Source organism: Anabas testudineus, chromosome 22 (assembly GCF_900324465.2).
Source record: "Anabas testudineus chromosome 22, fAnaTes1.2, whole genome shotgun sequence".
Taxonomy (NCBI): domain Eukaryota; kingdom Metazoa; phylum Chordata; class Actinopteri; order Anabantiformes; family Anabantidae; genus Anabas; species Anabas testudineus.
Genome location: NC_046630.1, coordinates 2,447,525 through 2,669,639, shown reverse-complemented (window position 1 = coordinate 2,669,639; position 222,115 = coordinate 2,447,525). Strand labels below are relative to the sequence as shown.

At 40.4% G+C, this 222,115-nt stretch overlaps 14 protein-coding genes, 10 non-coding genes and 1 pseudogene across 49 annotated transcripts; 9 read left to right on the top strand and 16 right to left on the bottom strand.

Moving 5' to 3' along the window:
* The first annotated feature begins 12,421 nt into the window (after positions 1-12,421).
* Positions 12,422-34,490, top strand: exoc3l4 (exocyst complex component 3-like 4). 3 transcript variants are annotated; one of them, XM_026340075.1, is made up of 14 exons: positions 12,422-12,524; positions 14,553-14,825; positions 16,165-16,293; positions 16,685-16,924; positions 17,563-18,136; positions 19,335-19,452; positions 20,652-20,777; positions 21,128-21,228; positions 23,239-23,337; positions 25,183-25,306; positions 26,494-26,616; positions 27,202-27,354; positions 28,524-28,645; positions 32,856-34,490. In XM_026340075.1, exons 2-14 carry the CDS (start codon positions 14,576-14,578, stop codon positions 33,079-33,081), a joined length of 2,385 nt encoding a protein of 794 aa, XP_026195860.1. In that variant the 5' UTR covers positions 12,422-12,524; positions 14,553-14,575; the 3' UTR covers positions 33,082-34,490. The 3 variants fall into 3 exon arrangements, with proteins under 3 accessions (XP_026195860.1, XP_026195859.1, XP_026195861.1); XM_026340074.1 differs by lacking the exon at positions 12,422-12,524 and having other exon boundaries at positions 14,410-14,825; XM_026340076.1 differs by lacking the exons at positions 12,422-12,524; positions 14,553-14,825 and adding an exon at positions 14,882-15,932.
* LOC113148784 lies at positions 29,283-29,489 on the bottom strand. Its single transcript, XR_003297459.1, has one exon. It is a non-coding gene; the product is annotated as a small nucleolar RNA U3 (small nucleolar RNA).
* On the bottom strand, positions 30,122-30,328 carry LOC113148848. The gene has a single exon (XR_003297521.1). It is a non-coding gene; the product is annotated as a small nucleolar RNA U3 (small nucleolar RNA).
* LOC113148845 lies at positions 31,890-32,096 on the bottom strand. Its single transcript, XR_003297518.1, has one exon. It is a non-coding gene; the product is annotated as a small nucleolar RNA U3 (small nucleolar RNA).
* On the bottom strand, positions 32,493-32,699 carry LOC113148846. Its single transcript, XR_003297519.1, has one exon. It is a non-coding gene; the product is annotated as a small nucleolar RNA U3 (small nucleolar RNA).
* Positions 34,491-38,448: 3,958 nt separating the features above from the next.
* On the top strand, positions 38,449-45,918 carry LOC113148384 (tumor necrosis factor alpha-induced protein 2-like). Of its 2 annotated transcripts, none has more exons than XM_026340077.1 (12): positions 38,449-38,646; positions 41,046-41,201; positions 41,642-42,290; positions 42,749-42,860; positions 42,992-43,114; positions 43,466-43,560; positions 43,665-43,757; positions 43,851-43,977; positions 44,069-44,188; positions 44,282-44,437; positions 44,759-44,880; positions 45,356-45,918. In XM_026340077.1, exons 1-12 carry the CDS (start codon positions 38,595-38,597, stop codon positions 45,501-45,503), a joined length of 1,953 nt encoding a protein of 650 aa, XP_026195862.1. In that variant the 5' UTR covers positions 38,449-38,594; the 3' UTR covers positions 45,504-45,918. The 2 variants fall into 2 exon arrangements, with proteins under 2 accessions (XP_026195862.1, XP_026195865.1); XM_026340080.1 differs by lacking the exon at positions 38,449-38,646 and adding an exon at positions 39,978-40,109.
* Positions 45,919-47,917: 1,999 nt separating this feature from the next.
* On the bottom strand, positions 47,918-48,124 carry LOC113148788. The gene has a single exon (XR_003297463.1). It is a non-coding gene; the product is annotated as a small nucleolar RNA U3 (small nucleolar RNA).
* A 520-nt stretch (positions 48,125-48,644) lies between these two features.
* On the bottom strand, positions 48,645-48,851 carry LOC113148785. Its single transcript, XR_003297460.1, has one exon. It is a non-coding gene; the product is annotated as a small nucleolar RNA U3 (small nucleolar RNA).
* A 538-nt stretch (positions 48,852-49,389) lies between these two features.
* Positions 49,390-49,596, bottom strand: LOC113148786. The gene has a single exon (XR_003297461.1). It is a non-coding gene; the product is annotated as a small nucleolar RNA U3 (small nucleolar RNA).
* Positions 49,597-50,116: 520 nt separating this feature from the next.
* LOC113148783 lies at positions 50,117-50,323 on the bottom strand. Its single transcript, XR_003297458.1, has one exon. It is a non-coding gene; the product is annotated as a small nucleolar RNA U3 (small nucleolar RNA).
* Positions 50,324-51,932: 1,609 nt separating this feature from the next.
* Positions 51,933-52,139, bottom strand: LOC113148847. Its single transcript, XR_003297520.1, has one exon. It is a non-coding gene; the product is annotated as a small nucleolar RNA U3 (small nucleolar RNA).
* Positions 52,140-52,747: 608 nt separating this feature from the next.
* On the bottom strand, positions 52,748-52,942 carry LOC113148789 (annotated as a pseudogene).
* Positions 52,943-53,463: 521 nt separating this feature from the next.
* LOC113148782 lies at positions 53,464-53,670 on the bottom strand. The gene has a single exon (XR_003297457.1). It is a non-coding gene; the product is annotated as a small nucleolar RNA U3 (small nucleolar RNA).
* Positions 53,671-56,502: 2,832 nt separating this feature from the next.
* LOC113147790 (tumor necrosis factor alpha-induced protein 2-like) lies at positions 56,503-62,124 on the top strand. Its single transcript, XM_026339018.1, has 12 exons — positions 56,503-56,570; positions 57,093-57,192; positions 57,429-58,071; positions 58,556-58,667; positions 58,963-59,085; positions 59,192-59,286; positions 59,402-59,494; positions 59,592-59,718; positions 60,022-60,138; positions 60,324-60,479; positions 60,757-60,878; positions 61,715-62,124. The coding sequence occupies exons 2-12, from the start codon at positions 57,096-57,098 to the stop codon at positions 61,860-61,862; spliced, it is 1,833 nt and encodes a 610-aa protein (XP_026194803.1). The 5' UTR covers positions 56,503-56,570; positions 57,093-57,095; the 3' UTR covers positions 61,863-62,124.
* A 382-nt stretch (positions 62,125-62,506) lies between these two features.
* Positions 62,507-69,237, bottom strand: si:dkey-196h17.9 (exocyst complex component 3-like protein). The gene is made up of 11 exons (XM_026338863.2): positions 69,021-69,237; positions 67,508-67,985; positions 67,228-67,345; positions 65,850-65,954; positions 65,615-65,715; positions 65,385-65,486; positions 64,600-64,714; positions 64,411-64,515; positions 64,160-64,315; positions 63,961-64,079; positions 62,507-63,064 (listed from the first exon to the last, which is right to left on the bottom strand). The coding sequence occupies exons 1-11, from the start codon at positions 69,220-69,222 to the stop codon at positions 62,917-62,919; spliced, it is 1,749 nt and encodes a 582-aa protein (XP_026194648.1). The 5' UTR covers positions 69,223-69,237; the 3' UTR covers positions 62,507-62,916.
* Positions 69,238-70,118: 881 nt separating this feature from the next.
* On the bottom strand, positions 70,119-75,845 carry LOC113147856 (exocyst complex component 3-like). The gene is made up of 11 exons (XM_026339125.2): positions 75,699-75,845; positions 74,334-74,790; positions 73,909-74,026; positions 72,629-72,733; positions 72,416-72,516; positions 72,219-72,320; positions 71,966-72,092; positions 71,751-71,855; positions 71,364-71,519; positions 71,147-71,268; positions 70,119-70,966 (listed from the first exon to the last, which is right to left on the bottom strand). Exons 1-11 carry the CDS (start codon positions 75,802-75,804, stop codon positions 70,822-70,824), a joined length of 1,644 nt encoding a protein of 547 aa, XP_026194910.1. The 5' UTR covers positions 75,805-75,845; the 3' UTR covers positions 70,119-70,821.
* A 2,510-nt stretch (positions 75,846-78,355) lies between these two features.
* Positions 78,356-80,409, top strand: LOC113148549 (protein FAM216A). Its single transcript, XM_026340272.2, has 6 exons — positions 78,356-78,380; positions 79,008-79,069; positions 79,237-79,363; positions 79,558-79,714; positions 79,970-80,043; positions 80,191-80,409. The coding sequence occupies exons 1-6, from the start codon at positions 78,362-78,364 to the stop codon at positions 80,328-80,330; spliced, it is 579 nt and encodes a 192-aa protein (XP_026196057.1). The 5' UTR covers positions 78,356-78,361; the 3' UTR covers positions 80,331-80,409.
* Positions 80,410-81,230: 821 nt separating this feature from the next.
* Positions 81,231-84,640, bottom strand: vps29 (VPS29 retromer complex component). 3 transcript variants are annotated; one of them, XM_026340378.1, is made up of 5 exons: positions 84,577-84,640; positions 83,689-83,700; positions 82,498-82,689; positions 81,793-82,028; positions 81,231-81,711 (listed from the first exon to the last, which is right to left on the bottom strand). In XM_026340378.1, exons 1-5 carry the CDS (start codon positions 84,577-84,579, stop codon positions 81,594-81,596), a joined length of 561 nt encoding a protein of 186 aa, XP_026196163.1. In that variant the 5' UTR covers positions 84,580-84,640; the 3' UTR covers positions 81,231-81,593. The 3 variants fall into 3 exon arrangements, with proteins under 3 accessions (XP_026196163.1, XP_026196164.1, XP_026196162.1); XM_026340379.1 differs by lacking the exon at positions 83,689-83,700; XM_026340377.1 differs by lacking the exon at positions 84,577-84,640 and having other exon boundaries at positions 83,689-84,570.
* A 914-nt stretch (positions 84,641-85,554) lies between these two features.
* On the top strand, positions 85,555-92,846 carry eif5 (eukaryotic translation initiation factor 5). 3 transcript variants are annotated; one of them, XM_026340036.1, is made up of 12 exons: positions 85,555-85,642; positions 86,254-86,480; positions 87,536-87,815; positions 87,899-87,980; positions 88,272-88,444; positions 88,640-88,751; positions 89,251-89,381; positions 89,886-90,047; positions 90,248-90,409; positions 90,543-90,707; positions 91,005-91,145; positions 92,397-92,846. In XM_026340036.1, exons 3-12 carry the CDS (start codon positions 87,744-87,746, stop codon positions 92,493-92,495), a joined length of 1,299 nt encoding a protein of 432 aa, XP_026195821.1. In that variant the 5' UTR covers positions 85,555-85,642; positions 86,254-86,480; positions 87,536-87,743; the 3' UTR covers positions 92,496-92,846. The 3 variants fall into 3 exon arrangements, with proteins under 3 accessions (XP_026195821.1, XP_026195822.1, XP_026195823.1); XM_026340037.1 differs by having other exon boundaries at positions 85,587-85,647; XM_026340038.1 differs by lacking the exon at positions 85,555-85,642 and adding an exon at positions 85,744-85,767.
* A 2,316-nt stretch (positions 92,847-95,162) lies between these two features.
* Positions 95,163-138,162, top strand: mark3a (MAP/microtubule affinity-regulating kinase 3a). Of its 15 annotated transcripts, none has more exons than XM_026338911.1 (18): positions 95,163-95,751; positions 100,937-101,119; positions 102,295-102,348; positions 108,939-108,987; positions 111,085-111,150; positions 114,404-114,474; positions 115,919-115,975; positions 117,973-118,209; positions 118,464-118,604; positions 120,804-120,903; positions 123,288-123,400; positions 123,770-123,917; positions 124,970-125,190; positions 125,395-125,498; positions 128,299-128,571; positions 129,683-129,709; positions 135,899-135,943; positions 137,299-138,162. In XM_026338911.1, the coding sequence occupies exons 1-18, from the start codon at positions 95,701-95,703 to the stop codon at positions 137,642-137,644; spliced, it is 2,286 nt and encodes a 761-aa protein (XP_026194696.1). In that variant the 5' UTR covers positions 95,163-95,700; the 3' UTR covers positions 137,645-138,162. The 15 variants fall into 15 exon arrangements, with proteins under 15 accessions (XP_026194696.1, XP_026194700.1, XP_026194699.1 ...); XM_026338915.1 differs by having other exon boundaries at positions 118,464-118,583; positions 128,302-128,571; positions 137,299-137,644; XM_026338914.1 differs by having other exon boundaries at positions 118,464-118,583; positions 137,299-137,644.
* A 734-nt stretch (positions 138,163-138,896) lies between these two features.
* ckba (creatine kinase, brain a) lies at positions 138,897-145,241 on the bottom strand. Of its 2 annotated transcripts, XM_026339800.2 has the most exons (9): positions 145,148-145,241; positions 142,864-143,105; positions 140,686-140,873; positions 140,432-140,586; positions 140,167-140,299; positions 139,781-139,952; positions 139,563-139,686; positions 139,298-139,487; positions 138,897-139,218 (listed from the first exon to the last, which is right to left on the bottom strand). In XM_026339800.2, exons 2-9 carry the CDS (start codon positions 142,884-142,886, stop codon positions 139,040-139,042), a joined length of 1,164 nt encoding a protein of 387 aa, XP_026195585.1. In that variant the 5' UTR covers positions 142,887-143,105; positions 145,148-145,241; the 3' UTR covers positions 138,897-139,039. The 2 variants fall into 2 exon arrangements, with proteins under 2 accessions (XP_026195585.1, XP_026195586.1); XM_026339801.1 differs by lacking the exons at positions 140,686-140,873; positions 142,864-143,105; positions 145,148-145,241 and adding exons at positions 141,061-141,262; positions 141,363-141,501 and having other exon boundaries at positions 138,909-139,218.
* trmt61a (tRNA methyltransferase 61A) lies at positions 141,700-155,886 on the top strand. The gene is made up of 4 exons (XM_026339802.1): positions 141,700-142,322; positions 143,500-143,846; positions 150,592-150,858; positions 155,232-155,886. The coding sequence occupies exons 2-4, from the start codon at positions 143,516-143,518 to the stop codon at positions 155,543-155,545; spliced, it is 912 nt and encodes a 303-aa protein (XP_026195587.1). The 5' UTR covers positions 141,700-142,322; positions 143,500-143,515; the 3' UTR covers positions 155,546-155,886.
* A 19,911-nt stretch (positions 155,887-175,797) lies between these two features.
* On the bottom strand, positions 175,798-181,767 carry bag5 (BCL2 associated athanogene 5). 2 transcript variants are annotated; one of them, XM_026340293.1, is made up of 3 exons: positions 181,374-181,767; positions 177,454-178,347; positions 175,798-176,594 (listed from the first exon to the last, which is right to left on the bottom strand). In XM_026340293.1, exons 1-3 carry the CDS (start codon positions 181,394-181,396, stop codon positions 176,054-176,056), a joined length of 1,458 nt encoding a protein of 485 aa, XP_026196078.1. In that variant the 5' UTR covers positions 181,397-181,767; the 3' UTR covers positions 175,798-176,053. The 2 variants fall into 2 exon arrangements, with proteins under 2 accessions (XP_026196078.1, XP_026196077.1); XM_026340292.1 differs by lacking the exon at positions 181,374-181,767 and adding an exon at positions 180,869-181,354.
* Positions 181,768-182,264: 497 nt separating this feature from the next.
* Positions 182,265-186,507, top strand: LOC113148561 (cytochrome c oxidase assembly factor 8). The gene is made up of 5 exons (XM_026340294.1): positions 182,265-182,591; positions 184,321-184,518; positions 185,134-185,197; positions 185,638-185,728; positions 186,353-186,507. The coding sequence occupies exons 1-5, from the start codon at positions 182,448-182,450 to the stop codon at positions 186,471-186,473; spliced, it is 618 nt and encodes a 205-aa protein (XP_026196079.1). The 5' UTR covers positions 182,265-182,447; the 3' UTR covers positions 186,474-186,507.
* Positions 186,508-189,893: 3,386 nt separating this feature from the next.
* klc1a (kinesin light chain 1a) lies at positions 189,894-220,294 on the top strand. Of its 3 annotated transcripts, none has more exons than XM_026339649.1 (14): positions 189,894-190,363; positions 196,827-197,091; positions 197,698-197,928; positions 198,675-198,753; positions 203,028-203,256; positions 204,151-204,238; positions 206,963-207,064; positions 208,742-208,915; positions 209,509-209,608; positions 209,915-209,967; positions 210,533-210,600; positions 211,093-211,201; positions 213,921-214,055; positions 219,874-220,294. In XM_026339649.1, exons 2-14 carry the CDS (start codon positions 196,828-196,830, stop codon positions 220,009-220,011), a joined length of 1,770 nt encoding a protein of 589 aa, XP_026195434.1. In that variant the 5' UTR covers positions 189,894-190,363; position 196,827; the 3' UTR covers positions 220,012-220,294. The 3 variants fall into 3 exon arrangements, with proteins under 3 accessions (XP_026195434.1, XP_026195433.1, XP_026195435.1); XM_026339648.1 differs by having other exon boundaries at positions 213,921-214,082; positions 219,874-220,293; XM_026339650.1 differs by lacking the exon at positions 219,874-220,294 and adding an exon at positions 217,119-217,979.
* The last annotated feature ends 1,821 nt before the right edge of the window (positions 220,295-222,115 follow it).

Genomic DNA, 222,115 nt, shown 5'->3' with positions numbered 1-222,115 from the left:
AAGTGAATTGGTATCTTTATTTTTATCTTTTTCCCACTGCTCAATATATTATAATATTATACTTTAAACATTTCCCAGAATAACAATAATTCACAAATAATAATAATAATAATAATAAGGGCACAAGGTGAAGAATGTATAAAAATGTTCAACGCAAAGTAAATATTGAATGTTTTGTGTGAAAAAGAGTTCATTCAAAAAACTGTAAATTTGAAATTACATTAATATTTTCTCTATATTGTCTCTACTGTGCTCATGTATTTATTTAAACAGAGTGGGTAAACTGTCATGACCAAATACATGTTGCATGTTGCACACGTGCACATTATTCATTACACAACCAGTTTATCATTCAGGTCTGCTCCAGAGTTATTCAGTGAAGAGCGTCTCTTCATTTGTTTGAGAATAATGTTCCACTCGAACATGCAGCACAGCACAGGGTTACTGTAGTAACCTTTTCTATGAATAGTAAATGTCACCATAATCAATTTTAGATGGGGCGGCTCTGCAGGTGGAGCCTGAAGCGGGTTGTGAGGACGGAAAGAGGAGTGAGTGTGCCTCCGCCTACTGTACCAGGTGGTTTTCTAAAGGCTTCGTGAGGTAAACAGCCTCAAAACAGAAACTTAAAGAGCTGCTCAGCTGACATGAAGGAGGAGAATATGTGCATTTTACATGTACATGAATATCATGGATTAGTTATAATAAGAGAGTGTTGTGATCTGCAACAATACAGTTTTTAGTGTAACTATCCTGAGAAAGCTCTGTAAAGCATACACTCCACATTCAGTTGCACAAATCACAGCATCAATCATGCAAAGCTGATGTCATTTCACGTCAACTGCATGACATTAACGGTGTTGATACGTCCAACAGAGGAACTGGGAAGCGTGGGCGGAGTCTCATTACTTCTAATTAAGTCTTGAGCTAATGCTGATGGGATCAATTCTGTCGGAGAACTCCAGCAAAAACATTTGACATTTCAGCACTCCAGTTTGTGCTGTGAAAGTACATTTTCTAGCAATAGATTATTTAGCTTGAATCAACTTCAATACATGAGCACACTTCTAATGGTGATCCAGCACTACCATTTACTGGGAATAGTTTAGATGGAAACTGGTGAAAGAGAAGAGCAAAATGAAAAGTGATTTATGCAGGAAAGTTGTGGTATTTTACTTGAATAATCATTTGTGTCCAGTGCTCCTGTGGCTCACCCTATGAATAAATTAATTAAAATTGAAATCTGCCTTTCATCCTGTTGGCACAGTGCTGGATGTTGGCACTTTCCTGTGTTGCTCAGGAATCACGTTCAGCTCCTGAAAGGCTTTCTCCTCTCATTTTGTTCTCATTTTTCCTGCCTGTCTCTGCTACTATTAATGCAGCACCCAGCAATTTTACCTGAACAGCAAATAAAAGAAGGCAGGCGACAGAGAGACTGCAATAAAGAAGCAGACTGTATTATTTTCTCTTGGAGACGTCAAAAACAAAACACACTGCTGCAGATGGAGCCTCTCTTGCTATTCTCCATCTGGGTGACCCACATCTTAAACTGAAGATCTCGATGTTCCAGTCAAAGTTGGTTCAGATCAGGTGTAAGTTAAAGCCAAATCCGTCGGGGGGCAGAACAACGTATATCCTACAGAAATGACACAACAAACCATGCACATGTTATGTTTTACCTGCAAACAGTAGATGCAGGCAAAGGGGAAGAGACATGTACAAAGCTATCCTGTTGATGTGATGTGTCACTTTGCTGTAAAGTAAGTGTCACCTTGTTGAAACTGAATCATTTCTAATTTTGCTTGTTGACCCGCTCTAAGCCTTAGAGACCGAGAGGATCACACAGAGCCTCGGGCCCACTCAGGGTGAACAGAGTCTCTGCATCTTTGGTGCACATGACACAGAGCTGATGACACTTCATGCATTATTTAAAGTCCAGCCAACTCCCAGTGTCATAGCATTTTAATCTGCAGCCTCTCGTAACCCCATCTGCATGGTTAATGTTATATTTCCCCCACAAGTACTGACAGGCAGAGGTACAGTTGTCTTTCATAAGGCATCAAAACATTTTTATTATTTATCACTAAATGTCCTTAAGGTAACAAAACCAGTGAAGAGCGTTTGCTACAAAGAAATCTTAACTTAAAATAGCTCTGTTGTTGTCTGACAAACAGTTGACTGAAGGCGATTTGGAAAACATGTTTTAAGTTCTACCAGGATTAATCCAATATTTCATTTGTATCCGCAACATGGACAATTAGTAATAAAGTTCTGTTTATATCTGGACTTTCAAATACACATCAATCATTGTAATCATTTACGATTGAAACTATGTTGAATGTTTCTCACATTATTGCAGTTGAGCTGATGCCCTCACACACAAATACAATTTAATAAAATTACATTTGATGTTTAAAATCTACCAATATATAACAAAGTGTTGGGCTGTTTGACTTTATTTTTAGATTTAAATAAAAATATAAAATTATAAATGTTTTAAAGATTCTTTTCCTGACAATGATCACTTGGAGACTTGGATAATTACCAGACAGGAGGAGTTGCACAGTGATGACAGAATAAATAGTGTTAACTCTCTATCTGCTCTAACTTGTGCTAAAGGCATCATATGTCATTGCTAAGGTGTTTTTTTCCAGAAACCCCCAGAGAAGGAGACAACTGCTGCAACAGATTCCACCTAAGCAGCCTGGAGTTTCTGCAGGAGGATAGTTAGTGAGGATGGTTAGTGAGAGCAGGTGGTCCCAGGGGAGCGGGATGATGTAGAGTGGAGCTGTGTGACCTGCTGCCTCCAATTCTTCACCATTTATCTCCAGTGCTCCATACGAATGGTTTTTTCTTCTTCTACTGTTCTGTGCAGAATTTTTCTGTGTATTCATCCTGAACATTGGTTTAAAAATGAGGAGCTGATCTTGTACTGTCTGGCAAGTGTCCAACCACAAGCTCATGATTATTTTTCTTGTTTTCAACTCAGACAAAATGTGTTGACATTATTTCAATCTCATCTCTGTTTTACCACATGAACATTAAACCAAACAACAAAATGAAATTAAAGGTAACATTACCTTTAACTGCAAAGAGCTTTTATTAAATACACATCTGTTAAATTAAGAGATACAGATGCAAGAAAAGTACTTGCTGTTATCTCTCACTTTTAGACGGTTTTATTCACACAAAAGCAGCTATGAAAGACAGACAATAATCTGCAGAGTTGAGCTGAGCAGAGGTTCTCATTTCCTGAAATGTGACTTCAGTGGTAACATATATTTCAAATGCTCTATTTTAAGAGAAACCCTACTTGTTATTCAGGACTTATAAGAGCCAGACATAGAGGCCCCATTATCAAAGAACACCAATGTTAGACAAACTCCTTCAGGATATTTTCGTTGCACTTGTGGCATGGTTCTATAGGATGCTGGATGAACCTCACAAAACACCCCATTTTATCCCATTGATCAGATGATGACAATATTATTGACTCTTATTAATGTGCTTTTCTACGGGCTGTTGTGTCTTCTGACTTACACTTCTTTACTCGTGCAGCTCAGGTGTTTGCAATGTAAAGTAAGTATAAACATGCACGTACATTATCTTTATTATTTACAACTTCCTGGTTTTATTCTGGTACTACGAGGACATGAGAGTTCTGATTGGGCTTCTTTTTTCACCAACTGCAGACATTGCAGAAAGTGTTTGAAGTGGACAAACTAGTTGCAGCCTGAACACATCATAGCATTTAGGTCTGAAACCATGTTAAAGATGTGGTATGGAGATGGAGGGTCATTAATTAATTAGACTCTGCTCCACAAACAAAATTACCTTCTGTAAATTCCTTAATCTTAACAACATGTTATTTCATTTAATGTTGTTAGCCTGATTATTTCGGTCCATTCGAGAACAGGAGAGAATAAATAGATCTTGTGTGACTTGTAATAACCCCCTGCAGTGGCTTATTCCTGTGCTGGCAGAGTCGACCAGGTGTGTTACTGAGCTCACAGCATCACCTGAAGCAGCTCACACAGTTAGTGGAGCATGACTTTCTCTGGGTCACGAGATATGACTGATATAAAAAAACACTTCTATTTATCCTTAGGAGTTTTTTTTTACCCTGCTTTTCTCTGATTCAATCATGTTGTCACACCTGGAAGCTTCCCAACCACAGATCCCGACTGTTGGCTTCACTGACGATGCTTCTTGATTTAAGTGCCCTGCTTGAGGACATCCTGGCCTGAGCTGGAGCACAGATTATTCACTGTCTCAGGTTCTCTAGACATTTTTTCCTACAATCCTTTTTCCTCCTTTTTCATTGTAGCCTGCAGTGGACTCTGCAGAGTTTTGTCAGTTTTTTTCTGTTTGAACTCTTACTCTCCATTTTCTTTTTATTACTCAGGTCTGGTCTCTGCCCTTAACATCAAAGCCAGGTTGGTAGAAAATGCACATCACATAAACGCCACAAGGAATTATTACATCAGATCACATGTAGCAAAAAAATCCTAGTAACACTTTTGTGCATAACCTGGATTTGTCAGCAGCTCCACCAAAAACCAGTCTGTGTCTGCACCCAGCCCACAGAAAAACACAGCCCTGTGCTGACATAAAAAAAAATAAGACAATTTAAATCTTTCATTTTCTATCTCGAATTTCTTTTCTCTGTCACAGAGACCATTTGTTGTGACTGAACAAAGAAGCTTTTAAAACTCATCCAAATCCTCAGCTGCTCATTCTGCAGGCTGCATGCAATCATAGTGCCAATTTCCTCTCACAACAACAGAAGACAGAAGGAGTATGGTGGTTTTTGAGATGGATACAGTAGGTAATTATTCTGTGTGATTATGAGAAACAAAGATTCCCCCTGTTGTTTACTGCTTTAAGGTTGTTCAAATCGTTCATCCCAGTTTGACTGACACTACTCATGTTGTAGTTAGAAAACTAAAGTGAAGCTGATATAATGTTGAATAAAACCAAACGTAGAGAATGCTTCAGGTTTTTATCACAAAGAAGGGTTTATTATACTCCACAGAATGATTTGGAAATTGTTGGCTTGGAGTATCTTGGAGTTTATGGTTATATTTTTATTCAGAGCTGGAGCTCAACTCTTCACGATACACCAGAAAATGAATGTGACTTGCAGAAGTCTGCACCAGACTTAAGCTGAGGCTGAACATACTTTATGTTTGCATCACACAGCACTGAAGTGATTCAACCTTTCAACAGGAAACAGGTCTTTGAAAGCGCAGCGGTGATGTCAAACACGATTTTAGTTGAATATATTTAACCACAGGAGGTGGTAAAGTGCAGTGAAGTGTGGTTCATGAATTTGCAGGACTAATAGAGCTCTTTATATTTCCATTAAAATGTACTAAAGAGTCATTTAGAAAAATAGCTCATACTTGTACATCCTACACCTTTAATGCACATTTAAGATTTAAGATTTGTTTCTCAGGAAGATGCGGTAACTACCAGAAAAGTGTCAAACCACAACAATTTTTAAATCCTCATACTGACTTTTGATTAGAAATAGAAACCTGGGATTTCCTGTAAAGTGTTGAGTATTACCACAAGATGCTTATTAACTGTCTTTCAAAATGTGGAAATGTTTGTTTTCCATGTTTGATATTTGAGAGATATGAGCTCCTTTGTCTATCTTAGTTTCTGATTATCTGTTGTAGAAAGCGAGGACTTTAATTATTGAAACACACAACAGTGAACTCCTACCCAAAGCTGTTTAGTGCTGCAGCCTGCTGCTGTTTGTGTGCACTGACTGTTTCCTGCAGCTCTCTGTTGTAGAAAAGAAAACTGCAGATCCTCCACTGTGGTACGTCTGGTGTTGTTCAGCCTATATATGTATATACAGTAACATCTAAAGGGCAAAACACAGTGGTGGTGGTGTTGCATCATATAGTTTTACATAGTGTCACATAACACACTCCAGGAGTGGTGCCTGAAAACAAAGAGTCAGTATTATAGTCCTGCTGATTTTTGATAATTACATGATAGATAATTATATTTTGGACATTATAAAGCCAATTATTTCAGCAAATGTAGATCCAGCTAAGTGTGAGGAAAACAGGAAGTAGCTTTAATTTGAAAGAACAATAAGGAAACAACCAAAGTTTTATGGATGAACACAATAAAGTGCAATAGAGTCAGTGGAGGGGAAATAAAGTGCGTCGCAGTCATATGGTCAACAGACACATACAGTAGAGTCGAGGTGTCTGTAAACTTTAGTCCACACAGAGGGAGACAGCGCTGCTGGCACCATAACAAGATAGCAAAGTTTAAAATGTAATAAGATGAGATTGGAAGCAATAAATAAGCCATGGAGAAGAGTGTGTGTGTGTGTGTGTGTGTGTGTGTGTGTGTGTGTGTGTGTGTGTGTGTGTGTGTGTGTGTGTGCTGATATTGCTTTCTCTATATAATAAAGAAGAGGGAGACGAGTGTGTGTGTTTGTGTTTTAGAGCAAGAGAAAGACTCCGACAACCCGTCTCACAGTCGGGACACCCGGTCCTCAGGAGTTGGTGCGATCAAGCCACGGGGGCGCAGGTTATTTTGGGAACCACTGAGGAGGAAGCACTTATTTTCAGCCAAACACCCCCCCGCACAGACCCTCTCCATCACAACGTCCCACCCCCCTCCTCCAGCCTCCTGCCGCCTGACAGCGCGCTCTGTTAATTTGCACAACCTCAATTAGCCTTCAGTGGGGAGAATAAAGGAAGTGGTCAGACAAAATCCTTTAAAAGGGTCTATTCAGTGTAGACAAGGGGAGTGTGTGTGTGTGTGTGGGGGGGGGGCTGAAGGGATAAAAATACATCTGAGGCTGAATGTGTGTTTGATGTTTGCACCACGCAGCAGCGAGGCGGCTCAACCTCTAAACAGGGAACAGGTCTTTGAAAGCAGACCTGTGATGTCAAACGCCACCTCGACTGAACAAATGAAACCTACAGCAGAATGTTTCTGTTTCTGTGGGACTGAAGACTTCGTACTGTCATCAGACCTTAAACTGGACGCATGCACTTCATAAATACAATACATAAGAGAACAGGTGCGTCCCTTGCTGATTTCACCTATTAAGAAGAGGAGGGAAACCAGGTCCAAGATGGGTTTTCATTATCACAGCTGTGACATATAGACTGTGCAAATTGGGGTGAGACTCAATAGTGATAAAACTGTTGGTGTGAATGAACATTTCCTACCTGAGATGTTCTGGATCTTAACTTAGAGCACAGCAGGTACCAGGAGTTACAGCTCAGATACTTCCTGCACATAAACCTCAAACTTCAGATGAACGGTGTTACAGTTACACTGTGGACAGTGGATCCGTACTGCCGGTGAGTCCTCCGGTTGGCAATATAATCTACTTTAATGTTAACGAATTGCATAAAAACACTGAACCTGACAGAAAATACCTTCAACATTTGGGTGAGTGTTGTAAAAATGAGTCTACAGGGTTGGAAACGGTCACGTACGGCCTGGCTTTACACAGAGCTTAGTTAAAAGACACAAAATGACAACGACAGTCGTGACGATATCTCCTCTACAAGTTCTCTGTCCTCTGCCTGAAGTTCCTCCTGTTGTACCTTCATCCCACCACCCGCTCTCTTCTTCTCTGTCAGTCTCCTCTTCTCTCAAACATCTTTTCTGGGTTTCGTCTTTCCCCATTTTTATAAAATCATCTCTGACAGCAAAAGAATAAAAACTCCCATGTTTTTATTTTTTATTTTTTCTTTCTCTCCCCTGAGCAGAAAACTCTGAAAACAGAATGAGTCACAGAGTTGAAATCCAACCTGAATGATAAAGAAACAGACATAAAAATCACCCAGCCTTCACTTTGCTTGTGTAGCTGACACTTTCCTGCCATCTGCCTTTGGACTTTTCCTTTCTTTGATTCTTGAATATTTTATTTTGTACTGTTGACACAGTGGTTTCCAAATCCTTTTAATGTCAAACTCCTCGGCAGTCAAGATATAGTTTTTGAAAAAATGAATCAGAGACGAGTTTTTTCATGTTAGCTTTCAAACATCAGCGACGTTACATAATGCAGACGATAAAACGCTGGAAGAGTGAAGCTCTGTGTCTCCGACCAAACGTCTGCTGGTCACAGTTTCGTAGTTTTTACTCTTCACGACAACAACACCTCAACCTCCGACATTATAAAACGCATCACTGAGATCTGCTGTGACAGAGAAGAGAGGGATGAAAAGGAGCACAGACAGACTGACTGACAGCTTCAAGTGAAATCACCCAGGGCGAGTTGATGGCAAGTTGGCAGGGTATGTTTTATCACAGCATTCTGGGGAAAAGAAAATAAACCCTCTAAACAATGATGGTAGACAGCAAAAAATATCCTGTCTGAATCCTCACACACACAAGCTGATAAGTGATAAGTTTTCCCACTGTTGTAGTGATGTTGAATTCACTGCACACGTCGAGGCATTAATGGGATTTAAATGTAGGAGAACAGACACTGATGCTGCAATAAACCAAAATATCCCCAGTTAATCAGCATTTCCAGGTTATTTTAAAGACCCTGGATACAGCGTGATTATCTTCAGCTCCAACCTGACCTGTGTCCTATCTGAGCCCAGCTCCCTGACCAACAATAGACGGGTGATTTCCTGTCTGCTGTTTCTGTTTGATTGACAGGAAGAAAAACTGAGCACTGTCTGGGTCACCCTGAAAACCAGACGCCAGCCTGGCAGATATGAATGGATCTCATTTCCATATGTCGACTGTGTAATGTTCCCGCAGATGAATGTAATATTTAGTCCTTCAGTGTCGGGAGTGTATGTGGAGGAACTATATGAGCACTGAGAAGACGTTCCCCCTCAGTCGAGAGCTGCCCATGGGCCCGGTACACAACAGAGTCACGTGGGTGGTATTTGTTTGCCTCCCTCTCAGAGATCATGTGTTAGTGACAGAACAGATGATAAAATGACAGAAAGGACAAAAGGTTCTGGGCCGAATGCATTTGAATTCAAGACAGAGCTTTAAAGGTCTAACACACATCGGACAAATCATAAACAACTAATGTGAAACAGAGAATAATAATCGACTTTGTCTATTCTGTTGTTGTTATTTGACTGAGCAGGGTTGCTACTGGATTTGGAGCTAACAGTGCTGCTGACTGTCAGTTAGCTGTGAGATTAGATTTTAACAGTACGCTGAATCATCTATCAGCACTTCCTGCTTGCATCACATCAGTGGATGTGCAGGAAACGCTACTGGATCAGATACAGGTGTGTATTTATATCTTAAAATTAAAATATAATATCTTATTATTGCCTCTGTAAATGTACTTTAATGTCACTGTAGAAAACTTTGTTGCAACAATATTCACATTATATAACTCATACTGAAGTTGGTACTTGAGTATTTGAGTATATAGTTGGTAAAATACAAAATTTTACTTGAGCAGTTTGTTTTTATACCACTACATTTCAACTATACTACATTTCAGATTAGAAAAATTTACTTTTGACTCTATACTACAGCACTTTTTAGATCAAATTAAATTTTTATGTTGAACCAACATGACAATGTCAATTTATAGTTGAGTTAGTTGAGTTGAGTTAAGTACAGAACGAAGACAAATCATCATTTATAATTTCCTATTCATCATCTCATGAACCCTCACATTTAGTTTGTGACACTTTGTGGTGCCCCGAGCCACTGATTGGGAACCACTGGTCTAATCTATTTAACTGTGTACATTTAGACCGACTCTACTTTAGACCAGATGCAACATAAAAGTATTCATACACTGATGCATCAGTATTAACGTATTAATGTGGATTAATCTCTCCACCCTCGCTGCTGTCACTGGATGAAGCAGCTGCATCACTGCGTCCCAGTGGCCGCTTGGTGCTACACTTAAAGTTAAGACATCACATGAGAAAACATTTATTATTTTACCGAACTTTTGAATGATTTAAGATGTGGTCAATTAAAATGTGTTTTTGAAATTTCTATTAAATAAAAAAGAGTTTAAAGAAGAAGACGACGACTGGATGGATGAAACAGGATGAGACGACTTGTGTTAAGCTGCTGCTGACCCACTCGGTCACTGTTCCATATATATATGTACATCTGTAATCCTCTCACTGTATGTCACACACGCACACATCACATTTATCCTCCACATACACCATACAGAGCTGCGATTGGTCACAGTGACTCTCTCTGAGCTAAACCTTTCACTACAGATTCAGAGTGGAACAATCGGCCTTGGAAACTTCCATAGATTACAATGTCTTTATTGAACTGGTCAGCAGATGTGTTGTTTGTATTTTGTTTGTTGATAGCGTTCTGCTCCCATCGTCGAGCAGATGCCGTTTACCTCCTGGTTCTGCTGAGTTTCTTCCCCAGGGGAGTTTTCCTCTCATGTTTGCCTAGTGCCTCAAGTTGATCTGTGGGCTACTGGTTTCTTGTCTGTCTTGTGAGACTTGTACATATGTTTAGAAAAGTGCTCTATAAATAAATTTATTATTATTATTAACATCTCTCACTTCAGCTTCTTATCAAACAATAAGAACAGGACGGCGCTCCATCACAGCACCGTGCACAACAATTTGACACTTGAAGCAAATCAGCCTCTAGTGGCTGCGAGTGGCACGACCGCCTCTGAGAGGCTCCGTTTGACCTGATCTGACAACAGATGACTGACTCCAGCCCTGGAGTTCGACCCTGGACGCAGCTCAACACAACACACGAACACAGCAAATGTTCAGTAGCAGCATCGCACGTGTAGAAGCGTCACAATTTGATGCTGTGTTTCTTTTTTCCTTCTCGACTGTAGAACGATATTCACTCAGAGATAGTCTGCTGTGCTGAGCAATACAATTTATTCTCATCCTGAATAAACACATTTGAATAAATTGAATAAACGCAGGACTAAATCATCTCCTCAGTGCAGAGGGTGCATAATATTATATGCACAGTGAATATAATATATATACATGTGATCAATATTATGCTTTGTGACACCGTTTATTAACTTAGCATCCACAGCTTTGGTGAGTGATAAATGGGTCGACCTGAATGTGAAGCCAAATCTGTTCTCACCACCTGCCCACTGGTGCTGAGGGGGACATCTTCAGACCTCTCCCTCTCCTGCAGCCCTGCTCCTCTCTGCTGCTCCTCGCCTTCACATTTAACTGCTGGCTCTGTGTAGAAAACAGCACCACCTGACTAACATGGTGTAGTTCCTCTTCGTGTCACCAAAACCACCTCTGCAGGTGTCCAAAAGATTTTAGCAGCATGAAGCCTCCGTGGATCAGATTTGTCCCCTTATGTGCTCGATCGGACTGAGATCTGGAGAATTTGGAAACCACGTGACGTGAGAGCTCTCAGACCAGGCCAGCTGCTTCCTTTTAGCGATTTGTGCCACAGTATCTAGTCTGTACAGGATGAGACGAGCTGCCATTCGATCCCCAAGTGCATCAGTGAGGCTTGTGTGACTCAGTCACAATCACACAATCCTTACGCTGCACAACTTTAAGAAGTGACTGTTCAGTAGCTGCGGATTATGCAGTTTGTTTGTTAATCAGTTGTGTTGCCTTTAATTAAACCTTTGCTTGTTATTAAAAAGAAACTTTTAGAGTAAATTATCTAGAAAATACAGGATCTGTAACATAAAGTGTTTCTTCCCTCTCCATGTCTGTAGTAATCAGTTACGACGGATTATTGCAGTCTCATAAACACATAAAGGATCAAATAAAAAATCTTAAAAGGCCCAACAAATGAGATGGAGCTTCAAACAGGTTTCACAAATATCAGTGGACGGGGGAGAGAACTGATCTTGGCTGCGTGGAGGTGGAATAAAGGATGAGGAACTCTGCATTTTGGGCCGTTACAGGTGAGACACATGTAATCCTGACACACTGATTTCATCATTAAGTTTCATCATACTTGAAGTGAGTGGAGATGAAAGCATGAAAATCTTGAACAGATTTAACTAATGACTGGAGATTAGTATAAACTTACAGTATTATAGAGGTATTTCTGTCACGTTTGACATGAAAATAAGGTCGACGTGCCTAAAACTACAAGCTTCACTACATATGAAGCCTATGAGTATTTAATTCACCACTCTTCAAGTCACACCTATTAATTAATGACTAATGACCTTAGTGTGACCTCGAAACAGGAATTAACGGAGCTTCTTGAATGCAGCACAGCTGATCTTTGTAACTTTGTCAAAGGTAAAAATCTTTTAATGATTAACTCCCTCTATAAGTCATAGTGTAATATTCAGGTACTCCTCCTGCCACAGGTCTAATCATTCACTCAGCAGCAGCTCGGTGCTCTTCGTTTAGTCCTCACCTGCTGTCTCACCTGCTGTCTCACCTGCTGTCTCACAGGTAAGACAGGTTATACTTCCTGGCTGCTTTAATTCACCTCCACCTGCCTCACCGACGGTTCGTGTGTTTGTTCCTTGTGGCTACAGAAAGTGAAACTGTGGGAATAAGGCGGAAGCTCCGACAGTTTAGTGCTGCTCTACCTGAGCTCCACAGGTAAGCTCATTATCTCTGAGTCTTTAAGATCGTTTGTTCAGAGCACTGCTGCATTCAGAGGCTGTGGGTGGAGGTGAGATAAGGCGGTCGAGGTTTCTACGGGTTAGTGTTTATCTGATGGTGCAACAGTCTTAGCCGCTTTAAGAGCAGTTTTAAAGACTATAAACTCTATAAAGCAAATAACTGTAAACCAGATACACCTGTAGGATGTGATATAACATAGAGCTGAAGTCATTAATCCAGGGTTGAAAGGTGCGTTTGCGTGGTTTGGTTATTTTACCGTGAGGTCATGTGGCGTCATTACAATGGCTGCATTCATCATGACTTTCACTTTCTACATGGTGAGATGAACAATTGCAGCAGTTGGTATTTTTAGGTGATGACATTTTTATAAATACTTTATTCTGTTTGTGTTAAATCTTTCACACTCCACCTTTCTACACCATTTATCTTTTCTATTGTCCTTTTCTCGTAAACAGAAACTATTTTTTTTCTAATTATTTCGATCAGATTACATTGTTCACATGTCAAAAACACTTTAAATTAAACACTTTGAACATTTCATCGCACATCTTATCGGATCAGCGTTCATGTAAACAGTTGAAATCTATGAAGAAATATTTCCATGTGACATATCTGCAGCCACTGTCCCAAAATGAATGGGTTAATTAAACTCTCATAATAATAATACACAAATTATTCACAAAGATATAAACCTTGTGATTGACTTATGTGTTAACAGCATGAAGCCTCAGCTTATATTTCTTCATTTATAAATTAGGCTTTGTTACAGCTTCATAGCATTTTAAACTAACAATGTAATATGTTGTTTGCTCATCAATTGCAGTACTTACGTATGTATATATGTACTGTATTTATTTATTTATTCATTTGGGACAATGCACTTTAAGTTTTAAAGAGCATGAAATAGAGGAACTGTTGAATTATTTTAGTATTTCAATAAAGTGTAATGTTAATAACATTATAACGTGTACAATTAAAGTCTGATAACAGTTCAAATTAAAACTATAACCTGCTGTAATGGAACAGAATGTTTTATTAATTGGGGCGTCACCAGCTGGAGGGGCGCAGAAACAGGAGGAGATGCTCCTGATCTCATTTAATGACAAACACTGTTAAACCAGAAACACCTGAGAGGAGACTACGTGCAGCTGTAAATCCGACGTTTGCTCCTCGAATCACATTAAAACACTTTTCACTTTCAGTTCACAGGAGCTGTTTGTTTTGCATGTGACATTTAGCAGGTGAACACGCGTCAGCGGTGCTGCTGTTTGTTTGACATTATGTTCAGAGGTTAATGATGTTAAAGTGAGGATAATGTACGCGAGGAAATCACCACGCTGTAGTCAGACAGCAACCCAACAACAGAAGAGCACACTGGACAGTAAGTGGTGATCAAATATAGAATAGAAAGAGATATTTATGAGATGCTGCTTCTTTATGGTGTAAAAACATCAGCAGAGAAAAGTAAAAGCACGGTGAAGGTTCAGAAAAACACTGAGCAGGAGCTGCAACAGCACAAACGTTTGAAGAGGTCTGAGTTTCAGAGATGGAAAACATGAACGCCGGCTTGTTGTGCTGTAGGGGACATTTAGCTGGAATGATCCGTGTCCATTTGTCCCCTTAAAGCAAAAGGACACATGAAGGGGGTCAGTGAGTGGTGTGAGTATCAAAAAGATGTGACAGACAGACGGAGTCGTTTTAAAATCCACTAGAACTGAGGCCAAGAGTCGAGATCCCCTGTTCCTGTTGGCTCTAATGTCCTGGAACAACGTGTAGTTGGACAGATTCTCTGTTTCATTTTCAATTACTTTCTCTCTCCATGTTTATGAGGAGTGCGCTGTGTTATCAGTAAACAAAGGCGCTCCACCTCTTCTTGCTGACGGAGCCACTTACCTTCAATCCACCTGAACTCCTGTTTCACACCCACATCTATCAGAGCAGCGACAGGGAAGTGAAGGCAGACGTCTACTGGCTCTAACCTGTCATTTGATGTTTGTTTCTCAGCTGGATGTTGTTGACAGAGTAAAATGTCAGAAATGACGGACAGGTCAGTGGAGAAGCCGGACGAGGACAGGATGTCTCTCAAGAGCAACGGGAGGACGCCGACCAAGGATGACGCGAAGGCGACGCTGGGCCTGTTCAACTCTCTTAGAAGGAGCGTCAGACGTGCTGTGGAGAAGAGCCCGCTTTCAGCAGTGGCCAAGGGGTCAAAGGTCATATCTAGAGCAGACTCAGCCAGCAGCGAGTCTTCATGTTCACCAGTGCCTCTGTCACCCAGTGAGTAGCCGCCATGACTGAAACCTGCTGTTAGATGGGATATTTGCAGAACGGTACAGTAGAACAAGCTGTCAGAGTCAGAGGAAGAGGAAACAGAACAGGATTTAATGTTTGTAACCAGAATGACTGGTTTAAATTAAACACGCATTCAGAGCAGCAGCAAAAGCCACTACTCCAGTTTGATCCACTAATGAAGATCATCTTATCACATGTAATTCCAATAACATCCTCTACTTACTGTATTGTTTGTGTATCAGTGATTATTGATGATTGCCCACCTGAACATGTGGGTGATGCTGTGTGTGGGTGGAAAGAGCAAGAAAGCAGGTTTGTCTAGTTGGGAAAAGACCGGTGTCGTCACCTTTACTTTACTCAGATGATGAACTGGGTCATCAGCTGTAAGGATTTGCTGCTTCTCTTAGTTTAAACAAGAGATCATTTGTGCTTTTTAGGCCGTTGGTCGGGTGAATCGAGCTACTGTCAGTGAGGCTGGAATTCACCTGGGATTTAACAACACGCAGGGTTTTCTCCAGGAAATTGTTGAGCATGTTTGCTTTGAGTCATGTGGTGGTGTTGAAGAACAATAAGACAGAAAATGTCACCTCCCATGTAAACAGTGGGATTGTTTCTTACTGCTACTCAATGAAACGCTCTGTGAAACAACAGTAGAAATTAGCAATAGCTAAACTTCTCCCTTTTATGTCGGTTATTATCATCATAAAAAGCATTGCAGACATAATACAGGATATAATTCACTTCCTTTTCCTCATTCCTCCTATCTGCATGCAGCTTTTTTGGCTTTGGGGAGAATTTGAAGTGAGAATTTTTTCCTCACTTGATTTTTACAGTGTTGAAGAAGTCAAGAAACCTGATGCACAATCATTTATTCAACATTTATTTTATTTATTATGTATTGCAGGATCTGAACATTACGAAGTGCTAAGATCAGGAGAAAGTTAGGTAGAGAGGTTCATGGTGATTGTACGAGGTCATTTATTGGAAATTCTGTGGATTCTTTTAAACTGTTTCCTCCATCAGCAGAAATGAAGACGAACTGCTTTTCAAAACTTGTGACTTGACTTGAAGACTGGTGACTTTCACTTTGCCGTACGTTGCTGAACAAACCTGTATGTTTTCATCATGACTTAATCTTTGCATTCCAGAGGATTTAGTTTTAGGTCACAGAAAGGACAAAGGCATGCACAGGCACAAGCTCAAACACACCTTCAGAAACCGAATCTATTTCAATTCTCTGGAGCTGAGATTGGTTCTTTTTTCTGCTGACACTCAGAGGTTGGTGCTGTGATATGACAACTGATATCAGCTGCCTCTCTGTTAGGTCTGAGTGTCGGTTCTTCTGTCACCTCTCCTCAAAAAAACAACGGGGAATCCTGCCAAAAATCAGATAAGGAAGATGAGGCCAACGTCGCACCACAGAAAAATACATCTCCAACACACACGAAGAAAGGTAAAGAATGAATCTCATTTAAAGTTGAACAGTACATGTTGTGTTTTTTAGTTTAATAAATGTCCTGAGGTCAGAAATCACTGCCAGCTGGGATTCAGCAGGTCCCTGCAGCAAATCATAAAGTCAAAGTAATGTGGAGTGAATGCAAACATCCATACTGTGCACGTTTCACAATCAATGATCTAATGAACTGCACCAGAAAATCAAAATGTCTGATTTGAAAAAAGCTTCAATTCACGTCTGTTGAGCTAAAAAAAAAAAACTTTAAATCAGCTCTGTAGTTATCATGATGGTTGCATTGGCTCTATTTGTGTTGACTTAGTTTAAACTGCACGGATCAGAACAACAGGTTGCATCTTTCTGCTGAGTTACTGAAACTTTCCATCTTCAGAGTCCATGCTCAGGTCCAGTGACTCATTTGTGGACAGAGCCACAGAGAGCATTCGTAAAAGCATTCGACTGGCGAGTAAGAAGGTCAGGGACAAAACCCACACAAGCACTATTCCTCAAAGCTCATTTGAGGAAAATGATGAAGAGGAGGAGAAGAAGGAGGAGGAGGAGGAGGCGGCGGTGTGTCAGGAGATGGAGGAGGCGTACACACTGCCAGATATACCCCACACACCACTGTCAGGTACAGTCTCTCACATACTGAACGTTAATTATTATAGAACAAGTACAGAAATGGATCTCAGTAAGATACAAAACCAGAAAAGACAGAAACACAACACGATCTCAAAGACGCAGCTTTTAGTTTCTGACTGAAACCTTGACTTTAGGAAACCCGACTGGAATTGTAGTTGCTTATATTTGCATTAATTTGTCCTTCAGTTCACAGCAAAGTGAGCGTCCTGCCCTGTTTAAAGGATTCTGTGGCTGTAAGCTGTGGGTACTGTGGTTTCTAATGCGTTTCTGTCTCTTCCTGTCGGTACCTGCAACTATTTTATCTTTCTCTGTTGTGGCAACAGAAGCTGCCAATGATAGGAATCTTATTCCTGGTGTAAATACACAGGAGCTCAGTTTTTCCACATACTAACATGTTCACTCTACAATCACCACTTCAATCATTGGTTCGTCCATTAATAACAGTTTCTATATATTATTCTACACAGAGTCTAGTGTTGTGTCGTCTGTGTGAGAGAAGACCTTTCATATTTGTTCTTATCCTGAAGGACCTAACAACGGTCATCAGGTTTCTTCACTGTGACACTGGAGCTCTGTACATTTATTAAATCATATGTAGAGATTCATCCACTTCTCGTTGATTCCCAGTGATGCAGATCAACAAGCTGATAGAGACGGGGCTGCTGGAGGAGGCTCACCTGAACCTGCTCGCCCTGCGGCACGAGTTCCAGCAAGACTCGAATCAGTACAGTAAAGAAAAAGACCTCAGCCTCCTCTACAGCGAACTGAGGAGCAAGATCTGCACCATCGTGCGTGACTCCGGCAAAGAACTGTCGGGCTCAGTGGCCCGAATCATTCAGGAAGAGGAGAAGAGAGCTGAGCAGCCTGGGGGGCTACAGGGAAGCTGGATGGAAGCCTGGAGGGAGGCAGTGGCTGAGGGGGTGCAGGAGAAGGTGAAACGTGTTGCTCTGGAGCAGAAGGAGCAGAGCTCGTCCTGGTTGGCTGTTCACCTGGCTCTGCTGGGTAAGGCCATCGTGGAGGATCTGCAGAATGTGAAAGGTGTGCTGAGAGCGTACTACCCCCCCAGCTTCAAAGTCTTCAGCACTTATGTGAACAGTTATCACAGAGTCGTCGGGCAGCACCTGAAGACGCTGGAGCAGCAGGTGACCGAGCTGAAGGACCTGTACGTGGTGCTGGACTGGATCATCAACAAATACAAGAGGTCAGTCGACTTCATTTGGATTCATTCATCCAGGGAAGTGAAGATTCTGTTCAGAACGACAACACAGTCAGAGCTGTTGTTTGGATATTATAATAACTTTCAATGAGCATTATTACACTAATCAGATAATTAAACAACACATGAGTGTCCTCAATGCAACGTTAACTCCCAACCAGGGAGATGTCGGGATGTGACATGTTCAAATATCACCAAAGAACGTTTTAGAAAAAGTAATTATTATTTAGTGACGTGATTCTGCATAACGAGTACTTTAAATAGAAGATTGTACTTGTATTTACTGTGAGTAACATAATGAAAACAGTATTGTAGTATTATTACTTTCACAGTTATTATAATTTGAATGCTTCTTCCATCACAGTTGACCTTTAATCATAATTTAATCAATTATTATTACTACAAGATTACAAAAAAAAAAAAAAAAACCCTCAACTATCTGATACTTACTCAAAGTGCAGTTTCATCCATTTCTTTTTATTTAAATAATATTAGAGGATGATATGAAATATATTTGAAAGCAAAGAGAGATGACATGCAATAAAAGTCTTCAGCTAGATTGGATTATGGACATTATGCAAACAGGATTTTCAGACAGTCATTTATCAGGAAGCCCAGAAAGTAACAAAAGGAAGTCTGATCATTCTTCTCCTGGAGTTTATAGTCTGAGACTTACTGATATATATATATAAAATCTAAAAACAAGTCTCACAGATGTTTAGATGACACCGAACACGACCACAGGACCACAGAGCCGGAGAGAGCTCGAGTGGGGAAAGTGGTTAAAAAAGAGGCAGCGCTGCTAACGTTAGCGTTGTTGAATCAGGCCACAGCAAAAAAAAAAAAAAAAAAAAAGTGCTTGAAACAACATTTGGGATCCTAAAAATAAACAGCTGATCTGAATTTTTAAAAAAAGGCTCGACACTATAATCAGGTCACGTCCACATTTCTGTTTATTGACTTCATTTCACATTAATAACCTCACATCTCCTCATTTTAATGCATCTTTCATGGCTCTGTTTATGTCTTTGTAAGATTGCACTAATCATTTCATCCCACATCACTCTGGTAGAATCTGAATTCCTGCTCCCAACATGAGGCGACATGTCTTCAGCACGCTTTAGTGTTCGCAGTTCTCCATTCCAAGAAAAGCTGTGAACAGTATCTTGTTTCACTCTGACAGCGAGAAGATCATGGGAAGTGTCTCTCTGCAGCCGGATATCAAGGATGAAAGCACAGATCTGCAGCTGGAGGAAAACTTCCTGAAGCAGCTGAAAGAGAAATACTGCTGCAAAGTGAAGGTGAGGAGCTCGATGCTCTGCTGAGAGGAGCTGGTTCACCTGAGTCTCTGCAGAGGAGCAGAGCTGACGTGCACTGTGCAGCCTTATCAAATGATGCTTGTGATCACAGGACAGACTTAGATAATGGATGAGGTGGAAAACCTCTGAGCAGATTCACTTCACTCTGCACTAACTCGTACTGTGTTTCTGTCCACTTGGTGGCAGTGAACACATGCTGACAGTTACCTGATGATATGTTGAACTTGATCTAAAACCTTTATATTATATTTAGGAACCATTTTGAAAGTCTTGTACTTTATTCTAGTATTTCCATGTTGTGATATTTTATACTTCTACTCAACTCCATTTCAGAAGAAAATATATTGATCTCAACACAAAACATCATCCTCAAATAAATTAAAGCAAGATAAAACTACAACTATATACATTTACTACATACTGCACATAAGTTCAGTTTAAATTCATTTTCCCCACAGGAATGACACTGTGGTATGTGTTCTCTAATCTGAGTACTTCTTCCCCCACTGTTGACACTGTTCTTTCTGAAATTAGTTCTTAAAAAAATCTATTTCAGGTTCATGACGTGCTTCTAAGAAGGCAGATTTGCTCGTACTGTTGTATGTAGTTTGATGCACGGTCTAGTTCTTGTCTGTGTCCTCATGCAAGACTCTGCACAAAAGTTGAAGATGATGGAGCACTGGACTCCAAAAAAAGAAAGATGAAGTAGTTGTGCAGCCGAGGCGCCGCTGCAGGAAGTGATCAGCTGATGAGTCTCATATTTAGGGGGGGTCATGACGCTGTGGTGGTGACTGTGAAGTGATATAGTGGCATGGTGCTGTCCTCCAGTGATTTAATAGTGTAGTGTTTATTCATTTCAAATAATACTGCAAAAAAATGACTTAAAGAATTTAAATATTGTGATGATAAAACATGTGACTGTAATTTTAATTCTATTATATGATACAACATGTGATTTTGAACACATCAGCACTAAACTGTGCCGAGATTTCGTTTTTACCTACGAACAAACGTGAGTGTCAGTTTAGGAAAGTTTAGGAAGACACTTCCTCTGAACACTTTGTAGTGTGGATGTTTGGACCTTCTTAAAAATCATTTAAACCATTTTCTCTGTTCTTGTTTCTGACTGAAGTTTGAATCTTGACTAAAGCTCTTTCCTGCGTTGACTCTCTGTGCTGCAGGAGGACCTGAGCTCTTCACTGGACAGAGTCATTGAACTTGAAAATGAAGACTACTGGCAGAAAAGCCAACCTCCCAGAAAGGAGGACGGCTTCCTGGACTCTCACTTCCACATGGACATCTGGACGGTACGAGACTTTCAGTGACTTGCAGATCTTTGTTGCATCCAGCATCTCAGATGTTTTGGAAACAGTATGTGACCATTATAACAATCAAACTGAGCTTCAAGTTCATGACTACTAATACACCGGTTCATATATAACATCCTGATGTTGCTTGATCTAATTAGTTTGTTCAGTTTTTTATATTTCTTTGTATTTTTGGAAGTTTTTACATATTTTTAAGGCACTTTTGTGTCTTAAAAATAAGAACGCGTTCTCTATTAGATTCGTAACACAGTGATTCGGCCACGTGGTGGCAGCAGAGGTCTTCTGGGTAATTTCACCATGATAAAGGTTTTGTGTGTTTTCTCTTACAGAAGGTGGAAAGTGCTGTGAAGAACACGCAGAAAATTGATCCTCAGCTGGACCAGAAAGTCAGCTCCTCCTGCCTCGAGGAATTGAAACAGTTCCCCGTGAGGTACTGCAGTATAAAAACACATACAGTACAATGTACACATATACTTATAGAGCACACACACACATCTGTGCACAGATACTCAGTGGTAAAGTTCTGCTTCACATTTTTCCATTTGACATGATGAAGTTTATCAAAGGGAACTCGAAGAGGAAGATTTCATTGGGCCTGAAGTGAAACTTATTTATGACAGTAGCAATAAATCAGAAACACAAAAAAAGAGTTCAGTAGCAGTAGAGCAGCAGTAGTAGTAGTGGTAGTAGTACTATAGTAGTATAGATCCTGTCATCATCATCCACTCAAAGTTTAAATGACTCCAACCAAACACTGGCAGCAGCCTCGACATGCTACCAGGATAAATACTGACAGTAAACAGCTGTTAACTACGTTAATAACGCTGCATTCACACTGTGCTGGGAAAGAATGAGAGGAACTGGAACAACAACCGTTATTCCAAAGTATTCAGTCTTTTGTTAAGGTTGGAGTCGTGCCAGTAATCACCCTTAATGAGCTTTTAATTTATTGCAGTTGGTTAATAAGTGAAACCGAACAGTGGACACATACCTGCTGAACATGCAGCGTTCGTGTTAACTGTGCATCTGATAATGACATTCAAACACATTGTTGACACGTCTGGACTTGAACTTGTTTTTACACTTGTTTGTTGTGTCAGATACCATCAAATTCTGGAGAACCTTATTTATCTGTTGAAGCTGTGTAACCTGAGGCATGACTCGAGACTCTTAATTATAGTAATACCATTTAGGGAATTCCCTGTGGGAACGCAGCTGCATTTGAGGGTTCAGTTCGGGTTTCACTGGGTCTCAGGTTGTTAAAGTTATAACAACCTTTTGTGTCCACGAGAGCATTCAGTAAACAGTCAGACTGTTTATCTATTAATGAAGAGGTCAAAGGTCAAATGTCAGTGCCAGGCCAGAAGAATAAGTGTAGTTCAGCGATCGCCTGACACTTTGCAGGGGAGGGTTGATGTTAAATTAAGCTTAACATGTTGAATAATAAGTAAAAAAAAAGAAAAAGAGGAAGGTAGAAGTGAGGGAAGCTCAGAAAAACAAAGAATAAACAATCAGAATCGGAACTCTCCGCGTAACCGCGCGGCTGCAACTTCCTATCGATTCATGTGAGAGTGTTTCCATCATCTGTGGCTGTTTTTAACACAATCACGCAATATCACTGTCATCACACTGGTGATATGTTTGTTTAAAGCAGCTACAAGCTAATAACACATGTGATGAGAGGCTCAGAGACTGGAAATGATAATAAATGTGTGTGAGTTTGCACAAGACCCCCCCCCCCACCTGATGAAATCTGTTCTGTCTTTCCCAACATGCAGTTCAGTGTGTTGTGATTTGCTTGGTTTCACATTTTGACTCTGTTGTACTGCTGCCAGTGAAGCTCACAGCAACAGGAGCACTGTAATCTAAACTACTCCTACTTCAGCATTTAACTTGAGTTATCTCATCTAATGTCCAAGATACTGTCAACACCACAACTATAAATATCACTTCTGTAATGACTGGTCATGTCTGTGTCTGTGTAGATTTTATTATTTTATTCAGGTCACTAACATTTATTATTATTATTATTAGTGCATTAAACATATTAATGACCCATCTACACTGAACCTACATATTCTCAGATGTTCCTATTATTTTGTCCCCCTGCAGCTGTGTCCTCTGTAAAGTACATTTGTTCATTTTCTTGAGTATATTAACATTTATTTATACTTTTGCTCCACTACATTAGGTTTTTTAATATTAATGATTTATTATTATACTCGGTCGTTTTTTCTCTTCAGGATTCTATTGGATCAACACTAAGACGTTTATAAAGTCATTAACTGTGAATTCAGACATGTACTATAATAGTATTTCTACACTGTACTTTGTACTTTTACTACTTCCACCATTTTTAAATCTCATATTCCTTTGGGATTGTGAAACCCTCTTGCTTGTCTGACAGGCTCAATCTATCGGGCTCTTCTTGCCTCCGCAGGTTTGAGAGCGAGTTCAAGCGGCACTGTGGCGCTCTCGAGCCACAGCCTCTTTGGGTCGACTATCACATAACCTACATCAACAGCTTCACTGCTTTACAGTAAGTCACGTGACTTCCTGACTTTACCCATGGGGCTTTGTGACAGTGATGTGCCAGCAGCCTACCAGCCCCCAAAACACCACATGCACTTGGCACAGATCAGATCGTGTGGGCTGAGAATTTACTTTCGGTTTTTTAAACGCCAGAAGCTGAATTTAACAGGAGACTGTTTAAAGTCAGATCCTGGTAAATAAATGTGACTTTAAAATGCACGTCCCAGTTCTTCATGGGATAAAATAAAGGAAAATAAAAACCTTTTGAAAGTCTTGAAAATCAAAGCATAGATAGAAAAGAATCTTTAGTTCAGACGACCCCCAAAAGTTTAGACAGTTTAGTGACTGTTGAAAACATAAATAGTCTGGTTATATTCTGTCTTGGTTATGTTTGCTATATTTTAAAGTGTTCTCTGTGTCGTGCCAGCACATTGAGAACAGCACCAACAGCACCAACAGCTCCAACAGCTCCAACAGCACCAACAGCTCCAACAGCCTCCTTTGTAAATAAGCACCCACCACTTGTCTTTCTCTGGCAGCGGTGAATGGGCTCTGGAGGGAGAATGGGCTCATGTGATTTCGGGGAATCGGGGCTGAGTGAGAGAAAGAGCAGTGCTAGATGTGGGGGCAGTACTGAGAGCTCACAGAGAGGGGGGATGGTTTGTTCAGCGTGCAGAGAATCATCCAGAAGGAAAAGTTGAAGAGCCAAAAACAGCTGAACAGTCTCTTCATGGGTTGATTTTTATTTATAGTGACTCAAAATAATAATAGAAAAGCAGAATGAGTCTGTTAAAAACATTGTTTCGCTGCATCTTTGTGAAAACTTAATTAACAAAACAGGTTGTTTATGTTTCATAATCTCAATAATCAAGAACTAATAGGATTGAACAGGTTCGTGTTTAATTTGAAGGAAAGTTGTGAATCTCGTTCATCGTGTGAAGCTGCTGTCGTACTTTTCTCTGTGGTCTCTCTTTTAAAAAGACCTTTGATTACAGTGATTTCGAGTTGGAGCACACTAACTAAAGAAACTGGGTCACTGTGGAAAAACACATTCCAGCTCGGTCTCAGAAATATCTCAGCAACTATGGGAGGATGGTGCGGCATTAGTTCTCATCTGGTTTGAATGTGTCAGAGACTTTGGATTATGATGAAAAGCTGCATAATTAATGTCGCTGCCACTTCAGCTGTGCAAAGAAGCTAATACGGCTCAACTTTGATTTAAAATACAAATCGGATTCAGTTTTATTGGCAGCAGGAAGTTTCAGAGGAGATATTGTCGCACCTTTCTAAACAAAAGTGGAATCACACAGCATGTGTGGACAGGCCCATGAAGATATGTTAAACAGTATGTTTAGGTGCATCAGTCGTGATGACAACACCTTACAGGGAGTAAAAGTACTTGTGCAACAATGGAAAAAGTACACGATTAGTAAAATGTGCTGCACATAAGTAAAAGTTTTCATTCTTTCTGCTGATATTTCAGCTTTTTAAGGGTGAATTCTTTAGAAAGACAATAAAATTCAAATTAGCGGATGTGAGGTGATTAATGGGAGAGTTTTAATGAAGCTGCTGAAGAAGTGTTTGAAGGAGTGTGGTTTGTTTAATGTTTAAAACTTTTATTTTTCAGATATAATTTTAGTCCAGAAAGCAGCCGGAGACTCCAGCTGTCAGATACAGTAAATAAAGGAGCGTGAATGTAGTGAAGGTCAAATGTATTGTTTATTGTAGATAACAGTATTTTCAATAAATGTACTTCCGTGCATTCAACATAGTTTAACCTTATTTAGTTGAAGTAGCCCGATGAACCCGACTGATGCTTCTGTACCCTGGTGTCCTGTTTTTCTTCCTGCAGAGAGCACATGAAGAGCTACTGCGACGCCTGTCCAGAGGAGGTCAAAGGGTTCAGCAAAGAGGTGGAGGACCTGGTCGGCAGGCTCACGCAGGTCTTGGAGAACCAGTTCAAAGAGGATGTGAAGGTGAGAGGAACCAGTGCATCACACAGGGTTTCATGTGGAAAAGCAGATTCTGGTTTTCGTGGGTTCATTTCTTCACAGAGAGCAAATATTTTCTAAAAACAGGAACTAAAAAAGGGATTCTCCCTTCCTAAATCTCTCTCTTCAAATACACATCTATGTAGATATGAAAGCCTCTGAACAACACCACAAAAAAGCAAATGGACTGTAGGGATGGGAAAACAGGATGTAAGACATTGTGGTGAATTTCTAATGAGATGCAAAATGATAAGTCGTCCAAAATAAAAGACACACAAGTAGAATATGGTGAGGAAATAACCTCAATCAGCTGAACATCGTCATCGATCATCGTTACCTGACTACTGAACATCTTTACACATTTAAAGCTTCTTCACTAAACATCTGTGTAAAACAGGAGAAGAGCACTTCCTCCGGTTCTGACTTGGATTATCAGAGTCAGAGTCTGGATTCATCTCATCGGACAATGAAAACAAAAAACCTGAACGCTTTTCTCCTCTGAATTTAAGTTATTTGAGAAACATTTTGAGCTCATTAAAAATCCAAACAGCTTCCCCAGGCCGGTAAACTAGTGTCTGAGACATTGAGTAGTTTGGTCGGTAATATGTCAGAAAATAGTGGAAATATCCAGACTGAGTTATCAAACGCTGTAACCAGAGTTAAGGGATAAATAAAACAAGCAGCGTGTTTCATCTTCATACAGCATCATTGGTTCCTTCTAAAACACAAATCACCTGAGAAGAAGAAATGGTTGTTTGACTATTTAAACTAGGAAGAGACGCTGTAAAGGAGCTCAGTCTAATGGAAACTGTTCATCTTCAGCGGGTACTGTTCAAAAAGACAACTTTCATTTCACAGAAGAAGCTACTTACAGTTACAGTTACACCCAGTTCCTGCACAGGTACGAGAGAGAGACGGACAGACGTGTTCTCAGAGTGGAGGCTGCACTAACACACCTGTGGTCAACCCAGAGCAATCAGCTGTTAGCTCGTACCAAATGAATTCACTCAATTATATTAAACATTCATCAAGTACACACGAGAACGTACACAGACATCAAAATACTTCTCTCAAATTAATATATAGAGTATTTTAAGAAGAGCGCTGTGTGGTTTAAAGTGCACCTTTCATGCCTCTCACCTTGATCTCTGCCCTTCTCTGCTGTTTTCCAGCCGTATCTGAGGAGAATGATGACGAGGAAGTGGCTCAACAATGACAGCGACTTCACGGAGCTTCATTCTCGGACTAAACTTCTTTCCCAGCACTGCGCTGTCATGAGGCCTCCGTGCGTCCAGGTGAGGAGGAAGGGGAGCGGGGAGGAGACGGCAGGATGGAGACGCCGGCAGGATTCCTGCACTTATGACACACTTTATTAATAGACCCCACCGTTTAGCAACAGCTAGGAACCTCAGGAAGTGTTAAACGTCCTGAGCTAGAGCCAGAGGCTTTCTGGAATATGTCTCATCCTGATTAGAGCAAAATTATGTAAGAAAATAACTTTTACTTTCATTTATGGTTCAGAAGGTTTTGTGCTAAAGAGCATAAAAGGAAAAACATAAGAGTGAAATAAAATTGTGTGATAAGGCAGCCTAATGGCTTTAGGGGTGTGTAGAGGAAATCCTTATTTACTTTTTGTTAAGCTTCTTGGATGTTCCAGGGAATCAGTTTCAGCACCATTGTTTTGAGCCGGATGCTGCAACAGCAGAAAACATTGGATTGAGAGAAATAAACGTGCAGCAGGCGACAAATGAATAGGTGGAAGTGAAGGTGTCAGTTCAGATGATCTAACGAGTGCTGGTCGTGTGACAGACCAATCAAGAAACAAATATCTATCCTGTTTTCTGTGTGTGTGTGTGTGTGTGTGTGTTTCCCGGCGATAGAGGTTTGCAGACCGTTTGTACCTTCACATGGCGAAAGAATACTTCGGCCAGCTGATGAAGAATAACTACTCATGCAAGAACAGGAAACACGAGAAGGCAGCGGCCAAGATCCGTCAGCAGTGGGGGGAACTCGGGGAACAGTTTGAGGACATGGTAATTCCCTATAAAAATACTGTGGAGCCAACAATTTGTTTCACATCTGTCAAAAAACAATGTTTAATTTCAAGTTAAAGAGTAAAGAAAGATGGATGCAGGTGATGTGATGCAAACCACAGCACTGGAGCCAGTTTGAAACCAAGACTTGCATCTTATGCTGGCACCATCCTCGTTGCTGGGAGCCAAGACCTTCCTAACAGGGGCTTAGATTCATTCTGATTCATAACTGCAGACCAAACACTAGTTTCCTGACTGTGAAATATAATGCAGCATTTATACTGTACAATTGTTATAAGGCCAGAATTAAACAAATGACCCTGAAAGAATTATCGACTTCGTATTCTTAGACTTCTAATAACGAATACTAATAACTACTGTATAATTAAAAACAACTGAAACAATAAAATGCTGCTTTCACATTGATGCATCATCCTGTAATGTTCCGTATCACTTTTCTACAGATTTAGACTATTTACATACATTCTACTAATTATATTTCTGTACTGTGTTTCTATTGCTTGTATGAAGTATTTTACATTGTTGTCCTACGACCTTCACTTAAGAAAGTAATCTGTGTTTCCTCCAGCACAGATTAACAGGATACAGTCAGGACATACAGATAAGAAGGTTGTGAAACTGTTAGTATTGGTTATTGGTTAACAATGGGTAATATCCACGGGGGTTTTGTGACTTTTACTCCCTAAAATGTGTCAAGCTCCAAAAATGCTGCTCACACAACTTCTGAAGTTATCAGGTTTCGGACAGCTCCCCCAGAGCTTTATTAAATTCAAAAATCTAATTAATCTAGTCCGTTCTTAACGGGGTGGAGTGCACATGTTTCTTGGTACATTTCTGATGCTGATGCTGCCATTCTTCTTTCTAGCTCTGTAAAAGTAGGAGTGCCTAATATGAAGACCTCGCATGAGCCAAACCAACATTTATACACTTCTAGTTTATTATTGTTTATATACAGACATCCTCTCAGGCACCCTGCAGTGCTGCTGTACAAATGAAAACACTAAAATTGTGTGAATGGGAATGGTTACAGTATTAAATCGATTTTACTTTGTGATTTTAAGATATTCCAGCCACACTCCATGTCATGGGAACTGTATTCTTGAAACAACACTTTGCAGGAGCTCACTTTGTTGTTCTGTTCGTTGTAGAAGTCGACTCACGAGTGGCTCGACCCCGTTGGAGACGACCTGAGCAAAATCATCGGACAGAAAAACAAAGCAGACATAAAACAGTGTCTTGAACCTTTGGTGAAGAATTACCCAGACTTCGGGTAGGTAATTCTACGTTAATAGAAATGACTCTAGAGCACATCACACTCTTCAGATCCTAACAACATACTGATATTTGCTGGTGCCAGAGTGTCATGGTAACATTTACTGGTCATAGATGGGATCATTTTGTAGTTTAAACATATCTGTGATCTGTCAGTCTCATCAGAGCTTTATAGAAGACATCAGGCAAAAGGCTCTTTAGCTTTTAGCTTTCAGCACAATAACTCCCCAGGAAACACTGGATATACATGATGATGATGAACGACCTCAAGGAATTTTCTTTGATGGAGCCATGTATGTGCAGGGCTGCTCAGGGCCTGCCAAGGTCACTGTGGCTACAGAGGAGGTGATTTCCCAAACAACACTCATCAGTTTCTAATGAACAAGGTTTGTCAAAGTGAAAGCTACATGGATGTTAGCAGAGCTCTGTCACATGTCCACATGTGGAAAAGATGTGGTTTTGTTGTCAAAATTGACAAATGTTAAAACAAAACAAAACAAAAAAAAAAAATCCAGAGTGAAGACACTTCTACCAACATCTGCTTTATGATTCCTATTACATTTTTAAAAATATTTCAGAGGCTTCCTCTTTGTGATTGTAAAGTATAACCAGGTGAATGAGGAAGCAGTGTTAGCTCCACTCAGACCGTGTTTCCTCCGTCAGCGTCTCCATCAGAAACACTGAACAATCATCAACAGTGAGAAATAATCAAAGTCTTTCCACCAGTTTCCTGCTCAGGAGAAAACATCTCAACTCTTCATCGTGGGCAGCGAGACCGTACTGTTTAGAAACACATTTCTCAAGTCAACAACTAAAGAAATGATCCCTGAAAGTACAGTCTTAGTTTGGACTCACTGTTCCTCTGGATCTAGTGTCTGGAGCTGACCTCTCGTACTCGTGGTGACCTCCAGTGTTTAGAAAGTCACACCTCCTCCAATCACAGCTTGGTCTTGAAGCTTCCAAATCGTTTTTCCTTTCCATGTGTCCTTTGGTTGATTCAAAATGAGACGTGCTGCTGTATTTTGGATCATCTGGAGGTTTGATGGTGCAGCTGGTGACGCCGTCAGTGAGACACTGAAGTAGTCAAGACGAGATACGACCAGAGTCTGAACAATGAGGTGTGTTGTAGAGTCTGATCTTTGTGATGTGGAGACAGAGGAGATGAGGTCAGTAAAGCTCAGCTGATCATCAGTGAAGTTTTCCAACATATGTTTGTTGTACATATGAATTCTTACAAGTCTCTGTCATTGTGTGAGTGTGTGGAACGAGTTATCTCATCCACAGTCATCAAGGGACAAACAGAAGAGGTCTGGGGGAGTTTGTGAGAGCTGACTGCTCCTTCTTTCTTTCACAAGCACACAGCACCCATAGAGTTTAGGGTTGGGAAAGAAAATCTATTTAGAGTAGTTTTGACCCACAGGACAAAGAAAAGACACTGAACTGTTGCTTTTTATATTATTAGTTAAAGTCTAGCTCCACTCAGACCGTGTTTCCTCCGTCAGCGTCTCCATCAGAAACACTGAACAATCATCAACAGTGAGAAAGAACCAAAGTCTTTCCACCAGTTTCCTGCTCAGGAGAAAACATCTCAACTCTTCATCGTGGGCAGCGAGACCGTACTGTTTAGAAACACATTTCTCAAGTCAACAACTAAAGAAATGATCCCTGAAAGTACAGTCTTAGTTTGGACTCACTGTTCCTCTGGATCTAGTGTCTGGAGCTGACCTCTCGTACTCGTGGTGAAGTTGTGGAACATGACGCATTTCCCATTAGTTTGAGGTCCAGTAGCTAACTACCAGACTGAATCATTAGCTCGTGGGTGATATGTGGTTAGCACAGTGAGATTATAATAAACTGAGGCTCTTTGAATGTCAGATGATTTAAAACCAATGTGAATCATTTGTTTTCATTTGTTCCAAACCCCCCCTGTGCTGTATGTTGTTATATTTTTTATATAACACATCATAATGAGTGAACTGTGTCCAGAAGACGCTGGACTTCCAGCGTTCAGTGCCACGTGTTTGTGGACCGCTGTCACCTCCTCTCAGAGTCGAACCCTGCACAGTGAAGCTGCTTCACCAACAGCTGCAGGGACAGAGCAGCTGTTCAGGACTCTTTGCAGTTTTCTGCACCTGTCTTCTCCGACGACTCGGTTGCATCTAACAAATGCACCAAATGTGCTGCTCTGTGCTTCTCATTACACCACAATGATACACCGCCTGGTTTAATCAGTCATTTCAAGCATCTGGGAGGGAAAAGCTCATGGATGGATAATGAGGCAATGGACACCCCCTCACACTCCGTACAGTGGGATGCAGCATGTGTTTGTTAAATGTCCTGCACGCTGCAGCTTTGTCTGTGTGGGTGTGATGAACCAGTTCAGAAGCTTTCACATGACGTTGTCTGATCACAGTCACACTGACATGAGGAGGTGGAAATGAGCTGTCATTCAGGAAATAGTGTCTTCTTGTTTATAACAAAATGAAGGATTAAAACCACCCAGACAGAGTCGGACAAGTCTGTAGTGACAGGTTAATGTCAGTAAAACTTCAGGAGCTGCTGCTGTTTGCTCACTACACATGATGTGTTTACTGCTTCACTCAGGCTGTTCAGTAAAACAAATTCAAATCCAAACTGCTTCACTCTTGTTCGTTTTCTTAAACCTTTTCTGCTTTTATACACAGATGTGAATTCACAGCACAAATATAATATAATATTAACCAGAGCTTTGGAAATGTTCTCAAACATCCATCCAGAAATACTGAAGGAGTCAAATCGTTGCATCACTTCTTGGGTTGTTGAGTTGAAAACCTGTAGAGACAGAACCACATGACATTATTTTGATTTGGCTGTAAGACACACCTACTGCAATTACAATAAAACTACTTTCCCTTCGGGCAAGACACAGCATGAGAACGAGGCAGAGATGAACCAGAAAGCACTGATTGAGCAACACATCCATGACTTTAAAAGCTACTCAAATCTCTGCGTGAGTGACGGTTTGGAAAGTTGGCGCAACAGGTTTTTCTCCAAAGAATCTGTGATGCACAGTCACTTATTTTGAGTCAGACTCATGTTTTGTTCTTTCGTTTTTACTAAATCTCCGTGCATGCTTGTTGCAGAGACCTTTTCTCATCAATCTCACAGGATTTAGTTTATAAAAGAAAGTAAACAGCTTCACTGCACTAGAATAAATAGAGTTTACATGTTAAAGAAAACATCTGTACACAAGAAAGTCTAGCTCCACTCAGACCGTGTTTCCTCCGTCAGCGTCTCCATCAGAAACACTGAACAATCATCAACAGTGAGAAAGAACCAAAGTCTTTCCACCAGTTTCCTGCTCAGGAGAAAACACCTCAACTCTTCATCGTGGGCAGCGAGACCGTACTGTTTAGAAACACATTTCTCAAGTCAACAACTAAAGAAATGATCCCTGAAAGTACAGTCTTAGTTTGGACTCACTGTTCCTCTGGATCTAGTGTCTGGAGCTGACCTCTCGTACTCGTGGTGACCTCCAGTGTTTAGAAAGTCACACCTCCTCCAATCACAGTGAGACACAGCAGTAGTCAAGACGAGATACGACCAGAGTCTGAACAATGAGTTGTGTTGTAGAGTCTGATCTTTGTGATGTGGAGACAGAGGAGATGAGGTCAGTAAAGCTCAGCTGATCATCAGTGAAGTTTTCCAACATGTGTTTGCTGTACATATGAATTCTTACAAGTCTCTGTCTTAGTGTGAGTGTGTGGAACGAGTTATCTCATCCACAGAGTTTATGGTGGGGAAAGAAAATCTATATAGAGTCGTTTTGAACTGTTGCTTTTTCTTATTATTGAATAAAGTTTAGCTCCACTCAGACCGTGTTTCCTCCGTCAGCATCTCCATCAGAAACACTGAACAATCATCAACAGTGAGAAAGAACCAAAGTCTTTCCACCAGTTTCCTGCTCAGGAGAAAACACCTCAACTCCTCGTCGTGGGCAGCGAGACCGTACTGTTTAGAAACACATTTCTCAAGTCAACAACTAAAGAAATGATCCCTGAAAGTACAGTCTTAGTTTGGACTCACTGTTCCTCTGGATCTAGTGTCTGGAGCTGACCTCTCTTACTCGTGGTGACCTCCAGCTCCACAGCAAGTTAACTTCAAAACAGGTGAATTAATGAATGAACACGACATTTATCAGAATTATGTTTTTTCTTTTCCACCTGCAGAAAGAAACACCTGATCGCTGTTTTGAACTTCAGAGGCCTGTTCAGAGGCCGCGAACACCAGCTGATCCTGCAGAGATTCACGGAGCTGAAGAAGAACGTGAACAGCGAAAGCATGGACAGAAGCAGAGTTTTATTTAAGGACATGCAAGTCAACGTCAACACAGACTGTCTGTCCAGTCTGCCGTTCTCCTGCTTCAGAGTCCTGCTGCCAGAAAGCAGCAACTAAGAAAACACAGAATAAGAAATGATGCCTGGACAAAGACTAAAAGCTGAAGAAGAGGAACACAGCTCATCTCTGGTGATCTGTACATCAGTCGCTCAGTCTCTGATATACACACAGACGTTCTCCTGCTTCATCTGCACATACATTTATATCGGTGTGTAATTTCTGTCCTTTCATCCTTAGATGACCTCCAGCTTTCTTTACCTATGCAACAGATGGTCCCTCCGTTTATTTTGTGCTGGGACCAGGAAAAGCAATTTCCCCCGGTGGAAATTAGGTTTTTGGAATCTTACATACTGATGCCAGCTGGATCCTTTTAGCAGGATCTTTAATCTTTTCTGGGGATCCTCTAAAGTAATGGTAATGTTTGTTGACATGCTGACAACAAAACCAAAAAACACACCGCGTCCCTTAAATAAAGTTATAATGAGTTGAATTTACAGCCTAATAGAACTTAACTGTCACTCATAACTATAAAAGAGCCACATCATTTGTTAATGCTTACAAGATTTGGAAAATCTAATTAAATGTGACTCAGGCACTGTGTCGCACTCACATCACTGTTTCCAGCTTTGTGAAAAAATGTCCACTTCAATCCTCTGGTATTCCTGGCAGATTGTGAAATCCCATGTGTGGATGAATGTGGAGCTCAGGATAAGAACAGATGAAACACGCACTGCAGACTTTCATGGTTAATTGTTTTCAGAGTGGCATTTTATTTTGTAGTAAGATTGAACAGTTGTTTTTCTAAATGCATCTTCTTCTTTAGCTGTTTGTCCTCAGATTGAGTTGAAATTGTCTTTAAACACTTTTTGTAAGCTCTCACGTGTATCTGTCATGAATAGTTCATGTGGTGTTGAGGAAAATGAAATGAAATTGGCCATGAGGTGAAAGATGCAGCTCGCTGCAGGATGTGATTACTGTCCATCATATAGAAAGTTCCAACTTAAAGTTGTTTTTTCTCTTTGTTTTTAAAAAAGTCCCTGAAATGGACTGAATTTATCTATCAAAGCGTGTGACCTGGTGTCACTTCTTATTGGCAGCAGACAGGAATATATTGGGAAGTGAGCAACTTCTCACAATAAATGTGACCTCTTATTAATGTGACTGACCTCTTATTATTTATTGATGTGTCTCTGAACCTGTAACTTCGTGTCATGATGTGATTTGTGAGCATGAATCAGACATGTTGTCACTGTCCCATAGAAAACTGTTCTGTTATTGCAATAATAAATAATAATTCTGTTTCTTAGCATTGGAGCTGCAGCTAATGAGAGTGTAAATGAAACAGTAGCGTTAGATAATAGTTCTGTGTTTAAGGGGGTGTATGAGCAGGGAAACAGTCACTGTTAGGGTATTTATTAGAAAAAGGGACTTTTTATAAAGGTTAAATAAACCGGTTGTTGAAGATTCTTTCTTCCTCTTTTTGAAGATTAATTTTGTCTCTTTCATCTTTACTGAAGTCTCACATGATGTTTGGGTCAGTTGTTACTAAAACAAGGAATTGTTTTTTGGCTTGAGACGCACTCACATGTGCTCAGTTTGTTTGTGTGGTAATAAAAACAAACACATTTATATCATATTTATAGAACAGGAACAGTTAAAGATGGTAAAACAATAAATAGAGATGATGGATGAACAGAGGCTGCTGGTGCAGCTCCACCATTAATTATCAGAGCGAATGGAAGCTATTTTACATAGGAGGCAGATTCTGGATGTTAAAGAACGTTAAATGTTAAAGAACATCAAATTCAATCAAAGACAGAAAACAAGGATTTGGACTCAGATCAGTAAACACAGCACAACAAAGTGTTTCCCTTTAGTTTCTAATGTCAGACATCAGCTTACAGAGGTAAAACGTTGACTGGATCATCGCAGAGTGAAGATACCGACTGTGAACAGAAACCCTGCCGTCATGTTGGATGCTTTCTTACTCCCACCAGCTACATTTAAAGTTAATAATGAATAACTTTAACTCCCGCGGTGCAGAGACCTTCGTGTCACGCTGCCACGAGTGTTGAAATGTTGGAACAATAGTTTTGAATCGTGGGGAGTATGTCAAACAAACTGTGATAAGAGTTGGTGTTTATCACATATTTAGGACTTTGTTGAGTAACTCTTGGCTCAGAAGTTGCTCAATAATGGACTCGAGCACAGTGAGTGTTTTACAAAGAGAATGGATTTGGTGCATAATGTATCACCAGGCCTCCTGACTAAAGATTACATGCAGCCAAGAGTTCTGCTCCCTTCTTGCAACATTACAGTCTGGACCTGAATGCTGTGAGGTTACTGTAAGGTTGGGAACTTTCTAAGCAGTTAACCTGCAGATATCATGAGGAAAAGTCAAGACTGGAAAGATTTGGAAAGAACAGTACAGTTCAACTTTAGGTATAAATGAAAAACAAACAGATGCCTTTAATTTAACTGCAGATGGGAAAAACTAACTCACGGCTGAGTGGAAGCATCGAGGGATTCGATTGCAAAAGAATTAGAACAAAATGAGGCCTGTTTCATTTTCTTTATTGATTTATTGAGTCAGATTTCTATCCAAGCAGAGATAATGGCAAACAAACATGGGAATGTTGTGGGAGCTGGGAGAAGTCCAGCTCCTAAAAAGACGGTTAAAGGTCTGAAACCCACGGGTCGTTTGGCTCAAACAGTCCCGAGTTCATTATCAATGAAGCTGTAGTGTTTCAGCCAGAGAGAATTGGGCCACGCTCCCATTACACCACAGAGTCCCCAAGAGCATCAACTCACTGTCCGGTAAGAAGAAGCCTAGTGGGGGACAGCAGCAGAGACCGGGGTCAGTGGACGGATGAAGACGTTTGTGGAGAAACAACACAGAAAAAAGCAGCTTTTGAGAAAAATGTGCAGATCAATGTAGAAAATATAAAGAGTAGTTTAGTCTTTATTTGATAGAGGATTTGATGGAAGCAAACGGGAAACGTGGAGGGAGAAAGAGGCCAACAAGTATGGGGCGGGGGGGGGGGGGGGGGGTGTAGGTTTTATATTTACAGTGTGTGACTCAGTGAAAATCAAAGAGCTCAGAGAGTGTGTGTCCCTCCTCCATTTATATTACGCTTTTATACCATTTCATTTCTAGGACTTTCCTCTGCTCAGTGTTTTCCTTCACTGTGTCACAAGAATCAGTTCACTGTAAATCTTCACCCACACATCACAGAAGACAAAGAGTCCTTGTCGCTCCACGCTGCCCTCTCTGTCATCTCTGACTGAAGTCTGAAGTACAGCTGACGTCCAGAAACGACTATCAGGGTAGTGAAAACTGAACTGGGCTGTAGACACAGGAATTCAAAAGCTAAGAGCTGAGCTGAGCGTTACAGCTCTTACTAAACGAGACACGAGCGGTGACAATTCGATCCGTTGGCTCAAGCAGTTGTAGGTTAATTCATCCTGATTCCAGGAAATCCGACGACAGCCACTAGTGTCAAATGTGCTTCATGATAAAGAAAAAAAAGGTGATTAGTCAACTCGTGACCAGCAGTTTCACAGCCAGGGGAGTCCTGTTCACTAGAACCCTCAATATAAGATCCAAAGAGACCAAGTGCTTAACAAGTGGTTAAATCAAATGTTTGGTGCATTCTCATAAGGAAGTGCTGCAAAAGATGTTGGTGAAAAAGAAAACCCTTCATGTCAATGAGGGAAACGTTGGTTAAGTCAGCCCACTTCTGCTTTCAGCTGTGTAATTGAAAAATGTTAGAAGAACTTAGACACCACAGAGCAATAGAAATAATACTAAAGTAATAATATCAGTCTTGAATTTCATGTGTGTTCATGTGCTCTTTAATTTAGAACTCAAAAAGGCCGACGAGGCACATTTTGAGATAAATGAGATGCAGCAGAATTAAAGACGTGTGAATCTAACAAATAACAATCCCAGATAACACAACTAATAAATAAGTAATGCAAACTGTGTTTTATCTCAAACATATACTTTAAACAGGGAACTCTTCACGTGTCTGCAAAACTAAAGCTCACATTTCTCCAGTTAGACACAAAAAACAATCCCCCACAGTTTGGTCTTAGTCTGTGGACGCCTTTCTTCTTCCAACTTGAATTCAAGACAAACCTCTTCTACTAAACATCTACTGACTGTAAACACCTCATTTCCTTTAAATTCTCTTTGTTTAAGGTGGACCGTGCACATGTTTCCACTTGTGCCTGCGGTTACTGTCGAGTCAGACACTTCTCATTTGATGTATTTGCGTTCTATAGCTACTTCAGGCGCTGATGGTGACGAAGTCTGAGCAGCTGCTGCTTTCATGCTTTCACTTTTCATCTCGCCTAATTTAGCAAAGGTTATTATATGGCAACAGAGTGGTTGCATGTCAAGTTGACCAACACAGTTTTTGTGACACAGTGGAATGAAATGTTTAAAAAAAAACCTTTTCATGCAAACGTCTCGTTGGGTAATCCACTCGTTGCTGCACCAGCAGGCGTAGCGGGGGTCTGTGAGTATTTAGAGTCTGTGTTTAAAGGTTTTTTTAAATAACAAGCTGAAACACAGTCACACGTGAAAACTGCTCATGATGCTTTTTATTTCTTGTCACTTACAGTTTCACCCCTTAGTTTTAACTTCCCCTTAAACTGAAATCTGGCATGAAAGATAAAATCTTTGAAAAGCTACTAGAAATTAATAAAAACATGTTGACTAGAGACCTGATGAAACGTGCATGCAGCAGGTAAACTTTTCAACTTTGCATCATGTAACCTGACTGTTAAGTCGAGCTAACCACATCCTGACTCGAGCTTCAGATTGAAAACAAGTGGTGCTGGTCTTAAGATCACGTTTGCAGAAAGAAAACTAACTAAACTATTTCAGATCACAGTATGAAGGAGAGAGGATTCAACTGAATGTATGTTTCAGGATTACAACGTCTGAAGTCCGTGATAGAAAAGCTTCTCTCAGATTCAGGTTCATTTTAGTTCATTTTCAGGTCAGCTGCGTGTACATTAAGTGAAGTGCCATGGTGATGGTTTTAAAAGTGAGGCATATGAAAAACATTTGTCACCTTAAGCAAGTTACAAATATAAGCACAGGAATACGTTTAAACTGGAACTTCTCTGTTTTCTGAGGAAGTGAGAACCTGCATTGCCATAATGTATATATGTACATGGCAGTTTACTGTATGAACTGTTTTCCTCTTTGTAAAAATCATCGTATTGTAAAAATATTAATTATTAATTAACATGGTGTTTGTGAATTTATGATTTTGAAATTATTGCTTTTAAAATAACAGAACTTTGTGGCAATTGGAAACTGCTCATTCCTTCTTGAAACCAGTTATGATTTTTTTACTTTCACATCATAGGTGTAAACTTTCACAGGAAATGTGAGTAGGTGCACAGATGGAAAGGAGAGCGGGGTTTCTCACACTGTGACTTAACCAACATCCTGATATAAGTTGATATTTGCATCTCATCAGTTCAGTTTTCTTAACCTGCTGCAGAGACAGATGAACTTGACACACCCGTGAGCCTTTCTGTCTTCAGGAGAGATGTTATCGACCCTTCGCGGCTGCCTTCCCTGCAGGACCTGCAGAGCAAGAGGTAAATAAACTGCATCATCCAGGTTTTAGTGACCACAGATTCCAAACTGTCAAATAAGAACCAGATAAAACCAGATAGTGTAGACTATAAACTGTAAAACCTTTTTTTTTGCATCCACATATGTCACATATGTAAAAGAAAAGGCATAAAACAAACTTTGGCTATTGTTAGTAAGATCACATCGGTTTATCTTTATTCAGACACTTACATAGTTTCTACATTTAAATCATATGAAAGGACAAAAACAAACTGCAGGTGATTCATTCATCATATAACATGTGCATGCACCAATACATGTAGAGTAAAAAAATAAATACATGTGAAAAACAGGGAGCTTAAGATCATCAAAGCCTGGGAGGAAGTTCCCAGCACACATGGGACTTTCACTGTTTATCTCTTTATCAAGTGGGAAATAAAAAACTGAACTTCTAGATATTAATTAACAAGATTTCCTCAATTTATTAACAGAAATTGTAATCGAATAGTAGCTGCTGCTATGTTTCCCTCAGAGCAGCTCATTTGTTTTTGCAAATTAGTTGTATAGAAATGCTATTTCTTGGAGGGGGGGTTGAGCAGAAGAACATCAACAATAGCTGGAAACAGACTCTTTTATTCCTGCTGCACTATTATAAGATACCATACCAACGATGACAGGATGTGTGCATCAGTGAACTTTGGTTCCTGTGTTTTGAGGAGAGTGTCGCATTTCTCTCTGCTTCCAAAGGTCAACGGTCATTACTCACGTAACACTGGACCAGTGCCTCGTAATGCTCATCATGCAAGTTGCAGCAATTATTTTCATCTATCTATTGTTTATTAAATTATTATATGGAAAAAAGCAAACATTTTATAGCTTAAGCTTCTCAAATGTGAGACTTTGTTAAAAGGTTCAAGATATTTTGACTGTGGCACAAAAAGAAGGCATCTAATGATCTCGCCTCAGCCTCCATGACATAAAAACTGAATTTTTCCCAGTTTCCTGGTGTTTAAAAGTCTAAATCATTCATTGATTAACCAGGATAATTTCCCCCTAAATGATCTATAATAAAAACATTCAGAATTTGCAGCCCTTTGAACGTGAACATGAGTCACTGACGGGAATATGGTCAATTGTTTGGTGGGCATCCTGTCATCCTGTGTTGGACTCTGGTAGTGATTCTTACCTCTAGGTGGAGCCAGATGAAATTTGAGGACCTCTCTGAAGTTGAAAGAGTCACTTCTCTAAAAACCAACAATGCATGCACAGAATTTCATAATAGCTCATTATGTTCTTGAGCAATTTCACACGACCAAAAACAGGAGACTATTTCCTCAGTCCGCCTGGGTTGTCTTGTGTGTGTCTCGGTTTGGGATTTCCACTGCTCCTTTTCCAACACATCATCAAGTAGGAGGTGCCTGCAGCTTTATATAGATCCTCACATAGTAGCTGTCTTATTTGGGATTGAGCAGAATCTGAGAGCAGGGTGAGTTAAAGCTGTGACACACACTTTCATCTGCTTCTCTGTTAGAATCTAACTTCATATAATAACATAGTAAATAGTAATTATAGTAATAGTAAATATTATTGATGTTGAAGAGTGGCTGAGATTTTTTATCAAACAAATTCTTCATTTTCCTCTCTTTAGTTATTTTTTATTCAGAGCCTGTTAAAGTACTATCTCTGTCTAGTTGTCTTGAACAAGTGCTCTGGCTTTTTGTGTGGCTTTTATTAAATACCTTTCAGATTGGTAACTCTTATTTTAATTTGCAAGCTTCATCTCTGGAGTAGTTTTAGCTTGTAAGATTAAAATGTGGATGTTTGCATGTCCTGTTTTCTCACGTTGTTTTCATGCACTAGCTTTTCATTTGCTGTTTGTTGCTTAGAGATTTTTTATTTATTATATATTTTTGATAGTATGCCCTATACTGCTGCAGGGTGGAGGATGGTGAAACTAAGTTAAGGTCCTGCCTTGTGCTTTCTTCTGCTGGCTGATTAATAAAATACAAACTTCTCTATTACACATTTTTTCTCTAATTTAATTTTTTATTTCACTTTTTAATTATTTCGTCTATTTGTGTTTTATTTTGGAAATAACAGGAAGTTATTTTTAGAGTCGTTAGCTAATAAATAGTTTTTCTAGTTTGCTAACGTTAATGTTTAAGCTTTATTTTTACTCATAATATACCAAAATACAGGTTATATAGAACTTTAAAATGCAGAAACCAGACTTTAATTAAAAATCTATTTTTAAAGCATAGAAAATTGGAGGAGCAAGTTATTTAAATAAGTCCATACATTAGCAAAGATACTGCGATGCTAACCAAAATGCAACATTTAGCGTTAGCAAAGATGCTCACTTAACGTTAAGTTTATTATTAATTGAAGACCATTAATCAGTAACGATTTGTTGACTCCACAGCTCCTTTTTCCCGTGTTTCTACCTGGTTAACGATGCGGTTCCCGAAGCTGAAGATACTGAGAAGCCCCAGAGGTCAGAGTCCAACAGAGGCTAACAACAGCGCCACGGTGGTGGATGGAGCTCAGTCCGTGTCCAGCGATGAGGAGCCTGAAAACGGTAAAATACATCACAAATACATGAAAATACATCACAAATACATCACAAATACATGAAAATACATCACAAATACATGTAAATACATGAAAATACATCACAAATACATGAAAATACATCACAAATACATGAAAATACATCACAAATACATCACAAATACATGAAAATACATCACAAATACATGTAAATACATGTAAATACATGTAAATACATGTAAATACATGGAGGGCTGGATCTTAATGCAACAAGGATCCACACAGCAGGAGAGTGTTGATGATGTTTATGTTTGTTGATTTTGGAAATTTATCAGCTTCAATTATAGGAAATAAATGAGAAGTAGTAGTGATGCAGTTTGGTCCCAAACACGATGTTCTTACTTTTTCTACCCATTCTAAAAGTTTGAATAGCTCATTTAATAATAAGTGTGTGTGTAACTGTTTCAGTGATCCTCACGTTTGAGGAAAGCCTTGAGAGACTCCACCTGAGCCAGGCCAGCCAGATGCTGATACAGAGAGAGGAGCGTCTGTTCGGGGAAATAACAGAAGCAGAGGCACTCAAACAACACAAGGAAGACGTGGACAAGCTTGCTGCAGACTACAGGAAGCTGAAAGACATTGTAGAGAGTGTTATAGACCAGAGTATGTCTGTCAGCATCGATGGAGTCGGCCCTGACACTCTGACGTCTGCGGTGAAGGCCATCTACCAGGAGGAGGAACAGGACCAGCGGTGGAGACAGAGAGATCAGACACCACCGGCCTGGAGGCCCTGCCGCTGGAAGGCAGACCACGACTCAAAGCTCAGTAAAATGGTAAAAGACCGTCTGGACGCCCCTTCGACACCCCCTGCTGAACTGATAGATCAGTCGTCTCTCCAGCAAGAAATCAACCTCATCGGCAGGCAGCTGAAGGACGACCTGCTGTGGGTGGTGGGGGTGGTGAGGACGTGTTACCCTCCACAGGCACACATCTGCAATTTCTATGCCAGGCTGTACCACCAGTTCTTCAGCTCCAGAATCAATAAGATCGCAAACTTTGGTCTGGTGGACAAGGACTGCACTTTCCTACTGCGCTGGGTGAATGAGTACTATCCAGGGTAAGTTTAAGTTATCAGTTATATTATATTTCTGGGTTCATCCTTTTCTTTTTGGGTGTATTGCTGTTTTCGTATCGTTTTATTATTGAATAATCAGCACCAGCACTTTGACTTCACCCAGGGACAAGATGGCCTGGCCTCAGGTTGCAACACTGTTTAGAAACTGTAGAAATCTATTTGAGGCTGGCATAAATCATTCAGTTATGCTCCCACAGAACATTTATAGCACACAGCTGAGCCGTGTTTTCTAATTAGACTTGAGTTGTTTTCATGCAGTTACACCCTGTTGTTGACAGATCAGTGGGTGACACACAATGTACTAAAAAACAAGTCGCCACCAGCCTTTGTTTTGAAATTTGAAATGTAAAGTTAATAAATGTTGTGATTATTAAATTCTGTTTTTAGGGTAAATATGTGTCATAGAGTACAAGATGTGATTGTTGCTCTCTGTGTGACAGAATCCTTCAAAGTCCAGATCTGGCCAGAGAGATCGATACTGAAGCCTTTGGGAAGCTGCTGCCTAAAGAGCTGCTGGAACCTCTGGAAGAGCAATATCTGAGCAAGCAGCAGGTAAACAGAGCTTGTTTTTAGTCAGTTTTACTTTTATAATATACTTTATATATACTTTTTGTCTCAACAGACTATTCAGTTCTAAACACTGCATGTTTATATCTGATGGAATTGTGTTGCTTTGTGTTCAGAGTGAGTTAAAGACTTACATTGGTCGAGTGCTGGATGAAGCAGCACAAAAGTGGAATAATGGGGAGGAGCCTAAAAGGGAAGACGGCTGCTACACCAGTCCTGTGGCCTACGACATCATTCAGGTATCAATACAGCAACAAGATGAGCATGAACACAGTGAAGTATGCAAAGCTAAAGGACTAGAGGCTGAACAGGGACATTTTCTAGTTAGTTTGCATAGATCAACTAAAGCCGCACTGATGAAGAAGTAAACTGTCCAGACTTTGAGGAAAATATTAACCAACAAGGAAGAGCGTGGTTTCTGTTTCTATGTATAGAAAGTCATCAGCTGCTAAAAATGGTCCTGCAGCCTGATTAGTGGAGCACAGCACTAACACTAATGATAGCAGTTTGAAGTGCTTTTAATCTTTGCTTCAGCGTTTTACTGTAATTTCTACATGCTATCATTGACGTGTGTCCTTTTCTGTCTTTAGCTTATCAATGGTATGGTGACTGCAGCTGAAAAGGTGTTAGGAGACCTGACTAAGGCCCAGAGCGTAACGAGGGAACTCAGTGTTTTCATCGAGAGGTAACAGGATTCACAATTTTCTTTATAATCATCATTTTAAAAGCCATTTTTGGTTTATAGCTCGAGATTTAATGGAATGAACTGTTTTATTTCAACTCCTAAAGGTTCAGGAGCTTCCAAGACAACATCATTAGGCAAAACAGAGAGGACAGCAAGGCGTACATCAAGGCGAACCTCGGCTGCATCAAACAGTTCAGGTGCGAGTCTGACTTGTATACAGTGTTAAGTGAATCATACAGAGGTCAGGTTCTTAAATGTGAGCTAATGGAGCCTATGTGGTTTATTTGCAGGGAGGTCCTTGAAACAAAGAGCTCTCTGTTTCTAGAAGATGAGCGAGTAAAATGTTTGAGTGTTCTGGATGAAATGAAACAGTCTGCTCACATGTACTTATTAAACCCTGTGCATGACAGCCTCAAGGTACGTTTTTACACAAGTAGAATAACTTTCAAATAAAACAAGTGTAATGGATGAAACTATTACAGTCTAATGCATCCTCGTTTTTACACAGCAAAATTACCGCAAACTGGGAACCAACGACTGGCTGAACAAGTCTGCGTTTGACAAGCTGCTGGTCAGCATTGAAACTCAGATTCATGATCTTCAGGGTTCGACCGAATCCTGTCACCAGGTACTGTAGACTGCAGAAGGCATGAAACTACTGACAACCTTTCAAAACAATTGTCTTTTTCACTATTGTTGATTTAATGTTGATTCATTTCAGGAGCTGATGTGCCAGTTTCATGAGGATGTGACTGTAGAATATATGAGGAGGCTCCTGAAAGGAGAAGTCAAATTGAAGGACAGGGAACGGCAGGACCAGGCCTACATGCTGGTGAAAAGCAACGCAGAGAGATTGCACAGTTTGTTCAGCAGAATGGTGAGAATCTGGACACCAACACATCCCTCCAACAAATGTCGGATCGTAACAGATGTGATTTTACAAAATAAGACTGATATAATGATAGTATTTGCAAAAGAAGCTGATTGGCCTTTTGATTTATTATCAACATAAGGCACAGAATGAATATCTTAAAAAACTGTGGGTTAAGACTTAACACACATCACCCTGAACCAGTATGAGTAAGAAGGGACTTTCCAGGGTGACCATACATTCCAGTAAAAATCCTCTCTAAAAACACACACTGTGTCGTTTACGGTTTGTGTGGACTGAACTGACATTAGCTCTCTGACTTCACAGGGATCAAAGGAGGTCTGGTTGAAGGAAATCCTGACAAAGATGGCAGAAGTGCTAAAACTCCAAGACCTGCCAGCCATCCAGATGCAGGTGGTGTCACTGGGAAGTGCTTTCCCTGACCTGAGGTAACCTCGATTCTCTGATACTGAAGTAAATACTTCATGATTTACTTCTAACACTAAAATATAAACAGTGGAGGAAATCTCCCATGGACGCGCAGTGGATTTATTTATTTAGTTTGACTGTAACTGACTTAATAAGGAGAAAATAGCTTCATGCAGCTTACACTACATTAGGAGTGAGGATGAGGACAGACACTTTTCTTGGATGAGTGGGAAGTGGACTAAGCCTAAACATCTCCAATGTGTTCAGATGTGTCCAAGTATGATATTAGGATATTAGAAGTTAGAAGTAGGCAAAAATTAATCAGATTAGTTGCCAGAAAAAGTCCCTCTTTTATTAATGCAGGAGTGCCGAGTGACAATGGGAAACAGCTGCTCTGTCCTACTAGTTATATGAAATAGAGTATAACTTTATAACTGTATTCTTCTATTAGTGCAGTAATAATTTACTTGATGTTTTTCCTTCTTTCACCCACAGTGAAAAACACATTTCAGCCCTGCTCAAGCTCAAGACCAACTTCAGCAAAGCCGACAGGAAAACTGTCAAAGAGACTCTTAAGGATGCTTTGAGGGAAACCACAGTTGAAAATCCTCGGCCGTTTTTCTCCAAAGTTCCAGTCAAATGAGAGTGTATCACTCACTGGCTTGTACAGTTTTGTGTATTATATTGTTTGTGCTGTATATTGTGTGAAGGTTGCTTGTGTTTTTCTGCAGAATACAAGTACTGCTGTTATTTATGCTGGAGAGAATCCGTGTGTGCAGACCGACTGTAAAACTGAAACGTGAGTGTTGCAGGGTTTTAGGTGGACTAAGTCGCCCTAGTGCTCGTAAATACTGCATGGTGCTTTTCACTGTTAAGGAATTTGGTCAGGTTTGTGGGTTTTCATACAGTGTCTGGTTAGAATTCACAGTTTGTGTCGTATTTTCATTTGTTGACCTCCGTGTGCAATAGAGATTTAACTCAAAGTAAAATTTTATATTTCTACATGTTTTTCTTTGTACAGAATTTATTTTAATTTCTAAATAAATGTTTAAACCTCTGATCAGACTGTTGTTTTTAATGCATTTGTCACATTTACCACAGGAAGAGACAATAAATCACTGAAAACATTTTGGCTCAATGATAGAATTAGGTAAAGTCAGTGTAACTGTAATTTATCCAGAGGGAAAAACCTACTAAATTTCATGCCAATCCTTTAAATAGTTGTGAAATATCAGCGGATCACTAAAGGAAGCAGGATTCATTCATTCCAGGAACCACAGCTTTATTGTTGACACATCACTGGGAAACTATTAAAACCAGTAATGTGGCTCAAAAACCATTACGTCCTTCAGATAAAGATTTCTAACCAATATGAAAAGCAGCCAAATCAGCTTCAAACAATTCTGGGAAATCATTGAGCCTGTTGCTGGAGCAGAGCCTGTAGATGCTGAGCAGAGATGCTGCAGTTTGTTATTCCTCAGTTAAAACATAAGCTAATAGCCGTTCGAGAACACTAAAAGGAAGGAAGTTAGTCTGCGGAGTGCGTTGGTGCTGTTTCTGTATCGGTTCAGGAAACAGCGTCCCTCCAGGAGCGAGGGACTGCAGTTGGCAGGAAACTGGACTGGGAATGAACAGGCTGTAACTGGAAGTTGGCTGGTGGACGACCTCTGCGTTCCTGCTGAGCCACTGACCCAGACGTGCTCCAGCAGAAGCAACAGCCAAAGTGTCTGTGAGTCACTTTCAGCTGGACACTGATCACTTATTAAGACTTTGGCACCTTGGACTGGGGGTGGACCTCTGTGGCTGCGCTGCGAGAGTTTTCCCTCTCAGTCATTTGAATTGAATCGACGACTGTGCAGTTTCTCTTTCCTCCCATTATGATTCTACTAATGCTAATGTCAGTCCACCACTTTGGTCCAGATCGTCTCAACAAGTTTTCAAAGGACTTTTTAATGTCTTGACATTTTGAAGCAGCATCCTTGATGAATTCTAATGACTTTTGTGATCTCCTCACTTTTCCTGATCTGAACACCATGATTATAAAATGCTAAGAGAGGGCTTAACATTATAATTATTGTAATATTATATATATAATAACATTAGTCTGCCAGCTTTGGGTTAAGCAAAACAACACTAAAACTGCTTCATGTGCAGCTCTGTAGTCATTAGCATGCTGGTAGCGAGTCTCAGTGACTGAATTTCATTGAATGACAGTGAATGGACCTTTTGTCTGCGCTGATTTGCAGCTGAGCGTGAGGTCAGTATTTAGCTCAGATCCAAGTGTTGATGTTCCAAAGTGGACCTCCACAGAAAGAATGTTTTCATTTTACTGTTCTCATTTATTGTCTTATGATGAGTCATTTATAAAGTACAAATAAAGTGGGATTATTGCCTAGCGTGACTCTAGAATGTGTTTTAAATCTTTAGTAGGGCGGAGATTTAAAGTCTGTGTGTGTGTTGTGTAATCAGAAACCAAAAGCAGATGTTACACTGAAGTTTTATTTGTACATTTAGATAAAACAAAAAAAGAAAACCAGGGAATAAATATTCAGAAACTTGGAGACGGAGCAGATTACATCTGATGGAGCAGATTACATCTGATGGAGCAGATTACCTTTCTTTGTCCCATGTTGATGAGGGGTTTGGTCTCCATCTAGTGGTGTTTAGTTGTTGTACAAAAGAACATTTTGAGAGTCTATAAATTATTTTGTTCCCTGTTGTTTTTCACTACTAACATAAAAATGCAGAACAATGTAAAACAGCACTTCATCACCACAGTTCAGACTGAGAAGGTTCCTGACACTCAACAATCAACACTGAGCCAATGAAATTAATGCTCAATGTGGATTCAAGTTCCAAATAAATTCGTTTGGTTTTTTTTCAAGCACAAACACAAAAACTAATCAAACCTGTTTCCTGAAAAACTAATTATCTTCAGCAGATTTTAGCTTGATATGACACACTTTGGATCTTTATGAAGCTGCTGAACTGAATCACACTGACTAAAACACTAATAATTGCGGTAGTTCGTAAAAGAAATTTAGTAATTAACAATTATCCACTCAGACCGTGTTTCCTCCGTCAGCATCTCCATCAGAAACACTGAACAATCATCAACAGTGAGAAAGAATCAAAGTCTTTCCACCAGTTTCCTGCTCAGGAGAAAACATCTCAACTCTTCATCGTGGGCAGCGAGACCGTACTGTTTAGAAACACATTTCTCAAATCAACAACTAAAGAAATGATCCCTGAAAGTACAGTCTTAGTTTGGACTCACTGTTCCTCTGGATCTAGTGTCTGGAGCTGACCTCTCGTACTCGTGGTGACCTCCAGTGTTTAGAAAGTCACACCTCCTCCAATCACAGCTTGGTCTTGAAGCTTCCAAATCGTTTTTCCTTTCCATGTGTCCTTTGGTTGATTCAAAATGAGACGTGCTGCTGTATTTTGGATCATCTGGAGGTTTGATGGTGCAGCTGGTGACACCGTCAGTGAGACACTGAAGTAGTCAAGACGAGATACGACCAGAGTCTGAACAATGAGGTGTGTTGTAGAGTCTGATCTTTGTGATGTGGAGACAGAGGAGATGAGGTCAGTAAAGCTCAGCTGATCATCAGTGAAGTTTTCCAACATATGTGTGTTGTACATATGAATTCTTACAAGTCTCTGTCATTGTGTGAGTGTGTGGAACGAGTTATCTCATCCACAGAGTTTATGGTCGGGAAAGAAAATCTATTTAGAGTCGTTTTGAACTGTTGCTTGTTTTTATTATTGAATAAAGTTTAGCTCCACTCAGACCGTGTTTTCTCCGTCAGCGTCTCCATCAGAAACACTGAACAATCATCAACAGTGAGAAAGAATCAAAGTCTTTTCACCAGTTTCCTGCTCAGGAGAAAACATCTCAACTCTTCATCGTGGGCAGCGAGACCGTACTGTTTAGAAACACATTTCTCAAGTCAACAACTAAAGAAACGATCCCTGAAAGTACAGTCTTAGTTTGGACTCACTGTTCCTCTGGATCTAGTGTCTCGGACCCTGACCTCTCGTATCGTGGTGACATCCAGGATACCTGACAAGGCGACAGAACAGTTTAAAAACTGCGAAACCATAACAAGCACATTTCTAAACTCAGCCAGTACAAAAAGTTTCAGTCTCTCTAGTGTTGCTCTGGATTTCCATATAACTCTGTGCAAGAGATTCTTTTAATCCGACAGTGTTATTGTTTTACAGGTCTAACTCCACCACTGCAGCTCAGCATAACCGACAGAGTCTGTGATGGGGCGGATATAAAAACATTCCCTTCAGTTGTCTGTTATCAGAAAAATAGTACACACTGCTAATCGCAGCTTAATCAATGACAGATTGAGTTAATTGATTTCTTGAGAGAAGCAGTTTGAGCTTCAAACCTCTGTTTCATAATAGAAAGAGAAAAACCTTGAGTGTGTGGGAAAGTGACCGGTCTGCATGGTTTCAGTTTTTTTTTCTAAAGATTAGGATGTTGAAGAAACGTTTTGCTTTTAAAATGAATCAGCTCCACTCAGACCGTGTTTCCTCCGTCAGCGCCTCCATCAGAAACACTGAACAATCATCAACAGTGAGAAAGAACCAAAGTCTTTCCACCAGTTTCCTGCTCAGGAGAAAACATCTCAACTCTTCATCGTGGGCAGCGAGACCATACTGTTTAGAAACACATTTCTCAAGTCAACAACTAAAGAAATGATCCCTGAAAGTACAGTCTTAGTTTGGACTCACTGTTCCTCTGGATCTAGTGTCTGGAGCTGACCTCTCGTACTCGTGGTGACCTCCAGTGTTTAGAAAGTCACACCTCCTCCAATCACAGCTTGGTCTTGAAGCTTCCAAATCGTTTTTCCTTTCCATGTGTCCTTTGGTTGATTCAAAATGAGACGTGCTGCTGTATTTTGGATCATCTGGAGGTTTGATGGTGCAGCTGGTGACACCGTCAGTGAGACACTGAAGTAGTCAAGACGAGATACGACCAGAGTCTGAACAATGAGGTGTGTTGTAGAGTCTGATCTTTGTGATGTGGAGACAGAGGAGATGAGGTCAGTAAAGCTCAGCTGATCATCAGTGAAGTTTTCCAACATATGTGTGTTGTACATATGAATTCTTACAAGTCTCTGTCATTGTGTGAGTGTGTGGAACGAGTTATCTCATCTAAAGAGTTTATGGTCGGGAAAGAAAATCTGTTTAGAGTCGTTTTGAACTGTTGCTTGTTTTTATTATTGAATAAAGTTTAGCTCCACTCAGACCGTGCTTCCTCCATCAGCGTCTCCATCAGAAACACTGAACAATCATCAACAGTGAGAAAGAATCAAAGTCTTTCCACCAGTTTCCTGCTCAGGAGAAAACATCTCAACTCTTCATCGTGGGCAGCGAGACCGTACTGTTTAGAAACACATTTCTCAAGTCAACAACTAAAGAAATGATCCCTGAAAGTACAGTCTTAGTTTGGACTCACTGTTCCTCTGGATCTAGTGTCTGGAGCTGACCTCTCGTACTCGTGGTGACCTCCAGGATCCTGACAGTGACAGAACAGTTTAAATAACCTGAGAAACAATAACAAGCACATTTCTAAATCAGCCAGTAAAACAGTTTCAGTCTCTCCACGTGTTGCTCTGGATTTCCAGTATTAACTACATGCACAGAGATTCTTTCATTCCTGACAGTGTTGATGTTTTTACAGTCTAACTGGAGGTTTGATGGTGCAGCTGGTGACGCCGTCAGTGAGACACTGAAGTAGTCAAGACGAGATACGAGTCTGAACAATGAGGTGTGTTGTAGAGTCTGATCTTTGTGATAGATAGATAGATAGATAGATAGATAGATAGATAGATAGATAGATACTTTATTGATCCCCAAGGGGAAATTTTGATGTTGCAGCCATTACACAGAAAAACAACAACAATACTCAAAACACAGTACAAGAATAACACACAATATACACAGTAATACCAACTAAACACACAGTAGGACTTGAATGTAAAGTGACTTAGTTACACATTGTTAAACCATCAGCGTTGTCACAGCGGAGCTGGAGAAGTCTCTGACTAAAACTGCTCCGCTGTTTGATAAGCAGGCTGTGGAGAGGATGTGAGCTGTTCTCCATGATGCTCAGCAGTTTGTGCAGCATCCTCCTCTCCACCACCTGCTCTAAAGGTTCCAGAGCAGCCCCCAGCACAGAGCCAGCTTTCCTGATCAGTTCATTCAGTTTCTTAGTGTCGCTGGCTCTGATGCTGCTGCCCCAGCAGACGACAGCAAAGAATATCACACTGGCTACAACAGACTGATAAAAGATCTGCAGCATCTTGTTGCACACATTAAAGGACCTGAGCTTCCTCAGGAAGTAGAGTCTACTCTGTCCCTTCCTGTATACAGCCTCTGTGTTGAACTTCCAGTCCAGTCTGTTGTCCAGGTGAACTCCCAGGTATTTGTACCTCTCCACCACCTCCACCTTCTCACCCAGAATGGACACAGTGTCAAAGCCAGTTTTCTTCCTCCTGAAGTCCACAACCATCTTCTTGGTCTTGCTTACATTCAAGGTCAGATGGTTGTTCCCACACCACTTCACAAAGCTGTCCACCAGACCTCTGTACTCGGTCTCCTCCCCACCGCTCATACACCCAACCACTGCAGAGTCATCTGAGAACTTCTGCAGACGGCAGGACTCAGTGTTGTACTGAAAGTCTGAGGTGTACAGGGTGAAGAGGAAAGGTGAGAGGACAGTCCCGGAATATATGTTAAAGTTTTCCAACATATGTGTGTTGTACATATGAATTCTTACAAGTCTCTGTCATTGTGTGAGTGTGTGGAACGAGTTATCTCATCCACAGTCATCAAGGGACAAACAGAAAGTGATCTGGGGGAGTTTGTGAGAGCTGACTGCTCCTTCTTTCTTTCACAAGCACACAGCACCCATAGAGTTTAGGGTTGGGAAAGAAAATCTATTTAGAGTAGTTTTGACCCAAAGGACAAAGAAAAGACAAAGTCACTGTCACATCATTTAAAAACAATGACACTGAACTGTTGCTTTTTATATTTTTAGATAAAGTTTAGCTCCACTCAGACCGTGTTTCCTCCGTCAGCGTCTCCATCAGAAACACTGAACAATCATCAACAGTGAGAAAGAATCAAAGTCTTTTCACCAGTTTCCTGCTCAGGAGAAAACATCTCAACTCTTCATCGTGGGCAGCGAGACCGTACTGTTTAGAAACACATTTCTCAAGTCAACAACTAAAGAAATGATCCCTGAAAGTACAGTCTTAGTTTGGACTCACTGTTCCTCTGGATCTAGTGTCTCGACCTGACCTCTCGTACTCGTGGTGACATCCAGGATCCTGACAGGGACAGAACAGTTTAAATAACCTGAGAAACAATAACAAGCACATTTCTAAATCAGCCAGTAAAACAGTTTCAGTCTCTCTACGTGTTGCTCTGGATTTCCAGTATTAACTACTGTGCACAGAGATTCTTTCATTCCTGACAGTGTTGATGTTTTTACAGTCTAACTCCACCACTGCAGCTCAGAATAACCTGACAAGAGTCTGTGATGGTGGACGGATATAAAAACAGTCCCTCAGTTGTCTGTTATCAGAAAAATGAGTCACACAATGCTAAATGATAAATTTTGAACATGAGATTAAATAAATGAAGCCGTCAGGATGACTTGAGGAAGAACTTCCTTCTCTCCTCTTGGTACAGAACAGTTTAACATCAGTGAGATTCCACGTACAGAGTTGTTTCTGCATCATCAGACACAAGAATTAAGACTATTAGATCGTACAAAAGGTGCAAGAAAATGTTTGTAGATGAAGCTTATTTTAAGGAAGCCTCCTTGTTAAGTTTCTTTTATACAGGTCAGATTATTAAAGCTCCACTCAGACCGTGTTTCCTCCCTCAGAAACACTGAACAATCATCAACAGTGAGAAAGAATCAAAGTCTTTCCACCAGTTTCCTGCTCAGGAGAAAACATCTCAACTCTTCATTGTGGGCAGCGAGACCGTACTGTTTAGAAACACATTCCTCAAGTCAACAACTAAAGAAACGATCCCTGAAAGTACAGTCTTAGTTTGGACTCACTGTTCCTCTGGATCTAGTGTCTGGAGCTGACCTCTCGTACTCGTGGTGACCTCCAGTGTTTCAGAAAGTCACACCTCCTCCAATCACAGCTTGGTCTTGAAGCTTCCAAATCGTTTTTCCTTTCCATGTGTCCTTTGGTTGATTCAAAATGAGACGTGCTGCTGTATTTTGGATCATCTGGAGGTTTGATGGTGCAGCTGGTGACGCCGTCAGTGAGACACTGAAGTAGTCAAGACGAGATACGACCAGAGTCTGAACAATGAGGTGTGTTGTAGAGTCTGATCTTTGTGATGTGGAGACAGAGGAGATGAGGTCAGTAAAGCTCAGCTGATCATCAGTGAAGTTTTCCAACATATGTTTGTTGTACATATGAATTCTTACAAGTCTCTGTCATTGTGTGAGTGTGTGGAACGAGTTATCTCATCCACAGAGTTTATGGTGGGGAAAGAAAATCTATATAGAGTCGTTTTGAACTGTTGCGTTTTTTTATCATTGAATGAAGTTCAGCTCCACTCAGACCGTGTTTCCTCCGTCAGCGTCTCCATCAGAAACACTGAACAATCATCAACAGTGAGAAAGAATCAAAGTCTTTCCACCAGTTTCCTGCTCAGGAGAAAACATCTCAACTCTTCATCGTGGGCAGCGAGACCGTACTGTTTAGAAACACATTTCTCAAGTCAACAACTAAAGAAATGATCCCTGAAAGTACAGTCTTAGTTTGGACTCATTGTTCCTTTCAGTGTCTTAAACCTTTAGGCAGCTACTTTAACTCATGGTTATTTCAAGTGACACAGAAAAACCTTCATTCTATAATCACACAAAAAAAAAGCTGAGGTTCCTCACAACAACACATCAAACACAGACATTGAGCTAATTTTCTAAGGTCACATGAATTGTGTTTATTGTTATGATCGTGATCATCAGTGGAACAGCATCGTTGCTATGGTGCCCTGAAAGAAACATGATCAACCCACGTCTCACTGATCAACTCCAACACATCCCAACGTTTCCTTCCTCAGCAAGTGTTTTCATATGACTCACGAAGCAACAGTTAATATTCCCACATGCGTGTCTTCATGCAGTTTGCCTTTTGCTTTTGATGGTCCGTGTGTTTAAGGTGGGGACGGCCGAGCAGCTCCTGTGTGGGAAAGCACCGCTTCTCATGCTGACATGAGACCTGAATAGTACCACATTTCACTTCTGTATTTTATTTTCTACTATTATGAAATCGTGTAATTGTTAAATAAAACACCAGCGATTGTGAAAACCTTAGGATAAGTCTGGTTGTCACCTGATTAACTAAAAGGGAGGAGCGACAAAACGAGAAAGAGAGGCCGTAGATAGGAACGCTGTTGAACTGTGTTCATAACAGCCAAGGTGTTGATGGAACTAGTGACCATCCCCACAGTCGACGGTCGGTGCTGTGTGATAGTGATGTTTGTAGTTTTATCTAAAGTCACCCTCCCTCTCCCTCTTGGTTTTAGCCACAATCAGGTTGTGAGCTCTACACCCGTTTCTCCACCTCCCTCCTGTAGGCAGACTCATCACTGTCCTGTCATCAGCCACCTTAACGAGATGGTTGGAGCTCAACCTGACAGGACAGTCTTAGGTGAGCAGAGCTTTCAGCAACACAGAGTCCTGAGGTGAATCTGTGCTCAGAGAGCTGAGAACCAGGAACCTCAGCTTCTCATTACTTGAATTTCTATCAGCTGTGTTTAAGTAAAATGCTTCAAACCACGTGTGGGACTGGGGAAAACTAAACTCCACTTGATCTCCTCAGTTTTTTGAGAAGTAAAAACTTTGTGGTATGAAGTACTTTCAGGTTTTGCAAGATTCTTAGAAAAGCATCAGTTTTCTGTCAAAGTATCATTGATGACGCTCAGTTTATTATTTGTTTGCACTGTGTGTGATTGGAAGTCGTACGGAGGCCCAGGAAACAAAGGGTTTGACCCAAAAATCTGTAGCTGATTGTCTTCAAATCTAAATTATGATTAATTAACATTTAGCTTCGTGAATATGACCAGCTGACATTTTCAAACTGCTCAGATGTCATTTTGAGTCCAGCAGCCAATGTCAGCTGGGTTTGGCTTCACAGATGAGGGTGAGGTGAACAGATACAAACTGTGTGTTGGTTAGAAGCTGTGTGTGAAATATGAACAGAAGTGTTAATTAGTGTTTTTCTCATCACGGGACTGATATCAGGTGTCATTTGCATCTTGTCCTCAGTTTAGTGTCGATACAGGTGAGTTTTAGCTCCCTGATATCTGAAGTGACGTCCTCCAGTCTTCACAGCTGTTTCTCATGCAGGAAACACACATTGTACAGTTTATTAGTTAACACTGAGTTGGACTGATGTGTGATCGTAGATGTCTGAACACTAAACAATGTTTAACAAGGCTGACAGGGTTTTAACTGGCAAACTTTATAGAAGTAACAAGAATTTACTCCAAAGTTTATTGCATGTAAGTTGTCGTAGCTGATGATTAATATTATTTAGTACTTGCACACAACAGAACACGAGGACTTCCATTTTAAGAGAGACTCATTTTAATAGTGTAAAAAACAAAACTCTGGAATAGATCCAGTCCAACCCAGGACACGGTGGATATCTCCAGTCCAAGTATAACGACCTCTCACACATGGAGTTCCACGATGATAATATGCAGAGAAGGAACAGAGATCGTCCAAAACATTTAAAAATCCCCTGAATCGCAGTGACTGAGGAAGCGACAACTGAGCCACTGTCACGCTGACGTCATCCAGAGGCTCTGTAATGTGAAAATAGTAACTGCAACAATGCACACTGTGTTTCTAAAGAGCAATTGATAGATAACAAGTGTTTTGCTGCCTCTAATTAAACACAGTTCCCTTATCTGATCAATGTTCTGGAGAACAAATGGACCCGCTCATTAAGTCCAATCACTGCAGCTCTTAATGTTCATAGACATAATATGTTGGAGGCAGGAGTGAGGAAATGACATCAAATAATCAGTGTTGTTAATTATAACTGGAAAACAGCTCCTTCCCTTTGGACATCTCACACCTAAACACGAGAGCGTCTTCTTCTCAATGAATTTTAAAATGCGACCACTCTTTGACCACTTTCTCTTTTGGTGCCACATTAATGCAGGACAGGGTGTTTTCCTGTCTCCGTGTCTTTTTTGGCCACAACAGGTTCTTTAAACCTACAAATGCACAAACAATCGATGCAAGAAAACATTAGTGTTGAAATCAGTGTTTGACTAAAAATACTGAAAGTCCACAATCTGCTGCTTGTGGAAGTTTAGTAAATTTGGTAACAGTGATTTTTATTATTATTATTATAATTAACAAAGATTAATCATGAAAATACTCAAAAGTCCTGTATCTATGCAAAATATAGCTGGATGTGAACGTGGACAAAATGCAGCAGTGATGATATAAACAGTGCATGAAATAGACAAAATATTTCCCTCACAGTGTCCAAACAGTTCTGGTGTTTCTAAAGGGAGCGCAGCTTGGAGAACATTTTTCCATCACATCATCCAAAGCAGGAGGAGCCAGTCGATGCTGTGAAAAGCTCTGCAGTCGAGACTCAGCTGTTCACTGTTGAAGAGGAGCAGCTACGAGACCACGGTGAGTCACAGCTGCTGGATTTCAGCAGATTTCACTTTTCATTTTTCGTTCTATTCGACTTAGGATGATGAGGACGACGAATTATTGGAAACCAGGGCCTTCAAAACTCAAAGCTGTGATTGATTACAGGATTAAGGATACGATTCATGTCGTATCTTCACATGATCTAGATACTTTAAATGTTTTCTAATGAGGCCCCCCCTACCTACAACCAGTAAGAGAATAACAGGGATTTTTACATGTTTACAAGCAGGTTTGTAGTGTTCCCATTCATTTTAAAGTTATAATGACTACATGAAGGGTTGAGCAGTTAAAAACAGTAACTCTCCTTTTCCAAGTGATTTTCAAAGTAAAATGTTCATTCAGGGTTTTATTTTGAAAATAACACCAGAAACCAGTTAGTTGGTTAGCATTAAAGCTAAGTTTAATGCTTTATTATTATTTGCTCATTGTCATGTGTAATACAATAACATTTTAAATAATAAGAATTATTGGTTTAATCTTTATTTGATTTAATAATAGATAATGGATCAGACCCAGGCAGACGTGATGGAGATGGACGGCTTCATGGATCACACCGCAGGACTGTTTCACAGGTTACTGAGAATCAAGAAAGAAGCAGGTAAACTCAGCTAGACCTCTGTCAGCTGGGCAGTTTTTGTTCCACATTAAGTCTGTGGGTAACAGAGATTTTAACCAGGAAATATTCGGAAAAGTACAAAACCTGTTACATAAAGCATCAGCTTCACTCCACCGTCATTCAGATGTTACTGTTTGCTTGTCTACATCACAGTTAAATATCAACTGCACAGCATTTACTGTATTAAAAACAGACCTGCTCATTCTTCTCTTCTTCAGAGGTCCTTACATTCGAGCAAAACCTGGAAGAACTCCACTTATATGAAGCCAGCCAGCTGCTGAAACTGAAAGAGGAGCAACTGTTTGGGGAGATGACAGAGTCAGAGGAACTGGAAGGTCGCAAGGAAGACATAGAAAAGCTGGCAGCAGATCGTAGTAAGCTGGAAGTTGTTGTACACGACACATTAGTGCAGAATCTGTCTCTCAGTCGTGGAGAGGTCAATGCTGAGACTCTAAAGTCTGCTATGAAGGTCATCTGTCAGGAGGAGAAGCTTGACCAGCTGTGGAAACAGACACGTCGGACGCCACCAGTCTGGAGACCCTGCAGCTGGAAGGAGCTCCACGACTCGACGCTTCGCAGCTTAGTGGAGGGGCGCATGGACATGGCCTCCTCTGATGACCAGGTGGATCAGTCATCTCTCCAAGAGGACATCCACAGCATGGGCAGGCAGCTGAAGGAGGACCTGCTGTGGGTGGTGGATGGGTTGAAGAGATGCTACCCATCAGAAATGGACATCTGCAATTTCTTTGCAAGGACGTACCATCAAACCTTCAGTGCCAGAGTCAGGAAGTGGTCAGACCTCAGTCTAGGAGACAAGGACTGCACCTTCCTGCTGCGATGGGTCAACGAGTTTTATCCAGAGTAAGTTTGTGTAAGTTTTGAGATACCGAGCGAGTAGATGCATGAGCTCACACACTTTTACACAAATAACATTTGTATTGTTGTGAAACTAGAGAAGTGAAAGAGGAAGCAGCGCTGTGACCCCTGGATGCATTTGATGATTCACAGACAGAGCAGCTCGCCCTGAAATAGCCTATTCATTCAGAATGTCTAGAAACTTACTGCATGAAAGCTAAACTGAAATCCTTCAGCTCTGCACCTAAAGTAGAGAAGAGAACAGAACCGAGTTACTGAACTGAGGTAGAAGAACATGAAGCTGTTAAAATAAAAAGGTGAAATAACTCCCGGAGCACAGTGAGCAGCTACAGGCTGAACCACACATACATGAATGTGATGTAACGGCCTTCGTCTTTGTTTGTTGTCTAAATGTTTGCTCAGTAAAAAAAGTTTTCTAGAGTTAATATGTGCTGTGGTTTAACCAGAGATGTGTTTTCTGCTCCATCAGAATCCTTCAAAAGCCTCAGCTGGCCAGAGAGATCGATACTGAAGCGCTGGGAAAACTGCTGCCTAAAGAGCGGTTGGAGCCTTTGGAAGAACAGTATCTGACAAAAAGACAAGTTAGTTTATCTGTGTTTCATTACATTTAGTTTCTGTATGTGCTGTTTGGGTGGTTTTACTACTAATGAGGGTTTGTTTTTTCTAATTTCACAAAATTGACATTAACAATATGCTCAATTTATCAACAAATGTGGGTCAGATGGTATCAAATATAACCCCGGTCTATGACCTAATCTACAAATGTTATAATAGATTATAACTGAGGGCAGATTTAGAATTTAATTATAATAAAAAAAAAGGTTTGTGTAGATAAAACACAAAGTGTGTGACAGACTTTGCTTTGTTTGTGTTCAGAGTGAACTGATGACTTACATCAGTCAGGTCCTGAAGGAAGAGGAGCTGAAGTGGAGTAATGGAGAGGAGCCGAAAAGAGAGTACGGCTGCTACGTCAGTCCTCTGGCCTACGACATCATCCAGGTAGGATATCTAACAACATGATGTTAAACCAAATGACAAACACGTTTCATGTTATATGTGTTATGTTGTTTACTGTCATTAAGTTGTGTCCTCGGCGTATTTCTAGCTCATCAACGGTATGGTGACTTCAGCTGAAAAGGTGGTGGGAGACCTGCACAAAGCTCAGAGCGTAACGTGCCAACTGACCGGCTTCATGCAGAGGTAACAGGACGGATGTTTGTCATTTCAGAAGCATGTTTGTGTTAAACTTTGAGATTTTAAAGCAGCTGTGGACGTGAAAATGAGCAGTTTTTTATTTTTAAATAAAAAACTGCAGGTTCAGGAGCTTCCAAGACGACATCATTAAGCAAAACAAACAGAACAGCAAGGCGTTCATCAAGGCGAACCTCAGCTGTGTCAGACAGTTCAGGTACCCGTCTGACTTTTAATCACTGATACCTGAGTCCTAAAAACAGTATCAGAGTGTTTCACTGTGAGCTACTGTTGCTTCTGTCGTTGACGTGCAGGGACGTCCTGGTGGATTTCAGCCATCTGTTCCCACAGGAAGTGCAGGAAAACTGTTTGTGCATTGTGACAGACATGAAACAATCTGCACACATGTATTTGTTGAGTCCTGTGCACAAAACCCTCAAGGTGAGTTTTTATATAACAGAATGTATCTAACAAACATCATCTGATGTCATTTATTTCCCTGTGTCAGAGCACACACATCAATGAGTGACATGTTGCTGCATTACCATAAACACACACTGTGGTTTATTTAGACTCAATCCCACACACACTGTCCTACATCCAAGTCTCTAATGTAAACTAATGGACTAGAAAGATGAGCTAAAACATTTTTGTTATTGGTGCTGGGTTGTTTCCAGAAATACGCTCAATGTTTCTGTGAAAGTGTTGAATGTCAGATACATCCTGTTTTTACCCCTCATGCAGCCACAGTACCGCAAGCTGGGAACTGACTGGCTGAACAAATCCGCCTTTGACAATCTGCTGGTCAGCATTGAAACTGAGATTCAGGATCTCGAAGCTGTGACTGAATCCTGTCGCCAGGTACTGAAGTCTGCAGATGGCACGATCTTTTTAAATGAAGAAGCTGTTTTTCTGTCCTTATCTACAAATGTTGACTCAGTTTCAGTAGCAGACTTGAACAAATCTTAAAACTGACTTGAGTTCTGTTAACAGAAGTTACGACAATGTGTTCTGAACCAATGATTTGATGATTGGATTAATTTCAGGAGCTGATTTGCCAGTTTCATCAGGAAGTGGCTGTAGAATATGTGAAGAGGCTCCTGAAAGGAGGAGTCAAGTTAAGGGACAAGGATCAGCAGCACCAGGCTTACACCATCATGAAAGACAATGCAGAGAGTTTGCACAACTTATTTATGGAAATGGTGAGATTCTGGATAAAGATTTAGCCCCATGCATGAAATATTAACTTAATGTATGAGAAAATGACATTTAAAACATTATTTATTAATTATTGTGGTTATTCATCCAACTTTAACTTTAAATTGAACTTAACAAACACTTGACTATGAAGTATCAGTAAGGTTAACTAGACTACAGTGATCGTGGGAAAATGTAGTGTAAAACGTCTCTAAAACACAAACAATGTGTAGATTACTGCTTCAGGAAACGCTGACTGACGTAAACGCTCTGACTCCACAGGGATCAAAGGAGGTCTGGTTGAAGGAAATCCTGATGAAGATGGCAGAAGTGCTGAAACTCCAAGACCTGCCGGCCATACAGATGCAGGTGGTGTCGCTGGGAAGTGCTTTCCCTGACCTCAGGTAGGATCAGGAAACGATTAGAGGAGAAACACACCCACTTTTCACAGAGAGTTGAGGCTCAACAGGAAGTGAACGGAGCCAAAACAAATCAGTTTGAGATGATTCCAGGCAGCAGGGATGTGTAATAGTGGTATTTAATATTTAACCTAGCTGCTGGTCTGTGTCAGAGTAAGACCTGTGATGGGAGTGAGTCACTGAGACATATTAAACCATCTTATTAAACAGATCCAGTGGAGTAATGCTGGATATTCTAATGTTGAACTAGAAAAGCTGAATTTAATCATCTGAGGCCACGAGAGTGTGTCATAAAGGTTTCCTACTGCCTGTGTCCAAATAATAAAATAATAATAAAAACAGAAGGAGCCTTTGTTTCACCCGAGTCTGCAATGAGATTAGAAATGGAACATGCGCAGGGGGTAACTCGTTAAAAGCAGCTATATTGCAGGAAGATGGATCACACAAGGTAAAAATCCAGTGTCAGGTCACAGCCACAGCCCTGCTGTTCATCAGTTTGGCCTCTTCTCAGTCCTAATTCATTTGATAAGTTCTGAATGACGTGGGTCTGCTGACGCTGCTGGAGAATAAACGAGCTTGTGTTTGCAATTTCACGGTTCTGGCAAAGTTTCTACCACTAATGCGAACAGGCTTCAGATTGTTGGACATGTTGTCACGGTTAGAAAAGAACCAGCAGGTTTAAACAGAATATTAAAACTCAGCTCAGTGTTCCTGCAAGAACCAATAAAAAATAACAGAAAATGGAAAAAACAAGACAAAAAACTATAGTTTGTTTAGACTGAATTCATATTTAGTAAACCTTTTCTTTCTATGACCCACAGAGAAAAACATGTTTCCGCCCTCCTCAAGCTCAAGACCAACCTCTCAAGTTCGGACAGGAGAAGAGTGAAAGAGACTCTGAAAGACACTTTAAGGGAAATCACCGTCGCTGATGCTTTTCCATTTTTCTCCAAAGTTCAGGTCAGATGAGTCGTACTGCTGTATGGGCACAGTTCTCATTAGTGTTGATACGTTTGCTGACAGATGAAGTCTCAGATCAGGGAAATAAGGACCAGGTCAGTGTTAGGAGGTGTAAACTGTATTTTTATATCAAATGATTGTTGTTTATGTTTCAAGTACTGTATTTCTCAGCTCCATTACGTCTCCCTTCATCTGTATCTAAATCATATTAGTAAGTGTAAGTTAAATTCATAAATAAAACCAAAGTAAAAGCCAGTTTGTGTTTTCAATTTAAAATGCTTTTATTGTGAAACAGCCAATAGTCTCCAGGTAACTCAGTGGTCCTGATGGTTGAACATCAATAGCTGCTGCTAATGTTCGTTCCTGAAGGAGCAGGAAGGAGACGAGTCTGCAGAGGGTGTTGTTGTAAATTCTTATGAGTCAGTAGGAGGAAGCATGTGTTAAGGAAGACCGGGCCACAGCTGCTCCCCGTGCAGAGTGGCAGGAAGTGAAGCTCATTAAAACTGCTGGCTCGGACTGGAACTGTGTCAGACTAGACCGAAAATATGTGTCTAGTAGTTTATTTACTGTCAGGGGTCCCATGATGTTATGGTTTATGTGGTGTTAGTCTCCATCTAGCGGTGTTTGCTTGTAGTAAAGTGAAAACACACATGTAACTGTATCACACTGAAGTTTATTCATCACTTTACTGACAGAATAAGAAGAGTCTGTTTAAAGTGTCCCAATCCCTAAAGAAGACCCATCATGTAACACTAAAATGTGATCTCTATTTTTACTGGACTCACAGGAAAGAAGTGTTTAATCCAGTAAAACTTTACAGAACTACAAACTAGAAATGACAGTAGAAAATGAATTAAAAAGTACTTGTTGTTGTTTCAAGTCTGAATAGAGAAAATGTGAGCAGTAGGTTTTTTACATAAATACATTAAAATGTGTTAAGATAAAAACACCACTTTTAATAAATGGGCAACAAACATGTAACAGTAAAAAAAAACCTTTAGTCCCTTTACTAAACAGTATGTTTATGAGTTTGAACAGTAGAACCCCGTCCTGTTGGTTCCAATCAGCCTTTCCAGCAGATAAAACAGTTCTGGGATCCAGATCTGGTTCTGGAATGATTGTCGTGATGAACGGCGTGCAGCACCTCACTAACTTCTCCATTAGAAAGACCTTTCCATTTTAGCAGAGCAGGCAGCAGCTCCGGGTCCTCTCTGCAGTTCAGGGGGAAGGAACAGAGTTAGTGAGCTGTAGCCCCCCCAAAGCCACAAGACGCTGGTTTTAATTTTCATAACTAAAGATTCAAATTGTTCCAGGGTTGCAAAACAGAATCTGTCATATTAGAAACGTACAAAGATGAGAAAGGTGTGAATCTGTTCAAGTCATGCTATAAACAATAAAATCAATTAAAATCATGAAAAGGGTTTAAATTCTAAAAGCTGGATCTGTAGTAGATATTTGTTTGTGTTGGAAGATGAAGAATAAATCACATAAATATATAATAATATAGTTATAAGGTCTTAAACCTCACAGTGTAAAGTGCTTTGGGATTATTGTGCTATAAAAATAAACTAAATTTAATAGAATAAATCACAAAACACATTTAAATTTCTCATGTTGTCACATTTCTTTGACTTAATTAATAATAATAATAATAATAATAATAATAATAATAATAATAATAATAATAATAATAATAATAATAATAATAATAATAATAATACATTTTATTTATAAGTGCCTTTCTAAACAGTCAGTGTCACTGTACAAACACCTTACTAAGTACCTACTCATAATGTTTATCATTCATTGTTCATTATAGTACAATACAACACTCAGCTACTGTTATCATGTTCATTTCTACAGTTTCAGTTTCTAAAAATAACTTCTCCCGCTGTTTGCATCAATTAGTGTTAGAGAGTAGAGAATATAAACTTCAGGAATGGGCTCAATTCTTCTAGAAAGAGTGATTGAAAGTACGTAGAATCCGTTTTTGTACTGACAACCAGAGAAAAACAGAGGCTGGACTTGTACAGTATGTCAGACACTGACTGTAGCTTCTAGTGAACACGGGGGTCAGTGTTGTGCTGTAACCATCAGAATAATTTACCTCACTATGAGAAAATCCTGTAACTCTGCAGCTGTGAGCTTCAGCGCCTCTTTGCAATTACAATCCACCAACTCTGTGATTTTCAGCAGTACTTTGTTCCTCTGCTCGATACCTGGAGCCTGATGCAGCACATGCAAGTCAGAATTCATGCAGATAAATGTCCTGTTGATTTTACCAACAGTCCAAATGCTGATCTCACCAGCTCAGAGAAGGTTTTGTGGAGTTGCTCGGCATCTTCACGGATTCTTTGCCCAACGTTAGGATTCCAGCACTTCTCCAGTTTGCTCTTGTTGGTTTGGATCAGATATTTGACGTACATGGAAACTATGAGCTTGTAGACCTTATCCATCACTTGCTGAAAGACACAAAGACAGTTTAATAAAAAGTACATAATTAGGAATTATGCTGCAAGTTACATTCAGCCGGTTTGACCGTGGGGGAACTTCTTACTTTTTGTTCATCCAAACCATAAAGCAGCTTTGGAAAATGTTCCTCTACTGCAGCAGACAAGGGGAGCAACCTGTTTTCTGAATTGAAGTAGTTTTTAAGTCGTGTCTGCAGGACAGAAATTACTGTGATTATCTAGTATGATGACTAACATATGCATATAATCTAGAAAAAAAACTTTTAATTAGCCACCTCTGCAATTTTCGTCACAATGTCCACGAGAAGTTTCAAAGTAAAATCTTCCAAATCGTCGAGCGTTTCCACAGTTTCCTTAGAAGCTGAAGCTCCTTTGGTTTGAACATGTTGTCTGTGAGTAAATGTCATAAACATCACTTATTATTGTCAGTTATCACATTTCTTTTCTTACTGTAAGTCATTCCTTTAACCAGAGGAGAAATGTTACTGTACTAAAATACAAAAATACACAGTTTACTTAAGCAGACCTTTGACCACCAAAATCTATTCAGATACACAGGTACATGGTCAGTAATCAGTAATGATGATATAATTTATACAGTGGCAAGAAAAAGTATGTGAACCTTTTGGTTTTCTGCATTAATTTGTCATAAAATCTTCATCTAAGTCAAGAGTATTAACAAATAGAATGATCCTAAAATATTTACACAAAAGATTCTTTATGTCTTCATGTCTACTCCCAACCACCAAACTAATTTGCTTAACTTATGCTAACACCTGACTCTAATTAGTTCATTATTCCAAGGGTTCACATACTTTTTCCACTAACACTATGAGTTTTTTATGGTTATTCTTAATAAAGACAACACTTTCCTGCTTTAAGTACTTTTATTTTCAAGCACATTATTCAGATTTTACCCAACATGCAGGATTTGTTCTTGTACGAGTATTTTTGCTGTGTTGAAAAACTAAAAAAATAAAAGCAACTTAAAAATAAAAAGATTTAATCTGCTTTAAAACGTTAAAACGTCTAAAAGTTTGATTCAATCAAAATAACTCACCTGAGTTCCTTACAGGTTTTTAAAGTCTTCAAGAAGTGAATTGTTTCTGGTTTGTCTGTTGTCGCTTTATCTCTGAGACGTTCAGTCTGCTCAGCAGCGTAGCTGCAATGTCACAGGGGGAGTTTGATTTATTGTCATTAAATTAAATGTTTAAAGCTAAAATCAAAGTTTAGTCTGGTTGAAAACACGTGTTGGTAAAGATTTTATTCCTGAAGTCACAGCAGACTCACCACTTCACAAATGTCAGCAGCTCTTTCAAACAAACCTTTTGAACATAATCAGAGAGTTTCAAGCTGATTTTTTTTGCTTCTTTGGGCATCGCATTGACGCACTAAAGGGAGACAAAAGAGCAAAAAATAATAATCTAATCCGTTCATTAAATGAAGAGATCAAATGTAATTGTAAAAGACGATGACACAAACACACAATCAGACTGTTTCCCATCAAATACAGTTTTTAAAGTACCTGTATTGTGTCCAGATAAAGTCTGACGTAATCTTCCTCATTTTTACAATGTTCTTGGGTTCTTTCATTCTGCAGGATGTTCTCCAGGGAATCTCTGACCTCTTTCTGTGGAAGGAGACAAAGAAACACGCTACACAATGTGTTTTTTCTTTGACGCTTTGTATCTTCAAACCTTTACTGTGACCCAGTGACTCTACTGACAATAAAAAGCTTTTATCTAAATCAGATGTAAAGGTGGTGCCTCCTTTATGATTAAGATCACTTTGGAGCCTGAAGTTTTTTGTACTTTGACCTCATTTATCAGTGACAGCAATATAAACTACTTCTCTGTATAATTAATTATTGTTTGTAGATGTGTTCAACTGTTAAATAAAAGTTATTAGAATAAAAATTTCCACTTATTTTAAATGATCTCTCAAAGCTTCTTCCAAATATTTTTTCTAATTTCAATAAGCGCTGACAGAGCTTCACGTACCAACAAAAAACTCTGGGCACAAGTTGGCAACACAGTGTAAGACGTGGTTATTCTGCCAAGACACTGACAACTGCATGCTGGGTAATTCAGCAAAATCCAGGACCAGAGGCGTTACGTCTTTGCGTTGTCTTAATTCTTGTGAAGATGATATCTTAGTAAGGTTTGGAGGGAAGTCCTGTCAATGTTGAACTGTTAAAATTTTGTTGCCAAAGGTCAAAGGTCAAGGTGTGTAGCTGTTGGAGAGTTGCGTTGGGTTTTTATTGTTGTTCTTGTGCACACACACACACACACTCACCTACCTGCCTACCTACCTACCTGCCTTCCTACACCCCTGCTGCCCCCAGTCTTCCCAGCCACGTGTACCCACCCCCATTTCCAGCAGTCGTGTCCAGCTGCTTCTCATCAGATAATCAAACATCTACTTCTCCCTGTGATTCACTCTCGCTTGGTCAGACTGTTGGTTGAACTTTTTATGTCTTCATGCTACTTTCTCGTAGCACTTGCTCTGTACTCTTTAGTAAGAAGTAGAGTATAGAAAGCGATTTTCCGTTTGGAAGCTGTTTTCCACTGTCAGTGTCTTTGTTCTGCCATAATTTGTATTAAATCCCTTTTTGCCCCGACCTCCTCTGTTATGTTGCACACTTGCGCTCGTCTCGTTGCCTTGTTATGCACCTAAACTTCAGGTGTTAGATGCATGGCAGGTTGCTTCAGGCCAGATATGTACCTGAGTCACAAATCAGAGATCTACACCACCGGTGGGACACCATTCCACAGCCCTGTGTCATATTTCTATGTGGTCTTTGTGTTTTGTTCCTAATTGTTGGGTCCTGATGGCAGTGCTAATGTTTCCTCATGACTCATGAAGCGTGATACAGCCCTAATGTGTGAGAGTTAGTTTTTTACCAGCACATTTTCAAGCAGCCGGTCCTTCGCCTTTGCTCCCCATTCTGTCCACAGCAGTGGGTCGACTCTTTTAATGGGATCCATTTTTTGAAGGTCAGGATGACCAAGCAGCTCCTGACTGGGAAAATGCCACAAACACCATCAAATCAGAGCTGAAGAGCAGCACATTTCACTTCTGTATCATAAACGACCGTCATATTATTATCATAAAATGAAAGAATGAACTTCTGTTTGGAGTTTAAATTAACTAAAGGTTCATATGGAAAGATAAATACTATACCTCAGATAGGTTTTTAGGCCCCAATTCATCAGCACAAAGGAATTCTGGGACGAGCTCATGTTGTTGGTCAGACTGTTCAGGTGCTCAAATATGTGACGATGGTAGCAATCGATCACATGTCCCATCAAATGCTCGTCTAACAGAGGACTCAGCTTCGTGAGCTCATTGAGAACAGTGTTCTGCATGTTCTCCAGGTGCTCCTGGAGGTTCTGCTCCAGATCTGCTGGTGGCTCTGGTAAATTCTGAGATACATGTTTTTTAATGAGGCTGTGTTTCAGGGAGTTTGATTTAGGCGCCGAATTAGAACTAAATACGTCCAATGAGGCGTTGGAGATGGCAGGGCACTGAACTTGAAGCAGGTCAGCTAGTTCCTGAAGTGTCAGCTCCTCTTCAGGCTGCGGACTCTCCGCTTCCGTGGAGATGCCGAAGGTGTTCTGACACTCAAGGTTGTCATCCACGTTATCTTGCTGGTCAGGTGCTAGAAAAAAAAAGGTTTAACACTTTATGTAAAAGTTTAAATACCAGTGAATAGTGCATGTACCACGTTGAACCGAATAATATTTAGTTTTGCGTCATGACATCTGTCTGTTGGTCGGTACCACACTTCAATCCAGATATGTCACAGAAATGTTTAAAACTATTTATACGTCAAGGTATCATATAGCTGCTGTGTTATAGATTGACGCACCTACAAATACAGTATTTCCTCCACAAATGGTTTGTCTGCACACAAGCCTGGATGCCACAGTTAGGGTTCTGAGATTCAATAGCTTTTGTGTGTGCACATTATACCTACACAACCCTCAGGTCAGGACTCAGGTTCACAGAAATAGTGAGAACAGTCGAGGGATTAGACAAAGGCTCAGAGGAGACAGGCGTTGGTAACAAAGTTAATGTGGGAGAGCGTGAGGTGGGGTGACTGCAGGGTAAATAGGAGTGTTGAGAATGAGAATGTGGATCGAGGAGGAGTAGAGCTGACAGAAAACAGGAAGACATAAATGAAAGCATGTATTACAAAAATGTTATCATGTACCTAAGAATAACAGGTCACAACCTGCTTCAATCTTGCTGTTTCAAACAACCTGATAAGAATCTAAGATTTAAATTTGCTTTCGGGAAGTCCCACCACTCCTAATTTTAACGGCAGAAACCACACACAGTTCGCTCTACTCCAACTTCAATCAGATCATGAAATAATACTGAATAGTCACATATTAACTTAGCCCCAGTATCCCACCGTGTGACTTTGCTTCGTTAGACTTGTTTTTACATAAACAAACCAAGTACAAGTACAAGAGTACAGGTGCTTTTGCAATTCCAATTTGTTTCGATGAAGTAAAGCACTTGTCTGTGCATTTCACACGTACAAGACAGAAATACTCCCTGCTACATTTAAGCTGCTTGATCAGAGACAACAGAGATGATGCAGCTAATGCAAACAAAAAGCAGCTCTCAGGTGCACACAAAGGCGCAGGTGAAACACGCCCGTACAGCCGTAACAACAGGTTCTTACCTTCTTGTGGGTTCTTCTTCTCTAATAAAGTTTTTTTGTTGTCGTTCTTCCTGAACATTACTTTCCATTTCCGGATCATTATGAACTCCAGCAAAGACAATGCCACCTGGGAATCCTGCTCGTGACTGTGTTTGTGAGTCGCTCTGTGATTATGGGATTGCCCCACACCACCCTCACCATCAGCGCCACAGTTTGCTTTCATTTTGCATGAGGGCTGATCCCTGCTAAGAAAGAAATTGTTGCGTCATTCAGTCAGTTACAGCACTGAGCTGCTAGTTTAGTCTCGTATGTGATCAAGTAATAACAATGTGATGAAGTAGTAAAATACTGATATTACAAACCTTTGCAATGAAGTGTTCTGGTCAGTCTGGTTGACACGCAGCTAATGATAAAACACTCACTACAACCATAGGAGACTTGATTTGAATATTCAAAACTTGACTTGTAGACACCTTTACTTTACTAGTGAAGCCTTCACACTGTTCAGCATCCTCTGTTCCCACTGGATAAAAATGGAAGATTGCACTGAATAAGAGGACGTTTTTGCACAAATACATTGTGTTGTTCTAAAGTTATATTCTGTACAGGCTCCTTGTTTGTTCTTGAATATCTCTGTTCACTTTTTATTGATTCTTATGGTTCATCCTTGTTAAATTCTTTGACTGCTGCTAACAAGTAAAATTCCCCCTCGTTATCTTATTTTAACTTATCTTATCTTTAAACAACATAAGAATGAAATCAGTCCAGTGGAGGACAGAGCGTTCGTGGGTGGTTTCTTTTGAGATTTCAGTTTTAATATGTAAGCTCTGTTTTTTGTAAGCTTCATTTTGAAACAGAGATCTATAGAAGACTTCATCAATACTGTATTTGATTATAGTTTCTTTCATCATGCTCCAGAAAAACATCTTTACGTTCTATCACATTTCAAAAAGTGTCAAAAGACAACTATTTAAAAGTAAATATAAAAACAAAAAAAATTTAACTTCTTTTGACTCCTGAATCTTGAAACAAGTTCTAAAATAATAAGCTGGTATAAACAGTGGTGTTAGACTCCATCTGGTGGTTTCTATTTGTGGTACAATGATTTTACAGCCAAAACATTTTCTGTTTAAACTTTATTCATGACATAATAAGAAAACATTTTAACAAGTACGTTAAATTCACCAAAGCATAAAATATAACAACTCTGTTAGAGTTTTGTAAAACTCTTCTTATAAATACATAACATATAAAACTTGTTAAATTATATTAAAATAAGAACTGGACCTAAAAAGTTTGTTAAACTTCAGTTCACAAATTAAAGTAACTGAAGTAAAAAACAACAATTCAAATTTTCCTTATTCTCATATTCTCTCTTTTTGCACAAAATCAGATTTTACTGTTAACGGTGTGCAAACATCCTGAAAATGAAAAAAAACAAACACAATACAATAACAATTTCAATAACATGAAAAACAATGAGATTTGCAGCAGTAACAAAAGGACCCGTCACCTGAACATGTGCACGTTATCAACTTAACAAATAGTGCAAAAAGGGAAAATAGGGGAATTTGTGCAAATGATGAAAAGGTTCCCTTTACCTTTCCTGGAATGACAACAACACTGGAGCATAGTTCTGATCTTATATGTTGGGAACTTAAAGAAACAGTCTGTGTCATTGTCTGTTTCTCTTTGTCTGTGTTAAGACCTGAGACCAGTGACAGACTGACTTCTAACACTTCAGCTGATTAGAAATCAGTGAACGATTCTGCTCCGTCCCCTTTGCCTCTTGCTATTGATCCTCTGTAGAGATGATCAGCCTTCACCAGCAGGTGAAACATGAGTACCAGCGTCCAGATCTAGGTGTGGGTTGATAGTCGTCAGGAATGGCGTCCAGCGTCTCCCGAACCTGCTGTTTAGTGAGACCCTTCCATAGCAGCAGTCTGTGCAGGAGTTCCAGGTCCTCACTACATAAAGGAGTTAGGTTAGAGATGTGGTGAAACTAAACCAACATATTATCAGTTTCCACCTTATGTACATGTTTTTATGATTGTTCTCAATAAAGACTTGAAAGACCAGACGTTTTATGACAAATTCATTAAGTTTAAAAGCAGCTTGTGAAGGAGAATTTGGACAGAACCTTTTACCTTTTTGTTAATTTTTCCTTCTGCATTCCTGCAACTGTCATTTTCAGTGCATCGCTGTCGTTGCAGTCCAACACCTCTGTGACTTTCAGCAGCATAAGATTCCAATGCTGCACACCGGGAGCCTGATATTACAGGAAACAGAACCAGTCGAGAGTTTATCTTCTAACGTCATCACAGAACAACGTTTTCAGTCAGTTACACTAAACGTTGATCTCACCAGGTCTGAGAAGGTCTCGTGAAGCCACTCAGCATCCTGAGCGACTGTTTGTCCAACGTTCGGACTCCAGCACTTCTGCAGTTTGCTCAGTTTGATTTTAATCAGAAGTTTGATGTAAGTGTGAACGATGATCTTATAGGCTTCATTCATCACCCTCTGAGAGACAAACAGAAACACATGTTCAAAAAATACACAACAAAAATGTAACACACTCTTATATTTCATTGAACCACATTTAGCTTTGATTACAGCACATCCACCATGTCCTCTCCTCAATAAGCTTCTGCTTAAACTTTGCCGTCTTATTCTTCAAGACTCTAATTCCAGGAGGAGTTAACAACAGATTTGAGAGTCAGGACTTTTCCACATTTACATTTTGTAACACACCTCTCGTACGTCCTCGTGGTTCATCAGTTTTGCAAAGTTACTCTTCACTGCTTCGATCAAGAAGAACTTCTTGCTCTCTGAACGGAAGTAGTTCTTAAGGTGGCTCTGTTAGCAAAAAACCAAATAGAGACAAAAAGAGAGAAAATAATCTCAGCACTAACCCTATGAAATACAAATACATGTATTGTATATGTGTGATTAAACTGAGCCGCTACCTCAGCGATGTTAGTTATAATGTCCAGCAGGAGTTTCAAAGTAAAAGCCTCCATGTCGTCAAGAATTTTCACAGTTTCCACACAAAGGGAAGTTCTGACTCCTGCACCTTTGGTCTGGACGTACTTCCTGCAAATAAACAGCATAAACACAACATCAGCGCATTTCTATGCTGCAGTGTCTGTGTTGTGATTTGTGATCATGAATCTTGTTCCCAACTAAAATCTGCAGATGCAAAAGTCTTTAAATACTCACTTGAGTTCGAGACATGTTATGAACGTCTTGAAGAAGTGCATCAGTTCTGGTTCATCCACTTTCGCCTTTTTAACAAGAAGTTCAGTCTGCTCGTCCTTGTACCTACAAGAGATCACACAGATGAAACGTCCCATGAAGAGTTTGATGTGTATTCCTTTAACTGGAATCATTTATATTTAGGGCCTGTGTTGACTCACCTCCTCACAAATATCAGCAGCTGCTGGAAACACACCTCCTGCACATTACGGGACAGTTCAGAACTGATTTTTAGTGCTTCAGTGGGCATGGCGTCAACGCACTGAAAGAGGCACAAAAAAGAAACTATAGTATTGTAAATGCACAAAACCACAAGTGCTCAGGTCCAGAATCCCTTCCCAGCTCCCAACAAACACTTGTAAAAGTTTTATTACCGCAATAGTGTCCACATACAGTCTGACGACAGCTTCATCACCATCACAGCCTTCCTGGTCTTCCTCGCGCCGCAGGATTTTCTCCAGGTACCCTTGAACCTCTTTCTGTAGACAACAGGAGGCAAAGAAACACTCAGTAAACCAAAGGAGCAGTTAGTATTGGTGCTATTGTCCCTCAGCACAGCTACACAGCGCTTTGTTTATTCAAAAATAAGTTTCCATCTAATGCATGATGTTCTTCACAATGATGAGCAACTGGTGAATTCCAGCTCAGGTCCAGGCTCAAAGAGGCTTCTAATAAGACCTCAACGCGGTTCACAGTGAATTGTTGCTGCATGTTATGGTTGTTACAGAAAGTTGCATTTGTTTTTCACAAAACAGAACATCTGGCGTTTCACAAGTGACTCAACAGGAAATTAAATAGATTTTTTATTTGATGAAGCTAATTCCCATTTTACAAACTTGCATCAATAGGTTTTAAAATCTGTACCAGACCAACAACAACCTCTGTCCTTAGTCCCTCTGACACTTTGGTTTAGGTCTAAATGCCTGCGAACGTAACACTGCTGTGCTTTTAAATACAGAACTGTTAATATGACATCTTCACATGTTCTCAGTTATATTTATGTTTATGTCCCTCTAACATCATCTTCAGACCTGGACTCCTGTCCCTGCAGACTCATTAGTCCTGATCGTTCACCTGGTTGCTCCCACTAGTATTTAAACCAGCCTTCACGACCACAGTGTCTGTTGTGACCTTGCTGCTGTAGCTGCACAACTGTTTAGTTTCCGACCTTTGTCTTTGTTTTAATCTCAGCCTGATAAGAAAAACTGTGAAAGAGTTTAGTTTCTGTTATTCCGTCACCGAGAGTGTTACTGTACACTTTTCCACATCTGAGAGCTCGAGTTCCTGTTTAACAAAGATTCATTCATTCAACTGTAAATGAAGCAGTTTCTGTGTCTGTGATATCTCAGATCAATATTTACTTTTCATGGTGTTTAAATGCTGAGATTTGTGGCTTTGTTTCACGTTTTGTTATCTTTTCTTTGATTGGAGATAAAATTACCCTGATGTTGTCACACTCTCTTGTTACTATTCAGGAAATGGTTGATTAGTTAGTACTAAGACATTATACACGTTTAGCTGTGAATGAGCAGGTTTTCATTTCAGCTTCAGTAGAAAACTGAGATTTCCATCATGTTTTGTCTCAATTTCCCACAAATGAAAATTTCCTCTGTTAGATCACATGTGATTTTACACAGATTCAGTCAAATGTTACCTGCACGTTTTCAAGCAGCTTCTCTTTCGCCTGTGCTCCCCACTCCGTGAAAGGCAGGAGATCGACTTCCTTCACGGGATGCAGTTCTTTAAGGTCAGGGTGTCCAAGCAGCTCCTGACTGGGAAAATATCACAAACACCAACATCTTTACATCAGTACAGTGTGTGTGTGATGTTCTGCTTCCTCTGAGATTCCTGAGACGTCATAGTTAAAGAGTTGATTAAAGATGTGAGAGATGAAGGTGGATTGAATAAATGTGAGTGTGTGCACGTGTTCACTAATCCTGGCTACAAGTCGTCTGCATCAGTACATTTATCCATCTGAGCAAACCTTTGCTACTTTGTCCCATCGAGAGAAAATAGAGGATAAAACACAATAACATCCACCTAAAGTTTGTCTGTTCTGCTTTTCTGACAGATAAATACCTCAGATATGTTTTCAGGCCCCACTTTATCAAGACAAAGGAATTCTGGGAGGAGCTGGTGTCCTGGAGCAGACGCTGCAGGTGGTCCCATGTCTGGTGATGGTAGCTGTCGATCAGACATCCCATCAACCCACGAGGCTCCAAATAGGGACTCAGCCTCGTGAGCTCACTGAGCACAGTGTTCTGCACGTTCATCAGGTGCTGCTGGAGGTTCTGGTCCAGATCTGCTGGCGGCTTTGGGAAGTGCTGGGACACTGATTTTTGTATGAGGCCAACAACAACTGACTTTGGATCAGGTCCCATTAATGTATAAATTCCATCCTCGGTAAAGACGACATGAAGGAGTTCAGCCAGCTCCTGAAGCCACACTTCCTCCTTCAGCTTCAGATCTTGCTCTTGGATGCCGAAGCTGTTCTGATCCAAGGGGCTGTCTAACCCGTTGTCATCCTGGTCGTATGCTAAGAAAAATGTTGAGTGTATTTTAAACTTTTAGTTCAGATATATCACTTAAAATATACAAATAATTACACATGGAACGGTGCAGGTTGGTTAAACTAGTGGAGTCAGTAACACGAGACATAACCCAACGTGTCTGAGATGGTTTAGTACAAAATATTACAGAGTTTAGATGTTATTAAAGTGTTTGCTATTGAATGTTGTTACGATAATAATGCTGCTCAGATGAGAGGTTGCAGTTTCTCACTGTGACACATTCACACACACAGATTCACATGTTTGAAAAAAACCTACTCAACCTGCTTCTTCTTCCTCAAACACACAACAACAACAGTGTGTTGTGTGTTTGCATCACTGCCTACCATCATTTCAAATTATTTTTTCAGGTATTCTCGGGGATCTCCTGCATGTGCACGTCTCACACCCACCCTGCTCCAGTTTGATCTGGTCTGAGCTGAACTGCAGAGTTAAATTTAGCAGAGACCTCATGTGTCTGCTCCTCTCCCTCCACACATCCCTCCGTCAGCTGCTGGAGGACGTTTTTCTTTCTCTTCCACTGATGATTCAATCATTACACAGTTGTCTTATTTCAAATGTCTCTCTGTGTCGTCACCTCAGCCTCTCCTGTGGAATCTCCTCTGCAGCCAACACATCACTCATCATCTCTCTCTAAACTAGAATATCAGCGTTTTCCAAATAATGCTGACACAACGTCGATTTGATCTCTTTAATCCAATATTGTTTAAGGTTTTAAAAAAACCGACCAGAAATAAACTGCTCCTCTTTAAAATAGTCGTCACTGCACTCATGCTTGTGTACAATCCACTTAATAACATAAGAATACAACTACATTTAACTATCTAACAAACTACCAGTGTCTGTAAATGATTCATTATGAATGAACTCTTACCTGCGTCCATGTCCTTGATGTCCTCTATTAAAGGTTTCCGGCTTTCGATCCTCCAGACTTTGCTTTTTGGCAGAAGTTTTTCTTTGATATCTTTCATCTTCCCCATCTCGTGTTTTGACTGTTCAGTGTTTCAGCAGCGACTTCAAATCCTCGGTGTCTTGTTGTTTATCAGTGAGTCAGCAGCTCAGCGGCTCTTTTAAAGGCAGCTGAAGGGAGTTCCCATAAGATCACCGTCCTCTTTTTCCACTTTCAGTTTCCACTGGAGCTCTGTTGGTGAAAGTTGTTGCATCAAGCTGAGAGGACATAACTATTACTACTGTAACTGCTCCTACTACAGCACTAATATTGACAGAAATAATAAGGTTACTATGATATAATGTGAATATTGTTTCATAACTGAACGTTAATTCTTTACTTTACTGCTCAAGGAAATATTGAAATATTTCTCAGCACATTTTCAGATTAGTTTTTCAGATGATCAGCCAGTAACTGAGCTTCGTGTTGTGATTTAATCAGTTCATCTGCACACGGTCACGACCATGAAGTCAGTACTCTGTTAGTACACAGTACACAGTTTCAACAGTACAACGTAAAAGCAAACATCCCTGTTACACACTCATGAGGTGACAGTGTATCTACAGGTCGTGCACTTTTTAAAACTGTGTTATACACATCTTCATCAGAGGGAAACGCTCAGTTTGTTTTTATTTTTTGTTGGTTTTGTGATTGTTTGTGGATCTTTTGCATCTCCTTGTGGTTATTTTGTGTCTGCATCAACAGAACAAACGGAGGTCTGAGTCACACATGCTCTTTTCCATCCCAGAGGTTTTTCCAGTAACCCATCCACAGTTACGACTTAGAGTAAAGGGATTTATGCAAAACTACCGCTACGATCTTTTAAGGTCAGACCTGACCAGAAGTCAAGGCTCTAAACGAATGCATGTTGGAAACTTAAAGAAGACAAATAGACACAAACAAACCAAAACAAGAAACTCAACAATGCAGAAATTAATAATGTAGCACAAACAGCCGTAGCCTCAAAGCTCAACACACGCTGCACAAAGCAGGAACCTGCAGCAGTGTGAGTGGGTGCATTTGTTCCTGTGGGCCTGCGGGTAGACTTAGATAGTATTACCAAGCAGGAATGCCAGCGTGCTGAGTCATAGATTGAAAGTTTTCATTTGCAAATGATAAAACTGACAGACTGCAGCTGCTGCTGGCAGCCTGTTAGGAAAATGAAACATGAATTCAAATGTGAAACTCTGCACAGGGAGTTGTTTCCTCTGAAGTGATAACAAGTATGTGTTGGTATGTCTGATATTGTAACCTTTCAAACTGAAATTCCCCCACAGAGGGCATAAAGCCCTTAGGGTTATTCCACCATCTTGTGGGGGAAATCCATTTTCCAACTGTAAGGGTTGGATATTCCCCATAATCCCAACAAACCAACACAATAAAACAACATGTTTGTATGATGCAGGACTCTGATTGGTTCAGTTAAACATCAGTGGATGGAGCTAAAATTTAAATTATCCACTGCTGTGTGTTGACAGCTGTGAGTAAAAGTCCTGAATCATTTAGCAGCTGATTATATTTTGCACTAAAAATTGCGTATTTACAGAACTTATACAACGTTTTAGATCAAGCACAAGAACTCATCCACTCATTTCCAGTGATGAGTCTGTCAGTGTCTCTTTAAATAACTTTAAATACGATGTGCTGCATCTTTTTGGTCAGATGGTTAAATGACATTATTCATCCAGGTAGAACAACTGTTTAACTTTCTATTTCTGCTTTTCTCTTTCCAGTTACAGGGGAAATTTAAACAGGAAGAAAAATGAATGCAGACATTCTACATTTCATTTCAAGCTCTCATGATCACCTGGATCACATGTGCAACGAGGAAACGGGAGCAGCTGAAAAATAAAACAGATAAAACCACGTAAGTTCTGAATAAAAGTCTCTTTGACGGTTGATTGTCTGGATATTGTTTCACATGCACGGAGACTTTGATAAATTCTCTGATCTTTAGTTTGTTTGGAAATATGGGACCATTTTTAACTCTTATGCAATTCCAACAATTGCTTGAATGAAACTATGGGAGGCTTTCAGAGAGGAAATCACCTTTTGGTGGAACAGGTTAAAGCATCTGAAACGTGTAACAGACTGGTTTACGTGCTGGTTTCCTGCAGTTTAAAAGTCCATCTTTTTTTTTTATATTTGAAATCTTGGTTTGAAAAGCAAACTAAAGCTGACAGGTAAATGTAGTGGAGCAAAATAACTTCAAATGTCTTTTAAGTTCTCTCTGTGTGAACAGACACACCCCCGTTCCCCGAGTTCCGCAGTAAGACGACCTCCTTACTCCAATTATCCAGACTCACCTCAGCGTGGATGGATTTGTCTTTAAACTGGCTGCTGCTGCTACTTAAGATCCTTTGCTCCGTTCTTGCACGTTTTCCCATCATGACAAAACAAGTGACATTTGCAGACAATCAGAAAATCCACCGGCTCCATCACGACAAAGTTTTGCAAAGGTAAAGTAATAATTTCATTTAATATTTTCATGCTAATGACAGATTTTTGTCCTGATTGTATTTTAAACCTCTAATTGTGTTAATGAAGTGAAACTTTAATGATGCGTTTGCTGTTGCAGCAGTTTTTGGATGAGTGAGTCTAAAATGGGTATGTACATATTCTACAGCAACACAGTATTTATTCAAATTAAACAAGTCAGCAGTAAAGAAACGTGTCAGCAGAAATTAGAGAAAACCCAAATAAAGACACTATTAGTTCAGCTTTTTATTCAGCACGCTGAATCCTCTGCATTCTGTCTATTTCACTGTCTCTCCTTGGTTCAGATTTCAGATGTGTGAGCACTATCTCCTCGTTAAATAAACAAAACATGTCTGAAATCTGAGAGCCGAGGTTTTTCTGTTAGGGACATGGCTGTGAGAAAAGATCTGTGGTAGAGAGCAGGAAATCCTACACTGAAACCTGACCTCGGTCACACCTGAGGAGTTACAGGAGGAAAGCTTGGTCGTCTGCTCTTTGGTTTAAGCGTTTAACTAAACCCACTTACAAGACTTTCATGTGGACCATAATACACAGTTATGACAATATCAGCAGCCAACTCTTACACTGTAACTCAAACTTTACTTTAATACATTATAAAACATTTGTTGGTAGATTTATAGTCAATGTGTGTATTTGGGAAGAAACAGAAACTCCATTATCAGACACTGGTGCTGCTGCTGAGTGTGTTGCTATAAATACCTTTGAGGATAACACTGCACTGTTATCTTCAACCAGAAATCCAAGATGTAACAAGAATACAAATCCCCAAAACCATGGCTGCAGCCCCATTTTTGAAGGTAAACTACCAAGTCATTGTGCTCTAGTTAGCATCATGGCATTAATGTCCACCAATGTGCTATAAACTGATTCATTAAGATTGTAAGAAATAAAGGAAAGAATGTAAAGTTACTGATCTAATCACATCCTGAATAGTCATTAATCCAAACCTGTGTCTTTCCCTCAGCACGCAGCACTAACACCAGCTCAGAGGGAATATCTCTACACCATCGCAGCTTCCTCTGGCACCACACACGTCCCCAACCTCATCACCCAACACTACATGAACATATTGCACAGGTGTATACATACAGGTAAGAACCATAGTTCACTCAAACCAACAGAAACTGTCCACTTCTTTAACAGTGGAACAAAGCAGGACATCGTCCACAGCACTGGAACCTTTACTGACTCTGGCCAAGGTTAAAGGTTAAAGAGGTCTCTTTCAACTTTATTGTTTTTTGCCATTGTTTTTAATGATTAAATCTTTTACTGTGACTGTTTTTAGGCCACAGCCTTGTTACAGACGACCTTATGGTGACATCTGTGGCCTCATGTGAGAATGAAAAAGTTTCTTCAAGGGAAGAAGAGGACAGGGGAAAGATAAACACTGCAGGTCACTCTGGGAAATCCTCTCTCCCAAAGATCCCAAACAGAAAACCAAGGTGGGACTCACAATTTCAATATATACCATTTACACGAAAAGTGTTTTTCAGGCAATTACACATCTGTTAGAGGTGGAAAAAGGTCATCCTTTTAGAATAGCTTTTAGTTAAAAGCTCAAAACTGACTGTTGAAATTAAATTTTTAATGACACAAAGCAGCAGGATGTGGTCACAATTTGTTAATTACGTATTTCAGGTGGTAGATATACAGTAGCTCCTTGAAAATTAATTTGCATAATATTGCCGGTTTTCCAGCACAATAGCATCCAAACAGAGAAAGATGAAGAAACACACAAAGACGTCAGTCAAGATAAAAAGAAGTCCAAGACGTGAGTCAGTGAAATGTTCGAGATTAACGTTTTTTTCTCTGTAAAGAAGAAATGAGCAATTTCATAAACTACTGTATTAAAAATGAAAACAGTATTTTATTGTCCTTAATATTTAGATAGTTATGATTTTGTTGATGTTGTTGCCAGAAGCCAAAATCAAAGTGAAGGAGGAACAGCAGCAGGAGGAGGAGGAGGAGGAGGAGGAAGGACTGAATGATTCTCTGAGTGATTGCTTGAGCTTACTCTCTCTGGGAGACTGGGATGATGACAGCTTCTCAGATTTGTGACCTTTTATCTCATCTATACTTCCACAGTAACATGTTGATATAACCTGAGAATAAAAATAAAGATTTAATTTCTGCCTGATTCTCACTGTTTTGAATATCGAAACTGGGGAGTTTATGAAAACATAAACCAGAAATCAAAGCAACAACAATAATGTTAAAATTCAATCAGGAACAAATGTTTAAGAGAAGCAGTCAATTGTGTAAAGTAACACTGAATAAACAATAAGTGCAGCTCCTAAATATTGTTTCCTAAATATTTAGCTTGTTAATTGGCTAATTGAAAACTTATGGTAATGTCAAGTATAATGCAGCATTTTATTATGTTGTATGAAAAATAAAACCACCCAGCACTGTGTATATTAGTTCAAATTAGCATCCGTCAGAGCCAAATACATTTACATAAATAATATACATATATATTTATTACCTTTTGTATATTTTGCTGATAACACTGACCAACTGGGGGATTTACTTTTTACATTGTCTTTATCAGTTTGCATTGTCATCGGTAGTTGCACAGGCGATGTTGTGTTCTGACGCCCCCCACTGTCAGAGAGAGAGACTCTTTATATAAAGACCTCATTTACAGGAAATCACCTTACACATCCTAAACCTCTAAATGTTCATACGAGGTCTGTGAAGAGAACAGACGTGTATTTTATTTCATAAAAATACTTTATTAAAGTGCCTTAGGATGTTTCCATTTTGCTTGTAACTGGCACGATAAAATGACTTAAATGTAGACGGCAGCATTCAACTGTATGTGGTTATTCTAGTTTACCCATATTTCAGAACACCTTGCTGGAAATACAGTAAAATAAAATTCTACTGGACTAATATAATATAATATGTAATATATGATAATAATAATACTTTACATTTGAATAAGAAAACGAGAGATGAGGAGGGATTTGATCTTTATTGTGGGAAAGAAACAACTACATGAAGCTAAAGGCCTGTTGTTGGTTACATGTGCAGAACGTAACAAGGGGGAAAATTTAAAAAAGAAAAAAAATTATAAGAAATGGCACAAAATATTTCTTTTGATAACAAATACGTGTGACATTATTGCATTCTCTACAGTTACCAAATGACAGCTTGGATACAAGCAAATGCTGATGACATATAAACAATATAATACAAAGGTGTTGTAGAGTTAAGTTACAGCGTTAACATTGTGGTGACTGTGGGGAAGCTGCTGCACCCCGGTGGAAAGGAATGAAATGATAAACTGAGCCGCGTTAACCCAACTCTCGCTGGTCTCTAAGATTTCTTGTACTCGATTCTCTCCACCTTCACGTCATCACCGATCAGCTGATAGACGTACGTCACCACTGTAGACGCCTGGATGTCCATTAATACAAAAGAGGGGATGATGTTGCTGTAAGGAGAGAAGACAGAAGTGTTTTAGTCAAGACTATACCTGCTTGTGTCAGCAGGTCAGACAAACCGGAGCTCCTACCTTTCCAGTGCACTGTAGGCTCCTGTGGCAGAACCGGGGTTGATGTAGAACTTGTTTTCATTCTCGAAGGCCTCAAACTTGTGCGTGTGCCCAGAGATAAGGATATCGACGTCCAGCTGTCTCTGCAGCAGCGCCAGACTGGCCATGTCGCCCCAGGGGATCACTTGGTGGCCGTGGATGAGGCCGATCTTAAACTGGCCGACTGTCACCACCTTCTGCTCCGGGTAGTTCAGGTTCTGAGAGGAGAAAAGAGGGAAAGTGGCAGAGTGAAAAATCAAACACACATCAAACTCACTTTATAATAACATCTAATAATAATAATCTACAAGTGAAAACTGTCATTTTTGATAATCAACCAACGGATAGCTTGTTGTTCTATATATTTGGGCAGTTGTTCTCATGAAAGACTCCTGAAATGTGAGAAACAGTAACAGGAGATTTTACCATACTCGACATGATGAAATTAATTGTTAATTAAAGTCACAGTGCACAGACACAGTAAACAGTGAAGCTGTGGCAGCACACTATTCAAGGACATCAGTGAATAAAGTGGCCATTTGCAAAAGTTGCACACCTGACTTGCAATTATAGAATACATATGAGTAAACCATCAAGTAAATTCAAGATTAAATGAATAGAATAGTGTTTAGGAAATACTAAATAGGTTCTACTTTCTTCTATTGCTGTCTACAAACGCACACAGACCTCATCAAAGTCTCCTCGGACTATGTGAACGTCTCCTGCGAGGGTCTTCAGGTAGTCATAGCTCTCTTTGGTGCACAGGTTTCCCGTGCAGAGAATGTGCTGGATCTTTCCCGGGACCAGCAGCTTCTTGAACTTGGCTGGCAGAGTGTTGCACCGGTGGGGGATGTGCAGGTCACCTAACACCAGGACCAACTGATCGAATCGCACAGACACACACATTGAAAGGTCAGTTATCAGACGATGAGCCCTGGGAGGGTTCAGACTGTAGCATCTGAACATGGACAGAGCGCTGCAGGATGCCTGTTCATTTCTGGAGCAGAGAATGATGCACACACAGTTTACCAGTACCAGTACCCCCTCAGATGTTACTGGTTAATCTTGTTTCTTCATTAACACCTGAGGTTTTTTGTTATCGTCTCCACACAGGCTTAACCCATAAAGCTCAGGCCTAAATAAGCTATAATTGTGAGTAAGAAGCTAAGGATATTAAGTGTCTGAATTCAAACTGGATTGTAAACATAACTTTTTAAATAATTTGCAGAAATCTCATGGTGGAAAATGTCAACTGAATCAGAACAGCTGGATTTCAGACACTCAATAGCAGGTAAGAGAGAGAATTGTGGTTTCACACTGACACAAGCAGTCAAAACAATGACCAACAAATCAACACAGACCTCATAAATAACCTTATAAATCCACCGATCGGCAGAAAGATGCTATGAATGGTAGAATTTCTGGTAGCATGTTACCACTGGAGGAATTTCAAGGTCTGACCCCACAATGCAAAGAGCTGATGAATTGTAGATTAACCTGGAATTGTGAGTGTGTGAATACTCATTCATCTGAAATAAATAAGTCACTAGGAAGGGTTCCCCAAAAAGAGATTAACCTGCCTGAGTCACAGTGGACTTCTATACAGGTTCTAGACATCTAAGAAGATTTAGTTTTCGTCCCCCAACTATTATGAGTGTACAATTATGCTTTGGTTTAGAAAACTTGAAGAGAGCATGTGTAATTAAAGCGTCACAGCCAGGAAAGAACCAGATTATTGCACTGCAGTTGCTGAATTAGCAGCAGCTGGTTGTTCTGTGAGCAGAACCTCCACAGCTGTGCAATCCCAATCCCATGTTAGTGTGCCAGGCAGCAGCGTGAGCAGAAAACAGGGATCCAACACAGAGCGAGGGCACTTACCCGGTGACCAGCCTGGTTGATTGGAGACAGGCAAGGAGGAGGGATGGGGGAGGAGGAGGAGATAGGGGAGCAGGTGAGACAGGGAGGAAGGCATGATGTGCATGGAGAGAACAACATGATCAAAATTTGAGGAAAATAAAAGACAAGAAAGAGTTGGGACAAGAGGAGAAAACTGAAATTAGAAATTAAAAAAGTGAATGACTTAGGTAGACACATTAATCATTCAAAAACAAATAAGAAAAGTTAAACAACAATGTGGTTGAATCAGGTGTTAATGGTGGGTGGTTAGTGATAATGATAAAGCAAAACTACTATAATCTCCTGAGTGAGCATTTGCAAAATCATGTGGTGAAGCAAATTAAAGTGCTGACTGGAATTGAACATACAAACATCGGGATCTAAACTCGAGCTGAAATGATTGGTTGGGCTTGTTAATAACTCATTTATCATGTTGTTATGTTAGCATCATTGCTAAACAGGAAAAGTGCCTCGTTTGAATGAGGCTGTTAGCCTGTTAGCTCTGACGGCTAACTGATTTGCAAACAAGATAAAGTGCGAATGTGTCGTGATAGTAATTAAACAGACAGGAACAGTGGTTGATAAGCAAACGTGACAAACTGAGGCTTCACCGTGCAAATGAAACTGTGACTTTAGGGCTGCTTGCAGCTTGTTGCAGTGAATTTCTGGGGAGCGAACTGCTCAGCTGTCATGTGATCGTTGGTCCATTTCACTAAAAACACTGAATTCGGACTGTGTGGACGCTCGGAAACAACGATGTCGGTCTCTTTACGTCGAAAACAAGTCTATGAAAACACAATGCAGGTAAAGTGCTCGACGATCCAGCTGTAAAGGACAGAATTTGTGGACTTTTCGCCATTTCATACTCACCATCTTCTATGTTGCTGTTTCTGCGAGACAAGTTGAGGAAGCGCCTACGTACGTACAGCGTCACGACGTCAGCCAATTAGGAAAGAGAACAGAACGTCAGATACTTCCTCTTGACCTTTCAAAATAAAACAGCTTAAAGTCATGTTTAGGGAAAAATACCTTACAATGTTTGAATTATTACATATAACTGGGGGATATATAATTGGATCAAATGTGTATTTATTAGTAATTTGCACCCCTGAAATATAATATTGAGTATGAGGTCCTGCATCATCCATCTTGTTGACCTGGACTTGAAGACACTAAATGAATTTCAACCCTATAACAAACAACACATTCTATTTGTTTTGACCAGATGCCTACGTTGAATGAACTACTACAGAAACTAGGAACCTATATTCACATTTCAGAAGCCGATCACAGTGAATTTTAAACTACATAATTAATCAGTGGACTTAATGATTAATTAATTGTGTCAGCTCCACAGTACCGATGGCCTAGTTTGTGTGTGTATGTGTGCTTGTTGTTGTTTCTTTCTCAAAAGTTAAGGAAATAAACACAAACATGGGAAAAATGTATTTAAAATGAACACAAAGATGCTAAACAATTACAATAGACACACATTGACTACAAAGAAGTACAAAGAATTCACAAATAGGCAGAAAATGGACAAAGAGACAATAAAACTACAAGAAAATTCAAGAACAACAACAAAGAGTCAACAGCTGACAGAGGCACATGAAACAGCCACAAAGAGACAAAAACATCATTCATTTGTAGTCATTTTGTCTGTGCCCTCCAAATTCATCTATGTAATGTGTTTTGTAAAATATTAAGTTGGCTAAGAGTACTTTAATGAAACCATTTTACAAAGGTGCTTTACTTAAAAGCTACATAAAACATAAAACTCCCACACATTCCAATAAAAACCCACCTTACATAAACAAGCGCCTTTTAATTTGAAATGAGTGCTATCCCCGGATGTAGCTAACAGTGTTGTTGCCGTTAGCTTCACCTCGTCAGTAAAAGCGACGTGAGTAGCAGCATTTCGCAGAACATTCGAGAGGTAAGGTACGAAATTATTTCATCACATTTTTCTGGCCTCGTTTTTTTTTTTTTTTTTTGCTGTGGATTTCACCTTAACGGGCGCATTTCCACAGTGAAAATGTAGCTAGCGGTCCACGGTTGAAGGTATTATCTAATCACATTATCTTCGACCTTTCGCGTCGTCAGCGTTTGGCTAATAATTGGCTTCGCGTTAGCATCTGGGATCAGGCTTTTTCCTGGAGTTCTAACATTAGCTCTGGGTTTAATAACGGGTAAAACCAACGGCGAAGCTTTATTTAGACGTGGAATGTTATCATTTTATATTATTGCTGTTATTTCGACGTAAATGTTCCGTATAATTTGTCTTAATGTGGGGAAATTAATCGATGAGACACGTGTAACGTTCCCTTTAGCCAGTTAGCTTCTCAGTTAAGTCACAGTGTCTTAGTTAATTATACTTGGCATCATTTAATCTATTGATGTTTTGCGATTTTTAGTTATGTAACGCGACGATTGCACCGCTCACCCACCCAAACCTACGACGACAGCTGTCACACCTGATGATGCTAACGCTAGCGTTTTAGTCCGCAGTTAGTTTGAATAACAATACCCTTTATTTTTCCCCCAAAGGTCCCTCAGAACCCCGAGGACTTTCCAGATAACCCTCCCACTCTCTCTGGCCTGGCATCTGCTCTGTTTGAACGCTTTGAGGTGTTGAACTGTGCGTCTTTGAGAGCCACAAAACCATTAAGGAACCCAGCTGTAATCAATACAACACCAGCACCAGGCATCGACCACCGTTCACTGCGGCTCTTGGACGATCAGCGTTGTGTTTATGTCTTTGTTTTGCAAAAACGGTGAGTGGCAGACGCAGCTGATCACATATTTTAAATGTTTAGTTTAACATATATGGGTTTCCTCAGCGATCTTGTGCAATAGGACCTGTTTTCTGTGCCACAGTATCAAAATGGCGTCTCCCAGTCGAGTCACTCGTGTGCAGCGACTGTATGACGCACTCTGCACCAAGCAGCTAGCTAAGCTAACTAGCCTCCTACTGAAATAGTCTCGACCTCTACTCTTTTTAAACAGCTCAACTCTGGTTACTAATGTTCCAGACAGAAGCATGTTGGTTTATTTCATGTCGAATCGCACTGATCATGGCAGAGAAAACAACCACTGCACACGGTATGTGGTATTAGAGTCGTCAGCAGGGGGAGAGTTGTTTGGCAGCTGTTAGGCCTCTTGTTTGTGACCTATTAACAAGAGCAGGCCTTATGTGACTAAAGCCAGAGGCCTTCGTGTAACACAAAGGGCTTTCACAAAACTATTCTTGTACATATGTGGACTCAAAGCTGGGAATGCGTCCACTTTTGTAACTGGCTTTTATTTTTCTTCTCTGGACTAATCTGTCCTGCTTGCTCACCATTTGATCACAGGGATATTTGCTGGATTTGATTGTGTTTTGTAATCCATCCAGCAACGCAGGAAACTGTGATCAAACGTATTTAGGTTGAGAAATAATTTTATAAGGGACTATGCAATATCCTGACAGTCTCTGGGTACTTTATCATATTTCTTTTTGTACTGACTTATATGGCACTGAGTTTAGTCTGGCTAAATAGTGGCAGTCATTGAAGAATCACGCGCCACAGGAATCGGTTTCATCATGTTGCTGTGGTTTGCAAACTGTCATGGCACAAACTACATTACTACTGTAGTGTCCCAAATGCAGAACCGGTTTTTTTTCCTCTAATGATCTAATCAACATATTTAGATTTCTCTCGTATAAATCCAAGATGTACATCAAGTCTTTACACTTTGAATTGGCTTATGAGAGAACTTAAAAACACTAAAGTTACAGTTTTAATTTTCTTTATTAAATAATTATCTTTTTGTCCCTATCCTCTTTCAGAGCTGTTGCGCAGCCGTTGGAACCTGTGTGGTGGAAATCTAGCCTTCAAGCAAGGAGCTTGCGGCCACAGCGGCACAACGTTTTTCATGTCAGAGACCGAGCACGCTTGCAGTCGTTTATGTCATCCCCTCTTTTCCAGACAGAAGATCCCGAAAAATCCCCAACCAAGATCCTTTTATCTTACTGATAGTGCTAACACCAAGCCAAAATGTCTGTCAACGTCAACCGCAGCGTGTCAGACCAGTTCTATCGCTACAAGATGCCCCGTCTGATTGCCAAGGTAACTAGCACCTGTCTCCGTTTTTAAGTTTGTGTATTTTTAAGTTGATGCGGTTGTAATGATTCCTCATCTTTTCTGTCCAGGTTGAAGGCAAAGGGAATGGAATCAAGACGGTTATTGTCAACATGGTTGATGTTGCAAAGGCACTGAACAGGCCTCCAACATGTAAGTAACACCAACACCATGTGTAGCATCATCTTTTGTTTCACTCATTGTCCAAGATAGTTGGTATTTAACCAAACTGCAAACTGTGTGGGGAGGAAAAGTCGACCTAAAAATCACAACAGTTGCCTCTGAATTCTTATTATAACGTTTCTATTTTGAGAAAACTTTATTAGAAATGTAACATTTGATTGTTTTGCTTCTTAAATTTTTCATGTCTCTTTCATGAGCTGATTTAAAGAAGAAACTTTTGTTGTAAAGGTCAGTTACTCTCATTTCTGTTCTCCACCATAGACCCGACCAAGTTTTTTGGTTGTGAACTCGGCGCTCAGACCCAGTTTGATACCAAAAACGACCGTTACATCGTCAACGGATCCCACGAGGCGAACAAGTTGCAGGACATGCTTGATGGGTTCATCAGAAAATTTGTGCTGTGTACCGAGTGTGACAACCCTGAAACTGAGCTGGTAAGTGTCTCTCAGTATCTGTATCACAAGCCTGGGCGATGAAGCATAAAGTCCCAGAAACACTTTTACTGTAATTTATATTTTAATTTCTCGTAATAGATTGGGTACATTTACATATTTCAAATTAAAAAAGGTTCGGTGTGGTTTCTACAACTAGTTGCCTTTCAGCACTAATAAGAGTCTGTTTTCTTACAGCATGTCAATCCCAAGAAACAAACCATTGGCACTTCCTGTAAGGCCTGTGGAAACCGCGGCATGCTAGACACCAGACACAAACTCTGCACGTTCATCCTCAAAAACCCACCTGGTGAGATTTTCTCCTATTGTAATTGAGAATTTGGCGCCATTGTAAGTTGTTTAGGCAGTTCAGCTTTAGGGCTTTAAACTAAGAATGTACAGTGACATCTGGTGGTTTGTGAAGATCATAGTAGCCCTGAATGTCTGGATGAAGTATTGTAGAGTCTCAGCAAAACAGATGCTGTGAGGATTTTGACCTTTTGTGATAAGAAAATAGAAATCTGTATGTATTTAATAACACATGGTCATATCTCTGATTGTGTCTCATCACAGACATCTGAAGCTTTAGACATCAACAGCCACGTGATGGTTTTTTTTTTTTGTTGTTTTTTTTAATAAGCTCAAACACAATATATCGAAACTTTAAACTTCACTAGAGCAAAACTAGTCTCATCCACCTCTTCCCTCTAGTTCATGCTGGCAGTGATCACAATAGAGACCTTGGCGCTGGTGCAGCAGTAACTCCAGAACAGATTTGATAACAGCAGTTTTTCCTTCTCCAATAACAGAGAGCAATGATAGTGGATCCGCATCTGCAAAGAAAGAGAAGGAGAAGAAGAACCGCAAGAAGGACAAGGAGAATGGCTCTGGCAGCGGAGAGGCTGGGAACCAAAAGAACTTTGATGCTCCTGAGGCTGTGGTGGGTAGTCTTACATTCCCAGGTTTCTACCTGGGCTTTTAGACCCTCCAGGGACTTGGACTAGGAAGTCCTTCCAGCTTGATAATGATATTTGACCTTTTTATCTTATCACACACTAAATTGCTGCAGATAAAACCTGTCATATGGTTCCTCACACACACTGAGTTATTTGACCTAGTTCAGTGATGGTCTTTGTTTAGTCATGATCATACAGTCGTAATTCATTGTGTGAAATGTTTTATATGCTAGTTGGCTGTTGCTCTCAAACCCAGTCATTTAAGGTGCTGGTACAGACATCGGTACATAAAATTAAGTGTATTTTATTTCATTCCTAAGATGATAAAATATTCTAATTAAAAATCAGCACTGATTCTCAAACCTACACAAATGTTTGCCTCACATCCAGCGGCCATCTTGCATTTACCTTTCTTGAAAGCTCTTAAACAGAACCAGGCAAAGAATCACTAAAGTCTGAAAACTGACCTGGGTGTCTCTGATTGTCAGGATGGAGATGACGACGATGAGGACTGGGCAGAGGAGACTACGGAGGAGGCGCAGAGGCGGCGAATGGAGGAGATCAGCGACCACGCCAAGAACCTGACGCTCAGTGAGGACCTGGAGAAACCCCTGGAGGAGAGGGTCAACCTTTTCTACAACTTTGTCAAAGTAACAGACTTACAGTCTTGTTTGCTTCCTCTCTAAACTTCCTAGTTGAGATTTAGAAATAAGTTGTAAAATTGTCCTGTTCTACAAGTGGTTAAAGTGTCAGATTTACGAACTGAAATGTGATTTCAAGATGGATGAACATGAAATGAATAATTTAACCTTGACGTTTGCCCAACTCAAATTTTTCGGTCTATTTGCAGCAAAAGAAGGAAAGTGGAACCATCGACGCGGCTGATAAGGAGATCTTGGCAGAGGCAGAGCGTCTGGATGTGAAGGCCATGGGTCCCCTCATCCTCAGCGAGCTGCTCTTCAACGAGAACATCCGCGACCAGATCAAGAAGTACAAGCGCCACTTCCTGCGAGTAAGTTAAATATCGAGTAGTTTCTTTTTCACACCTTGAATTGAGTTGACGCTTTTTTTTTTTTTTCTTTTTTCTTAACCAGTCACAGAATTAGAATGAGTGTAAAGTTTTCTGATTAAAAAATTTCCCTCAGTTCTGCCACAACAACAAGAAAGCCCAGAAATACCTGTTGGGAGGCTTTGAGTGTGTTGTGAAGCTGCATCAGGTCCAGCTGCTTCCACGCGTTCCCATCATCCTCAAAGACCTTTACGACGCTGACCTGCTGGAGGAGGACGTCATTTTCGCCTGGGCAGAAAAGGTGGGAGCTTGTGAGCGGAGTGTATATATTGAACTTTAATTAGATATTATATTTTCACAGCAGTTTAGTTGCTCTCTGTTCTTTCTTTTGCTTGGTTGAGCTTCATTACATGTGCAGAATATGGGCTTTAACTCTAAAAGTAATGTTGATGTCAGTTTAAACGGGGATTAAATTTCCACTAAACAACTGTTGCTTGGTTGCACGATGTTCTTTTCAGTAGAAAGAACTGAACTTGGAGCCGTGCTCAGTCAGTGCTGCAGCCGTCCTGAATGACAGACTGACTTTATTTTTGTCCAGGTTTCTAAGAAGTACGTCTCTAAGGAACTTGCCAAAGAGATCCACGCCAAGGCTGCTCCTTTTGTCAAATGGCTGAAGGAGGCCGAGGAGGAGAGCGAGGGCAGCGAGGAGGAAGAGGAGGAAGATGATGAGAATGTGGAGGTAACGGGCACAGATCCCTTAGACTTAGTTCTACTCAGTAGGATTTATTTAAAGTGGTCACTTGGCTGATTTCTCTGATTAATAATAAAGATACATTTGGATTACTTTACATTATATTATAAAATAATTACGCACTAACGTGTTGACATATGAAGAAATAAGTTCACGCTGTGCCTGCTGATGATTAGCATTAGCAGACCAGAAAGAATGTTGTGCATGAATGACAGTTATCGCTCATATGACAGATAAAACACATGGGCCCACAGATAAGGGCTGACAAATGGACATGAACAAAGATAAACAGCAGGGCAACGGCTACGTACTGACACTGACCCACACATAGGCAGGTATCCACTCAGTGACTCCGAGGGCTAAAACATGCTTGTAGTGACTTAAAACCTCTTGCAAAGTCTGACAGTAGCTCCACCTACAGTGGCAGTCGGTCTCTGCTGTGTCCCCCTGATCCTCCCACAGTGCACGCTACAGAGACAACACACCTCATACAGTCCTCAGCATTTTCTAACCAAGCGGAAAGAGTCTTCTTGGACTCTTGAATTGGCAACGACGGATGGCTGTGTTAGGCAAAATCTGGACCATAAAACCTATCAGCTCTTCGGGCATATAGTAAAGAGAACAGCTGCAGCTTTGTTGATTTTAATCCATATATAGTTTAGTAGAATCCAGCAAAGTGGAGTTTGGAGAGAGACTGTCTGAGATTTTATACTTTGAGCTGCATAAACTGTTGACGTCTTACTTCAGATCAGCAAAAAGTGACACCTACATGTACACAGTAAACTGCTGAAGTGGCCCAAAGCCTCTTATTTAGTTTTTCCCCTGTGATTTATATCTGATCTCTGACTCTGGCCGACACCTGATTAGAATTTATGTGGTTAAAAATAAGGAAGAAAGGTTACGTTGAGGTTTGACATTTGTCTCTTGCAGAGGTTCCTTCCTTCAGTTAGCTATGTCCTCCATGTTCATGATTTAACTGTCACCCATTAGTTGTTGTCCTCGTGCACATGGGGCTCGCACTGCAGTTAAATCTGCACATACGTGTCAAAAACAGATCAGTTCAGGCTAAAATATCACAACACAGCTTTAAGATGAAGTGAAGAGAGCTTCAAACGAGTTTGCTAGTGTGAGAATTTCCTAATTTAACCTTTGTAAAACCCAGAGGGAAATCTTTTTAAATGCCTGTTGACACTGTGCCGTCGCCTCAGACCTGAAGCCGCTTGGTGTTTGTGTCCACAGGTGGTGTATTCGTCCTCTGCCCGCGAGCTCAAAGTGGAGACTGTGAAACCAGACACGCCTGAAAAAGAAGAGGACGACATTGATATTGATGCGATCTGAGACTCAGACTATGATGATGCTTTTTCTTGTGTTGTGGCTTTGACTGAACCTAAATGACCGGCCGCCCCAATCCTGGTTTTACTACCTGCCCTCACCTTTCATCCTCATCATTCCTCCATCTCCAACCCATAACCCTCCTCTGCTTCGTGGCATGACTTAACATAGCGCTTTACTTGCTGCACATTAATACGTTAACTGTAATTTTGCAAAGTATTCAGTTGATGAAATGAAGTTGCTTTGGGGATTTTAATCATGGGTGTGGGGATTATTTTGACTGCACATGTGTTTTTGTTTCTTTGCCTAGTATTTTTTTCCAGTCAATAAAGAACGAATGTTTTGCTATCCACTACACCTGGTAGTTCCCTTTTGTTATGCTCACTGTTTCCTGTCTTACGAGGTAAAATGGAAATCACTGCTTTTCTGCACAGACACGGCGGGTTTTTACGCTCATTCAGTCACATATGAGAGTAGTTACAGTTTAGAAAAATAAAGCCTAAATGATAGTTGGAGCTTGTTCTAATTTCTCAAATGTAAATGTTTCCTAACTTTCTAAATCCTGAGTAATAAACCTAAATCATTGGCTGAGCAAAACATGCAAATTAAATATATCAATGTGGACTCTTCACTATTTAATGTTTGGCTGAATGTTAAATAAGTATAATTGGCACATGACTACATTTAAAAATATTCTAATATGTTGTAACAACATGACCTATAATAGATAGTTATGAGACATTAATCACATACTTTTTACTTGCACACATTAGTATAATATGTTTGACAGGATGTTCTGTCATATCAGTTATGTGTAGATCTGTTGGATGTTTCCAGTTCCTGAAAAGCACAGAAATATTTGGACAAAAGATTTAAACTAATTGTTAGTCATTTGTGTCTTAACTCACATTTTTACAGTGGATTTTTTTTCTCCTTAACCTAGAACTACTAATTTAGAATATACCCTGAACACTGAAGGGGTTTTGTGGGGTTTCTCCCTGATATTGGAACAACGTGACATCACTCTTCCTCCTGATGATGACTTCTTTTGTACTTTTGGACCAATCGCACTCAGGTCGCCGGTTTCCTCATTTCCTCAGCCGGACACACTCTGCTGCCTTCACGGGCTGTGGGAAATACCACCGTTCACATTCCTGCACATAAGGACAATTTAGAACATTTACATTTAGCCATTTGGCAGACACTTTTTATCCAAAGCCACATACAAGTGAGGTACAAAGGCAGGCAAGGAAAGTGAAATTTGTCCTAATATATTTTTATCTCGTTGAAATGTGAACCAAAACATCCCAATGTGTAGAAGTGTTGTTAAAGACTTAAAAGGTAATAAGTTCTCCTCATTTATGTAAAGAGGGTGGACAGAATATCTTACTATCTCTTAATATATAATATATGTATTCTAGTATGACTCCAGCACCACTGTGACCTCAATAATAAACCTTTAGTAGAAATATCACCTCTCTGAGCGTTTAAACAAAAGCTGAGAAATTCTAACCTGGTCAGAGTAGAATTAATGACACAGCTGCTGTAGTGGCTGGCATTAGGTTGTACTGGTATAAATACCTAATAAAGATGCCAGTGATTCGATATGAATGCCTTTCCTGTATTAAAATATACCTGCATATGGCTTGAAAATCTTTGTTGCTCATACTTTGTAAGTTAAAGCCTTGGTCGACCTGCTCTTCCAGATGACATCATCTGACTTAAAAGATTCCTCTAGATGATGTCATCCAGCCTGAAAGTCCTTAGCAACCAGTCTAACAGCGAAAGAACATAAAACAAACAACAAACAAAAAAACTTAATCAAGTGCTGCTATTGCCGAGGCTCTCAGGTTGTAGCCTGAGTTCCTCCACCTGCTCAGAGAGTGTTTGGATGATTCACACCATGTTCCTGCAGTGATGAGAGTACAGTAGAGGGCGGATGATGACAGCTGGTGATACAGGGACATATTACACATTTTACTCCACTAGTTTTTTGACAGCTGACTGCACATTAGAAACATATGATGGCGTATCATTAGCAGTTCCACCAGAGAGGAAGCTTCTTGATCAAAAAATAAAAAACTATTGTGTATGATCATTTATCGGTGAGAGAGACCTGGTGCTCGTACTTTTCACAAGTGTTAAATAAGTTTTTACTGCAGCTGTCATTGGGTGCTGCTTCCAGTGATATCCATACTTAATTGTTCAGGTGATTAACTTTGTCATTACAGAACGTTCCAGTTCTTTGTCTAAAAAACTTTTGCAGTAAGAAACTCGAGTCTATTGTTCATCGGAACTGCGAAGCACCAACAAATGAGTTTGATCAAATGAGAACACTTCATAACTCATCCTGTTCTGTGAGCAGTCACACAGAAGCTGATCTGTGCACAGTTCCTCAAATATTTCTGACCAAACCCTTTAATTAAACTGACACTCAACACTCTAAGTTGTTTTATTTGTACATTTATGTAAATATTCCTTTAAGAAACAACTGTTTCCAGGTGCAGTAGTCATTTAACAAGATAAACAATGTCTGCTCTGTATATTAGGTCAATGTAATGTTATAAAATAAGCTTTTCGTTCAAAAACATTACAAATAATACGTGAGTCCAAACAGCTCATGAAACGTTGTGATGTCGGAGCCTGGGAGGGGTCCGTGAACGCAGCCTAATCCAGTCCAGCCGCTGAGTAGCCATTTTGGTCCCACCTAAAACAGACGAACCAGCTTCACTTTGGGCCGCCGGAGATGGAAGAAACCGAGCCGACGGCGAGTATTTCAGCCACCGAAACCTTCTGAACCCCCCTCAGAACTGTCCAGCGGCGACACTCGACGCCATGACTTGTTTCTAGACAGAGAAAAAAAAAACCTTGGCGATTTTTGGAAGTGGCGAGCGGCAGCGCCTTAGCGTTAGTTTGGTTAGCTTCAGTGAGTCCAACCCGAACGGACACGGACACGGATTCGGTTTGAACGGGGTCTTCGGGCCATGTAGATACTGAACGTTAGCCGGATCTGCTGGTTTGTTTGTGCCGTTAACTGTTCAGCTGCTCGACTCTAACACGTCCGGTCTGGTTCAAACAGTGTCACGATCCATGCTGAGACAGTTTCACCGGAGCGAGCTGCGAAGCGGTTATTGTGTTTTTCGGCGTGAGGAGGTGTCGGTTCGGGACCTGGATCTGACCAGCGACTGATTGTAGGAAGGACGATTTAAAGATGTCAACAAAAACTCCTCTACCGACGGTCAACGAGAAGGTGACGGAAAGTGTAAGTAGACATTGATTACTCGAGCTCTCTGGCTGTGCCTCTGTTCGCTGTTACTCATTAACTTGCAGGATAAAGTGGATGTTTTGATGTTTTACACTATTCTTCCATAATTAAACTGGATGGTAGCTAACTGTGTCACACGGTGTGCTAACGTTACACTTAGTGGATAAAGGGTAAACAAGCAAAGCTGCTCCACTTTAAAAACGTCCTGGATTTTTCTTGTGTGTTAATGTTTGGTCTTATCGACCTATAAGTCCTGTTTTGGTTGGCGGAGGTTAATGTTTGATGTGAATATAGGTGATTTTGAGGCCCGGACTCGGACGCAGCTCCTCTACCTGCTGCTTCTGGCAGGCAACAGTAGGTTTTTTGGTCCGGCCGGCTATTGGCTCTCCGAGCTGTCACTCAAAGCTTTCAACCGCTCATCTTCCAAATAAGGCCTATTGGTTCCGCCCCATCGTGACCAATAGAATCTCACGCCTGGAAGAGCGTTAAAGTTGGAACTTCCGGTCAGACTTTTCAAAATGAAGCTCATTTTTTCATCGACATATTGTAGCGTTTTATTATCTTAAATCCAAAATAACCAGGACATATAGACAGAATCAGCAGCTGTGTTTCACTATTGTATGTCCTCTTTTACTTTATTAACTGAAAAAGTCAGATAGGATGGATTCCAGGGAGCTCTTTTGTGAAGTCCTAGCCTGTTTCCACCCATCTGAGTCATATCTCCTACTCTTTCAACCATTCTAGTAAACAGTGCCATTAGAAATCATGTCTGACTATCACACTACCAAAAGTTCTGCCAAAGGTTTAACAATAGATCATTTTTTTAATTTAAAAAACAAATGTTCAAGTTCCAACTCTCCAGCTCTTGTTAACAAATGGACATCTTTTACAGTTTTCAGACATTATATAGAAAAATAAATAAAAAGCCTTTTTTTTGCAGCTCAACAAATAATCAACATATTGGGCTCAAGAAAATATAAACTCTTATAAGACATTGAGAAAAGTGAATACTTACAAATATCAAATTGATGTAAAATGTTTGTGTTATGTCTACAGCTGGTTTCTTTAGGTTCATACTCCACTTATTTTTCTATACCTTTGTCAAACATTCCTTTTCCCCTCATATTCCATCTGTGTAGCCGCAGCCACGTAATGTCTACATGCGGTATAATCAGAATCTCATGAATCATCACAGTTGCAGCAGAGAGTCGGCTCAAGATAAGACTTATACTGCACAAACAGAGCACTGACAGGAGATAAGATTTTATTGAGCCCTATAGGGAAAACTAGGCAATTTAAGATTCAGTTGCCAGTAAGACAGGTCTGGAAACCAGTGATTGGTAAAGTGGGTCTCAGGGACTAAGGTGGGATAACGTGCTGGATTCAAATTTTTGAGTTTGGACAAACCATGAAGTAATATTGACTCTTTGTGCTCTAGTATATCGTAATGGCCATTCCTATGGCTACAAATATAGTATATAGACAAATTAAGCAGTTTGTTGTTGGTTGGTTGGTAAAAAAAATCTAAATCTTATCTTAAAATTGTAAATATTGGTGCTCGCTGTCTGCAGCAATCAGTATTCGTACTTAAGCTGTGCTCTTGTTTATGCAATTGCTCTCTCTGGATCAGTCTACAGCAGCACACGGTTAAGTTTGATTATACCGTAGCGTACCCTGTAGTCTGACGTGCACCTCCTCAGAAATGTGTAATTCTGCTTCACTGCGATGTGAACTCGGTGGCATCGCAGTGGTTTTACAGACTGCGTCGGTAATTTCAGTAGAAGTAACTGCTGCTCACCAGCTAGAACAGTTGTGGCTACACTGGAAAAAAAATCTCAATTTTCCATTTTATTATCAAATTAGATAAATAAGTGGCAAATTCTCACATTAGCGAAACGTGAACTGGGAACTTTATACATTTTGCTCAGAAAATAACTGATTATAAAAATAGATGCTGATTAGTTTTGCTGTTTATCAATTGATTCACTGATAATTATTGGTGGTGGATGGTGAAACAAACTTTGCTGCCAGTTCCAGTATTACACTGAATGGAATCAGGATGGAGGACCATATCAGGAGTGATAGACTAGATGCTTTTAAGGTGAAAGGAAGAGCCCCAGATTCCGGTTTCGGTATATCTCTCTGTAGCAGGCTTGACTCGAATCAGTCCCCCTCCCGCTGTCTTCCTCTCTGTCTCTCTGTGGTTAACGGGGCTCTGAGTTAGGAAAATCTGGTGTTGTGGGAATCTCTATGGGAGTCATCAGTGGGACACAGAGTTTTCCTGTTGAAACATGACGGGCTCTCAGGCAGCCAGGAGACACCGCAGCTTTGTGAGTAACCGCTAAAAAGGAAAGGATCACATACAGTTTTTTGCTCTAACAGGAAGTTGTTAACTGGAAAAATGGAATTGGTGGTTTTTAGAAAATGTTTACAATTAGCAGGTCTTACAGTGGACGGAAAAGTCTGCATCGTAATGTTTCCACAGACTTGTTTTGTTTTTTGCTGTATGTCTGTGGTATTCAACAGTGACCTTATCCTAGTTGATGGTATTTTTATCTCCTCTATCACTGTAGAAGTCCTAAAATACTCCTGAAGGGACTTAAAGTGTGTCTGTGCTGCTTGGTGGAGTTTAAAGTGACCTTATTGTGTTTGGTGGCGAGTTACAGCTTCTCAGCTTAACTCTTTCAGATATTCCTGTGGAGGTTTTTAATGTCTGTAGTGTTAATTAAGTTTATTATGACCTTAGGATTGCTATTAAAATATTCTTAATGAAACTTATCAGCTGTAATGTCTGCTCTGTATCTATAGAATTAATTATGCCACACTCTTTTTAATTGCATTAGTGCTCAGAGGACTTAAAACACGAGGTGGAGATGATGTTTCTTGCTTATCATGTTTGACCTCTGCTCTGGCTTTATATAAAATGTATAAAACAGTAAGTGCACATTATTGTAGCTGTTAATTTTCCCACTTCACAGTCCCTCTTATTGTCTCTGGAGTGAATGAGTTGGGGATGGGATGGGATGGAAGGGGAGGGGATGGTTGGAGCCGGGTGGGGCTGAGGACACTGCCACTATTAATGAGGTGTTGGCCAGATAGTTGATACTGAGGCCGCACCGAGTATCTATCAGGTTGTTTTTTATTAGTTGTACAACATCCAGAACAGTGCAGCACAAAATCTGTATGTGCAAAATAACAGAATGTGATAAGTTTTGTCTTGCAGAGATTCTTTTGCACATTCTGTCAGTGAATATATTGTTGTTCTATATTTTTACAGCTTCACAAGTCTAAGACACACGCACACACTGATTCTGTCAGTGTCAAAGTGCCGTTAGCTGTGTTAAAATCCTAATCCGGCTCACTGTAGGTGTGAAAGGAAAATATTTTTTTTATAGCAGAGATGGATCTCCTTGATAAGTTTGTCAATTAACTAAGGAATCATTTGTATTGTTAGTGTAAAAAAGTGGCTAAAGCTAATGGGGACATCTTAAAGTCGCCTGTTGTGTCCAACAATAATTTAAAACCAATAATCAATACTTGAACATTTTGAAACTTTCATCATTTTGTTTTAAAAAAAAATACTCTAAATCCCTCCCACTGAGAAACATATTGTCCTGTTGGAGTGATGTATGTGCAGGGATAATGTAGGGGACATCTTAGTCATTAAACTTTGATCAAAGGTTTGCTTGTAGGAACCTTCTAAATTATGAATTAGTTTTTAAGATGTGATAAATTTTCCTTCAAGTGACAAATGGAGACATTTCTGCAACTTTAGTGATGTTCAGGGAAAAGAAATAGAGATTGTGTTTCACTGAACAGATAAGTGATTATTGTTTAATCTGATATCAACTGACCAGATGCCAGTTTAAACAATCTGGTTCTTTTCTACTAACTGTGCTGAACAGTTTCTCACGTCTAATTAGAGCAGTAGTGTGGGAGCAGCATGTGAACTAGACTGCTGTTATGGATTGACCCTTTAACTTTCAGTAACCTTTTAAAAACCTTTTATTTGTTTCTGTTTGTTCTGATGTACATCCTGTTTTTCACAAAGTGTGCGTGTCATTCACAGGATATGACACTGGCAGAATCTGCCAGCCATTTGATGTTATATTTTAATTTGATGCTTTGGTCCTTTGACAAGGCAGGTTTATTTTTATATTAACCGTTGAAACCTAGAGGTTTTGAAGATGCTTTGCATGTGACAATCGCCAACATTGAAACACAGTAAGGAGGAAGAAGATTAGCAAAGAAATGAATATAAAATAACTGATAATGTTGTTTCAGACACATCTCTTGTTGTTGTCCTATTCTGAAACAAGTAAGACACTGTCCTAAAGTTGAGCACAGATTTCTGCTCTTTACCCCGGTCACACTGTTTCAGTTTAGTTGTAAATTACTTGTGAGTGAACGTGATTCTTATTAATTTGGAAGCTAGATAGGTCTTTTCTGCAGATTCTGGGTGGAAACGTTAAATCTTATTTGTGTCAAATCAATTACGAGCAGAGCGATAATGTTGCTCAACTAAACTGATCAGTTTGTCCTGAACGTGATTCAAATTCCTACAAATATTACTTATTGTCTTGGTGGTTAATGTAGGAATTTGAATGGCAAAAGAGATTATTTTAGAGCTGAAACAATTAGTTGAACAAACTGTTAAAAGCCTTAACGAGCTCGTTTTGTCTAGTCAACAGCAAAAACATGACTAAAAGGAACCAGGAAAGGAGCACGTTTTTACATTTTAGAACCTGCAGCTGTCTACGATTCACTCACTTTATGAAAACAAACCTGCTTTGGGTGTCCACACATTCACTTCATGTAGCTTAGTAGGCACCAATCCTGCTTAGAACAGCTGTACGTAGGCTCAAGTTAGGGTAGCACAGCTGCCTAAATATGTATGACTAAAGTTAAAAACAGCACCAAGAGATAAACAACATAATTAATAAATGATCAAACGAACAAAGAGTGGGTACAGTTGGTGTAACTAGTGCCCTCTGGTTGATGTTTGTTTGTTTTTTTGTTTGTTTGTTTTTTTTTTTCCTGTGGCGCTAAAGTGGATGTATCACGGTGGTTCAACATGAGTCACCACTGATGTGTAGATGTTTCACTGTATGTACCTGTATGTACTGTCCTGTACAGTAACCCTAACAACACCCTAGCTGATGTGTCTTATGTTTTTTTACAGCACACTTCTCACACTAATGGACGTCAGGAAATCACCACACGCTCGGCCCGCACCGGGGTGCGATCCCGTGGCTCGGAGGAGCTGCAGCAGCCGCACGTCGGCAACTACAGGCTGCTCAAAACCATCGGCAAGGGCAACTTCGCCAAGGTCAAACTGGCACGACACATCCTCACCGGCAGAGAGGTGAGTTGGACACTGGCTCAAGTGTTTTTTATAAAGAGTGATTTGTACCAACAGATGGGTTAAACTAAATCTTGAAACCATTTTACTTTGCGTTAATATTACCATTGAAATTCATCACCAGTTTGAGATTCAGTGTCTCCTGAAGTAAACACATTAGGAAACCTTCAGTTAAACCTCAGCACATTAACACAAAATCTCTTCTTTGAAACATTCTGGAGCTTCTTCAAACAAGTAAAAAGCTTCTTCCTGTGATTTCTGTTGGCTTTATAATAAAGGTTGTGTAACAAAGCTCATGCCAGCTACTTTGGTACAACCTTTGTGAGAGGGGGACCCACTCCCTATACAGATATAAAAGGCTCATTCTAAGCTAAAGAACTGTTTGTGAAATACAGTGGCAAGAAAAATGGACAGGGAAAGGAAATGTATACCACGTTTTCTGATGTTGCGCTCTTTCTGACACTGAACATAACACTGTATTAAATCTCGTGACTATAAATGACTCGATATGCTGTAAACAAAACAATTGATTTCTGCAGTGTATTTTTATGTCATGTTGTGCCCCCTACACACTCTACCCAGCGACCACCTCTCACCTAAACCAAACAGACTATTTCAGTGCAGTTCACTTACTTTATCTTGCCACAATAAACTTGTTCTAACGATCTCTTGCCTGCAGAATATAGCAGATACACTATATGTAGTTAAAATATTTAATTTAGGTTAAAAAAACATGGTTATGGTGTCAGCAGAGGAGACGCTCACCCTAACTTTCTCCATATACTGCCAGATTGAGCTCTAAACTGTGTTGGCAGTAAAAAGGTTTTTAGAGGGGGAGTCTATGTTGGTGAGCTTTTAATTTGTTCATAATTTATGAACGGAGAGAGATGGCATCTTAACGCAGCATACAACATTTACTGAAAGTGATGCCTCCTGATTCTGTTGTTAATTATTCAGCAGTTGCTTTTTGCAGTACTTTATTTCAATTATGATGTAACTGTCTTAATGCTCTTAAAGATTGGCTTTTAAGTCTTCTTTTTAAAAAGTGATAAATGCTCTTCAATGTCCGCCTCCCCTTCTGAGCTGTTGTCTCTTTTCTACTAGATTTCACTTCCTCTGGTTTTAATGGTGTCTCCCATTTAGCTCAATTTCAGTGCTGTTTTTTTTCCTCTCTGCAGGTGGCAATTAAGATAATAGACAAGACACAGCTGAACCCAAACAGCCTTCAGAAGGTAATTTACTCCCCCTCCTTTTCTCACCTTCTCTTCTGTTATGCTCTCTCACTGTGGCAGAATTCATTTACTAATTCATGATGCACAACAGATTGATTATTAATTGTGTAAATGGGAAGCAGGGCATGCTGTGGCAGAGCATGTGTTCTCTGTATAGCTTTCCGGAGCGATTTAAAAGCCTTTATTTTAGTGTGATGCTTTTGCCAGTGGAAGAGATGATTCAGCTCTATACACACTGTTTCACTTAGGTTTTGCACTTTAAAGCATTTAATGAGACTATATCTGTGTTTGGTTTAAGCTTAATAAATTATCTTCTAATTCCAGAATGAAAGAGAAAATTAAGTGTTTTGACATTTTTAAATGTGTTTAAGTTTTGTTTTGATTCCATTAAGGCTTTTCTGCTGCAAATTCTTTTATTTTATCATTCTTTAACAGTATTTATTTGAACATGTTTTAGCCCTGATGAGAACTGATTTGTTTTTTTCCCCTCTACTGGTGTTGTCACGCAGCTGGGAGTGACTTTTCTGTTTCCCTTGTTAATTCAACCATATCAGGAAGTGGGTTTGCTTTTAACATGCAAATTGTCACAGGCTGAGAGTGAATGCTGCTTTTGCTGCCCAGTCAATAGCAGTTTCACTTTACATTTTGAAGTGGTTGAGTTGAGAACGAGCTGCCCATAGCCCTGTTTCTCTTTTCCTTTTCGGTGTACTCTCATTAGCTAGGGAGATGTGCGTGCATGGTAGTTTTGATCTGTGCTGCTGTTCATTTTGGCTCTGTCTCTCAGCCTGGAAGTGGTTTCGGGGAAGTCAGTCAGAGCGATATCGACTTGGCTGCTGCAGCTCTGGAGGCATTTTTTTCTCATCAGACAGATAAGAGGGGACTGGGCAGAGTGCGGGGCCGCCTGCTGCTGCTGCTGGTGATGATGTTGGGTGTTGATGTTCAGCTGGCCCCCGCCACATGGCTCCTCTCTCCCTCGTTCCTCTCAGCGGTCGGCTAGTGGTTTTCCATCAGTTTTTCCAAAGCTCCATTGATTCTGGCCTTTGTATCTCAGAGGCCCCGGCCCTTTGGCGTTGGCTGTGACACAGTGCTGACAGAGAAACACTGACTCATGACAGCGCTGTTCACGAAAACACAAAGCATGAGGTCTTTGTCGGCTGTCCTGTTGTTTTTAGGTTACTGCTTTGTCACAGTCAAGGGGGGAAAAACTCTTTTAGGTATTTGTTTCCTGCTGTTCCACCAGGGATTCAGATTTCTTCTCATGTTTATTTGAGGAATTGGAACGCACATTTAAAAAAAAAACAAAAAAAAACACACATTTCACACTTTTAGTACTTTTTCATGATTGACACTTTAAATGGTCTCATTCCTGTCATACATTTCTATTTATAGACCCACTTTCAATGCTGTTGGTTATTATTTTTTTCTGATTCTCTTTCATTTGACAAATAGGCAACTCAGAGTTAAAGGAAACCCTGACACATGTAAGATGTTTGGATTATTTTAAGCATATTTAGCATAATAATTGACCCTGGCACTATTTTAGCAGGTTTACATTGGTCTGAGTCACTTTTACAGGAACCATTTCCGAAATACACTTATTTGCTTTCATGCCAAGAAACAGAAGAGAAAATCTGGTCTGCTCTTGCATGTGTATGATAGATACAAAGCTAACACATAGCTTTACATAGAAAGAAGACTTGAAATGGGGGCACTGGTGATAAAGAGTCTACAAAGTCACTGTTCCTGGACAACAACACACAACAATAAAACAGGAGAACATGTTGAATAGTGAGCTTTAGAGGTGTTTGTCATGTTTTGTAACCTGTGCACAGAGCCAGAAGTGAAGGTTTGAGGCTTTTCTTATTATATTATATTATTATAAACTGATTCCCTTTAGGTTTTCTACAGATGGTCTGGAACAACAAGGCACCTGAAGATGTTATTCGGGCTGTAACAGTTCTAAAACTGCCTCAGTGTGTTGCCTTACCCTGCAGCCCTGTTGCAAACATCACACTCTTGTATATTAATAGTGGCTCCCTGATACCGTCCAATTTCATGTATATTTAACAATATGCTATTTCTTGTTCCAAGAGGACCTATTACTTGCCTTTTGCTTTTGGATGAGCGTGTTGACTGAACATCATCCGTTAACTCCTGCTTTGTGTCTCGGATGTTGTGTTCAGGTTCAGATTAATTTTAAAGGACTGGATCTCGTGTTTATTTTCCTCCCTTCCTCTGAGCTGGTGCTGCCAACGTGCTTCAGAGCCGGCACGGCTGCATCCTGACCTCTTATGTAAGTGGAAGAATTGGCGAGAGGCTGATAGCGGGGGATATCGTCTCTGAAGTCTAAATGTTTATTTTGAGCCTCTGTTCTTAATAGTTTGGAGGAGCTGAGTCGACGTTCACATCTGTCACCGGCTCCTGGCAAACTGCTGTCAGCTCCCACTGTGTTCCCTGTCCGTCCCGATTCAACCTGCTGACGTATGTGTTGTCGTCCAGGTCAAAGGTCAGAGGAGTGAGTGTGATACTTGGAAGTCTTGATTAAATGTAAACAGTGTCAGATGGCTGGAGTCTGGGACAAACCTCTGCTCCCTGTGCTGAGTTTTCCTTTTCACTAAGTGGTTGTGGAGCAGTTACTGAAGGATTAACAGCAGAGTTTCTCAATATGGAGGCAGGAAATTAATTCACCAGAGAAAAAGTAGTTTTGTGAGGAGCATGTCTTTGTTATTTAATGATATTTGCTTTTGTCATGTGAAAGAATCAATGTTTGCATAATTTCATTAAAATAGGACGAACGTGTTGAGCCTCAGCACGTCAAGAGTAACTGATCCAAATCAGTCTTGTTGACCACTTTAATCGTATGAGTCGTGATCTAAATGACGATTTCTCAGTTTGAAGCTGTAAATCACCATTATGCTACTTTTCTGAAGAGCTAAATGCTGAACCTCAGCTCAGCTAAAGTCAATAAACCAACTCAACACTGTTCGTTATCTTGCAGTATTTACCTTTGTTTGCCAACACTAGCCACAGAGTGAGACTTGTAAAGGGAGCAATGCATTGTTTCTTCTGTCACGAGTTACATAGTCTTTCCTATAAGTCATTGGGGAAATTTCTGAGATTGTAAATGAAGAGGCAGCATTTTGTAGAACAGCACCTCCACTGAGCTTCTCACAACCCATAAATATAAAACCTGTGACCTGGGGTTTTCACGTACAAATAACTTTGTGTTGAGGGGCTACAGCTGTAAAACCGACTAAATTGTTCTGGCAAGAAAACAAAAAGAGTTGGTGCTGAAGTTTGTTCTTCTCTCTGTCTGCAACAGTCTGATCATTTAATGGCCTCTCTTCATTTGTGGCTTTATAACTTTAAAACAGAACAGTTTCCTCAGTGTCTGAATCTAGCAGTTAATAACAGTAAAGTGTGTTTATTCCCTCAGGTCGATTTGTTTGCCCGGATGAAAACAATAACATCCAAGCTTTAGAGCAGCGACATAACGGCACTGAGCAGCAGTCTGTCTTAACAGTGCAGAAAGCTGAGCTTAACAAAATGTACTCGGGGCAACTCCAGCGGTCATAATGTGCACAGACGTAATGTTGCAGGGGCTGTAATCCGATTTGTTGCGACTCTTCTAATCTTTGACCTGGTGGTATCAAAGTTTGCTGAAGAAGACTTGCAGTAAATGATCTAATGTTGAATGTTGAACCCAGGAGTTTGTTCTCCTTGCACTCGCATCACTTGTGACTGATGCAGTGTTAGGTTAAAGAGGAAAATGCAGAGAGAGATTTTCCCACTAAGATCTGGACTCATGAAAACCAACTGTAGGTGTGATTTCACCCTCACTCTGTGTCATTTTGCCTGGTGCCATGCATTGATCACAAGACAGATTGCGTAACAGGGACAGCTGTGCATCATTGCGGTGGTATGACTAGATCACCAGCAGGTTTACGTCCTCGACCTAATGGTCGTATTATGTGGTGAATCATGTGTTTTCCACTAATTCTGTTTACTGCATTACATACCTGACAAAGTATTCCCATATCCCCATTGGTTTGTTGTTTTTCACACTTCCCAGGTGTGAGGAGGCTCTTGTCTGCTATGTAGGACAGGACAGGCTGTGCTGGAAACTTAACAAAGTCACACAGTCCTTGAGAAATAGATTAGACTTGTCTCTTACCTCAACACATTTATTCAGATTCACTGTTTCTCTCTAGTAACCAGAAAAGATAAAGTTCCTCTCCTTGAGCAGCAGCGACTTGGTTTCCACTGTCACTCACACAACCACCTCAGATTTATTCCTCGGCACACTCTGAGAGCGCTGAAGAGTATTTTCAGTATAATGACGGGCAGAGCAGGATCACAGGCAGCATGTAATGACAGTGAGGAGACCTCAGAACTCCTCTCCTCCTCATCCTCTTCGTCAACAGGCAGACTCATCCTGGCTCGGGTAGTTAACATGACTTCCAAATGGGTCGACTCCATGCTGAAGGCCTCGCTGACTGGAGCTCATAATTAACCCCTCAGTTGTCTCAGAACTGGGAATGAAATGATATTTATTATCCCAGTACCTCCCACAGCCGGCAGCCTGCGCAGTATTGGAGTGTTTAAATTACTATTTTTGAATCATGTGGTGTCAAGTGGTAACATACGCCTTTTTGACCGATTTTGGAGGAAAACATTTGCTAAAATGTTTAATTTCTTACCAGAGCTGCAACTGGAGATTTTAATTTTGATTGATATCTGTCAGAAATCCAATATTGCTCAGCCCTTAGCATCTTTTTTTTTGGTGACATCTGCCTCATCGTCTGGACAGTGGACTTGTCGAGTTAACACCAGGACATCCAGACCTGGTTCGTCGTGCAGAGAGGTCAGGATGAAACACATAAACATGTATCTACACATTTTTGTAGAACTGTGTAACTGTGTTCAAACAGCTCGGCTTGCAGCACCATACTGAATGTGAAAACAACACCCGCTGTTATTCACCATCTGTTAGCCTCTCAGGGTTCAAGACAGAAGGCTTTATCAGGGCGTCCTCGTGGATCTGTGGGTTCGAATCTGTCGTTTGTTTCGGTCAGAACACATACGAGAAGAATTAAACATCTATTTACTATCTTAAGTAAATGTTTGACATCACATAATCAGATTTGATCAGATTATGAAAGTGATATTTACAATCTAGTGTTGGACACAGAAAATTATATTTTAGTTATTAGTTTATACTATATTAGGTTATATAGAAACCTTTTAATGAACTTTATTTCTCATGAGTTGTGAGTGTTCGTGGGCTAAATGTCACCGCTGGAGAGGAAAGGTGAGTCCATGTGTGAGTCGACGGGTGGCAGAGAGCTCGGACATGTTTGGAAAAACAGCAGGACAGAGATGACTGAATGCTGCAGAGGTTACAGCTAGAACGCTGATAAAACAATTTATGAGCTTTATTAATGTGGATGAAACCATGTAAAGACATTAAGTTCCCAGAACTCAGAACACATTTATTACCACTTTACCCAGACTTAAAACAGATAATTAAGAAGTTAATTATATAATAGTTTTTTAAATGAACAGTTGGGTATAAGAAGGTTAAAGACAAACCAAACTCAATAATGTTCCAGTTATATAATTTGCTGTGTGTGGTGGAGATATCAGGTTCTTTGGCTGCACGGCCTTTACTGTTTATTCGTCAGCAATCTAAGCAGTACACTGTGGCTACTCCTTCCTCATGAGATATTGATGCATTTTATATTTTTATAGAAGGGAACAGACTGAGATATAGTTACCATTGGATCAATAATAAATAGTGTTCATTTCTCTTTATGCCTCACACAGCAGAAGACCTAAAAGCACATTAGGCAGTTTGATGGCAGATCTGCTGGTCTGGTTCCTCTGAATCCTGATGGGGAAGTGGAGCGTGTGTCACCAGAGCTTCTTGTTATTAGTGTGAGATGGGGAGATGTGATGCTGCATGCTTAACTTAATTCAGATGCTCTTTTTGATCGCCACAAGGGGGGTGTCGGCTGTTGTTCGAGAGTCTTTCAGGCTGGTTCAAACTGACACCGAGCTGGGGGGATTTCTGTTGTCGTGGTTCTGTGCCGCTGGAGACAAAATGATCACACTTGGCTGACAAAATTATTGATGCTGGCAGGGACAAGGACCAGTGTTTGGGTCTGTAAACCCATGATCTTCTGTTATGAACCGTCTAAGAATAGGCATGAGCTAAGAATAAGAACAGCGTTGAATGGTGAGTGATGCCTCATCACTAACACATCTGAGCAGGACAGAAGAACCAGATACAAGGAATAAAACAGACGATAATGGGAGTGTGTTTCACTATGGTTCTATTCTTCACCTTACTTCTGCCTTCACTATAGTAAAATATTCCTGTGCTTCTAAATAAAACATCATCTTGAGAGGTTTTCCGTTCAGATTATAATAACTGGTTGCTCATATTTTGGAGGCTGCAGATTTGGTTCTTTAAAAAAGACGAGGTCTGGATCCAATCACGGATTTGGAGAATTGTTCAAAATTCATATAAATTGTAGAAACTTTTATTTTCCTCCAGTTGTTTAAAACTTTTTCTCTTTTACTTTCAGCTCTTCAGAGAAGTTAGAATAATGAAGATCTTGAATCATCCCAATATAGGTAAGTGGATATAAACACTGCACTACACAGACACAGTACAAGAGTTTGGTTCAGGATAAATCTGTTTGATTTTTTTTTTACGCATAAATTGAGACAAACTTTGGTTGTACTAAAAGTAAAGATTCAACAGTTTGACCTGTTTGGATTTATTGTCTGCTTAGAGACATTTTACTTCCTACTATATTAGAAAATTAGGCGGTTTTAATCAATAAACGAGAGCACACTGCCTGGAGCAGTAGCAGACATTGGCATCGAACATGCAGCTGCAAGAGGAAATACCATCTAACACCAAACCACTGCAGCAGCAAGAAACCAGCATCATGAAAACCTCAGCTGTTGAGGGTTTTAGCTGAATAGCTAAAAAGAGATGGGAAATAGCACTGTGGCTTTAAGGCTGCAAATAACAACTACTTTAATTTGCTGGTTATTTTCTCAATCAGTTTTTTATTGATCCAAAAACTGTAATTAAAATGGTAAAAATAGCTGTTTGTTCCTTTTATGAATCTTGTGATTCATCTGACAAAGGGCTGTGTAAATTTGACCAAAATTTCATTCCCCGATTATATAAAATGAATTTCATAGACAAATAATGATGCATTTGAAGTTTTGGCACCAACTCATGTTACGCTTGTTCCTCAACGATGTAAATTGGGTCCATATCTAATATTTCTCTACTTTTGGCATCGATATTCTTGTAATTCGAGGAGGATCTTGAGGCAACCTCTTATTTTTGTCTGCAACAGAGCAGATCTTAAGCTTCGATACAGAACTGCATGGGTCTCTCCAGAAACCTTAATGGCATTTGTTATCTCCTCCAGAGATGGGAGTTATTCTTTGGCATATGGTGTGCTGCGGGTAAAACCCCTTTGCAGGGTTCATTTTAAACACCTGACTGTACTTTTGTGGCTTTCATCCGTTGCATAGTTGATAAACAAGGCTAGTGGTGTTTAAGTCTGTTGTGTTGACCAGTCTCCAGCATATTTAACTTCAGTCACCACTGGCATTGTTCTGGTTTAGGTCAAGCTTTTCAAACCATGTCTGAAAAGTAAAAAATATTACGGCATTGAAAGAAAAAGACCCTAATGGGAATGTGAACAAAAAAATATGGAATAAAAATACACCAAAAAAAAAGTCGCACACTAATATTTTGTTAGACAACCTTTAGCTTTGATTAGGGCACACATTCACTGTGCCATCGTTTCAATAAGCTTCTGCAATGTCACAACATATATTCTCGTCCAGTGTTGCTTTAATTTTTCACCAAGATCTTTTACTGATGATGAAACGCATTATATGTTGGCTGTGAAACATAATGAATTTAAGTATTTTACCAACTTGCTGCTCGGCCTGATGATGGAACATTTGTTTTTATTGTAACGAAGACCTCCTAGGGAAGGTTAAATAACAGAGACTTCCCTTTATATAATGCAAGGCACAAACTACATGTTGAAATGTTATCATACAGTTGCATTAACACATTAACACACCCTCATGCAGGTGACCATCACCTGCATGACGCAGGATTTATTTCAGCATTTTCAGGATTACACTACGTTACTTTTAACTCTGGGTACCTAATGAACTGACAATCAGACAATCCTGCGATGGTGTGTTTGATGTTAAAGACGGGATTTCCCGCTAATTACTTTTAATTTCCTTTCCCTGAGCTCCAAGATTTCCTCTGCAGAAATGTGATTATAATTACCAGGGTGATAGTAAGAGCTTACCATACCAGCATTTACACTGCATCTGTCCTCTCTCTCTTTGTCTTCCTTCCCACTTTGTCTATATTTAGCAGTGCAGCCTTCAGCCGCTCATCACACAGTCTTTTATATCTTCAAGCAGAACACACTGCAGTAAAAAAAATGTTTTCACACTTACAGTAAATACTGAGGTGCTCAACTCGGCCCAGTTCTCGGCTTACATGGTCATGACACACGGCTCCACATGACATTTCCCCTTCATTTGTCTTTTTGGAAACATTTTTTGTTGTTTAGTGTCATTACTGTCTCTGTCTAAATCTCCCCCATCTTTATATATGTATAAATGATTGAATTAATAATTTTCTCATTGTTTCTCTCTCTGTGTCCGTTCTAGTCAAGCTTTTTGAAGTGATTGAGACGGAGAGAACGCTCTACCTGGTGATGGAGTACGCCAGCGGAGGTGAGACACAAATCAAAATGTTCACGTGTAGTTACTGTAAAGATTAAAATATCAGTCTCTCTAACATGTCAAGCCTGTCTTACTGGGAATTACAGCATCTTTAGTTGAATGACAATGAATTTTAGTCATTAACACGTCACTTTTTGAAAAATAATTTCATATGCTTAATCCAAAATGAACCAGTCGTCCTGTTTGGATTTTAAAAGAGACTGTAACCGAACAGATACAGTCCGTAGAAATCTGCACACTGTGTGCTCCTCATGGTCTCAAGTTATAATTTATTAACACAAAATGTGATAAATGTGTGTGTTAATAATTAATCCATCTTGGGAGCTGCATGTAATCTGCAGACTCTACCGCTACCTGAAAGGACAAAAGTATAAGAATGGTTGTTCCTTAAAGTACGAAAAGGCCACCGTGAAGAGATGAATCATACTGAAGCTGTTTGTTAGTTACAAAATCCACTGATGTGCTGTTTAGTCCACAACTAGAGCATACGATCACCACAAAATATAGAATAATGCCACATTTTATTTTCCCCTAATACGTTTCTCTTAATATTCTTGGACATTTCCTTGAAGATAGAGTGTTTTGGAACAAATTATAATGAGTAATAATTCCATTTAAAGTAAAGTAAATGTATATTTATCATTCAACTGTCATACAGCATGTTGGTTTTTGCCCTTAAACAAATTCCACATTTTCATCTATTCTGCTGTACAAGAGACTCTAAACTAAGCTAGTTTATTGTATGTGTATGAACTTAGTTAGCACCACGTTTGCAGCAGTATCCCAGTTTCACATTATAACATGGAATGATTCTTAATGGATCTTCATGTCACCTGACTTGGTTATGACACCTCAAAAAACTCATACTGTTGCAAATAGAAATAGCAACGTGCATTCAATTGGACCAGATTTGGAAAGCAGCTACTGTCTGTTTAACCCATAATTAATTGTTCTTTAAATTTATATCTACTGGGAAATATACTCGGAAATAGAGGATTTTATTGATAATAGTTTTCGATGTGTGGAACTTCATACATACAACAGGGAAGAGAGGGGAGGCAAATGAATATGCTGAAAATACAGAGCAAGGCTAGTGTTGGATTTCTACTTCTCTGTAACTAAAACAGGAAGTCATTGTTATTTACAGTACATCTACATTATGTTTATTAATACAAAGTGTTCAGCTTCACTTGGATGGGAACTGACCTCCCCCTCTTATTGAAATGTGGTGGGTGTAGTTCCTTCTCTTCTGTCAGTGATGAGCCTATAAAGGGAAATTGGCACCAGGTGTGTTCTCCTAAATGTTTATTAGACTTTATGCTGCAGCACATGAAGACGCAGGTGGACTCGTAAATTAAGGCCTATACGACATAGTAAACCCTGAAAATCTTACAATGGTGGATTCGTTCGGTGAAAGACAGAACAAACATTGGACTTGATGTGGTAACTGAGAGGATCTGACCTGTCGCTGACACACATAATCTTCCTTTAATTAGTGCCAGTATTACAGACTTTGACCCCAAAGAAGAAGATTAGTACCAAACAGAATAAAAGTAAAGTTTTTTTTTTAAACAAATGTGAGAGCTACAGCTTCTGCCCCCTAATGAGTTTAGTAATGGGAGTTTTGTCTGATTTATTTAATGCAGTATCACACACACCCAGACTCTAAAAGGCATATCTCATCATTGATTCCCTGAAAGGTCGTATGCAGGCTGCTGAGCCAAGCAGAGACGACACATTGTGAAGACCTGCTCGCCGAGGAGAAAATCCTATTACCGCCGAGATGAGAACGCTGATCATAGGCCAATTGCATTAGATCTTAATAAAGTAAATCTAATATTTCTCGTCTTTTGGCATCGATTGTCTTGTAATTCGGGGAGAATCTTGAGGGCAACCTCTCCGTTTTGTCTGCAGCACAGCAGATTGCCTTTTAGCATGGGTCTCTCCAGAAACTCGATTTCACCCTCAGATTCAGTTTCTAAACATGTTATGCAAAGAAAACTTAAAATACACACTCATCAGATGGAGGGAGTGTAAAGTGACAAAAAACGTTATTCATTGAGACAGATGTCTTCCTGACACAGCTCACAGTTCTCAGGGCTGACGCTGACCAGCTAATCAGGCTTAGATTAGAGAATCCTAGTTTAGAATTTAATAAAGACTGATACTGAAAGTACAAGGGCCAGTAGAGCGGCTAGGTGAACAGAGGTAATTATATGTAGACGTGCTGTATTTAAAGAACCATTAATGCTGCAAAGATCCCTAATGCTGCATTAGGGAGTTGGGAATCCTCAAATATGTGGTGACTTCCATTTTTTGACTTGATTTCCAGAAAAGCTAGCTACATTAGCATTTAGTTGAAATCATCACTACCTGTACCTACATCTTTGCAGAGCTGCAGTAACCTTAAGACCTGTTGATGATGTTTTCTACCATCCAGTGGTACGTTTATTAACTTTCTTCCAAGAACAGGAGCAGATCATTGACTGAAACGTACAAGCTGCATGTGACATCAGTGCTGGGAATGCTGTGTATTTAGTAAACATGCTATTGCAGCTTTATTGCTACTTTCCAGATTTGTTCCCTAATCTCCTCCCCATGTATAACACATGGTGTGCTCTTTACTCTGACATACAAAGTGTTAGCTGGCAGCTTCTGTCTTTAGCTCTTGAGTCAGTCATGAATTGTTGCTTTTCTAGAGCGCTAAAGTACAGAATCACACACTTGGACGCCTCCACAGGTCAGTGCTGAGAGAGTGGGAGAGTTTCAAGGATTCGGGGGAAGTTGGGGAGGTAGTTTTGTCGCAGGTTTTGTTGCTTGTATTTTCTCTTTTCACCTCGATATGGACGCACACGCCAGCCCCTCGAGTTCAATTAGCACACGAGCAAGCATAGTCACGTGTTGCCTGTACATTGTAAGTGTGGGCCGAGGGGAGGGTCTGCTGCTACAACCAAGCTCAGCAGCAGCTTTGCGCCTCCAGGAGAGGCTCAGTGTGGAGGAAGCGGCGCACACGTGCCTCAATATGGTCAAGAAACACCCTCAAAGCATGCACATGGGTGATGGAACACGCCAGCTGCATAGAAAAGTTCATCCTGAAGTTATTTTTATAAACTGTGATTCACTTTTCTTCCTCTCCACATCCTCTGAATCTCTTTTCCTCATTCATCGCTCTCACTGTCTCCTTCATCTCTAACATTGTCTCTTTGTCTAAATCCCTCTCTCTCTCTCTCTCTCTGTTTTGCAGGAGAGGTGTTCGACTACCTGGTTGCACATGGAAGAATGAAGGAAAAAGAGGCCAGGGCTAAATTTAGACAGGTACCCAGCTTTCTCCCCCTGCAGTGTTCTGGTTTCACACCTCTGCTCCTGGCTCTGCCTCAGACAGGCCGCTGTTCTTTGTCCTGCCTGAGGGACACACCGTCTCTGTTGTCTAAAGACTAATGAGAAACGTCCAAACTTGCCTCCTTCCCCATCAGTTATCTCTCAATGACTGTCACACAGAGTCCAAAGTCTCTGAACTGGACAAATGCTGTTGTTCTTTAGAAATATGGAAATATCAAATTAATGAGCCCTAAAGGTGGGATCACATCAGAATTCAGAGCAACTATCTCTGCATTGTTTTACATTCTTCTCTATTAAAGCCAGCACAAATTCAAGAATGTGTTTTTTGTGTGTGTGTGAGATCCCAGGTCTCGGGCAGATTATCACTTTGCATGTCACCTTAGATCATGTTTAGCTTATAGAATCTGTAATGGGCTGTTTGTAAATGATAAAATGATCACATATCCAGTCTAGAAACTGCTGCCCTGCTCCCAGACTTTTACAGTTTGTCTATTTTGCTTTAATTAATAGCTGCACCACAACATGAGACCTGTTCTTTTGAACTGTGACATAAAACAGTTTCAACTTCACAGAAGTTTTGCTTTGTAGGTTCCTGTCACTTAAAGTAGGGTGCTTATTAAGAAAATAGGTTTTGAGGACTTTTAAAATGAAACTGTTTCAGGCATCGTTAAGCAGATGTTTAGCTAAAACAAGTGCAGAGTGATTAAAGAATTGATATTTACCTCAGTTCGCCCACATTTTGGCTGAACTTTGTCCACATGTATTATGAGCATGATGCAGTTTTATATCAAATACAAACCTGGTGCTTTACAGCATTTATATTTTTAAATATCTTTTTCTCATTTGCCAGTTCAGTTCTTGTTCCATTTTGCAGTGTTGGATATCTGAAAACATCAGAATACAGCTTAATTTTGCAGCAGTGCAGATTTAAGGAATATTATTGCCCGGAGCAATAATTGAAACAAACAGATGATGCACTGCAGCTCCTCCAATCGAGTTCTCAGGCTTTTCTGTACAGAGCTGGAAAGTGTAGCTGTTTTTACAGTCATGGAAACATTTTAAGATAAAAAGTGAGAACAGTGTACCACAATACTGAACACCTCGCCTATTTTGATTTGGTGAAGGTGCAAAATAAAAATAAAGAGAAATAAAAGTTTTATTTGGATCTAAAACAAGTTAACGTCTAAAGTGAACACAGGAACAATGTGTGATGTGCAGACTGTTCTCTGGACTAAGACGTGTGATAGTACAGTAGTGCCACTGCAGAGGAAACCTGTTCTCTCACCCTCTAGATGTCTTCAGCTCTGTTTTATCTTTCCTGTTATTGCCTCCTCCTACTCCTCCACCGCTTCCTTTATCACAGTCTGAGAACTCACCACCAGACATTTAACTCCACTCTGCTTGTCTCTTTCTTGTACAGATTGTATCGGCGGTGCAGTACTGCCACCAGAAGCACATTGTTCACAGAGACCTCAAGGTGAGTACAGAGGAGCCTCCCTGGTTTGTAGTTCGTTCAGTAGCTGCAGAAAATTATCTTAGAAAAGGGAAAAGGCTGAGGTGATGCAGTAGCTTCATGAGGCCAGAATGCAGTGCAGCAACATGATGGGGTGTTAATAAAAAAAAAAAAAAGTGAAATGTGCAACAATTATCATAGAAACATTCATTTTCTCTGGAATTCAGACTTCACAGCATACATGACTTTCAACTATGAATAAAGGCTTGATGTAACATTACAAGGCTACAAAAATAACCACACAGTTATGACGTCCAGCATTCCTGAACCTGTGACACCAATGAATCTTTGAAAGTGGTCTAATACACTATTACACCAGCAGAATGGTGTTTAACTATTCGTTTTCCTAATTCTTGTGTATAAACATATTTGCTGATGCATCAGTTTAGCTGTGAACATCACAGATTGATGATACGTCAGGGAAATTCGCATTTTAAATCTCCGTTTCTAGCTGCAGAACCGTATTATATTTAAGATACTCAAATGAATATCCATTTGTAGTATTGGTCATGCTTATCAGTAGTCATATCTTCTGTTTAAAGGAGCAAATCTCTCCACCTTTGATGCTAATTATCTCTGACTCATTTTCTATAGAAAGGTCAGAGTAGCTGACGTCAGCGTTGTGCTTTCACTCTCATCTTAACTCCCAATTATTATATATTCCCACTGATGAGTCTAACACAGCATGGCTAATTCCAAAACACTGCTTATGCTGCTAATGAGGCTCTTCTTTGCCCTTTTCTGACTTTCTCCTTTTCTGTAAACCACCTTAAAAATGAATCAAGGGGGAATGCCTGCGAATGTACAACCAAGCAGCCTTCTAAACTGCTCACATGTTCTCCACCACATCACCCGTTGTAGTGTAAAGGCACCGCCTCCATGACGCGCTTTGCTTCTCCAAGTATAAATATTGATGCTTCTGTATTTTTATCTCTGTGTCGGTGGGAGTCACTCTGCTGAGAGAAGCTTGTGCATCTCTACAGCTGCACGCCTTAACTGTTTCCGCTGTAAAGCTTCATGAATGATCCATGAGGAGGGAGAGAGCAGTGAGGAGCAGTGTCCCCTATGCATGCAGTGTGTAATGTGTGTTTGACCTGTGGCTTACTACCATACCGACATGTGCACGCCCGTGTTTAACTCGGACGATGGCAGGTGTCAGTATTTGTGTCTATATGCCACAGATGTTATTATGCAGACACAGACAAATGCCACTTAGTTTAGAAAGGAACACAATTCACTCAGGACAAATATCAAGCCTGCAGAACTCTACATGGTGTAAAACAGGGCAGGGATATAAAACGGTTTCTAAACCTTTGCATATTCCCAGGAGCACAGTGGCCTCAATAATTCTGAAATGAAGAAAGTTTGGAATCGCTAGGACCGTTTTTACTTTTGGACGTCTGGCCGAGTAACCTGTCAAGGTCACTAATACATCAACAGAACCTGCTGCAAAAACGTCCATCAATCAGGTCTTTATGTGATCGTTAGATCAAACCCACAATCTGTTTGGATTCAAAGGGCTCCATACCCCTTTTTTCCACTAGTTCAATTCAAGAACTGGTTCAGAGCCCGTGTCTAGTATTAAACCAGTTCAGACAGCCAAGGAGACCTGGTTCCAGAGTAGCATCAACTCTTTTGGTCCCTGGTAGCTGAACTATCATGACCAACTAAAGCATTTTGTTTAACTATGGTGTGATACCAGTGCAGTTGATGCCTAGTAGTCAAAAATGAAAATGTACCAGGTGAAAACATTTCCCATCGAATCACTGTTTATTACGACTATGAGCAGCACAAATGTGCGAGACATCAAGATAATGCTGCTGGTTAAACTGAATTAATCGGACTAAAAACGAACTGCGTTAACTTTTCACTGAATGAGCTCATGTACAGTATCTGAACTTGATAAATGTACTGTAGGTAATAATTGGGATAACCCCCGATCCGTTTCTGTCTCCCTGCAGGCTGAGAATTTGCTCCTCGACGCAGACATGAACATCAAGATTGCTGATTTTGGCTTCAGCAACGAGTTCACTCTGGGCAACAAGCTGGATACGTTCTGCGGTTCTCCGCCGTATGCAGCACCAGAGCTTTTCCAGGGAAAGAAGTACGATGGACCAGAAGTGGACGTGTGGAGTCTCGGGGTCATACTGTACACGCTGGTCAGCGGATCACTGCCGTTTGATGGACAGAACCTGAAGGTGGGTTTGTGGAAAAACTGACGCCATGATGCGATAGATGAGGCCGTACTTAGATCCAACATGAGCAGAGGTTTACACAAAATAATCAAACACCTGTTTGTTTGCAGGACAGTACTGCATTAACAGATTTCATTTTTTTTTACCGTTTTGTTTCGCTGACACAACAAACCATTAACTTTTGATGTGCTGAACTAACTTTGACAACCTGTCTCAGTTTTATTCTAACTCCATGTTTGTCGTTCTTTTCTCTACAGGAGCTGCGGGAGCGTGTGCTCAGGGGGAAGTACCGCATCCCTTTCTACATGTCCACAGACTGCGAGAACCTCCTGAAACGCTTCCTGGTGCTCAACCCGGGCAAGCGGGGTACTCTCGAGGTGAGGGAGGACGCAGAAAATGTAAATATACCTCTCAGTTCTTAACACACTCCACCAGCACGTCTGCACCATCGGAGAATGCCATCTATCCTCCTTCTCTCCCCTCCTCCTGGTCTCTGCATCCCCCCTGCATCATCTCCTCTGACGCCCACGGTGTCCTGTTTTCTGTGCGCGCCCGGCCCGCTCTCTCCTCCTTCTTTTTGATGTTGTAACCATGAATAATGCATCATCATTCTTCTGTTTGTACCAAAACTGTCTTTCATGTTCACTTCTGAGTTTTTAGTACAACATGTAAAACCATCAGAGTCTGAGTCATCAAGAGAAAGTTCAGAAAAACCAGTGTGGATCCAAGTCTATTGTGCATTGTTTTAAAAAAATACAAGAATCATGATTCAGAGAGATTTGGTGATTGAGGTGAAAAAACAAAGGTATTTCTAATATATTAGGAATTATTTTTCTTTTAAACTGTAATTTTGTTGATGTATGGCATCAAAAGTACAAAGTAAGTAAAGAGGCCCCTGTGAGTTACATCCTAAATTCTTCTGAAAGTGAAGTGAGCACTCAGCATTCTGTAACTCCTAAAATGATGGTTTTAATAAGAATTCCCTCTTTGTGTTTCCCTGGGCACTGTTACAGAAGAAGTAATAACAGAAAGAGGGATTTGTTACTGAAAAGACTTGACTTATTCCTGTATCAAATATAAACCCAGGATCGTTCTCTAAGTTTTGCTTTGACTTCAGTTTTTTTAGACGGACATTAGCACCATCAACATCTTATTGCAACTAAAACATTATCTCCCGGATTAGTCCTTTTCTTCTATAATTCAGTCTCCTGAGAGAATTATTCCTCAGATCAATTGTAGTGTTGATCATCTTTGAGCTGTGACAGTGTTGGCCTACCCGATGCCCTGCAGTAAATCATTAGCATATAAAATCTCTTTTCTGGAGTAATTTTAGCATGTGAGCTTTAATTAAAGAGCTGATTTCCATCTATAATTTGCTTTTAATGAGAGGAAGCCGTTTCCTTGCATCTAGTTGAATTGAATTAAGCTAAATGTTGTTGGCTTGACTCTGATGGTCACATGTGTTGGACTCACACGAATGACCTGAATTACAGCCTGAGCTCCATTTTCATCAGAGCATGATCAGTGATAATTAGTTTGGCTCTGTCATTATTAAACACTCCCCCAGAGAGCAATTGATCAGCTGCAAATTAAAAATAAAGGTGCAAATAGGCACAGTACAATACGGTTGTTACTCTGAAAGGGCAGGATAACTGTGTAGGGTTCACACTCTGCATATTTCTCCTGTGACTTTTGTTGAGTCACAGACATTTAGACTTTTGTCTATTTCCAACTCAATGTGCACTGTGTTCAGCCTTAGCCTCCTTTCAAAATAAGGCACTTCCTTGTTAAAGAAAAGGGTCAAATAAATGCTAGAACAACCAGCAACTATCTGAATCCATAACATCCATAACATAAGAATGTAAATGCACACACTGAGGGGGAATGTGGTTCACGAGGTTCAGTTGTCAGTGATCGTCGTTGTGCCGTTATCTATGTTAAAACTGGACATTTAGCATTAAAAGGTTTCTAGTCTAGGAAATGGGACACCAACTTCTTACTCCTTATTCACTAATATGAAACATCAGCAAGCAGCCTGAGGTAATAAAATCTAGTGGTATAACTCTCAAACTTATGTTTTTAGTACAAATCCCCTCTTTGTTTTTCCCTGGACACTGTGTCCATGCTGCTGCTGCTGCTGCAGAAGAAGAAGTGAAATTAAACATAATCTGTTACTACAAACTTTGAGATGCCCACTTTATTTGTGTAATTTTTGCAGAAGTATAAAGTTCATTCTGTCCTACAGTTTTTCTAAAACTAGAGTCATGAATCAGCCAAATGGATTTAGAAGATCACTGTAAGTGCATATCTTGTTGATAGTGCTTCTGTAAATTGTTCATGTCCAAAAACAGGAATCGGCCAGGTCATAATTATTGGATTAATTAAATTCTCTGAATCTAAATAATGTTTTATCACTTGTGCACTATTGTATGTTATTATTTCAGAAAACATGATACATACAAGCTTTAACCAGTGGTCACAGTTCTTTAAAAGGCAAATAAAAGGGCTCATTAATGGCGTTTATGTCCAAGAAGTTGTTTTTGACTGTAAAATAACAGTGTCAGTCAGATTCTAACTGTCTCGATCTGTTTTTGCAGCAAATCATGAAGGATCGATGGATCAATGCAGGATTCGAAGAGGACGAGCTAAAACCTTACACTGAACCAGAGCTGGATATCACGGATCAGAAGAGAATAGGTAACAAACACACCACACACCAGCTGCTATGTTTTTTTTTTTTTAAGGAAAGTTTGCTTGGTTATTTATAAGTTTTTGCTTTAGCTTTGTGACCATCAGGCCTGTGATATCCTGTTGTGTGATCACAAAATGTCCACCATCCTCTCCTTCCTTTGTTACTGTAAAATCTCATGCTGTGTGATTTTTGTTAGAGGGTGAGAAGACGCGTGAGGTGTTAAACATTAGCCGGGTTTCAGCTCGGCACAGAGCTGGTCTCGTTATTTCTGTGCTGAAGAGCTTTGAAAGAAAAGATGAAACGTGATCGTGAATAAATGAACAAGAGCTGCGCTGTAGCTGCATGCAAAGACTGAAGACACAGAAATGGTGAGAAGCCTCCCCATCGTGCCCTGGATAAAAGCTGCAAACGTGTGGGGGGGCTGTTACATAACAGCAGCTGGGTTTGGCTGGCGCTGCACATGTGTCTGTATGAACTCGTAGTCACCCAGGAAAAAGAAAGAGAGAGAGCTCATTGTCTTTCTGCGGAATCCCTGAATCCCAAGGAAGAATTTTACATGAAACGTTTCCCCAAATGAAAAACGCTGAACTTGACTAACGGTAAAATGCTCAGACTGTCCTGACTTGAACAGAACCTGTAAAGACAAATGAGACGTGGTGGGTTTTAGGGAAGTAGCTCGTTCCATTTTGTGTCATTCCAAGTTGGTAAAATACAGTGTTTGGTTTAGAAGCTACAGACAAAGACACAATGGCAAAGAAAGAAAGATAACTTGGCAATACTGATGTAAACAAACGATGATGGACTAGCTTAAATGTTGGAAAGTCAACAAAACAGCAGCAAAATAAAATATTTGCGACAGGGAAAAGTACACATCCTTTGAATATTTATACAGTACTCTACTACTACTACTACTACTACTACTACTACTACTACTAAATCTAGAACTTAGTTTTACTGAGTGCAGCTATAAACACACTATAATGCTATTAAACTCTCCCTGGTGGTTTTACAGGTCAGTCTAATGTCTGAATAAACCTCAGTCACCTTTCTGATAAATCTTTTGAAAATGGGGAAATTTGCTTTTATTTAAATGGTCAAACATAAGATTTTTGAAGACAACTTGCAGCTCTGTGGAGTTCTGATTCACACAATTGACTTTTTAATGACTTTCAAAAAGGTACTGTTGAAACCCGTCTGCATAGGAAATGTTTTTTAAATACTATTCCTATATAATACTAATAGTTTTTAAATAGGAATTGTTTTTCAGTTGAAACATTAATAAATTTAATTCATAAAAAATTGACTATTGTATCTAATGATACTGTAGTGAACCATGTAATGAAGAGAAACTGAACTGAGAAGCAGAGGAGGCAGCAGTGTTGAGGGGGAGCATGAGGCTGAACGTGAGAAAGATGAGGCTATCACAGATTCTGCCTGGTTAGAGTCGGATTCATTTCTCACTCTCTTCCTGCGCTGAACTGACAGCTTTACATGAAGCTCAGTGTCACAGAGCTGCAGGTACAGAAGTCTGATGCAGATTTTGAAATCATGATTCATTTGTTTTTCTAGCTTACTGTCTCCATGTGTGTCAAGATTTAATTTGACCAAATTAGAAAATGTCAGTGAGGAAAGCTGGTAACCCCCTGACGATGATGGCATTAGTACGGCTTTCAGCTGAGGAGTTTCAGTGTGACGTGATGAGGATGGTGCCTGAAGGGCTTTTCTGCTCCAACAGGAAGAAGATTGTGTTGGACAGAATGAATCACTTTAATTTGTAGGAGTTTTGGTCTCTGAAAACAGTTAAACATTTGTGCTGAACGGCTGTCAGCAGCAGGAATCTAAACCATATCTAACAGGTCACGTCATGGTCCAAAACTGAATTTCAAACGGGTTACGATTATTTCTGCCGAAGCATCCAAAGTAAAGAAAAGCTGCAAGAAAAGCTCATTAGAAAAATTTGAAAAAACTATAGTTTGATTACAAAAAACCTCCTGTGACTATTATTATTATCAATTATTATTGAAGAGCGGAAGATATTTACAGTGAAGACTCGTTTCAAAACGTTGTTTATGTTGATGTGATCTGCTCACGAACGTCCAACATGTTTCACGTGGAGGGGTCTTTTGAAACATTCATAGGGTGTGCAGTGTTGAGCTGAAATGATAAAAGCCCTCATGTTGGGGGGAGGGACTCGGATAAATGTTTAAAGCAGAGCAGGCTGTGGCGGGAAACCACCCAGCTCCACCTGGCATGCTGCTACAAACGTGAGCTGGACAATGAGGGAGGTTATGTGTCAAAAGAACAGCTCTTATCCTAAACTCGTGCAGTAAAAATGTAATTACTACTGTAATATGATAATGTAAAGGAGCTACGTTTTTTGTTTTTGCAGATGTGATGGTGGGGATGGGCTACAACCTGGAGGAGATCCAGGAATCTCTGGCCAAGATGAAGTACGACGAGATCACAGCCACCTACCTACTGCTGGGCAGGAAGGCTTCTGAGGTGCAAACTGCAGTTACTACACTCAGTAAAAGTACAAGTACTAATCCGTACTGTCAAATCAGTAGGGAGAGGAGTGGACTTATCCACTATGTGACTCCAGTTTCCCAAATCAGAGTTTGCATAGAAAACATTTTTCAAATTAGGTTTCCACCTGTTCTGTACAGGAGTGACTGTAGGTTACGCTTTTAGGGGAAGTAGGGAATACCGGCATTAAAGGATTTTATTCAAAAGCTTTCCCTGATGCAGCTTTGGATGTAAAATAAGGATTGTCCACATGCATATGTAGAATTTGGAGATGTAGACTTGAAGAAACTGGAGCATTAATGTGTAGTTTTAGTCCACATTTGACTCGGTGTGTCTGTTCCCCAGCTGGAGCCCAGTGAGTCAGCCTCCAGCAGCAACCTGTCTCTGGCCAAACCAAGACCCAACAGTGAGCTCAACGGACAGTCGCCCTCCCACCTCAAAGTCCAGAGGAGCGTCTCCTCCAACCACAAACAGAGACGTTACAGTGAACAGGGTGAGCATGCCCAAACAAAACCAACAACAAACAGATTTCAAACATAAAACTAGCTCTAATGGTTTATGATCGATGTGGAAACATTGCTTATTTCACACATTGTGGCAGCTCTGGTGCTAAATGTCTTTTTTAGAGCACACTGCCCAGACTCTGCTGTATTTTTGCCTCCTGATAAAGGTCGTTTTCTGTCAGTAGCTTTGTTGTCGAGCTGATAAAAGCAGTTAAATCAAATCAGTCACATAGTGGAAGCACTTTGACCTTTGCCTTATTTGCACATCTCCGTGCTGTCTGCTGTGATATAATGCTTTGTCAATAACCTTAGTTTATGCTGCTTCCTCTCCTTTAAATCTGCAGCTTAAAGCACTTCACTGAGAATCTTTACAGTCTAACACGACAATTTACGTTGTTCACTGTGACTTTAACGAAGAAATATGACATCTTCACTCTTCCTGACACCCAATATTAATTATATTTTTGATCGTTCACGTCTTATTAAATCATTGATGAATTGCATGTAGGCCTGCAAAAAATGTTTATCAATTAAGCTGTCAATGAGTTTCATAGGCAAACAGCTGATTATTTGTCCTAAAATATCAGTAGAATAGTGACAAACATCAAAAATTAAACCTCAGATCGAGATATTAAAATGCCTTTGTCCCACCAACTGTCCAAAATCATAAATTGCTGACGTTACTATCACCGAAGGCAGAAGAAATTCACATTTGAGAATCTGGATCAAGTGAGTTTTTTCATTATAGAAAAAGTTGCAGAATAATTTTCTTCAAGTTATTAATCAGCTGAAGACATGAGCTCAAGCCACGTTTGTCTTTGTCCGGCCACAAGCTCATTATTCTTCACTAACATGTAGGTAGGAGGGAGAGTTTTTCAGCTATGGAACAAATCCTCCTCCTCTTTAGAAATGCGTCATCAGTCACTCTGACTTGGTGTAGGGATTCTTCTAACAAATGTTTGTCACATTTTAAATAAACACTTAAATTTCAGTATTTTTGCCAGACGTGCAAACAGTCACTAAATCTGTCCTGTTTCTGTAGTCGGCCAGAACGTCCCTCCAGGGATGGCTCATCCAAAGAGGAGTCAGACGACCACAGCGGAGAACAGCGCAAAAGATGAAGGTGGAGTCCAGCTCCGTAAACCCAGCACCGCAGGGAGCCGCGGCGCTCCCCCCTCCAGCCCTCTGCTGGGCAACGCCAACAACCCCAACAAGGCCGACATCCCCGACCGCAGGAAAGGCGCCACCACTATCGCCCCGAGCGTGAGTAACATTAAAATTACAGTTTAGCTCATCAGATACTAGTTATCTGAGGCTGGATGATCTCAAGTGTCAGCCTGTCATGTATCAGGAGAATGATCTACTTAAGCAGCCAGAAACACTATTAAAGATCAGTTGTTAGTAACTTAAAGAATTAAATAATTTTCATATAACAATTTAAGTGTCTCCTTCTCCTTTGTTCCACAGAATAACACTGCGTCTGCAGGCATGACCAGGAGGAACACGTATGTCTGCAGTGACAGAAACAACACAGACCGCCTGTCCGTCATTCCCAACGGGAAGGAGAACAGGTGAGAGGGGGATGTTTACTGCCTTTGAGCAGAACCTGGGTTTGAGCTTTAACCTCTTATCAGTGAGGAACAGTGGACACACAGATTCAGACAGCAAAACATTTTCACTTCTTTGTTCAGATAGTTTATTGTAAGATGAGGTTATTGAGTATGAACATTTTTGTGGAACCTGCTTTGGAAGCCAGTGTGTTTATTTTTTTTAGTATTAGAGCAGTGTTTTGGTCTGAATGCTGCAGTAGAGCATTTTCTACCAAACAAAAATGCAAACCTCCACATTATGAGCACACATGTGGTCAAGTTCATGTCTAGTGAATGTGGATTTTATTAGGGTCAGTACAAAAATATCAGTGTCAGCCTTCCAGACTCATGTTGGTTAAACTCTAATAACAGTGTTTCAGCATTAAGGCCCAGATTCGCTCCTTTACTGCAGACTTCCTTTGTTTTATTCCCTGATTTTCTTTCTTTCTATTCCTTCTGTCTTTCTTTCTTGTATTTACTCTCCCGTTTCTCATCATCTTATTTTTCATTTTTGCCTGTGTGTTTGTGGTTCGGGCTGGGTTGGGGGTTTTTCTTTTTGTTGTGGCATGACCAGCATGACTGAGATGGCTTGTGCCACTAGCCCCTCTTCTGCCTTTGCGGCCACTGCGTTCGGTGCCTCGTCCAGTTCGGTGCGGCTGCGGTATCAAACCGTCAGCCCTTTGTACGCTTGCCAGGCAGGCTGGGCCGCACTGCCCCACTCCTACTACGCTCTGGACTACGGCTCGCCCAAGTAAGACGGCAGGGCTTCCAAACTCCCTCCCCTGTCTGTCTCCTGTCATGTCTCAGCCCCTGTTTGGCCCCTCGCTAACCCACACATCCAGCCAGCTTCACACTTGGTAACACCTCAACTTAACCATGACCACTATTTCCACAGTAAGGACCATGTGCATCCGACTTGTTTTGTGGTGTCGTTGTCTGAAATTTACGCCTATCAGCCGTAAACGGGTGAAAGAAAAGAATTAAACTGAAGATTTTGTGTCTACCAGAATAATTGCTTTTACAGTGGTGTTCGTTTACTGTAGAGTAAGACGGGTTACAGCAGAAAACTTAAATTCACACTGATGATCTGTGATCTTCTTTTGGAAAATTAGAAATAATCACTTTTTATGGATTTACAACCTTTTCACTTCATGTAAAATAATATAACCTAAAAATATTCAATGTTCTGCACCGTTTTCACATTAAAATTCAAATCAAGCCGTATTCTTTAGGGACTCTGTACAGTGGTTGAGAAAATGTATACATTTTTTTTATTAATCATCATCAGGAAAAAATATGTATATTATTTGTAATATTAAATATAATATGACACCAAATAAAAGCATCTGTAATCCAGCTTGTTGCAAACCTGTAGAATAGATTTTCTAGAGCATATTCGGCTCTTATCAGGCACCAGGGCACCAGATATCATTTCACCTGCACTTGGATTGTGGTGGGTGTTTATTTCAGACACTGACAAAAGTGGAGACTCAACTGGAGAAAAATATGTATCCACACACTGAAGTCAAGCTGCTACGCTTCGACAAGGGTCTTATACTCTGTGTGTGATGATATTTTTCCATGTTTGCATCATCCCTCTGCCAACCATAAACTGGAGGACCTCTTGGCTCTGCCGCAGATGTTCCAATAACAAACTCTCTCAGTTCTGCTCCTGATCTCTCCTCCATCCTCTGCTGTGATCTTTGATCCCTGATCTTCTCCGTCTGGATCTCTCACCCGTCCGTCTCCGTCACGATGGCCGAGCTTCACCGCTCACAGGCTCCCCTGCTGCCCCAGCTCCCTCAGTCTGTTTCTGTTTAGATGCTAACTGATCAGGGACTCACCCTTCATTGTTTAGAGCTTGATGTCCAGGGTGGCAAATTAACCACTAAATTTTGGCAGCTGCTGGTAAATTTATCTTTACTTTTACTGTCTTTTCTTTTATCTTTTGCTGGTGAATCTATACAGAAAACCTCCAGATCAGACCAGGAACCATATTAGAAATTAGTTTTTTCTTTTTACTGGAGGAACCAGGGTGTAAATTGGTCCTGTATCCACCAGGAGGTTCCTGCTTTTTCCAGTATCCAGTAACTATTTTCCACCATTTGCTGTTAAATTAGTTCGATTAAAAAATTAGCCTCTTATGCCGGAATCACACTGAACAAATGTTTATGGAGTAAAAGTTAAAGTTGGTTTAAGCTCCAAGTTGTGTAATTTGTGCCAACTTGCTCTGTGCTATATCAAACTTTCACAAAAATAATAAATAGTTAAATAATAAATAATGTTTTTAGTTTGACTTTATTTTTCTTTTAACATATCGTCTCTTACCAAACTTGAGTGAGCAGCCTCATCATATCGCTAGCAGTTGTTCAGTGTTGGAATCTACCAGCTCACGTTATTTATTGCTTTATTGTTTTTTTGTTTGTTTGTTTTTCTTGTTGAATTTCCTACCCTGTTGACATCTAACATGCAAGATTACATTATGTAAAACCCATGGCATAGAAACACATGTAGGAATAACAAACTTTAAAATAAATAGACTTTTACAAGTTTTTCCATCGCAGTTTTGTAAAGAAGCAGTTACCTTTAATACTGTAAACAATGAGCAGGTCTGTTTGGAGACTAACAGATTGAATTGGCTCCATCAAATATATAAAGGACAGAAATGTTGCGTACTAGTTTGGATACAGGTGCGTTGAAGTTTGTCTGCAATGGAAAAACGGTCTGTTTTTGAGCATAAAATCTGATTAGTTTCTTCTTCCTCTTCCTCCCTCCACCTCAGCAGTGTTGCCGTGTCTCCTGGCGGCCAGAAGAACCCGGTGGCATCGACCCATAGCATCTCCAATGCCACCACGCCCGACCGCCTGCGCTTCCCTCGAGGCACCGCCAGCCGCAGCACCTTCCACGGCGGGCAGCTGAGAGACCGCCGCATGGCAACGTACAACGGCCCGCCGGCTTCGCCCACCCTCTCCCACGATGCCACCCCTCTCTCCCAGACCCGCAGCCGTGGAACCAGCAACCTTTTCTCCAAACTCACCTCTAAACTCACCCGCAGGTAGGCAAGGAAATAAAGTACTGACAAGACAGATTTCAGGGTTGGGGTTTAGCTCCCTTTGTGTTCAGTTAGATTTAGGCTACCACCATCACTTACATGAACTTATTCACTACTTACTACTTGTATAAATACATGTTGAGTCGCTCCTCAGCACTGCAGTAGAAGGTGAATAGACTCCAGTCCTGCTCTATAGAGTATAATCTCCTGTGACTCTGTCTGTTTGAATTACAAGCCAATCAACACAGTGCCTTGTTGAGTTAGGATGATTAATTAGATGCTGGAGGAGCACTTCACTGTTCTGTACGATGTGATTTATTCTTAAATCTAAATTGTTTATCTGTCGCTGCCTGGTTGCCTGCCAGAGAGAAATGAAACTGCTCCAAATGAGCCTCAATTTGACCTCCTGTCATTTTCTGGGTCATAACACCGCTGATAATTTTAGTTTTCGTTGTGCGTTTCATTAACGAGGTTTGCTGATGATTTTCTTGGATAAAAGTCATGTTAGGTAAATGGTGAAATAATTCTTCAGAGGTTGTCCTATCACATGCACACCAGAGCTAAAATGAAGTAATAAACTTCAAAAATTAATGATTTAGGTACTTAACATACTTACGTTACTTATTAAAGCGCAGGACATTCACGACCTCCAGGTTCGCAGCTCAGAGAATGAGCTGTTATCTCTCTCGTATGTCATAGTAAACTGGATATCTGTATTTAACACATTTAAACACTTCACTTTGCTGTTTTCTGGAACTTAACAGACCGTAACGATGTTCCAGTAAATCAAGACAAATAATCAGCAGACGATCAGCTGTTTTCGTTGCAGTTCTAATTTTATTAAAGCATCCCAACCAGACCTCACTCGTTGTCTCTGCTCTGAAAGTGGCAGCCAGGCCAGCGACGTCACCCCTGCAATGACTGACCTAAAATGAGGAATTGAAATCATTTGATAATTAATGGAAAACGAGAATCTTCCCCTTTTCACTGTTGATGATTCCAATCACCCCATTTTTGTTCACTCATTCAGATTCCTCATATCTACCCACCCTCCCCTCCTCCTTTCACTTCCCCTTCACCATTTTCACTGTTTCTTTGTCTGATTCTGTTGTAGAAACATGTCATTCAGGTTTGCCAAAAGGTAGGACTCTTGCACTGCCTTTCGCTCTGTGCCAAAAATAATGAAAATAATCTCACTGAAAAACTTCCTCTGAAACTCTCCAGACGCGTGGGGCTGCTGGCACTGAACTAACCCACTGCTTTGCAGCAGTGAAAACACTCTGGGTACATTTACACACACGGGTTATAATCAGATTAATGTGGTCGGTTCAAACTGGGATGAGTTAACCTCAAAATATTGTTTTCTAATGTGTGTAGAGGGCTGGTTTTATTCTTGAAGAAAGAGTTTGACTTTATGGGAAGTGTGTTTCTTTGCTTCCTGGCTAAGATGTAAATTTTAACTTGAACAGTGCTGCAGCCAGGCTAACCTGGATCTATCTAAAAGGTTAAACACTCTGCACTGGAATGAACCGCTAAATCAAACTAATTAATGATCTGTCACATCCCGTTGATGAAATGGTACAGAACCTAGAGCCTCTGTAGAACTTTTCCTTGACTCTGGGCAGTTACTTCCTCAACTTTCTGGTGTTTTTCTGTTTCCTGCGTTCATCTCTCATTACAAACTGTGGTTTTATTTTTAGTGGTGTTTTTTGTAGGGCTGTAAGGATTCTCTAAATCCACAATTTTAAAACATGGATTACCTACACTCTGTGCTTTCCCTGAACGCCTCACACCACAGATGACCCAGGAAAACGAGACCGTGGACACGTCACACTTTTGGTCGCAGCTTCAGAACCTTTGTGTAAAATCTGAAGTTTTAAAAAGTTGAACACTGTGGATCGGTTTATACTTTTCACGTGTGAGTATCGGCCTTTAAGACTGTTTTTGATCCAGGGTCACATGTTGTTTTCTCTGGTTAAAAAGATTAAACAGAGCGATGGATTCTGTAACATCTCCACCTAAACTAGTGTCATGGTTAATGTTCTCTATCCAAGCTGCTGACACACATCACTCAGTAATCATCACTGTAAGAGTATTAAATCATTTTTCACTTTACATGCTGCATATTAAACTCAGTAGCACCATCATTTGAACAAATCTTCATAAAAGAGTAATAGTCTTTTAGCTGAAACATTTAGAAAACATTTCAAATATTTTGCTGCTTATCTCTGTTTCAGTTTAGAGACAAAACTAATTACGAAAGCTTAATTAAGATTAATGTTTAATTGGATAACTACCACTAAAACTATCATTTCCAGGTTCTAATCCAACAACAGCAGATCAGATGTTTTAAATTTTATTTATAACTTACTTTATGATGAAGGCTTAAATTAGTGTTAATAGAGATTCAAAAGGCTTCAGATCCCAGTGTGTTCACTCAGACAGAGGCTGTTAGTTTATAGTTTGACAGATTGGCACCATTTAAAAGTTTCTGTTTGTAGTATACTACTGTGAAAACTTAAAACTCCCTCACAGTATCTCACAGCTGGAAAACATCTAGATTAAAGTATTAATTAGGTACTGGTAGGCAGACTTGGTTTGAACAAAGCCAGTCTCCCCCAGTGTCCAGACTTTATGCTAAGCTAATCAGCTCCTGGCTGCAGCTTCATATGGAGCATACGGAAAGCAAATGAGTATATCTACCAAAATGTCAAACTATAGAGAATCAAAATAGAGAAGAACAGTTATTATTAATTTGTGTATAAAATACCATCTAAGAAGAAACTATAAATGACTCTGTAGTATTTAAACTGTCCTTTATCAGAGTTTTGCATTAATCGGGTTTGAACTCGTGTTTCTTTGTGTGTAAATGTCCTCAGTGTGGCTGTGGTTGGACTGAGTGGATAAAGGCTGATTGGGAGAGCGCGCCGCACTCCTTGAACAATCAGTCGATTAACCAACACCAACAACAAAAGCAGCTTGCCACTAATCAATCGCCAGCGCATGCATGAGGTCGCTTCTTACAGCTGCCATTGATTGTGGTCGGTTTTCTCACCCCATTGATTGTTGTTGCCAGATGAACTTTTTCTCTTTCTGATGTGGAATCTGTACATTTTAGACGGTGCTTTTAACATTATTCTGCTGCATTATTCAACTTTTTTTAGTTTTTATTTTATTAACTCTCTCTAAGCACAGAATTCACCCAGGATGAGATGTTTCCTGGTTTTAGCCAAAAAAAGGAGACATTTCTGGACCATAAAGAGCTCAAATAGTTAATAGATTTGTGTTTTTCTTTTATGAAACAGCTTTGGTCTAGATTTGTGTTTCTTGTGTAGGACTTTGGTTCATTTTTCTTGTCCTGTTAAATGTTTCTGCTGGTGGATATTTTTATCTCTTCTGTAGTTTTCTGTTGCGTTTTGGGAAAGGTCGGAGGTTTTGAACAGGTTTTCTGGATTTGTGTAAATTTTTAGGAAGAATTTTAAACTTATTTTCAAGAGCTTAAGTCTGTAAAATAAATGTCATGTATTTATTGGCCCATTTGTTTGAACAAAACCAGGAGATATTCAGTTTACTAAAATGTAATCAAATCATCACATTTAAGAAGACTGAACTAACATGTTTAGCAGCTTTAATTAAAATGCAGATCTAACAATTATTTAAATGTTATGAGATTTGAGTCTAGCCCACTCTGGGTGTCGTCACCCTTCATTTCAGGCATTAGTAAAATTACAGCAACCAGTTACCTTCTCATTGTATTGTACTGAGAAAATGTGAAGCTGTCTTTAATGTAATACAGTAAAAATAATACTCACATTCTATCAAAACAGTTCTTTAAATACAAATATTATTTGTATATAATACAACTAATATAAAGTGGGCTGTATAAAGGACTAAATTTCCCAGTTGAGACGTCCGAGTTGCCCTGTGTCCCTCCTAAAGGGATCTTGACTCTTTATGAAAGACTCGTAATCGTTTCCAAACATTTATCACATAAATACCTTTTGGTTTCCTGTGGTGCTTGAAGACGTTGGGTCAGTTCGAGTTCATTTCTCCCACTAATGAGGGTCAGTTATAAAAGGAGGCTGTAAAACTGACCTCATCAGGCCAGGACACTGAAATAAAACTTAACAAGCCAGCTTGATTCCTAAAATAGATATTTTAAGTGATTGGAAGTCTGTGGTTAAGCTGTTGTAGTTATCAGTATCAGCTGTGGGCTCCCAGAACAGTGCTGCCGCTTTATGGCCCTCACAGGGTGCCGTCGCGAGGCTCGACTGTGCCCCCTCGTGGCTGAATCGTAGACGGGTTTCCTTCTCTGGAAGCAGCATCATCATCATCGACAGACTTTTCAGTCGACTCTGGTGTCGTCTGTCATCACCATCCTCTCATCTCACTCTTATCACTTAAATTAGTTTCACCGTTTGTTCTCATTTTTATGGATTTTTGAACGTGACAAAAATGTGGTCAGAGATTATTCGACAAGTCTGTGAGGTTAAAGCTGGTTCAGTTAATAGTAATATAAAGATTTACACCTTTGCTTTGTATCATTCTAGTGTTTTCTTATTACTGGCGTCTCTATTTTTAGACATGTAAACATTTGTTTAATTACAAGAAACTGATTATTATCATGGATAAATAATTAGTGTTGATGTGTGGCAACACCAAAAAAAACACCTGAAAGGCTAATATGAATAAGATTTGCATGAGAGGAATGATAAATGGAAGATATTTAAAGAAGAAGGGAAGGATTAAAAAAAGCATTATGCCAATGTGTAAAATTAATCAGATTCTGATGAATTATTACATAACTTTTGTTTTTAGTCAATTAGTTGGGAAAGTAATAGAAAGATTAACAGTAATAAATATGATCTATAACTTAAACTGTTAGACAATTTATTTATATTATAATATATGTGAAGAAGAAAGGGTTTAAATGTTTATAATTCTTTTTCATGTCCATTTTAATTATTTAACTATAATATAGTTTATTATTCAGTTATGTTTTGACTTGTACTCTTATAACTCTACTACATTTTGTCAGTTTTAAACCTCCATATGTTTCTGCTAAAACAATCTTCTTCACGTTTTATGACTTAACCAACGGGTTTTTGTCATCTTCCTCCTCCTCAGGACATTTGAGCTTCAGTCACTTCCTGCTCCCTCCTCACAGTTTGTGTCTTTTTGTCTTCCTAACCTTCCTTTGTCCTTTAACCTTGACCTCTTGCTGCTCTTCCTCTCTGCCTAGGGTCAGTATTGACCCGGCCAAACGGCAGACGGCCAAAACAGGGCCTGCCGTCCCTTCTACCCAGGGAGGAAAGACCCTTAGTAAGTCTGCTGCCCTCCAATCTCTTTCAGCCTTTCCTTCCTTATTTCCTTCCTTCCGTCCTTTCTTCTCATCATTCCTTCATGTTTTTATTCTTTTTCTTTTTTTTGGTCTGCCGTCATCTCATACATTTAAATATTCTCTTCCCCCTCTCTCTCTTTCTTTTCTTGTCATGTGTCTAATGAGAAATTCGCAGTCTCCTCAGATTCCCATTTTGTCTTTCAGATTCAGGAGCAGAAGATATAGAGAGTTGTAGGAAGATGAAGATCTAGAGTAAGGGGCTGTTTTCAATCCCTCAATATCTCTTGAGATATAAGTCTGAGTTATGTGGGTGGGGGGGGGGGGACCAAGCCGCCCTCCCCTCCTCTGGCCCAGCCTCCCTCCCTCACACCCTCGGTCTTGTGATTTTCACAGCCTCTCTGACCGACCCAGGACCTGCTGTCAGTCCTGTCTGTTCACTCATCCTCTTGTTTGTCGAGTCCCTCGAGTTGTCAGGAGCTTGGAGTCACTTCCTCCTCCACCCGTCCTGTTTTTCTGTTCTCCAAGCTGCAGTGCATGCTGGGAACCTGAGACAATAAAAGCCTTATTGTCCGAGAGGCAGGGAACGTTTGTTTTAATCTTTTGTATGACTGCGACACAGTTCGTCTCCTCAGTGACTAGTTCCTGAGTACAGACGTACATTTTACTTAAAGAAACACGACGGATCTGTTGGTTAGCGACCATCACCGGTCACTAACATCTCAAGAACAAGGACAGAAAACTTTACTTAGAGTCTCTGTGGATAAAATGACCAAATAGAAATGAACCTGACATATCAAAGAACTTTCACCTCATTGTTTCCACTGCAGCCTCGTACCACAGTATGAACAAGACACATCTTCATATTATACAAACATAAACTCTGTGCTTTATTCAGACGTGTGGCTCTGATTCTTTTATACTGTCACATTTTTATTTAAAAAAACTACAGATGTTGATCCAGTGCTTGATCATTTAGAGAAGAGTTTATCCGACTGTGTACTCTTCATCATACAAGACACTTGCTGTTTAGTTATTTAGCTAATTAACTTAAAATCAGCATCTTCTCTGTTTTGCATCAGTGAGGACGAACTCATCAGTGCAACAAGTTTATGAATCAAGTCACTTTGGTATCGTCACACACTTTGGGCTCATGAGAAGTTTGAGTGTTGTCGCACCAGTCGGCTGCTGAACGTTACTGAACATGTCACAGGGACAAATTATAACCAGGGAACATTTGGTTTGAGGTTTAGAGTTTTATCATCTGCATGTGTAACACCAGCATCCACACAGATTTTTGATAAATAATACAGCTGTGGTTTAGTTTAGTGTTAATATAAAGCTGCTTTTTGGGTTAATGATATATGAATATTATCAACTGTCCTGTGAGTTACATCAAAATGACTAAATTCTGAAATAAACAAATCTTATTTAAATCTAACAATTAAATACAGTTTTGGTACCCAGCCCGACTTTAAAACCACCATAAAGGGATAAAAGGACGCAGGTTGACAGGCTTTGTAGTAAATTTAAAAGGTCTGTACATGTAAGGAATCAGAAAATACACCTGTGAGGTCCAGCTCGGCCACATCATCTGAACTAACAGTTGAGATTAGGATTGAGCTGAAGTTGTTTGGAGTCGACACTTTTGGGTTTCGCTCTGTGTTTTTCCTCCTGTCTGCTGTTTTCACTTTCAGTTTGGGATCGAGTCTCCACATTCATCACTGTTTGTTTCTTTTTCATGATTCTTTACTGATTTTTAATGGAAGTCAAATCTTCCATGACTTTGTACCTGTTGTTTTCCAGTGGTGGCTCTCGTCGTTTCACCCCAGTGTCTCTCTCCGTCTTATCACACGTCACTTAATCTCTGTTTTATTTTTTTTATTCACTGGAATTGATCTAAAAATATTTATAGTGCACAATCCACATCTTTTTTTTTTTTCTCCTCCTTCTTTTTCCCTCCTCACTGTCTGATCTTCTCACGCGCCCCAGAGTCTCAACCGAGTTTGAGAGAAACAGGAGACTTGAGGGCTCAAGGTGAGGTGACCTGCCCCCGCTGTCCTCGTCTGCAGCCTCAGAGTCGAGTAGCTCGATCTGTTTGCATAGGAACCCTCCTCTCTCTGCTTTGTTTGTCCTGGGATGTCTGGATGGGTCGGACGGCTGCATTTGAGGGTTTCAGCTTGTTTAGTTTTTTGGTTTTAACGTCTGCATGGCGCTGTGCCTGAATGCTGCTGTTAGCATGGCTTTTTGTTTTTTTTCATTGTTCAGCATGAAGTTTTTGTTTGTAGCCCCAGTTTATTTTACATTCACAGTCACAGAGGTAAGTTTTGAACCAGACAATAAATACTTAAAAACAGTCTTTGAAAACCCAGCAGGTCATTTAAAAACACATCAGGATAAAAAATATTAGTTTAATCAGATTTAATCGGTTTCACAAGCTACTTCAAAAATATAGATTGAATTAGGTTAAAATTTGTGATAAAATATACAAATTGTGAACATTATTCCATTTTAAACATCACCTTGGAGGGAGGGATTCTTTTTTAGACACTCTGTATTGATATTTATATTTTTAGTTTATTCTGCTGCTGTTGATTTGAGTTTTTATATAAAACAAATTGAATGAAAAGTGGGATTTACCACAGTGAATAGAATTTAAAAACACTACTGTGACTAACATTAACTGAGGAAGTGACTGTTTTTATCATCGAATAATGTTTAAACAACAACAAGACAAATAATCTGTTCGTGACAATAAGCTGAATATCTTAGACTTTGTCATTTTGGTTTGTAGTGAATTAAAAAATAATGAATCGATTGATAAGAACAAATTATCAGATCAGTTATTAATGAAAATAATCACTTTAGCTTAGTTTAGTTTTTAGTTTTCTTCCTTTTTCCTATTTTTAATTGTGAAACAAGGTTTTCTGAGATCATTTGAAAAGAATTTATAAATAAGTGGTAACATGGAGTTAAATCGTCTTTCAGGGTTTTTAAAGTCTACTGGCTTTTTATTATTTAAAAAAAAAAAACGAATGCTTAACTCTGTGATGTGAATGTTTGAGACAAACAAACTTAAAACTGGGGTACAGACGTGTCCTCAGTGGAAACAAACCACCACAGTCTAAATAAGTTTAATGGAATAGTTTTGGGGAATATAATGTAAATCAGTGAGTGGCAGGAGGTGCTGACAGGTGGAGCTGTGCCTCATATTCACCCAGACATGTCAAACTATTCCTCTGAATTTAGACTGTGGCTCCGTTTGTTTGTTCTACGAGCTTCTTTGACTGAGACGTCACATTTTTATGTCTACGACAGCATAAAAAGGTGAAACGGTCCGAGTCGCTGTAAATGCAACTTAAACTTGTCCTTTTGTCCTCTTCCCCCCACAGTCGCCATGTACCTGGGGATCAAAAAGGGGAAAATAAAGACAGTAAACCCCGCTCCCTCAGATTCACTTGGAGTATGAGGACCACCAGCTCCATGGAGCCTTGTGAAATCATGCGGGAGATTCGCAAGGTGCTCGATGCCAACAACTGCGACTACGAACAGCAAGAGAATTTCCTGCTTCTTTGCGTCCACGGGGAGGAGCGGGCCGAGAACCTGGTGCAGTGGGAGATGGAGGTTTGCAAGCTGCCCCGCCTCTCCCTCAACGGCGTCAGGTTCAAAAGGATATCCGGATCATCCATCGCTTTCAAAAACATTGCTTCCAAAGTTGCCAACGAGTTAAAGCTATGAACACAAGGGTTTAAAAGTGTGTGTGTGTATATATATCTATATAGATATATATATCTAGAAGTATTTAAGCTGTACAATCATCCTGGTAGCAGTTTCCAAATGTCTCCTTTTTTAAACAAAATACAGAGTATGTATTGAATATTATATTGTATAGATTAAGGCTTTTGGCAATAATCACTGAATTACCTACTAATATCTCCGTCTGTTCCGGCCACACGGGGTCGACATTAACGAGTTGAATATGATTTGTCATGCTGTGAATGTGGACAAAAGCATTTCTAGTCTTATTTATTTCATCTTTTTTTCTCTCTCCTGGATAAAGAAGAAAAATGACGTAGCGTTTTGTTTTCAGTGTAAATAATGTATCTTACTTTAAGACAGCTTCACTGCAATACTCCTTTTTGTTTTTTTTCTCTTTTGTATTTCGTTTAAAAAGTAGAGATGATGGGGAGTCTGTGTAAATGCCCACGTGGTTAAGGGTCACTCATGTTGCGATTAAAGTGTCTTGTCGACTTGAACGAACGTCTCATGATGATCTTTGTGTCTGGATGCAGTTGAGGTGAAAAAATGTTTGGTTTGACGTCTTAAATAGATTGAAACTTAAATCAGGTCTCTTTACAAGGAGCTATAGAACTGGTAAATCTATATTATATTCATGTGTTCTCACTGTTCTGTCTTTTAAAGGATTTAAGTAAGATTTACTGGAAAATTAGATTTGATTTTTAGTAATGCGGTGAGGGTTTCAGTTTCAACAGAACAGATTCCTGATCAAGCTTCAGATGATGGATCAATTTGGCTTTGAAGCTGCCACCTGCTGAACTTCTGGAGAAAAGATGTTCCACCTTATTGACAGGTGCTCCTCTACTGGAGTCACAACCTGCTTTTCTCTAAAGGCTGAAGTCAGCAGTACCAAAACTAATCTAATGGTGATGTAGAACTAATTCATGACTTTAGCTTCAGTTATGTTCATCACTGCAGCAGAACAGAAGGTGTCCTCAACACCTCACTAGGTGTTGATGGTTTTGGCTAATTCAAGTTGAAAGATCGTGACTTTACAAGTCAAAACTTTAAGTTTCAACTTGAGCCACTGACAGATTTAACTAGTGGACTTAAAGTTATGATCTTGTAGTAAAACTAGTTTTAAACATCTTCCCTAGTCCAACACTTGATGTTTGAACTGCAGCTTCACCTGAATCGTTTCAGTCTCAACAACCAAAAGATATTTAAAAAAACAGATTCAGATACCAGTGTGAAAACAGCAGAGTCCAGTTTGTTTGTGTTTTATTTCATATCCATCGTCACCTTACAGGAACAAGTTGGTCTTAAATACTCAAATCCTAACATTCAGAGGGGGGTGGGTTGTAACGGGGGGACGGAGGCTGGTTGGCTCGGGTTTTACTTCTGGGCAGGTATCAGGTCATCGACGGACTGGCCTTTCTCCAGCCTCTTCTCCATCTCGATCAGCAGTTTGATTCCATCCACCACCATCTGAACCAGCTCCACCTCAGAGAAACCGAGTCTGTCGGCGTTTGAAATGTCAAACACGCCTCCGACAGCAGCAGTGTCCACGCCGCCTGACAGGAAAACAGTTAGTTTCACGTCATCGTCGTCTAGATAAAAGCACAACAGCAAATATAAATGTGAAGCTCGTACCGGTTCCACGTTTCTGGAGCCTCAGCCTCTTGAGAACCTCCTCAAACTTGGCGTGTTTGCTCATTTTGGGCAGCTTCACGTGCACACCTGCACGCAGACCAGTGCCCAGGTTGGATGGACAGGTGAGGATGTAGCCCAGGTGCTCGTTCCACATGAACGCGTGGCCTCTCTCCTTGAACAGGTTCTCGATCTGAACAGAACCACAGTTTAAACAGAGACTCCAGCTACACGTTCACCTTAGAGGTTCTTTGTGGGTTCTACTGACCTTAGTGAGACCGGTACAGAAGCGAGTGAACACCTCCCTCATGTTGCCTCCTTTCTGCATGGAGATGACGCGCAGGTGGTCCTCCTCGTTTACCCACACCAGGAAGGTCTTGTTGTCGTTGTGCCTTAAGACAGAATGAAATTCAGCTTGTTTTAAAATGGGTTCTCTGTAAATCTGCCTCAGTAGAACTGTGGGACAGACTGCACACGGAGCCTCACCAGATGCCCCTGGCGTCGGGCCAGTCGCGGGCCATCCCTGAGGCCAGCAGCAGAGGGGACACTGGCTTATCAAACAGGAAGTGGTCGTCGATGAGCTGCTGCTGTTCGGCCTCCGTCATGTTCTTCAGGGCGTAGTATTTACCCTTGAGGTCTCCAGTCAGCGAGGCCAGAGCTGCAGGGACAGACAGAACGTTAACGGACTCCGTGGATCCAGTTTCTACAGTTCAGAGTCCTTTAACCACAAAGACAGCAGCAGAATCTCACTGTGATAACCGCTGCTGCCACTAGAGGGCAGCCACAAACCAGCCCCACAGGTCCAGAACAGTTCGGTTCCGTGTGGTTAAACATGCACACAGGAAGAGTTCAGTCACAGATTCAGTCTCTACCTTCGTTGGACAGTTTCTCCACAGCGCGTCTCTCCCCCCGGCTGCAGTGTGGGGGCAGACAGAAGCCACGGATGCTGCGTCCGGTTCGGACACGAGAGCTCAGAACGTAGTTGGGGTCGAGGTCGTCTCCACCCTGAAAGACGAACACACACACACACACACACACGAACACACACACACACACACACACACACGAACACACACACACACGTCAGCCTCCACAGTCCCACCCAGCACGGTTAATTTTTCTGGGGGGGGTCCGTACCTTCAGGTGGTCCGGGTTCAGGTCAGTCTTGTGCTTGTCTGTGGGTTTGTACCCCCCGTGTCGGTCCTGGATCACGGGGTTCAGCAGGTCTCCGAACACGTCGTACGTCTCCTCGTCTCCGGCGACGCAGCCCACGGTCATGATGTAGGGGTGACCTGCACGGAGAGCAGGGGGGTCACAGGGGGGTCACAGGGGGCAGCGCCCAGCTGACAGACCATCATCATCCTCCTCCTCCTCACTAACTGCTACTGTACCCGGATTATCAACCCCTGTCTGAATGACACCATCTATGGTGAAGCCGCTGGGTGTAGCTCTCTGCCTCAGCCTCCTGTACAGGTCCAGGTTCAGGACCGAGGCCATGTGGTTGTGGTGCCGACTGAGGTCTGGGAACTCCTCCTCAGCCGACAGCCTCTTCAGGGTCAGCTGGGCCACAGAGTCGGAGCTAAACAGAGACAGTCTGCAGGGTGAGGGGGGGGGCCCTGACACTAACCAGGGTCCATCATCACGGACCAGATACTGGTCTAAGAAGCCGAGCGACAGACCCACAGGGTGGGTTCGTTTGTACCGAGGTCACAGTTTAACATCTGATACCGGACCCTGCCTCTAACGCGCTCTGGACCTGGTTTTACCTGGGTTATCGACCCCGGTCTGAATGACGTCGTCCACCGTGAACCCGCTGGGCGTCTGTTTGCTCCTCAGCCGCTCGTACAGCTCCGGGGTCAGGACTTTGGCCATGTGGTTGTTGTGTTTGCTGAGATCCGGAAACTCCTGCTCCGAGCCGTACTTCAGCTTCAGCTGGTTGTGCGTGTTCCCGAAAGGCATGACTGCTCCCTGGGTGGGAGGACACGGGGCGGGGGGGGTTCAACACGGATTAAACACACACACACACACGCGGAGTGTTTGCAGTAACTGGAGGTAAATAAACTCCTACCTGTTGTCGGACGTGTGTACTACTTCTAGTACTATTACTACCAGCGGTGGACACAAAGATCCCTATTGTTCCTGCCGAGGAGCCTCTCAGACCAGCTGCTCTCAGACTGGATCCGGCTCCGGACTTCCTCCTTTATACGGCCCCGTGTCTCCTCCCTTTGGTCGGGACTTACACTCATTCATTTCATTGGACGCGCTGATCCAGACTCCGACTCATGAATTCACTGATGTTCGATGTTTAAATCAAAAAGTTCTGATCCAGATGTTTGATCAGGATCAGCTGATCAAACATCAGCTCTGAGCCGAACTTAAAGTGTCCACTTTATGATACTCTACTAGTCTAATTTGATTCTATCGATATATATTTATATTTACTAGTTAACAAACAAACCAACGACTAACAAATTTAATAAAATACATAATTAAAACTAGTTCATACTGGACTTTAATTGTAAACTAATATTTGTTGTACTTGTAGTTTCTGCAGGTAATCATCTCATACACAGTGTTTAAATATAATAGAAATCAAAACCAGCACAGAGAATTTAGTTTTCAAGTTGTATCTGCTTTTCCACATAATATGATTAAATACTAATCTTGACGGTAGATTTTAAAACGTGTCAACATATCTATGTATTTATTGTGGAGTCTTTAGAAGTATAATAATTATTAATATCTTTCAGTAACTGTGCCTGAACCTCAGATCTACAAATCATGTGGACGGACTGTTTGAACCGAAGTTGTGCGCGGAGGGAGTTTACAGATCAGCGAACCGGTTCATCATCCGGTCCGTTAGGACTGAACTTCCTCTGAAAACAACACCACGTGTGGGGAATGAATGGGTAACGCTGACTCTCACTGTGGTTCTCATGCACATACAGCGACAATAAGAGCAGAAACTCATTTACTGACCGTAATTTGTGCCCTTTTAAAACGTCGACGGACACTACTGCTGCAGAAGGTAGGTCGACAGTGTCCAACGGTTCTTCTACGGTAACGGTGGCTAGCTAACGTTGCTAACACTAGCATGCTAGTTAGCAGGTCGAAGCAATGTTTATCGAGCTAACGTTTAAACACAAAATGTATTAAAACGTGTTAGTACGATAAGTAACGTTGTTAACAGATATTTTAAACTGTGACCTTTTTTTAGTTTGAGGCTGAAATTCCATTATACTTTTAAAAATGTTTCAAACTTGAGTTAACGTTAGCCAGCTAGCTAACTAACGTTAACTGGGTCCGTCATCGTTAACAGCTAACGTCAGTTGGGACGATGTCGTTAGCTAAATTAGCACAATATTGTTACAGAAAATGTTGTTTAGACAGTGTTTGTGTCAAATTCAGTTTATATATGTACGTTTTTCCCTTTCCATATTGTTAATGAATCTGTCATTTTCCTCCGACGCAAGGCTAACGTTAAAAGAAATCACAATTAGCATAGTTTAAAGAACCCAGATCTTCTTAGACAACAGAAATTTAACATGTCATTAAATAATGTCACTCACATATTCTGGATGTTATCTGACATTTCTTCGCGAAGCCTAAATTAAATCCTCCTTGGCTGTTACCGTGAACTAAAACTGAACAGGTGTTGGGCAGGTTGTAAAATCTAAATTTGAAAAATAACTATTATTTTCAACTAAATAGAATCCAGATCTGTCACCACGGCAACGAGGGTCCATCACCCTCCAATCAGGAGCAGGTTCAGCATCAGCACCAGAGACTGTTGTTAGTAGTGACTCCGTCTCTGTGTGGTGAAATAGAACAGAAAAGGTTTTTGTGTCTATTAGTGGACTTTTAACAAATCTTAAACAGCTGATAGACTGAGACAAAGATGAGAGACAGTACTCAATACTCAACAATGGCTGACAGGTCTGCAGGCCAGAGAATAGTAAGTTTAGAAAAAGCAAGATAAGCCTCCCGTGCTTTTGGTTGTCCTGTGTCTATTTGTGTTTGTTTTAGTTTTTATTTTTATTTTCTTTCTTTTAATGTCTAAAAAGACAGACACCAATGGTCAAAATGGAAAAACCCTGCACCCTAAATATACTGTTGAGTTTCTACTTGCCTAGTTTAGATATGTTTGTTTATCTCGACTTTTGATTGGTTTAGATAAAAGTCCCCTTTCTACCTTTCTGTTGCAGACTGACTGTTCTCATCATGAGTTTTGTGGAGTATGGAGACTTCATTCAGGATGGGGATGTCGCTATTATTTATTTGGGCCATGACTCCATGATGCCCATCAAGGTGCAGCAGGGCGCCCAAACACAGACCCGCTATGGCGTCATTCGCCATTCCACAGACCTGATAGGTCAGCGTTATGGGTCGAAGGTCACCTGCAGTAAAGGTGGGTGGGTGCACGTGCTCCACCCAACACCTGAGATATGGACGGTCTCCCTGCCTCACCGCACACAGATCCTCTACACCACAGACATCTCCATCATCACCATGATGCTGGAGCTGAAGCCGGGCTCCATTGTCTGCGAGTCAGGTGAGTGTGGAATCATATTCAAATCAGGTGGACTAGTAAAAGTGTCGTATTATCAGCCTTCCAGGTGAGGTTATCTGGAAGTAGTGTCATTATTCCAAGTAGCTTCTTCAGTCTGAGGAAAGTTAGGTTGTATTTATATTTGGTGGGCTTTGGTGGCTCAGTTTTTTTTTATGTTGATAGTCCACATTCATGTTTGTAAGTTTCATGTATCCAGCTCTGATGTGAACACAGCTGTAGTCCACCTCTAAGCATGTGCAGATTTAACTGAAACTTGATCTACGTTTGTACAATAACAGCAGCATCATTTGTGCAACAACCAAATGGAGCATTGTCCTAAAAACTGTGAGAAAACAACACTGTAGCCACACTGTCAGATTTACGATGGATGGATCAGATCTGATTTAAAAAAAATCTGATTTGGTTTCTTTAGACTTCCATGAGAAACCCTTTATTAAATCAATTGGTGATGTGAAACATTGAATATGGTCACTTCAGCATGTATGAGTGAACACATCCTTTGTTACAAAACCCGACAATGAACTTTAATGTAGATTTTATTTATCACCTTAACTGAATAGTAGGTTGACAATAGGAAGAGTGTGAGTAGAGGAGAGTCATGAGGATCTTATGATAATGAGTCGCTTTCAATAAAAGCGTCAAAACAACTTAATGTAAATGTAAATGCACGTTAAAAGCACTGACTGTTTCCATTGTTCACCTAGAAATCCTATTCAGGTCAGGTGAGAAGTTAGAGGAGGATGAATTTAGACTTCCTTAGTCAGCTTTTCTCAGCCTCAACCATTGTCTTCCTGATATGAGTGTTTCCAGAGTGGAATGTTACTTCACCTTATTGAAAAAGCTTATTGAATTATTATTTTGATGTGTGAACAGCAATAATATTTGGGGATATTGTTGCTGGCACAAAAATGTGTTTAAGGAAAAAAATAGCATATATATTCAGTCTTAATGCTAAAATATGTTTTATTTTGATATGCCCAATGGCTGTCTGTTAAAGACACAGGAGTAATAGATCAAAAATCAATCAAAATGAATAATTCTCTGTAGTGTTTACATAATTTATGCACATAATAGTTAATGAGCTGCAATAAGAACTACCAGAAAGACCTAACGTAGCCTGGAACAAGCAACAGAGAATTGCAGAGGATTACAGGGATACAGGAAGTATGTCTACATAACAACAACAACAACAACAACAACAGGATGACAAATGGCATGTTTAATTTTAAATAATAATGTGTACAAGTGGACAAAAACATGGTTTAATTACATGAATCACTCACTTGGCAGCTTCCAGAGTCCAACAACAGCAACAAGGTAGTTATTGGTGACACACATGCAACAGAAGAAAACGGACTCAAAAACTATGTAACTTGAAGTTTTACGTCTAAGTAAACTTGAAGCACCAAGAACTCCTGGACTGTAGCGTCATTAAACAGCGTACAGTGTGTTTATCTATCAACAGGCCGACTGTTTGACTTTAAAACCAAGGAAAACATCTGATCAGGAGCTGAGACTTCACTGGACAGTCTGTAGTTTATTTCAGAGTACCAGCATTTCATCTGAACAATTCTTATGATGAGGGTTGCAAATTATTTCCAATTTAAAACATCGAAACCTAAATCCAAGATGTTTTCGCCAACAGAACCTCAGCTGTTTATACTAAACATCATGAGAACATCACATGCGCTATTGAGCAGTCAGGTGTTATGTAACATAGCTTTTATGTTTTATTATCTTTTTACAGTCAACTTTTGTCCTTTCCCTGTAGCTTCATGTGGTCACTACTTCCAGCTTCATTCTTCATTAATTTAATTGCAGTCACTCTGATTATATCAGTGTGTTTCAGCCAGCTGTCGCAGTTTCTCCCTGCAGTCAGGATGCTTGTGTGTGGTGCAGGGCTTCACCATGTTTTACTGCTTCCAGCCAGATGTCACATTATTGATTGTACTTAGTGTGTGTGAGAGTGTGTGTGTGTGTGAGAGAGAGAGAGAGAGAGAGACTTGAGAGGTCCTTGGAGTGATGAATTAGTTCAGGATCTGTTTAGTCAGCACACACAGCAGCAGTATGGAGACTGCAGCTCTATATGTGTTGGTATCACATTACTCAGTTTTTTTAATGTGTGTTTAACACTGTGTATTCACAAACAGTTTGTCATTTCTGCACATCAATATTTACACAATAACAACAATGACAAAGTAAAAACACATGGGACGAGAACACTGGCTTTAATGTTTCCCATTGATAAATAAAATTTGGCTTTGAAAACAAAGTCTCAGGTATAAAAGGAAACATGACTGAAATCCGTCTTATTGGCATTGAAAAATATTTGAACTGGAAAAATTAATTCGGTAGGTTTGCAGTTAATATGTTGTCATACTTAAACTCTGCAGACCCAGAAAGATTCTTCATTAAACAAGCTTCGTAAAACACTAATGTCGCCTGTGTTTAGCTAAAGAACTCAGTTACTATTAGCATTTACCAGCACTTAGCTTAACAAGCTAATTGGTTGAGTCTCTGCCAAAGCAGCTCTGGCTCTAGCTTCTCTGCAGAGAACGGTCTCTCCCTGACCAAGGCCAGTTACTTATTTGGTTGACTCTAGGAACAGTCCTGGTGGATCCAAACCTCTTCCAATTCCTATTTACATTCATGTTTAATTATTTCTGTATTTTCAGAGGTCACAGTAGCAACATAACATTTAATGAAACCATCTCTTTGGAAGTCCGATCACATCTAACTCCAGAGAAACAACATGTTGAATAGTGGATTAAATGCCCTGTTTATGAAATAGTTTTATTACCTGCACATAATAACCCTTGACTGTCATTATGTGCCGATGAGGTGCGAAACAACCTTGTTATGGCACCATGGTGACTCATAATGTTCAGCTTGATGGTCTATAACAGGTCTTAGCTGTGGACGGAGCTGTTTGTGAACAGTGGAACCATGTAGAGGCTGAAGGTGGTAATTGTGTCTCCTCAGCCTACGTTCTCATCCTGCTGAAGGAGCATTTGGTCGTGTAGAGGAGTCACCTTGAAGGGAGATTGTTCGAGTGTTTGACACTAATTATTAACTGTATGTGTAATTTATTTTACATCTGTATCAGTGTTTCACTTTGAGCCGCTGCAGTGTAAGTATACTCAGCAAATAATCACTTCAAGGTCTCTTTATGTTAGTAACCTCCATGGTAGGAGGAGGAACTGGTAAGTTGGCTAATGCCAGCACTGAAGTGGGTAGTTGTGGACAAGCTCTACGAGTCTCTCTGCCATTGTTATTGGAGAGCTGCTGCCAAGATTCTTTGAAACTGCCCCCACTGCTCAAATGTTTCCACAATGACAAAATGTGACGTGTGGTATAGAGTACATATACAAAACCAAATACACTGCATTAAATATAAACATAAATAAATAGAATAAAATTAAACTACAATATAACTATACTGTATGTGCATCAGCTTCTTTATTATCAGCCTTTGAACAGTGACACAGTGATGGTGCAGCCACCTACAACCGCCATTTAGGCTACTCTGCTACAGCTCTCAGCCGCTAAGTGCTTTGCTCACATCTCCAAAGAACAACTTATGGATGGAGAGAATCCCTCTCTTACTGTCACTTTCTAAGTTGACTGCTGGGAAATCCATTTCTGAAACCTCTGGCTTGGTTTTTTTCTTCTCCTCCAGCCAATCGTCTTGTTGGATTTGATGCAGCTGGAGAACAGAAAGTAGGAAGGAATGACCTGCAGTTCAGGCTTTTTAGATTGAGACAGTCAGATTCACCATCAGCCTCCCCCACCTCTTCAATCACTGCTTCCTCTCAGACAGTAACTGGCTTTACGTCTTGTACTGAAAGGAGAATAGAACATTAATGAGTCATGATTCATCTTGACCTTTTGCTTCAAAGTGAAACTGTCCTTTAAGGGTACTTCATCATTATCTCAGTAATGGGCTGCTCCTCAGTACACTCACACCAGAGTGTGGACAAAAGATGCAGTGAATATGACCACCACCAATCATCATTATCAGATATGATATAAGCTATTCTATAAATATGAAACTGTACTAATACAAAGCCGCCGTAGTAACAAAGCTCCAGGAACTTGAGGAAAATATTTTGATGTGTTTTGAGTGAATTGCCTCAATTTAGAAACCACGGTCAGTTCCTTGTATGTTCAAACATACGTGGCCAGTACAACAAATACTAGAGAGATGAAGATAAATAACAGAAACATCTCTGTATAATGCTTCACAGACTACATCCTCCATAAGGATCATACAGTCAAAGTAATGCCTCTTTAAAAACTGAACATTATCACCTTCATTAAGGTTTATTAAATATTTATTGAATTGCATTATCCCACGTTTCTTGCTTTGGATTCCCGTCATGTTAAAATTCCACAATGCCTCTGAATTCAGTACAGTATCGTGGAAATCTCATTTACTGCTGTAAGAGGACCTTGTCTTTGCCTTTGTGCTCAGGGTTTATTTTATAAGAAAGTAAGATTGTGTCTGGTCTAGCGTCAGCTGTGTTGTGAGGCATTCAGTGACATCACAGAATGTAGGTCATCTGTGTTTTCAGAGACCCCAATGCTCCAAAAACCAAATTATTAACAAGGCTATGGATTTGGAGAATTGTTACACTCCTATTTATGGTTTATATTTGCAGTCCCAGCTTTCCCTTATTGAATGATGAATGCAGACGGTCACCCGCTGGCATGTAAGTACAGCACGTACATGCTGGCTGGCTTTACGCTGTGCTGCTTCTTGCCCAGATGAAGGTGATGCTATGGTTAGTTTGGTCGTCTCTGCCCTGAGTTAACTGATGTGTCGGTCCATTTCAATGCTTTCCTCAGTGTGTCTGTGTCTTTAAAGACGGGTTACAGATTTTTTTTATTTTCAGAAAGTGGCTTAGTTCACTCAAACAGCAGGAAACCTTGTTGCAGACCTTTTTCCAGCAGGAGATTAATACACATTTGGTGCTTCAGTGCATGTGGGATTGAGTCAATCAGAAGTGTGACTCACTGATGTCTTTCTAATAGATTCTGGACAGTGGAGCCATGAGGCACGAGGAATATATGAGGTTCTGGATTCATAAACACTTGTTAGTAAGTAGTAGTAGTCAGTAGTAGTTTTGTCCTTTACATGGTCATTTAGAAAGAGGAAAAGTACAGACACCACCAGACTTACAATTTTTGACAGTCAGCAAATTTGTGCAGACAGGAAGTGACAGTAGCCCAGAGTACAACACTTAGAAATCTACAACAGTCTAACGTTGCAGCAATTTTTAGTGAATTCTGTTGGATTATAGTTTTCTGCCAACTACAAAACAAACCGGTGTGGAAGTGTCTTTTATAATAAAACCTCTCATCGAAGCCATTGAAATCAAAGTAGATTCTGAAAAATCATGCTAACTAATCATGCTAAACAAATGGATCTGAGAAACATACCTTCCTTGATGAAGATAATATGAACCAATGGTGCAAGACGGTCAGGAATCACCACAAGAGCTGAATCCACACTCTTAAACAGTGAAGAGGTTGAAGAGGTTGCATTTTGTCTGGACTTTTTATTGAATTGCATTACCTTGTGTTTAGTTTATGTGTTTATTTTGGTACTGAATGTTCATAAGGTCCAGCTACACGGCACAGTTAGTTCCTCGATGGAGATAATACAGTTGTCTCTATCACAGAATGACATAATTTAAGCTATTCAAGCTTATCTATAGTTATTTGCGTCCTCTCTCTCTCTCGCTCTGCGGCTGTGGTTTTATTTGTGACATTTTTTTGGTGCATGTTCATCGACTTTGTATCTGCGTAATTTAATCTGCCTGCCATAATTCCTACAGTTTACTCCAACCATCGAAACAGTTTTACATTTACTGTTGCTTCCAGTCACAGACCATCTGCTTCAACAGTGTGAGGATTTAGCAAGTCAGAGCGCTGCTGAGGGGCGAACACTGCCCTCTTTGTCGCCATGCAAACAAAGGCGGCAGTGACGTAATATCAGGAGAAGGAGGATGTGTGGAGGATGGGATCTAGCTGTGATGCTCTATTCCCCCGCCTGAACTGCAAGTCACATGTCCAATGTTATTTTTCTTATTGTGAAATCTCACACACTCGCTCTCACAAACTGTACATTAGCTGGAATTGTTCTGCGGCAGCTTGATGAAAAGGGCCACTCAGAAATGTAGCATCCACTTAGGAAACAGAGGTTTGTGTTGTAGTAACAGCTGAGAAGTCATTGTCTGGACTGTTCCAGAGGAGAGAAAGTTTTTAATGCTATTGTGCCAAAGTGATCAAGTGAGAACTGTTTGTTGAAGTAAATGCATTTAGTTTAAATGTGTAACATATGTAAACACTCAGAAGACATAATCATCACCTCTCATTCACTTTATCTTTGAATATGATTTCAGAATTGGACAGATCCTCACATATTCATGTTTGAACCAGTATAAATGTTGATTGATCAAAGTGTGTGGTTCACTTGTGGTGTGTGGTTTTTATTTATTCTTGAGTCACACTGAACTGCTGTGACCCTGTTGCAGACGTCTATTGTCTGTCATCATGGAGTCTCCCACATATTAACAGCCGCCTCCTGATACTCTAGAAAATTGCGTTTCATTAATTAACAATTCAGTTCCAAGTCTTGTTTTTAAGATTTCCTTTACAGGATCTCTGTGTGTCCAAATCCCTGTTGTACTCATTCACCCCTCGTGTGATGTCTGTGTTGCAGGCACAGGCAGCGGCTCCCTCTCCCACGCCATCCTGCGGACCATCGCCCCCACGGGTCACCTGCACACGGTGGAGTTTCACCAGCAGCGGGCAGAGAAGGTGGCTGAGGAGTTCAAGGAGCACCGTGTGGATCACCTGGTCACCGTCAGGAACCAGGACGTGTGCAAAGATGGGTTTGGAGTGACAGGGGTTGCAGACGCCGTCTTCCTAGACATCCCGAGCCCGTGGGAGGCAGTGGGGCACGCCAAGGCTGCTATGAAGAAACAAGGTAAGACTCACCTGCAAGCATTAATGTTGGAGAAGTGGGTAAGCTGAATGTTGTTCTCTGTGTTTAGTTTTAGAAACGGTAATCACTTTTCCAGAGCAGTTAGTCAGTGCATGCTCAGCACAGGTTCAGAAGATGGTATCATACCAGATGTTAGCATTTGGAAATTCATGATTTGTTGATTTGGCAGAAAGACATCACATCCAGTCTCCTGTGTTAAACACAGTCATCATACAGCTAGTTAGAGTTATAACCTCGTCCTTTGAGGCCTTTTGCCGCCCACAGAATGTAAACACGAGTGTATTCACATAGTGCAGAGGAAGAAATTGTTAGTGGATGATTACATGTTTATAATAATTTAACGTTAAACTGTTTCTGCCATCAAACAAATTAATGAATCGACAGAGTGTGTGTGTTGTGTTCATGACCAACACAAATTAGTGTTACACGATACACAGTAGTCCTTAATACTGGTCCCTGTGAAATCACGAGAGGATTTCAAGCCGTTTTAATGTTTGAGTATATTTTTTCATTTTCTCATCGTCCTGCTGTTTTTACACTCAAACATCATTTTATGTTAACCAGGACTCACAGTTTAGTCACAGACGAAGAATCACCACCACCTGATGATGACTGTGACTAAGATAGAGCAGATTTTAAAATATCAGCCAGTAAATTCACCCCCACACCCCATCCCTCCCCCCACCCTACTGTCACCTTGCTCTGCACTCAGAACAGCAATCGATCCTGGCCAGCACCACTCTCATTAACTTTGTCCTTGTGTGCGTGTGTTAGTTCCTGGTCACAGGAGAACAATATAAAGTCAGCTGCCGAGGCACAAAGCATGTCGGAGTCTCTCTGACAACCAGGACCAGCAGCATGTCCAGGCAGGTTTGTAGTTCACTGAGTGGGATTATGTTCGTTTTAGGCAGAGCACTTAGCAACTCAACGCTTGACACTCATGTCGTGCAGAAACTAGATGCTGTGTAGACAGTTGAAGAAGTGTTCACACCAAGCATGAAACCTGCTTCCTGCACCAGGAAACTCTGGTCACAACAAAACCACAAACTGAGAAACAACCAGTCGAGACAAGTGTTTGCACACTGTGGCACTTCTGTCTTTACACTGACCGAGCAAATATGTTGAATTAGTTATTTTTAATTAAAAGCGGCAGCAATAACACCAATTACCAATAAATAGTAAACAACTTCTGTCAGAAAGGTTTAAATTTAAGAATTAGGAAAGGTCCTGTTTACTATATTGTCAATGTGGGGTACGGAGGGGGAGTCGAGTCGTAGTTAAGGTGCAGCTTTCAGCTTCCTGAGAGACGGATGACCTACGGTAGTAGGAAGGGCAGTACCTGAACACACAGTGATGAGAGCCTGCTATCTGCTAATGCTAACACTGCTAGGAATAACCTTAAACAGAAATGCACTCGTATCATTTATCTTCTAAAGGTTCCTTACACCAACGTACAGCTCGACGTTAATGGTAATCTACATTATAAAGTTTTATAGGTCTCTGTGTTGTCGCCATAATGTTAGCAGCAATTAGCATCTTCTCTAGGGAGACTTCCTTTGACGTCTTTTCTGAAATATACCAGACTAGAGAGCAGGAACCGCTCTGAGGCACTGATACGAACCAACAGTGAGTCATAACTCACTGTTCTAAACACAGTGTTGGTGTTTGTGCAGAGCAGTTTTCTGTTTAAAGAATAACTCACTCTTTTAATGAAACTGTTCAGGCTTCTGGTGAAAAACATCCATTTTCAAACTGTCAGGCAGTGGGAGCTGCACTAATTTGGATAAATGTAAACATTGTGATGCATCTACAAACAGCACAAATTGGCATTTGTCGACTTAATATTCTTTAAATATTCCTGGACAGCATCAAGTAGCACGACTGATCTAATGAAATCACACTGGAGTGAAATCACTTGCACCATTAAAGCCGTTGCAGTATTTCTGTTTTCAGCAGATGTATGTTTGCCTGTGCAGAATCACAACAGTCATTCTGTCGTGTTGAGTGGTTTATTACCAAAAGCTTTTAGCCTTTTCTGCACAGTTTATTGTGGTTTTTGGATCAGAGCTGACACATACTCTGCTATCAAAGTTTTCCTGACCGGTGTTTTTAGTGTTTAATAGAAGGAAAAGACCCCAGTACTCTGCCACAGTGGTTGAAGATGATAATACATTTGCAGCATTCAGGTTCAGGTTCAGGGATTTGATTCCTGAGTCACATACTGTACATACAGCTGGATTTCATAAAGCCCCAATGTGAAGAGGAATGCAGGAGGAGCGAAGATACTGTGCGGCTGCAACTCTCTCCCACCTCCTCTCTGACTCCTTTTATGGTGCCACTGCTACATATTCCTTTCATGAGCTGTCGACCCTCACACACACACATGCGCACGCACACACACACACACACACACACACATATATACACATACAGATAAATAGAGTGCAGCCATCGTCAAAGCATTCCCATAACCATACAGGGTTATGCTGCAGGAAGAGAGCTGGTGAATGTGACTCCATAAGGAATGTGCTCCGACTGGATGTTTTCTCCAGAGAGCCAGAGCCAAGCTGAGCTCCTCTGCCCCAGAGCGCTTCAACAAACCAGGAACAAAAGACAGAAAAGTACATGAAATCAATCTGGAGTATCTCAAGTGTCACGTTCATTGTGATAGGAATCTACTTCCTGGTTTGCATAAAGAAGCCCCACAATGTGAACTAGAAACAACGGGAGGTCGACACAGCTGAACTTCACGAGCTTATTGTTCATCTTTCTGCACATCAGGGTGGACCAGATGTTTTCAAACTGTGCAGAGCAAACCAGATTTTTTTATTCTGAATGTCAGACTTTGAGAGCCCTTGTTCTAGACGGACTCTGCACAGGTTTACTGCAGCGTGCACAACTTCAGAGAAGAGCCAGTAAAATATTTCTTTTTTTCCTCTCCAAGTTGTAACTCCTCTTGTTTGGCCCGAGGCCCAGCCCTCTGCTGGGCTGCTTTCTGAATCCTGGCAGTAACCCCCCCTCACTCACAGACTTGGACTAGTCTTACTATGCAAACATAGAGCAAACATGTGCCATGAAGACAAACACTGAGGAACCCTGAGGTTTACATTAAGGAATCAAAAACTGATTCATGCACAGATCATATTTGTGGACATTCAGTTGATATTTGAGCCTATATACCAGTTTGACACGTCCTTGTTTAATCATCAGCCCGGCCCCTCCCTGTGTGTACTTCCTGGTTGCTAGGACAGCATTGAGTTGTGTTTATGGCCGTCTGCGGGGAGAGCGCTGGTATCTGAAACATCTCCTGTAATGTGTTTTCAGCCCTAATGAACTCTCCAACAAGGCTGCCCTCTGCAGACCTGTTCTTTATTTCATTAACTCAGAATCTGTATCTGTTACATGTTGGTGAGTTCTTAAATTAAAACCTTGATGAATAAACTGCAGCTTGTCTCTGTGTTAGTGCTAGCTGCAGCACAGACATCTGGATTTTTGGTAGATGACAGATTTGCATCTTGTGGTTAAATCATATGAGCTTATGCTTGTTATGTTATGTTATGTAATGTAAAAGGAGAGGCCGGTACCCTGGAGAGTATTTGAGCTGTGCAGCCATTTTTAATTTTCTTCACTAGTCAAAGTATTTTACAGTCGTCCCCAAGCTGTGAGGAGAAAATAATAATATAATATTCCTTAAACTACAGTATCTGCCCTGTATACTGCACATTTCCTCACTTTCAGAGATTTGTAGTAGAAAATATACAGGAACTGAATCCAACTGTACTAACAGAGTCACGTTCTTCGCTCTTCAGGTCAGTTGGTGAAAGTTTTCTTGGCTCGTTGCTCCAGCGTCCCGCTGCAATCACAGCAGGGTTTCATAGAGACGAGAGGCTGCGGCTCAGAGGTGATCTGTGTTTATTAGAGCAGCGGCTCATCCCCTGATGATCCTCAAACCACAGCCTGGAGCCCAACAGCTCTCAGGACTGTTTTCATAAGGAAAGAAAATGCTTTAAAAGTGCTGTAGAGTGTAAGAAATACTACTTACTAGTAGTTGTAATAGTATTTAGTATTTGTCTAGAGTCATACTAGTTGGTCTCATCCTCTATAATGTGTCTTTATCTTTTTTGCTGGAACTCTGGTGAAAAATCTGCCCCCCCCCTGGCAGGGGGTGTCGACTATGCTAAAACCTCATGAACATCCACCTCCCTAAGAACAGGTTGTGTTCAGCGGTTGGAAACAGAGTTTAGTGAAACTGAACAAACCAGGAGTCGAGCTCAGAGAATGTAGGACAGCACTGTGATCATGTTCCTGCACGAGGCTCATTATATTATCTGTTGTCTCTCTGTCATCTCTTTCAGGAGGTCGGCTGTGTTCCTTCTCTCCGTGTATTGAGCAGGTTCAGAGGATGTGTGAGGCGTTGGCAGATCAGGGGTTTCAGGAGATCAGCACCATGGAGGTTCTGCTGAGAGTCCATGACGTTCGGACCGTCTCCCTGCCGCTGCCTGACTTCGGTCCAGAGTCTTCCGTTCAGACTGAGCCTAAAACCAAAGACGAGGCGCCTCCCACCTCCGCTCCAAATCACCCCTCCTTCACCCTGAAGACCACCACACCTCCCAGAGAAATGCCAGGTCACACCGGATACCTAACCTTCGCTACCAAACCAAGAACCTAAAGCTCAAGAGTGATTTTCTCGAACATGGTTTATAATCCGCAAGCTGGAGTATTTCCCATGTCAGTTAATGCAACTGTGATAATTCAGCAGGGGTACCAGGTTCCTCTAGGTCCCGGTTGGCATTGTAGTGCCAAGAGGATTTACAGTTTTGTGTTGCATAACTTTATGGTCCTGTCACTTGTTGCTTGCATCAAGCAAGAGTGAAAATCAGAATCACAAGAACTTAACATACTTAAAATCAGTTTTAATTAGAGCTTTAATTTGTTGGTAAAGAAATTTTATTATTTCTTGTTCTTTGCATTTTTGTATTCAAGTTCATACAATAAATGTGTTAAAGTTTTCCTTGTTATGTATCACAGCTTTATCCTACATCTTTCAGAGGGAAACTAGTATTCTCATCACACTCAGCGCTGCAGGAAACTCGGTCTTTTCTGGTTGTGTTTTACTTTGAGTCCTAATCAATTGTCTCAAATGTACAAAACTAGTAAAAGCACCTCACAGTTCATCTGCTGTTACTGGTGTGGAAATGATCACGGTAAACATCACGCCACTAACACCCGGGAGCTGGTAGGTGGGTAATATGAACACTGGAGCTGCTGTAAGCTGCTGTTTCTTTTTTAGTTTGGTATAAATATGTAGAAGAACCAGCTTCACACACAGGAGCTTCAGTTTTCCTCCTCTCAGACTTGCACACAATGACGACCACTTTTCATAACCGTAACTCGTGATTTGAGGTTTCCAAGCGTTATGTGTTTCAAATCTGATAAACATTCAGACATAGTTTCTTGTCATATCTAATTAACTCAGACCTGTTTTGTCAGTGTAGTATCACCCGACTGCTGCAGGTCAAAGCCTCCTGCTACATTTGGAGTCTTGGTTTGTCGTGTAGACTGTACAAACTGGTTAACACAATAATCCCAGGCTTACTGTGGGTTATAAAAAGCACTGAGGTTGTTCTAGTCTCCACTGTCAGACTGTGTATAAAGACAGTTTGTTGCATGTGAGTGTGTATGACCGAGTGGCGCTGCCAATTTTCCACTTCTGCAGGCCACAGGCCAGTTCCAGTAGCGGCTGGGCTGTGGAAAATATTCATTTTAACATCAATATCTTGGCAACAAAGCTGAAATCTGCTTTAAACCTGGCAGTGGTTTTAAACGAGGACATTGTCTGATACTGTAAGGTTATTTTAGTGTGAAGTCAGAAAAGCACACATCGTAAATACGTCTCTGTATAACAGTGGAAACAGGGAAGTCATTGAGTCGGAGAAATGACTGTTTGGGTGTCTTGAGTTTTCTGGTTTGTGTTCCCATGTCAGGAGGAAGTTTGTGGGTGGAGGGATGTGAGTGAGGTTCCCTATTGAGGAGGTGGGTGTTGCTGTGATTAAACAGGGGAGGGGGTGTGAACAGCTATGAATGTAAGAGCTAATTATTTTTTTTTACCAATAATCAACAACAGCAGAGTGACGATGATGCTTTTCTGCAGTCAACACGTTATTTACCGCTCCGTTAAATAAATACTTCTCCCTCTGGTCAGTTTCCAGAAAACTGAGTCATGTAATTGAGTGAAAGCTGAAATAATGCCTGAGCACTCTGTGCATCGTCCCACCCGCAGGCAGCTCCAGAGGGTCTAATCTGCCTCGTAGAGACCGGGAATAGCAGCTGTGAGCTGCTGGAAATCCTCCGGCTTAATCAGCTTGTCTCCTGGCCTCCTGAGCCGGGAGCTGATAGGCTGCAAACCTCCACGCTGCCAAAGAGCGAGGACAGTGTGCACAAGACGGGACGGCACGCAACAAGATCACTGAGAGGCCACAGAGTGCTGGGTTGGGTCCCTGCAGTTCTGTGTAGGTTGTGCTGAGTGAGGACAGAAACTGGACTCTGGGCTAATGGACCAAAAAGACCGCTTTACACTAACAGGTATTTTACTAACAGAGTCCTGAATCAGACCCTCAGCCCGGTGGCTACACAGTCTGCACTGTCTCAGGTCTGTAGTTTTCTCCTAATGCTTTAATCCTGATGGGAATAAAACAACGAGACAGAAGGTGAAAAGTGGCGATTATGAGATTAGAGCTGGAAAACAGACTGATGGGTAGAGGCCTAGAGGTTTAAAACACTGTCCACATTCACCTGGTTCTGGTTCGTCCTGTCACCTTTAATTTGTGTCAGTAATATAAAATAAAAATAATTAGGAAGGAAAAGCAAAAGTCCTCATGTTAAAGAAAAAGTTTTATTTATTATAAATCATATTTTATAAGTTCTTCCTCTGATTAACGTGGAAAAGTAACCAAACAGCCCAGAGTACAAAGTATTATAAATATCAATATAAACAAGGTCAAAGTAGTAACGAGTAGACGAGTCCAAGTGGTGAAGTGGCCTCTCTGCAGCCCAGATCTGTCCTCCAACGAAACCTACATACAAAACATCACAAACATGGAGAGCCTTAACTGAGCAGCTCAGATTCTCTATCAACCAAGTGCAGGTTGCAGCCTGTGAGATGTCATCGTGTTTCTGTGAATCTCCCAGAACAACATGCAGCAGGTGATGATGATGATGATGATGATGATGCTCTGACTCAGACAGAACCGAGCTGGATACATTTTTAAAATTCGGAATCTGACCCAGTTTTAGGGACAAACGTTTGTGTCCTGCAGCGAGTTCAAAGCCACGGGCTTCTTCTGTGATCCAGTTACTCCACTGTCAGACTGCGTCTAAAATATTGATGAGAAGTTTGTTCCATTCGTGAATAACAATCGATCGTTTTGTGAAGCTGATGCTGATTGAACCTGTCAGAGAAACACAAGATGACACATCTGTTTGTTACTATACTGTAGCTCTTCTCCTTTGTGTATATTTAAAATAGTAACGCAGCCCTTAATCATCAACATCTTGTGTATAAAGATAAATTATTTATGGATTTTCTCTTTACGAGAGCCACATATGCATCTAGAGAACTAAGCTTTAAACAACTTAAACAGGAATTCTGGCTCATTAAAACCCAACACCACCCTCCAACATTCCTGTGCTGCATTTTGGGGTCACGCTGAAGTAGGACGACAGAGAACACAGGGCGGCTCCGCTCATCTTCATCTAATGGAAGAACTGGTTGGCAGCAGTCCACCAGTGAGAATGGGCACTCGGCACTGGGAACACTGGACCATTGTGAGCCTGGGAAAAGGGGGATGTTGTGTATATTTAACTGGAGGTTTCTTACAATAAGAAAAACTCTTAAACACCACAGTAAACTCAGCAGAGTCCAGTAGCAGGAAGCAGAATCAGTAACTGTGGTGTGTAGCTTCAGATTTATATATTTAGTATTGTGAGAATCATATAAACATAATAAATGTTAGGGAATGATTTTTTCAGAAAGTCACTCAGAAGCTTATTAATTATTATTTAGGTAAATTCTAACCAAATCTACTGTAAAAGTGAATTATAGTACTACATATCTCCAGGTGTTAATTATTATCTTTAAAGTGACTTTATAACTACGGACAGCTGCTCCTGTTCAGTCTCACGCTTTTGTTCTTAGTGTAATTAAAATATTTAGACCAGTTTTAGTCTGAACAGAGGCCTACAGCAGAGGTTCACTGAAGAACACTGAAGAAAAAGGTAAATATTTGCTGAAAGATACGTGATTACCAGTAGAATTATCACTTTCTTAATGATGTAAGAACATTTTATCCTGTCATCTGTCTGTTATATGTTCTTTAACATATCAAGGTGTAAATACATCAGTGTGCTGACTGTGTTTCACATTTGTGCCACATTCGCCTCGTAGATTATGTTTCTGCTGAAATCTGAGTCTTAAAATCAGAAAACTGGTGGAGCGGATTTTAATTATGATCAGTCAGCTTCGTTTATTAGTTAATTTTGTGTTAAGTATCTGTCCAATAAATGTAGGTGTAGGAATTTCAAACTGTACTTAAGTATAGTTCTTATCTCCTACAGTGATGCTGCAGACAGGATGTGTCTCCGCCTGTCGAGTACAGAGGCAGCGTTACTGTGTGTGCTGCACTGTACGTCTTTGTATCTGTGGCTGCCTTGTGGTTAATGTGTTCGTGATTTCTCAGAGGTCAGAGGCAAAGCTTTGTTCTGCTTCACTCTGACGTCACCGACCCCTCAGCTGAGTCTTTGTTACGGTTTCTGCAGCTCTGAAAATGTGTCCTGCAGAAACTGCAGAGCTGCAAACTGCGCTCAGGGTTTACAGAGGCCTCCGCTGATAAGAAGATTATTTGTTGTTCAAGTAAAAAAAGTGTAAATCTGCTATAAAAGCTCTTTATGTAACAGCTGCTCTGGACTTGAGGCTCGTTTGAGCTCCTGTGTCTTTAAGGCTTCAGTCCTGCTCTGTTCTGATTGGTCAGCAGACCGGGTCTTCCTGTGGGTCAGCACAGAATCAGAATATCACGCCTTTAACTACAAAAAGTGTTTATTTATAGGGGGTTAAATACATTTTTAGTGCTATTCATGTTATTTTCACTATAAAACAGTTTTTTGGATGTAAGTTACATCAATTTACGTCTGAGGAGCTGAAATGAATTATGCATGTGATGTTTTTTCTTTCTTAAATGTCTTAAATGGTAAATACTCTTAGAACAGCTGTAACTTAAATATCTAAACCACTTCGCTACATTGACTTCTTGTTAAAGCTTCCATGAGTTTTATATATATACTGTATTTATATATCTGAATATGCTCATGTAGGCAAAGTCCTGTCAGCATCTTATCTGAACACAGTGTAAATGTGAAGTCTGTTCTGTACCTGCAGACAAAGTACATGTAAGAGCAAATACGCCGCATGAACACTTCTTATCTTGAATTTAAATGTAGTGGGACTCTGCAGAGGTGACTGTGAGGAGTCAAAGTCTGGGAAGGTGAAGAGGAAAATAGAAATGGAGGCTGTTTTATATGTTTAGCATTCATCTCCTGTGTTTCTCTTTTCCAACCTGCTTCATTGATGCTGTTTGTTTGTGCATCAGTTATAATTTCCCTTCACGCTCGTCCTCGAGTCATCTGGACTCACAGCAATCAGCAAAAGTACGTTCTGTTTAACTCAACTCAATATCTCTGGTGGAATTTAAATTCTTGCAGCTAATTTCAGAACAGAGTTACACAGGAAAAGCATTCAAAGCTCAACCATCAGCTTATCATAAATGTAAAATCAGCAGCGTCGTCTTTCTTCCTGATTGGCTGCAGGTGATCTCACATGTGTCATTGAGGAAGTAAAGAGTCATAAAGAGACGATATGAGACAAGGATCCAGTGACCTGTGTGTTGGCTCGGTCTAATCGCTGCCTGCTGAATTGTACATATTGACAGTCACGGGTTAGACGGAATAACTTTGTGATAACGAAACTGGACGACAGCACAGTTTTAAAGGGCACCGGCCTCACGTTAGCTTGTTATAAGTGAGGATTCATGAGTTATTAACACCTGAGCTGGGAAAATCTCACAGTGTGAAGATGTAAAAATATAAAACGTACCTTAAAAACAACGTCTTTACACCTGATTCTCACAAACACTATTAAAGACTGAAGGCTGTTAAACTAGAGAGTTTCCAGCCTCACGTTTCCTCTTCTTAGTTTAAACAAACTTCCTAATGATTCATATGATGCCACAATGTTTTGTAATTATTCAAAATATGAATCATGACAGTAATTCTTCACAGAACAGCTTCAGCTCATGTTCTTTGGCTTCCTGCAGAAACTTCTGCAGGAAGCCAAAGAACATGAGCTGATTTCTGTTGGGTTAAGGTCCAGACTTTGACTCGAGCTTCTGAAAACTGTGTTCTGTGTGTTTGTTCCTGCAGAATTTGCTTCAACAACTCAGAAGTGAGGGCCGGCGTGTTACTGCCTCGTTAGCTCATTTGGCACTGAGCAGATAAAAGCGATGAAGTTGATTTCACATCAATAGAGCGCTGTAGGGATGACGTGTTCTGATGGGAGCTGTGGTCATGTTTAATCTACAACAACCTCCGTAGTGTTATTTAGCCACTTGTTAACACCGGCCTGTTTAACTCCACCAGCTGTGTGTTTACTGACAGATTTTATATCATCGAATAAAATATGAAAATGACGAAGTGTTTAAAAGACTATAAAACCATCTGGATCTGATTTGCTTCAGTTCCAGCAGCAGAGTAGCATGACTTAAAATCCCGTCTATATTTTCCATGTTTCTGAGTACGTGCAGCTTCTGTGTGAGTCACTGTATCATGGGATGCAGCAGGCGGAGCAGTGTTTCAGAATAGAGCTCGGTGGACTCACACAGACGCAGCTGACATCTGTCTAACAATAGAAGGAAGAATTGAATTCCTGCAGGAAATCTGCAGCCGCTGGAAAAAAGTAACACATGTGCTTAAAGATGTTTCACACTGACTGCAGAAACAGTAAACACAGTATTTACAGTGTGGTCCATGTATTTTCTTTGTTTTTCCCTCTCAGTCATATAACTACTGCTTTGGACCGGGTTCTATCGTCGCCTTTTTGTTCTTCTTTTCTCCTCCGGTCGAGGCAGATGGCCGCCCACCCTGAGCCTGGTTCTGCTGGAGGCTGCTTTTGTTAAAGGGACTTTTTCCTCTCCTCAGTTGCTCTGTTGTTTCTGTAGCTCTTGGCTAAAGGATGATTCTGTTGCTCGTGCTACTTTGCCTTTGTAAACACTGTTTAAATGTAGTGTGTTATTATCCTGTGTTGTGCTGTGATCAACCACAGTGGAACTAAGTCTTCTCACTCTCTGTATGAGTCATCAAGTCAGATTCCTTGTTTTAAGGCGTGTTGCTTTCCTGCTGGTGCACGATGTGGAGTTGCAGGTTGGACTTTGGTCCAGGAGACAGCAGCTGCATCCAGCTCCATTATGAATCAATACTTATCAAGTTAATAGCTGCAGCTTTTAGCGAGGCTGTGTTAACAGCACGACGCCCGTGTTCTGGTTTGAACCCGTCTGAGCTCTGATACAACACGTCACTTCAGAGATGAAGAGTCAATAATTAGTAAATCATAGTTTTACTGTCTCTGTTTACATGTGTATAAACGTTTTGGTGACAGACTTTAGAAGCTTTGCAGGATGACGTGTCGTTTAAAGCTGAGTTGATCTATTTGTTGGAGACGAATCCACAAACCTCTGACCTATGTTTAAACTACATTTTCTGTGTTGTTAATCAGTCCTGTATCCCAGAGATCCCCTAATACCTGAAATGTGGCTTTTGAGCTGCTAGATGTTTCTAGCTTTGTGTGTTTGGGCCCCTGGTTTTATAGACTGAGGCTGATGAGAGGATGATTCTGTAAAAACAGAAGTGTAGGTTCAGTTTGTAAATCGTACTTCAACGTTATTACTGAGAAGAAATTACAGCGGTCTTCAGCTACACGACCTCTCCCTGCCCTCTAATCACCACTGTAACCCTAAATGATACCTGTCCAGCTACTTTAGTAATTTTCCACCATCAGATGAACCACTGTAATTAGATCTGAACCACCCCCCCCCACCTGTTCCAGCGTCTGACCTGTTTCCCGTTCTAGGTTTGTTTACCTGCTTGGACAGTTGCCTTGATGAAACCTTTTTACTGACAGAAACATCACGTTCATGTTGGATTCAGAAGTTGGTTCTTTCTTCTATGGAGCTGTAAAATATTTTATTGCCTTTCTTAGTGGATCTGCTGTAACTTTCCCAACAATCATTAACCGGGAATAAGATGCACATACGTCTTTTCTGTCATGTGCTTCCTTATTGTTGCACTGACGATTCTCTCGCTGCAGAACAGGAACCATCCAGCGTCATCTTCCCTTTTGTAGTAAAACACTGTGTCTCAGGTTGGGAACATGGATTCCCACAGGAGAGGAGGAGCAGGAACAACAACTTCCCCCCCTCTACCCTGAAAACTCCAAACACAGGCGCCTCTTGTTCCAGGTGGAATCGGACGCGAGGATCGGCTGCCCCCTGCCGCTCAGAGTGAGGTGTGCCAGCTTTGTGTTACTGACATCAGCTGTTTCTCAGGGTTCTCCTCTGCTGCACCTTCCACTTTACACCAGAGCCTATGGATCTGAATTAAACATGACATTGACTCTCTCCCATCTCGGCCCTCACGCTGTTCCTCTGTATGAACACTCCAGCATACATAAAAAACAGGACCTGCATTTGTGTTGTTTTGTGTTCACACACTCGTCTGTGACGCTCGTCTCTCTTTCTACAGCTCAGCCTCGTTGGGTGACTCCCTCATCACTTCTGCGACTGCTCGTGCACTTCGCCTCTTCCTCAGATTGCACCTCAGGCTCAGAGTGAATTAGAGATGTAATACGTGGGAGTGGAGACGCTTTAATATCCGCGGGACAAACGGAGGAGGGAGTGAATCCTGCTGTTGCTGTGGCAACCAGCCAAATATGGCCCCACTGGCCATTAGTGTCAGGTACCGGTGTTAACGGGTCAGAAGTCTCTATTCTCAAATCCACTGATGCTGTTTTTCTGTGATGGTAATTATCTCAAGCTGTTTATTCTGATATTAAATTAATGAGTCAAGTATGAAGAAACACGTGCACAGGAGAAGACATGAGACTTCTTCTTTTCCAATTTGGTTCATAACTAAAATCTCAATGAATCTGTTTCTCATTCAGATTCGTGTTCCTTATTCTGTTTTACATCCCTTCTGGGATCCATAAAAGTTAAACTGTCCTGCCTGAATTCCCACCTGTGAAATCCGTCTCTTTTCACTGATGGTGCTTAAATCCTGTTCACTAACTGAAGTTGTCACAGGGCAGCACAGAAGGAAAAATGAGTCTCCAGCTGTCCTCTGTTATTTATTAATTAATTTATTTATTGATGGCTCGACAGTGAAGCTGCAGACAAGAAACATGGGCGACAGTGAGAAGGAGCTTTGCCAAGAGTGTTTCCCCACAATGTGACAAAATACACAAAGTGTGAGATACATGCTCGGCGTTATCTCATTATGTACAATTAGAAAAAGAGCTGATAAAACTAATTTGTCCTTATCACAGCACAACAGGGCATCTGCTCTTCGTAATCTGTCAACTTTCAGCTGCTCATTTCTCTTCAGGATTGTGATTTTCCCCATTATGTGCTTTGCAGAGCAACTGCTGTCTAATTAAACCAACAAACGAGCATTTCATCTTTTTATTCTGCAGATAAATTCTCCTTCAGGCTTAGAAGCGTCTGAATGTATTCAACAGAAATGTAAAGACGTTTCAATTTGGGACTGAACATGAACCAATCAGCACTCGTTCATTAATTATAAGTTGTTCATCATTTAAAGGTGAATTTTACATTTAAAAAGATTAAACAGCAGCGTGTGTGAGACTGAACGCGCAAATTCAGTTCAGAGTTATTAAGTGATTACTGGTCTGTTTTTAATGTCAAATGTAGACGAACAGAAGAAATCAGTTTGTGGATGGATTTGTTCACACATACAGTTCAGGGTACTCTGGATCCTGTACTGGACCAGGCTGACAGGACGACAGCTGTGAGCAAACAAGCACTGCTTTTAGAACATGAGCCTCCAACAATGTTCCTCCCATCATAACATTTGTTCATTTGCATTTGGGGACAAAATAAAAGGAAGTACATTAATAATCATAATCACTGTGCACAACTCAGTTAGTGTTGGTTTGAGTGTGATAATAGGGTTCTATTCCTCTAGTGTAGGTAGAACCACAGTCCTAAATCCTGCTGCTGGTCCTCGTATCTGCAGCACAGGTCCAACTGCTCATTAACCACTTCATTTTATCCCCCTCAGCCCTGCATGCGTTACATAACCTGCTCCTCTGTTTCTACTCTGCTGCACAGCTGACAGGGATCCTGCTGCACGCTGCGTGACATAACCTCCACACGTCCAACTGTCCTCCCCTCATCCCTTTCTATTTTCCTCTGCAGGTTTACTGCAGTTCTTCTTGCTATTTTTACATGGAAATGCACAAATGGATAGAAATACAAAATGAATAGAGCTCTAGTGTTCAGGCTCTGCAGCCCGTTCTCTGGGACACGTCCTTGTCTCGGTCTTCTTCCTGTGACATAACGTCCTCATGATGCTGTCTGAGCTCTTTGACTCTCACCAACTTAGAAAGAGTTTTATTTTGATAAGTTGGAAGGAAGTCTGATATTTATTTATATTTCTTATTTTTATATATTATATATATAGGACAAAGTCAACATCATCAATTTTTTGCTTTTGATTATTTTTCATCCACATAAAGTGTTTAAAAGATTTAATATCTTTAAAACCAGCAAAACCTCTGCTGTAGCTAAAGCTAACTGGTGGCTAATGTTAGCTAATGTTAGCTGGTGGCTACTCTGTAAGCTGTTTATTTTCTTCTCTAGACACTTATAAACTTAAAGTGAAAATCTTTACGTCTTAAAACTAACAAAGAGAAAAACACCGATGGCATCTTTTCTCGTTGTTTGGTTTATTTTCCATTAATACACAAAACAAAAATACAGCTAAAGTAAAAAAAAGCTAACTGAAGCTAAAGAGTGGCTCATTAGCTAAATGAAGCTGCTCACATTTAGCTACTAATACAACTACCGGTTTATTCAGTTTATTTCTGCTTATTACACCAAATATCTGGCGATATGTTATAGGTAGAAGACGCTAGTGCAAATATTTAACTAATTAATGTATTTAAAATAAAGATGAAAGTTACAGATAAACATGATGTATTCATGATTAACAAAGCTAACTGGTAAAGCTAACTGGTAAAGCTAACTGGGGGCTGCAGTTGGCTAATGTAAGCTACAGGTAAGCTAGCATTAGCAAGCTAACATTAAGATAACACTGTAAACACGTATTAGCAAAGCTATAGCTAACAATAAAGCTAGCTAATGCTAATTTACCTAATTGATTTTTAACCAACTAATTCATGAAGTAGTTAATAAAGTTTAAACTTAAATGTTGTTTGTCATGTATTAAAGAGAACACAAAATCATTTGAGAATATTTAACCTTTGTCTGACAACGTATTCACAGAATAATTAACTAAAAGTAGTTTTTCCTAAAGTGATCTTAGTTCATTCTTGTTATTTGTTCTTCTATTTACAGAATAATTAACTAAAAGTTATTTTTTCCTAAAGTGATCTTAGTTCATTCTTGTTATTTGTTCTTCTATTTACAGAATAATTAACTAAAAGTTATTTTTCCTAAAGTGATCTTAGTTCATTCTTGTTATTTGTTCTTCTATTTACAGAATAATTAACTAAAAGTAGTTTTTCCTAAAGTGATCTTAGTTCATTCTTGTTATTTGTTCTTCTATTTACAGAATAATTAACTAAAAGTTATTTTTCCTAAAGTGATCTTAGTTAATTCTTGTTATATGTTCTTCTATTTACCTGTCTGACTCGGTTCAGCTCTGTTTGGTTTCGTTTGACTCAATCTTTGAAGTACTGATATTTAATATGTCATTTAGTTTATCATTGTACTATATAATAGCTGTTTTCGACACTTAATCTTGAAAAGTCATTTAATTATACCTGAGGTGTAAATATGACTGTTCTAAATTAAATGCTTGAATTTTCAGTTCAACACATTTATTTATTTTTATTCTCTGCTTTGTTTTATTGTTGGACAAACAAAAAACATGACGGCAGCAGAAAATAGGACAGAATATTATAATATTATAATAAATGGTGCATGTAAGTATTGATGTGCACTGTACCCAGGGTTAGTTACAGCATTACAGCTTATACAATCAGCACAGTGCATGCTGCACACACACACACACACACACACACACACACACACACACACACACACACACACACACACACAAACACAAACACACACACACAAACACACACACACACACACACACACACAAACACACACACACACACACACACACACACACACACACACACACCCCTGCTGCCTGCAGGGCTGAGGACGTGGTGCCCTCTGGTGGATGAAGCAGAAACTCCTGTGTCTGGATGATAAACCGCTGCAGATCTTTGATGACACACTTTTCTTTTCTCTTTGCAGAGAGGAAACCGGAGCCTGCAGCAGGAAGTGATTCTGTGGGTTTGTCCTCTAGTTTTTGAAACACACACTTTCCTCCACTAACTGATCGTAACGTGGTGGGAAGGACATTTATTTAAGCTTTTGTTGTCGTTGTGTATGACTGACATGTCACTCCTCCAGTCCCAACATAAAAACTGAAAATAAAAACAAAGACACTAATATAATAAAACAAAACAATAGTAAAATGAAAATCTGAATCTGAATAGTATAGTGTACTTTTTACTTCACTGCATTTATTAACTACACCTGCAGATTTTTTTAAACCTATATATTTTATTAATTTGGAGTTTGAACCATCAGCATGTTTTGTTTTTGGTTAGAACTATATCACTATTAACTCACAAAACCCAAACTTTAGCTTGTGACACTTTGAAGAGTATATGTATAGTATTTTTACATAGTACTGGAAGTTTTACTTGAGGTTTTGAGTACTTTGTCCACCACAGTGCTCACATCCTTTTAAAGACATATTTCCTGGATCAGCTACGAGTGACGCTGTCCTGTAGTTTCACTTCTGTCACATGAGAGATTTTTGAATTTTTAATGTTCTCTCTGCTCCTCTCAGTTTTGAAGTACAACCACAGTTCACCTCGTCGTTTTAACGTATTTCGAACCCAAAACGCTGAAAATATTCAGTTATTTCTAAGAGAATCTGGAAGATTAAAGTGTTTTGTGCTGTAAATGTATCGGGTCCCTTTTTAAAATGCTGCTCTGGGGAACAAAATAAGCTGCTTCATTATCTCCTTATTTGCAGCTTTGATGCAGGAAAATTGCAGGTTTCCTCTCAGGAGGACACATAACACCCTCACACACAGACGAGAGGCTCTGCCCAAAATAAATCCAGGCTGACATCAGCAGCTACAACAAATAACAGGTTGAAGGGTAGAGATGATCATCAAGCAAACACAATAAGGAGGTGGTTTGGATCGCCTTTATTAAAAATCATGATTAAAAAAAGGATCACACAGCTGAATATGTTTGGTTTTTGGTGGTAGACCTGTGATTGTAGGGAACTATTAGACCCGACGTTAAGGGAATAGTTCAGACAGAAGAAGCCAGAGCTGAAACATCTGCATTTCCTCTTCTGTTTGTGCTGATTTGTGGCCGTTCTCTTTTCTTTTTGGATAAAATATTAATATTTATATTATATATTCATCCTAAACTTCTATAACACCTATAGATTGGAGTGCTTTTATTGACACAGGAGCTGTAAGAAATAAGTGGCAGTTTCTAAAACGTCTTTTAGTCCAATTAAAATACTAGTGTGTTTTTGTTTAGCTGTTTTAATATAATTAATATTTAATATTAAGTTTTAATAACTATAACTACTGACATATTAATCACCTAAACAAACAGGAACATATAAAAGTTAGATATATACAAAGAAATATCCAAATAGTTTCCATAATGTTCATATAACTCATATTATCTATTCACTGTGCATGTGTCAACTTCAAAACATAAAAAATGAGCCTGAGCTTTGAAAAGAATATTTAAAAAATCAATGTGTTCACAGTAGTTATGTCTCTTCATTAGTTTCAGCAGCGTGAGCCCGTCTTTAAGTATTATTAAGCAGACTAAACCCACTTACCATGTATCCCTCCAGCTAATAGTCTGGCTCTACATCAAAGCCAGAGAAATCAGTGGCATCTGGCAGGAATTCAGCCGGTCTACGGATGTTTTCTGTCGTTTCTCTGTTCCCACTCAGCAAACAGCAGACAGACACAGGGAGAGACTGGGACCATTAGCAGCTAAAGATCCAGAAGAAAGTGAATATCGGTTGTTGGATGGGAACATAAGCAGCATCCCAGTCTCAGAAAACTGTGGCTAAAAGTGTTTTGAACACACTGAAACTATATATTGGCTTTTGGATCATGATACAGTAGCATTTTTATTATAGGTCATTACCTGGAGGCAAACTAACGTCTAATACTGTACCTTAAACTGTGTGGTAACGTGTCTACGATGATGGAGAATAAGAAAGATTTAAAATCACTGTACAAACAAACAAATCCATCATAGACTGCAAAGTTTGAATCAAATTAAATATTAGAATTAAATTTACTGTGCAGCCCTTGTCACTAAAATGGTTGTAGTTAAGTTATTTTAGCGTGCTAACCTCGGTCACGTAGCTTAAAGAATAAACCTGACAGAAACATTCAGCTGACGAACTCAAGAGTGTAACGACGGTTATTAGTAAATGTAATTCAGTCAATTAATCAATTAATCAACCTACAATAAAGGACTATATGTAATATATATGTGTATAAAGATTATTTTTGATGATTGACTGATTATTTACTTACTTTTTAAAATATAAACAACATAAAAAAAGATGATCAGACTCTAGTTACTTCTATGATGTGAATATTTGGATTTTAACATTTTACAAATATCAAATGATTAATCATAACATTCATTTTCAAACTAATTCATGTAGCTTGTAGGACGTCTCGTTTATTTCTGAACTGACTTCAGATCTCTGGTCCCTGTAAGATCACAGAGTCCGATTTCTGCAGCAGCCACGTGTCAAAGTGTCCTGAACCCCCCCTCCCTGTGATATATCTGTATATATATATGAGAGTGTCTGCTAAAACTTTAATGCACATCTACAGCACAGATTGAGTTAGTGATGCACCAAACGTCTTGTTTCCAGCCTCCCTTGGCGATACAGTATGTTTTCTTTAAAAAACCATGAGTGGGTTATTTAGGAGGCTAAAGAAACTTGTCAGGTCCTCGTGTCCCCTGGAGAGCCACCAGACTCTGGGATTTAATAAAAAAAACACACTCATGAAGACACGATGTCTTTATTTTTCAGTGGGAATACAAATTCAAAACACAACCATCCATGGAGCATTCACACGACTTATTTTTTCCAGTCTCTGTGTGCTTTCTGTACAAGCGCGTCTCGGAGGGGAAACAGCAAAAGCCCGTCACAATCGATGCAGTAAAGGCGACTTCAGAAGACGTATATTTGGAAAGGAGAGGAATGCAATGCATTTCCCATCACAGAACACATTCCTGTCATTTGCACAAAGAAAGGCAAAGTTGAAATAACAAAAAGAAAAGTGCGTTCAAATAAAATCATTTTGCAAAAGCTCAGTGAGGAAGAGCTTTTCTCTTTTGGTCGATTATAAATTCTCATTTTCCGTTTTTGCTTTCTGCCACTGTACGATCGGTTCCTGCATCAAGCAGCAGGTTGTACCAGCTACGTGTGGTTTAATGCAGAAGACTTGATTTAAGGAGCAGTTTGACAGTTCGGCTAAATACTTTGTTTGTTTGTTTGTTTGTTTGTTTGTTTGTTTGTTTGTTTGTTTGACTAAGAGCCGGACTGGAGTTTTGTAGCAAGTGCAGGGCCTGAAACATTCAGGGAAGTACATGGACACGCTGAGCTACAGTCATGTCTTCATTCAGACAGGAGCAGAGTTGAAAAGCTAAACTGAAACAGCTGATTTTTCTGCTGTCTGTGTAAGAAGTATCCTGCAGCAGTCACATTCTTCCTACTACTGATGTTTAAATTGTTCACCGGTGACGTGCATCAGCGCCGTCTGGGCCGCTGTGTATGAACCATGTTCCAGCCCTGAGCCACCTGCACCGATATCCGACGTGCTTGCTATGGTTCCAGTTTGGGGAGAACAGCTATATGAATCATTTCAACCTCCCTCTCTCCTTCTAGCTGAAACTGCACTAGCTAGTCGGAGGTTGTAGTGAGGCTCTCTGTAATCTTGGTGACACCTGGTGCGAAGTGTCACGTTTTATGAGAAACGATGTGATTAAAGCGTAGAAGTTTAACTGGTGGAGGAACAGCGTTCAATGCATCACTACCACTCCCATGTACATCACATCACACACACCAACATAAGCATTTTTCAGTGTAGACGATAACAGGAGCAGTGAAAAACTATTTCTGCAGGTCACAAATCGACTCTTTAATATCAGAATTTGATCCATTCTGCCCGGTATCATTTGGAAAGATTCAGATTTTGCACAAACCTCAAACATCATTATCGTCTTTTTCATCTGTTCTTATTGAAATAAACTTTGGTACCAATAAACAAAAACAAAACATTCCTTCACGACTACATTCAAAATTAAATATTCAAACCTCTGAATCTTCAACTCACTCAGCCCGTTTTTTTTTTCTCCCTCGTATCAATTCATCGTCCTGTAAAAGGCTGAAAGTCAGAACGCCACCTTGAATCTTTTAACATCTCAGACTAATGGACTCCAGAGCCACCAGGTTCAGACGCTGCAGACTGAAAGCTGCTTTTAACAGTCCGGTGTGTGTTAAGGGGAAAAGAGCATCCAGCTGGAATATTGAATGATTAGAGCTTCTGGTGGGAGGTTTGAATACTAGTCTAAACTGATCAAACCACTTCTCAGGGTGCATTAGTAACTAGAATATGAACACATATCACTGTTTATTTATATATGAATAAACTCCATTTATAGACTCGTCAGTCAGAAATCTGTTCTGCTCTTTTTTGTCTTGTTAACGAACCCCATCAAGAAACCAAAATATATCCAAACTCTGGAATGTGATATTCACAGTAGTTAGAGTATTTTAACTCAGTCCTACAAAAACTCACTAAAGCTCCAATAGCGTACTAATCCGCCGCTGAAAATAGTCCACAACGGAACTGTTCACTCCTGTTTGAGGAATGTTAAACAAGAAAATACTGTGAAACCACTTTTAGATTTATAGATTTATATCTTCAATAGGAACAAATCAGTTTGGAGCCACAGAGAAGTCAGAGAACCTGGAGAGCTGGAGATGGCTTTGGTTTTTAATGGGATGTGTTGACAAGTAAATCACCAGCTTTATACTTTAAAACGCTGCTTTGTGAGTTTTTCTACAACTTGGATCCACACTCGTGCACCATCATGATAATTGTAGGAAATACAAAACAACACATCACCTTAGATTTGGAGATGAACTGCGAACAATGTTATGTTGACCAAACAACCGAATCAATAATAAAAATAATTGAAACTCTGGAACTGTTCTGATTAACCTACATCTAACGGGACCAGGGTCCATATAGAAACAGCACATTTTACAGGAGCAGTGGTGATGTCGTATTTTGGAACAAATTTAACAAACAAATCCTTCACTTGAGTGAAAACATTTAGAAAATCGTGTTTCACCTCTCTGTCGTTCTCCCTTTTAAGTTTGCACTTTGAACTACAGAGTATAAATGTGTACAGTTGCCAGAACACCCACTCATGAAGGCGCCACTAACACTGAATTAAAAAAAATAGAACACAGTGGCTTCGAGACATTTCTAGACGACGAGACACAGAAGATCTAAGTAATACCCCTTTAAATAGTGTAAAACCTTTGATAAATGATTCATCTCGGTGCTTAAAAAGGAAGCAATGTACAGAAATGCAGTGAAGTCAATGTACATTTTTATATATTACTGCATACAAAAAAGAGCATATGAAGTTAAGGTGTGTCTGGGTTGGTTTGGTCTGAGAGAGCATAAGGTTCGCTGTGAGAAAGCATCTGTTGCAACAACAGTCAGGCAGGTTGACAATGTTTGATGAACACTGTTTAATCTAATTTTCTCCCGTATGACTCAGCCCCAAGCCCGGGAGGACGATCTGCGGGCTTAATGCCAGAAAACGAGCAGCTTAATGCTGATAGAAAGGGTCTGTGGGAGTTCACTGGAACAGGTTTTTGTTTTCAAGAAGCAGTGATAGTCGGGTTTAGGCAGCGGGGATGAGCAACAAAACCTCCAAATAGTTGCTTCAGCTTTGTTGCTTTAATCACATTTGAGCAACTTGTTTCTCAGGAACTATTAAGACAGTTGATCCTTTATTGTGCGTTCACACTGCAAAAAACAGATAAGACCCGAACAGACTCATCATCAGCCTGTTTCAAATGACAGCTTCAGTGTTTGTGATGAGTGGTTGTCAATCACCAGAACCATCTATGGGTTCTTTAAGGTTTAGGTTTTGGAAATGTAGATTTTAAAGATGTGTTGTTCATGTTGGCTCAAACTCAGCAACAACCCTGACCATCAGACGAGGGCGACCTCCTCTACATTTAACACTCACATACTCTTCTAACTGTCCGGCTTCAAAACAATGGGTGATTCAATGAGCAAAAACACCATTTAAATCATATAGAAGTCTGTTTAGTTTTAAACAATCAGCAGTACATTAGCATGTAAAGGGAAAAGACATTTCGCTCTGATATTTTGCGTCTGTTTCTTGCAGCAGACACAGAACATTATCATTCATTTGTAATCGTGTTTTCTTCCATCTCACTCTCTTCTACCTGTTTTTAGACTCCACCAACTAATAAGAGCAGTTCTCTGCTCTTTAGTTGCTAAATGCTCCGATCTATTCACCCGCTAGGTGCTGCCTTTGTCTGTCAGTGGGTTAATCAAAGCTTTTTGGGCGTGAAGTTCCCACACATCCAAAAGTACGAGCTATTAAGAGTTATTAAAAAGCTCAGTGGCTGCAGAGCGACGTACTCATCACTACGAGCTGCCTTTTTATTCACCTATCCATTGTTAACATAAATAAATTGATTTCAGCTGCTTTAAACTCCTCAGAGGTTTCTCAACGTCTCCAGTTTCACACCAAGAAAAAAGCTTATTGTGTTATTTGACTGAAAGCTTTGAACAGCTGAAGAACTCAAAAACCCATCTCAAGGATTCAGAGCTGCTCTGTCAGTGAAGGCTGTTTGCAGTGTGAAAGCACAACGTGACTCGTTGGTGGGCTGCATTATTACAAAAATGACTGACCAGACCACGACCTTAATCAGGGAATAAATACTGATTTGAAAATGCCTCAATTTCAGACAAGTAGTGCAAGTTTCAAGGGGCGATAATGGCCAAGGTGCTCTCATAAACACATTCAGTGCTTTAGTTTCCTCATTGTTGTGCATTGATCCGTTTGCATTCTTTGTTCGGTCGGCTGCACTACACGGCTGCTTTTACACACCGGTTCAAAGGGAAGGGTGAAAATAAAGGCACAGAGATTTGGACTTCTCTTCCAGTCCTTTCCCTCCCTCCTGCCGCCTCGAGCAGCAGCAGCAGCAGCTCTGAGAAGTTTCTAGAAGGCTCTGTCGGCTGCGATCACCGTCAGTACTCTCTACCTCACAGGACCCAAATGTCAGTCCTGTAAGATCGGCCTTGATGCGTCAATTCAGGAAATATCGCCGCCTCAACCTCCCCTTCCTCTTCGTCTCCCTCTCCCTCCCCTAAAGGGACCGCTAACGGTCCTCCATCGTTTGAAAGCGGTGGATAGAAACAAAAATCTAAAGCAGCACAAAAATAAATAATAAAAATCACCTCCTCCATCTCTGAATTCAAACCTGATCCATTTATAGCCCAGCACGATCACACAAAGTCAACAAACATTTGAAACATGTTACAGACTACAGCTACACGAGCAGCGACAGGAACGGTGCTTTTATCTATTCAAACGTTCACAGCGGCTTCATCAGATAACACCTCAGCACAGATCTGGGTGGTAACTGGAGCTCGATGCCTCCTTCCTGTGACCGGTTGCCCACAACAGCTGTGGTTCGCAGGGTTTTGGGGACTAGAGCGCTGCAGGACACACGGAGCAAACGCTGTGGGACTAAACAGGGTCACGCAGGAGTGGACAGTGACCTTACATCAATAATGCAAACTCCCACTGTTGTCTCTCTAATTAATCTGTTTAAACACACGATGCCCAGATTCAGCACCAGCTGATATTTGCTTCAGCTCGTTTCACCTTCCAAAAATGTTTTTAGCGTAAAAGCACCGTAAATTAATTGAATTTTTCATTTAACGTTTGTTTGAGCCAAATAGTAACAGACCCCATCTGATGTCTATACAAACTGCAGCAAAGTAAAGAAAACTTCGACGGTAATTTACTTTTTTTTTTTCTTCGTTTTTTGACATTTTGGAATCTACACAGAACTCCACAGGTAGCAGTGCACGACTCTCTAATCAGGTCACTGTATTTAACACATGCACGGGCTGTCTCCATTAGCAACTGACACTAATTAATCAGGCCAGATGGGGAAACCACTGCAGTCCCGATCCATCACACTATCAAATGCAGTCCAGACGACACGACCACTGTCGTATCTGGTATCATTTAGTGCTTTGGCAGCAGGCTTCAACAAGCACACACATTAAATATGACGATGATGACAACTCTCACACACACACACACACACACACACACACACACACACACACACACACACACACACACACACACACACACACACACAGGAGATTTGAAAAAGAAAGTGTTCAAAAAGCACAGACAAAAAAAAAAGTGTTTCACAAAAGGAGTTTTTCTGTGTTGTTGACTTTTCAGCACGGCTACCACGAAGAGACAAAAGAAAAGCGCTGCTGCAGTGCATCCTGGGGATTTGAGTCCGTATTTACAGCCAGTGGAACGATGACGTACCAGTGTTTTATTTACACACATTATCAGCTGCACAGACGTCCCATCGTCTGTCCCACCGTGTAACATGCTCCCACACTGTGTCAGTACTCCCACTCGTCCGTCTTCATGTCCAGGTAGTTCAGAATGTTCTGGGCAAACTTCACCGCCTGCTTCCGGGCCACCTTGGTTGTCTCGTCACCCTGCGGATCCACGGCGTCCAGCGTCAGCAGCTGTTTGGTCAGCAGCTCCTCCAAGATCATGTAGTTCTTGTCAGCCCGCTTGCCGTCAAAGCCCAACACCTGCGCCTGGAGGTCCGAGAGGCTCCCCAGGACTAGCCACACCGCACGGTGTGAAGGGTGTTCGAAGGGGCCGGGCTGGCGTCGGGCCAGTGCTTCGCGGAGGTCCAGGAAGGTGATGATGGCTTGGACTTCCACCACGGCACGGCGCCGGGCTTCTCTGATGCACGGGTTCTTAGCGGTGTCCACCTGGTCCAGGTGCGTGAGGAGGCTCTGCAGCTCAGCTTTGGGTCTGAAGCTGAGATCACCCATCACACAGTGTCGCAGGACGCCCTCTCGCAGGTGGGAGACGTGAGCTCGCACGGCTTCAATCTCACGGATGGAGTTGTTCTGGGCCAAGTCGTACCTGAAAAAACAGAAACGGTGAATTCTGTATGACGTAATAAAATACAGACCAGTAAAGGATGGTTACTCAGAGACGACCAGGTTCTTCTTAGTGTGAGGCGACAGTGCTAACCTCTACTCCACTGTGCCGTCCTTGATATCAGGATGATTTTGGTAAAATTCATCACAACTGAAACTATTAACGTCCTAATATCTGCTGCACTTTGTTGCAGTGAGTCAAAGTGCCAGCGGTGCCAAGCTGAGGCGTCTGAAAGTGGTGGAGCGGAGGAGGCGATGCTGCTCCAACACACCAGCCAGAAAAGCACAATTAGCAAAGGAAGTGGGCCGCCAAAATAAAAGCACAGGTCAAGTAAGGTCAGTATAAATGTGTGGTGAGCTCAGCTTTGTAATGTAACCTTTTAATACATTATTTAATGAACATACTTTAAATTATTTTGTTCATTTTTAGACATTTTGTTTTATTCTGACTGGTGTGAATATTTTTTGTAAATCTTTTGATAATTTTATGTGTTTTCAGTGAATAATTTAAAACAGCAAATCTGAATAAACATGCATTTTGTTCTGTAATAGAAAACCTAAATCTCAGAACTGAAGAGTACTCAAATCTGGGCTGGAATGTTTTTGCATAATGCAGCTACTTAGTAGGTGGTGGACTGGTCCTGAGACACTGGTTATGACTGATTCTTATGACTCCTAAAGCTGGAGCAAGATTTTAATCAGAATTTAACAATTCAGTAAAAACACATGAAATAATCAGTCAACTGAATTAATTAATGACTAAGATGATTAATTAAAAAGAATCTGCTTATTAATCAGTAATAAAAATAAAGTGTAGTTGCAGCTTCGTCTTTAACGCCTACCTGCGTGTGTCGTCTCCCTCCCCCTCCAGGTCCAGATGTTTCAGCAGCCCGTTTATCTCCTCCACAACCTGTTTTCTGTAGTTTCTGATCGCTGCGTTTCCAGAAACATCCAGCGCGTCCAGCTCTACCTGCATCTCTGTTAGGATCCGTGACAGGTGGGCGCAGCTGTCCCTCCCACTCAGGCCCATCAGCAGGGCCACCAGCTGACTGCGGGCCACGCTCACTTTCACCATCACCTGGTTGATGCAGTGCACGGCTTCGTGGGTGTCGCCAGACAGCGGCAGGGAGAGGGTCTGCTGCTGTGTGCGCCCTTCGATCACGTCCTGTACAGCACACAGACGCGTCAGCGCCCGGTACCGGGCTTTGCGGAGCGGCACCCTTCCCTCTGTCTTTACCTGGGTGAGCTTCAGCACGAGCTCCTGCAGGGCGTCCACCAGCTCGTCGTTTATTTCGGCTACCCCGCCACCACGTTGAGGGGCCACCACGCGCTCGTCCACCAGCTGCCGCGCCTGGTTGCTGAGCTCCTCGATGGCCAGACGGGACGGATGGGTGGCGTTCTCCTCCAGGTATCGCAGGAGGCCCTCCACTTCCTGTGCCGCCCTCTTTCGTGCCCCCTGCAGCTCAGGTTTGCCCTCCGTGTCCACCTGGTCCACCTCCAGCAGCAGTCGCGTCAGCTCTCGCTCCAGACGCTTGTAGTCTCGGTCGTTCTGCATGCCGCTGAAGGTGCAGACCTGAGGCCCCAGAGAGGCCACCTCCTTCTGGACCTCGTAGAGCCGCATCATGGCGGGGTGCTGAGGATTATACGGCTGCTGCTGCTCCATTGGATGTTGCTGCTGCTGCTGTGGGCCGCCATGGTCCATCCTCTTCCCACCATCAAAGGGCTTCCCAAACAGGCTGGAAAAAGGCAGCATGAAAGGAAAGTCAGAACAATAAGCAACAATCCAGAGCGGGGAGGAACAGAGCCTCAGCAGAGCTAACATCATTGTTCACTGGCCAGAGCGGCTAGATTACTTCAAAAGTTTTGTTTCATACAGTTCTGCAGCCAACACTGGTTGAATAGGACTCCAACTAATGTGTGGATCCCTGCCAGAGAAGTGAACCCAGGACCCTCAGGCAGACATTTGAATCTCCACCCTGTCCAGAGCAATTTACAACAGTACGGTCGAACGTAATACATCAAATGTGGTGATATTACAGTGTTGGCGAGTGGAAGAAGTATGTTTCTGCAAATCTTTCTCCACATCAGCCGTCCTGAGTAAAACACACAGGCTGGTTCAGTCTTTTTAACATACACGATGACCTTTTGACCCAGCCCAGAAGGCTGTTATGATGCACTCGAGACAGTCGCCCACTCACAGACAAGCAAAAAAGAAAGAAACTCAGCTGAGGATCAAATCTACGATTTTCTTACTGGTAAATCCTCCTCGTTCAACATGTCACAAATCCAGCCCAGGGGCTAACGAGTCATTAAACACGAAAATAACCCGTGTTATGTTCGAGTGACGCTGACGCACCAATACAGAACTGAACCTGGACAAGGTTTGCTCCGAATCCCTTGTGGCTTTTTGGTGGTAAGAATCCAAGATGATACTGTTTTTAAAGAAATGTGATAGTGATTTAATGTGACGGTTTTGTGATTGATTTTGTGGTTTTTTAGCTATTTAGCACATATTAGTAGTAGTTCTGCGTTTCTCTTTTTATAACTTTTGATGACATGTTTTTGTCTTTTAGGAATTGTTCTGTATTTCTTTTATAGTCATTTTGCATCTTGAGCTGGACAAATAATAATCAGAGAAGAATGATAAACTAACGTCATACGTTGCAGCCAAACAACCTCTTCAACTGTACATGTGCCACTTTTAAAGCTTCCAAATGTACAAAACCAGCGAGTAGAGGAGTCCTTTCTTGACCTTGACCTCTTTTGTTGAGTCTGATCTTATAACTTCTGATCACATTACAACCCAGCAAAAGATAAGACAGGAACAAATGCCCACATAATATATTACTGGGAAATCAAGTCCTTAAAATCGTGCAAAAGAAAATGAATGAGGTTAACCTACATTTTAAGAACAACACCCACATGACAACCATTCAGAGTATTGCTGTGTGTTTCTATCAGGCTCGCTGGCTGACACGACAGCGATAGCTCTCTAATCCACAAAAAAAGAAAAAGGACCATGTCTTGTAAATACTGAAGAGAAAATATATGCAGCCGACCACCGACACCCAAAATGTGCAACAGCTCAGTGCATCTTCAGACTCGTGAAGAAGGATTCAGTGAAGTGTGGCACAAGTGCCTCAAGCTGGGAAAACGAATTCCCAATTTAACATCACTCAGAACACGGCCAACATGCCACTTTCTAGTTGGGTTAATAACGGGATTTTCTTTACAGCTGGAACAAACAGCTGGACTGGATTTGGTTGGCAGATATGTGGAGCTCGGACTTGACAGCGGCTGACCGTCACCTAGGCCCCCTCTGACCCTTTGGCCCCTGGGTTTGGCCACCTGAACGGAAACCTCTACTCTAATGAAACATGAAACAAATCCAGCATTAAAACACTTAATCTGCTTCAGGTTAGAAAAACAGATAAAGAAAATGAAACTAGGAAAACTGTTCCTGAGGGAATTTTCCAACAGCCGCCCACATTGAAGTGATCTTTCCATGTCTACAGGGTGGATGCTAGTACACAGGATTAGGATGAGGCTTGGGTTTGAATTACTGCAACACAACGTGGCTCTGGGGAGAGGTTGCACCATGAGACAGGCTGTCATTAAAGCCGAGGTGCCTGAAAGCATGATGTGATTGTTGCATCTGAATGCTGCAGCCCACAGTGTGATGTTATTCACAGCATCAATAACGCTTATTAGAATAGACAGGATTACGTCTCAGCATTAAAGTTTTATGTAAGAGGACGAAGGGATGGACATTTCCAGAAGAGCAGCTGGGTGCATGCTGGACAAGAGCTTACATATCTGAGTATTTACTGGGATAATCTGGACAGAATCCACTCCAGCGTGGCAAACACCTCCTCCCTTAGTGGGATCCAAGAGAGACGAGGAGAAGGAGAGTGCTGGTTCTAAAGCTTACAAACGGTCTGCTGGTAGGAATCGGTCTCCCATGAAGGCTCCCTCAGCTGGAGGTGACATGAAACCAGCACCCCCTCCTTTAAATCCTCCCCAAATGGTTGGAGCACCTTCCCCGGCTCCTGCACGGCTTTGCGCATTATGTCACCGTAGAAAACAGTGTTCGTGCAGCTGGCTGCTCCGACAGCCACCAGACTACCACAGCTGGACCAGAACCACCGAACACCCCCCACTCCATCCAGACCCCATCGCCAACACCCCATGCATCTCCAGCAGCTGTCAGGTGAAGCCTCTGCACGTCAGCTGAGCACCGTTTGCAGCATTTCTCACCTTTTCAAAACTCCGAACACATTCGCGCACATTTTTACGGATGTCTGTTTCCATCAGCCACAGCTGGGCGGTTCGGGGGGGGGAAGCGGCACCAGAATAATAATCCCAAAACCGGAGACGTGTCGATGGAGGCGCTGATACCGAGGCTCCGGTCAGCTTCAGCACCGAGCGGCTGACTGACGGACTGATGCGGTCGGGCTGCTGGAGTCGCCCCTCCCACAGAGGATCAGAGGGGCTCCCTCCACCGAGTCTCGCTTTAAAACAACTTGAACGTGAATCCACACATGTTAATGTCGCCTTTAGGACATTTAAAGTGTGGGTTTGGACCCGCAGCAGCACTGAGCCCAGTTTTCCACGTACCCCGCTCTCTGAATGCCATTGTCTGGTTCCTAGCTAGGCTACCGTTGATCACCTGACTCTGCCCCACCTTGGTCTTATAACTTCAGTTTTCTTTGGTCGTAATATATTAATGTCACTCTCGGCACTTTAACACGTTCATTCTCACCTGCATAGCCAGCGTACAGCCATCTGAAGAGTTGCGGGAATGTGCGCACGTCCTCTGATTAAAGCTAAACATTAGCCTACCTAGCTACCTTCTAGTAGTTACTTTCTGCTCTCAAAAACGAACTAACCCGGAGTTTGTCTTAACTTAAAACGGCTAAATAAAACAAATTCATCGACACTTCTTGACTACCTAAATAAAACATGTAAGTCTGTATTAAATTTATATTCTAATAATCTTAAATCTTATATTTAAGTATTATCTTGCGGGAGATCGTCGTAAGAGTTTTTAACGAAGTGTAAGTTTTGGTCGTCCAACATCGGGTGCGTTTCATTTATTCATTAAACTGTGCCGTTTGTTACGTGGCGGAGAAGGTGGGGAAATGAACAGTGTGGTACTACCACAATAAATATTAAGGTACTAGAGTATTTGATTTGTTCATACTTCTGAGTGAGTATTGATTAGAAAAGTACACAGTATATATATGTAAATTATACGTGTTATATTATTATGTATTGTTAATATGAAAGGGGTTGAACATAGAGTAACATTATAATATTATTATAGTACAATGTAAAACTTTATGCAGTACAGTATTGTGAGGTACCTGTATTTTATTGAGGAGTATTCTAGTTGAATACCACTTCAAATATGTACTTTTTACTCTCCTACATTTATCTGAGACCTTAAGTTATTTTTCAGGATGAGAATAGTAATTTAAAAAAGCACTAATAATCACAATCTAATAAAATTGTAAAAATACTTTTGCTTCCTTTTTTTCTTTTCTTTTTTTACTTGTAACAGAGTATTTGTACACAGTGGTACTGTAACGCCTGCTCATAAATAAATGATATGAGAACTTCTACCCTCTCTGCCCAAAAGAAGACAGTGACTCAACAGGAAACCCCGCCCGACCCGCTCAGTCCCTGGCAGAGCCGGTGTGGTTATGGAGCGCTGCTTGAATCACGTGACAGGACTGCTGGTCGTACACAGAAGGACACCGACATGAGCTCGAAGAGAAACATGGTCCACCAGGTCTGATCGGATCCTGTTTAGTTCGTTAAACTGAAAAGTGAAATGTCTTCCCGGAAGGCAGCAGAAGCGGCGCTGGGATGTTTCACCTGGAGGATGTTCAGTCCCGTCTCTGGCCCGCGGAGTTTATCAGCAGTGACCAGGCGGCGGTGCAGCTCCACGGAGGGAACCCGGGACAGAACCGCAAGGGTGCGTTTTCTTACAGCATCACAGCAGATTTCCCTGTTGAATATCTGACTTACAGACGGTGTCGTGTCGGTGTCGTGTCGGTGTCATGTCGGTGTCGTGTCGGTGTCGTGTCGGTGTCATGTCGGTGTCGTGTCGGTGTCTTGTCGGTGTCGTGTCGGTGTCGTGTCGGTGTCGTGTCGGTGTCGTGTCGGTGTCGTGTCGGTGTCGTGTCGGTGTCATGTCGGTGTCGTGTCGGTGTCATGTGAACCACTCATCAACCTTCACAGCTTGTTTATGTCTTTTGGAAGCAGCGGTTGCTACGATACTGTTGCTGTTGTAATTTATCTTTTTATATGAAGAATTGGAGAGTGGAGAAAGTTTGTAATCAGAGTTTAGTGAATCTACTATTTAACTATTGTCCATTACCTTTAAAAAGTCACTTCTGAGTCTTCTGTGTGTAATTTAATTTAATTTAATTTAGATATAACTGTCCCTGTGGTCCATCAGGCTACGCTCAACAACCCATAGAGACAAAGTGAGTCCATCAGTGGCAGCCTGACTTAGACATAGTTCAGAAAGGCCCACAGCAAAATCTGTTATGTTCCATAGTTGTGAAGCATGGTGGTGGCAGCTTCATGCTGTGGTGGTGCAGCTCAGTGGCAGGGACAGAAGACCTGGTCCAGAGTACACACGACTTGAGACCGGGGTGACAGGTCACCACCCGGGACAGACCTGAACTAAATAGCCAAGACAATGCTGGAGTATCGTCAGGACAAATCTCACACAGACAAAACCCAGACTTTCACTCTATGGGATACGTACGGAGAGACCTGAGGACCTGACTTTAAAAGATTTGCCTGGAGAACTGGGAAAGACTACTCAAATCCAGGTCTGAGTAGGTTTTAGAGAAAGCTTGACTTCTTGAAGAGTTGATAGAAAAATGCTTTTTACGTTGTCCTTATGGGTTATTGTGATTAGACTGATGGGCAAATTAATCCATTTAAAAATGACTGTGCACCTACATCGAATTAATGTGTAAAATAAAGTGAGGCTGTCTGAATATTTTGACGTGGCCGTAATTACCGTACCTGTAAAACCTCAGTGACTGTGAATGAACCGGCATGTTACAGTTGAACCTACCTGGTTTCTGGTCTCTGGGTCCTGGAGAGTTTTCTCCTCCTCATCGTGCGGTCTGGTTCTAAATGATAAGCAGCCTCCTGACGTTCTGCTGTTTTTTTACACCCCCTTGACGTCCTTCTGTCTCTGGGTGTGTAGGATCCTCCCCTTTAGTAGTCAGATACTTTAAATCCTGACTTTGTCATATTTAAAGAGATTTAGTGGAGTAAAGACACAAAGATACACAGTTTTTTAAATAAATACTTTCTCTTAAACCACCTACAGTTTGCTAAAAATAAACAAACTGTGTTGGTTCTACCAAACCCTCTTGACAAGAGAAGATTTAATAGTTTTTAATAAGGAATAACAAGAATCAGCTGGTTCCAAGACCGGAAATGTGAGAAACTTCTCTTTTATATCGCTGTAAATTGAACATCTGTAAGTTTGGACCATCACCTGGAGGAAACTGATATTTTTCTCAATTTGGTTATTTCTCACTTATTTTAATGTATTTTATTTTTAGTAGTCCATTACTACTGTTGTACTGTACTGTTGTTATAGCGATTTCTGCTGCTCACCTTCATTCCCATTAGTACCAACGTGTTCTACAGTGGATTTCTTGTTCTGGTTTCAGAGGGCTACCTTCAGACCAGCAGCCAGCTCCACACATGACTGGATCGGTCCACCGCACCCTCTGTCAAACCTGCGGCCGATCATTTACCACGTCCCCGAGAACGAATCGGGGCTGGAGAGACGACTGAGACACCTGAGGCAGGAGACGGAAGACTGGAACCATGAGTTCTGGACCAAGCAGAACATCAGCTTCAGCAAGGTTCAGTAGTGTTTTTTATAAAATTATCATTTTATTTAGAAAACAGATCTTTAGTCCTTCATTTTCTTCTTCAACTGATCTGAGACCAACAATCTGACTAAGAGGCAACCTGAGGGCCACTGTTGAGGGCCAACAGTGGCACTCCAGTCGGTGGTACACACCGACTGGAGCGAAGCCCTCCACTCAGCAAACATCCATTTTTATGCTGGAGAGTCTCTACCAGCTTCAGGGCTTCTGTCCTGCAGCTGACCTTTAACCTCTGACCTCCCTGTGGTGGCAGAGCGTCCCAACAGGGAATTGGTAAAACTGAAAGCTGAGTTCTTATGTGAGAAAGTTCTGATTCTCACCAGCAGAGAGCAGCAGCACTTCAGTTTTCTGTTCAACACTTCATCACTGTTACAGAAAGATGTCTTAAAAACAGATTTTATTTTTCTAATTGTGCTGATCTATTCCAAAAAGTTGATGCTATGATGTGTGAAAGATGCTCCTGTATTTTACATAGGTTGATTCTCTGTAAACTGACGGATCAGCACATTTTAGACTAGTCTGATGTTCCAGTGTTTGAAGCTTGAATCATTCACAGTAATATGCACATTGTTATGCTGCTGTCTGCAGGACAAAGACACCTTCATCACTACACAGCTGAAGGCAAAAGGCTTGACTCTTCATGACGAGCAAGGTGAGGACACGCAGCTCCATGTACTGCAGGAGGTGTCGCTCTGTAACACCTCTGAACAACCACATTGGACTGAGTGGTTCTGTAGTTTCAATAACAGTGGAGCATGAGAAGCACCTTAGATAAGACAAAGAGAAATGGTGTAATCCTCCTTATAAGGTGCAAGCACGCAGCAACAGTTTTCAGTAGAACTTATATGACCAACACTCTCCTTTATTCAGGTGTTTGAAGAAAAGATTTAATCCTGGATTAATTTAAAAATCCTGCATCATAAGTTTCTTCATCAAGGATTTAGTCATAGTGCATTAAGACTGTTTTGTCTGTCGGACCATGTCAGCTTGCTGAGGTTACGTAAAACAGACTTTAACGTGTGGTGATTCAAAAAGGAGCCTGGTCGTAATGAGAGTATAATGTCATCTGCTGTGTGTCTTCTCCCCCCACAGGACGCCGACGTTCCCTGAACAGTGAAGAAATGGCCGTGTTTTACAAAGGCTTCCTCGACAAAAACAGAATACGACATGCTAATTATAACAAGTGAGTTGTTTTGCAGCCCGTTATCTCCCAGGGCGCTGCTCGGTGTGAGGGTGGGTGCATCTGCCTCCATCTCCACGGGAGCTGTGGGCTTTAACTGACGCTGTTACAAAATGCTCCACGTCGTGTGTAGACAACAAACATACACAGCAGCCTGTGAAGAGCTTTCCATGAATTAGCATTCAGCAAAGTGCTGCATTGTGTATAGGTTAGTAAATCGTCATGTGTGGGATTGAAGCTCTTCCTCATAAAACATCAGCAAACCTGATTTTAAGGTATTTAAAATTCAGCATGATTAACATGTTCACTCGCTGGAGGTTGTTGCTTTGCAGCACTTCCTGTTGTGTTACCATCGTATGTTGATCCTCTGAGTATTCAGAGATCGGGAGTCATGTTAGATGGATACCCACTCGTTAGGAGAGTAAACAGAAACTTCATATCATCCACATTTAAAACAGCTCTGTGTAGATACATGGACTCTTTGAGATGGTGGTTTTGGTTTTGTAGCAGCATTAATCCAAACCTCCAATCACTGGTTGGATTCCAGGTTTGCCAACATCTGAAACTCCTCCAGTTCACGATGTCACTTCCTCTAATTCTCTTCTTCTCCCTCCTTTTCACATCCAGGGAGTGGTACCGGCGCAACTTCACCATTACCTTGCTCATGGCTCGAGTCGCCCTAAAAAACATGTGGACGACTGTTACTGATAAACACAACAGCAAGAAAAACAGCACCCCCCCCACCTGATGACAAATAAACTGTTCAACCATTCTCATACGAAGTGTTGCCATTTGTTTTTGTAATTGTCAATAATTAGAAATCTATCACTTGTCTCTGATTTGAGTTTAATTTATTTATTTTGATGAATTCCTTTAGATCCATGAATATGTTTTACTGCTCACTTGAAAACAACAGTCACCATCTTTTTACAGCTACATTAAATGATCATAAATCATAAGGAGCTTCCCATTAGGGCGTTCACCAGGAACATCTATAAAATAAATACATCTATTAAGCCCGTTTCCACCTGGTTGCACTGTACTTTAAAACTCAAACACCTCAGACTGTAATTATTTTAAAGACGGGTTCCAACAACTCATACAGGTGCCTGAACCTGCATGTAGAGCTTATAGCAGTGCAGTATGTGCAGCAGATGCATTTCTTATTATTTTTCTTTTCTTATTATCTGTTTCTTCACAAACAATATACAGTGGCAAGAAAAAGTATGTGAACCTTTTGGAATTTCTTGGTTTTCTGCATTAATTTGTCATAAAACATGATCTGATCTTCATTTAAGTCAAGAGTATTAACAAATATAATGTGTCTAGTATGATAACTGCTATTCATCCATACAACAACATATAGGAAGAAATGTCCTCACGTTTTCAGGGAACTGTTACCAAGTTAGGTTTCAGTTCATTTACATCACACACACTTAGTTTAGCTCTAGTGTTACAGTATTATTGGTAGAGAGCTGCATTTACAGAGGGATTCAATACATTACTGTATATTATGTATATATTATACAGACAGGTGTTTCTGTTGCTTAACACAATAACTTAGTTATAATGGGGTGGACAAAATAACAAACACCACCAGCATCATCTCAAAACAATCAAACAGATACCTCAACACCTCTCTGTGAACTTTGAACCTAATCTGAACATTTTCTCCTTCATAAAGAAAGGTTTCTCTCAGCGTACAACAGAGGACATTGGCTCGATGTTGTACATTTGTGCTGTGGTGTAAGAGGAACTCTGACTGTTACTGTCATAGTGTGAAAACTGCATTAAGAATTTGACTTGAGTAAATGTATGTGTCATCACAGAAATGTACTTAAAGTATTAAATGTAACAGTACTCATGATGCAGAAAACCAAACAGTGTATTGTTGAATTATTACTGAGTTAAAAGCCTTTTAGCTACAACTTTCTGACAAGACAAGATTTAAAAAGCTGCAGCCTCTAATTAAAAGCTAATATGTTAATGGTTAATAAATGATTTACCTGCTCTTCAGATCAGCAGCTCAGTTATGAGCCATTGATTAATACGTAGTGAAGTATTTAATTCATTAGTTTGACATCTTGTGGAAAAGACCTGAAGGACAAATGGACCAATTTATTTATTTATTTATTTATGATCTCTGTGTTTTAGTGTAGAGTAAATATTCTAGATTGTGTTGTGTTGTGTTGTGTTGTGTTGTGTTGTGTTGTGTTGTGTTGTGATGTGTTGTGATGTGTTGTGTTGTGATGTGTTGTGATGTGTTGTGATGTGTTGTGTTGTGTTGTGTTGTGTTGTGTTGTGTGTGTTGTGTGTTGTGTTGTGATGTGTTGTGTTGTGATGTGTTGGTTGTGTGTGTTGTGTGTGATGTGTGTGTTGTGATGTGTTGTGTTGTGATGTGTTGTGTTGTGATGTGTTGTGTTGTGTTGTGTGTGATGTGTTGTGATGTGTTGTGATGTGTTGTGTTGTGATGTGTTGTGTTGTGATGTGTTGTGTTGTGATGTGTTGTGTTGTGTTGTGATGTGATGTGTGTTGTGTGTGATGTTTGTGTTTGTGATGTTTGTGTTGTGATGTGTTGTGAGTGATGTGTTGTGAGTGTTGTGATGTGTTGTGTTGTGATGTGTTGTGATGTGTTGTGATGTGTTGTGTTGTGTTGTGTTGTGATGTGATGTGTTGTGTTGTGATGTGATGTTTTGTTGTGTTGTGATGTGTTGTGAGTGTTTGTGTTGTGTTGTGTTGTGTTGTGTTGTGTTGTGTTGTGATGTGTTGTGTTGTGTTGTGTTGTGATGTGTTGTGTTGTGTTGTGATGTGTTGTGTTGTGTTGTGTTGTGTTGTGTTGTGTTGTGATGTGTTGTGTTGTGTTGTGTTGTGATGTGTTGTGTTGTGATGTGTTGTGATGTGATGTGTTGTGTTGTGTTGTGATGTGTTGTGATGTGTTGTGTTGTGATGTGTTGTGTTGTGTTGTGTTGTGATGTGATGTGTTGTGTTGTGTTGTGTTGTGATGTGTTGTGTTGTGATGTGTTGTGTTGTGTTGTGATGTGATGTGTTGTGATGTGTTGTGATGTGATGTGTTGTGTTGTGTTGTGTTGTGTTGTGATGTGTTGTGATGTGTTGTGTTGTGTTGTGTTGTGATGTGATGTGTTGTGTTGTGTTGTGTTGTGTTGTGTTGTGTTGTGATGTGATGTGTTGTGATGTGTTGTGTTGTGTTGTGATGTGTTGTGTTGTGTTGTGTTGTGTTGTGTTGTGTTGTGATGTGTTGTGATGTGTTGTGTTGTGTTGTGTTGTGTTTGTGATGTGTTGTGTTGTGTTGTGTTGTGGTGTTGTGTTTGTTGTGTTGTGTTGTGATGTGTTGTGATGTGTTGTGTTGTGTTGTGATGTGATGTGTTGTGTTGTGTTGTGATGTGATGTGTTGTGTTGTGTTGTGTTGTGATGTGTTGTGTTGTGATGTGTTGTGTTGTGTTGTGATGTGATGTGTTGTGTTGTGATGTGATGTGTTGTGTTGTGATGTGTTGTGATGTGTTGTGTTGTGTTGTGTTGTGATGTGTTGTGTTGTGTTGTGTTGTGATGTGTTGTGTTGTGTTGTGTTGTGATGTGTTGTGATGTGTTGTGGTGTGTTGTGATGTGTTGTGATGTGTTGTGATGTGTTGTGTTGTGTTGTGATGTGATGTGTTGTGTTGTTGTGTGTTGTGTTGTGTTGTGTTGTGATGTGTTGTGTTGTGATGTGTTGTGTTGTGTTGTGTTGTGATGTGTTGTGTTGTGTTGTGATGTGATGTGTTGTGTTGTGATGTGTTGTTGTGTTGTGTTGTGTTTGTGTGTGTTGGTTTGTGTGTTGTGTTGTCTTGTGTGCTTATTTGTGTGGTCCCCTGTGTTCTCGTGTCCCTCCCTTTGTTTGTCCCTCCCTGTCTGGCCCTCCTCATCTATCCTTTGCTTTGTTTGCTCGTCACAGTCGGGCTCTAAATATCCCATATGTCCCTAAAATTTGATCCTGTGTTGATGCATTACGCCCTCGCTTTTACCTCCCAACTATACGACACAACCACACCGAAACTACACCGGTGTCTTAATAAAACTGGATGTTTTCCTCCTAGAAATGCACTTTATATAAATCTGGCTCTCACTCCCACCGCAGCTTCCTTCCCCTTTAACGCGGCCGAGGCTGACATCATTACCCAGGACGAGTGGGGGGGCGCCGGGTAACGCCATTTTCACGCACCGCGCAGTGATCCAGCCCGGGACCAGCGAGCTGTCAGCTTCAGGGGCGACTGGTCCACTTTGTACCCGGTCCTATGAAGCCGCTGACGCTTCATTAGCTCGACGGAGCCGCTCTTCTCTGCAATGGAACCACAGGAGTCCGAGCTTTCGCTGGGGGGCTCCGTCTAAATCCAGGGTTTGACAGTTCGGTGGTTAGCTATGTAGCTAGCTGGTCATCATTAACGGCGCTTGATGCGGAGAAGTCCGGCGGAGACAGCTCGGAAATTCAGTTTCATACAACTTATATATTTTTTTAAGCTTATCAACAAACGCGGCGGCTCAAAGGAATAATACGTCCATTGGTAGAAAGACGTGATTTAAAGGAGAAAGAGGCGGAGGACGAACGTTACAGTCCGGCTACATTGGCAACGGATGTCCTAAGGAACGGTAAGAATGGCTCCGTGTATTTCCTGGATGGTGTCATTACCTGATTATCCACTCTCACGTTGTACCAGACGTTTCTCTAAGTGTCACTCTGTCAAACGGCAATAAGTTCAATTATTATATTGCATATAGAATATTAACTTAATTTGGGCACTTGTGTTTTAAACGAATATCCTCTTTATTGTGTGGTAACGTTGCGTGTTTACGTTAATTGCAGGAATTAGACGCCCGCAGAGGTAACTAGCTAGCGCTCTGTGGCAGGAAAGTATTGGCTAACTGGTTCCACAGGTTAATCTATGTCTAGAAGGAAACACAGCTGAGACAAAGCAGCTGAGGCTGTAGTCAACCCGCTGGAGAGATGCACCGGTCGGGTCACTGCAGCAGCCTCCAGTCCCTTTCATTGATATTCAGAGCGGGGTGAGGGCTGTGAAAGCTGCCTGTGTTGGGCAGACTGGGTCATGGGGACAGTGGAGCTCAGTGTGGGACTCCCAGCTGGGAATCCAAAGACACCGAGAGGCGTCCACGAATATCTTAAGATCGAGTCGCATGCAAACACACAATTTGTTTAATTTAATCTGCACCACATCTCAGTTTTTGTTTGCGCTGCCCTGCAGTATTTGATGTTTAATCCACCCAAAGGGAGCAGTCCTGGCAGTCTGCAGGATCCTTCCCCAGGCTAACACCCCCTCTGTGCTGCCCAGGAGGCAGCTTGTTGTTGATTCAGGTCCCAGAGGTGTGTTCGAACCTTAGGAGGGTTTTTTCACTGCAGGTGAATGAAACAGTGAATGTGTTTTTGCTGCAGATTGTGATGAAATACTGCAGGTTTGCTCTAAAAGCTTTTTGCAGGTGAGGTGTGCAACAAACCATTTCTATTACAGATTAATCTTCCAAACAAATCCAAGGTCATTTCTTGTTCTGTCTGCACAGTCTAGAACCCCAAAACTACCTGTTCACAGTCATATAAGACAAATAAACAGAGGAAATCTTTATTTCCAAGAAGAATTACTTATATGATCATTTATTTACATCACCAGTGTCTTCAGCCGATTCACTGATTATTTAGTAATCACTGCAGCTCTAAGGTGTGGCAAGTAAACCAGAATAAAGTCGATACCTGCTAAAAGAAATGTACACAATCACATATTGGTATTTGATTACATCGGGTCCACATTTATCTGGGTTCAAGTCCACAGCACGCAGGAATTAGATGCAGTAAATAAACAAATGTCGCTTGTTTCACTAAGCTTGTGTCTTTTTGCTGAAAAAAATCTCATGTTTTAATAATTTACAGTACACTAGTTGCCACCTATATAAAAGTAGTTCAGTCTCATATAACAGCAAATTCAGCAGTTGTTTTTTAGACTTCTTGTTAAACAAATAGCCATCTTGACCAGATGGTGCTGCTCTGTGCCAAACTGATCACTAGTTCTTTTATAAATGGCTATGATGCAAACTAACTGGTGCAAAACGATGCTTTTAGCAAAGAGAAATGTCTTGATGAGAGGCACAGAAATACTGTATAGACTAATGAGGAACAGTTTTTAACCTTGTTAACTCAGACTTTAAACTTAAGTTTAATCTGTGGAGAGTCTGAAGCAAGTCACATAACAAAGACAGCGTCTGTATAAGAAATAAATCCAGTGTATTCTCTCAGTATCTTTCAGCCTTCAGGCTGCTGCAGCAAGCAGCGGTGCCACTGCTGTCTCTATAGATCAGAACATCGTTCTTCAGTGATTCAGATAACACATTTAATTTATTGCCTAAAGCTTCCTCCTGGAAATAACAGCATTATCAGTGCTCTTGTCATATGAGAGCTTATCCTTTTAATGAGATGACACATAGTTTAACGCGGCAGGCTGCGGCAAATTAATTCACACAAAGTCGGTCTGTCCATTGAGAATGAGATGTTTTCATCGCCTGTAGCTTCCGATATCCATCAGACACAGTCTGTTAATTATTAACACCAGTCATACTCGTCACACCAGCTGTAATCGTCATTTCCTGTGCTTCAACTGTGCATTGTCATGTCCTGTGACTGCCTCATTTGTTAATCCTTTTCTTGGTCTCTGATGCTAACAGCCTATGACATCACATGATGCATTAGTAACAGCATGATATTTGGGTAACACTGATGTTTTTCAGGAAAGATTGCAGCATGTGGAAGGTCACTTAAAATGCCAAACTGCAGAAGATATAATTACCCTAACACTGAAGCGGCTGTAATCAAAATGTTTATATCAACAGTGCATCATGTGACCTAATGTGTTTTCTCTGAAAACCCCTGTACTATGCCACTGTACCTGTACAGCACCAAGCAGTGGACACACAATATTAAAGACTAGCTCATGCTGACAGAGGAGGGCGGTCAAATACTCCATGCAATTACGTTTTCATAACTAGCGCGGGGCGTCTCTTGGCTCATTGGTCGGAGGGAACCCCGACCTTAACACTTCCTTCTTTGCTTCCTAATGAGATCAGGACGCGCATGAGTATGAACAATTTGTCTGTTGCAAATGGCGTATAACCCCCTTCAGAGGAGTTTGCATGTCTCCAGCTGCAGGAAGCATATTGAGGCCTTAAGCAGGGACAATAAATCCAGTGACTACTAGATTTAAATTTGTCAGCCCGTTCCTAATGAATACTAGTGTTGCTCTTAATGTGCAACTGATTGCAAAATCCTTGCAAAAGTTCCCATTTCAGCTGAGAAGATGACAGTAAATTAGTGTTTGTTAGCTTTCCTCCACATAACAACATCAGAAATACAGGTTTTTAGAGGCAATCTGCAAAATTAGCGTGATTTTCTTTTTACAATTATTTTATTGAGTTTGTTCCTGATGTCTGTGCTGCACAAACCAGTTCAGACTGGGTGGTGAGGTCCTGTGATGGGAGTGCTCTTTATTTTCAACTTTACCAGTACAGTAGCTGGTGTGGTTACGTCCCTGCCCAGTTCTTTGAGCTTCTTATACCAGATAAACCTGCATCTCTGTGTGTAGCAGAGGTTTTAAATAGTAAACACAGTGTTTTCATTGACAAGCTACAGGTAGAACAGCTGCTGCGTCATTTCACTCATGAATAGCCAAACAGACACTTGTCTTGAAGCATGTTGTAAGTGAGTCTAGATTTAACATGATCCAGTAAATTTAACTCGTCAGATTTCTGTCTGTTTAACGTGATTAAAGCTCTTATCATCTAATGACTCTCAGCCCACACGTCGCTGACTAAATGTCCTTCTCACAGTGCTGTTCGTCATGCTGCAGGCACCATCCTCATGAATAAAAACCAAAGCAAGCGCCCACATTTCATATTCTTCATTAGCCCCCAAACATTACTCAACCCTTCATCCATACCCTCCTCATCTCGCTTATCGCCTCATATCACCGGCTTAACCCGCTTATATGAAGAGCTGCAGTAGCCCCCGGGCACACAGCTTCAAGCCAGCTATTTACATTTCAAAAGTTAACATCAGAAATAGTTTCTCTGCCACTCCCTGTGGTGTTTTGTACTCTGAGACTCATCTGATGCCAGAAATAAGATTGTTGGATCAGAACAGGAAAACAGGCCTGTGCTGTCACTTTCGCTTCTGTATTACAGCGCCTGCAGTGATCGTTGTCTTTCTTCTTTTTTGCAGTTTCCAGTGGTTAAATATTGACCTTGCTCTTTGTTGTTGTATAAAGAACACATGTTGCCTCTTTCAAAGATCCACTTTAATAAGTCCGACAGTTTAAGAAGAGCTTTTATTTAGATATTTTCATTTTGAAGAATATTTATATAGGTAAGCCTAATGTGTTAGTAGATTTTCAGCCAGTCCTTCTGCTGTAAGGAAGCACTGGTGTTAATTTACATTATGTGCATTTTCCTTAATAATTCATAGATTACGAACCACAGTGGTAGGTAGTCAAAGCAGAGAACAGTGCTGCTGAATGGGAGCATCAGTGATCCAAATGATAATTCTTTTCTAGTAGATGTACAAATCAAAGTGTATTATTATTATTATTATTACATTATTATTATTATAACTTGAATTGTTGTCATTAACTACTTTATAATAAGCTCAATTAATTAATTAATTAAACAGTAATTATTTGACAATCAAGTCATCATTAATATAATATTTGCACTGAATTAGAGAAAAGGTTTTCAAGATGTTTGAAAAAGCTGAGATGGATATTCCTACATTTTATAGTCTAAATGATACAAGACCAATAATAAAGTTCACCTATACTTCATGTTGGAATAGCACAGACTAGAAGAAGCATAAGGTTATATATTTCTGTTTTTGTCACATTTGTTCTACTGAAACTCCCCCTGTGCTGCACAGCTCCGCTCACCTGGAGCTGCTGTTTTCCATCTCCTCCCGCACACAGCGTCACCTTCCTGCTCTGCTGCCAGCTGATAGGCTGCACGCCGGTTGCTGAGTCACATGGAGCGATCAGGGCTGCAGCCCTTCCTCCGTCTGCTCGCAGCGCTCTCCAGCTCATTGTTTTTTTTTTTTTTTTCTTTCAAACATTTGCACTGAAATGTGAAATCTGAGGCAGCTCAGGACAAGTCTGCTTTCTTCACCTGGTACAGTACCATAGCAGCTTTTATACTGAGACGGGCAAGTTGATTCAACTGATTTTACCGTTGCATAAAGGATAACACTAATGTTAGATTAGTCACACCCAAGAGTTGTATTTCTGTATTTTTCAGTAAAACCTCAGTCAGAGCTTCTGTAATTATTCACTTGAGAGAGTGTTTGCAGTTTCAGTTTGGTGTAGCTGCAGAGATGTAATAGGCAGCTCGCTACAAGTGCTGCCGAAGCGCTCAGTCATAATCCTCTTAAGTGTGTGAATGCTTTGAATACAAAGCAAATGAAGTCGGGGTGGAGTGAGATGTAGCGCGTGAAGATCATGTTGAGGGAGAACATCAAGACCTCTGATACTAAACTGCAGTGTTTGGTTGTCTTTATCTAACTTAGCATCCACACCTAATGGTGAACTTTGTTAATCATCAAAGTTGATTCAAGATCTGATCACGTGTTATGACAGTATTACGCTCCTGCCAAGAAGTTAACGATTATGGACGATACTGTGAACGTGAACATGGGTGTTAAGGGTGTGTAACTGCAGTAGATGGTTAATAGTGACATTTCCAAAATTTCTAAGCATTTCAGTTAAATAAGACTAAAACTATATATTATACCTGACTTTTGAGTCATATTTAGGTAGATCTTTGGTTATTAACCTAGCTGGATATGGCTAAAACTGATTAATGTTGACTTGAATTCATATTAAGATACAACACTATAATTTTTATCTGGAATTTTAATAAAAATTCTTGTTAAAAATTCCCACAGTCCAAGGTGATATTCAAGGTGATCTTCCAATGTCTTGTTTTGTCTGAACAGGCATGCATCCAAATGTTTTGAGTTTATCATGTATGGTGAGGTAAAGCATAGAATCATATTTAAAAAAACTAGAAACAGTAAATCTGTCTGTGATTCCATTAAAGTTGTTAATCAGTTCCTGTCAGGTTTCCTGTCTGACAGTCCTCCGCTCATATCTGTCGTTATCTGTAAACCACACATGCCCAGAAGCCTCAGATGTGGATTTAAACTGTCAGCAAGCTGCAGGTTTGATTTAAACTTTTCATCATGTCTGAGCAAAACTCTCTTTTTTTCTTAAAGCACCTGAAATGATGACTCCTCAGTTTTTTTTACAGAACTTCAAAGAGAATTTCACAAATGCCATATTACATTTAATCTTTGTTTATCCAGCTTTTTCTACTGCAGCACCCCAGAGCTCCTCACACTGTTCAGAGCTTTTCAAGTCAGGAACTACCTGGTTCAAAGGCACCTTTAGTTGGATAGTGACACATGAACATTTCTTCCTCTCTGAACCACCCACACTTCTAAACCCAGTCACACACATATGGTCTAACCTTTCATTTAAGCCAGTGTTGTTTCTCACCCTAAGCCCAGTATTTCAGGAAAGAGAGATGAATCACTGACGGGGATGGAAAAGGCTTTATGTTGCTCAGAGATCAGAGAAGATCAGAACAAGAATCTGAATGTGTCTGCTCATTAGTGATTTCTTTACATGAATAATACGTCAGACATTTCTGGTGATTCCCAATCTGCTCCTGTGAAGTGACCTGTCTCTCTGACAAATATATGTTTTACAGTATCAAATATTAACCCTGAATAAACCATTCTTCAGAATATTTAGACAATAAATTACTTTTATTTCATTTTAATTTCAGTTTTTTGCCCTGCTGCAGTCATTAGAGCCTGATATTTTCACTCTTTGACATTATGAGCATGTTCAAGACAGGTTCCATTAATACAATGGATATGTTGTATAAATGTACACACACGGGACCAGCTGACATAACTTAAATCTATTTAACATTTACCAGTTTTATATATTGTTAGGTTTGTGCGTCATAATGACACGGCACTCTCCTTTACTTGTCGTAAAATCTGCAGGATGCGTGAGGACATGTCCACCATGGTGTGTGTGGAGGAGGAGGACCCTGGGGAGAAGCTGTCCCAGGATGAGATCATCTCTCGGACCAAGCAAGTTATCCAGGGCCTGGAGGCTCTGAAGCAGGAGCACCACTCCATCTTGGAGGGTCTGCTGGGCACGCTGCGCTGCCTGAAGCAGGACGAGGAGGGAGTCCTGGTGGAAGAGAAGTCCCACATGATCCGCAAGTCCTTGGAGATGCTGGAGCTCGGGCTGAGCGAGGCACAGGTTTGTGTCCACAGAGTCTAAGAATCACTGGTGAATGGTTTTAATCTGAATAATGGAGACCAAATCTCCTCTAGTATATATGTACATTTAATAAATAACAAGCACAGATATAAAAAATAAAAAAAATAAAAACACAGCCATGACATTGAAGATAATCTGTGTACATTCCATATTCACATGTTGTGTTTTGTTCGACTGAAAGTACAAAACTCAGAAGTACTGTATTTAGTTTGCTTGAGAGAAAGAACAGTTTGCCGAGTTGGCAAACACTGACAATGAGTCACTGATGACTCATTGTCAGTGTTTTAGTGTTTTAGCCCCTCGACTTCATCTCCCAGCCGGCTTTATCTAACAGATGAAAAATACACTGCACGGCCACCAGCATCTGATATTTACCTCCAGCTCTTTGCTTGAAGTTGTGGCTGCAAACAGTGTGCAGAATATCTGCCTCAAACATTTTGTAATTACACCAGATGCTAGGTGGATTTAATTGCCTCACAGTAGCATTAGTGTCTTACCATCTTGCTAATACGTGAATTTATTGTCTATTTAATGAACCCAGTAGCAGACTCCAACATCAATCTGTGTGACCTCTTCTATGACCAGGTGATGATGGCACTGTCTAACCACCTGAGCTCTGTGGAGTCAGAGAAGCAGAAGCTGCGAGCTCAGGTACGCCGCCTCTGCCAGGAGAACCAGTGGCTGAGGGACGAGCTGGCTGGAACGCAGCAGAAACTGCAGAAAAGCGAGCAGAGCGTTGCCCAGCTGGAAGAAGAGAAAAAGCACCTGGAGTTCATGAACCAGTTGAAGAAGTACGACGAGGACTTGTCCCCATCTGTGAGTTCTTTAGAACGTCTGACGTAGGCTTCTAAATAAAGAAACTCCAGTAAGAGCGTAGACACGCACCATTCAGATCTAACAGACGAGTGTCAGCACAGATATGAGTTTATGAGGCCAATAGGATATAAGCCCTGGAGCTACCCATCCTAATTTCTTTTTCAGATGTAACTGTCACTATCACTTATAGTCCTGTAGTCATAGTGGGCCACATCATGTTCTCATGTTTATCAACATAAAAGTTAATTAGTGATAAGAGTTTAAAGTTCTGTTATATAGACACATTTGAGAAGAGTGTTGGATCAGCTCAGTATGATTTGTGAGTGGGAGTGAAACGTTTCTCTAAATGCACGGTTCTGTTTGGCTTTTGTGTTGTTTTTCGTCGTTTTGGGGTTGAAGCCTCTCGAGTCACAGATGACCTACACTCTGTCTTTATGGGATGGTAAAACCCCTAGTTAGCAGTGGTATTAGTATGAAGAGAATTGGTGCGTCCCTAGCACAGGATATGTAAAATATTAAAGATATAATAGATGATGTCATGATATCATCTGTTTTCTCATATTTGACAGCTAATAAGGCTTCAGATTATGTTTTTTGTAATAGGAAAAAAAAAGTTGGATATATATATAGTTAAAAAAACAATGTCCTCCTTTTCCTCTCTCCCTTCCTTTTGCTTTATGTCCTCTCTTTGTCCTCCTTCTGTCCACTCTCCTTCTCCTTCTCGCTCCCCTCCTCCCCTGTCCCAGGAGGAGAAGGACTCTGACTCCAGTAAAGAGACTCTGGACGATCTCTTCCCAGATGACCAGGATGACCAAGCCCCAGGCAGTAAGTGTTCCATCTTTGCTTTCTTCCCTCTGCTCACAGGGACTCAAGGATTTTCAAACCTGGACCCAAATATGAAACGTAGCTCCTGGCTTTGGGATTTAGAATAGCAGGGGTTCTCTTGTCATGTAGTTATGAACCTAAAGCAAGTTTGTGACCTGAATTAAGTCCTGAAAATTTCTGTGTTCTTCAATGATGGTAGAATAAGAGCAAACAACATGAAGTGATTATTAATTATTATTATTATTATTAAGGAAATGTATAAACACCACATTTATCATGTTGCAGTTTAAGGCGGTAATCATTAACATGCAGAATTTTCCCTGTTTTTAGCAGCAATTTTGAAAACCTCTTTAAATCTCTCTGTACTTTCACACTCTGTCTCCGTCTATGACTTTGTCACACATACACGCCTCAGGTTCTCTTTGCTGCCACTCTTCATGTCCAGCCCTTCTCTCCATGTTTAATGGGGTCTCAGCAGCCCAGACAATAAAGCTAAGTTGGCTGTAAATGCCCATTATTCAGGACCTAGTTGATGCTGGAGGGATGCCAAATGGAGTCAGATCCTCCCAACCACTGGTGTTATATAGTTCCAGTTTTTGTACAGTGTGCTCTGTATTTGGCAGAAACACAGTTTGTCTGTAAAACTGAATACAACTAATTAATTTAAAAACCTGAATTTAAAGAAATGTTCTAAAATTTGAACTTGTTTTGGACAATTTGCAGCGTAACCTTCTAGTCTACTTAGAAAATGCCAAACCTTTTGTTCCCCAACTTGATGGTAATAGTCTTTCTCGCTCCAAGGAGATTCCCATTTGGCTGCTGGCACCAGTTGGTCAGCCAGTTTAAACTTCTGACTGGATGGACTGGTTCACACTCAGTCCCCTTTTAGCACTTTGACTGGTCTTCTTTAGACTGGACTAGAAGGGTTAAAAGGTGAAATTTGATTTGTTTAGTCAATGCAGACACAGTTTCATCGTTTAATATCTAATTCTGGTGTTATTGTATGTTTTCTTTTTGAAACCAAATATCACATTAATGACTAAAGCCAACCATGAATTGACCGCATTAACAAGTGTTAACCACAGCCTGTTCTCTTGCTCCTCTGTACCACAAAGCGAGCCACACTGCAGGACAGCATCAAATGTGTATAATATGCAGATGCAGATGCACCAATTACTTCAGTTTGGCTGGTGTTTGCTAAAAACTAGAGTTCTGCTGTTGTAGGATATTAGTGAGCATTTCTTTAAAAAGGAAACTAAACCAATGGAGATGAACAAAAAGAGAAAGTCAGAAGGAACTCATTGACTTTGCTCTTTCATGCGATTTATGGACACTTACAAAAACAGAATATTTCCAGCTGTATCCTTGACACTTTTCTTCCAAGGTATAATTACCCTCTCTTAGAGCATTTTGTGAGTTTAATTTTAAGGTTTCATCCAGACCTCTCTGTGCTTTGGCCCAAATTAAAATGGCAGTGCAGGTTGTAGAAGAGATGATGTTGAGCAGGTTGTTTCTGGGACAGTCTGTCAAATAACATTTTTTAATGTTTTTGATGGAAAACTGGCTCCATTACTCTGTTTTCAGCATTTTCCCTACCAGTGGTGGTAGAACCTTTGCTGTCTTTGCCAGCACTGCTAAATGAATTCTGACTGGACAGAGTTTAATAGCATAAAGCTGATAGGGATTAACTAGGTTGGTGAATAAGAGTAGCAGACGACTGGATTTAAACGGCATAAGTCACATTAAAAGCAGTGGCATTTTGAAAGTCAGTGCTGCATAATGATTAAAAGAAATACTGTCAAACAAGACCTGGAACTGCAAACAGACTATTTTATCAAGGATTTAAAATTAGGCTTCTGCCATTTTAAATGTTAGAACAAGCATCATTGTTCATTAGTGTAGTCTTTCATTGCCTAAATGCTGCAGGTTGTCAGGATTTCTAACATTGACACATAATTTCCAATTGGAAATGGTTTACAGCACTTGAATGTGTGAATGGTAAATGAAAGAAACGGGACACAGGTCATACAGTAATGCAATAATTATGCACCCGCACCCATTCACACATAAACACTCATTGTTGCATTTCCAGGTCGTGTACAAACCCACACATTCCTAATCACACCTTCATCAGTGTTTACACTAAATACAATCAAGTCGCCACATCTGAGGACAGTATAAACAAGACTTAAAGGTCTGAACAGAAGTTAGGAAAGGAACGACAAAATGTCTTTTTACGTATCACTTCAGTTACATGAATGGGTACCAGGGTTATTATCTAAAACAAAATCTTACTTTGGACTTATCAAGTGAAGAAGTGAGGTCAGCATGTTGATGAACTATTTTAAATAAAACAATAAATAATTAAATAAACATTTTAAATATAAAAATAATTTCTAAAAAAGTTAATTTCCAGCAGTGGACTGTGTTTTTATAAGTCTACAGAGTGGAGACTGTTTATTGTCTTGTCCAAGGACTCTTTGACATGTGGCCAGGAGGAGGAAATGAATGAATGAATGAAAAAGCCACTCTGTTATTTCAGTCAGTAATCAACATTTCATATATTCTGACGCTCAGTTTATTTCAGTTCAGAGCTACAGTTTGAGAACATTAAGGCTTGTGTAATTTAAAAATGTACTTTATTTTACACAGTCTTTGGGTTGTAGTAATTTTTAACTTTAGTTATTTGCAAATGGTGAAAGCTTACCAAGACTAAATGTGAGACTGTTTTTCAGAAATGGAGAACTGGGATGTATTTATGTATTTCCAGCTCTGCTGGAGCATGGAGAGGGAACATCATCAAATGTTATTAATCCTAAAGCCGAGCTGCCTGAGACTCTGACTGCGTGTGTGGGGGAGAGTAGGAATACTGCTTGAACGCTGCAGTAGATTAGATGTCTTTCCTCCTTGAGCTTATTCAGGCTGCTTGAAAAGCTTTTTGGGTAAATTGCTGTCTGCAGGAGGAAGATAATGGTAATGACAGCTCTACCTTTCTTTAAATTGACCTCAGGCTAAGTACAGTGATTGTTCAGAACAAATATTTCCATTTCAGTCATTTAGCCAAAAGTGAATGAGCTTGTAAAGATTAGGTTTGTTATTCCTTAATAAATTGGATTATTGTAATTAGCTGCAGTTTATGTTGAACTTGGACTACTTAAAGAGGAACTTCAGTAATTATACAGCTGCATGTCCACATGAAGAAATGACCAGTCACTCTCTGTTTAGGCAGTTGAGCATGTGGTGTTTGGTCCCAGGTCTTTCCAGTGCAGCCAGTTTAGTTAATCTATTGCTAGATTTAGTGACTTCCAGCCAACTACTCTACTCTACCTTGAGGAAAGTCACTCAGACTTGTGAGTGAATGTTTTCTCCTGTGGCTGTGAATTCTTCACCATAACCAGTGTGTAAGTGGGAGCACAGCAGCAGCTAGAAAGAAGCATGAATGGCCTGTAAAATGCCAAAATAATTATTAATATTCTTCAGCGCTTAAGAGCAAAACAAAACGCATGTTGTCATAAAAACAAACCAAAATGCCTCTAACTTCTTGTGATGAATGTAAATACTAACTACTGATGCTGCTGGGCTGATTAGATGCTGCCAGCATGTGAGTGTAGGTAGACACGGGCTGCTGTGAGCACCTGGTATCACTTGGTGTCTGGATACTTCTCTGTGGTCGATGTTATTACTGCAGTGGGCGACTCCCACTTCAAACCTCACAGGCTTTCCTTCAAAGTAAATATAGAGCTGCCGGCCTTTAATAAGAAACCCAATCAGGTGGTTTCCTGACCTCTTGCTCACACACATTCATATACATTCACCTAGAGACAGCCAGGCAGACATGTGGCAAGTCATGAGCGACATTTCAGTCAGTCTGACACAACACACAGAAGCCGAGGACTGAGGACATTGTTTATGTTTGAATAATGTTTTTAGGGCATATTTTAAGTGAGTGTCTGTTCATTAGGGTCGATTGTTTAACCATTAAAAAAAAAACGGAAAGAATTAATCAGTTAAGTGCTTGACTGAAAAACTACTTTAAGCTATTTTTGAGCACAAAATACTAAGATTTATATCTCAGTTTTGTGAATTTGATGTATTATTTATGTGAAATTAATAAAACATTTTGGTCCAGTTATTGTGATTGAACTGAAAAAAGCAGTTGAAATCGTCATGCTGGGCTTGTTTGTTGTCCAAATTCTGTTACAATGAACTGGTCAAAAGCACAGACCTGTGAATTCTGATGTTTTATCTTTTTCTCTCCACCTTATCTCCACCAGTCCAGCCGGCACATGGCAGTGCTGCAGCAGCAGCAGCCCAGCAGGGAGGCTATGAGATCCCAGCACGTCTGAGGACCCTACACAACCTGGTGATCCAGTATGCCTCCCAGGGCAGGTACGAGGTGGCTGTGCCCCTCTGCAAACAGGCTCTGGAAGACCTGGAGAAGACTTCTGGCCACGACCACCCAGATGTGGCCACCATGCTTAACATCCTAGCTCTTGTTTACAGGTTAGTTTGTCAAAGTCTATTCACAATATTAACTTATCAAATGTGGTTCTTTATGAAAACATATTCCTGAGGAGATCTAATGTTGAAACATTATTTTGGTAACTTCTGCTTTTAGTTTAGTCCACCGTGTAAAATGTGACGCATATTTACAAGGTTTCATTTAACATAATGTATGTTCTCGTTTTATTTCATACATCAAAGTAAACAAAAAGGTTATGTTTGTAGATTGCGCTGGATCATAAATCCTTTAAGGCCCCCACCACTCTGAGCATTTTACAAGACTTCTCCCAGGATATTGCTGAATACTGGGACAGTGTTTGCTTTTAGCACTGTTTGGTAGAAACATGGATAAAAGGAGTGTTTGTTTTTTTACTCTCTCATCTTTAAAAACAATAAATAATGCAGGAACTCTCTTCCTGCAGGACCTGAACAGGTACATAGAGTGTTTCGTGATTGGCCTCCTAATTAGAGCCCGATGCCTTTCTGCTTCAGATGTGGAACATAGCAAACATAGCCCAACGCAATCAAAGATTTACAGTGAACGTTAATTTCCCAGCCCAAGAAGGAAAGAACAAAAGAGTGACACACAAGAGCTGGAAAAGTGTTTTATAGGGCTGGTCCAATGTTTTCTTAGATCTATAAATCTAAATGAATGAATAGTCGGTGCAGATTTTTAGTCTGGTTACAACAAGGCAATGACAGACTGGGTGGACTTTCTGTCACTGGACTCTTGCTTTGACTGTGGGAACTTCTGCAAAGCTGCTTTTACCATGTCATGTGAAAATAATGGGCTGTTACTGGAAATTGTCACCATAGTTTATGTTTGTTCTCTTTCTATGTCATTCTGCCCATCTGTGTCTGTCCTGTCTGACTCTGTTTGCATCTGTCTGTCAGAGACCAGAACAAATACAAGGAGGCAGCAAACCTGCTGAATGATGCTCTGGCCATCAGGGAGAAGACTCTTGGTCGGGACCATCCAGCTGTAAGTACATCATTCTCGACACATCGTCAAACATACTCGGCTGTGGGCTCAGTTTTCCTTGTGCACAAGCATCCTCAGATTTACACACCGTAGGGGCTGCTTTGGTAAAGCTCTGATTTAGGGGAAGAAAAACATAGTTTTAGTCTGGACAGAGAGCGTTTACATATTTATCAGGTTAAATGTATTTGTACTCATAGTGCAGGAAATATGAAAAATACCTATGTAAAAGCTAAAAGTAATAAAGGAATAGAACATTTTAGAAAGCATGCCAATTCACCTTCTTTCTAAGTAACATAACAAATGATGCTGCTGTTGTACCTGTAAGGTAAATATGAAGCTACAGTCTGCACCTTGTTAGTTTAGCTTATCCTAGCGACTGGAATCAGGGACAACAGCTAATCTGGCTGTGTCCAACCAACCAGCTGCTTTAGTCTTTATGCTAAGCTAATGTTAAATGTCATACTTCCCATAGAGTTGTTAGTGACATCATTTTCTCATGTAACTCTCAGCAGGAAAATAAACAAGTATATGTACCAAAGTGTTGCAGTGTTGCTTTTCTAAAAAGGGCACCAATAGTAGATTCCAGACTGTAATGTAATAAACACTCAAGCTGAGCTGTGGCAGTTAATGGAAGAAGAAAATGAGAGTTCTTTATCTTGTAAGACCAGGCCTCTGGCAGGCTGAACCATCCATCTACCATAATGTGTGTTTTATTTTCCCACACGGTCATAACCTTCTCCTATTGACTGTGCAGCTATTTTCAGCTGCTGCGTTGTCCTTGTTTGCCCTCTGGGATCAATAAAATTAATTAAAAATTATTTATACTCAGCTCCCCTACCTGGTAACACAGCAGTAAAGACTGAAAGTCACATCTTAAGTGTTTGATTTCTAATTGTTGTGGTGTACAGAGGACAAAAAACATATCTACGAACCTGACTGTAGTTTAAAATACATCTGAGCTGCTGATATATAGCTTTAATGTGTTACCACAGCGTCTTACACATTTTAAATTGTACCTGCTCCGTCACCGATCTCCCAAACACCTTTAATGTGTTTCATAAAAAAGAAGATTTGTCAGTACACATACAGCAGGTCGACTAACTCTGTTAACCCCAGCAGGGCTGCGTCTCCACTGTCTGGACCTCCACTGCGCTCCATTTTGTGAAGCTGAGGTTAGCCCCCCTACTCCTCTCGTACCACCTCCATCCTCTCATCCTGCCACCAGGCTCTGATCCTTCTCTGTTGTTCAGAAGAAATCGTAGTTTTGGCAACAGCATAGCCAATTAGTGAAAAATGATTAACTCTGATTTTCTTGTCACGTTATTTTGAATCTAGTTATTTGATTCTTAAAATCTTATTCTCTTCTACTCACCTTTGTCTTCACCCTTTGTTTTGCAAGTTTGTTAGAAATGGTTCTTAATTTGAATCGATTCCACAAATAAAGCATTTCATTAGAAATCTTTTTGAATTGCCTTTTAGGAAATCCTGACTCAAGTATGAGCATGCTGGACTTTCTGGTCTGCATCACTGGTTATATACAGTGGCAAGAAAAAGTATGTGAATCCTTTTCAGCTTGATGACAATCTACAATTCATGATCCTATATCCTCTGAAAGCTTCTTTTAACTTAAAATTTTTGAATGGTTTTTGTCAGTCAGAGTAGCTCTAGTCCACACCCTTAAAATGTTTTTCTTAACTTATGCTAACATCTGACTCCAATTAGCTTTATTATTCTTTATGGTTCTTCTCAATAAACATTTGTTAATACTCTTGACTTTCTTGCCACTGTACAGTATATGTGGGACGTTTTTACATAATTCCAGATCAAGTGGTCTGAAGCTGTGTAGCTCAGCATGGCGGCTCATGGCTGTGAATCCTGGCACTTATGAATATAGGATGTCAAATTCTGCAGCAAACCTGAAAGGTAGCAGGGTGGGACTCGCCTCTAAATGTGCTCTCTTCTTTATACCATGTCATTGTGACCAAAATCCTGGAGGGAGTGTTTTCCACTGAGGGTTTGAGAGACAACAGGCACTTGTGGAAGTGCTGCTCTTTTTGAGGTTTCTCCAGAGAACACAAGGGTCATGATTCTAGTTTCTGCTTAGACTTCACAAAGCTTTAAGTATCTGAATCTTGAGTGTTGAGTGTGCTGTTTGTGGACTTTGTGAATCTGCTGGGTATTGACAGAAAAGCCTCGAGGGCTTTGGATAAATGGCGTGTTGGTCCTGGATCAGTGGGAGCTGTGGCTCCTGGCTTTATGACTGTGGCTTTACAGAATCTACACACAAATGATACTGAGCCCAAAATCAAATGAAGCAACAAAGTTCTTAAAAAAGGGTTGAAACTGTATGAGTCCTCTCCCATCTCCTGTCTCCTACTTTAATTCACCCTGAATCACCCATCTGCCCTTCCTCCCTTCTTTCCTCCCCCGCTGTCCACATGGCCACCAGATCCTGGTCTGACTCAGAGATGAGAGGTGACCTCCGGGTGCCTTTGTAGTCTACCTCCTCCTGAGTGCACGCGTTGGGGATTCATACTTATGATTGGGATCAAATTACCACCCTACTTCCTCTGTCCACACGCCCTCTTCCTCCTTGCTCACCAGATCAATGGCACTGTGCTGCTGTGGTGGAGTCTTGCGGTTGCACCCACACAGCGCACACAGATGAATGATCGATGTTGGAAAAATATTGAAAAATAATAAATGTGTTTGTGTCTCTGTCAGGTCGCTGCCACCCTGAACAACCTGGCTGTCCTGTATGGGAAGAGAGGAAAGTACAAGGAAGCGGAGCCTCTGTGCAAGAGAGCGCTGGAGATCAGAGAAAAGGTGGGTCAAAGGTCAAACACCATGACAAAGTAGAACCTGTCAACAAATATAATACAACAGATTCTACTGATTCTACAGCTACAATCACTCTTGCAAACAAATTTCACTTCACTTTCAGGCAAACTGTGTTCTACTTGGGTACAAAAAACAAAACTCGATGATTCAACTTATGATGGTTAAAAGAGTCACTGGCTTTAAAGGGGAAAACACTTTCTTTTACCAGAATAAATACTTTCTGTGTATTTTTAAAGTTTGCTTCGCTCCTGTCCAAATTGTGGTATAAAGTGTTTTTGGCCAATCCGTCTTCGTACAGACTACAGAGAGAACTAGGAACAACAAGATATTTATGGAATGTCATGTTTGTTAGAGGCAGCTGAAACAACGGCTGGCGTTTCTCATTTGAACCAGGATTTGCAGTAGCTAATAATGAGAAACTGCTAACTGACTAACTGACTCTACGCTGCTATTTGCTAATGATAAATGCAGCAGCACACAGGAAGTCCATGCAGTGAGTCACACATCCTCAGGAACTGCTCAGGACATCTCTAATTCAGAGTAGTGAAATGTCACATTTGGCAGCTTTTTTTACTTACATAATTCTCTCTTGACTTATTCCTGCTTATTCTCGTTCTGCTGTGTATTGTTCAGAGATGTGTTTCGAGGTGCAGCCTTACATTCAGACTATTTTCCCTCAGCTCCAGTTGGGTGCTTACTAAACTGCTGCTCAGCAATCCTGAAATTATGAAAGACACTTTATTATTCAGTGTCTGTCCTCAACTCTTGGCTTTGAACATACCCTACTTCGTTCTCCTTCTCCCTCCTCTAAGAAACAGACGTCAGCTTTGGTTAAGCTGAGAGATTTCATTTTTATGCTACTTAAACTTCGATGATAAAGCCCTCGCTTTAAGCTGTAAGATTTGCCATTAGGTTTTCCAGCACAGATGAGGCAGCACGAGGCGGCTGTAGCTGAGCTGCTGAATCAGAAAGAATGTTCTTGTCTTTCCTGCACTTCTATTTTTTATAGATGCTCAGTAAGCTCAACTTTTGAGTTTGAGAATCGCAGACAGTGGGAGGACTGTAGGTAGCACTGCTCACATAGCTCACAGAGAAGCTGCCAGTCTCCAGCAGAGAGGGGTTTGATCTCAGACCTCTCACTGATAAAAAAAAACAAAAACAACTTACCTGGTTTACCTTTAGTTTTAATCTTTAACCTTCAGAATTCTTCCTCAGTTTTTCTGTCTTCTTATCGTTCACATCTCCCCTGTTTTATAAGGCTACAGTGGTTTCTCAGTGAACAGCAGCCAGCATTACTTTTCCATGTCTGTTCTCCTTTTCATTTAGTCTCTTTTACATTTCTGATCTCCCTCTCTCTGCTGGTCAGACTCAGATACAACTCTTACAGCAGAGAGGCAGATATAGTTTACTGTGATAAATGATGTTTGTAGCTACTATCTTATCAGGTCAGTAGTTCATCATTTTGTTAGATACAGACATATAGATGCTGCGTCACTTTCACAGTTTACTGAACAACAGAAGGAGAAACAGATTCCCCAGCACCTGGCCACGGACGAGTGATAATTTCTCACCCTGGATTAGTTCTGTTAACCACATGCCTCACACATGTTGTTTTCTGATTAATTCACCAAATGTTGTTTCATCTGCTTGCTCCTGGTCCAGGTGCTAGGGAAGGACCACCCAGATGTGGCGAAGCAGCTGAACAACCTGGCCCTTCTGTGTCAAAACCAGGGCAAGTATGAGGAGGTGGAGTATTACTACATGAGAGCGCTGGAGATCTACCAGACCAAACTGGGTCCTGACGACCCCAACGTGGCAAAGACCAAGAATAACCTGGTGAGAGGAATGGAGGCGGGGTGGCAGCAGTATTTCACTAATGGAGGAATTCAGTTTTTGTATTTTAGTTTACTGCAGTAAAAATAAAAATAAAGATTTCAGTTCAGATTAAATAAGGAATGGAGCGCTGCAGGTAATGCTACATTTTAGTTGTTTACCTTCTGCTAAAGTGTAGCATACCTAATTAAATTTAGTGGTTAACATGCCACGGGGTTAGAGTTTCATGAGGGTTAACTGTTCATTAAAGTAAAGTCTGTAGCTGGTGATCTAACATGCTAACAGCCAGGCTAACATGATTCTCTCGGTTCCTCCTGAAAGGTCAGCACTGTCAAGACTGCTTTCTAATAGTCAGCGGCACAAATTAGCATGTCGGAGTTCACCAAAGTTCAACTTCACAGAAAAAAATCTGCATGTATTTACGTCCACCCACGAAATCCACCTATTGCTGCAATTACACTGAGATGAATGGTGTTGTTCCACTTGGATAACTCAACCATTTTGTATTTAACAGTTATTAGTTGTTGGTTTTACATATCTTTTCCAATGTCGTATTGACTATTAATTGTATGTTGTTATGTGTTTTTTATCCATAGGCTTCCTGTTACCTGAAGCAGGGCAAGTTCAAGCAGGCTGAGACTCTGTATAAGGAAATCCTCACTCGTGCTCATGAGAGAGAGTTCGGCTCTGTTGACGGTACGATTACAGCCAGTGTCCTCTCATTCAGGGTGACATAAAATAACCGCAGCACAAACATAGAATCCCTGATGTTCTCATGTTCCAATGTAAAGGTTAATATTATCAGGCTGCTGTAAACAAAAACGACCTTTCAGCTGAAAAATACAACTGAAAAAAAAAAAAAAGTCATGTGTATGAACCATATTCTTTCAGAACCAAAATGACGACTTAAAAATGTCTTTTCTCCTGCTGTTTGTGTGAGCGAGTGTTTGTCACAACAGATTTCTATGTTTGTGTGTTTGAGGTTTTTGTTTCTCTCTGCAGATGAGAACAAACCAATCTGGATGCATGCTGAGGAGAGAGAGGAACAAAGCAAAGTAAGCGTCTGCAAAGAACAACAGTATAACTAGACATGTTTTTTTAATAAGTTATATGCATGTTTTATTAGTGTAACGTTTCACTGCTGCCGCTAAAATATTATTATATCATATTATATTAAAGATGTCATGCGTGTTTAGTCAAGTCAGAGCTAGAACAAAGATATGTTTTTGACACAAGCACATATTACACATATAACACTGACAGTAGACATTAATCTACTGTGACTGTATTATCGTGTTATTTAAGATGGAATAGGAAGGATTGACTTGCAGTTGGATTAGCAGATTAAGTTTCAGTAATGCTGATGATGATTTTTCAACTAGGAGTTTATTTTGTCAAAGTGCAGCAAAGCGGCAGAACCCTGGTCCGACTATAATCCCACTACTGAAAAATCATTGTATTTAAAAAGGCTGGATTAGTTTAGCTCGTTAAATGCATGTCTAATGTCACACTTTGGACATTGGGCCTGTGTATTAATTATAACATCTGTGTAACATGTTGAAGTGTTTATATCTTAAAGCATATTTGTGTAAACTGAGGAACATGATCTTTGTCTCACAGGGGAAGCAGAAGGATGGCTCACCGTTTGGAGAATATGGAGGCTGGTACAAAGCTTGTAAAGTCGACAGGTACGTTTGTACGTTTGAGGCTGGGTGATTTTACCAAGATCAAGAAAGACGATGACACACAGGCCAAATGTTTTAGTTGCATGTGCAATAAAACAGTATCAAGCAAAAAGAAATGATTAGAACAAACAGGAAAGGTCAAGAAATGACTATTACAAACATAGAAAATGATAAATGATGATGGAGTAATTAAATCAGTCAAAAAACAAAATGACATGAATACGACATTAACTTCTTCTTTCTAAATATTTTCTAAACATAGTGAACTCTTAACATTTAAATATTTTGGCTGTAATTAAAAAGAGACGACTCATACTGTCTTGTTCACAACACAAGTTTCCTTAAACCCTCCTTCTTCTTTTAAGCAGTTTGTTGAAACTCTAAAAACCTAAAGAACAAAATAATAAAGCTTGAGTTCTGGCATTTATCAACATATTGCTGTTTGAGCCTTCATCGCTCTGTGTGATGAGATATTTCTGCTTCTCGTTTGTGCAGCCCCACAGTGACCACCACCCTGAAGAACCTGGGCGCCCTGTACAAGCGACAGGGCAAGTTCGAAGCGGCTGAGACTCTGGAGGAAGCTGCCATGCGTTCCAGAAAGCAGGTGTGGTCTCTGGATGATGTGACTAATGACACAGGATTTCTAATTGGGGTTTAGACACAAATGTGCAGAGAGAGTACCATTTAGATTAAATGGGTCAGATGAGTGTTTAACCCGGGGTAAAAGGCAGAACATACGTTCTGGTAAAACAAACTGAGCTTGATATGATAAAACCCAGCAGGCTGCAGAGGGAATCTGATGGGGTGTTACTGAATGGAGTCTACTGTGGAGATAAAAAGTGGGCGGCAGTGGTTAAACCCTGCAGCTTTTGTCCTGAATTAGGATTTCCTTCCAGGATTTAACATCAAGTATCTCAGTAACACACATGTCATACAGTACTGCAGTAGAAATTCAGAGTGGATTCCTGTGGTGGTGCTATAATTAAAGCTGCAGAGAGTAAAGTAACATTTTCATAATTACAGTAATTAAAATGTAAGTACCTGTACAGACGTGTACAGTATAAATCTCTGTTAAACTGCTCTCAAAAAGTGAAATTAAAGGCAGAATGTTTGTTTTAGTTCCACAAATTGCAGGTCAGTTTCTCTTTTACATTACTCACATTGACAAATCCTGTGTCACAAGCTTTTGGAATTTCAGCAATTTATACTAATTAATAAAATAAAGTCTTTAAAGATAGAGGAAAGTGAGAAGGTGATTCAGAAGAGTCTGACATCGCTGATCCACTGTTTGTTGTATTGTGTTTTTCCCTTCTTGAATAATTTATCCTTCAGACAGAGTCATAATTATACCAGGGCCTTCTCAACTCTGCCAAGTAGTTCCTAAAGAGAATTCGCACTGAGCTGATTTTAATTATGCATTTGTCATAAGAAAATATGTATTAGATTGTAGAATTAGTCATAAAATGTGATCTAATCTTCATCTAGGTTAAGAGTATTAACAAATATAATGTCTAAAATAATTGTAATCTTTTATGTCTTTAAAAACAACAGTAAAAACCTCATAGTGCTAGTGGAAAAAATATGTGAACCCACCCCTGGCAGCAATAACCTCAACCAGGTGCTTCCTGTAGCTGTGGATCAGACATGCACATTAGTCCATTCTTCCTGTAGAACTGCTATAGGTCTTTGCCCTGACTTGGCCACTCCAAAAGGAGGATTGAATTCTGAATTTCAGAGTTTCAGCTGACGTACAGACATTCTCACATTATGGAATTCATCTTCCTCCCTAATCAGTGCAAGGTGACCTTTTTACACCAGATGTAGTTCTGTTTGTTCTTTCCAAATAGTTCAATATAGTTTCACCAGTCCTCAAAACATTTTGTCAATGCTGTGGAGTGTCAATGTGCTCTTTGACAAACTTCAGACGAGCAGCAATGTTCTGTTTAGTAAGTAGCAGCTTCCTTCATGGTGTCCTATCATAGACACCCTGCTAGTTCAATAGCTAGTTCAACCTACTGTAAACTCATGGACACAGATGTTAGCCAGTTCCAATGATGCTTGTAAATTTTTATCTGTCTCTCTGGGTTGTTTCTTTACCTCATTGATGAGTGGTTCTTGTGCTCTCGCGGTCATTTTGACTGGCCGTCCACTTCTTGGTAGAGTAGCCACAGTCCCAAAGTGTCTCTGTAGATTGTTTAACTAAAGAATTTCTAAAGTCTCTGACATCACTCTGTAACCCTTTACAGCTTCTTGTAAATCAACAAATCTTGTTCGTAGATGCTCTAAAAGCTCCTTTTGACGAGGCATAGCTCACATAAGAGTATTCTCAAACTCAAAAAGAGTGTTTTGGGTTTTTTTTGTCAGTCGAAGTAGCTCTAGTCCACATTACAATTTTAACTTAACTTATTTTAACTTACGCTAACAACAGACTTTTTTTGAGGTCATTATTCAAATACTTCATCAATCAAGTAGCACTGTCAGATTTTTATGGTTGTTCTCAATATGAAGACATGAAAGATTTATTTTGTGTTATTATATTTGTTAATACTCTTGACTTAGATGTTTTTCGTGTGATGAAATCTACTTTTCAACACATACATTCACTGTATATCTGGATGCAAAAGTCCACAAATGACTCTATACACACCCATCATATTTAATTATGTTTGATCCAACAAATGTCTTTGTTCATTTTCTTTAGTTCTTTTTGACTATGAATCTATGTGTGTTTCATTTTCAGTTCCTTAGTTCAGTTGTTTTAGCCCAGAAGAACTGAACTGTAAATATTTTTAGGTTACTTTGCGTTTCATGGAGTCATCTGGTGACTTGGGTGAAGATCAGGACCATGAATACTCCTGGTTTAGATCTAGACGTGGACTCTTGTTGCATATGATCCGTCATTTCTCTTTTATAGTTTTATGTGCAAAAAATCCCCAAATAAATGTAGGGGGGTGGCACCAAACAATAAAGCTCCTTTTCTGCAGTAAACAACACTTAGACTGTCTTTCACTTGAGAAATTTGTTGAGGAATGTCTAAAAAAAGAGTTTTCCTCCATTTTGATGCTGATGTAAGTGAGTTGTATGACTGAATTAGTTTCTACTGCTGGTGTCTAGTGGAAGAAGTCTGTGAAGGCCTGTGTTCAGCAGGTGGTAGGAGACTGTGGCTTCAGGGTTAATTGGATTTGATGCATTGGTTCCTGTTCTTGTCAGCTGTGCAGTGCAGCTGTGTGTGTTACAGTGCTCACAAGCTGAAGCAATGCTCAGCTTTAGCTTTAATTAGATTAGTTGAATTGGCATTTATTGCTGCCCTGTGTGTTTATCAGGGTCTGGACAATGTGCACAAGCAGCGCGTGGCCGAGGTCCTGAGCGAGCCGGAGGCCCGTGAGAAGCAGCGGAGCCGCGAGAGTTTGACTTCTGACACAGTGAAGTACGAGAGCGGGCCAGACGGTGGCGAGGAAGTGAGTATGAGCGTGGAGTGGAACGGGGTAAGTACAGTACACAGCCCTCAACACATCACTGAGAGTCTGCAGGTCAGGGACAAAGACAGATTTATATGACACGGCCTCCATCTATCTAGACAAAAGCCACATACAAATTAATGTCTGCTAAACATAAGATGAATTACGAATTTCCAAAGGAAAAAGAGATCAAGGCAACACCGAGCCTCCAGTTACACCAACTTGGTTTGGACAAGATTAATAAAAATGCAGCTGGACCACCATCTAATGAGTAGTAAAAATAACATTTAGGATTTGTTCCAGTTTGAGTGGTCGTCATTATAGAATTGAAATGTTTGTCAGAGTTGATCCGTGGCTTCTGTTTAGGGAGATGTGATGAAGCTGTTACTTTACCCATCATTTATTACTGGGGCCAGAAGTGTTCAAATTATGGAACTAGAATAATTTTGCTCTGTGCTACACTGATAATGCTGATTGACTGTCACACCTAGTCTCCTCTCTTGCAGTAGTTATCGTTTATACTACACTCTCATGGTGATTTTCATTAATAAGATCAAGTGAAAAGCTTCACTTGTCTGAATCTTAAATCTCTGCTTTAGTCATAGTGTTTCACATTTACGTAGATCTGTGGTCATTATAAACACCTAACTATCCTTCTGTAGAACTAACCCAGGCTCTTTTCAGAGTATCTGCAATGACTAGTGACTGCATTAGCAGAACATTTAGATGTAGGGTCGCTGTAGGCTGCTCACAATCACCATCTCCCGCTCAGAGCTAGCCTGCTCACATAGCAACAGTAGTCATAGTTCTTTGAACAACCAATCAGCATCTCCTCCTGTACCACTGGGAGGTTTGGTGTGAGACACATTGACATCTACATACAGTCAGCCGGTTATTAAGATAGAGCCTCCCGTAGGCAATCTCACATCAGCAGCTGCTGTCTGGACCCATTTATATCAGGAAAAGGAGCCTGTCGTGTCTGGAACGAGCTTTAGTTGGAAGTAAATTTTAATAATAGTGCTTTGTGTTGCCTTTCATTCTCCATTAATCAAATAGTTGCTGCATAAAAGAGAAAAACATTTAAATGTAAATAAATTGTTGATCAGATCAAATATAGTTGATCCAGGAAAAGGAATCAAATTACAATTCTGCAAATTACAGCAGAAGACGACCAGAGAATTAGTTAGTGTAGTAGGAGCATACAGAAGACTACATAAAAAGAAGTAAAGGAAAGTAAGGCTTTGGTCATCAACAAGTAAGAACAGTGTTTTATATACATTTAGATCACAGTGGTATAACACATGCAGCTTATTTGAATGATGGGGAAATGATATAATGTAAAATAAACATTTACATAATGAACACAGAACACACACACACCTCCTCAGTTGTCGAACTAGGTTCTGTCTTTCACCCTGTCAAAGAAATCACCACTTCCACTACAGCTCTCTCCACAGGCAGGTGTGAAAACTGTTTTCTTCTCACTTCTTAAAAATAAGTTCTCTGACAAACACAGTGACTCATCAGTCTGTTCATCGACTCAACTTGGGCTCTGTACTGTACTCCTTCTGCTGATGTTGTCCATCTTTGTGTGTACACGTATCTCACCTTTGCATTTGTTTGATGAGCTGCTGCATGAGGATGTTCAGTAAACTGTGATTTTTCTTTTTCCTCATTTCTTTTCTTTTTCTGTTGTTTGATTTGTCAGCATGTTAGCAGCCAGAGAGGAAGGAAAGTAAAACAAGTTACCCTTAAAACACCATAAATTATGCTTCTGTTAAATGTCAGACTCCAGGTTTGTGATTTCTAGTAAATATATAAAGAAAAAGTAAAAAGTAAAGAAAAGACCTAAATGTAAAACATGTAATGATGAATTATTATAACTTATGTGCTGTTTTCCTGCACTGACCTGATTGTCAAACAATGTCAGACAAATAATAAGAAAATAATGATTAATTGTAGTCCTGCTTATTCTGATGTCAAAATGATGTGAGCAAACATTAATCAGCAGATATTAAGTTTCACAGTTAATAATCAGTAGCTGTCGGGCTGCTCTCATGTGTGTCCTACCTGCACCCCCTCTCTGTTTACCTAGTGGTGATTTATCAGCGTTTAACTGTCGTCTTCCTGTTGTCAGTGTGTTTATGACAGAATCTCTCCAACTGAACACAAGCTCCACTTAGTGGCCAAATCTGTGCATCGCATCTCAGCTGCTTCAACCAGACGACGTGAACAGTTTATTTGACCTACATCACAATTTTAGCCCTAAATGACAAGATGAGCTTCGAGCTGATATCTGTCACACACAAAATTGACTTTTAAAGCGTAGTTGGACATGAGAAGAATTAAATAAGTCAACGGGATATGTGTCCTGAATCCTTGTTAAAACAGGTTAATTAAGTCAATTTAGACCTTTTATTCGATTTTGAATGTTTCACCTGAAGCAGAAATGAGAAGGTATGAAGTGTGTCTAGACTCAGCGGAGGAGACCCAAGGCCATTTTTATTTTACCAGAAATTAAAGTTTCATGGAGCAGAGATGGAACACAAATATTACTGTGTGGCCTGATTTTAGAATAGAACTTAACTCCCCTGTACTTAACTTATTCAAGACTTCGTAGAAGTATGACCAGTAATAGTTAATGTAAAGATAGTTAATGAAATTCTTGATATAAAGTTATTAAAGCACTAAAAGAGGCATTACAGGATTACAGTGCAAAAAAATTATTCACATTCGCAAGTCCCAAATGTTCCATAACCACTTTTAAATTATTGCCACTGAGCAACTTTACCAAACAAATTTGTACAAACTACTGTTCAATTAACACAAACATTAAAACATTTAAATCATCCGGCTGAATAAAAACTCTGAAACCGTTGGAGATATTCTGTCTGATCTGTGAAACTGATTAATAACCTCTGCTCTGTCTTTAACTTCTGTTCCCATCTTCCCCCTCTTTTAATTGTTCCTCCCAAACTGTCTCTCTCATCGTACTTTCTTCTTTTCTCTCTTCCACTGTTTAAACCTCTTTCTCTTCTCTCCCTGCTCCCGTCCGGCTGGCAGGCATAACTCCAGATGCCTTGTAATGGTTCTAAAAAACTTGTCTTCTGCATGACGGACGCCTCACCTCGCCTCCACCCCTTCAGCTTTGCAGTTTTCTTCTCCTTCTCTTTTCTCCTCCACCTCTTCTGGGTTCTGGTGGATTTCTTCATGCTGGGTTCAACCAGAGCGATAATGTTGCTTCTGTAGCCTCCTCTCAGCTGTGTTTGGGAACATTTCGGGGTGAAATGTGGGTCTGAATCCAAACGTTTGTTTCCTACTTGTCTTGAAGCACTATGTGAATCTGCTGTTGGTGGGAGAGAGGACCAGGGTGATGTCTCTTTATGGCAACATTAAACCTGTGCTTCTTACCTTGTTCTTTAACACTAGCCTGCGTTTCTCTTCTTCCTCACCTTCTGTCAGTCTCCACTGTCTTTAAACTCTTCTTTCATTTTGGCTGTAGAGTCGTTTGATCGGTTTTTGGTGGAATCATGTGAACAGACAGACTTTGTGACCAAGGCCTTGTTCTATCAACTCTCTTTAAAACTTAACTCTCTCCATTTTAACTTGGACTCCGGACGCATCAGAATCTTTCTAATGACATGGGAGAATGAGGAAAAATGATGTTGGTCCATGTTTAATATGTCAAGCCAGTCTGTTAAAATACAATTAGCATTTTCTGTGAGAAAGTACTGAGAATGCCAATTAATAAACATTTGATTGATTTGATCTCCTGAAACTTTATTAGACAGAAGAAAGGAAACATTTGATCCTGAAGTTATGGCCAAACCTCCACCTTCTCTCACAGTGGAGTCTCACACATAATAGCTGCTTCCGCAAATTCAATATAATATGCAGCAAATCTGATACGGCCTTTGTACGTAGGCTTAAATTAAGAAAGTAATGCTGTGTCTATAGAAGACGTAGGTGTAGGGTGAACTGCTGCATTCAGGGAGCGTACAGAGTATAAACTGAACCATGGATTTGAAAAATTGTTAAAATGCTACTTACAATAGAAAAAAGTTTCCTCTTCTACAAATTGCATTAAAATAAAGCTTGATTTAAAATGGTCAGAGTTCAAACTTTAATCTCCTTTCTCCCTCTTTCCTCTTTGCCTTTCCCTCTGCTGAGATTAGAAACTCTCCTGCAGTCCGTGCAGTTTTACTCATCATGAACATTAAAATCATTAGTGGTGACTCAAAATGTCTTCAGCTCATAGTGACTTAAGATGCTGTAAATAACATCAGCCTAACTCGTCAGCATGACGAAGAGCACTGTTGATTGTGGCTCTGTAGGTTCCTGCTCCTATTAGAGTTTAGTCATTAGTATCTCTCTGTGCTCTGTGTCAGCTGTTCACAGTGATATTAGACTAAGCTACAATATGTTGTAATGTCAACGAGAGGACACGTTAAAGGTAACGGGGTTCATGCACGATGGCTCTAAACAGAACAGTAAAGGAGTAGAAGATTTCAAGTTGCTGCAAACTGAAACAGAGCCTAAACACTGCACATCCAGCCTGTTTACCTTCTGTATATCTCTGTAAATAGATGCAGGGGTGGGTGGGGGTCACAGTAAACAGCAATGTTGCATTTGTTGGAAGTCTGGGAACTGAATAGTCTTCTCGTCTCTCTTCTTGCTCCTGCTACTAATCTTCTGCGTGTGTTGTCCTGTTTGTGCATCTTACAGTTTGTCTTTCTTAACTTCTAATAAAACCTAAACTCTTTGCTCACCTGAACATGTGCCTGTCGCCTCTTGTGTGTTCCCTCTGTTTTCTGTGTGCGCCTTCATACCTGTCAGCAGCAGCACTCTTGGTACTCAAACTAGTTTTAATTGGCTGGAGGCAGATGTAACTCCCAACATCACTGTTAATCCTGCAGTAGTCAGGCCACATATTTGTCCATGAAGGATTAAACACTAAAGAAAGGCATTAATTCAAGTAAACATTCATGAGTTCTGGATCATCTCAATTCATCCCTGAAGTCAAAAGCAAAAGAACCACAGCTAGTCAGCTCCTAACATAGCACTGATATTATCCATCTCATATTTATCAGATTCTGACTTTGCTGGTAAGTGACAAGCGAGAGCAGGTTTCTGTAAACTGTTCCACTCTGTACATAGTTTTATCACAGCTTGATGGAAAAATTAAGGGATCCTTATCATAAATGGTTTATTATATATAAGTGTTTTAAATGTTGCCTTTTTAACCATTATTTAACTATTTAATTAACAGTTTTAACACATTAGTAATATGGTTATAAGAATGTTTTTATGTATTACAGTATATTTACTACATGTCTTCATTAACACCATCTAGAAATCTGCTCTAGTTTGTTTAAGATCCAGGATAATTATAGTGATTTCACAATTCGACTGTAAGTCTGTTAGACAAACAAACGATAAATGACCACTGAGCCTTGTTCAGTCTGTGCTGAGGACTTCGGTCTAAAACCTGATCCAGAAATACGCTCAGTTGGAGCTGGTCTCCTTTATCCACCATAGAAACAGAGTCCTGATTTTGTTGGTTTGTTGGTTAATGAAGAACATTATTTCAAAAAGGACACACACATTCCGTGTATCAATAGACGGTACAATCTGCTCCATACAGGAGCAACAAAATAGGTATTCTAATTTTATTCCTCAGTTTGTAACTTCACTGGTTTCAGGTGAGTGTGCATTTGCATTACTGTGTCTTGTATGCACGAGAAGTTGTGTGTGTGGGGGTGTATACGCACTCTGTATGTGTGTTTGAATGAGTTAAACCTGTGACATTTTCCATCAGGATGGCTCTGGATCGCTGAAGAGGAGTGGCTCCTTCAGTAAACTGCGAGCGTCGATCCGTCGCAGCAGCGAGAAACTCGTACGCAAGCTGAAAGGCAGCAGCTCCGCACGAGACAGTGAGCCAAAAAACCCCGGGTAACTACCCCCCATTCCCACCCTGACACCTGATGACTTTCACTTTATGCACTGGAGGCCTGTTGGATGTGCCGGCCCTCCGGCCCTCAGCTCGGCGGTTGGGGTACTAACCAAAAACAAAATAAGGGATTTGCTTTACTTTGCTGGTGGTGAAGGGGTGAAACTCAAAAGCTGTTTGCACATAAAACGAGGGAGGGAGCTTTTACCGCCACATAACACTTGTCTTTTTCCCATTGCATTAGTTTACCTTTTATTTCCTCACATCGCCATCTACAGTATTTATTTTACTCAGACACACCGCCCACAGCGGTGTTATTTATAATTACTACTATTGTTATACTACAAAAAGCTGTAATATTGTAAAGAAATGTTTTAATTGCAATATTTCTTAGAAAATATTTTAATGTTCAGAACTAATTTAAACATTTTGAGGTACAAAAAAAGTCATAAAAGTGAGAAGAACATAGAAAATAAAAGTGTTAAAATTTTAATATCTCAAGGAGAAATATAAAATAAAAAAACAAACTGGTCTAAATATTTCAATAAGTAATTTGTAATATAAGAACATTTTGAGAATATGAAAAATTACTTATTATTAATCACTAATAATTATTTAATTAAAAAATCTAACAGTAATAAAACTGTATGCTGTGACATTTTAAGGAAAAATAAATACATAAAAACTTTTGTTCCATCTAAAAATGGAATATCTTCAGAAAAAAGTAAAGTAAATATTCAAGAATACCAAGAATATTTCAGAAAATGTGCAATACCTAGAAAAAAAGTTCAGATATTCAGAGAAAGCTGATGTTCTTAAAATTGTTGTAAAGTAGAAGCGATTCTGAATATTTCCTGTTTTGGCAAAAACAGAATATATCAAGAAAAAAAGGGACTAAGAAATGTTTCTATATTACTTTTATTGTATATTACGTAATACAGTAATAAGAAAACAGTTATTGACAATTCTAAAATATTATCATCTTCTGAATTCCTCTGACTCCTGAGACGTCTGCAGTGGCTCTTCCACTGTTCCACTGTTAAATTAATGAAATGGGAAAATTATGCGCTACTTCACACAAAACATCTGCAATGAGACACAAACTACTAATGTCTGCCTTTGATTTGCGCCTGTGGAACACATTTATTTTTGTTTCACCTAATAGTTACATCTATTTATTGCATTTTGTGGCTTTGGACTATTTATTTCACCTGGTTTGAAATATAGTTCAGTTTTACTCAGCTTTGGATTTGTATTTAGTTTCTTTATGACTCTTTCTTTGAAAAACCAACGTGTCTGCATGGCTGATTTCATTTAGAATTTTCTGTTGTGGTGAATTTTTATTATAATAAATTTTTTTCATTTGAATGTCTACTTGCATGATGCCTCGTCTGTGTGCTCACTCGTTTCCATTTTCCTTTCTGTGCAGCTCTTTCTGTTGCTCATTATGAATGTGACAGTTTCACTGTCATCATCAAAACGACTTATCAGCTGTCAGTAACGTTAAATCACTGCAGAAATGATCAACTAACAAATTACAAACCCAGAAGTTTCCCAGTCACTGTGACAGTTTACAGAAGAGGTTCACAGGACGTTTTTTGAAAGAACAAAATGGAAAAACAGTCAAAAGGCCCAACTCGGTTCTGATTTGGGATTATGCTGTTTTTTGGCAAAATAAAAGCCTTTTTTGAAAATTCAGAATAGTTATTTAATTGATTTTTTTTTATTCAAGTTTTTTTTTTTTTAATAACACAAAAACCCCACAAAATTATATATTATATATATATATTAAATAAATATATTTAAATAATTATATATTTATATTAAAATATAAAAACTATTTTTTCCACTATTATACCCTTCACCAGGTTATGTATCCCCATATAAAAATGAGGAATAATCTATTCCACCTTTTAATATCTGTCTCAGTATTAATAAACTAAAATATTTAAGTATATTATCCACTTTCATTACATTTACTCATGTGTACTTGGATGTTTTGGGTCAGGATGGACGTGTTCTGCAGCTTCTGGAGCTTTACTGACATTTTGTTCAGGCATGAATGTTGGTGTGTGCATGAACTTTACTGACATGTGTACTGTGACTGTGT

What these genes read in the sequence shown, in the direction of transcription:
- exoc3l4 (XM_026340075.1), top strand. Translation starts at nt 14,576, where the DNA reads ATGTCAGAAATGACGGACAGGTCAGTGGAGAAGCCGGACGAGGACAGG. An exon ending in ATCATCAACAAATACAAGAG is followed by an intron (nt 18,137 to 19,334) that starts GTCAGTCGACTT and finishes TCACTCTGACAG; the next exon opens with CGAGAAGATCATGGGAAGTG. An exon ending in AAGAATTACCCAGACTTCGG is followed by an intron (nt 28,646 to 32,855) that starts GTAGGTAATTCT and finishes TTCCACCTGCAG; the next exon opens with AAAGAAACACCTGATCGCTG.
- LOC113148384 (XM_026340077.1), top strand. Translation starts at nt 38,595, where the DNA reads ATGTTATCGACCCTTCGCGGCTGCCTTCCCTGCAGGACCTGCAGAGCA. An exon ending in CGATGAGGAGCCTGAAAACG is followed by an intron (nt 41,202 to 41,641) that starts GTAAAATACATC and finishes TAACTGTTTCAG; the next exon opens with TGATCCTCACGTTTGAGGAA. An exon ending in CGACCGAATCCTGTCACCAG is followed by an intron (nt 44,189 to 44,281) that starts GTACTGTAGACT and finishes GATTCATTTCAG; the next exon opens with GAGCTGATGTGCCAGTTTCA.
- LOC113147790 (XM_026339018.1), top strand. Translation starts at nt 57,096, where the DNA reads ATGGATCAGACCCAGGCAGACGTGATGGAGATGGACGGCTTCATGGAT. An exon ending in TGGCCTACGACATCATCCAG is followed by an intron (nt 59,086 to 59,191) that starts GTAGGATATCTA and finishes GCGTATTTCTAG; the next exon opens with CTCATCAACGGTATGGTGAC. An exon ending in ACAACTTATTTATGGAAATG is followed by an intron (nt 60,480 to 60,756) that starts GTGAGATTCTGG and finishes CTGACTCCACAG; the next exon opens with GGATCAAAGGAGGTCTGGTT.
- si:dkey-196h17.9 (XM_026338863.2), bottom strand. Translation starts at nt 69,222, where the DNA reads ATGAAAGCAAACTGTGGCGCTGATGGTGAGGGTGGTGTGGGGCAATCC. An exon ending in AAAACCTGTAAGGAACTCAG is followed by an intron (nt 64,715 to 65,384) that starts GTGAGTTATTTT and finishes ATTTACTCACAG; the next exon opens with ACAACATGTTCAAACCAAAG. An exon ending in CAGGATTTTCTCATAGTGAG is followed by an intron (nt 63,065 to 63,960) that starts GTAAATTATTCT and finishes CCTGAACTGCAG; the next exon opens with AGAGGACCCGGAGCTGCTGC.
- LOC113147856 (XM_026339125.2), bottom strand. Translation starts at nt 75,804, where the DNA reads ATGGGGAAGATGAAAGATATCAAAGAAAAACTTCTGCCAAAAAGCAAA. An exon ending in ACGAGACCTTCTCAGACCTG is followed by an intron (nt 71,269 to 71,363) that starts GTGAGATCAACG and finishes CTGTAATATCAG; the next exon opens with GCTCCCGGTGTGCAGCATTG. An exon ending in AAGGAAAAATTAACAAAAAG is followed by an intron (nt 70,967 to 71,146) that starts GTAAAAGGTTCT and finishes TCCTTTATGTAG; the next exon opens with TGAGGACCTGGAACTCCTGC.
- LOC113148549 (XM_026340272.2), top strand. An exon ending in CTGCAGCCCCATTTTTGAAG is followed by an intron (nt 79,070 to 79,236) that starts GTAAACTACCAA and finishes TCTTTCCCTCAG; the next exon opens with CACGCAGCACTAACACCAGC. An exon ending in GCACAGGTGTATACATACAG is followed by an intron (nt 79,364 to 79,557) that starts GTAAGAACCATA and finishes GACTGTTTTTAG; the next exon opens with GCCACAGCCTTGTTACAGAC.
- vps29 (XM_026340377.1), bottom strand. Translation starts at nt 83,904, where the DNA reads ATGTGTCTACCTAAGTCATTCACTTTTTTAATTTCTAATTTCAGTTTT. An exon ending in TCAACCAGGCTGGTCACCGG is followed by an intron (nt 82,690 to 83,688) that starts GTAAGTGCCCTC and finishes CGATTCGATCAG; the next exon opens with TTGGTCCTGGTGTTAGGTGA. An exon ending in TCCGAGGAGACTTTGATGAG is followed by an intron (nt 82,029 to 82,497) that starts GTCTGTGTGCGT and finishes TTCTCCTCTCAG; the next exon opens with AACCTGAACTACCCGGAGCA.
- eif5 (XM_026340036.1), top strand. Translation starts at nt 87,744, where the DNA reads ATGTCTGTCAACGTCAACCGCAGCGTGTCAGACCAGTTCTATCGCTAC. An exon ending in ACAAGCGCCACTTCCTGCGA is followed by an intron (nt 90,410 to 90,542) that starts GTAAGTTAAATA and finishes AATTTCCCTCAG; the next exon opens with TTCTGCCACAACAACAAGAA. An exon ending in TTTTCGCCTGGGCAGAAAAG is followed by an intron (nt 90,708 to 91,004) that starts GTGGGAGCTTGT and finishes ATTTTTGTCCAG; the next exon opens with GTTTCTAAGAAGTACGTCTC.
- mark3a (XM_026338911.1), top strand. Translation starts at nt 95,701, where the DNA reads ATGTCAACAAAAACTCCTCTACCGACGGTCAACGAGAAGGTGACGGAA. An exon ending in CCACCACTATCGCCCCGAGC is followed by an intron (nt 125,191 to 125,394) that starts GTGAGTAACATT and finishes TTTGTTCCACAG; the next exon opens with AATAACACTGCGTCTGCAGG. An exon ending in CCCAACGGGAAGGAGAACAG is followed by an intron (nt 125,499 to 128,298) that starts GTGAGAGGGGGA and finishes CCTCCACCTCAG; the next exon opens with CAGTGTTGCCGTGTCTCCTG.
- ckba (XM_026339800.2), bottom strand. Translation starts at nt 142,886, where the DNA reads ATGTCAGATAACATCCAGAATAT. An exon ending in TCTGTACCGGTCTCACTAAG is followed by an intron (nt 139,488 to 139,562) that starts GTCAGTAGAACC and finishes GGTTCTGTTCAG; the next exon opens with ATCGAGAACCTGTTCAAGGA. An exon ending in GCTCCAGAAACGTGGAACCG is followed by an intron (nt 139,219 to 139,297) that starts GTACGAGCTTCA and finishes TTTTCCTGTCAG; the next exon opens with GCGGCGTGGACACTGCTGCT.
- trmt61a (XM_026339802.1), top strand. Translation starts at nt 143,516, where the DNA reads ATGAGTTTTGTGGAGTATGGAGACTTCATTCAGGATGGGGATGTCGCT. An exon ending in CTCCATTGTCTGCGAGTCAG is followed by an intron (nt 143,847 to 150,591) that starts GTGAGTGTGGAA and finishes TCTGTGTTGCAG; the next exon opens with GCACAGGCAGCGGCTCCCTC. An exon ending in GGCTGCTATGAAGAAACAAG is followed by an intron (nt 150,859 to 155,231) that starts GTAAGACTCACC and finishes CATCTCTTTCAG; the next exon opens with GAGGTCGGCTGTGTTCCTTC.
- bag5 (XM_026340292.1), bottom strand. Translation starts at nt 180,900, where the DNA reads ATGTGCGCGAATGTGTTCGGAGTTTTGAAAAG. An exon ending in GTGTTCGGAGTTTTGAAAAG is followed by an intron (nt 178,348 to 180,868) that starts GTGAGAAATGCT and finishes GCCTTTTTCCAG; the next exon opens with CCTGTTTGGGAAGCCCTTTG. An exon ending in GAGGGAGACGACACACGCAG is followed by an intron (nt 176,595 to 177,453) that starts GTAGGCGTTAAA and finishes CTGTTTTTTCAG; the next exon opens with GTACGACTTGGCCCAGAACA.
- LOC113148561 (XM_026340294.1), top strand. Translation starts at nt 182,448, where the DNA reads ATGTCTTCCCGGAAGGCAGCAGAAGCGGCGCTGGGATGTTTCACCTGG. An exon ending in CCCGGGACAGAACCGCAAGG is followed by an intron (nt 182,592 to 184,320) that starts GTGCGTTTTCTT and finishes TTCTGGTTTCAG; the next exon opens with AGGGCTACCTTCAGACCAGC. An exon ending in AGAACATCAGCTTCAGCAAG is followed by an intron (nt 184,519 to 185,133) that starts GTTCAGTAGTGT and finishes TGCTGTCTGCAG; the next exon opens with GACAAAGACACCTTCATCAC.
- klc1a (XM_026339648.1), top strand. Translation starts at nt 196,828, where the DNA reads ATGCGTGAGGACATGTCCACCATGGTGTGTGTGGAGGAGGAGGACCCT. An exon ending in GGATGACCAAGCCCCAGGCA is followed by an intron (nt 198,754 to 203,027) that starts GTAAGTGTTCCA and finishes TATCTCCACCAG; the next exon opens with TCCAGCCGGCACATGGCAGT. An exon ending in AAAGCTTGTAAAGTCGACAG is followed by an intron (nt 210,601 to 211,092) that starts GTACGTTTGTAC and finishes TCGTTTGTGCAG; the next exon opens with CCCCACAGTGACCACCACCC.